The 288,358-nt window shown below is 43.8% G+C and overlaps 7 protein-coding genes, 1 long non-coding RNA gene and 5 pseudogenes across 15 annotated transcripts; 2 read left to right on the forward strand and 11 right to left on the reverse strand.

The window, feature by feature from the left end:
* Positions 1 to 1,475: 1,475 nt before the first annotated feature.
* On the forward strand, positions 1,476 to 13,849 carry HDAC3 (histone deacetylase 3). Of its 2 annotated transcripts, XM_081917860.1 has the most exons (15): positions 1,476 to 1,628; positions 2,504 to 2,586; positions 3,099 to 3,241; positions 4,448 to 4,529; positions 5,030 to 5,086; positions 5,178 to 5,233; positions 5,923 to 6,056; positions 6,288 to 6,368; positions 6,464 to 6,537; positions 6,760 to 6,824; positions 8,812 to 8,901; positions 9,018 to 9,076; positions 10,121 to 10,200; positions 11,708 to 11,865; positions 12,096 to 13,849. In XM_081917860.1, the coding sequence occupies exons 1-15, from the start codon at positions 1,574 to 1,576 to the stop codon at positions 12,163 to 12,165; spliced, it is 1,287 nt and encodes a 428-aa protein (XP_081773986.1). In that variant the 5' UTR covers positions 1,476 to 1,573; the 3' UTR covers positions 12,166 to 13,849. The 2 variants fall into 2 exon arrangements, with proteins under 2 accessions (XP_081773986.1, XP_081773985.1); XM_081917859.1 differs by lacking the exon at positions 12,096 to 13,849 and having other exon boundaries at positions 11,708 to 12,063.
* Positions 13,850 to 17,873: 4,024 nt separating this feature from the next.
* Positions 17,874 to 95,901, forward strand: DIAPH1 (diaphanous related formin 1). 2 transcript variants are annotated; one of them, XM_081917726.1, is made up of 28 exons: positions 17,874 to 18,049; positions 38,816 to 38,842; positions 41,055 to 41,213; positions 41,700 to 41,801; positions 42,929 to 43,059; positions 43,561 to 43,647; positions 44,495 to 44,558; positions 46,275 to 46,414; positions 46,905 to 47,013; positions 47,346 to 47,456; positions 47,946 to 48,064; positions 49,163 to 49,279; positions 50,102 to 50,217; positions 50,849 to 50,913; positions 53,446 to 53,625; positions 54,295 to 54,924; positions 57,858 to 57,975; positions 71,114 to 71,209; positions 71,337 to 71,431; positions 71,875 to 71,976; positions 73,620 to 73,859; positions 74,018 to 74,147; positions 79,439 to 79,563; positions 81,075 to 81,239; positions 81,947 to 82,082; positions 87,902 to 87,988; positions 92,757 to 92,806; positions 95,646 to 95,901. In XM_081917726.1, exons 1-28 carry the CDS (start codon positions 17,894 to 17,896, stop codon positions 95,682 to 95,684), a joined length of 3,696 nt encoding a protein of 1,231 aa, XP_081773852.1. In that variant the 5' UTR covers positions 17,874 to 17,893; the 3' UTR covers positions 95,685 to 95,901. The 2 variants fall into 2 exon arrangements, with proteins under 2 accessions (XP_081773852.1, XP_081773851.1); XM_081917725.1 differs by lacking the exon at positions 92,757 to 92,806.
* Positions 95,902 to 103,103: 7,202 nt separating this feature from the next.
* On the reverse strand, positions 103,104 to 119,518 carry LOC309373630. The gene is made up of 3 exons (XR_014170110.1): positions 119,456 to 119,518; positions 107,115 to 107,253; positions 103,104 to 103,541 (listed from the first exon to the last, which is right to left on the reverse strand). It is a non-coding gene; the product is annotated as an uncharacterized lncRNA (long non-coding RNA).
* Positions 119,519 to 124,464: 4,946 nt separating this feature from the next.
* Positions 124,465 to 173,568, reverse strand: LOC309374819 (protocadherin gamma-C5-like). The gene is made up of 5 exons (XM_081919998.1): positions 170,924 to 173,568; positions 160,599 to 163,217; positions 146,198 to 146,256; positions 136,772 to 136,860; positions 124,465 to 127,335 (listed from the first exon to the last, which is right to left on the reverse strand). Exons 1-5 carry the CDS (start codon positions 173,366 to 173,368, stop codon positions 127,079 to 127,081), a joined length of 5,469 nt encoding a protein of 1,822 aa, XP_081776124.1. The 5' UTR covers positions 173,369 to 173,568; the 3' UTR covers positions 124,465 to 127,078.
* A 9,471-nt stretch (positions 173,569 to 183,039) lies between these two features.
* On the reverse strand, positions 183,040 to 197,971 carry LOC309374820 (protocadherin gamma-B4-like; the record flags this gene model as incomplete). The annotated part of the gene is made up of 4 exons (XM_081919999.1): positions 183,040 to 183,066; positions 187,548 to 188,318; positions 195,671 to 196,866; positions 197,878 to 197,971. 4 exons carry the CDS (start codon positions 197,969 to 197,971, stop codon positions 183,040 to 183,042), a joined length of 2,088 nt encoding a protein of 695 aa, XP_081776125.1.
* Positions 197,972 to 208,924: 10,953 nt separating this feature from the next.
* LOC309374821 (uncharacterized protein) lies at positions 208,925 to 224,894 on the reverse strand (the record flags this gene model as incomplete). The annotated part of the gene is made up of 6 exons (XM_081920000.1): positions 222,521 to 224,894; positions 222,219 to 222,281; positions 219,703 to 219,823; positions 216,057 to 218,524; positions 208,980 to 210,980; positions 208,925 to 208,933 (listed from the first exon to the last, which is right to left on the reverse strand). The coding sequence occupies exons 1-6, from the start codon at positions 224,819 to 224,821 to the stop codon at positions 208,925 to 208,927; spliced, it is 6,963 nt and encodes a 2,320-aa protein (XP_081776126.1). The 5' UTR covers positions 224,822 to 224,894.
* Positions 224,895 to 229,758: 4,864 nt separating this feature from the next.
* On the reverse strand, positions 229,759 to 232,815 carry LOC309374822 (protocadherin gamma-B5 pseudogene; annotated as a pseudogene). The gene has a single exon. The product of its transcript is annotated as a protocadherin gamma-B5 pseudogene (transcript).
* Positions 232,816 to 236,259: 3,444 nt separating this feature from the next.
* Positions 236,260 to 238,668, reverse strand: LOC309374823 (protocadherin gamma-B5 pseudogene; annotated as a pseudogene). Its single transcript has one exon. The product of its transcript is annotated as a protocadherin gamma-B5 pseudogene (transcript).
* Positions 238,669 to 239,924: 1,256 nt separating this feature from the next.
* Positions 239,925 to 250,391, reverse strand: LOC309374824 (uncharacterized protein; the record flags this gene model as incomplete). The annotated part of the gene is made up of 2 exons (XM_081920001.1): positions 239,925 to 243,376; positions 247,971 to 250,391. The coding sequence occupies 2 exons, from the start codon at positions 250,389 to 250,391 to the stop codon at positions 240,860 to 240,862; spliced, it is 4,938 nt and encodes a 1,645-aa protein (XP_081776127.1). The 3' UTR covers positions 239,925 to 240,859.
* A 2,328-nt stretch (positions 250,392 to 252,719) lies between these two features.
* Positions 252,720 to 255,487, reverse strand: LOC309373503 (protocadherin gamma-B5 pseudogene; annotated as a pseudogene). The gene has a single exon. The product of its transcript is annotated as a protocadherin gamma-B5 pseudogene (transcript).
* Positions 255,488 to 259,499: 4,012 nt separating this feature from the next.
* On the reverse strand, positions 259,500 to 261,818 carry LOC309374825 (protocadherin gamma-B5 pseudogene; annotated as a pseudogene). Its single transcript has one exon. The product of its transcript is annotated as a protocadherin gamma-B5 pseudogene (transcript).
* A 2,386-nt stretch (positions 261,819 to 264,204) lies between these two features.
* On the reverse strand, positions 264,205 to 267,251 carry LOC309373504 (protocadherin gamma-B5 pseudogene; annotated as a pseudogene). Its single transcript has one exon. The product of its transcript is annotated as a protocadherin gamma-B5 pseudogene (transcript).
* An 8,601-nt stretch (positions 267,252 to 275,852) lies between these two features.
* Positions 275,853 to 278,306, reverse strand: LOC309374788 (protocadherin gamma-A5-like; the record flags this gene model as incomplete). The annotated part of the gene is made up of 1 exon (XM_081919969.1): positions 275,853 to 278,306. The coding sequence occupies one exon, from the start codon at positions 278,304 to 278,306 to the stop codon at positions 275,853 to 275,855; it is 2,454 nt and encodes an 817-aa protein (XP_081776095.1).
* Between the last annotated feature and the right edge of the window lie 10,052 nt (positions 278,307 to 288,358).

Raw genomic sequence — 288,358 nt, forward strand, 5'->3', positions numbered from 1 at the left:
AGTGGACTTGGGGGACTAGGCTAGTTCCCTAAAAGCTCTTTTGCCTGGCTTAGGGAGGGAGGAGTGATGCTCTAATAGGGGAAAAGAGGTCTCCCGCCACCTTCCCTAAGCCAGCCAGGTTTATCTATAGCAGGCACCCCCCAAACTCGGCCCTCCAGATGTTTTAGGACTACAATTCCCATCATCCCTGACCACTGGTCCTGTTAGCTAGGGATGATGGGAGTTGTAGTCCCAAAACATCTGGAGGGCCGAGTTTGGGGGGGGTGCCTGATCTATAGCTCCATCTTTTAAAAAAAAATACATACCACCTGCCTTCATTTCTCTAGAAAGCTATCCTACCGTTTTCTAATTATCCTGCTTTTCTGTTCTCCTTTCTTCACACACTTGCACATATAGGAGATTTTATACTGTAGTGATACGAAAATAAAGCAAGGGGTCTCTTTCAAGTGTTGCAGGTAAATAAGAATGTGGTTTTGAATCTGGGAAAATTCTTTGTGTAACTACTAACACCTAAATTCAAATACAGTGGTACCTCGGGTTACATACGCTTCAGGTTACAGACTCCGCTAACCCAGAAATAGTACCTCAGGTTAAGAATTTTGCTTCAGGATGTGAACAGAAATCGTGCTCTGGCAGCAGCAGGAGGCCCCATTAGCTAAAGTGGTGCTTCAGGTTAAGAACAGTTTTAGGTTAAGAACGGACCTCCAGAAAGAATTAAGTACGTAACCAGAGGTACCACTGTAGTATTAGAGCCACACATGAAGGTTTGCTGTTCACTGTTGTTTTGGGTATTATTCTGAGAGCAAACATTTAGTGGACATAAGGACCCATGACCGCAGCTGCCACATACTCGTTTAGTGTGGCAGCGCCTGCACTGTGGAACTCCCTGCCTATTGAGATCAAGAAGGCACCTTTAATGTACTCCGTTCAGCGCCTTAGACAAACCTGCCCAGATGCTTAGAAAGTTGGAAGTGATTTTAATCTGCTTTGGTATTTCAACGTTTGAATACTTTAAAGCAGAGTTGTGGATTTTTATTGATTTTTCCTTTTTGTAAACAGCTTTGAGGTTTTTCACAATCAAGAAGTACACATTTTAAGAAAGAAAGAAATAAAATGGAAGCTTTCCCCTTCTTTCTCCGGACCTTTAGTAATCGTATACATATCTATAAACAGATATCGATATCGACAGATATGTAATTACTTCCTATTCTGTTCTCTTTTCTTGAGCCTTCGCTGCAGCTGGCTCAAAGAACCGCAGAGATCGCGGCCTGTGCGCGTGCGCAGGGCAGAGAGGGCGGAGCCACGATTTACTTTCATTACCGACGCGCCAATCCCAACCGACAGAGGCCAAGCAAGTTGTGCTATAACTCCGCCTACGCTCCTCCCACGAAGAGCCAGGTCTCTCGTTTTGGGTCTCGCGAGAGCGGCCAGGAGGAGCCCGGGCGAGAGAGCGGTGGTGCGCTTCACTTGTGGGCGGAGCCTCCGTGTGTGCTTCGGCGGCGTGGTGACGTCGTCGGCGTGGCAGCGCGCGGGTCGCCCGTTACTCGGCGGGGCCGTTCCGCGAGGGGTTGCCATGGCGAAGACGGTGGCCTACTTCTACGACCCGGACGTGGGGAACTTCCACTACGGTGCGCGGCGCGGCGGCGGGGTCTGCGGGGGCCGGTGCGAGGGGAGCCGGGGGTGGGTCGGAAAAGGCCGCAGTTCGGGTCTTGCCGGGCGGAGCGGAGCGGGCCGTGCCGAGTGGCCCGCTGCCTCCGCCCTTCAGAAAACAGCCCCCGCTTTAAAAATAAGCAGCAAGAGTTCCAGTCACGGAGGTTTCGCTTCCTCCCCAACGCCTTTTAAATCCACTCTCGTGGATCTTCTATATTTATATCTAGTTTATCTTCTATATTTATCTTCTATATTTATCTTCTATATTTATCTAGTTTTAACTCTGTAGTCGTTTAATTGCCTCTTCATGGTTGTATTTTCAGCTCCGAGTCCCCATTTGACATAGTCATAATAAGTAAGTTAATAGTCATAATGATCACGGTCTTAGGGGGTGGGGGGAGTCTGGGAGAAGCCCCCAAGATGGCCCTCTCCTGTGTTCCTGACCAAGCACGCCTGTGAGGGTGGTGGAAATTGAAAGGATATTTTGACTGAACCAAAACAAAAACCACACACCACCAAGCAACCATACATACATTATGTGGAACCTATATTTATTTAATTTAGGGAACACTCTTATGATAAGATGTAGTGAAGCTATGTGTTTAGACAAGGAATGAAACCAATTGGTACTTCACTCAGCTGCTCTTAACCATGTAAACCTTAATCAGTGGAGCTATACTTCTGCTATAAGGGACTCGTATGTATCAGCATAATGTTCTCCCACAATACTACTTCTATCTCCAGTTGCACTTCTTTCTCTAAGTGCTAGTAATGAGCTAGGTCTTAATGAACCTTTGTTTCTGGTATGGGGATGTTGATTTCACAGTGTTTTTTTTCTTTCTTATTGTGTTAGGAGCGGGACATCCCATGAAGCCTCATCGCTTGGCACTGACCCACAGTCTGGTTCTGCACTATGGACTCTATAAGAAGATGATTGTAAGCATTGCATTTGCTGGTTTCAAGGCAGTAATATTTATTTTAGGATATTTTTATCCATTCCTTTGTAGGTATATTTCAGAATCTGCATACAGCACATGTAAAGCCTCTCGCAAAGTGTGGAATCACTGGAGGCAGGACTCAGCAATTTTATTGACTTTGCCACCAAGCCAAAGCATTTTAGTTTTCTCACCTTCCCCTTTCCAATTTGTGCTAAGAAAGCCCCCCCCCCTTTCCCGCAATTGTTACGTATTTGGCTGTGATACCCAACTTTGAGAGTGGGAATTGCTGCACAATTGCCAGGACAATTCCTATCCACCTCTGCAGCTTCAGGTCTGGGAGGAAGGCTCTGTTCATTAAGTTCATAAAACTGCAGCAGCTCACTTGACATGGTGAGCATGAATATAGAAGTCTGAGTAGGGATAGTGTAAACTGGAACTTTGAGTCTGACAGCTGTACAGCCTTGATCTGCTGTTGAATTCAGTCCTGAATGGGAGAAATTTCTCTTGCAGGTATTTAAACCATATCAAGCATCTCAGCATGATATGTGCCGCTTTCATTCAGAAGATTACATTGACTTCCTTCAGCGAGTGTCTCCAAATAACATGCAAGGATTCACCAAGAGCCTCAATGCTTTCAATGTGGGGGATGACTGGTAAGTGCTGCATACCTTCTAGATGCATCAGGTAGATAGGGCCCAAAATGTGTGGTGTGGGCAGGGTGGATATTCCAGAGGTCCCAAATGCCTTCTCGAACAAAAAAATACTGGTCTTTCATTGCAATATTGTTTGTTTCATTTTTTTGTAAATGGCTTGGGGGTTCTGCATATAATCAAGTGGTTTTAAATTTTTGCTAAATAAATCTACTACAGATGTGAATGACAGAAGAAATATGATAATGTCTTTGTTTGGTTAGAAACAAAGATTTACATGTGGAAATATATGTGAGGATGTAGAAGGGTAGATGATTGACTGATGTGAATGTGGTGTGAGAAGGGAAATGGAATGCCATGCAGAGAGATTGACCTTTATTCATGTGCTCTATGAACATAAGCCAACAGTAAAAATTTGCTTATTTTCCTGGCTTCACCAAGGATGTGTACTACTGTAACAGAGCTGAAGATCTCATATGCAGAAATCTTAATGTCAGCAAAGCTTTTTAGAGAAAAGTTATGACTTATTTAAGAAAAGTCTAAAAAGTTCCTAATTCTTGAAGTGATGTTAAAGCACATGGAGTTAGGCTAGAAAATACTGAGGAAAACCTAGTTTCCTGACATACTTAGACCACTGCAGAACGTTTTGTGGTTTACCTCAGGTGCCAAAATATCTTGGGTCGGCCCTGCTTACGGGAGCACCAGGAGGCTTACTAAAGCCTGAGGACTAGCAAAGCTGGTGCTTTCTTACACACACACACAATATATTACTGTGTGCCTCCAGTCACCCATGCATTGTCAAGCTCAAGGGGGAGATTACTGCAAGGTGCTTTATGTGGGGATACTTTGATGTTGGCCCAGAGGCTGCAGCTAGTGCAGAACATGGCACAGTTGTGTTTCCAATTGTGGGTAATGCCCAGCCCCTGCTCCATGATTGGGAGAGGGCTTGTCATGTTTGCTGGGGATAGGCACTTGCCTTGGCAAGTAGAACCATGGACCTTTGCAGATGAAGAGTTCTGAATTATTAGACGACTTGCACACTCCTATTTCAACTGTGGCTGCTAAACAAAAACATTGCCTTGCCTGTCTTGTGTTTCTTATTCACATCTAGCAATATGGTCAGATCTTCCATACCCAAATAGCTATTTTGGATTGGAAAGTTTCTGCCATGTTATCCTGAACTAAGTGTAATTTTGTGTTCTCTCATAGTCCAGTGTTCCCAGGGCTGTTTGAATTTTGTTCTCGATATACTGGGGCTTCATTGCAAGGAGCAACACAACTGAATAATAAGGTAACAAGGTGATGTCATCTTCACATCCTTAAGTTGCTGTCAACCAGGTCGCTCTAAAATTTGCTCTGTAATTTTTTTGTGCAACTAAAATGGTATTCATAATCATTGACTCTGGGGGAGCTTTATGATATCTGATATGGTGTGGTGGGGTGCTCAGGAACCCCCAGTTCAAATCCTACCTGGGGCATGAATTCACTTGGTGGTTTTTAGCCTCCCATCTCCAATATGAAGGTACTAAGTCTGACCTACCTTATAGGTTTTTTTGTGAGGAGTGCAATGAAGTGCTTAGAATGCTAGGAAGTATAAATGCTAAATACTCTCATGGTACAAAACTATAACTCAGATAGCCTTAACAGTTTGTTGTTGTTTTTTTGCAAAGGCAGTCAGCAGAGTGAATGGGGTAGCTTAGGATATAGGGATTCATCATCCCTTGGTAAGTATTGCTGTTAAGGCAGCATAATCCTCTTTAATTTGAGCTAATGTCCTCTTTCTGTCCTTAGATCTGTGATATTGCAATAAACTGGGCTGGAGGTCTGCACCATGCCAAGAAGTTTGAGGTAATGAGGCAAGTCTACTTTCCTTGCTTTGGAGGGTAAAGAAAACTTGGTTGCTTTTCACTGACTCACTTTTGCCTTTTTTGTGTTTCAGGCTTCTGGGTTTTGTTATGTCAATGACATTGTGATCGGCATCTTGGAGCTTCTCAAGTAAGCAGTTGGTGCAAGCAGTGCATAGGAGGAGGGGGGAGTTGGTGGTGCTGTAAATGGCATAATGGAGCTGCACTAGAGATTGTGTCTAAATGGCTTCTCTGGTGCTGGTGGCCCTTCCCATTCCCTTTCCATTGAACCTTCTTCAAGTGTACGATCATAACATGATAATTCTTGTTTAGTTGTGTCTGGCTGAGTCCAGATGTGGTACGCTTCTTTCCTACCTGCACTTTTTTGTTCCAGTTTAAGAAATGCAATAATTAAGCCCTGGCTTGGCATTTTTTGGTGCAGTCTTGTGTTTGAAAACCCCACCCTGAATGGGGTTTGGATCTGGTGCACGTTATGCTTGCTTAACTTAAACTGGCATAAATTACACTGGCTCCCACTACTTGGCATTGCTCCCTTCATCAAGAAGGCTAAGTTATTCCTTCCTCCTCCTCCAGTCCGGCTTTACAGATAATTTAAACACATTACCTGCTTGTCTCCAATCCCATTCTGCTGCCCAACTATAAATTACATACAAATGTTTCCCTTTCTGATCTACGACATGAAATACACCTTTTTGGTGAGTAAGAAACTTGGATTGGCAACTGGGTGAGGGGAGTGGCTGTGCAGCTTGGATACAGGATTTCACCCTGGTGTTGCCAGCTTCCACCTGCTTCTCTAACATGTCTTTGGGTTTCTGACAGATATCACCCACGTGTACTGTACATTGACATAGATATCCATCATGGCGATGGTGTTCAGGAGGCTTTTTATTTGACAGACCGTGTCATGACAGTGTCCTTTCACAAATATGGAAACTACTTCTTCCCTGGTACAGGTAAATAACTTTTTATTGCTTATTATAAGCTGGATTAAAGATGCAATACAGATTTCATTTTGGAAACCTGCAGAGTGCTTAGATATAGGATAGGTACATTAGTGTGGGGATGTTCCAGTGGTTAGCTAAAAATGGAAATGGGATTTCTTCAGGCTATGGATTAGCTAGGTAGTAACCTATTTTAAAAATCAAAGTTTGAATTCTGCACTTTGCCCCGCTTTCACCCGCTAGGTGACATGTACGAAGTGGGAGCTGAGAGTGGCCGTTATTACTGTCTGAACGTACCTTTGCGTGATGGCATTGATGACCAAAGTAAGTGGAAGGCTTCTCTTGGGCTGGATATTCTGCCTTCTGTGCAGATTGCAGCAGAGGAGCTATAACAGCAGAGTCTTCTCTTCTCTTTGAAGGTTACAAACACCTCTTCCAGCCAGTCATTAATCAAGTTATAGAGTTCTATCAGCCCACGTGCATAGTGCTGCAGGTAAGAGGATGGAAGACCTAAGCAGTGAGAGTCATGGGTGTGGACTTGCATTTCCTTTGTTGATCACACAGAAGAACTAGTGGGGGGAGGGTTGGGAGATAGGTGGGCTGGCTGGGATGAGATGCGTTCCTGATATTCTGTTGTGAGTGTTTTGGATAATCAGTAGCTAGTGCACCAATACTGTTGTTTTCTCCTCATTTCTTCTTCTTTGCCTCCATTAAGTGTGGTGCTGACTCGCTAGGTTGTGATCGTCTTGGTTGCTTTAACCTCAGCATAAGAGGACATGGGTGAGTCCCTTTAATGAGTTGAGTAAAAGGGCACATTGGAACTGAAATGGAAGTGATTGGATCTCCCACCCTTTTTACCCTTTAATGCAGCTGTGGGAGCTTCACATTTGTTTGGACTAGTGGTGCTGGAGGGGTGAGGGAGAGGTTGACCCCTCCCACAAAGCGACTATTAGCCCTGCAGCAGAAAAACACAGTGGAATTAATTGGTGTGTATGTGATTGAAAAACAGTTTGAGAAAAAGTTTAACACCTCCACCTGTTCTGCTTCAGTAAAATCTGCTTTCCGATGAACTTGCTATTGCCCCCCACAGTGGAAAAATGCAGGTGTACTATATTTATTTCCTGATATAGGCTAAATAGCTGCTTGCTATGGTGAAAGAACTATATTGCAAAAACAGTGCTGCTGGTCTGATAAAAATTAGAGCCTTTGTGGTTTCTTCAGTTAAAAATAAAGCAAAGCTGGAAGGGTTGTTCTTGCATTCTGGTTGCTTTTGAAGGGTTGCTTTTCGAGTGGGGAGAAGTGACAGGGATTGCCTCTCTGCTCACCTAGTGGTCCATCCTCTTTGCTTGCTTGTTGCCTGCCAGTTAATGTGGAGCTGGTGGTGTCCACTTGCTTCACCCCTTGAAGGGGTTCTGCGTGGAATTGGGAGAGATGCACTTGAGCAGAGGGATGAGAAATGCATGTGTAGTGTTGTGTTTGTATGAGAGAGAGCTGGAAGGGGGAGAGTCATGCGTATGGTCTGTGAGAGACTGAAATACGTATGTGAGCAAGAAGTACAGATGAATGTGTGCTTTGAGAGAGGGAAAGATGCACTTGGGCGGAGAGGGAGACGCATTTGTGAAGTGTGTGTGAGAGACGGTTCTCTCTCTCTCTGTGTGTGTGTGTGTGTGTGTGTGTGTGTGTGAGAGAGAGAGAGAGAGAGAGAGAGAGAGAGAGAGAGAGAGAGAGAGGTGTGTGTGTGTGGCCACCTTGTTTATTTTTCCTAATAGTGTGGAATAATTGCCATGTGATCTCCACAAGCAGGACATAGCTTATTTCCCACAATAAGCATGAGGTCTGGAAGGGGGAAACAGCAGTGCATGTACTTGCTCTAATTGTGCTTTGCCCCAACGGCAGTCATTTTGTGACAGGCACTTTCCCCAAATTCAAAATGTGCCCACTGCTCCAAAAACTTTGGCGACCCCCTGCATTAATGTATCTGTGTCCCATCTTTTTTGGTCCTTGGTAGTTAGCAGTTTGAAACCCTGTCTCCCCCTCCCCATTCTGAGAATTGATTCTCACCCTGGCACATGAGGATTCGTTTCTGATTTTCTGAGCAATAATGTAGTGTTATGTCAAACTTTGTTAATTTTGTGCTTTGTAGCAGGGATGGTATTGTTGTTCCACTTTTGTTAACATGTTTGGATCAGTTGTCCCCTCTGTAAGTAGGTGTGTTCTATAAGGCACACCTATACAATTATCTGCTTTGTCACAAAGACAAGATAAGGAGAAAGCTTACAGGTTTTGGTTGTTCTTTATTAATTATGTATGCCTCCCACAGTTATACTAAGAATTGCCTTGTGGTGGTACAGATGGGTTAATAGTACATACCTACCTAGGCTCTCTTTACTTTTTTTCAACCTTCACCTTTGAAGTCAGTAGTAAAAGATCAGCATTTAGCTCAGAATAAGTTATTGTGTGTATTTACACACTACATAATATAGATTACTCAATCTTTTCAATATTTAGGACTTTAGAGCGTTCACACTGACTCTTTGTGCTGCATATATTTTTCTGGGCTTTTGACCAGTCTGAAATAAACCTCCCACTTTTAACGCGCTCAGGAGCATACACCTGAGTAAATAGAGCCTGTGTTGTTAGTTATTTGTAAATTTTCCAAAACCTATTTGTAGCCATATGAAGGGTGATGGTTTATGTACAACACATTTATGAATGTAAGCAAATTTGAGAGGAATTCATTTCTAAATTTTATAACTTTGAATCCTAGGGAATGTGTAGAATATGTAAAGAGTTTCAACATACCCCTCCTGGTGTTAGGAGGAGGTGGCTACACAGTTCGCAATGTGGCCCGGTGCTGGTGAGTCTTCTGGAAACTTTTGTTGATAATGGGTTGGGGCTTCACCTTCCTTGGATATAAAATGGCACAGGTTTGTGTCATGGGAAGGCTTCACTGTAGTCTGCCTTTCATTTTAGGACTTATGAAACATCATTACTTGTAGATGAAGCAATTAGTGAGGAGCTTCCATATAGTGGTAAGTTGAGGACCTACATGTTCAAACGTCACTGATGTCACTTGTAGCATATTTAGTTTCCCCAAGTTATTAGTATCTAGATAACTTAGGGGGATGGTTCAAAAGCAATGACAAGGCTTCATGGAGTAGCCGCTGCCACCTGTAGTACCTTGTTGCATGTGCTGGCCAGGGCAGGTGTGGTGTGCAGAGGAAAATGTCAGCTCACTATATTGGTGTCCAGGTCCTGGTTGGGCCCCTTGTTATCATGTGGCAGCAGCCCGGCTGATTTGGGTTCTAGCCCACCTCTACCCTGAAACACTCCATTTTGGAAGTTGCTCTTGGCTGCTGCTAACAATGCTGCCAGTGGTAGCTTGTGCCCCTTGTTAGGGCAGATACAGTGGGGAACCTCTTGCTGGTGGAACTGCCCTGCCAACAGAGGCAGTGTCTGTGGGTTGGGCTGGGTGCAGGGATATCTCCACCTCATCCAAATTCTCCAGCATGATTTGTTGGGGGTTGGGGTTGGTTAATCTGTAATTCGCGAACAGCATCTTTCAGATTGTTTCAAAATATGAGGGTTAAGCAGATTTACGTGGTGGAGGTGGCGACCAACCTTTGGCCAACCTTTTCATATCTGCCTATGCTTTTCTAATTATTGGAGGCAAATTATTTTAAACCAGATTATTTAATCCTGTTACTTTTTCCACTTGGAGTTTTCAGTGGTTATTACATTTGCTCGTCAATATTGATTCCCAGTAATTCTGTGTTATGCAAACCGGAAAACTGATGGCATAACAGCTTCATAGATGAAGCAGAATTTGATTGTATGTTTTCATCAGTTCTAAGCAGCTGGAAAATCAGCTGATTTCATTAATTTACATAACGGGAGCCAAGGCATTGAGAGAGATTGCTCCTTCAGGAGAGTGGAGCTGCAGCTTGCTGTTCAGTTAGTTGTTGCATGGGCTTGTAGAGTTGTTTGAAAGGGGTTGTGCATGGATTTCCTTCTTATTTTAAAACGTATAAACATCAGTATGCATGTATCCACACTGATTGTCTGTCTCTATGCAGAGTACTTTGAATACTTTGCTCCAGACTTTACCCTCCACCCTGATGTCAGCACTCGAATTGAAAATCAGAACTCGAGGCAGGTAAGTAACTTTGGCCATATATATTTCACTTAGCTCTACTTTAGCCTCCCACCATGTCTTCTGCCTTGACATTTTCAAAAGTGGCAGCATTGGTGCTTCTGGTTTCCCAAAGCCCATTCCAAGCAGTAAGAGCTGGCCCTCTGGATGTTTTGAGACTACAATTCCTAACATCCCTGAACACTGGTCCTGTTAGCTAGGGATGATGGGAGTTGTAGTCCCAAAAAATATCTGGAGGGCCGAGTTTACCTAAGCCTGAGTAAGAGTGATTGGGATCATTCTGAACCTGCAAATTCATTTTGGGCAAATAGTTGTTATTATCATTGTTAATTTTATTCTATACTGCTTTATATTTTTAAGAAAAAAATCCTCAAAGTGGTTTACAACCTTCATTAAAACATCAAATAAAACATTACTGAATAAAGTCAGGTATACATTCAAAGCAACAGGAAACTAAAATATTATCTTAAAAGATTTCAAAATAAAACATTACCAAAGAGGTCAGCTATAAAATGCACATTTAACACAGCCAAGTTAGGGGAAAAATTATCTTGACCATTTCAAAAGAAAACATTACTAAAGGAAGTCCACTATAAAATGCATGTTTAGAACAGCATAATAAGCAAGAGACTAAAAAATTCTCATAAGCGTAGAAGACACCAAGATCAAGCAGGACCACCCAGCTGCAATCTTGATATTTTAAGAGGAGTGCGACTCCTGTCTAAATTGGAATATACTGAGCACTGCCTTTCTAATTCTATGAACTGCCTGCCAAATGTACCTAATATATTACATGGACTTCACATTGTTGGATTTCATCCAGATCGTTACTAATCACCTGATGTCATAAGTGACAATTAAAGGGATTTTTAATTTATGTTACAAGTGTCACCGTGCTAAGATTAGCAATGGCCCCGTTGAGAGAGAAAAGACAGCAGAAGGAGCTCCTATCTTTGCTCTTAGATTGGAGATAAGCTCTCTGTCTGCTCTTTGATTTTAAAAGCAGCATTTTTCTGTACCCCGCACAAACTCTGAGTGGGTGGAAATGCTGCCTTTTGCTCTGAAGGAGTAGGCAGAGGGCTTATCTCTAAACCTAGTGCTGCTGTGCTTAGCACCAAGATCCTAGACCTAGATAAAGGACCCATCTGCTCCTTAGAGAGGAATTTTATTTTGTTTCTGGAGTGCTCTGTTTGTGAGAGAGAGGGTGGGGGAGAAGAGGGGCAGTTCTGTGTCCTTGGTGTCTGGTACATGTTTTGTGGGGGCGGGGGCGGGATTTTGCTTCCCACTCCCTTAAGAGTTTTGCTTTTGTTTTGGCCCTGGCAATTTGGACAGGTTCCTGTCAGCCCTTGAGCCAAATGGCTTCTCTACTCCTGCAATAAGAGAAAATCTAGTGCCCTTGGCATTTCTGACAGCCAGGCAGGAGTGGTGGCTGGAACTTTATAAACATTTTCATACCTGAAGGCCTCTATGATGTGACCTGCTGCTTTCCCCCCTCTTGTCTTCTGACCAGTACTTAGATCAAATTCGGCAAACTATATTTGAGAATTTGAAGATGCTGAACCATGCACCCAGCGTCCAGATCCATGACGTCCCTTCTGATTTGCTGAATTTTGATCGCCCAGATGAGCCTGATCCTGAAGAGAGAGGTTCTGAGGAGAACTACAGCAGGCATGTTTCTATTTATCCCTCAAGTAGAAGCGTCCCGTGTTTGCACCCCAGCCCAACTGGAGGAACTATGATATGTGCCTCCCAGAACCAACACTACATTGATTTGGGCTTTTGCTTATTGTTTAGATTGCTGTTTTCCAGAAGCATGTAGTTGCTGCAGTTTTAGGTGGGCAGGTTTCCAGTGTCTGTGCTTAATTTTTGGGCTCCTCCTGTGTTAACTTGTCTTGCAGGCCGGAGGCTTCAAATGAGTTCTACGATGGTGACCATGATAACGATAAAGAAAGTGATGTGGAGATATGATGCCTGAATGATGGGAGTGTGAACAGTGTGGAGATCACAGGACGGTGGTGCTATAAGGATGCAGCGGGTTCCAGTGGAAAGCCTCTGTCCTGTCGCTAAGTGATGGCAGCAGGACTGCTGAATCATGCAATTACTGGGGCGCAAAAGACATTGAGAGGTTCATGGTCCTCCCAGAGCCTTTCCCACCCCTTGAGACTGTGCCTTTGCCACTGTTTGTGGAAAAAGAATTTCATAATTTCATGTTCACACAAGTCTGTTTCACTGCTGTGTGACCAGCTGTTGGGTCTCATTCTGCGGTGACTGTGTCCCCTTGCAGACAACAAGAAGCACTGTTGCACTTGGACATTTCTTCTGACTTCTTTTGAAACAGGTTTGTGTATGTGAGGTGTTCTGCTGAAGCAGCTGGTTTTAAATCCCAAAAAAGCTGCAGTGTAAAAGTCAGTTGTTTGCCAGTTTTTAAGCCAACCAGAGTCCCGTGTTAAAGTAAATCAGATAAAAGGGAGAACCGGATAATGGTTAATATTTTGCTGAGCCAGTAATGGAGGTTGGAACGGTCAGTTTTGCGGCTGACTCAACAATGCTGGTTCATTTAGCACAGATTTCTTCATAGGAGGTTATTTTTGTAGCAGCTCATTTTCAAAATCAGGGCATGTTGAAAAAACTTACCCGTGTGGGATATTTGAGGGACAGAAGGCTGGGGGTGGGTGGGTGTTGTTTCTTAATATTTCTTCTGGTAACACTGCGTACTTGGTACCAAAGTGGCATCCCCCCAAAAAAACCCTTGTCAATGGAGAATTTTGTTTTGCATGAGTGTTGATTACATTCACACACTAGTGCAGGGTTTCCCAACCCTTGGCCTCCAGCTGGTTTCATACTACAATTCCCATCATCCCTGACCACTGGTATTGCTAGCTAGGGATGATGGGAGCTGTAGTCCAAAAACAGCTGGAGACCCCAAGGCTGGGAAACGCTGGATTGTCCACCTATGTGCAACTCAGTGTACCCCCAAGAGTGACCTTTCCACAGACGTCACCTTCGGTTTCATAGAGGTCATGTTGCTTCTCAAAAGAATGTTACATGGATTGTAGGGAGAGACCTGGGCCAAAGATGGTTATGTTGTTGTGGAAAGTCCTTCCATTGTTGAGCTTCTCCCTTCTGTGACCCTTTACATATTTTAATGAGTCATGTGTTCAGGCAGAGGCTTTGTTCCTAAATAAATTTTAAGGAACTTTATGAAAGGAAAGCTTCCTGTCCCCTCTTCCCCCCTGAACCACATTCCATATTGTTCAGGAGGGTCCCCCAGACCACCCAGAGAGGATTTTCTTTTTCAGGGTAAGGGGGGATGCACACAGTGGGGAGAAGTGGACAGGAAAGATCTCTTCCACAAACTTCCTTAAAAATAAAGTTCTTTTTGGATCCAAGCAAAAATTTGAAAGGCTTCTCTAGTTTTAACTGCAAGTTCTCCTTCCTTTGTGACTACATAGCCATTGATGCAATGTGTGCCTCAGTTTGGCTGTGGTCTTACTGGTCTTAAGCTGTATGTGTACGGGCAGATACTTGCCATCAGTGTTATGAAGACTTCACTGCGGGTAGAATGGCAGAACAGCAACTGATCTTTTCTTCCTTATGCTCATATTTTACTAATGCTTTTAAAATATTAAACAACAGGATGGTGTTTTTCTTACCTGTTTTGTGTCTTTCCTTCTCCCCCTGCCTCTTGCATTGACATGCAGCCTGTACAGCAGACTCATTGACCAGTTGCGGCCCCCACATGCCTCTCTTTCTGGCCCTCAGAACTCTCCTTATGCTTGGCCCTTCACTGGACCTGTTTCACATCCTTCTTGAGTGTTTTTGCCTGGCTGGTATTTGTCCTCAAACTCTTGCTTGTCTGGAGGGGATACAAAGGACTGTATAGAAAGTATCCTGCTGTAGAAACATTTGCCTTTGTTGCCACTTTGCCTCTAGCCCTGCTTGTCACTGACATGTGGCCCTGGGAATAATAAAATTGTAGAATTGGAAGGGACCCCAAGGGTCATCTAGGCCAACCCCCTGCAGTGCAGGAATAAATGTCCAGAAGGGAATTTGGCCCTCCAACTGTAAATGGGTTCCTCATGTGTGATGTACAGTCACTTTCAGTCCTTTTTTTAAATTCTTATAGTAATGGAGCCCAGTCTCTTCTTTCACTTCTACAGGGGGTATGAAGTTACTTTTCATGGTTGTAGAAGCACTGTGGCACAAAGTGCTTTTTTTGCCACACATTCAGGAAGTGTGTGGGTGCATGGGCAGTAACTGGAAACTGCAATACACACATGCAAGGTTCTGTAAAGCTGAGTTCAAGCAGCCTAAGCCTCTGAAGACAGGACATTATTCACCACAAGACTGCAGACAGTATGTTGAAATGAAGGATTATTCACCCAGAAGTGTCCAAAATGATATTGTTCTAATTGCGACATCCGTTTCCTCTGATCTCAATATTGCTCATCCATGTACCGTATGTAGTTCAAACTTAAAATATTAGAGCACAAGTTACAATGACTGATGTAAGATGGAAACATTTAAATTTAAAAATATAATTATATCTATAGCAATACTCATTCAAGAATGTGACTGCTGCAAAATGAACAGAATGAAACAGTGACATGTTGGTACATAACTAGTCCCGCTGCCGCTAATAGCATGACAAGATGTCATAGTTCTAGATAATGGCTTCATTTACAGTCTCCAGAATGGGGCAAAAAAAAAAGAAAAGAAAAGAAACGTGTGCCCTAAAACCAGTTTGTCAGTATGCATGTTTTTGTACAGCTGGTATACTTCCCTGTGGGTACCATTTAAAGAGTCTATAACATGAGCCATAATCTCAGTCCATGACCACCTCCCTTAATAAAGTGTTGGGGAGCTGTGCCGACCCTCCGGCAGGTTGCTTGCTACCCCAGCTTCCATCATCCCTTTGGGGCTGCTTCCAACCTTACAACTCTATGTGATTCAATTCTGTTATCCTTCACCATTGCCTGCACTTGTTGGGGCTGATGGAAAGGGGAGTCCCAAACCACAGGGACCACAGTTTAGATATTGGCTAGGATCCAAAGCATTCCATGCTTATGGACCAGGGACATTGCAAATGTTTATCTGTGGTTGCAGCCACTGGTTGCTGGGTGCCAAAGGCTGCACCCTGGGGTCCCCTGATTCATGGTTGGTTGGTGCTGGAGCTGCTGTGGGAAGAGTGGGTCCAAAATGGCAGCATACCTTTATTTCGAAGTTATTTCTTTTCTAGCCCACCTTTTCATTGTCATGGCAAAATATGGCAACCCTAACCTAACAGTACAATACATAGTAAATCATTAAGAAAAACGATAGTCCTCTAAGAACAGATAAAGAATAATGGCCAGTTTATTTTTTAAAATTAAAACACAGCTATGAAAAAATAAGGTCAACTAAATAGACACAAAAGCCTATCCTATTTCATTTTTTAAGACTTTTAAATAAAGGGTGTTTTTTGGCTTCCTGTGGAGAATTATCTTGGACAGATTTTGTAGTGCTGGAGTCTGGGCACCTACTCAGGAGGTCCTCTGAGTTCCCTTCAAACACTTATGAGCTGCTGGGGCAGAGAGGTGGGCCTGACTTGAAGATCTCAGCATATGGGCAGGTAACTTATTCTTCAGCAGTTTAGAGCTTTATGGGTCATAACAAGCGCCTTGCATTGTGCATGGATGGACATCTGCAAAGTCCCAGGCTCTCCAACTAGACCCTGTTGACATCCTGCCTGCAGTATTTAAAGCCATCTAGGTTTAAACCATAGGGGCAGTTTTAGGAAATTGATACATACTTGATGCAACTGTTGGTTTTGTGTGGGGGAGCTTTGGTTGGAAATCTAAACCAGCCTTGGCCCCATGTCTGACCTGCAGTATTATCCTGGACTATTAAGAGGCATGTTTCATGTTAACTCTGTCAGCCGGACTCAGCCTATTGTTTCCACAAGCAACACTCCGCTGCACCTCCTCCAGGCTGTATTGGACTCTGCTGGCATTAGAATTTGCACAAGCAGGGCTAGCTTTAGAAGTTAAAAACAAAAAGAGCAAGACTCCAGCCCTTTATTGCGGCTGTTTGTTTAGGCATGGACATGCTGATGCTGCTCTAGCTCAGTGTGTCACTACACTCCCCTCCCCACCCGCTTTCTCTATTGAATTTTACAGGCAGCGGCTTCCTCGGCCCCTGGGGATGTTTTAAAATGGGTTTTTCCTCTCGAGACCCGGAAATCTCTTTCTGCAATGCCTCGCTTTCCTTTCCTTATCTCTGTGGCTTCGGAAGGGAGATCAGCGGAAGTTCTGCCTTATTACCAAAAATGTCCACCTTAGAGATAGAAAGTGTAGAGGCACCATAGGCTTCAATGAGACACACATTTCGTTTTTGATGGGAGAAATTCTGTTTTTACATTGTGAAGGCGGAAAACTGCATCTATTATAAAATAGGATAAGGCGAAATGCCCAATTTTAGGGCTGGTTTTGGAAATGCTTTAAACGGTGACTGGAAAAAACCAAAACCCAATACAATAGCGCAGCTTTGAATGAGCAGCAACGGCTCCCAACCCCTACTCTTAACTCAGATCTTAGTTTGAGTGGGAAAAAAAGTTTTAAAACATTTGAAAGGGCATGTCTGATAGGGTTGCCATATTTTGAAGAGCAAAAAAAGAGGACACTATGACGGCCATTGATAGCAAATAAATGCATTTTCTCTCAAATTTTACTCCTGAAAAAGAGGGCGTGTCCTGGAAAAAGAGGACACATGGCAACCCTTCTACATGCCCTGACAGAGTCCGCAGGATTCTGCGTGCAACTCGGCAAGGAGTTTTGTGGGAACAATTTTGACTTTTGCTGCAACTTGTAGAGTGTCTCGTATATGGGAGATATTTGACTGGAAATAAATTAATCTCAGCCTAACCCCTCCCCCCCCATCTGCAACAACACTTTTACCTTTTTCCGACAGTAGACAATGTTGTTCAGAGAGAGTGTTAGGAGCTGAAAGAAAGCTTGTTCAAATAAAGTTCTTTGTTTTATAATAATGTGCCGGCAGGGGAGTTTGATTTTTGTTTTTGTTATGCTATATATGTGTGTGCGTGTTTACAGTATACTGCAAGCTGCCCTGTGATCTTTGGATGAAGGGCGGTATACAAATTTAACAATAATAGTAATAATTTTTAAGAGCCACATTTCCTTCCCCACCCTTGGTACCTTTGCTGCCACTTTCTCTTTCTGCAAGTCGCAGAGAACGACTGGCAGGCGAGGAGAGAGAAAGATAGGGCCGAAAGGATCTTGGAAGTTGTTTCTCCGAGCTCCCATGCCCCCCTCTACCCCATTTTCCTATCTCTGCGCTTCCCTGCTTTCTCCCGCTGCTGCGGGCGAGGGAGCCGAGGGGGCGTGGCTGCGCCTCACGTGCGACGTCGCCGCGGCGGTGGGCGGGGCCCTGTTTCCTGGGAGGCGGGGCGGCGGGCGGAGCAGCCACTGTGACGGAGGGCGGAGCCCGGCTGAGGCGGAGCTCGGCAGGCGCGGCTTCCGGGCCGTTGAGAGGTCCCGTCGGGTGGGCGTCGAGCGCCGTTGCTGTCAGGAGCCGCCCGCCCGCCTCGCTCTGCCGCTCGCTCGCTCGCTCGCTCCTTGGCTGACTGACTGACTGTCTGCGCCGGGAGAGGAGAGCCGAGCTGCCCCCGTCCTGCGAGGGGCGGACTTCGCGCCCGGCCATGGAGGGCGGCAGTGGCGGCGGCGGCGGGGGACCCTCGCGCGGGACCGGCCGCGAGAGGAAGAAGAGCAAGGTCCCCGCCGACGAGGCCCCCGCCACGGCCGTGCCTGGAGGAGACCCCGGAGGAGGAGGCGGCGGCGGGAAGTCCCGCAAATTCGTGAGTGTCTCCTGAGGGGCCGGGAGGGAGGGAGGGAGGGGGGGGGGAAGGACCTGCCGCCGGGGCCGCACCTGCCCGGCGGCCTTTCGGAGCCCGCGGCCCCCGCCGCCCCGTCCTCTGCCTCGTCCCGCGCTGGCCGGGGAAAGGCGGGCAGAAGCGGCCCCGGCCTCCGTCTCCCTCCCGCGCAGGTGTCCCGCCGGCGGCGTCTCCCTCGGGGAGAGGGGGGGCTTAGGCGGCCCCCGGGTGCCGGATCCGTCCCTCTCAGCCCGGCCGGAGCTGGCCGTGCCCGGCAGAAGTTCTCCCTCCCTTCCCTCCGCACGTGCCGGGCTCCCTGCCTGACCCCTCGCCCCGCTCCCTTCCCTTCGGGTGCCGGCAGGCGTGGGATTTAACGGGAAAACAAGAGGGGTCTACCAAAGAAACAAGAGGAATAAGAAAGGCGTCGCTTCTTTACGGTTACAAAGCCAGGACTGTAAAACACACGGCAAGTTTGGAAACCAGAAAAGAATAGACTGAGACTGATTTTTTTCTATAGGAAAAAACACACACCTCATGCAGGTTTTCTTAAACGTCTGGGTAGTCTTGCTTCTAAACAGGTCTTCAGCAGGTACCCAAAAGAACACAGTGAAAGGCACCTGACCGACCCCATTAAGCAAGATTCAGGTGCCATTAGTTTCTCTCTGTGTGTGGATCAGGCTTGGATCAGGAAGAGGGCAGGCTTGATTTTGGATGGTGGGGTTGAGCCAAGTTTTTCCATATAGAAGAGACTCCGGTTTCTGATCTCTCCCTCCCCAGTTAAAAGGACCTCGGAGGAGGCTGTGTTTTTAGGCCCTCAGAGCAGCTGCTAATAGGAGGAAAATGCTGGGTTTTTGCCACTACAGGTGAAATTGAAAATAAATGCCCCTCTCCTCCCCACCCTGTCTCCTCCTTCTCTGCCGGGTGCCAGGTGAGCAGTGGCAGGTGTGTGGCTACCTTGCCTCATTGGTGGGCTTGTCCTGTGTCCAGGGCCATTATAACATCTGAACAGATGAGCCAGTGAGATGACAAGAGATAGAAGGTAGAACAAGGAGCAATACTCTTCCAAAAAACCAACAACAGTAGCATGCTTGAAATTTACTTGGGGAATGGAAAGACTTTCAACTAAAAGTGTTCAAGCTCTTTGCTCAGTCATTGGTATCAAGTGAGCAGTCTCATTGCAATGTAGGCAGGATCCTATCATTCTCCCCAGTAGGAGAGATGCTGGGGTTTTTGGTTGGTGTAGTAAGCTAATGTCTGTGGTGTTAGGTATTTTGAACCAGTATTAAGTAGACTCAAGTGACTGAATTTGTGCTTGGTGACTTGAATGTCATGTGGCTCCACATGAGCTACATTTACAGTAAGCTTTGCAACTTTCTGTTTCTCTAGTTTCAGGGCAAATTCTTTGCTTAATAACTGTCTTTTACCTGTTAGAGCCTGGGATGCTTAAGGCCGCAGTGCAGCACACACCTATAGCTTTATTAAATGGGAAGCCTGAAAATTAGGACCCCCTCCAATCTGATGCCAAAGTTCTGTACTTGTTTTGTACCGCAAGTGACATGTTTTGTACCGCCCCCCCAAGCTGAGTAATTGATACTCCAACTGGGGGCCACAAGTATCCCCCCCAACCCAGTATTGTCTGATTCACTCCAAACAAGTGCCACAAGCTCACATCTATCTGTGTGAAAGCCCCATTGAGTACAGTGGGATTTGCTTCTGAGTAAAAGCTGCTCTGTAAATGTGCCAATAGGGAGAGAATTGGAATAGTAGTCCCTATGACATCACAAAGCTGTGCAGAAAACATTCGGGGGGGGGGGGAATTCCGCTGTGTATAAATCCAGTTGGTTTGTCGTGGTAGGTTCTTCAGGACTGCAGAGCAAGAGAAAAGGGTTAAACACACCTCCCTGCACATTGCTGTCCTGAACTTGATTTCCTCTCCTCTCCCTTTACAGTTGTGAAAAAGATTCTGGTAACTTGAACTAGCCTCAGTGTAGTTTGGCCCTGAGGCAAAGGTGTACACACATACACAGGCTTGATTGCAGAAATAGGAGACTTGTAATTCCCTTTTTGCTGAACTAACAGACACACTTTAAAAATTGTATATCGTTGTAGATCAATTTAGTATAACTTTGTGAAAGAATGTCAGAGAAAGCTATCACTCACTGCTTCCTTTGAAGAAGTATGGCTAAACTGGTTTTAGCTTCTCATTTGGTCTGTTTTTGAAGAGTTTTGTCACTTCCCCTGTGTTTCAGGGGGAAAAAAAATCAAGATTTGATAGTGTTTTGTGCATGTACAGACTTGTGTTTGGTTGAAAACATTCTTAGAAGTATAATTTATGGGTTCAGCAGAGCAGTATTTCTTTTACAAAGCAGCAAAAGGTGGGCAGGAATTTGAGTCAAGTGTGGAAAGCTTCACTACCTTTGCGTATGTCCTGTACTCCTGAGAGGAGTCTTGGTTCAGAAAGAACTCTTGTTCATTCGTCTTGCTTCTATACCACCCTTCCTCCCATACTGGCTCAGGGTAGTCAGCAGTCCCAATCAAATCAAATACAATTAATTACAAAAAGGGAGGGAAAATCTTTTAACTTCTAAAAACTTCATAGCAAAAAATACTTTATCAACCAAGTAAGTTCTATAATCCAGCGGACAAGAAAATAATAATCAACATTAACTTGGATACTCCAAATAACCTTCGTCCTGCCAAAGTATGAGCAAACTGATATGTGTTCAGGCTGAAAGGTATGTCAACAAGGAGGACAAACATACTTCCATGGGAAGAGAATTCCACAAATGGAGTGCTGCCACAGAGAAGACCCTGTCTTGCACCATGCATAATGGGTCGTGCCTGTATATGGTCAGTATTAATGCAGTGAAAAAGCCTCTGATTACTGTGTTGCAACAGGCATGGTTTTAGATATTGTAGTTAGGGAAGTGTTAGGATTGTCGCTTTTTAACCTGTTAACTAGTGATGTGGATATGTAGCTTGTGGATGTAGCTTTGAGAGAGAAACTACCAGTTTCCGGGATTCTTTAAGGGAAGCCTTAAATGAATGGTGTGGATTTGACCTTGGTGCCACTGTTCAGCAGGTGATATTAAGCCCGTTGCGGGAAACTGGCAAGTTGAATTCCCGTTTCTTTATAAAGATAGAAATAATATTCCTCACTTGCCTAGATTATAAGTAGTTTTATAGCAGAGGTGTCTCAGTTAGGACACAGTTAAGAATTTGATGAAAATATCAAAGTGGAATATAAATATTGACCTGACTATTTATGTTAAAGTTTAAGCTTTTTATAGGTTTTTTAACGGGTGTTTTAACTTCCGGTGGTGACTTCTCTTGCTGTCTTTTGTGAATGTGCATAGAGAGCAGCCATAAAATGTGTGCTCATTTTTTAATGTGCTTAGGCTCCAGTTTCAAATGTACAAACATAGTGCAGATAGCTTGATGTATTAAAATTGACAGTCACATGGAAAGATGTCAAGTATTTATTTCCTATGTGTAATGAGACCATTCTGTAAGGAACAGTTTAAGCGCTTTTAGTTGCAGATTGATTTGCATTTGGTCTGTTTTGTCCTATTCTTGGATAATTTAACAAAAGTTTATATCTGAGGGAAAGGAAGTAAAAATTCACAATTACATCCGGTTTTTCTCTTTCAGCAATATATTTACAAATTAGGAGAACGACGGAAGCAGTAAACTTTAGAGTTTTCATTTCTAAAAACAATTAAACTAAGTTATCAGATTGTGTGTATTAACTTGGGATATTCAAGATAACGCACATTTAAGAAGAGAAAACTTCAGAATGATGCTAATGGATGTGCACTGGAACAGTCCATCAAATTATACTTTATCTCTAGATGCTTTTGAAATCGATTAGATAAAATGTATGCATGTCCCAAATGCCTTTATTGTACTTGTTCCTATTTTTAAGGGCAGAGCAATTGACTAGGTGATCTATTGAAGGTTGTGTGCTTTGATGCTTGCATTCATCTGAAAATAGACTAAGCTCAGAAGAAGATGAAAGAACTCTCTGGTAATGTGTAGGAGAAAGCTACACAGTGGGGTTGGGTTTTTTCCCCATCGTTACAATTATTATTTAAATTTCACTTCTTTCTTAGTTCAGGGTGACCTATGTGGGGCTTTTCCCCGTTTACCTTCACTACAGCCCTATAAAGTAGGTTAGGTGAGGAAAAAACGTCTGGCTTAATGTGGTTTATGGGTCAGTAGTGATTAGAACCCAGACCTTTCCACTTAAAAGCTAACCACACTATTCACTGCATCACACCTGCCCTGTGTGTGTGTGTGTGTGTGTGCTGGATTTGATTTAAATCACTAGTCAGTAAGACTTGATTTAAATCTTTTCTTTTTTTTAAAAAAAGACTCATTCTTGCTGGTATAATCTTAATATTTACAACCAGGTGAAGGTTTCATTTTTGGAATAATAAATTTTCAGAGTAGTTTTTACAGTTATATCAAAAATTAATGATTTGGTTATACTATTAGAAATACATAGACAGATAATTATGAAATTATTGTGAAGTTTAAGAAGTTAATTGTTTATATTTGGACAATTTTTCTGCTGTACAGTGGTACCTCAGGTTAATAACTTAATTCGTTCTGGAGGTCTGTTCTTAACCTGAAACTGTTCCTAATCTGAAGACCACTTTAGCTAATGGGGCCTTGCACCGCCACCGCGCGATTTCTGTTCTTAGCCTGAAGCAAAGTTCATAACCCAAGGTATTATTTCTGGGTTAGCGGAGACTGTAACCTGAAGCGTCTGTAACCAGAAGTGTCTGTAACCCGAGGTACCACTGTACTTTATTGGAAGGAGAAAAATAATCATTTCCTTAATAACAATTTAAACCTTTTATTTAACTAAAGCAATAACATTATAGCATATGTATTCATGTTTGTTGACTGGTGTGGTTAAACGATTTAACAAAAAACCCCAACTTAGACTGAGTTTTAGCACACATGAAAAACTTAAAACAAATCCTTATTTCCTCATGAATTAGCGTTTGGACTATAACTTAAATAGAAAACTATCTCTAGAAAGATTTTTCCTCCAAAAGCATTTTATTTTAAGAATCTGATTTAAATAAATAAAATCTGATTTTTTGATTTTTCTAAAAAAAATAAAAATCAGCAATTTCTATCCACCCTGATTTATATGTCCTGTACACCATGAAAATGCCTTATCCGTAGTGCTGTTGGGGGTTAACACAGATAAAGGGGTCAAGTGTAGGAGTTACCACAGACTGACCTTTCTTATCATATTACATCCTTTAACATTTGAATAGCATCATCTCTTCAGCCAATTATAAACAGACATCAATGGCTGCAGAATACTTGTAGTGATCATCAACAAGTGGAAAAAATGGCACAAGAATCTTTCTGCCTCTCTGTGTTGAACTTCTACCACACACACAGTTGAGGACTGAAATAGATAAGACTTCTATATTAAAAGTGCATATTTCATTACTGGCCACTTCAGTAAAAATGTAAAGCTCTGCAAGCAGAAAAGAGCCCCTCATCCTTGTCAGATGTAAAATATTTCTTCTGTGAGTTACGCTAGTTGCTGCAAACTGAGTATTAATAATAGTCACAGTAATATTTTCAAAATACGGACGATATTGTCAACAAAAACAAAGCTTTTGACTGTCTATACATTGGGCCTAAATCACTAGTAGCGTTTGGTGAAATGAAATACAGTGGAACCTCGGAAGTTGAATGCAATCTGTTCCGGAATGACGTTTGACTTCTGAAATGTTCGAATTCTGAAGCATGGCTTCCAGTTGGCTGACAGCTAGGCTTTTTGCAGATCGGAAGCCCTTTTGGACGTTCAGGTTCCAAGGAACTTTCGAAAACTGGAACACTTACTTCCGGATTGTCGACGTCTAGAAGCCGAAACATTCGGGAACAGAGTGGTTTGAGAACCGAGGTTCCACTGTATTGTCTTATCTTTCTGAGATGTTGCCATGCTGTTAAGGGGAAAGGCTTAAATGAAACTTTGTTTAGAATGCACTGGGGCCCTATTGATAGCAAAGAGCAATAATATAAAACCTAAGTGCTTTAATTCTGTTGGAGCCACTCCTAAGAATGAAAGGAGGGAAAGCCTGTTTATACCTGAAGGTTCTGAAAGGAGTGTTTGCTTCAGAGGCTAGAAGGGGTGGTCGTGGACAGCCAGGTACATTTGCCCCAGGCCTTGGAGGGCTAAGCTGCTCAGGATCCCCCAGCAAGGGCATGCTGCACTTATCCTGTCATGCCAAGAGCAAAACTCCTGTCCCGGGCCTCAGACAAGCTCTGCACAGGCCTGCTAGGAGGTATATGCAGTCCTCATAATTGTCTCCCAAAGACGTCTATCTCCAAGTGACCAGCCCTAACCCAGTTTACATTGCCTTAGAGTATTTGAGAGACTCACTAAGCAGTTCTTGGAAAGTGTTATCTCTGCATTAAAACTATGCTTGTACATCAGGTAAGTAAAGCTGCACATGATTGGGGCAGCAGTTGCTGTGATCGAACATTCTGGGGCTAATGAGCAACTGGGATTTCTTAATTCTTCCTTTTACAGAGTTAGTTAATATAGCCACAATGGAAGGATATTCTGCTTTTATTTTAATAGGGTTTTTAGAGTGCCCAACTAGATGAGACAAAGCAGCTAAATTTGTTTATTCACACATCTGTCTCAATCACATATAAAGTTGGGTGGTGGTGCTTTACACTTCTGATATCTGAGCTGAACTAGGGAGAATAATTTGTGGAGTGATGGAGTGCTTGGGATGGTAAAGGTAAGGTAAAGGTAAAAGCCCCCTGAATGGTTAAGTCCAGTGAAAGGCAAGTATGGGTGTGGCGCTCATCCCACTTTCAGGCTGAAGGAGCCAGCGTTTGTTTGCAGATAGCTTTCTGGGTCATGTGACCAGCATGACTAAACAGCTTTTGGCGCAACGGGACACAGTGACGGAAGCCAGAGCGCACATAAATGCCTCTTACCTTCCTGCTGCACCAGTACCTATTTACCTACTTGCACTGGTGTGATTTCGAACTTCTAGATTGGCAGGAGCTGAGACAAAGCAACGGGAGCTCACCCCGTTGCATGGATTCAAACTGCTGACCTTCCAATCGGCAAGCCCAAGAGGCTCAGTGGTTTAGACCACAGTGCCACCCGCGTCCTGCTTGGGATGATAAGGCCAAAACCTTATGAGTGAGACAGGCATGTGAGCATCAAACTTGGCTTTTTGCTGGTTGATCCTGGGTACGATTGCAAATGAGGTTCCTTCCTCCACACATTTGATCCAGTAATTGCCTGCTCCTAATTATTGAGTTGCAGTGTTTGGAAACATGTCTCTTCCTTAGCCCTGCAGCAGCTGTCTCTTCAGATGTGACGAACTGTGGTGGATCTGGAGATGAGAGCTGTCCAGGGATCACTAGCAAGAGAAGCATTGATGAGGGATGAACCTTTCCCTTGACACAATAGATCATATGCAGGCAAAGTAAGGCCCAGGGGCCAGATCTGGCCCAATCCGCCGCCTTAGTCCGGCCTGCGGACGGTCCTGGAATCAGCATGTTTTTACATGAGTAGAATGTGCCCTTTTATTTAAAATGCATCTCTGGGTTATTTGTGGGGCATAGGAATTTGTTCATTCCATATATATATATATTCAGTGTGATGCAAGCAAATTTTGATTCTCCAAGTGTGGCTCAGGGAAAAGCCTGAGAGCCCCTGCATTGGATGATTATCTCTTGCTTGTTGTCTGTGGTGAGGTGCTGCTCCATTGTGAGTATACTGGCACGTTTAGGTCTCCTTTGTTTGAAGGCAGAGGAGATGGAGAGTGGGGAAAGCTGTCATCCAGCTAGGAGCTCAGAGCCTGGGCAGTAGCTCCTACAGTTGTGGAGTCCGGCTGGATCAAGCAGGACTGGTGGGAAGGCTGGAGAACAAACTTGGCAGCAACTGCAGTGGCTGCAATTGGCAGGGAGCAGTGAAGTGGAAATGTAGAAAAGCAGCCTAATGGTTCCTTTCAGCAATGAGTTGGCCTGACTGAGGGAGTGTGAAAGGCCTAGAAAGGTTTGGAAGTGTGGAACCTTTCCCCCTCACATACAACACCTGTATTTGGGTGTGGGTGTGGGAGAGGGAGAAGCAGCTGCCCAATCACAGCCATGCTGAATTTGTTTTATATTCTGATTAAAACACATGGATTTGAGGTGGGTACAGTGGTTTATGCTTGCCCTCCAGACCAGGATTGTGAACCATCTTCAAATTGTGGTTTGCAGTCCTGATCTGGAGAGCACATGCAATTAATTACCAGTTTTGACAAAATAGCTTGCAGTTTGTACTGAAAGGGCAGCAACTACAGTACAGTGGTACCTCGGGTTAAGAACTTAATTCGTTCTGGAGGTCCGTTCTTAACTTGAAACTGTTCTTAACCTGAAGCACCACTTTAGCTAATGGGGCCTCCTGCTGCTGCCGTGCCACCGGAGCACAATTTCTGTTCTCATCCTGAAGCAAAGTTCTTAACCTGAGGTACTATTTCTGGGTTAGCAGAGTCTGTAACCTGAAGCATCTTTAACCTAAAGCGTCTATAACCCGAGGTACCACTGTAATTGAAGAGGACCATGTGAGAAGGCAGGGGAATTGATGAGCAAAAGGCTTGTTACCATAGTATGAAATATTTGGGGTTCCAACTGAACCAAGTTAGCATGTATGATAACTACTGGATAGTTCAGTATTGTTTAATTCAGTCTTCAGATTATTATATGCCCTTAATGCTGTGATGTGGTAGGCTTCAAGCACGTTGGCTTTTTTCTTTCTTACGGGGGGCTGGGAGAAGCTGGAAAGTAGGATTGTTGCTTGTGGTATGTGCTTGTGTCTGGAATCCTTCTGCTGCCATTTTCTAAATACGTAGACATTACATCTTTTGTCACATTTTTCTGTTATTGGTTCCGAGTGATGCTGTGGTCTAAACCACTGAGCCTCTTGAGCTTGCCGATCGGAAGGTTGGCGGTTTTAATACCCGTGACGGGGTGAGCACCCGTTGCTGTGTCCCAGCTCCTGCCAGCCTAGCAGTTTGAAAGCACACAAGTGCAAGTAGATAAAGAGGTACCTGTGCGGGTGGAAAGTAAATGGTGTTTCCGTGCACTTTGGCACTCGTCACAGTGTTCTGTTGCACTAGAAGCGGTTTAGTCATGCTAGCCACATGATCCAGAAAGCTTTCTGTGAACAAACACCAGTTCCCTTGGCCTGAAAGCGAGATGAGTGCTGCAACCCCATAGTGGCCTTTGACTGGATTTAACCATCATTGGGTCCTTTACCTATTACCTATATAGAGAAGATAGTTTAAGGCCTGTTAATATTAACAGCTTGATTTTGCACTGCAGCACCTGTGGCTTCTATTTTTGGGGTGGTGTTGAATGCTAGTCCTGCTCAGAGTAGACCCATTTACATTAATAGACATGGGCTACTTAGGTTCATTCATTTCAGTGGGTCTGCTGTGAGTAGAACCAAATTGAATACAACCCATAATTCTGATGTGTTTTTCCCGTCGCCTCTCCTTTTCCTAATAGGCAAAAACTAAGATATGGTCAGGTAACAGCTTTGTACTCCAGTCCCTAATCCTGGATATTTTGTAGTAATTGTTTGGATATAATTTAAGTCATTTTAATTTTTTTTTAAAACACCAAGTGGTACTAGTTAATCAAGATAAGCAGAATGGTCATGTTCATATAATCCAATCCTCACTTAAGACAGGTCAGGTTTTACTCTCCCCTTCACACGAACAGCAAAATCAAACTAGGAAGTTGCTCTTAACCAAAGCATCCTGTTATAGGCATAGCAAGAAGTATGGTTAATGACTTCAAGACAAGCCTGCAATCAGAAGGCAAATTTAAGCCGTTACTAGGTGACTTGATTTCCAGTAAAGTGGATGGAAGGAAGTTCATGAGAGGAAAACTTTCTTTCCCCTGAAAAGTCTTTCCAGGGCACTGGGAGCCCCTCCTGAACAATTGGGATTGAGCAAGGGAAGCTTCTGGGGTGTGGGAGGGCAGTCACTGGAAATCAGACAACATTATCCCAAATGTGATGGATTCCACTCCTTTCCTAGCAGATCCCTGAACACCATCCTACATTGTTCTGGAGGGCCCTTTGGCAGCCAATGCATTTTGAAGATCTGATAAACAAATAAACATTGCGTATATTTCCAGTTTCCCCAAAACACCTTTTTAAAGGTGGTTGTTCCAACAGCTTTGACACTTCTGGAAATGTTACATACAGTATAAGACTGTGATATGAGAGAGGCTTTCTTGATTCATTTGTTTCCAAGTATCAGGAGAGGTATGGTCTGGTGGTGGCACAAGGAATAGTCTGCTTGGCATCAAAGGGGCTTCTGATTTGAACCTCACACATCTGACATCTGTAGTAGACTATAAAGTTTGCCATCTCTGTCAGTTTAAATTAGAGCCAAGTAGCAAAATTGCTCCAAAAGCATCTCTGATCATTATTTAAATGCTTTAGACTTAATAGAAAAACTGGTAGAATGAGATATCAATACAGTTATACCTCTTGTTACGTTTGCTTCATGATACGTTTTTTCAGGTTGTGTCACGTGGCGACCTGGAAGTAGCAGAAAGGGTTACTTCCGGGTTTTGCCACTCTTGCATGCGCAGACGCGCAAAATGACGTCACGTGCATAAGTGGAGAATCGCGACCCACGGGTGCACAGACGCGGGTTGCGTTCCTTTCACATTGCGAATGTGGCTGCGGAACGGATCCTGTTCGCAACCAGAGGTACCGCTGTAATTTCATTGGGAAATATTTCATTGATGGCTTGGGAGACTTCTCTATCTATAATGCTTCTGCCAGTTTTATTTGAAACATTTAACTAGGTCCCTTCTGGTATGCACTGCCCCTCCCGCCAATTTAAAAGGCCACGGATTGTTTAATTAGCCAAAGGCCTGGGAGAAGAAGAGTGTTTTTGTCTGGTGCCTAAAGGTGACAGGCAAGCCTCCTTGAGGAGAGTATTCCACACTTAAACATTTCTTAAATAAACCAGCCACATATATATATTTATGTTTTTAATTTAGTAATGTTCAGTTTAATAAGTATATATTACAAATATTGCAGCCCCCGCTCACAGATGACTGAGATGTTGTCAGAAATGTTACATGGTTAATCCAGAGTGTAACAACAACAACTAAATGCGAGCAGTTTCTTAATAACATTTACACATTCATTCAGCCCTTCTAATTTTCAAAGTGCTTCTCATGGGTTATCATCTAGCTGCAATTTTTACAATAACGGCGTGCCCTAAGTTCATATTGTCTCCCATATGCCATATGGAGAGGCTGGGAGAGAATAATTTGCCAAAAGCTACTTAGTGAGTTCATGGCAAAGGCAAGATCTGATTTTTATCCACAATGGTGCACCAGCTCCTACAATGATCTACACATTACCCACAAGAAATCAGCATCCTATTACTGTACAGTGATACCTCCGGTTGCAGACGGGATCCACTCCGGAGGTCCAGTCGGATCCTGAGGTTTCCGCAACCTAAGGACCTCTTCTGCGCATGTGCGCACAGTCCTAGTATACACGGTCCTAGTGAAACCTGGTCAGATACTTCCGGGTTTGCCGCTTTCGCATCCTGAAGTTTACGTAACCAGAGGTACTACTGTATTTTTTCATGGAGTTTCAGTTTAAAAATAAAAATAATAAACTGGGTTGTTTTAAACCAAACCACTGTGCACATGGAACGACTTCTGTGGTGCAATGGAACATGCCTTCCTTCCCCACCCTGATCTGATTTAGGGAAGTGGGGGCTGCACAGCAAACCAAGTTTCATTGTGCCTGCAGAAGCCACCCCATGCACATAGTGATTTAACTGGATGCAACCCATTGTTCAGTTAGTAATACACATAGATGTTATTATGATGATGACTTTGCTTGTTTCAACTTGTATATATTATGCATTTAGTATATTACTAATTGAAATGACTAAAGCACTGCACACATGGAATGACATTTTCTAGGGAAACCTGCCTAAACTTTTTTTGGGTGACTTTCCCTAGTATGCTTGCGTGCATATATTATGTAAGAACATAGTCCTTTAGTGTGCAAAAAATTGCATATTAAGTTTTCAGCACCTTCACTTTTTAATTTTTTTTAAACACTATAAGGAAGTATATGTGGTTGTGTTGTCACATCCCTAAAAATATTTTCATTACATCAGGTATGAGCTTTTCCCCTCATCAAATTATTTTAGTTCAAATATTTTTGGCTATTGAGAAAGTTTTCTTGGCTATTATAAAAGCTTTCCTTTTAATTTAAAAGAAGTATTTCAGGTATCTGCTGAAAAAACTCATAAAACCAATATTCAAGTGTAGTAATAGGATAGCACTTGCTACTTCTTTTGTCTGGATTACTAAACAAGCAGCACTCTTAGGACCAAACACCTAGCCTTCCAAGCAATATCTGTACAACATAGCCTTTGTACAGCACAGCCATTGACTCCTCTTGGTTGTCGCTTGCCCCAGATTCTTCCAAACCAAGTGAAATAAATGCTTGAAAACATGCATGCAGCCACATAATTAACATGTGAAACGACAGGTTTTGAATGATGTATTAAGATTATAGATTCATCCTGGATATGTAAATCCATTTGTTTTCTGAAGATCAAAACTGATTTCTGATATAACACTTTCTTAGGAGATTCCCAGTAAATATGAAACAGCTTCACTCCAATATTCCATAATATCTAACAGATGTTTTTCATTGTTGTGTAACTTCTGTTTAACCAAATATCATTTAAACATAATAATATGCAAACCTTTCCTTAATGTTTATTTTATGGTGTCAAATTAGGTACAGTTTGCCAAAACCAACTCCATATGCTATTTGATACAAACCTTACAAAATCTCTTTCCTGTTTCTCTTAGGTTTTTATCTAGATATTTCCTTAAAACTTGCCCAACAGCGCTTTTGAGGTGTTAAAATCAACCGATAAGGATCTGTTTTGTCTTGTAGCAGACCAAGCATTCTTAATAGTGTATCTATTTCAGGTTCATTATGCCATATGCTAATTTTTATCATGCACCTTCCCTGTCTCAGGACCCTGGACCTAGATGTACATAATACAGCAGGTATTTGTGACTGTGTATGTGTGTAAGAGAGAGAGAGAGATTGAATTGCTGTATAGGTGCACACCCATTGCCTTTGCCTTGGCGGCATTCAGGAGTCACTGTTCAAATACCTTCTCCTCCCCCAGGGAGTTTTAAAGTGGAACTCTCTGTACAGTTTATGAATGTTTTGTTTGTGGATCTTGCAAAGGAAAAGGGGCCGTGAGTGTGTGTCCAGCAATACTAGTTTGCAGTAAAAAGTCTGGCATGTGGAGATTCATGGCCTTCAGCTTTCTCTTCCTTTCTGCAGAGTGAATGCTCCTCATTGGGTCTCCTGTGAGAGAGAGACTACTCCTAGGTGTTGAAGGACAGCTTTCCGAATATAGCTTTCTCAAGCCACATGGGAGAGACTTGCGAAAGTTTACTTTGAATTAAAGATTTCATCCTTATATTTATGTGATGTGCTTTGCACCTGGCAGGGGTCCTGAGAAGTGGGAACAGAATGCTATTCTGATGTGTAGATGTTTTATCTTGACTATGTAGTACAGTGGTACCTCGGGTTACGAACTTAATTTATTCTGGAGGTCCGTTCTCCACCTGAAACTGTTCTTAACCTGAAGCACCACTTTAGCTAATGGGGCCTCCTGCCGCCGCGCCGCCGGAGCATGATTTCTGTTCTCATCCTGAAGCAAAGTTCTTAACCTGAGGTACTATTTCTGGGTTAGCGGAGTCTGTAACCTGAAGTGTATGTAACCCAAGGTACCACTGTACATTGCCCTGAGCTCCACTTATATATTAAAAATATAAGAATGTCATCATGCTGCATTTGCTGGACCATACACAGGTGCTGCTGCATACTATAGCATGAAAGGCAGCCTAGGTGAGCTGTGGACAGGCTGCAACAGCCCCCAGTTTCACTGGATCTTCAGCCCTCCAGGTCTGGAACCCCTGCGATTAAGATCCCGAGGCTGCCATGCATTGCTACTGGTCATCTTCCTCCTCTCCACTCACCTTGGGGACCTGCTGCTTCTGCTGCCACTACCTGGCAGGAGGGGGAGCTTGGGAACAAGGAAGCTAGTCACAAGTGGTGGCCAGTTGGCCTTGTAATTTTTTCATGCAGCCACCAGTTCCCAGGCTGGCTTGCTACAGCTTCTGACTGCTTTCCTCTTTCCCATGCATTTCCTCTGCCAGATCATCATAATGGTGGACTGGTGAGGGCATGAGAAGCTCTAAGCCTTTTATGATCCTCCCTGCCCTCCTCCCTTGTACCGCCAACATGAGGGAGAGGCAAAGGAGAAGCAGGATCGGTAAAGACTACGAGGAGCTCCCAAGGGGAGCAAGAGTATTATATCTAGTATATAATATATTTAATGTTTTTATTGCAATCTTAGGTTTGGTAAAAGAATTTTACATAGTATTCATTTTCTGTCCCATCCCCCCGCCATTCCATGGGTGTTTCTTCCACTCCTGCGTCTTTCTTTAAAGAAGAAAGCTAGAGGTTTGATAAGAAAACAACTACACTCTGTGGCTTTATGTTCTTGCCCTCTCTGCCAGCGCAGAGAGAAGCAGCACTTCTCCGAGTGGAGAACTTGGCAGGTTCCATCTAAGAAGCACTTCAGTTCAACTTGAAAGTCAACAGGGTATCTTAAGAGTTACCTTTGCCATAATAATGATACAGCTGCCAGGTCACTGGAGCTTGTTTTTCCTTCCATGTGTTAATTTAGAGGTAGCCAATGTGGTGTCCTTGAGATGCTGGACAACAGCTCCCCTACTCCCTGACCATTTGCCCTGTTGACTGGGTCTGATTGGTGTTGGAATCCAGCAGCATCTTATCCCTGCATTAAGTAACCTGTAGGTAATTTCCGCCTTGCACCTTTTGACTTCCTGGCAAAGAGCTAGCTGAGGATCTAGTTTATTTGTGAGAGGACCAATTTTAGTCTTTGGATTGTCTTCATTTTCTTTATCTCCTGTAAATGCATGGCAGAGACCATTGCTTCTGTGCAACTGTTTGAAAAGGCTTTGCCTCTTCCTGAGTATTTGCTTCATCACTGCAGCTTGTTCCGTTAGTTGTCAGCTCAAGGGTGGGTAGCTTATTTCCTGTGCTTCAAACCACAAGAGACTCTGTGCCTTACTCGGATATGTAGTCCTTAGGCAAGGGAGGCTGAGTTGCTCCACTCCTGCCAGATACACTTGCCAGAAGGCTGCCTCACGCTGATCTCCTTCTCTTAAGTCGGGTGCTTTTAAAAAACTGAGCACTCCAGTCAGCAGTGCCTTTGGATGTAGAGGTTCAGGGCCAACTTAAGCTCTCCCCACCTCCCTTTGCCTGCCAGTGCCTCCTTCAGAAAGAGTTGTGGTTGAGAAGGTAAACTGCTCTAGGCAGAGGTTAATTCCTCAGTTTCCACAAACTCATAGGAAGCAAAACACCCGGATTTGCAAATACGTTGGTTTAAAACCAGATCTCCAAAATGGCTATTTAGGATCAGCATATAAGGTCACAAACGTAAGCCAAGCAGATTGTAAACAGCACAGCATTTTTCCCCTGTAGCAAATGGGAGTTGTTATCAAAAAAAGGGTTGTGAGTGTGTCTTGAAAAAGGAATTAGCAGTCCTCTGATCTCAAGGATACACAAGAAATAACCTGAAAGGAGATGGTGAACACATTTCAAGAATAATTCCTTGAACTGTTTTGGGTTTTGTGCTTGTTTACTTTCTCTTTACTTAAATGAGGATGGAATAAGTATTAAGTGTTTTTTTAAAAAGTACTTAAGGCAAAATGTAAATGTAGCTATTATCACTTCAGATAGTTGAATCGCATAGCATCAACATTGTCAAACAAAGTAGCTTGCTGAAAAATAAAATACACTATGCTTACACCTTCATTAGGTAGGACCAATGAAAATGTTGCAAACCATGAGCAGGCCTTCTAGTTCTCAAGACCTCTTCCTCAGGCTGGATCTTAAGCAGAATTGGGGGGAGGGGAGGAGAAGGAAAAAGCTGGTCATGATCTTGTTGCCCCTGAAGCCTGTGGTTTGTAACAGTATTAAAGTGGAATGCAGGATGAGTTATGCAGATATAATTGGATTAGCCTCATTAGGTACAAGACAGACTGCAGGATTCACCCAGGGTGACTGGGACAAAGGCAAAATAATGGTGGTTCTCCCATTTTTGAAAATATAATATCTAGTTGTTACTGGGTTCTGTCTTCATCCCTAATTGAAGCACAAAGATCCCTTGTGAAGCAGAGAGCAGCATTGTATTTGTACTAGCAAAATTGGAGATTCATTTTGGTGGAGCACTATCACAGATTTAAATATCTGTGTTCAGCACTTTACTTTGGATATATACATATAAAAATGTTAAAGGTTTTGAACCTTGGGGATATATTTTGTAAGGATTGAAATGTGAGGTCAAGTACCAAGAGGTCAAATGGGTTTGGTCATGGCTAGACAAGTGCTAATCCACAAGTGAGATTAAAATATACCTTTCCTTTGGAAACAAATTTAGGATTTTTGGGATTGTTCTGTCTTTACTTGAGTGCAGATACATGGGATCTGCAACAAAATGTTGCAGTGTACTCTCATGTCCTTACAGGAGTGCTGCTGTTCAGGGTCTTGCCAGCCTGCCATCTAACTTGCAGATTCCACCGAGCATACTGATTCCTCCCATTTGTTTCTCTGTGGCCTCATTCTGACTCTGAGTAAAATTGAGTTGAATACCACCCATTTTAATTAGCAAAACATCTTTGTGTAAACAGATGATAAATTATCTTTTTTTCTATTCTCCCTCATAAAAAGTTCAGAATTCTAGTAAAAGTTGATCCTGCCTATTTTGTGTCCAATCAAGCTGTTGTTTATGGCACAGCTGAAGGTGGCTAGAAGATAAGTTGGCAACTCTTCCATCTCTGCCCCCAACTCCACTTTCTTTCTGTGAAACTCCAAATTGTACTCACACCAACACATCACCAAATTAGTTGGATATGGAATGAAGAAATTAGTGGGACCTGTTTCCCTTTTAAACCACACCTGTCTTTTAAGCTGCTGGACTAATGCCAGGTGGGTGGTTTGCAGATTAACTTGCTGGTTGCTTCTCTGATTTTCACCTCTTGGCAGGTGCCAAGATTCTGCAGCCACTTCTCCATGTAGGCAGTCTTCAGTGCTTTCCATCCAGGGATGTCCTCTGTTTTCTCCTAGCAGAATGTCTCTTCCAGCAAATGTAATACATAATGAAACACAACACCATGACATTTGTAACTGTGTTCTCCTTTAGACCCAGCAGAGTGTGCAGCATTAATCAGGTTCCTATTGCACATATTGTACATGCATGCATGCGTACATATTCTCCACCCACCCACACCTCAGAATAAAACTTCTGCTAAAGTGGAATGTAGTCCAAAGAAGCTGAAGGAACAAACGTATGCTAGCCTTTAAAATGCCACAAGAGTATAAGCTTTGCAAAGTGCTCTCTCACTGAAAAGTACTGAGCTTGGCTCTATTCACTTTTAAAAGTTGCTGAGGAGCTCAGCTGTATTCTAGAGCAAGTTTAAAATTCCTTTGCTTGGGGTGCCTGCCCTTGAACCTTCCATTTGCTCACCCTCCTTCCTTCAGTAGGATCCCCCCTCCCTGCTTGCAGCTTAGGTTTTAAGCTTGCCTGTGATAATGTGGGCACACCCACACAGACGCTCACAGTTTCTGTGTCACAGGTCTAGTCAGCAAGCTCCCTTTGGCAGAAAGGACAGCACTCTCTCTCGCCTTGGGAGGAGACTTTGGCCAGGTTGCTGTAGAGACAAGTAAACAGCATTTCTTCATCACTGAAATACAGTTCCTTAAAATGAGACCAACGCCCTGCCTAAATATTCTGCCGGAAACCTCTTTTTGCCAGTGAGGAAGTGGTGGAAAGTGTATTATTCTAATTAATTAGGAAGTTGGACAGAGGTATTTTATTTATTCTCTACTCAGACTTTTCAAGAAACATGCTAAGAGCACAAAATAGTGACTCAGTATTTGGGAACCTAAGGAAAGGAGAAGAGGGACTGAAAGCAAAGCTCTTGTAGTGTTCAAAACCCCTCAAGCGCCAGGGATCCCTCAACGTTTTGCAACTGGCAATGGTCAAATTGCAATCATGTGGAGATCTCTACATGTCAGGTTGGTGACTGACAATCTCCATCTTGTTGGCCCCCTCCATTGAGCTGCCCCCCATCAAGTAAATAAATAAAAATACTTAACTAACTGACCAATTGCATCAAAGATATCTTGGTTCTGCCCTGCCCCTGCCCCCACATAAAGCCTGTTCCCCTAAAATAAATCCTGGCTGTGCCCATGGCCTCCTCCAGCTTTCTTAAGCAAGTAAACAGAGGTTTCTGACCAAGATGCCATCTGCCTTCTAGAAGATGATTTCCATTGTAATGATTTCCAGGTGTAACTGTGATAAGTCGTTTGTGGCACCGTACATGTATTAAACTTAACTAAAGTTTAATGAAGGGACGGGGTGGCGCTGTGATCTAAACCACTGAGCCTAGGGCTTGCCAATCAGAAGGCCAGCGGTTTGAATCCCCACGACGGGGTGAGCTCCCGTTGTTCGGTCCCTGCTCCTGCCAACCTAGTGGTTCGAAAGCATGTCAAAGTGCAAGTAGATAAATAGGTAGGAAGGTAAACGACATTTCCGTGTGCTGCTCTGGTTTGCGAGAAGCGGCTTAGTCATGCTGGCCGCATGATCTGGAAGCTGTATGCTGACTCCCTCAGCCAGTAAAGCGAGATGAGCGCCGCAACCCCAGAATCGTTCGCAACTGGACCTAACAGTCAGAGGTCCCTTTACCTTTAAAGTTTAATGCCATAATTATTTGGTTAGTCTTTAAGGTTCCACAATACTTTTTTTGTTTTTTGTTTTCATGGAAGATAGTTCTAAAAGGATCGAATCCTTTGATTTCTAATGAGAGAACTTTGATCTAGGCCGCCATAATCTGAGACAGGGTTTGATCATGTTCTGCTCAATGTGAGGTGAGAGAATAGAAGTGAGCAGTTACTAGGTAAGGTAGAAACTTGAACATGGAATTGATTTTAATAACACGTATTGGAACAATGGACCTACTTAATAAACATTAGGTTGACGGGCTTGGTTATATTAATTAGAAGGAGCAGACCTTGTCATTGGTCTAGTGGAGCAGCCTTGTGGTTAGCCCCTATGTCTGGGAGGAATCACAATTCATTGTGTGCAAATATTTGGCCAGGTCATCTAATCAAACTGCGCTCTGTGTGTCTGTGATTGTGTGCGTGTGGTACTCATCAGAAGACTATAGTAAACTCAAAGATATTGATGATGCCTTTAGGAAACAGCAATATCACATGATACACCTGTCCTGAGGCCTTTGAATTACTAGGAATAAATTTCAAAATAAAATATCTGTCAAACTACGAGCACTTTATAAACATGGGTTCATAATTTATTCAGATGCTGGGTGTTTGACAGCTAGTGCCCCAAGTGGTGATTGCTAAATTTCATATTTTAGGCATTCCACTACCCCCAGACATATTTTGAATTAAAATTATTATTATTAATTTCTATACTGCATAGGGTAAGTGCTACGTCTATTTTGGCCCTTATGCTGCAGATTTTATATGTATGTTCACTGTTTCTAAAACTTTGGGCAATCAAATGGACAGTGGAGTCAAATATGCCCAGGTGGTGTGTGTTGCAGAACTGTTTTAGTTACTTAAAAATGCTGTTTTTATTGACGTTGTTTTAAGCTGCCTTGAGGGCCTTTAACTGAGGTAGAAAGGCATTTTAAAGACATAAAAATTTCAGGAAACAGGTAAAACTGTGATCCTAAAGTGGAACTTGCTGTTAGCAGAGCAAATTCTTTCCAAATGATTTCTTCTACGCTTTCTACAGAAAACTGATTGTTCTCATATTTAAAAAGCTGCGTGTGGTTCAGGACACTTGGATACCTGTATCTGCAGCCAAGTTAGTCCCATTCCTATAAAATAGAATTCTAGCCTTGAAGCGTCTATATGTGCCGTGATTCTAGGAGGGGGCCTTTTATTGGGAGGTATCCTGACTTTGGAAAGCCCTCCCTAAGAAGGCTTGCCTATTTGCCCAGGCATTGGTGGATTGTGGATGATTTTTGGAATCATGTTCTGTTCTGGGTGGGGTTTTTTTATTAGTCTTTGACTTTGTTTCATGGTCTTTTGGTATGCTTTTTGTGTTTATACGTTGTGTGAATTTAATTTTATTCACACTTTATACTCCCCTGGTACCTTTTGATGAATGGCGGTTAAGACGTACTATAAATAAATAAATAAATAAATAAGGCAGTATAGGAGACCATTGACACTTTTTGGTAGTATACTTTCTCATGAACTTGCCATAAAATTCCAAACCCGTTGCAGTCTCTCCTTTAGATTGTATGCTGGTCTAAAGTGCTTTTAGAATTGAGTGCAAGTGATTGCTTGGGCCTTGATATGTTCTGGTTGGTTAGGAAGATGATATGCAAATTTGTACAATTTACTTTATGTCTGATTATTTATTTTTATTGAAAGGTATTTATATATCTCTTAATATTTAAAAAAATCTCTAGACAGTTCCTTTTGTTTCTACTCTTGGATATTTCTTGTGTCAGTGATTTGGATATCTCCCTTTTCCTCCTTTTCTTGAATCACAGAATTTGAAGCGGGTGATGGCAGATGAGGTAAGGATGATTTCCCCCCCCCCCTTTTGTATTATGTTTGCTGCTAAAATGTCACATTTTCTGTGCATTTTTGTTGCCACTTTCCTGATTGTTCTGTGCCTGCTGGAATGCCATCTATATGCTGCCTTGCATGAAGTGCCTTCTTTAACTAGCCTACTTCCATGCTGGCCTTTTTACAAGGAATGTGTGTGTGTGGCTATGGCCTGTTTGCAAAGGCTGGTGCTTGTCTGCAGATCATTGTTTGCTGCTGCATTTATTTCTCTTCATCACATTGTCTTGTCTTCTCCTTGTTGCATTTCAAGTAATTTGGGAAAGGTAGACAGGGCACGTACCGTATATACTTGAGTATAAGCCGACCCGAATATAAGCCGAGGCATCTGATTTTAGCACAAAAAAACTGGGAAAACTTGAGTCAAAAACTGTTGACTCGAGTATAAGCCAGTTCACCACACCACAAACCTGGTGGTGGCGGCAGTGGTGGAGGAAGATCAAGCAGCCCCAAAGGCTGCTTTCGGGCTGCTCGTTCGTCCTCCTCCGCCCCTGGTAGCGGAAAAGGTGGAGGAGGAAGGAGCAGCCCGAAAGGGTTCCTTTTGGGCCGCTTGTCCCTCTGCCGCCGCCTCTGCCGCTTGCAAGAGCGGACATAGGAGTCGCAGTTGGGAGAGGCACAGCACAGCACCTCTCCCTATCGTGGCTCCTGTGCCTGCCCTTGCGAGAGGCGGGTGGTGGCGGCAGGACCAGTGGCAAGAAAGGGCTCCTTTCGGGCCACTCGTTCCTCCTCCTCCGCCGCCGCCCGCCTCACTCGATTATAAGCCGAGGAGGGCTTTTTCAGCATAAAAAATGTGCTGAAAAAGTCGGCTTATACTCAAGTATATATGGTATACGAAAGTTACATCTAAATCCGGTTGATGGATTCAAATAGTTTCCTGGTAGCTCTGGGAGGTTTTCCTGCTGACAGGACTGGCAAACATCTCAAACTCTGGTTGATCTCTGGAATGGTGAGATGACCCAAACAGTTCACATGATTGCTCCGTGGCACTCTCTCCTGCTCAGTAGAGCCCATACAGAACTGAGAGCAATGAAATTGGTGGGATGGCGGCTAGAGCAGCATTTGAAGAAGCCTCACAACAAATTTGACAGAATGCAGGTTAAAATGTTGCGTGGTGGTGATAGACTATCACCATGTCTCCACTTTTCCATTCTCAGGCAAGGCATCTGCTCAAGTTTTTCCTGGGAAGAATGAATTATCTGGTTCCCTTTTCAGCTTGCTAGAATGATATGGGCTTTGTGGGGGTGTTGTATTTAGATGCCTCAGTTCATTTCTGGAGTGCACCTCCAAAGATTGCTGCTCTGCCCCCTGGTTTTTGCAGTATTGGGAGGTCCACATATCTTCATATCATGTGAAACTGCTGGATGAGACCATCCAGAGATCTGGTCTGAAGTGTTATTAGTACACTGATGATACCCAGCATGCCTTGTGTTGCCATCATGGTTTTTGGGTTGTTTTGATTTTTGCAATGTTTGCTGCTTTGATTTTTCTTGTAAATAGGTGGCAGGATATAATTTAAAATAATAAATAAGGTAGAAGAGTGAAGGAACCTGTCTTAATTTGCCCATCCTAAACTAATATGCAAACTGAAACAGCTATCCTTTAAAATCAACATTTTTCAAAGCTTGTGATGCAGTTTTCCAGTGGGGAGAATTGCATACAAAAATGCGTTAAAGTAGTGAAAAAATGTACAGAGCTATTTTAGGGGAAATTGCTTGCAGAAACGTTACATTCGGCAAATTTGTATAAAATGTGCATAATAGAATTATGAATGAAAATGTATATGAATTCTCAAGTGTTTTTTTTTTCTCTTTTAAAGCAAAGTGATGGGGCTAGGGGGTGAGTTGAATTTAAGACTGGAAGAGGAAGAAACAGAGAGAAACTGACAAATTCATTCCTAATTTGAATATTCATCTTTTGCTACTTTGAGAGCTATTTTGCAAATGTTTACTACATGAGTGTCACAAGCTTAGCTTTCAAATCCACTGAGGAATCTGGTTTGACCCCTATGGTGTATGATAACTGAAGACCATTTTTATTTTAAAAAATCAGAAATGTACAAGAAGTCTCATCCATAATTAACTTCAAGGAAATAATACAAGATGTAAAATGTATTACAAATAAGACAGAAAGACAGTTATGCTAATTTCCAATTTTCTTAATCAGCTTGAAAGATTTACCAGCATGAGGATAAAGAAGGAGAAGGAAAAGCCCAGCGCGGCTCATAGGAATTCTGCTGCTTCCTATCCGGATAGTGCTGGCTCAAGTCAGTTGCTGCAGGACATTTCAGACAAGGATGTGCTGGCCCTCTTTGAGCAGATGCTGGTAAGTTCTTAAAGGTTAAGTATTGGGTGGTGGTTCGGGGTCAGTCCTCATCTTTCCAAGGCCCAAAGACACACCGTCATGCATTCACAAAAGGGAAGCAGGGGTTCAGGACCTATGGGAAGCTGAGCTATGAAACAGGGGAAGCCAAACGGACTAGAACAGAACTTCCAGGCTGTACTAATGGCAATGGCAAGGCAAAAAGGCTACTTTGCTCATACAGTAGGTGATAGACTGAGAGCTTCTGCTCATACAGTAGGTGATAGACTGGTGATCCCTTAACTTCCTCCCCCACCTGCGCTATGTGAATTTGCATGATCTCTGGGATCCCCACCCCTCCCATACCCCCTGAAGCCAAAATTCATTTGGTAGAAGAGAAACTGTGTCACCTGGGTAGGAAGGTCAAGGATCATTCCCTCTTAAAATTTTGACATGAAAAGAGAGCCTTCTGCGAATGAAAGGACACTTTCCTCTTGCTTTCTTCAATAGGTGGATATGAATCTAAATGCGGAAAAGCAGCAACCTCTACGGGAGAAGGACATTGGCATCAAGAGAGAGATGGTCTCCCAGTACCTGCATACTTCCAAAGCTGTGAGTTCTTGTCTTGGGAAAGCTGAGACGGAGTGGTCAAAACAAGGGAACACTTTGAGGGGTCACTTCCAACTCCACAGATCTATGAGTCTATGAGGGCGTAAGCCTTTTTTGCCCGTAAGAGCAGTCCTCTATGCTTCTATGCAAATGACTTTAAGAAGTAGTGCACAATGGACTAGGCACGAGTTTATATTTCATTATGCAGCTGCAGCTAAATCAGGCATTTTGTATAAGGAAATGGGAAATCAGGACTGTGGGTTAAGCCAAGCAGATCTTATTGCATTTTTCAGCAATGATATATCATACAATTTTAGTGGGAAAAAAGCCGTTTTACTTCATGTTTAGCATTGATTTAGAGAATAAGATTGCAGGGTGGATTTGATTTAAATCACGATTTATATCACTAGTCAGCAAGACTTGATTTAAATCATTTTTTTACCGAAAGACTCATTCTTGCTGGTATAATCTTAATATTTACAACCAGATGAAGGTTCATTTTTGGAATAATACATTTTCAGAGTAGTTTTTACAGTTATACCAAAAATTACTGATTTGGTTATACTATTAGAAATACATAGATAATTATTATAACCAGACATTCTTAGGCTGCAGCTTCTTTCAGTCTCCCTGTTGACTTCAGTTGTGCTATTGCACTACTTTATCACTTTACCAGTGTGCAAATTAACAACTGGTTCAAAAAAGGTAGCTATTCAATCCCCCCCCCCCCGAGAAATACTAAAAAAATACTCCTTTGGAATCTGACCACAAAACAGAGCCCACCCTTCCAAGTTCCAATTAGGGAATCTTCCTGGAAATTTAGAAATGCAAAATCCTCCTACCCCCACCAATACTGCTCTGGGGGTTCTCCCCGCTGCCCTGAGCCAATTTCAGGGGGGGGGAAAAGCCATTTTGCATAAGTAGAATTGCTTGCTCAGGAGTTGCGCTGATGGGGCTGGTTAGCCGAATCCCAAACCATGAATTCTGTCAAATGTTGCTCTGAATGAGCAATTTCTGTTCAGCTGAGAAAACCAGTAGATATTGAAGTTCTACATTTGCTCTGACCACCACCTTCTGTATCCTGATAGTATAGCCAGTTGGCTTGACCACTGTCATTCTCTCTCTTGCAGGGCATGAGTCAAAAGGAGAGTTCCAAGTCTCCTATGATGTACATCCAGGAACTGAAATCTGGTCTCAGAGATGCACAGCTGCTTAATTGTTTGGAGTCTCTGCGTGTGTCACTCAACAATAATCCTGTCAGGTAAAAGTCTTGGTTGGACCCAGCTTGACTGCAGTGGCTGACCCAAGAAATTTTGCAACCTGAAGCACAGGACAGGGTAGTACCATTCTATCTACAGAAGCCAACTGGACTGCCTGATGAATATCGTTTCAATATTGGTTACAGGGCAATGTTCTCCACTGCCCCGAGACAGCAGGCTTGTTTAGGAGGCCAGGCCAGGCCAGGCCATGTAACATGTCTTCCAGCTAAGGGAAATAGCTCAGGGGCTTAGGAGGAATAGGCAGGGGGCTACCCCCCCCCCCCCGAATCTCCTGTCTGAGGTGGCTTTCTTGCATTGCCAAATGGTGGGACCAGCCCTCTTGGCTGCTCAGAAACCACAGCTGCTCTGAGGTGTACGCATGCTGCTTCTGTTTAGGGAGTTGAGTGGTGCAGTGAGAAGACAGAGGGTGGTCAATGAGTCTTATTCAGTGTTCAGATTCTTTTGAACTCTGCTAATACGCTTTCATGGTGCAATCTTTCCAGCTGGGTGCAAAATTTTGGATCTGAGGGCCTCAATTGTCTGCTGAACATACTGAAAGGACTTCACGATGAGAAGGATGAAGCTTCTGGGTAAGAGAACGTTTAAATCAAACCTGCTTAAATTCATGTATATAATATTTCACAGCCATTTTTCTAAATATAGGAGTAGATTAAAAATGTGTTTTGCTTTGTGCTTCAAGAATGTACTTCATTGCTGAGTCAGCCTACAATGATTGCGTGTCAGCCACACTGGGGAGCCTAAATGGTTGAAAAGCAGAATACAAATGCTAGAAATAAAATAAAGAAATAAATGAGATTATTTTGCTTCGGGGTGGAGCATTTTAAGATAAATGGGACAAGGATATCTCTATATATGCCTGCAGACAGGCTTTCATACATGGTTGAGAGAAGAGAATATAGGAGCTGAGTTAGGCCAAGGATGCAAATATGCGGATGGGGAAAGTGGAGCTCAGATTGAGGGAAACAGTCTTTTCCAAACATCCTTCTTCTCTCCTCTCCTCACCCCAAAGTTCTATTGAAGGTTGGGGCATTTTGCCAGTGTGGTGCAGTGGTTAAGAGCGGTAGTCTCGTAATCTGGTGAACCGGGTTCGCGTCCCTGCTCCTCCACATGCAGCTGCTGGGTGACCTTGGGCCAGTCACACTTCTCTGAAGTCTCTCAGCCCCACTCACCTCACAGAGTGTTTGTTGTGGGGGAGGAAGGGAAAAGAGAATGTTAGCCGCTTTGAGACTCCTTAAAGGGAGTGAAAGGCGGGATATCAAATCCAAACTCTTCTTCTTCTTCAACTCTGAATGCTGCCTGATATCTGGATTATTAGAAGGACCAGGAGCTTCTTTGAGTGGAGTGGTAAAATTATACATAGTTGTATAGGAACCACTGACCATAAATAATCAGATTGCTTTCTCTATCCCCCGCTAGGCCGTATGACATCCGGATCAAACATGAGATCATTAGATGCTTAAAAGCTTTCATGAACAATAAGGTATGTCCTTTGTTTTCAACATAAATATTTGTGAACTGCCATTTCTTTCTTTTTTAGAATCAGTAGGCAAACTTCAAAAAGTCAGTGAAAAATGAGGGTGGTGGTTAAGAACACAGTGTAACTCAGCTTTCTATAACAATTGCTCAAGAAGCCAGACCATTCTTCAGTTTGCAGTTGAGAACAGACACAGAAGGGAAGAAAATGGAATAGGAATGGAGGTGGCTATGGGAAGTCATGGGATAAATGTTTTAATTGAGACTTGAGCCAGCCCAACAAATATATGGTGCAAGAATTTTCCAGTAGCTGGGAATAGGGGAAGGGAGATGGAAAAGAGAGAGAGCTCTTAATTGTTTTTTAATTGTTTTTTATTTTTCATGTATTTTGCATTTTTCCTTTGTATTTTTGTACCTTTTTTATTTTTCTTTTTTCTTTTTTAATTCTGTAACTTTTTCTGTCTGTAAAACTTCAATAAATACAATTTTCAAGAGAGAGAGAGAGAGAGAGAGAGAGAGAGAGAGAGAGAGCTCTTCAAGATTAGAAACAAGTTGGTATTATTACTATTAATAATAATATTTTTGTTACTATACCACTTTATGCCTTTTTTAAAAAAAATATCAAATAAAACGACCCAAAATAGAACATTTGCAGAAGAAAATCAAATATAAAGTATACTTTCAAAGCAACAATACTAGCAGGAAACTAAAATATTATCTTAAAGATTTCAAATATAGACTGCACGATTAACACAACAAAGTTAACAAACACACAAACAAAAAACTTAAACATTTCAAAATAAAACATTACTAAAGGAGATCAAATATAAAAGACACATTTGAAACTGCATCATTGTCAAAGAAATAAAATATTATCATAAACATTAAACACATCTGCTGCTGCTGTTGCTGCCCCAGCTGGTCCATGGCAGGCAGATACTGCTGTGGAAGCTCAGGCTCCAAGTCCTGGGTCACCACCGAGAGATCTGGTGCTGGGCAGAGAAACAGAGAGGCTCCATGGCGACACCAAGTGCCATGCCAAGTAGTGTTGCACATGGTGCTTCCCCTCAGGAAGCCTCCCCCTTCTATATACCTGATGGAAAGGCAGATGATATGGCAGGGTCTCAGGCTGATGGCAGCCACCTGGAGCAGAGCGCAGCCACGCCTTCCTCCCAGCCAACACACAGCAGCAGCATGGAGGTTAAGAAAGCAGTAAGAAAGTAAGAAAGCAGTAAGAAAGTAAGAGAAGCAAGGGAGTAGAGCTATTTGAAAATAGGAACTGTATTGTATTGGAAGGAAGGTAGCAAGACGAAGCAAAGGGGAGAAGAAAAAAGGAGAATGAAGAGGCAGTGTAAATTAAACAAGGAGCAGAATAGAAGATAAGAGGGAAATAGTGTGAGGAATCTAATCTAAAATGTATATAGGTTAAAGCACATCAAAACTTTGAGGAGAGGAGAGATGAAGTGTAAATGAACTTCTAGATTAAGAGTGAGAAACCTCCAGTGTGATTACTCTCAGTTGAGATGCTCCCCTTCTTAAATTTGCACACTTATGGCATCTTCCCCACATCACTTTTGCACATGTCAGCTTGGGGGGTGTCTTGGCCCTCCCCCCCCATACACCTATTTCCCAGGTTAGACAGTTGCCTTACTCTCCTCCTGTGGCATTGGCAACCTTTCTGTATGTGCATGCACTCAATGGGTGTGTCCCCCCTTTTTTTCAGTTTGGAATTAAGACGATGCTTGAAACGGAGGAGGGGATCCTGCTTTTGGCAAGAGCCGTTGACCCCAAAGTCCCATCCATGATGATTGATGCTATCACGCTACTGTCTGCCCTCTGCATTCTGCCTCAGCCTGTGGATATGTAAGTCACTATAGGCGATTTATCTTTTGGTTTAGTTGTATTTCATAGGTGGGCAGTCTAGCACTTGGGATCCTTTTCAAAATATATTAAAAACTGGAAGGCTACATCTAAATGGCAAGTTTTAATGTGCATGTAATCTGCACAGCGGCCTGAAGCCTAAGAAGCAAAGCTGAACAAAGCTTGTGTAAGGTTTGGGGTCATCCCCACTTTGAAGCCCCACATCTTACTCCATATTGCTAAGGAGGGTTTTTGGTCCCCTGGATCCAAGGCAACATTGGTTCTTAACAGTTTTTAGAAATTTTAATACAGTAGATGCACAATTTATCAAACTCTTACAGTTTACTGTTGCGAGCGTATGAAAGTCAGACTGCCTTCTTTAAAGCACCTGGGAGTGCATCTCATTGAACTCATTGGGACTAGCAAGTAGACATGGCTAGCATTGCACTGTCCTATAATCTGTTACTGATTTGTTTTCCTTACTCTTACATAGGCATGAGCACGTTCTGGTGGCACTGACACAACGAGCAGAAATGGATGAAGTGGAACGATTCAAACCCATCTTGGATGGGCTGAAGAGTGACACCTCAGTGGCATTAAAGGTAACAAGTAGGGCCTGCAGCAAAAAATATTTTTCTGTACTTCTGCAGACCTCAAGCTTCTGCTGATACATTTTTATTATTGCTCAGTCCTCATTTTGTCCATATAGCCACTGGTACTTATGTCTTGAATTAGCTGCTTATTATACTAGCATCTTGGACATTTTTTTTGCTGCTTTTGTATGAGTTAAGAGTGAGTGAGTGTGTTTGCAGACAGTCTTAACTGGCAAACTTCTTAAACCTTCTTTGTCACGTTTGCTTCAAGGGCTTAGCCTGCTATTTCTGGGAATGCTTGGCTAGATCTGACATGGAACCTCTCTTCATTATTTTCTTAGGTTGCCTGCCTACAGTTGATCAATGCCCTAATCATTCCAGGAGATGAACTTGACTTCAGAGTTCACATCCGCAGTGAGCTCATGCGTTCTGGACTCCAGCAGATCCTCAAGGTGAGGCGCATCTTTCTTTTCTACTGCCAGGTGTTGCTGTTTTTAGGGACATCTGATCTCTAAGTGCTTTGTTTGAAGTGTGAAAGAAGTGAGAGTAGCTGTGGGTTGTCTTGAATATGCTGAAGATCTGAACTGGACCAGCAGTTTCCCCAAATGGCCAGGATTTGCAAGAATTTTTAACACTACCTTGTTTACAGTCCCCCAACTGAGTTTGCTTCAGCAGTTGCAGGGCTCAGTGAGATGTGGTCTTGCCTTCCTCTACACGTTCATTGTATGCGTGGAGGCAGATGCGAAGAGGACCATTGTGGAGCATGGTACTGTATTAATTCATTTGTGTCTGTTCTTGGATAGTTCCAGTTAATCACTGACCATGTGTTTGAAAGAGAGAAAGAACCAGTAGTTGGCCAGCAATAGGTTATCCTCATAGAGTACAGAACTGGAACTCCAGAAATGAGCATGGTGATGACTTAAATGTTGTATCCTCTCTAGGAGCTGCATACTCAAGACAATGAGGAACTGCTGGTGCACCTGTTGCTATTTGAAGAATATGCTGAAGAAGATTCTGCAGAACTCAAAAACCGCTTTGAGGAGATTCGCATTGAAATGGAATATCCTTCTGAGTAGCTAGAAGAGAGATGTGCTAATTTTAGATTATAAGCTTCTTGGGGCAGGGATCTATCCACTTATACTTTGTGAAGTGCGATACATATTACAAGCATTTAACTTTTAACATTTTGTTCTGGCCTGCTTCCATGTTTTGTCAGAACAGCTAATCAATATGGCATTGTGCCCCAAATCTGCATCCACTCTCTGTTCAGGTTAAGATGAAGCCTTTGATAGCTGGGGGTAAACATAGGTTGGAAGGGAGGCTGTTTCTCTTATGCATGAATACATTAAAACCAACAGCAACCCCAGGCTTCCCTTACGCTTACGCATAGGCATTGGCACTAAGGAGCTAGTTCCCTCTGGGGAAGGAGAGAGAGATACAAAGCTGGTGGAAGGGTAGAGGAAAAGAACAAAGGACTAGTGAGAAAGGTTTGGTGCCTGGATTTGAACAACTGCATCACAAGAAACAAACTTTTAAGAGTGATTATTTGTGTGCTTGGCCACCAGAGTGCATCTGAAATATGCAAATATATTCACGAAAACAGAACACCCCAAAAGGAATCTCTGTTTTAAATGCCCACTTGTAGCCAAACCCACAATGGGAATCTCTCTTAGATTGTGTTCAGGAGTAGGGGCAGGTAATCCACCTTGAGGAAGAATGACTGGAAATGTGTTGAGTCCTAAACAGTTAGTTCCTGGGACCCAAAGTTGTGGTACCTCCCATGGTCTGTCTATTTAAGGGTTGTACAAAAGGCTTGTAGCCAGACTATGGTGGTAAAAACAAGGTTTTACTGCTGGTTAAAATGTATTGCATACAGTTCTGTATAAGTCAGGCATAGGCAAACTCGGCCCTCCAGATGTTTTGGTACTACAACTCCCATCATCCCAAGCTAACAGGACCAGTGGTCAGGGATGATGGGAATTGTAGTCTCAAAACATCCAGAGGGCCGAGTTTGCCTATGCCTGGTATAAGTCATTTATGGCTGGTGTGTAAGTTGAGAGGGTGGTGGATAAGTCTAAGGGGATAGACTAGCTCTCCCAGGTGAGTTCATCTGTGCGTCTTCAAAGTAGCTTTTGCATCCTTAACCATAGATTTCCACTGATTTCAATGAAGTTTTCCAGATTCTGCACAATACAGTAAAGGACTCTAAGGCAGAGCAGTATCTCCTTTCTATTCTGCAGCATCTCCTGCTAGTCCGCAATGACTATGAGGCCAGGTAAAGAGGGGAAACGGCTCTTGATTCACAAAAGGTGGTGCTGGCAGTATGTGGCTGACAGTGATCAGGGATGTACCTAGGGTTTGATTGGCCTCTGCCAAGGGAGCAGACCCAGGTGGGCACAAAAACTGTACCTCTCTGCTCAGACTCAGAGTGGCCAGGAGGTAAAGCAATGAGCACACAGAGAGAGGGACGGTGGGTGGCAGACAGACCGACCGACCAACCAGTGGAGGAAGAGCAGCAACAGCAGAGCAGAGCAGACCCGACCCCGATGGCTGCAGAAGAAGTCACTTGCAGAGTACCAAAGGTTTTGAAAAGCAAACTTTTTGAGTTTCTTCTCCATGGTTTCCCTGGCTTTGGAGGCACTGATACACCTCCTTGCCAAGGACACAAGGGAGCTTAGGTGTGCCTTTGACAGGGATGCTCATCAGGGCTTCTTTGTTGGGGGGGGGGGGATTCAGACTACTACAAAATTCAAGGAAGAAGTTGGTCATCAAATGCCACTGCTCAGAAAATGATATTTTCCTCAAATTAGAACATTTTACCCCCACAGCATGAGAAAGAGTGATTGGACAGTAAATACGGAATTAGAAGGAAGGAAAAGGAAGAGGTAGGAGTTGGGAGGTAAATGAGCAGGCGTGTCTTCAGCAATGTGTTACTATGAAGAGGACAGGGGAGTGTTTCTCATGTAGGTAGGCCATTTTGTGTAGCTGAGACATAAAGGTATTATTGCCTTGGCCTGGTCTTGGGATGTCTCAAGCAAGCCTGCACTCTTGCACACTGGCACTAACACTCTTTTCCTTTTCCTTTCTCCTGCACTAGGCCTCAGTATTTTAAGCTGATTGATGAATGTATTTCCCAGATAGTCCTGCACAAGAATGGTGCTGATCCAGATTTCAAGTGCAAGCACCTTGACCTTAATATTGAAGGTCTGATAGGTGGGTCCAGACACATTATGCTTTGAAAACTGCACACACAAAAATGTCTTTGTCCTCAAGATTCCATGATAGGAGATACTAATGCAGCAGTATAGTTTTTAGCCCTTTCCCATTGCGAGTAAAAAAATTGTGGAGAATGAGTAAATGTAAAGGTACGTAATTTACAACAGGGAGGTGTTGAATATTTTAGCTTTGCTTAGTGTAGATTTTAGGCGACTTTAATGTAGAATTCTTACTTACAGAACAAAAATATTCAGTACCAAGTGCCCAAATATCCTAGTCCGAAGGATTCCCATACTAGTGCAATACAGTAGCCATGTTAGGGGCAGTTTGTTTCTATGTTATGAGGAAGTACTCTCCCACAAGGGCTATGAACCTTGTTCCTCAATGAAGCCTGCTGAGGCAGGAGCAAATAGGTGTCTCCAGCAGCTGTGCTAGGTTGTGCCACACACACTGAATTGACCCAGCTTGCTTTTAAAAGTGAAGAGGTTCAAGGAGACAAGGCAGGGCTTTTCCCAGAAGATAAACTCTAATGCACTGCAGATGCGATTGTGATATAAAATGGAATGTTTCTCTCTCCTCCACCCCCTTATGCTGATCTTAACTGGATTGTTCTTTTCTCTCTCTGCAGATAACTTGATTGATCAAAACAAGGTGGCAAAAAGTCAAGCCAAAGCCATTGAACTGGAGAAGAAGGTTAATATTCTACTTACTTATTTACGTAAAGTGTATTTGGACTGCCTTACAGGACTGTCCTTTTAAAGCAGTTTACAAACATATAACAAATAAAAGCAGAGTTCCAGTAATGCAAAAAACGTAAAGACCAAATTGCAACCAACAAAATGTCCAACAGTCAGTGAGCAGTAACTACAGATTAATTAACCCTTTAAAATGGAATACAGTTTAGCATAAAAAATAGCCACAAGATCCAATAACCAGCAGTCTAAATCAGATAATCAGATATCAGCAGCAACCTTAATAAACTCCTCTTAATTTAAAGCAGGTAGAAACGGAAGGGTTTCCAAAGCCTTTTTCAAAGCTGGCCCCAGTAAGGCCAATTGCCCATCTCTTGGGAGGGTGTTGCATAAGCTGGGGCCACTGAAAACTCTCTGTCTCTAATGCCTGCCACTCTAGCTGCCCAAGGCCTCTGAAGTCAGTCATAGGCCTGAGGTGGTTGCCTCGTGTGCCTTCATACCATCCCTGGGACCATAGTTCAGACTATAAGGCCACTGAGCAGTGTTCCTGTTCCTTCTGTGTGCTAGCAGTTTAGCAGAGATGGGGCACAGGGCAAAAGATTTGGAGAAAATGGGGAATTGCTCACGGATCAATTATTGTGACCATGGTCACTGATGAAGGGATTCATAATAACTCAGGAAGATACCTTAATTTATGAAAAGGATGTAGGCATCCCAGAGACCCAAGTGTGTTCTTGGCATGTATCCCTCTCGATCAGAAGTGTTCAACTTCAGTTGTTCCCCATACTGAAAACCTGCTTCAGTTTTATTTGATCGGAAGCCAGGATCCTTTCCCCTATATTGCCTCTGCCTGAATGCTGTTTGACTCCCATCAAAGACTCAGGCATGATTGCGTTAATGCCTCTGGCTAATGTAAAACCTTCTTAAGTGCCTTTTTTTAAAAAAAAAAAAAAGAGAGAGAAACTAAATACTACAGAAGAAGGGTCCTTGCTCAGTGGCAGGGCTTTGCCTGAAAAAGTCCACAAGCTCAGTCTCCAGCTCCTCCAGCAAAAGAATCTTTGGTAAACAGGCTGGGAAGGATCTCTGCCTGGGGCTCTGGATTGCTGTTGCCCAGTACCAAGAGAGCATTGGGCTAGATGGATCCATGACCTGACTTTCATAGGTATATTGCCTGGGGCTGTTCCTGCATAGTTCTTTGAATGGAACGCAGGTCTCATGAGAATACCAAGAGAGTTCAGCATCCTGTTTTCATAGTGCCAGCCAGATGCCATTGGGAAGCCCAAAAGCAAAACAAGAGTGCAACAATGTTCTTCCCACTTGGACTGACTTGCAGCTAATATTCAGCCACTTTCCTGTACTGGAGGCAGTACTCAGCCTTCATGGCTAGTAGCCACTGGTAGTCATTAATTTGATTTAAACATTTTTCAGTGCCCTCCAGCCTTTCCTCGCCTTTCCCTTGCTCAGTGAGTCAAACTGATGCTACCCAGCAAGTTTCATTTGTTTGTCTAATTTTAAAAGCTACTGTCTCATTTTTCTTTACAATATAAATTTAAAGGAGATTCCCGACACCTTTAAAACTCTCCCAGTTGTGAAATACAATACCTGAAAACATCTACAACTAAACTGAGGTGGCTGGCTTGGAGCCATTTCCTTCTCTTCTGAATAGAGAGTTGGCCTTCCAGTGTAGCAAGGAGAGGAGGCTTTTACCATACCTCCCCCAAGTTCTATGGTTTAAATACAACAGATAACAAGGTCACTTATATTTCAAAATTAATAATTCCAGTCCAGCCTTTATGTTAACCCGACTAAACGTTCCCCCCCCCCCCAGCTTTTGTCAAAGGCAAACATCCCCAGAAATGGTAGATATTGTGTATGTCCTTTGAATGTGCCAGACACAGTGGAACATATCCTTTTCTACTGTCCATTGTACACCCAGCTACACAAACACGTTATCCCCTTTTCTGAGTTGTCTAACATCACCTCACAAGGAAAATATCAGATTCTATCTGTCTGACATTAGCCCACAAGTAACCACAAGGGTGGCTGAGGTTTTGCCAACAGCATCTCTTAGAGTGGTGAATGGCCCTATTTAGCGGGAAGGAATTCCAATGAAAATCCTCGTCATTATATATTATGCATGGTTGTTTATTTGTATATATATATCATGAAACTTTATATATGGGTGTATTATGAATCAATACTAGATTGAAACTTGAAAAGCCCTTTTATTCCACTGTCAATATGTTAATCCCTTCATTTTTGACTAGTTGCATAGTTCCGTGTTTTGTTGCACCTAACTTATCTCCATCTCCTTTTGTCTGTTACCTATTTGTCCCTGATGACTGTAAATTGTAAAGCAGTTCTGCTTATAGAAGCCATTTTCAGCGGTATCAGCCTTGTCTCCCTGTCCTTTTAATCTTCATTATCTTGTAATTATGCAGTCCCCCAAAAAGGGACACAGGATTTCAGCTTGAGATCCAACCAACATGGAGTACATTGGAATGATTTTTGCATTTAATATTCTTCCCCTCAGCTGGATTCTGAGTTGACTGCACGCCATGAACTACAAGTTGAAATCAAGAAGAAGGAAAGTGATTTTGAGCAAAAAATACAAGATTTTCTTCAAGAGAAAGAAAAACTAATAGCTGAGAAAGAGCAAGTCCTTTCAGAGAAGCAGAGCCTGGAAAAGGATAAGTCCTTGCTAAATGACAAGGTAATGTATAGGATGGAATATTGCCTGAATTTATATTGGCCATAGGGCATCAGTGTGGTGTATTCTGTGTGTTCAGATCTTAAGGGGCCAGACCTTCTTGTTGATAAGGAAGCTCCAGCTATCCCCCCGCCCCCAAATCAGACAATCACCAGCCTTGTTGATACCAATAAATGACCAATCAAGGGCTTGGAATGAACACCTGTATTTCTCCCCTGAAATATATCTAATAAAGCTAAATCCAGAGATTTGATTATACATTCTCCAGTTGCATTACCAACCTATGAGAAGACATTAGCCCAAAATTGGGTCGCTCTCACAAAACCGTCATAAACGTTGAAATAAACATTTTACCTCCCCTCCCCTCCAGCATAGTGAGGAGCTAGCTAGCTGAGGAAACATGAGCTGGTTGGAGGGATATGTGTTGCCATGTTTGGATTATTTTTAGAGCCAATTCCCAACTAGAAGTAGAAAGAGGTTTGCATCATTTTGCACCCATTTACATTTTCGATACCAATTTGCCAGATCTCAGCTGTGATGTGAAGAACCAAGGAAGCAGCGCCAGCGCAGAGATCAAAGTGCGGGATCAAATAAACTGCAGTTTGCTTTGCTGGCATGGAAATATGGTGCTCTGCTAAGCTTACTTGTTCCATTTCATTTTTTTTAATGTAGATGGCTGAGCTTGCAAACGAACTTGAAGAGACTAAGAAGAAGATGGAGCAGGTCTCCTCTTTATCTGCAGAACTCCCACAACAGCCAGCTGCTTTACCTGGTGAGGCAGGTACGCCGCCACCTCCACCGCCCCTTCCTGGCATGACTGCAGTGCCTCCGCCACCTCCACCACCTCCACCACTTCCTGGCGCGGCTCCACCCCCACCTCCGCCACCTCTGCCAGGGATGTCAGGTATGCCACCACCACCGCCACCTCTTCCTGGGATGCCAGGGATGCCACCTCCGCCACCACCGCTGCCAGGAATGCCAGGGATGCCGCCGCCACCACCACCGCTGCCAGGGATGCCACCGCCACCGCCGCCTCTTCCCGGGATGCCAGGGATGCCACCGCCACCACCGCCTCTGCCAGGGATGCCACCGCCACCACCGCCTCTGCCAGGGATGCCACCACCACCGCCAGCTCTTCCTGGGATGCCAGGGGTGCCACCGCCACCACCACCTCTTGGGGCGCCACCTCCTCCCATGCCACCTGGGTTTGGGTCCTATGCAGCTCCAGTTCTCCCATTTGGATTGCCTCCAAAGAAGCAATACAAGCCGGAGGTTAAGATGCGAAGAACGAACTGGTCCAAGGTGATGTTCAGCTAGTGGATTTATAAATATGCTTGCCCCGTCTTCCTTGTCCACCAGCCCTCTTAGCTCCTTAGTCTGCCGGTAACAACTGAAATTTTAGTAAAGAGAAAGATTAGCCTTTCAGCACTGAGTGAAGAGGGAGAGTATCTAGTTGCAGCTTCTTGTGATTTCATGAACTTAAGGTTGGAGGAGATTCTCTCTCCTCCTATCACCAGTGGCCGTAGCCGTTTATGCAGCAAAAATGTTTGTTACGGAATCCATCGTTTTCACAGCATTGGTTGCGGAAGGGATTGTCTTGACAGGGATCAGCAAACTTTTTCAGCAGGGGGCCGGTACACTGTCCCTCAGACCTTGTGGGGGGCCGGACTATATTTTGGAAAAAAAATAATGAACGAATTCCTATGCCCCACAAATAACCCAGAGATACAATTTAAATAAAAGGACACATTCTACTTATGTAAAAACACCAGGCAGGCCCCGCAAATAACCCAGAGATGCATTTTCAATAAAAGGACACATTTTACTCATGTAAAAACATGCTGATTCCTGGGCCATCTGCGAGCCGGATTTAGAAGGCGACTGGGCCGGATCTGGCCCCTGGGCCTTAGTTTGCCGGATTTATGTAAAATAAGGAAGATAAGTCTTTGGTGTATAGATGTAATTATGGATAGTAAAGCATGAAATTCAAAAAGAAAAGAAAAGCGTCCCCAGATTCATGGGAAACAATCTGGTGACCATAAACAAGCCCCTCAGTGCCAATGCCTATGCGTAAGGGAAGCCTACGGTTGCTGTTGGTTTTAATGTATACATGCATAAGAGAAACAGTCTCCATTCCTTCCTAAGTTTACCCCCAGCTATCAAAGGCTTCATCTTAACCTGAACAGAGAGTGGATGCAGGTTGTGGACATAATGCCATATTGATTAGCTGTTCTGACGAAACATGGAAGCAGGCCAGAATATAGTGGGGTGGCATGGCTACCTGGGTAAAAATTCACAAGGGATTCCTAAATCACATTATTAGGAAAGCCTTATATGAAGTTTGGGAAAGGAACAAAAAATTATTAGAAGCAAAAACCCCATGGTGGTTACGAAGGCGGTAAAAAGAAAAAAAATGGATTCAAATTGGTTGACATATAAAGATCTTTTAGAGGAAGTAAATAATAGATTACAAATGAAAACATATGAAACAATAAGACATACAGGAATAGGCTGGTTACAATACCATCAATTAAATGCACTTTTTGAGGAAGACAAGAAAGTAAATGGATTTGATAAGAAATTATCTGAATTAGACAAGGAATTGATTATAAATGATGATAAAAAAATCCAAAATGTATAAATTATTATTAAATGGACACTTAAGAGGCAAAGAGGTTAAAGATGTCATGGTCAAATGGGCACAAGATTTCGGTCATACAGTTGTTTTAGAAAAATGGGAAAACTTATGGAAAAGAGACAAAAGATTTAAAACATACAATAAAAGATTTTTTTTTAATGATGTACAGATGGTATCTTACACCCTCGAAATTGACTAAAATCTACCAAAACACCAGTGGAAAGTGCTGGAGGTGCAAACTTAAAGAAGTGAATTTCTTCTATATGTGGTGGTTGTGCCCTAAAATAAAATAAAAAAATGGGATACCATTTATGAAGAATTAAAGAAAATGTTAAAATATACTCCCCCCCCCAAAAAAACCGGAAATGTTTTTATTTGACCTATTAACAACAGACATCCCAAAAGAAACCAAAGGAATATTTTTTGTATGCAGTAACGGTGGCCAGGATAGTAATTGCTAAACATTGGAAAAGTAACATAACACCAACAAAAGAAGAATGGGTTTTTAAACTGTCAGAATATCTTGTATTGGCCAAACTTACAGGTTTAATAAGAAATTATTCTAATGAGAAAATAAGGAGAGAGTGGGAAGTCTTTATAATTTATTTGAAGAGAACAGATTCCCAGATTCATACTTGGTTTAGTTTAGAATAAAAATCTCACAGGTAATTAGAATAATTCTCCAAAAAATTAATCATTATAGACAACCGGTGATATGAGGAATAAAGATCCACATGGAGTTAGTTGGAAGTCAATTACTTTTTTTCTCCCCCCCCTTTTTTTCTTCTTTTTCGGGTGTTGTTTTTCATTGTTTTGTATTTTTGCTTGCAGATTATGTTATGTTTACATCCTTGTAATTTTGTTTTTGCATTTTCTTTTCTTTTGTATTGTTTGTTTGTTTTACTCAAAGTTTGTGTGATGTATAATTCTGATATGGGTTAAGAACACATTGTTGCCCATTTACAACAATGTAATTGTTATTGCTGAGCCTCAGCTCCTAGGGCTTGCCGATCGAAAGGTCGGTGGTTCGAATCCCCGCGGCGGGGTGCGCTCCCGTTGCTCGGTTCCAGCGCCTGCCAACCTAGCAGTTCGAAAGCACCCTCGGGTGCAAGTAGATAAATAGGGACCGCTTACCAGCGGGAAGGTAAACGGCGTTTCCGTATGCTGCGCTGGCTCGCCAGATGCAGCTTTGTCACGCTGGCCACGTGACCCGGAAGTGTCTCCGGACAGCGCTGGCCCCCAGCCTTTTAAGTGAGATGGGCGCACAACCCTAGAGTCTGTCAAGACTGGCCCGTACGGGCAGGGGTACCTTTACCTTTACCTTTAATTGTTATTGCAGTTATTGGTGGTGATAATTCGACAGTTAGGCTGTGAAAGAAGCAGAATACCAGCTAAGCCCAAACTGAATAGAATAGTATTGGCTGCTAAATTCTAGTTCAGCAGTAAATATCCCCATGCATCTTACTAGCTTTATGGTGTTTCAACATTATTGATACTTTTTTTAAAAAAAAGATGTCCGAGTTTGCTAATCTCCTGTAGAAACATTAAGTAGAGTTCGTTTGTGCCATAATTTCTGCCTGTCTTACTTCCCCTATAGATTTCAGCTTACCAGCTCTCTGAAGGCTGTTTCTGGGTCAAAGCTAAGGAGGATCGTTTTGAGGATGATGAACTCTTTGCCAAACTGACTCTTTCCTTCGCGACTGCACAGGCCAAATGTGAGTGGTGTATTTGAGAGCAGCATTAGCTGCAGTGGAAGGTGGGGAGATGCCTTCAGGAATTCTCCAAGGGAAGCAGATGGCAACAATGGCCACATCAGAAGCCAGAAGCACTCGCTGCCTGAGGAGCAGATCTCAGCCACTTTGCTTCTCCCTGGGCATTTCAAGGTTAGAAAGGCATGGCAGCTAAACAAGGTTTGGGAACTGGAAGACAAGGTTTGTCCCAACAACTCCAGTTTTGCTTTGGGGAAATAATTTTCTGTGGGCCTTTAGTGATCAATGGAATTTGAGGCAGGATGTGGGTTGGAGCTGGTTTGCGTTTTGTCTCATGTGGTGTTAACAAATATTGATATGTGCTTTTCTCTCTCCTCTCTTCACTGGTGATTCTTGAATTGGATTCCTTTTGTCATGGCTGGCTACAGCCAAGGGTGAGTACCTTAAACATCTGCAACTTGGATTTTGTTCCTATTTATAATATTGGCAGGTTGGGAAACCCATAAAACATCTTTTAATCATCATCATACGAGAAGAATAGGAAACCAAAAATATAATTCATCATATTAAATAATACCCCTATTATTAGTTGTCACCTTTATTTATCTCATTTTTTATTATTCCAGACTGATTCCAGAATTCTCAGTTGTGGAATAGGAATCAGACAGTTAAGAGTGCCAAGTGCCGTTTAATGGAGGGATGCAGAGGGTTCAAAACATGGGGTGGAAAACAGGAAAGGGTCAGTGCAGACCAGAGAAGACCCTGTAGCAGTTGCCTGGTAGTTCTGACCATGCCCAACCATGCATTGCTTCAGACAAGAACTTTAGTTGCTGAATATGAAACCTTATAGGCTCTGGGAGCCATTGACTTGCTGCCTGGTCCCATGGTATTCAGTGCTTTCATTCTACGGAGGTGGTTAATTAGTTCATTCTTCGTTATTCCGCTAGCAGTACAGGGAGAAGAGGTCTAGCCTAAGCATCTCCCTGACATGCTATTGCCCAGTGTGGAGGGTGATTTTCTAAGTTTCAAAGCTTTTTGTTAAGTCAGCTTCCTTTCTTTTGAGGTAACCAAGAATGCAAGTGCTTAGCCTATATATGAGGAGGCAGTTTGAAAAACTTGTCGCTTGACAGACTGAAGCTATTCTCTTGTTGACCAGTTGGGTTTTTTGCTGTCTCTCTGGTTGGATAGGGTTTTCTCTCTTTTATTTGAATGTTCCTCTCAGGTCCTGATGACCAAAGCTAATAAGCACACCATCAGACCTGTTGTCCTTTCTCAGCAGAATTAGCCTAGTTATAAGTAAGCTATTCCATACACACCCTTACAGTTAACCTGATGCGGCTAGCCTGCACGTTAGTTAGGTTCTAATTTTCTCAACTCTGGGGTTCCTGTGGTAATTGTCAGAAGGCAGCTCCCAGGCTTGCACGAAGGAAATGTCACTTGCAGAGCGGAGAGCCCTTTCTCCCCCTTCCTGTGACTTCTCTCCCCAGCCCACGGCAAGCGGTTTGTGCTGAGTGCACACAATTCTCAGTTGCTGTAGTCAGGACAGGATATCTTGTTGATAAAGGTGATGTGGGATGTGCTGTCTTTAATTTGCTGTACCTGCCTGAGGGAATAATAGCTCTCTTCTTCCCCCGTTTTTTTTCTTTTTGGGGGTGTGTGTGTGTGTAATTGACATAGACATCCAACTAGTTGTTCATATCTTCTTTGTTGCTTTAATAACATTAAAGCTTCAAAATACATAACCATGATCTGTTTAATATCTGAGCGGTCAATTGACCAAATATCTTTTTTGTCTGGTGAGATACCTGATCTTACCTGGATCACCTGTGGAAATGAAACTGGGAGTGGAAAAAATAACTGTCTGAGTTGGCTTCTGTCTGACAAAGGAGACAGTGGCCACTGGTTAGCTTCACTTGAAGGATTAATATTTCACCCTTGATCAAAGTTGTGGGAGATAAATGTTGTTGAAGCCACAAATAGCACCTCTGCATTTTTTAAAAAAGGTAATTTTTTATTTATGAGAATGAATATAAAAGGGCACTAAAGCTATTGACACAGATGTCTTGTGGGATCTTGTCCTCATGAGAGCTCCATTTCCCCCCTGAGCCTTCGATTTTTCATTGAGATTGCATCTGCACTTAGTCCTCTTTAGGGGAGTTGGTTGTCTGCAAGCAGAGCAGTGGTGTCTGAAAGGCACGGACTGTACTTGGGCCCCAGACTAGCCCATGCATAAGTCATGCATTCTCCAGGAGCAATAAGTTCATTTCAACATTTTAGGGAGGGCCCTGGGGCTGTGGTTTTAGAGTTAGGCAAGTGACTCTTCTACACTTTTCTTTTCTCTCACTTTTTTTGGTAACTTGGCCTTTGTCATGTATTAGGTCAGTCTGATGTCTTATGACAACTGAGTGCATTGGAGTCATACTTTAAAGGAATCCTTCCAGGATTTTCAGAGAGTGCTAACAGCTGACTTGTGCCTAGTGAGACTTGTGCTGTTTTTTCCAAATCATCAACGTGATTTGTAACCAAGGAGACAGCAGGATGTGTGCAGACCCTCATTTTGGCAGATTGTAAGCCTTGACACTGCTTTCGAACAATATCTGGACTGCCATCTTTGCCCGTTCCTTTTTATCATCATATTCGCTTCACAGCTCCTGTAAGCAAGTGTATGTCAACAGGCGCATTTTCTTCAAGCCCTGATTAATTGTCCCTGAGCAAAACATGCTTCCAAAGCAAGGTCAGTTGCTGCCTATCTCTTCTTTTTTCCAGCTCTGCTTTTCTCCATTTATGGGTTCTGTCAAAGGAAGTAAGTCTTGGGCAATCTGTGTAGCTGTCCAAGGACTCTGTGTCGGATGCCCTTGGGATGATTGCTCCAGTGTTTGAGGAGGAAAAAGCAAACAGGTGCACTCCTACTGGTTTCTTCCTCTTTTCTTTGGCAGAAAATTCCTAGCCACTCCTATTAGGATCCATGTTTGGCTCCTTTTCCCATGATGGCATTACCTTCTGTAGGTCAGCTAGTCATGCTGGAAGCCGGAAAAGCATGTTGAGCAAACATTTTGGTTCGAGATGTAATTCTTTGGTATAGAAGATTCATGCAACCACCTGACACACACACACACACACACACACACACATGTGTCTAAGAACGATCGCCTCAATCTCTTCCTGTGTGTCTAGGTACGGAATAGTCATAGGAACCAAGAAACATTTTCTCCAGAGGAGATAGGTGCGACCTCTGCCCAACCAAAGTTCCAGGCATGTTTCTTGGTTTATAAAGAAGCACAAAAACCTGTTCAGCTTAGCTTGCCAGATTTTCACTGTCCTTCGAAAGATTGTGTGTTTCACTGTTTATCTCTGAAAGAGTCTCACTTGAAGTATTGCCTGCCCGGTAAGGTCCATTCCTTCAAGCTCTGAGAGAACTCTTGCTCTGTGTTCCAGCCCTCTGGGTCTTCAGTGAAGATCCCCCATGTTCTGGAAATGAAATCCTTTCTGGATAGAAAATATTTGTGAATGCTACTGCAGCTCTGTTAGCATTGCTCTGTTATAGAGGCAATGAATTGATCAGAAGGGTTTCACTTGTGGTTCTTTAACAGTCTCATTGTGGAGTTTTTTCAATTGTATTTTGTCTCCAAGGGGTGTACAGACATATTGACCGTCCCTTTCACACCTTGATGTAAAACTGACACCAGAGGCAGGTTCTTGAGACAGGAGGTTGTCACCAGGTATACCACTTTCTTTCCCAAAAGTGATAGTTTATCTGGGAAGAATTATTATAACAGAAGAGTACATGTGCCCTCTAGTGGACAAGATGAAACATTACACTGGAAGTAATGTGAGACTAAACTATAGAAGCCAGGAGTCTGGTTTTTGGATCCTTAATATAATCTGCAAAGTTTGTTATGATTCTCACCATGTTTGTGAGATAGAGTCTCTAGTCTCATTTTACAAAGAGCACCTGTGATTCAGTAATTAGCCCAAGGCAAAACCTGAATTCAGATGTTGCAGGCGCAAATCCGCTTCTCCCCGTTCTACCTGTTTTTCTGGATCTCTCATATCTTTCATGGTGCTACACCCGAAGCTCCATTCCTTGCTCTTTCAAAGTCTCTTCATCATCTGAAGCAGACTGGTTGTCTTCCCTCTCTTTGCCCCTCATTTCTAGTCTGACTTTCCCCCCTATCCCATGCTTAGTTTTACAATTCGTGGTGGACCACTTTAACATGAGCTTCAAAAGGCATGAGTTCCTCTCTTTTCCCACTTCCCCATTCCTCTCCCCACAGTTAAACTCTTACTCGAACAAATCCAAGCTTCACTGAACTGCAAATGTCCTAATTTTCCTAAAGATAGTTAATGATGTGTTAGATCATAACACAGTAGCAGAGGAAAGCTGAGGCAGGGTTGAAGGGATCATGATCCGACTTGAACAGAACAAATAGAGTAAAATGTTCATTCCGGGTCACATTATAATTAAACAGTTGGGAGGGACCTCAAAGGTCACCTGCGTTCGGAATTGGCTGAAATAGTTTCTTAGATCTATATTGCAAGCTCCCTGCTCAAGGGAGTCATGCCCCAAAGGCCCAGATCTTCCCATTCTTACATAGCCCTCAAGAGTCTGTCCTCTTGGTGGCTGATCCTGGAGTTCATGCTTTACTTAGAACTCAGCCAGGTTCACTGTTGCCCTAAGCCTTGCATTAGCTCCCATTCTAGGTTTGGCAGGGGGCTCAAGGCTCCGGCAGGTGTCTCTTGCTTCAGGAAGGATCTCTCTGTGGTGCTAGAGCTTCCTGAAGACTTCATTCTAGGGGAGGATATAATTACACAGAGCAGGACACACTAGCTCATTGTTCTCAACAGTTTTGAACTTTTAAGTCTTGCCCCTTTTATGCTCACCAACCATCTTTCCTGTAGGTGAGCATGCTGATAACTGTTAGTGGAGCCTGCTGCAGCACAGGAGGATCTGTACAGTGTTCACCCAAGTGCTAGCATTAGAAGGATTTGCTCAAAATTGCACACTTACTAAAAACTTAGTAAGTAAATAGAGCCCCCTCATTCATTTCTATGATGAGTAAGAATCTCTCAACTGTGTGCTTTGAATGCCACCTAGTGGTAGTAGGGAGAAGGACACAAAAGAGCTCAAAACTTTGTAATACCTGTGTTTCATACATAAAGCAAAAGAAACGACTGATTTGAAATTTCATTTTACGTTACGTGTATTCAGCATAAAGAACCTGTTTCCAAATTCATTCTTTATCGGTGTCTATGCATATTGCAATCTTATGATCACCAGGATAGAATTCTTTCAGTGAGGCTTGTATGATCAGCCTTTCCGTGCATGTTTTGCCTTTCTTCTGCTTTAGCTTGCACGTGCACGCCTTGTTTTTTGTGCATTGTACAGAGGATAGGCAATAATGGTGTAATGTCCTTCACATCTCTGTTAGTGTACCAGGTCAAGTTGTTTCTCATAGCTAAACAGCTTAACAGGCCTTTAGCTAATCCAAAGTTTCTACATTTTTAAGTAGCAAGATCGTACACACTCCATTAGCGGGGACGTCTGGAATAGTAATGCTCCAGGCCAGATACTTCGCAGTATCTGCATAGTGTTGCAATAAAACATGTGACAGGTACAGGTACAAAGTGAGAAATATTTTATGCGAGCCATTCACACATTGCTTCTTTCTTCTTTAGTTTTAGACTAGGGTCTTTCAAGCACACCTAAAAATTCCAACTATGAATGGGGCAGGCATGTACATATAAAATTGTAAAGGGCCAACTTGGCCCCATGATTGACTGTGATTTCCTGTTGAGCGTATAGGCAGTGGAGCGTCCCTCAGGTGCAGCTATAGGTAGGACTCTGCTGTGACATTTCACTGGGGTGATAAATGTGTTAAGGACCTAGTGTCAGCATGGCAGAACAGAAGGGGAACCAGCCTGTTTGGGCCCCTAAAATAGTGAAATTACCAGAGGGAGTGGCCACATGACCGCTCAGTCTGCCATATCCCCTTCAACATTCCCACAGGTTGAGATTTTGGTGAAGTACGCTTTCCTTCATGGCGGAGGGAACATTGCTGTGTTTCCAAACTTCAATAAATGCATGGCTATCCCATGAAGTGTGTTGCAGGGGCAGGGTTGGGGGGGGGGCAGAGCTTTTCTATTTGGTACATTTCCCAAGTGAGGATAGGCCAGTATCTATAAGACTGGATGCCTCTTGGAGTGTCAGAAGAGAAGAGAGGGTCCGTTTTCTTCCAGGCCCGGTTTATGTCCCCTGGATGGCATGGCTGTTCCTGCGACGTCATAAGGGAAGCAGCATCACCTTGCTTTGAGCGCTGCTTTCCCGTGGCTTCGCCCCATTCCAGTCATTTATGCGGGAACGACTGTGAATAGTTTGGTGTCACCTGCAGCCTCACTGCACGCATGTTGCCAAAAGTGGGGTGGGAGGGAAAGTGGTCCCACTGTAAATAAATGTGAATTAGTCGCAAGAGAATGAAAGATACAGTTTTAGAGAGATGAAATTTCCGCAGAGGGGCACGTATATACTTGAATAGATGTGCAGTCACAGGGGTACAAACTGCTGGCTCAACTACCATGACTTTCTGCATTCATTCTTGCACAGAAACATGCCAGCAGCAATATTTGAAGATAACTCGAAACCCTGATTATACTAGTAATCTGAGAGTGCTACAGATGTACGACTTTGCCCTGGAAACAAATGGTCATCAGCAGGGCTTTTCTCAGCTGGAAGTTGCTGGAACTTAGTTCTAGCACCTCTCAGGTGGGTGCCATTGCCATTGCAGTGGTACCTCGGGTTACAAACACTTTGGGTTACAAACTCCGCTAACCCAGAAGTAGTACCTCGAGTTGAGAACTTTGCCCCAGGATGAGAACGGAAATTGCGCAGCACCAGCAGCGGGAGGCCCCATTAGCTAAAGTGGTACCTCAGGTTAAAAGCAGACCTCCAGAACGAATTAAGCTCATAACCCGAGGTACCACTGTATAAGAGAACAAGGGAGGTGTTCATGGTGAGTTCTGGCACCTCTTTTTGTTTGAAAAATAGCACTGGACATCAGTCTGGGATAAGTGGCTTGTCCTCCGGGTTTGTATGTGTATTCTATTCTATTTTTAAAGAAACCTTGGGGTGGCTATAGCAAACCCTTGCTGTGGGTTGTTTATTTGCTTCATATTTCTTATGCTCCCACCATATTGTTGGGATATTTCTTAAGTGAGGAATCTTTATATTCCTTTTTCTAGTGGAGGAATAAAGGGAGAATGCTTGCTTGCAGTGCTACTTCCATCCGCCAGATGTGCGCAGTTGAGCCACTTTGGCTCCGTTTCCTGGCAGTGATGTCAGAGCCATTGGATTGGAGGATGCAGTCGGCTGACATTGTGTCACCAGGGCGGTGGCTCCCCTCCTCCCCCTCCCGCTTCCCCCTCCCCTCCCCTCCCTCCCCCCTCCCCTCCAGCTGGCCTCGTTTCTCAGAAACAAAGGAAGGAAAAGCCTGGGTGTTTCTTTCCCACAGACAAAGGCTTTTCTCTTGCTGCCAGAGCCTATGGCCCCCTCCATCTGCTGTTTTCCTTTCATGCCACCTATTCCCAGGTCGGGAAACTTTAGCAGCAGCTCAGATCACATTTTAGGGGTTCTTTAGTGTTTGGGTTTTAATGTGGCAGAGGAATTTGCCAGTCCCTTCTGGGCGGGAGGCTAGAGAGAACCTGAGATGGTGATTATTATAATCTGGGGAAAGCCTTCCATCTGCTTCTGAACTATCACATTCTGCTTTAACCCTTCCCTGCCCCTTTGTTTTATGCTGTGGAGATGCTGCAGATGAATATTCTGGAGCTCTCTTTGGGAAGGGGGGTGGCGCAGCAAATAACTGTAGGGCTCTTGCAAGCTTTTTTCGGCCTGAGCTGTTTCCCTTTTTAAGTACCTCTGTGACTATTTGCCTTATTCTGCTTTGGGTAGTGCCCTTACTTGCCCTTGAAATTAATTCTTTGTGCATTTTTGTGAAATGAACGCCCCTTATTTTGCAGCACTGCTGGGTCCCTCCAATTCCCTTCACTCTGCTGCTCTTCCTGATGTTGCCATAGACTTCTTTTTAGCCCTGAACTCCCCACAAGGGTGCGCCTCTGTGCCTCACCCATGCCCCGCAGCCCTGGCAACTGCTTTAGGCTTAGGGACCCACCCGAATGCGTAAAATGTGCTTTCCCAGCACTCCTCTGCTGAGTCACCCAGGTTGAGCTTGGGAAAAGTTTGCCGTAAGCTGTTCCTGCAAGTCAGGGCATTCACCCACACTCATCTGAAGTCATCTTACATTGCTAAAGTTATGAGGCTGACCATTGTTCTGATTTCTTAGCCTCAGGACAAAGTATAGGCCTGTTTTCCAGATCTTCCTCTGAGTCATCACACACACCCTACTTTGCAGATTGCCAGCTCTTTTATGTTCTATACTGAGCAGCTCAGGAGGAGACTGGCATTGTTTATCATTTTGCAATCTGCCATGTGTGTTAAATTCATAAGAGCTGACTACAATACTCAATATTTCTTAACATAGAAGAGTCCATTAAATGTATGCATATATATGCTTACGTATATACAGATACCTTGCTAGATGGAGAGCTACACTAGTTCAACTTTCTTTGGTAAAATCCCAGCAGGCAGTAGAAGACCATCTGCCCAAAACTGCTCAGTGGTTCACTGGTGGATTGTGGTCTACCTTCTGTGTACTCCTGTTTTTCCCATAAGCCACACAACACGCATGTCTGAATCTCCTGAAAGGATGATTGCTGGAGAACCACATGCATGCCACCTTTGGTTCTCAGGGGCTGCTTCCATCCTACATACTTTTCAACCATCTCAAGGGAGTGAAAGTAGTTGCTAAGGGTCATGTAAACCTCCTTAGCCTGGTGTCCTGATTTGGACAAAAGTTGAGTTACTATGCCTTTTCGTCAGTTTAAACAGAGGTGGCTAGGTAATCTTTCAAATGAATGGAATTGTGAGGAAAGTGAATATTTCCACACAAAGCTTCACCTCCCCCTTTTCTACTTTTTTGTGGTTTCAAACTACTTTGCTTAACTGAGGTTCTCTTCAAGAGTTTGGGTGTGTTTGTGAAAAGCAAGTGGGTGCTGGCATAATTTTTCAAATATTGGCGTGCAGCATGAGGATACCCACTTTTGAGAGTAAATTCATCACCATCATTTATTTTTGTAAGCTCTCTATTAGAATGTACGGTTTCTAAATTTGGTGGCCATTCCCGCTTGTGGTCAGTAATTGGGACGTGCCATAGCGGCTCCAGGGTGAAGCGCATCCCTTGCACACAGGAAGTCCCAGGTGCAGAAAGCATTGCAAAGCTGGAAAGGGAATGCAAAGGCTGTACTACTAACTTAGCCCATTTTGCAGCTGTAGAATCACATCCCCCCCCTCCCAATTCTTTGTTGTTGTGAGCAAGAAAGTAAAAAAGTTTGGCTGTGAGCATTTTAAAGGAGAGAGAAGGTACAAGATGAATGTGGGTCTGTTGCTGAGTGTGTAGTTTTCTGTCATGCAAGTGTCAAATTCCTGTTTGCATGCAATTGCAAAAAGAGATTTCTGATTACTGTTAGAATCTCTTTATAAGGAAGATATTATTTCACCTTTTTTTTAGTATTATAATTTCTTATACCATAGCTTTCTATGTTTTCTAACAGATCTGTCCTAAACTCCCTTTGAAGTGCAGTCTAATCCCACTGCTTCTTTACTAGCAGGGATCAGGTGCTGGACTCTTCAAGCACCAGATGGTGCTGTTGCCCTATTTTACTATTCCCTGTCTTCCTTTGCCGCATTCAGCCATTTTAGAGAGGATGTTTGCCTTCCCTCTAGACTCCATTTTGTGTTTATGGCGCAGAGAAATAAGACTCAGGAAGGGAGGAGTCTGCAGGGAGGGTGAGGCAGGCTGAGTCAAAGGCTGCGGCTTTTTGATGTCTCTGCTTTCTATCCCCTCTGCCTCTCACAGGCATGCGCAGACACAGGCAGGCCCAAGCAAACACCACCACCCCCGGCTTCTTCAGGAAAGCTTGTCTTGTGTCTGTGCATAGCACCAGTTCCAAGCTCTGCATATAGGAGCGCTGAATCCTTTTTCTGTCTGTGGTACTAAATTCTAGCTGTCTGGGTAGCTTGCTCGCCTTCCTTTTCACTCACTTAACTGCAGTATGATGCCACAACACACCACAGGGAAAGATATGCTTACATATCTGGCATAGTCTGCAGCATCATTCAGTTAAACCAGAAAGGAATGCTTTGCCCTGATCTCCAGTGAGAAATTTTTCCAAAACAGCAACCGAGGAAAAAGCAGAAGTCATGGACGAATATAATTGTTATCTTAGTCTATTTTATTTTCCTGAGTCAAGAGGTTTGAAAAGGGAAATTTATCCCCCCCCCCAAAAAAAAAGCCTCAAATGCTATACTACCTGCTGTGTGTTCCTGTCTTATTTCTCAGTGCTGCACCTGAAAGCCAGAAGGGTTGAATGCTTGTGAGCTGCAGTGGCCAGAGGTCTAGAGAGCTTTGACTCTTACGCTGTGAATGAACTTGTCTTGGGGAGACTACTGTGATGTGGATCCCTGGAGTTCTCTTTATGAAAAATTAGTTGGTCATTTGGGTTCTCTTTAAATTCATTTTGAAATGCAAAGTGTATCTGCTTCTTCTCTTCCTTCTCCTTGTTTTGTAGCTCAGGACTCCCTTCTCTGCCTGTCTCCATATTCAGTGATCATGCCTGCTGGAACCAAGATGCTTCCACAGGGTCCATTGCCCCCACCCCCCATTCTGCTTGCCTTCACTAATTTGAGGTCATCTTTGCTCATTTCTCATTGAGCTGATAAATATGTGGCGGGTCGGTACAACTTCAGAATGTAGGTAGAGGCTCACATGAGTGAATGTTAATCCACATAGAAAAATATTTCCTTCACATAGAAAATTAGCCTTCCTAGCTTTGCCTTCTCCCTGGCATCTAGTTTTCTGCATGTAAGGAGTATTTTTGTAGGTGAGACATTCCATCTTTAGGAGACACTGGTCCTAAAAGATTTACATTGGCTCCCAGTATGTTCCCAAGCACAATGCAGAGTGTTGGTGCCTACCATTAAAGCCCTAAATGGCTTCAGTTCTGTATACTTGAAGGAGCGTCTCCACCCCCATGATTTAGCTTAGACACTGAGGTCCAGCTCTGAGGGCCTTCTGGTGGTTCCCTCCCTTCGAGAAGAGAAGTTACAGGGAACCAGGCAGAGGACCTTATCAGTAGTCATGCCCACCCTGTGGAACACCTTCCCATCAGATGTCAAGGAATACACAACTTTCTGATTTTTAGAAGACATCTGAAGGCAGCCCTAGATTAGGAAGTTTTTAATGACCGATGTTCTACTGTGTTTGATGTTTTAATTTGCTGGATGCCACCCAGTCTGATACTACTACTACCCAGTCAGATACTACTGCTATTACTATTACTACTACTACAAATAATAATAATAAATATAATATTCTGTAACCCCTGCCTGAGATAAGCAGCTGAGATACAGGTTTACCACCTCAGTGAATAGTTGCTTCTTGTACTTCTGATTATATTTCTGATTTTAACAGCCCACACAAATAGGCATATAATTTCTTCCCCAGCCATCTCCACATCATAGTTAAAAGCAGAATTCCTCTTTCTATTCATGTCATCTCCCATTTCGCACCAGTACTTGCATGTGAGGCCTTTTCTCATCTGGAGAGCTCCCCAACCCGCGTAGCTTTGCTAAAGGCAGCCATGCTCCCTTTCTGTCTCGGAACCCTTAATTTAATTTGTGCACTGATGCAGATGCACAGAAAACTAGGTCAGTGACTCCAAAACCTTACCCATAATACTCCTAACCTATGGAGTATGTATCAGACAGGGAGGATAAAATGTTAAAGGAAGCTATATTAAGGCATTGTGAATGATGTCCATTCTTCCCTTACCCACCCACCAACCCACCCCAAATCTTGCTGTCTCCCCCTGGAATCCTACCAGGGAGTTTGGTTCAGTGTGCCACTTCCTTGCTGTGGCATTGGCCCTGTGGCAGTGGAGTCCCTTCTGCAAATGTATTGCAGGGAAGCTTCTTAAAAAGCCGAGATTCCTTTTGTCTTCAGATTTGGGCAATAGTGGGGTACCCTGATGACTTAACAATAGACGCGAGAGCTCTGTGGCAATGCAACAGTGTCTCTGATACCCTGTTTACATAGAAGCACAGAACATGAATGCTTTGAAGGAAAGTTGGCTACACCCCTCAGTCTGTAGGAAGGGAGAAGGAAAGAGACTCTGGCATAGTGTTAGATATTGCTAGTGTCTGGAAGGAATCCTTGAGATCAAATCTTCATTTTATTTTCTTAATTTATGATAAGATACTTCATCCACCTTTCACTGTATAGTCCCAGGGCAAGTTAAAACATTACAGTCATGCAATTAAAAGCAAATAGAACAGTTTATACAGTTATATAAACTAGCAAAACAATCTGAACAAAAGAAGCATAGGATAGGTTAGGTTAAAGAAAACAGGAGCGGTGGGTCCCAAAGGATTTGTCAAAGGATAAAGAGGCCTTTATTCAGAAGCTGAATAATGACTTGCTAGACCCATTGTGTGACACACCAGTGACATGTTTCAGATACACCTGCAAGCAAACGCCAGTCTGAAAGAGTTCCTATTGCTCAATCACTCCCATTACAGTTGCTACCAGTTGTGTGGCATTTGAGGCAGAAGACAGAGAAAGATTAAGTGTCTTTCCCTACTGTCTTCCATTAGCTACTTCTGACAAAATCAATTAATGGCGGAAAGGTTGTGGTGGGGGAATCAGGGCCGACCTGAGACGTTCAGCTGCTTGAAGCAAAACAGAAAATGGTGCCTGCCTGCTGAAGCCCAACTCCTGTCCTGGGGGCTGGGGGGGGGGGAAGGAGTCCAGAGAGGAGCTGTGCAGGATACTCCTTGGGACCTGGATCTGCCCTCCCAAGGGCCCCCCTGTCTGCCACCTGAGGTAACTGCCTCACCATGCCTCATGGGTGGCCGGGGGGGGGGGGGGAGAGAGAAATGCTTAATTTTTTTAGCTGTGAAGAAATTGCATGCTCCCAGCTTAAAGTGAGATGGCTTCTCAATGGCTAAGAGCCTGCATTCCTCTCTGGCCCACAGCAAAAGCGAAGGAGGAGCATGGAGAGGAGAAGATCCAACAAAAGAAGAAGACCAGGGAGCTGAGAGTCATGGATCCGAAGATTGCACAGAATCTTTGTGAGTAGTATGATTTAGCCAAAGTGTTTGTGGTACTAAGTGTTTGTTTGTGTGCTTGAAAGGCTTAGGGTGAATTAGTCAGTGAAAGTCTGACTGGAGGTTTTGTGCTTCTCTTTGACTGTGGCAGCCATATTTCTGGGCTCCTTCCGCATGCCTTATGAGGGAATCAAGGATGCCATCCTGGAGGTGAATGAAACTGTGTTGACTGAGTCCTTGGTGCAGGTGAGCAAAGACTGGAGCATTTGAGACGCTTCCCCCCCCCCCTTCAACTTGTGACCACCATATGTCAGTAAAGTCTGCTTTTCTATCCATGACTGGGGTCCTAGCAGTTGATAGCCACATCATATGCATTCAGGTTTGTGGATCACAATTTGTTTCAGGCCCTGGTATAATAGAGAATGGAGACCATGCTGCACTGAGAGCCCTTTCTGTTTTAATGCTTGCCGTGCAAATTCTGTCCAAAAGGCTGTTGAGGAAATATTTGCCATAATGTTCTTCCTTTCTTGAGTGGGGAGGTACCCACAGGCTGGAATAACTCACTCTATTCTGCCCCTTTGAAGATGATTCCTTAGCCGTGACAGGAAGTGCCAGTTGTCTCCTAGGTCCAGTGTGGTCATTTTGCCTAGGGGCCCCAGTGCGAGCAATTTCCTTCTCTTCTCTCTCAGAACCTGATTAAGCTTATACCAGAACCAGACAAGTTGAAGATGATAGCAGAAATGAAAGACGACTATGATGAACTAGCTGAGCCTGAGCAGTTTGCAGTTGTGGTAAGTGAGCTGCTTTTGCCTCTAGAAAAGAGAAGAGGGAGAGCATCTTTTTCTGAGAAGAAGCTGCTGAACATGACAAGTTCAGCATAACGTGTACATGACATGGTTTACTTCATTTTCTTTCTCAAACTTCATGTGTCCCATCCACTCTCCAAAGATTTCTCTGTTACTTCCATGCTGTACACTGTCATATGTGAGGACTGACAAAGTCCTCTGTGTTCCCTGTTATCTGGGCATCTAGGAAATTATATATATATATATATATATATATATATATATATATATATATATATATATATATATATATATATATATATTTGCTTTCGTAGATTTTCACGGGTACAGGAATGCAGGTTTTGGTGTCCTCGGGTGTCTTCCCGTGTAAAAGTTGGGGTGTCTAGGTATCAGAGAGCAGTGGAGGATATGTATCTGGTATTGGCTCCCACTCACCCACCCACCCACCCAAACCGTGGCCACCGCATATGGGTCATTACTATTTTTTATCTGTGCCCTCCAGGCAACTGATGCCCTAAACTAGGAGAAAAGTAACATTTAGTGATCAGGCAGACACATTTGCCAGGAAGCACCATTTCCTTGTCCTTGTTGGAGTGTCCTACTGAAAGCCACAACTAGATAGCACCTGGCTCAGCAAAAAGTAGTGTTGCTTTTGGCTTTGAAAGAGAATTTGAAGGTTAGATGCATCAGTGCGATGCCAGGGCAAGGACAGGAGTCCTAGCAACAAGTGAGCAATTTCTGTTATGAGCCTGTGTGTTCCAAGGAAGACATAATCAAGGACAAGCCAGAATGGTTTAGATCAGTGTTTCCCAACCTTGTGCCTCCAGATGTTTTTGGCCTACAACTCCCATCATCCCTGACTAGCAAGACCAGTGGCAAGGGATGATGGGAATTGTAGGCCAAAAACAGCTGGAGGCACAAGGTTGGGAAACACTGGTTTAGATAATACAAGAAGTTCCTCTGAGGAAACACTGACTTTGACATTTTAGTCTCTAGGACTGAGTACTGCAAAGGTCATAGATACAAGAAGCAACAGAGCTAGAGCTGTTATTTCTCTGAGAACCAGACCGACCCCCTTGCTAAAGTCAAACTGTTTCTCAGTTATCCTTCCACAATGTTCATCCCGTACTCAGAATAAAACTTGTAGTTCCATTTATTTCAATCTCATTGAGCAGTTGCTGCCATACATCCTACATTGGATCCTCAGAGTTGGATGCTATAGACTTCTGAAGGGGGAAGGTTCTTTTTCTGCTTTCAGCATGCACTTTTTCTACAAAGTAACACCTTAACTGTTTCCTCTATTTTTTGTTTTTGTTTGTAATAATGGCAGGGAAAACCAGAATGTTTAATCGCATGGGTTTTGCAAGCTCCTTTAAAGCCAATTAATATTCTTTTAGAATCACAGTGTATGTGCTGCATTGATTTTTTTTTTTTATATTAAGCTGGTGTCAAAGTGTTCAGCACCGTACAAATTCCACAACATGGATCCTGAAGAAACCACAATTGCTGATAAATATCCTTTCTCTTCTTTCCCCTCTTCTACAGACCACCTTGGTTCCTTGTCATCCTTGTCTTCCTTTTCCTCCATCTGTGCATGACAGTGTTATTCTGTCCCCTTTCCTTCCCAGATTAGTACAGTTCCCAGTCTGAGGCCCCGTCTCAATTCCATCCTCTTCAAGCTACAGTTTAATGAGCAGGTGGAAAACATCAAACCACAGATAGTTTCTGTGACAGCTGCCTGTGAAGAGGTCCGCAAGAGTGAGAGCTTCTCCAACCTGCTCTCCATCATCCTCCTGGTGGGCAACTTCATGAATTCTGGCTCCTCAAATGCTGATGCCTTTGGTTTCAACATCAGCTTCCTCTGCAAGGTGAGCTTCTACAGGCAGAACCTCTGCAGACAGAGCTGTTCAGGTCATCCTGACTCTACAAGCCGCTGACATATTTTGGGACTGGGGGAGAAGCAACTGATGAATGGCATTCATCATATTTAACAGAGCTCACAGTAGCCTGCTTTCTCCACTACCAGCTCCGAGACACAAAGTCAGCTGACCAGAAGATGACTTTGCTGCACTTCTTGGCTGAAACGTGTGAGGTGCGTTATCCTGAAGTGCTGAAGTTTCCTGATGAACTCATCCATGTGGAGAAGGCTTGTCAAGGTATTTTGGGGCCGGTGTTTGTGCATGTGTTCTCTGGCTGCAACTTACCATCTCAGGCTTTTTAATGTGAAAAAGGGACTCGGGGAGGCAGGGCATTCTGTTAAAGGCTCCTAAAGGTTTGCCCTTTTCAAACATCTTTGCTTGTGCTTTACTTTGCCTCTCAACAACTGTTTCTTTTTTTTTTTTTAATATAATTTTTATTGAATTTTCAAATTTTAATACAAAGCAAAAAAGAAAGAAGAAAGAAAGGAAAAAGAAGGGAAAAAAAAGAAAAAAAAAGAAAAAATAAACACAAATAGATTCTTTCATAACCCTCTTTCATTGACTTCCCCCCACCCCCACCCTTGCATCCCAATTTTCAAACTTAATTCAGCAAGTTCTTGTTTCATTTCTTAAACCTCTTCTTATTATATTTAAACTTAATTCCCTTTATTAGGCCCAACTTATTTATCCCATTTTCTTATATACCTTAAATTCTTTTTCTAAGATCGATCGAGGTTCTTATACCATAAATTTCCCCATTTTCATATTAAAATATAAATCAAAATTATAAAACCCAAAAATCATAAACTAGTTTTAAAACTTTCTATTTTCCCCCTCCCTCCTTGTCCGGATATCTGTCCCTTCCTAGATATCTGCCCTCTTATGAAACTCCTAGCCCGGATTCCTCACATCTGAGGCCTCTAACACCATTTGAGTCTCTCTCTGCCTGTTTTGTTGATAGTCCTTCTTGTTGATCTTCAAGTCTCGAGGGATGTCTAATGCAGTCTCTTCGCCTTCTCTCCAATCAATCCTAGTTGAAAAGACTTGCTGCAGGGGTTCTGCCAGATGTTCCCTTAAATCACGTTCACCAATGCCAGAAAAGAGGAGGAAGTCCCAGTTATATTTCTTCATTATTTCAGCTTCCCATCTATAGTGTCCAAAAACTTCCTCCTTTACTTTTCTCTTTTCAAAATCCATAATCCAATAAACTTCTCTGTCCCCTTGCTGCATGAAGTCCTGTTCCTGTACTTTTTGCCCTCCAGACTCCTTGTCCTCCAACTTCAAAGAAACTTTTTCCAGTTCAGCTGCAGAATCTTTCAAGGTCAAATCCTCAGTTCCATCAGCAGAGTTGCTTGTTTTTGAAATCAAAGCCGTAAGCTGTTTGTCCATAGCTATCTCTTGCTCTTGTAGAGTTCCCACGAGAAAAAGGGCTCTCTCTATTTCCGCTTGTAATTTTCCTTCTGCAGCCGTTGTAATGTCTCTGGTTTCCCCTAGGGGGATTGCCATTTTTTCCCCTTTACCAACAGTCTATTACTTTATTATTGCTTGTTGTTACTTAATTTCCAGCCACTTCTGGTTAAATGTAACACCTTTGGATCAGAGAGATATAAAGATACAGTTCTTGTCTTGATTCCGCTGTTTGACAGCTCAGATGACAGCTGTCAAACTCCCTTTCTTTCAGGCTAGGCTAATGCGGAACACTCCCGGATCCCGGGTGGGGGTTCCCAAAAATTTTCCCAAATACACCTCTTCCTCCAGCACAACTTAAAAAGACAAAAAAAACCCCTTGTTTTCACAAATCGATGGAATCTTTTATCAGTCCCAAAAGACAAAAAGAAGATCTTTTTAATCCGATCTTAGGCTTTCGCTCCTTGCTTCAGATCGTGCATGCAGGGGGGGGGGGTGCGGACTTCCTTTTGACACAGCCCCCCCGTTCGCCAAATTAAAGAAGTTAATTTCTTTTAAAATCCAAATTTCGTTTTACTCACAAGGGTGTTTGTTTCAGTCCGAATGTCAGGAAGAAAGTTGACGCTCTCCGGCAATGGCTTGCGGCTTCGCTCCACCGAGATAGCAGTCTACTCTCAGCACCGCGCCACTCCTCAGACCTTCTCCGCAGCCTTTAAAAAGGCTCTTCGACTGTCAAGGAGGGCGCTTAAGGTGCCCACCGAGTCACCAGGTCCACAGGTATCCGCACCTGTGGTTTCTAAGGGCCCCCGTGTCGCCGGCGCGGCAAGACCCGTCCTCGATGGAGCCGATTCCCTCCGGAGCTCGGAGGGAATCCGCTATTAAACCGATCGCGTCAACCCGGAAGTCCCTCAACAACTGTTTCAGGGCTGCAGTTTCAGGTCTTTTATTATCCAGGGCTGCTCCACCTCCTTCACAATAGCACCCCTGCCAGAGATCCCATTGTGAACCTTATTTGTTTGTTTTTTTACATTTCTGTCCCAGTTTATTCCATCACGCACCCCAAGGTGACATACACTATGTCCCCAGGCAATCACCCATCAGGGCGCTGACCAGACCCAGACCTGCTTAGCTTCAGCAAAGTTGATTGCCTTGTGGGCCTTCAGTCCATACCCAGGGACCGTGATGATATTGCTGTGCCCAGTAACCAGTCACATTGGGCAATGTTCCTGCAAGTAATTGAAACCAGGGTGAAGGAGATGCTTCTTGTATCAAATTGCCCACAGTAAGGTGGTGCAAGGTGGGAAGTGTGGGCAGCTGCCTAGCAACCAGGCAGTGCAGGTGTTTCCTTGCCCATAATTCTACCACTTGTGCCATGCTACTGGTAAGTTGAACAGACATTTCACTCTTATTCAGCCTTATTCCACCACCAAACATCAGGAGCCTTATAGCCTGCAGCTAAGGCATTGGGGGTTTTGGGGTGTGTGTGGGGGAGTCCGTTTTGGCTCAGCCTTGGTGTATTCCATTTTGGGAGGCAAAATGTGGTCTTAAGATGTGGGTGGTACCTAAGCCGTAGATACGTCCTGTTCTGACAGTGGAGAGCTAGATGAATTTGGGAAGCTCACAAAACAAGGCATAATAAAGGCTGCAGCCCTCTTCTCTTCATCCCCAGCATCCAGCCACTGGCAGAGTGCAGCTGAGGACTGTGTTTACTGTATAAATCAATCCGGATCATATCAGACATTTTGACTGTCTGTATGAAACAAGCAACCCAGGTTCTTTATTTATGACGTTAACTTGTGTTAGGGGAGAAGAAGGACATTCTGAGCATGATGACAGGAGAATTGTCATCACAATCACTCTGCTGTCCATCTGTCCTGTCTCCCATCTCTCTTGCCTTGGCTGTATGGGTTGCTGCTGTGGATTGAGAGTCAGTGCCTAACACGGAAGGAAGGAGAGGGAAACAGAGCACTGGCCATGGGTGTTCATTTTGTTCAGTGATCAGGAGCTCCCAGCTGCCTTCCGGACTCATTTCCCTATTATAAACACACATTTATCCTGCAGCTAGCTGCCATCAGCTGCCGCGCTTTCCTTTGGCACCCTAGTAAATGAAGCGCTAACGTTCAGCCCAGATAAAACAGGCTCCTAAGGCTGCCCTCATTAGCCCACCTACCTAGGTGTAAGCCTCACCAAATTCAGCAGGACTTACTTTTTTGAGTGGACATGGTTAGGATTGTGCTGTTAAGTCTCGGAATGGCTGAGCATGGAAATTAGTATTAAATTTCTATTTCACTCTTCCAAAGGAGAAAACAACAAAGTAGTAAAAATAAATAAATCAGGAAGTCCCTGGTTCAAATCTTGCCTGTGTGATAAACCCATTAGGGGACCTTTGGCAGCCACTTTCTCTTTTCTCTCCATCCCTGCCCCTCCTCTGGTGTGGGGATGATGAAGGATCATGCAAGGTGGCCGTTAGCAATGCAGCAAGACAATGATTTGTGATGGGGGTTTGAACACTTAACAGCCCTCCTGTCACAAAACATCATGTGTACAAATACTAGATAACGGTGCTGGTCACTGATAAAATCTTATGAATCTTAGGGGTGTTTACAGATGTACATAATTTAGCAGATGTACATAATTCAGCAAGCCTCAGGCTAGTGCACAGCTCGTCTTTTTCCAATGCAGCTATGAGGAGGAATTTGGAAGCTTTCTTTTCCATTTTAGATTAATCACGGTTTGCTATGTTATCTGAGTCTCAACAAATGGTGGTTAATCTTAGTTGGGTTTAGTTAAAAGAAGAAACGCCAAGCCATAGTTTATGGAGCTGTCTTGTTTGAACTAACTGGATTAACCTTTAGGGTTTGGGGTGACACACGAAACTGAAGTTAAATGAAAGTGTGATTTAGTGTTATGCCAAAACACCTTCCCTGTGTTTAGGACACACACAACTGCTAGGAGAACCCTGTTGTTGTAGTTTGTAGCAGAAGTAAGAATTAAGGTGTACCTCCTCCTCCCTTAGGCCAGTGCTGTTTTTGTGCTTCTTCCTGAAGCTTAATGAAACATGGAGGTGGGAAGAAGAGAAAGGGGTCACTTGTCTACAGAAATCAACTTGCAGAATAATTCAGTCAGGTTGGGAGTGATGAGAATGAATTGCATGGACCAGTGGCTTGACTTGATGATTATTATTTATTTAAATGTAAGCTAAGCTTACATGGGGTCACAAAGAGTCAGACATGACTAATTGGCTAAACAACAACAACAACAAGCTAAGCTTTAATAATAAAGAAAACTGTAACAAAATAGCATAATGAGAGAAACAAAATACAGCAACACGAGGCAAGTCTGAGGCAAGGAACAAGAAGAGACAGTTGGCCCTTCTTAACTGACATTCTTAACTGTCCTTCTTAGCTGACACCGAAGGGAGGGGCTGATTCTGGAGCAAAGCACACAAGCCCCCTACTTATTATGGCAGCACCCTCATGGGTGCCTCATTTCATGCCCCCCACCTCTGCCAGAGAAGCGGTGCCAGTATAGGTCCCATTTCCTGCTGATTTCCTGCAAGATCTTGACTTGATGTTAGGCAAGCATCCCCATGTTCCACACTTGGCAATAGGATGTTAGACTCGGTGGGTCCTTGGTCTGGTCCTGGAGGACTGCTGTGATTATTTCCCACTTGGAACGTTTTGCTCTCTTGACTGTTTCTTGCTTATCTCAGAGCTGACTGGTGGACACATTTCCTTTAAGAAGGCATTTTTATATGCTAAACGGATCCCCTGAGAATCATGGATAATGTCGCTCCCCCCATGTACTGTTATTGAAATTATCCCTCTGTGTGATTCCTTGTTCATTCTGTTCAGCACATCACCCTGTGTGCTTTTTAATGGTTGGGGTTTCTATTGTTTAACAGTTCTTACTTTTTTCTAGCCCAGTCTGGAGAGTTGGGGAAACCACTACCATGGAGAAGTCCCTAATAGCTAGCCCTGCCTTCTGGTCTGATGGGTGGGAATATCCTGAAGTTAAAATTAAAATGCCCTCCTACCTCCCTCAAGAAATTACAGTGAGCAGATTCCTTGTTTTCTGATTCCTCTACTTTCCTCCTGCTTTGTCTTCCCTCCACCCCAAAGTTCCTGCAGCGGATTTAGGGAAAAGCCTGGACCTCATGAAGAAACAGATTTCAGACTTGCGACGTGATGTTGACAAATGCCCCAGTGCTACAGAAGAGAAGGATAAATTTAAAGAGAAAATGTCGATATCCTTCAGAACGTTGTGAACTGGGAATCCCTGAGAACAGCATGTAGAATAAGGAACTCTTATGTGTGCTACTGGGGAACCAGCCCTTTTGGATTCTTTCCTCATTTGAGGGGGGCACTAATAAGATACAACCAAGGGGAGCTGCCAGTAAGGCTCTCTTCTCCAAAGTCACAGACAATGACTGCACAGTTGCGATCACATGGCTGTACAGTGGTACCTCGGATTACAGACGCTTCAGGTTACAGACACTTCAGGTTACAGACTCCACTAACCCAGAAATAGTACCTCGGGTTAAGAACTTTGCTTCAGGATAAGAACAGAAATCGCGCGGCGGCAGCGGGAGGCCCCATTAGCTAAAGTGGTGCTTCAGGTTAAGTTTCAGGTTAAGAACGGACCTCCAGAACGAATTAAGTTCTTAACCCGAGGTACCACTGTAGTTGTTGTTTATTAAATTAACAGCTTCCCCAATCCCCAGTTTAAAAGACCATAGATAGTTTAATAAGCCCAAGGCCTGGGAGAAGAGGAATGTTTTTACCTACAGATATGCAATGAAGGCTCCAGGCCAGCCTCCCTGGGGAGAGCATCTCACAAGCAGAGAACCTCCACGGAAAAGCCCGCTCTTGTGTTGCCTCCCTCTGGCCTCTCATGGAGGGGGCACACGAAGAAGGGCCTCAGATTATGATTGCAGGGTCCAGGTCAGTTCATATGGGGAGAGGTTTTGGTGGTGTTGGGGAGGCATTCTGTACCTAAGGGACCTCTTCATTTACCACAGGGTTAGGGCATGCAATGACAAGGTCTGGTCCCAGATTTATTTATGGCTCAAACTGGAGCAAGCTCAAACTTACTTAATACTTTTCCATGTGTGTCCTGCTCATTTTGTTGGCAGTAGGACCAGATGTATGCCACCTAACAAGATACAGTGGTACCTCGGGTTAAGTACTTAATTCGTTCCGGAGGTCCGTTCTTTACCTGAAACTGTTCTTAACCTGAAGCACCACTTTAGCTAATGGGGCCTCCTGCTGCCGCCGCGCTGCTGGAGCACAATTTCTGTTCTCATCCTGAAGCAAAGTTCTTAACCTGATGTACTATTTCTGGGTTAGCAGAGTCTGTAACCTGAAGCGTATGTAACCTGAAGTGTGTGTAACCCGAGGTACCACTGTACTATCCTTTGGAGTCTCCAGCTGTGAGTATGGGAGGGTTCTACAATACATGGGTGAGTGCTGCCAGGACTGGTGGAACTAACTGCTTATAATAGAGAATTCTTAGTGAGCAGATGATAGGCAACCCTGCGCCACAAAGCAATGGATGCGTGTAGAACTCTGAATTGCAGGTGGGGTTTGGGTGGGGCGTGGAGAGAGAAGTTAGTTGGTTTGAAACAGAAATACAGGCAGATGACATGGAAGGGGGAGATCAGCTGAGAACACCGAGGGTCACCTGCAGATAGAGCTCTTTCGTTAAACATAGATTGTACCTCCACTCAGCAACTGTGATCTTTGACTCAAGTCTTACAGCTTTGTTAAGGAGGCTGAGGAGCAATATGAGAAGCTGCGGATGATGCACTCAAATATGGAAAACCTCTATATGGAATTAGGACAGTATTTCCTGTTTGACACCAGTAAAATATCTTCTGAGGAGTTCTTCACTGATTTGCACAACTTCAGAATCATGTTTTTGGTGAGCATCCCCTCTGGCCTGCTAAGCTGCATACAACCCTCTGCTCATGCAAACTGCTTTGCTTGTGTCTGACTTGTGAAAGCCCACCCAGCGCCGTGCCTCCAGCAGCACATGAAACAGTGCCTGGTGGGAGACAGCCCCCTCTTGTTGCATGAGTTTTTCATTTTGCCCTTATTAGGCCTTTTGCAGAGATTTTGGTGGAGGTGTTTTTGAAATGTGTTTGTACACTAGAATTGCTACTCTTGAGCCTTCATCTCCTCACCTAAAAGGGTGTGTGTGTGTGTGAGTGAGAATGTCGATTCAGATAATAAATGTTCTTTAATGTGTTTGCATTGCAGTTATACAGCCAAATCTGCGAGATAAAGCTTGCCAAAGGTTGTTTCTTTTTGCATACAGAAGTGTAGTGTGGGTTTTGGTGCAGTAACATGCATGTGCCTGTTTTCATCTGAGATGTTGAAAGGCATATGGCTGCATTGTGTCTAGTAACTAGCATTTACTTCCTATGAACTTGGAGGTTTCATTTAACTAACATAGCTAAAGCTGTTAGTAGACCCAAGTTACACAAACCTGTTGAATTCTTCTCTTGCATTGTCCTAATTTTTTTCTTGAGCTATCTTTTATGCCATTGAGAAGGAAACATCAGGTGGACATCCTTGCCATAACTCCCCCGTAGTCCATCTTACCAGGCAGCTGTGTCTGCTTTTCAGCAAGCCGTAAAGGAGAATCAGAAGCGGCGGGAGACAGAAGAGAAGATGCGTAAAGCTAAGCTTGCCAAAGAGAAGGCTGAGAAGGAACGGCAGGAGAAACAACAGAAGAGAGAGCAACTGATAGATATGAATGCAGGTAATGTAAAGCAGCTTGGTGGTAAGAATAGGGAAGAGGGGACCGAATGCAAAACAGAGGGACTTGGCACTGAAGTCTTGAGTGAGTACAGTAACAGATCCTGGCCGACTGATACTGATTTCCTAACAGTGCCAGTGGATTTATTCTATAGTTGTCTCAGTGGATGGAAAGCTATTTAGAAGGGGGCAGAGTCATTGCAGGAAGGAGGGTCAGTGCCTCCTCTCCCTTAAGGACCCCATAAAAGTTCTTTTGGATCAGACCCGGAGTCCAGCATCTTGCTTGCAACTGTGGCCTTCCAGTCTCCTTGGAGAGATAAGGAGGCAAGAACCCTCCACACACTGTTTGCCCTCTAGGGGTACTGCCACTGAACATGGAGATTCTATTTAGCCATTATGGCTGTGTGCAGGGGAAAAGGAAGCCAAACTTAAGCCCCTTTATCTGACAGGCACATCCCTAGTTATATACCAATTTGCATCTCAATCATAGAAGTTTTCAGTAGCAGCAGCTCTTAGGTTTGTGTCTTGAAATCTGAAGAGGCTCTTCATACTTGGCACAGGCCTACCCTGGACGCATTTTGGAAGTGAAATGAGATTAAGTAATATGCATGGAGTCACATTTTGATACCCTCAGTGTGTCTTCAGCTGGGTGTAAATGGGGTGGGAAACTGTGATGGACCACAGTTTTCTGGTCCATTTCCATCATATCTACATGAAGCAAAATTACATTTATGATTCTCTATGTACAGGTTTAATGCAACTTTTGATATAAAAGTGCTTTCTGTGCAGGAATTTTCTGGTTTAGTGGGCTTTGTTCATCAGCATGGTATGCTTAAATGATTTCTTTTGGTGCTTTCTTCCTCTTCCTCTTCCTTTCAGAGCTCAGTTTGATTTTGCTCCTTTCCTTTTCATGGTTTTCCATGGCATTTAAATCCTGTGGAATCCCTTCCAGTACTTTGCCTCACTTGTCTTCTTTCAGAGACGAGTAAAAACTTTGTTCTGCCAAGCCTTGAGAGCTAAGCTCTTTCCTTACTGCCAGGGCTTTGAATTTGTTCTTGTGTATGTTTTAGCTTGCATGATGGTCTATGCTCAGTTTTTCCTCAGCAAACAGCTCTGAGAACACTTTGTAAATAAATAAATGGGGCTAGATAACAGCAGTACCACTTCAGCCCAGGATTATTTAAGACAGTAGTTCATTATAAACAAGAAAGAGTCTTGTAGCACCTTAAAGAACAACAAATTCATGATGGCTTAAGCTTTTATAGATTAGGGCCCATGTCATCAGATGCATGAAGTGCTATACAGACTGTTTGCATTTTATTGCTCTTTGACTCCACAGATCACCCTTATTTCTCTCTACACCAAAGTGTGTGTATATATACACTTGCCAACTGAGGAAAACATTTTATATGTCTGATGAACTCTAACCTATGACAGCTTCCACCAGGGATAGCCAATGTGGTGCCCTCCATATGATGATGGACTCTGTCAGCCCCTACCAGCATGGTTAGGGGTCAGAGATGATGGAAGTTGTGGTCTAACAACATCTGGAGGATGTTACCATTAATTATGATCTTGGCCCATTGGTCAGAGTATACAGCCTCAATTCTGGAGGATCACGGGTCTTCCACCCCTGTCTTTCTCCACAATGAAGTTGTTAATCTTTAAGATGCTACAAGCCTCTTGTTCTTTTGTTGCTGTAAACTAACACAGCTACTCTCCTGAAAGTGTAGGGTATTGTAATGGACCCTGGAACTATGGACTGAGCCCACTTTGCTTGACTTGCATGTCTTGCAATTGAACAGCAATTGTGTGACTTTATAGTACTAATTTACCCCTTTTTAATGCAGCAGTCACATATCTAAATAGATAGCATTTGTTAATTAGAATCCTATCTAGATCTTAGTTTCTAATTGCCTAGATGCTTAGAAGGCTTTAATGAAGGCCCTGTGTCAGTTTACAGTTCTGATTCATGCCTCCAATATTAGTGCATGTTTTCCAAATGCTGGTTCTGATCGCCCAGCCAAGTGACCGTCTGCTAATCTGTGTCTTTCCAGAAGGCTTCCTTACATACAGACACAATCCTCTCTTAGCTACCAAAAACATTCCTTTGTTAGAACATATGGACTCAATTACTACCCCTGTCTGCTTATTTCCTGTCTCCCGCAATTTCCTGCCAGTTACCCCTGCCTTTGAGCAACTCGAAGTTGTGCTGAGTGACATGGCTTATGGTTCTCCTCACATTCCTTTCCCCTTCCCCCACAATTTTGTCTTGGATTACTGTGGTGAAACAGTGCTGTGAGTAATATATAAGCAGAGAAAACAGCCCTGGCCTGGTGAAAGAAGGATGTGAGGGAGATGGAGGGCCCCCATAGTTCTCCCTGAACCACTCCCAATTTGCCTGAATTATTTTGTAAGTTCAATGGTGCCAGCTCTTGATTTCTGTAGATAAGGGACCCCTTTCTCTTCTCCCCCCTCCACATATTTCACTAAGCTTCAGGAACAAGCAGAGAAACAGCAGTAAGAATTAAGGGGTACCTCCATCTCCCTTAGCCCAGTGCTTTTTTTCTGCTTCTTCCTGAAGCTTAACGAAACACAGAAGTGGGGAGAAGAGAAAGGGGTCCCTTATCTATAGAAATCAAGAGCTGGCACCATTGAACTTACAAAATAATTCAGTCAGGTTGGGAGTGGTTCAGTGAGAATGAACTGCAAGGACCAGTGGCTTGACTTTATTATTATTATTTATTTAAATGTAAACTAAGCTTTAATAATATTTGGGATGCGGTTGGTGCTGTGGTCTAAACCACTGAGCCTAGGGCTTTCCGATCGGAAGGTCGGCGGTTCGAATCCCCGTGACGGGGTGAGCTCCCGTTGCTCGGTCCCTGTTCCTGCCAACCTAGCAGTTCGAAAGCACGTCAAAGTGCAAGATGATAAATAGGTATCTCTCCGGCAGGAAGGTAAACAGCATTTCTGTGCGCTGCTCTGGTTTCGCCAGAAGCGGCTTAGTCATGCTGGCCCGTAAAAACTGCGGACAAACGTCGGCTCCCTCGGCCAGTAAAGCGAGATGAGCGCCGCAACTCCAGAGTCGTTCGCAACTGGACTTTAACTGTCAGGGGTCCTTTTTAAGCTTAATAATAAAGAAAACTGTAGCAAAATAGCATAACGAGAGAAACAAAATACAGCAACTTGAGGCAAGTGAGGCAAGGAACAAGAAGAGACAGTTGGCCCTTCTTAACTGACATTCTTAACTGTCCTTCTTAACTGACACTGAAGGGAGGGGCTGATTCTGGAGCAAAGCACACAAGCCCCTTACTATTATGGCAGCACCCTCATGGGTGCCTCATTTCATGCCCCCCACCTCTGCCAGAGAAGCGGTGCCAGTATAGGTCCCATTTCCTGCTGATTTCCTGCAAGATCTTGACTTGATGTTAGGCAAGCGTCCCCGTGTCCCACAGTTGGCAATAGGATGTTAGACTCGGTGGGTCCTTGGTCTGGTCCTGGAGGACTGCTGTGATTATTTCCCACTTGGAACGTTTTGCTCTCTTGACTGTTTCTTGCTTATCTCAGAGCTGACTGGTGGACACATTTCCTTTAAGAAGGCATTTTTATATGCATGCCTCTTAGCTGTCAAGGAAATAAACAACTATCTGACTTTTAGAAGACATCTGAAGGCAACCCTGTTTAGATCAGTTTTTAATGTTTGATTTTTTTTATCGTGTTTTTAATATTCTGTTGTGAGCCACCTCAGAGTTGCTGGGGAAACCCAGCCAGATGGGTAGGGTATAAATAATAAATTATTATTATTATAGCTTAGCAGGTTGAATATACAGATATAGGTCAGGTGTAGCAGGTTATTTTTGCCAGCAGGTGGCGCTGTGGATAATGGATTCAGACCGACTGAAAGTACCCAACAGATGTTCTAGTGTGATTTTATAGGTTTATGTTTAGCCAGGAGCTGTTGCCACGGAAACCAAGATTTGCAGGGCAGCCTGTGAATTAGTGGTTAACGCTTTCAGCACCAGGCTCACTGTGGATGGGAGCCGGGGATGACAACAGTGGAATTAAATGAATTAGAAACATTTGTGCTCCTGCAGATAATGTAATCTTTGGGCCCTCCTTTTCTCAGCAGACATATTTGCAGGGCCTTTGTTTCCCGGCAAGGATGTTAGAGGGACCAGCTCCCCGAATGCAGGGACAGCACCAAATCATGAGTTTTCATTCACAAAACCTTAAAGGCTGCAAGAGCTTTTGCTTCTGCCATGTTTCCTCTCACCCCTCATAATGTCTGTAGAAGGTGTTGCTGGTTTCCCTTCTTCCTGTGAGAAGGGATACCAAGCAAAGGCACAGCCCCTCAGTTCTTTTTCCTGCACCTCCTTTGGACTGCTTTAGTGAGATGGGCTGAGCTGCTCGTCTGGCAAGAGAGGATCATGGCAGCGCACAGCTTCTGCCAAAGGAACAGTGCAGGGGTCTCCCTTGGCACATGGTTTTTGGACCAGGAGCATCCTTGTTGCTAGGGGAAGGCGATCAGTTGAGACAGGCCAGCTAATCTCCTTAGTAGCCAGAGAGCTGCTGAGAGCGAAAAGGAGATTAATGGGAAATGGATGGCACAAAAGCCCTGGGGGTGCTAATCACATCAAGGCAGCAGAATAGCCCAGTAGCTGGGCCCATTAAAAGCTGCTGGGAGCCTGCCAAGAAGCCCCCCACCCCCACTGCAACATGTGTGTGAGAGGGCGGGGGGGGGGGGGAGCTGCCTTTCAGAGGGATTCCTCCCAAGCCTGTTTTTAGGGATGGACGGACTGATCAATCTGTTATTTTATTGCATTTTGCTTTTCTTTTTTTATCACAAATCATGTGCTGTTTGAGTGTGTGTGTGAATTAGGTCAGTTTCCTTTAAAATGGTGACCAGAGAAAAGGCTTCTCCATCCCTGCCTGCCTTGCTATTGCGGGGGCAGGGGAGGCCTGGGCCATTCCTCAGCCCTGTAATGGAATAGCTGGAATGAAGCGAGGAGAGCTGCGATGGGGAGTTTCATCTCAGTTTTTGTGCTGATAAAGAAGGAATTTATTTCCTCTTATTAGTAGAATAGAAAGCATGATTGCTGAGGGCCAAACCAGCCGTGCTTGCCAATTCAGTTAAGAAGCTGCCGGGGGGGGGGGGGGGAGCACGTGAGTGACTAAAGGAAAACCTGCCCCTTCCCTAGCCTGACCTTCTCAGAGTTTGCTACTTTGAGACATTTTCTTCCTGCATTCTCACTTTGATTATCAGAGGTGAGTTATTAAAGCAGTGAGGTAAGGCAGGGGAGAAGTGGTTTTTCTCATCTCCCCCCTCCTTTTAACATAAAAGTTAACACTAACACTAACCGGCAGGTATGGTTCTGAATCTAATGTACAGCAGAATTGTTTTTGGGATTGCAGCTCTACATAGTGTGAGCGCCTAGTTTAATATTTCCCCATGTTATAAAAAGAACTTACTCCCCATGTCAGTTAGAAATCACTTTGAGAAGCATTTTAGTGTGGCTCTCTCCTTGACATGTCAATTTCCCACATGTATAAAGTTCTTTTTGTTTGTTTGTTTACAAGGGAGTGCTTTCAAATAGACATTCCATCATCTCCCCAATACCTGCACCCTCAGCCAGAAAATTTCACCATGCACTATGGTGCCTGGTGGGTGATCTTCCCATGCGCTCCTTGTACAGGTGTCTTGGGAAGCGGTATTCACCTGATACACACTGTGGGAGGGCTTGGTAGATGGTGTCATCTTTTGCATCTGTAAGAATATAAAGGCATTGTGAGTCACCTTTTCTTTTTTCTTTTTGCACTTTGCAGAGGGCGATGAAACAGGAGTTATGGACAGTCTAATGGAGGCCTTGCAATCAGGAGCAGCCTTCCGTAGGAAAAGAGGACCACGCCAAGGTATGTTCTGTTTGGCCCAGAATTCTGATCCACTTGTTGATCAAACCTGAATTGTATGGAAGAAAGATGAAACTTCAGTCATGCCTAGAAGGAGTTTAACTCACCAAGCACATGTTTGTGGCATAATGGCAGCTCGCAGTTTCCTGTCTTTGCCATTCTGCTGACAATGTAAGAGCCCATTTGATTTTTAAAAAATAGTGTTAGTCTTCAATCTGGCAGCTAAAAAATCCTTTGCTTATCTTTGAAGTTCAGTGAGTGACCTTGGAGCAATGTTCAGTATTGGATGTTGGTTTGTATTTATTTACAACCTTATGAAGCATTTTTGTAGCTGGTACAATTGAGACCAGCTTCTTCACTTCAGAGTGAGTATTTGAGATTTGGGGAAAGACTAGACTTCTCTAACTCACCCATCAAACTTGATGGGTTTCACAGCTCTTGGATGCATACCTGTGGCAATGATTCGGTAATTAATCTGCTTATAGATGCCTTTATGCCTGAAGTGGTAAGATGTTCTATGAAAAGAATGTTTGGCAAAAGGATGCTTGCTGTGTTTCCATGCCAGGACTGTTCATTTGTCTTGAACTCCTTTTCCCTGCCTGACTGTTGCTTCCTCTTAATAGCCAGATGGTCTACAAGCCAAAGGTACACCTTGCAGCTTCCTGGATTCTATAAGCCCTGAGAAAAATCTGGAGCACTTTTATATGGTTGACCCTATGGAGGAAAGGACATGTAACATGGGGCAATGTGTTAAAGAGCTCTTATTTAGCATCACAAGTTCAGTGAGGAGCTCAAGTTGACTAAAATATGCAGTAATTACAAGATGAAGTCAATAGTCCCAACACTATTTAAGCTATTATGCTCTCCCTGGTTCTTGTGGTTCAATTTGACATTCAGAGTACAGACCATTTAAAAAGAAAGTTTGGATGACTTCACCACTTTTTCCTTTTAAGTCTCTCTCATTTCTACAAGAAGCCTCTGGGAGAGCTCATGTCCAGAAGGGCTGATTTTCACATGATTTCTGACAAGAAAAACCACAATTTGCTGATTCAGACAAAGCCTCTTGGTGCAGTATTATATTTAATGCCCCATTAATATACAAGATAACAAGGTTATTCATGCTTTTTCTGTAAAATGAAAGGTCTTCCTTCATGATAAATAACTTTCTCTGTGTGTCTGTGTATGTGTAGACATTTTGAAGAATTTATTTACAGGAAAAACATGAAATAAGTGTAATCAATGTGTGTAATAAAAGTGTCCTTTCACTGATACTTTATATGTGCAGATACACACACACACAAATATACATATGTCTTTCCATTAACTGATCATTGGAATGTTATATTTAATTTAATAATGTGAAGTAAGAATTTGATAATATGCAGGTCTTTAGAAACTGATCAATTTAAGTGCTAAGTAATTTTGTTAAATATATTAAAGCATGTTAGTTTCAAATTCTTATGGCGTTCTGAGGTTAGAAATGGTTATGTATTTGAATAGTAATTTTCTGAAGAAGCAGACATTGCAAAACCCTATGAGTTAGGCACTAAATAGAAATAGTTCTGCATCTATCGTTCCTCAGTTTCACTTTGATGCAGCCAAACTCACCTGAGGAGTTGTAGATAACTTGCAGAAAGTCAGTCAAAGCAACCCAGAGCAGATAACGGAACAAAAATGACTTATTTTGTTACAACCTGCTGCATCATAGATAATTAAGCTGAAATACTAAGATTTAAACTGCAGTACTAAGGTTTAAGCTTTTTTGTCACCTTTTGGGCCAGTGGGATCAAGTTGGATGTAGATTGTGCTTCACAGAGCAAGAGAGTCTTCACAATGATCTGCCTTTGCATTATGGCAGGGAGGAAAGGAAAAGAATCCTAAGGCAGGGAAAAGTTAAATGAGCTGGTCTTTTGAATAGGTAGGGCAGAGTTTGGCCTGTTTCACATGCCACAGTAAGCCAAAGTAGTCATCTGTATTCAAGGTTTATCCTGTAGTTAGAAACTGTGGTTGCAGTTGGGGAACCTTCACTATGATCCCTGGTTTGGACAACATGCCATGTCAAACCTTGGTTTAGCTGCTGGCCTGTGCTGAGCCTTGGGAGGAGCAAAGCAGCTGCAGTCTCCTTGGGATAGCAGCAGCTGCAATAAGCCTGCCACAATCACTTTATTAGAGTCTTTTAAGGTGGGTGGCGCTGTGGTCTAAACCACTGAGCCTTGGGCTTGCCGATTGAAAAGTCAGCAGTTCGAGACCCTGCGACGGGGTGAGCCCCTGTTGTTTGGTCCCAGCTCCTGCCAACCTAGCAGTTTGAAAGCACACACACACACACAAAAAGTGCAAGTAGATAAATAGGTACTGCTCCGGCGGGAAGGTAAATGGCGTTTCTGTGCACTGCTCTGGTTTCGGTGTTCCGTTGCACCAGAAGCAGCTTAGTCATGCTGGCCACATGACCCGGAAAAACTGTGTTTGTCCGAACGCCAGCTCCCTTGGCCTGTAAAGCAACCCCAGAGTCGTCTGCGACTGGACTTAACTGTCAGGGGTCGTTTACCTTTAAGGGCTTTTTAGGGTTAGGGTTGGGCTCAAGTGGCTCTGCCCTTTTTCAGCAGTCTTAAGGAGAGAGCTAAGTCAGCAGGCAGGGGATGATCTCTCAGCAGCAACCAACCTTTAAGAGGGGCCCATGTGTTGAACAGAGCAAGGGTTGAAGATCCATGCAGTACTGGTTCAATTCTTACAATATACCAATCTGCCATTTAAAAAGCTTAAATTTGGGTTGGTGTGATGTCTGAATGGAGCCACTGTTCATTCACTGCTGAGTATTACTTGAAATCCCAGCCAGTTTCTGTGTTGCTCCATTCTGCAGATGTGCCACATATTTCTGTCTATACAAATAATAAAAATGGAGAAATGTTCTCGTGCTACAGCTGGCACTGCAAAAGACAGTGTGATGGCTTACCCAGGTGAGCCATAGAGGGACAACCGGAACATGCTGCCCTCCACCCCTGTGCACACTTTGGCCCTGCTCCGCTGGCTCCTCTAACTGCCAGTCCTGGGGCCCTTACTGTAGAGATATAGATGGACAGTCTGGACAGTTTGGGGACCTTAGGCTTCTCCAGCTGCCACTGATTAGGATTAAGAGTCAACCTGGCAGGAGGAGGAGCTAGGAAAGATGGAAGGTGACCACCCACGCCAGTTAGGATGAAGAGTCTGTGCAGATAAATTGTGGTTGCAGCATCAGTTGCCCAGGCCAGCTGGCAGACTCTTCTGGCCTCTTCCATGTGTTGCTTCTTCCTCTCAGCCAATTTCAACCTGGCAAAAGGCTGGTGCAGAGGTCCCTTGGGCCTGTAGTGACAAAGATGTATAAGAGTAACCCCAAACTGATTCTGATTTCTCCAAAGCTACTTCTCTTTTCTGCTTCAGCCCAGTGGTGAGACTTGATTTCCAGGTTTGTGTATGCTCAGAGCTATGAAATTAATGGGAACCATCTAAATAAGGTAGAGCAGAGATGTACTGCTGATCTCTCCAAAGGGTTTTGCTACTCTTTCACTGGAATCATCTACTGCTAACATCATGTGCCCTCAAAGAGAAATTGAGACAGCCCCTCCTCATAAAGATTTGGGGGCAGGGAGGGATGCTACATCCTATCACTGCCACAGAGTAGCTGCTTATCAACACAATTGGCTCTGATCTTTGACTTTGCTTTCGCTGACAAGCAGCTGTCGCTATTCAGTGGCACTGGCATATTCATGCTAGGATGTGAAGGAATGAAAAAGCGAAGAGCCCTTTGTGGGCTCCACTGAATAGCTTAAGTAGTTACTGTGGGATAAGTCAGCAGGGATATTGTTCCTGCTAGTTCATTAAGAAAGGCCTGCCAGTTGCTGCCGCCTGCAGGGAGGGGAATGCACAATAGCCTTGTGTCTGTCCCCATGCAGCTTGCCTCAGGGATAGTCCCACAGTCATGGTTTCAGCCTGATTCAGACAGCCCTTCTGATTTTGATTACTCATCTTGTCATTGACGTCCACAGCCCTGACATCATGCAGACCATCTGCTGTTGTGGGGATGGAGTTCAGATAATGAGGTCATTCCACTTCCTTGATCCAGCTCCTTTTGTTTAGTCTCCATCTGAAATAAAAAACCATAACACCAGAAGCTCCATCCACATGTTTTAGACCTAGTTATTTCTAAGACAGGTGGTGAATCTGGTCTGTAATAGCACTTAAGGTTGTAGGTGAGCGCTCCCAAGATGGAGTGCTCCATACAAAGGGGGGAATCCCTTCACATAGAAACATGGCATGTTAGGGAGAAGAGCATTTGTTCATATAAGCTCCTGTGCCCTGCAGTCTGAAGTGTTACAGCCTGGGTATTAATTTTTAACCTCTGAGAACTAAAGCACTATGTAATGGTTCTATGCTGACTTTGTTGCAGGGGGGAAATGACTTTATCACCTGCTTTGTTCACATGCTTTGGCAGTCAGTATGGCACAAGCTCATGCTTTTGAATTGTGGGTCTCTGGCTGTCGCCCTGCTCCTCATATTGATGGAAGAATTAGGGACCAGTCAGCTGCGAAAGCCTGAACAGATCAAACGTACGCAAGGCCCTGTCTCTTGCGGTATCTTATGGGTCATAAGCCCCCTGTAAATAGATACAGAGCCCAGGTACTCTGGAATTGTGCAGAGGGGTTTCCTGTTGCCTCTGTTCTCTTGTGGGGAAGGCAGTCAGAGCTTTGGAGCATCCTGAACAGGTAACCTGATGGGCGCTTTTTTTATTTCCTCGCAGCAAACTCTGTCCTGTCCCTTTGTGAGGTGGAGGAACACACACCTGAGCGGGTAACCCATGGGCATGTGGATGTTCTTTCCTCCCACTCCCCTCCATTTGTGTGTGGTGTCCTCGTGTGCTGCAGGCAGGAAGTTTGGAAGAGGAGATGGGCGTTCAGGCAGCCTCCCATGCTGGGTTCAGCAGTCTGCCCAGAACTGATTGTCTTTGGGCTTCCGAACGGGTCACCTTGAGTACATGTGACTCACTATAGTTGGTCCCTTTGAAGTGTGGATCCTTCCTCACTTCTGTCTTGGAGCATGGGCCTGCCCTGCCCAGAACAACCTTCTTGGTTCTCCTGGCTCCTTCCGAGGCTGTTTCCTTGCTGTCTTTCTCCTCACCCTCCTCCCTCCTTGTCGGCATGTGCAGTGTTCCCAACTCCAGTACTGCAGTGATCCATCATCCAGGCAATGCAACTGGCTGACACCTCTACGCATTCCTTTTTGTCTTTATTGCTTTGTATATTTACAACCCTGAGCTCTACAAGCTCTACGGCTATAGGAAGCATTTCTCAGGGTTTGCCCTTCAAGGATAGTCCTAGTACAACTTGGTAGGCAGGCACAAGCAGATGACAAGGAGCATTTTCTTTGCCTTTAGAATTGTCATTCTTCTGCCAGTTGCATGTTCCCTTTGCATGATGTTCAGGTGTTTGCTCTAGATGCAACACCAGAAGTGTGTCTGCCCTTTCCGTGTCTGGTGAACCGAACTCTCCATGGAACTGCAGCATCTCAGGTCAGCAACCAGAGCTGCCACTTGGTTCTCCCATGGTTGTCTTCGCTTCTGCATTCTTCTTCCCAAACCCTGGAGTTTTCTCTAGACTTCTGTTTGTGATCAGGTTTATGGGCACACTCGTGTGGTACAGTGCCATAATGTAAAAGTGTGTGTATGTTGCACAAGTTATGATCTCTGCGCTGAATGTTTGTTTGCCTGTCTTGGCAGGCCAAAAGTGACCCCTCCAGCTTCCCAGATCCTCTTTAACCTTCTCTATGACTGAACCTCTAGCCACGGTCCCTCATGATGCTTAGGGTTTGTGATCTGTATGATCTCCAGTTTCAAGAGGTATCTTCACAGCTTAACAGTATCATACCCAAAACCTGGGGTGCCCGTACCTTTCTTTGCAGTATTGCTTTTTTGTGATTGTAATAGGTTCAGGCATGGGACATTCTCTGTTAATTGTCCTTGTCAGAACTGCAGGTGGAGCAGTGGGAAGAGGGTTTGATTTCGTTGACCAAAGCCACTTGGGGTCAGCCTGCATGGCAACAGATACCAAAAATCCAGACAAGAGGCAATAACCTACAGGGCGAGAGAGTGTACTGACATTATCAGGCGGTTGAAATGTGATGATATGAGCTAGAAGCTATCCATATTTATAGCTTGGAAGACATCCACTTCTCTACACAGTCTGTGTCTCAGGAGTCTCTTCTGAAACAGGTGATTGTGTAGCGTGTTCTAGGAGACAGTCCTACCAAGTGGTTTGTGTTGTACAGAACTGTGTGTATACACAAGTGTTTTGTCTCTTCAGAAGACAGTCATTAGCAGAAAGGCTTCATCTCAGAAAACACTCTTGAGCTGTTTTTCTCTGAGAACCACTTTTGCAGAATCAGTTTGCTGTATCCCTTTTTCAGCTATGTAAATAAAATAGGACAAAATGGTGTCATTCACTACAGCCCTTTCTCCAGTCCACAAAGCCAGAAGTCTTGGTTTTTGTGAAGTTTGTGTCAGTTCTTACTCATTTTCCAGGCCAATAATTCCAAAACTTCAAAGTGTTTGAATATACATAGTTTTATAGTTTTGAGGTACAAGAATGTTTTCAGCTGGCGCTGGAAAGAGTACATTGGAGACGCCTGCTTGATTTCCCTAGGCAGGGAGTTCCCAAGCACAGGTGCTGCCACACTAAACAAGCAAGTTCATTCAGATACAGAACAGGCACCTGCAGCCGAGCCGTTTCTACCAATGGAAGCCATCGATTGGTTATAAACCTTTAAATCCAAGTGCAGGCAACCTACTTGGGCAAGGTCTACAGCAGGGGTCCTCAAACTTTTTTAACGGGGCCAGTTCACTGTCCCTCAGACACTGTTGGGGGCCGGACTATAGTTTGAAAAAAATATGAACAAATTCCTATGCACACTGCACATATTTTATTTGTAGGGCACAAAAAACAGGAAAAACAATACAATATTTAAAATGAATGATTTTAATCAACATAAACTTATAAGTATTTCAATGGGAAGTATGGACCTGCTGTCTCCTCAAACCACGTGAAATCTGACCCCACAAACCTGGCTGGGCCAGCTTCAGGACTCTGGCAGGCTGGCTGTGGCCTGTGGGCCGTAGTTTGAGGACCCCTGGTCTACAGTCTTATTTTTTTCAGCCTACAGTTGTTGTCTGTGCTTTCAACAACTACTGTTTAGTGAATTAGCACTGTTAATTAAATAATTATCACTGACTGGGAACTTTCTGCATTTCGTTCCACTCTGACCTCACTGTTTCAACCCCTCCCCCTGCCCCAATACATAAATATCCTTGTAGCTGAGGATAGCAGACGTCTGATGAAGTGAGCTGCGGTCCCCAACAGCTTCTGCTGTAATAACTTTGTTAATTTTTAAGGTGGTTTTACTGAAACAGCTGCCCTTCTGGAAATGCCTGCACTGGTGTTACGTTGCCCATATCCTTGCCGTTGGGGTTGATGGAAAGGATTATGTGGAGAGGTTGGGTGGTAAATTCAGTGCTTCATGTCTCCTTTTCTTCGGAGCAACACCTACCGAAGTGCAGCAGCTTGTTCTTCTGCTTTGGACTTCCTTTGGGAGTTTAACTTGGTCTCTCTTCCTCCCCTCGTCTTTCTACCCACCTCAGCAAACAGAAAAGTTGGCTGTGCCGTCACTTCATTGCTAGCCTCGGAGTTGACAAAGGAAGATGCTCTGGGTTCAAGCAAGCAAAACAAGAAGCTAAAGAAGGATAAAGACGGAGAAGCCGAAGCCCCCAATGGAGATACTCCAGATGAAACTTTCACGGAGGGGAACAGCCGCCAGAGCTAGAGCCCAGGCTAGGACTAAAGCCTGTGGCAGGAGAGAGACACACATGGCAGAGGAATTAAAAAACACTGAGTCACTTTGCAGTCTTTGATTTTACTTTTCACGGGCATGAGACGAGGAGACAAATAATGTAATCACTTCTGCCTTGCCCCCTTCTAGGGCTGTTTTACAACGTCTTTTAAGCCTTTTTATACCATAGTACAGGACATCTCATTTTGAATCTGCCCCCTGCCTTTCTCAAAATCATAACTTCGGAGCTTTCTGCTGAGCATGCACCATAGTTTTGAGCAAAGGTGAGAGCTGCTGCTGTGTTGGCTCCCACACCTGCAGGCAGGGTGGGGAGGACCATGCCATTGGGTAGCAAGGGTAATTCAAAACCCGCGGGCCCCACTTCCTTGTCGAGCGTGGGTGACGGGAAGCAAGGTCACAATTTAATGTCCCAGCCCTCGTGCTGCCGTCCCAGTGCCAACTAAGCATCAAATGTTGCTGAGGGATGCAAAAGGCCTCGAGGGCTGTTTGTTGGACCCCACTGTTCTCTGGTTTCTCTCCTCTCTTGAGCTGCCCTGTACAAAAGGTATCAAAAGGCTTAAAATGTCTCCACAGGCTTTCTTCTCTGAGACAAGCAGCATCAAACATCTGGCATAGGGTTGTGGTTGGCCAGTTGGAGAGGGCAGGGCAAGGTCAGAAGAACTCTAGGCCCGCCTTTTCCTCTCTAGTCAGTTCTTCTGACCTTGTTCTGCCCTCTCCAACTGACCAGCCACAATCCTATGCCAGATGTTTGGTGCTGCTTGTCTTCATACTCAGCGAAGAATGCCTGTAGAGACATTTTAGTGTTTTAGGCATGTAGGCACCAACTGGTGGCTTAACCTGGCCTGGTCCTACAGAAATCTTCCATCTTCCCTTTGTAGGGACAGGTGATCAGAACTGAGTCATCTTGGTGGGGTTCTTTTGATGCCTGCAGCAGCACATAGCAAGACTCAGTCCTCTCCCCTTGAAATCAAGTCGCCTGAATGGGGGGTTTGATGTGGAGCAGGTACCATACCACCACAGCATCACGTTTGCTTGCTGGCGCCTTGGTCACCCTTTCCCAAAGGGGACAGAACTTAGAAGGCTGTGTTTTCTAGGGGTGCTCAGGGAAAAGCAAAGCAATAGGATGCTTCCCACCATGGAGGGGTAATTTTGTCTGCTGCAGACTGCCAACCTACTTTTTATTGTAGTTTTTGTTTTATTTCATAAGTAAAAAAAAAAAAGTAATTCACAGTGCTTAAGTTATATTTCAGAAGTGTAAAAATTATAATTGATAGAATATTTGGTGTTTTTTTCTGGAGAGGGGATATAATAATTATTTTGCTCAAAAGTTTTAATAAAAAAAGTTATTTGCTCCCTGTGTCCCTTTTATTTAATTAGGCCCATTATATGTCATTATATTTCCAGAACAGGAGCCCCAAATATCCAATATCCAATATCCAATATAATTTGATTGATTGATCTGTTCATGATGATGATAAGTCTCCTTTGGGAAGGTCAGTTCAGATAAACCACCTCACATGTTCAGAAAACTGGAGGGAGACACAGGGAGGCTAGCCTTCTAAACAAAACAGCCATCACCCATGCACATGAAAAGTATTCTGCACCCCAATTCCTGCATGTGTAGCGCTCCACACAGTGGAGATCCTGATTGATCCAGGATCCCTGCTTGCACAGTGTTGGTTAGGAGTGTGACCACCAGACTCTGCAGCCCTGGCTTGCCCATCAGTGTCTGGTGCACTTGTGTGAACACCCTTAGGGAGCCCATTTGTTCATCTAAGCCTGCCCCCCAGATTCTAGCTCTGCATACAGACCCTCTTCCATCAAATCCACAGCCTTGTATAGTTTCATCGTAGCTATATGATGGGAAACAACAGAAAATTTACAAATAAGTAGTTTAGTTTTAAGGTAGGAGCACTGAATGGAAAATTCAGTGTCTCCATTGCACTGCATGGGAGAAAGGCACCACCTTTTAAAAAGTAATACGTAAAGGGCTAAAGTGGGGCCATCTCCTTGGAAAACTCTGTTGCTTGTTTTTTTTGGGGGGGGTAGCGTCCTCCTCTCTCCCACCCTTGGGTAAGCCAGTAGACACTGGTTTCTCCATTGATCTGCATGGGATGAAAGAAAGGTTCATCTCCCAAACTAAGTGGCAAAACCCATTCCCACCCAGGACCCTGGTGCAATAGGACCTTTGCTGGAGATGGGGTGGGCTTTTGCCCTTGGCTGGCTGTTTTTGGAGTGTTTTTTTTCTCCCACCCCCGGCAAATAAATGGAGACATCACTGCTCTTTAAAAACATTTAAGTGGTATTGCACAATGGTATGTACAGCAGAAAAGTGTATTGGCCACTACAGTTGTGCCAGTGGCATAGGAAGGGGTGTGCGGTGGGTGTGGGTCATCCTGGGTGTCATCACTGAGCGGGGTGACAAAATGGCAAAAACATGTGACCCCACGTCATTCTGTTGCGTTCAGACGCATAGCTGGGGGGCACACTGGGCGTCACATCGTGGGGGGCAGCACTTACCGCAGGGCCTGGTCTGCAGCGCACCCAAGCCATGGAAACCAAGGTACCATTGTATTTAGGAGACGGAATAAAAATGAAGGGGTTGATTAAATGATGCCAACTAGAAAAGTGGTATGTTGGCTGGCAATGCCTTCACCTGCCCCTGGCAGAAGAGTAGCACCAAGGCTTCCTAGGCGAGCAGAGATTGTACTTCCCTTCCACTCTAAAGGAAAGTTGAGATGCTTCCAGATGGCAGTTTATCGTAAGATTGCCACTTCTAGTGCATGCAAGTTTATTGCAGCCTCCACGCAAGGCCATTGGCATCAAAAAGCCAGCCTCTATTCTGGTAAGGTTTTTATTTTTAAAAAAGCCTGTTGCGTGGCAAGTTCCCGTCCCCCACCAAGGATAAATAAAGACACCAGACACCAGAAATTAAGGTTAAATGGGCGAATTAGGCCACAACTTTATTGAATTCAGGAATGAGAGGCATTGGCTTAGGCATTGGTCCTATCGACTATCCGGCTCCAGCCCATTTGCTGGAGACATGGGAAGGGTTAACACCATAGAGGGGGAGTCTCCTGCTGAGGCACATCAACTAGGAGCTCCCCCTGGTCACCGCTGGGGGGGGGGCGTGCCTTAGGCCCACACCTCCATAGGCTTCGGACAGGGCCACGCCCCCCGGAGTCCTTTACCGGCCCACCCTTCATTCTCTGGGGGGAGGTGATGGCGTTCCTCCCCCCCCCCACATCCTCTAATCCCTTTCTTACCAATGCCTAACCGCCACATGAACAATCGCTCGCCGCCAATACTCTCATTCCTGAAACCAATCCCTTATCCCCTTTGCTATGTCAGTCAGCCAAATATCATTTCCCGCATCCGAAAGATGCACGCCACCAAACCGGTAGAGCGCCTCGCAGTTGAAATGTATGCCCGGGTGGTCAATGACCCTTCCACTCAGGGCTGCCACTCTATGCACCACCGCCCAATCCGAGGCTTTCCTAGCCCTATCTATCGGGCACCTGCAATCTCTCCAAACCCGCCTTTCCATCAATGAGGCCCAAATAATGGTGGTGTTTGGGTAAGAGGCCTTAAGCTCCTCAAAGTCACCAAAGATGTGCCACATCAAGTCGACTGCCTTCCGGTAAGCTAGATCATTTTCTCCTAATTGTATAAGTAAAGCATCCGGGGGGCCCTCCGCTGAGACAGAAGAAAACGGGAGCAATGACTGGTTGATGACATGAAGATGCCCCATGAAAAGGTGAGTGGCCAAAGCAGGGCAATTGCCAATGTGGTGTAGTGGTTAAGAGCGGTGGACTCGTAATCTGGTGAACCGGGTTCGATTCCCCGCTCCTCCACATGCAGCTGCTGGGTGACCTTGGGCCAGTCACACATCTTTGAAGTCTCTCAGCCCCACTCACCTCACAGACTGTTTGTTGTGGGCGAGGAAGGGAAAGGAGAATGTTGGCCGCTTTGAGATTCCTTAAAGGGAGTGAAAGGCGGGATATCAAATCCAAACTCCTCTTCTTCACTAAGAATCTTGTCTGGGATGCGTCAGGCAAGCAAATACAAAGACATTGGAAAGCCAGGAGTGGCTCAGCTTTTGTTGGTGGGGAGAAGGCAAATTGAAAGTAATGGGGAGCTGGATGAATGGGGAGCTCAAATGCCTCTCGTTTCGGTGGGCTTTGTGTGCTGGTACAGTGTACTCTTGAGGACTGGGCAGTTATGGAGAGAGATGAGCGGACGTCCTGTTTCTTCTGAATGACTGTTTAAAAACAACACTGTAAATCAAGCAGCAGAGCAAGAATCTCTACAGCTAATCCCAACAGGAGCCGAGGAACAGAATTAAGCGAGCCAAAACCAGCTCTCTGTTTCTCCATAATTAATTAATATCTGTCCTAGTTTCACTTCTCTCGTTCATGTGAAACTGTTGCTATGTTATAAATATATATGTACCGGTCTCTCTCACAGCACTTCCCTCATTAGTAGATAATTACGTACGTACGTGTTAGTGTGTGTGTGTGTGTAGAGGGGGGGTGGTATGTCCTCCCTCTTGCTATTTCTAAAACCTGAAAATTGGGTTGCCGGGGCCTGTGGCTCTCTTGGTCCAGCTCACAGGCAGGATCAAGGCCTGTTTTCCACGGCCTCAATTCTGACACAAATATAAGGGACCAGGAAATCGCAGGCATCTTCCTTCCCAGCGTGACTTCCTCAGGATTTTAAAATAGATTTTGTCTCCTGTCAGCAAGAGCAAACCCAGGTGCAAACAGAGGAAATGGCTCAGCCTCGGGGGGGGGGGGGGGAAACTTGCCGGGAGCAACAGGGAGGTCTGCAGCCAAGAGCCAGCTCTTCTTTTCCGGTGGGATGTTTTTGGTTCCTTTACGCAAGCCAGGCCTGTGACCTGCTCTGTGTATCAGATGCCGGAATTGAGGGGGAAGGAGAGCGAATCTCATTGTGGAAACCTAGTGGGGAATGGCAGGCAGCCCCCTTTCCTGGCTGGCGCTGCAGAATTGTCTCTGAATTATTCATCTCTTCTTGCCCTCCTCCAGCAACAGAAGCCTCTGCTCGCTGCAGGATTATAAAAGATGGAGGGAGAGCGAGGAGGCTGACAGGAGCAGACATCCTCACCAAGAGCACAATGGGTCTGGGACTTCTCTGCATACGTGGAAAGGCACCAGCAGGGGGCACCCAAGAGTCATAGGCACAGCGTGACCCACTTTCCCCACAGAACGAGCAAAGTTCTGCATGGAGACCGGCTGTTTTCAGATAAATAAAAAATGGACTCCAGAACAAAAGGGTCCTTTAATGAATGGAAGAGAACCAGCAGAAATCAGAATGGCTCATTCCTCTTGGCAGAGGTGGAGTGGGCCGACACAGGAGCTGGAGAAAATGGCCAATGTTATACATGCATTTCCCTCCCCCCCCCCCCTCTCTCTCTCTCTCTCTCACACACACACACACACACCTCCCTTATGTTTCCCCTCCAATATCTCCCTCCCCATGCTGCCCAATCCTGCAGAAACAAGAGACTCCCTGGTTCTCTGTCTCCTTCCATTCCCCAGCTGAGGACAGACACATTCTGCAGGGATTTCAGGCACTGACTTTGCCCGGCTCCTCTGCCGGTGGTGGAGACAGTTGGGTAGGCAGGACTGCGGCAAGGGGAGCACCTTGCTGGTGCCTACTGCCCGAGGTGACTGCTTCACCCCATGGCATGGGTGCAACGGCACAGTCTGGATTCTGCCCCCCCCCCCATGGCAGACCTTGGGTTCTCGCATCTCAGTGGGACCTTGTGCAATGCCAAATTGCCACCTCCCCCACCTCTCACACTCCATTCCAAATAACAGTTGCCGCGACCCCGATGCACCGCACCCAGTATGACCGAACTGGTTGCACTTGTGTAAATCCACCTCTGTGGCCCATGATGCCTAATGATCTCCAGCCTGGGAGGCTGTGGGGCCAGAGGCAGCTGCCTTGGGCTGTGGGACCCCGTGGGCACCTGCCACTGTCAGAGAACTAGCGGTGACCTTTGGCAAGGGCTTGCAGAACTTGTGGGAATGTTCAGGGACGCAGGAGAGGATATATTGTTTGATATATGTGTTAACAAGTTCTACAATTTAGCAGAGTAACATTCCCCTTTCTAAACTTGCACAGCGGATGCGTTTGCTCAGACTCGCTAAAGCCTCTAAAATACGTTTCGTTGGCAATTCCCCATTTAGTCCCTCATAAAAAGACAGTGGGAGGGCAATCATGGTCAATATCGCAGTGTCTTTTGATGCCGTTGACCATGGTGTCTCTCTGGACTGACTCTGTGCAACAGGTATTGCCGACACTGTGCTCCCACCTGTTCAGGATATGTCTGGAGAGTAGAACTGGGAGATCGGTCTTTGGGCACATGACTTTTATGCTATGGGTTGTCATGGGGCACTGTTTTGTCCCACAATGCCCCCTCTGATTCATTTAAAATATCCCCATTTATTATTAATCTGGGCATATCTCAAAATTTCCAAAGATGGTAGAGACAGGTCTAGTTCATTTACATGATGCGTATGAAGGACAGGAACCCCTTACAGGTACTCCGAAGCTAAGCCGGGAGCAAGGAGAGTTAGCTCACTCCAGCAGGCAGTGCATTTTATCTAATCATACCTTAAAAGGAGGGTTTCAAAAGCTTTTAAGTGTAACTGCTTCTTCTAAAAAGAATAAATTGTTGTTGTTGTTTATTATATCAAGTAGATGATGACTTTACTGAAACTTGGTGTAGTTTTACTTTGTACCTGAGTAACAATGGACAAACTCTGCGGGACAGCTGTGGTGAGATGTAATTGCTTGAACTGTGTAGTCTGAGAAGGGAAGGGAGGGGCGAGGTGAGGGGCTTTGTTCTTGTGTTACTCTCCGTATCCTCTAAAATAAAGGAGAAAGGTGAAATAAGAACATTTTTTAAAAAATCAGCTGAGCTTAAATACTAGAATGATGGAAGCTTTGTAAGTCTTAGGTTCTAGTTCGCTCCCTCCTGATGAGCCTGGGCCACTCATGGATCCAGCCTTCCCACTACGCTGGACGCTCGGGATGCGAACATAGCTGTCAATGTTTCCCTTTTTTAAAGGGAAATTCCCTTATTCTAAATAGGATTCCTCGCAAGAAAAGGGAAAAGTTGACAGCTATGGATGCAAACGTGATCCATGTGGGATGCATGTTCACAACCCGCAGCGTCTGCAACCTGCAGTGGCGCGTCTGTGCTTGTTGTGATTTGGCGCTTCTGCACATGCGCAACCGCCGAAACCCAGAAGTAACCCGTTCCAGTACTTCCGGGTTTCGGTGGTCCACAACCCGAAAAAACACAACCTGAAGCGTCTGTAACCCGAGGTATGACAGTAGTGCCTTCTGCCAACAGTGAATGTTCCTGAACCAGAATATGCTGACCACAGAGATACATATGTTGGTAATCACAGTTCGTGTAACATCCTTTATGGAACACACTGTGACTATTGCCAGACTGCAGTGGCCAAACTGCCCACTTCTGAATATAAATTTATTCATAAAAATCTGGATATTTCTCAACCAAAAGAGCAATTCTATTCATTTTATCTGTGCCTTGCAGGAGGAGTGCTTGGTGGGTTGTAGCAGCAAAAAAGCAAAGGTGAACTATTTTCCAAAGGACATCAGCCTCCTGTTTCCGCAGTAGCCAGACAACCACCTGCAAGTTAACCTGCAAGTTAGGACCTGGTAGCAAAAGCACTCTCCCCTCATAACCAGTGAATTCTGGGTGGAAATGTATTTGTTATTATATCTTCAAAATTATCCTTCAAATACGTGGCTTTGTTTTCATGTCGATTGCTTATATGATTTGTTATATGTGAGAAAATCAATTTACATCATTGATAAAAACTATGAAAGTTCCATTTTAGCTGCCAAGAAGACCAACTCCTGTTCACAATAAAGGTAAAAAGAGAAAAGAAGGTAAAGGACCCTGGATGATTAAGTCCAGTCGAAGGTGACTATGGGGTGTGGCTCTCATCTCACTTTCAGGCGAAGGGAGCTGGCGTTTATCCACAGACAGCTTTCCGGGTCATGTGGCCAGCAGAACTAAACCACTTCTGGCGCAACGGGGTACCGTGACGGAAACTAGAATGCACAGAAACGCTGTTTACCTTTCCGCCGCAGTGGTACCTATTTATCTACTTGCACTGGAGTGCTTTTGAACTGCTAGGTTGGCAGGAGCTGAGACAGAGCAATGAGAGCTCACCCTGACCTTCTGATTGGCAAGCCCAAGAGGCTCAGTGTGGTTTAGACCACAGCGCCACCCGTGTCCTTGTTCACAATAAACCTGGCTTCCTCTTATAATTTCTGGTGCTTGATTCTTCCTTGGCCTTGCCCCTAGAATGCCCATATCAGAAGCCAGAGTGACAATGTCTACTGTTTCATAGCAGCCCCTGTTTCTTCAGAATGGATAGTTTTGTTATGTTTTTAATATATAACACTTTATTGGAAGCTGTAAAAGGAATATAGTTGCAGCAAATAATGCAAATAAGTCTTCTTCTTTGGCAATCCCTTGTAGCTGAGTAAGATTGTCTTCCATAAACATGGTTTTAAGAATGAGTCTGTAAGTGACTATGGAGGCCAGTTCTGGAACCATCTGTCCTTCCACAGTGGGGACATTGGTTTCTGGGTGGGAGTTGATCACGGTGTGGATTTGCCAAGCATGCCTTCCTCTTAGCACGTTTCTCCCTTGCGTCCTGGAGATGATTTGTAAATACAAATAAGTAGACCATAACGGTCTTATGTCATTCACACATAAGGAAAGCCATAATCCAATTTACAATGATATCTCAGGAATGTTATTCATTGTTAGCGATCAATATGCATCTTCTCAGTTTGTGAACAGATTCAAACAAGAAAGAAAAGCAAAAAGAACAGTTAACACTGGATATCGCGCAGGCGAATATTTCTAGTGTTTTGGCTTAATTATAACAGGTTTGTATCTCAGCTATTACAGGTGAGCATCAAATCAAATGGTTGGGATATTCGGAATGAATAACTGAGCATCTTTCTTGCAAAACAAGAAAGGCTTGTTTTGCCTTCATTGTAATTGGGAGAATTGCAGCTGTCAATGACTCACGGAGCAGATGTTTCATTCCTCGCTGCTTGGGGCCATTCACAAACCCTGCGCGCACGCGCACGTGGCGGAAGTCCTTTCGCCCCCGCTGCTCTCCCCAAATCCAGCCCCGCTTTCCTGGCTGGCTGCTGCCGCCGTCTTCTCCGCCACCAGGGGGCTCTGCGCGCCGTAACGGGCTGAGCAAGGAGCGAGCAAAGCAGGCGGCAACGCGCAGCGGCTGCCCGGGCCGGGAGGCGGCGCGCCTGTGCGCGCACGCAAGGTAGGATGCCCGCCTGCCGCATCGTAAGGAAAACTGGATGGCGACTGAATAATGTTGCAAAACACACCCAGTGACCCAGCTCTCCCTCGCCCACGGGCACGCGCGCGCACGCACAGCGATGCTGGGAAGTCCCGGGGTTTCTGCAAATCCATGGCGCCGGCAGCCAGCCGCGCGAGCAATTCCAGCGGCGGAGTCGAGAGCGCCTTCATTGCGCAAGGCAGGAAGATGGCTCCGCGGTGGGGCTTCCTCGGGTCCTTAATGGCGCTTCTCCCATTAAGTCGAAGGCAATGGAGCTGCTGCTGCTCCGGGCGGGGCGCGAGGATGTGTGGGGTTTTGGGGGATGTTGGACATTTCGCTCTCTGCCTGCCCCCAAAAACCCACTGCAGGGCCAGGTAGTGAAAGCTAGGTTGGGGTTATACAATGCTCAAGGCAAGGCACTCCTCCTATGCTCAGACGCACGGACTTTTTATTACTTGAAAACGTGAGGTTCCAGAGCAGGGCGCTCCCTCCAGCGTTTATCTCACAAACATGAGGGGCTTTTAAGGCGGTGGTGTTTTAGGGGGAAAGTAACTGGCAGGGAAAGGGTTGACGCCCTCCCCCCCATCCTTTTCTGTTGCAAAGCCCCGTCTCCCAAGAACACACTTTTTGCAGTGGTGAAAGGGCCAGTGGGGTTCCTGCAGTGATGACCTTCATATCAGCTGGTCCTTAGTTGCATGACAGACAGGTGAGCCTCTTGGGCTTCTCCTTGGGGACTCCTGCTATTCCCAGGTGACTCATTCCTGTGTTCAACAAGAAATGCCTTCCATTCTTTTTCCAGCTTCCTCTCAGTGTTTCTGGCCTCCCTTTCCAGATATGTTTTCTTAAAGGCTTTGGTTTCTGTCGCAAGCCTGAAACTGCTCCAGCTTCTTCATTAAAGAGAAAAGGCCAACCATAACACGGCTTGCATTAAAGGTGAGCCACACAGACTGCTTGGATTGCAACCTTTCATTGAAAGAGCTCTGCAGCTCACATAGAACCATCCAATTCCTTGGCAACCTGCCGGGCTAAGGCTCCCAGTATATCTCTACAATTAGCCAGCGGAAAAGAAAATGTGAGCCCTTAGCTCTGGGACTTATGAGGAAGAGAGGTCCTCTGGTCATATGCAGAGTGCATTTCCACAAACACTGAGTACTAGTTACAACCCACCTAGGATTGTGGGATTTAAGAGCAAGGCTTCCAGATGGGAAGATGCAAGCTCTACAGAGGCCTAATTCCCACCACTGGGGTTTTGTTTTGTTTTGTTTTGTTTTTTAAAAAAATGAAATAACCACTGTCAGTTTCTCTAAACACTAGTCCCATTTCAGACAGATAGTTAGCCCAGTGGTACACTTTGCTCTATATGCCACTGCATTTATTCTCAGTGGTTGTAACTGCTGTGGACACTCTTTCATGGTTTGGGAAGCAGCATGTATTTTCTTCTTCCCTACTACATGCTGTGGCTCACCCTCTAATTCAAAAGGCTGCTGCTGAGTGGATCTCATCACTTTGCAGCTACACAACATGCCATTAGCCCCTGCTTAGCACAAACCTTTTTTTCCTGTGTCCATGGAAGGAAAAAGTGTGTTCTGCCAGGTGACCCTGTAAATGTAAAACACACACACACACTGGCACTTGAACTGGAAATTGTCCCCCCGCCCCGCCCCAGTCTACCTGGTACACGGCTGTTTCCCTACACAGAGCCGATCTGTTTCTAGAACAGAACGCAACCTGGTCTCCGTGTCCACAGTGGCTCCCTTTGCTGCAATGCCCTTTCCCCAACTCTTCCGTTCCTCAACTTCAGAATCGAGTTTGTGATCATTTGGAGGTAGCGGAAATAGTGGTGAAGTTTGACATCAGTCAGATTTCCCCAGCCTCACCCGAGTTGAGATGGATCCTTTGATCTTACGTTTTATCCTTCCCTCGCAGTTTTAAACTGGTGGCATAAGAACTGCTTTCCCATGACTTGCGCAACTTCCCATCACAGCCAGGTTACAGGCCACAGGTTGGATCAGAGTCCTGGATAAATCAATGGGAAAGAATAAATTGGTCGTGACTAACTTTTCACAACAAATTGGGGCTTAAGTCCAACTAGTTTTGTCTGGGTGATCTAACCCAGGAGCGGGGAACCTCAGGCCAGGGGGGCACAAGCAGCCCCCCCGGCGCCCACCTGACTTTCAGAACTCTTCCCAGAGCACCCCCCCCCCCTTTGAGGGGCTTTGGCCTGGCCTGGCGTGTGACCTTGAACTCTGAGCAGGGCCAGGAAGGTACACCAAGGGTCATCTAGTCCAACCCACTGAAATGCAGGAATTACAGCTTAAGAATCCATGACAGATGGACATCCAACCTCTGCTTTAAAATCTCCAAGGAAGGAGAGTCCACCACCTTCAGAGGGAGTCTGTTCTTCCTGATGTTTAGTCAGAATTTCCTTTCTTCAAACTTGAATCCATTGGTTCGGGTCCTACCCTCCAGAGCAGAAGAAAACCAGCTTGCAGTTCTTGTTTGTTTGCTAAACTTTCTTTTCTTTTCTTTTGCACATCCATAATATAGCTCCAGTTTTTCCTTTTGTTAAACTTAGATCCTTTCAGAATTCAAGGAAATTGCATTGGTTAGTTAATTCAAGGGGAATGAAGGTTATTATTAATGAGATGTTGCAGTTCTCATGTTAACAATTTATATACATGTTGACACTTAGTTTTATAAAGCTTTCTTCTGCAGATTTCTGTAGTAACCCATATAAGTTCAAAATATATAATGTTAAATGTCGAGCCTCAAATGTGTTCTTAAATGTTTTACATTAGGCATAGGCAAACTCGGCCCTCCAGATGTTTTGGGACTACAATTCCCACCATCCCTGACCACTGGTCCTGTTAGCTAAGGATCATGGGAGTTGTAGGCCAAAAACATCTGGAGGGCCGCAGGTTGGGGATGCCTGTTTTACATTGATAAAAACATCTATCTTGAAGTAAAATTCTCTTCTGTAAAGAAAAAAATGTTTTAAAATTATTGTTTGGCAGCAATCTTTCTCGATTCAAGATGGCCACCGATCTGTGAGGCAGGGCGAGGCAGCTGCTCTCACCATTTTATAGTTTTATTGTCCTTTTATTGTTTTATTTTATTGTTTTACTGCCCTGATTTATCATTTAATGGTTTTACTTCCGTGTTATCTAATGCAATCTTTCACATCTAGCAAATTTTGCTCATACTTTTGAGAGGTCCATCCCAGCTCAGTTTGTTCTCTGCCTTTCCAAGTTTCCAAAATAGCTGCCAGACCTTTGTCCCTATAAATGTCATAGAATCCTATGATTTCATCTTGTCAAAGAAAATAAAGAAAAATCCAAAAAGGAGTACTGAAATATATACATGACACCCTGGCCTAATTTTACCTTCCAGCTCAAAATTAGGAAAATCATGTCTTCATCTTGCATTAGGCATGTTCCTTCTCTGGCAGTTTCCCCCATCAAACTCAGTAATACAATATTCAGGCAGGTGTATATAGGATTGCACTGTGATCAGCAGCCAGCAACTGTTGCTATCTCCCTTGGGTTAAAAACCAAGCAAGCAGGAAAAGGAAATTGTCTCTGCAATCAGTAATGCAAAATCAAATTCACACCTACATGTGGTAAGAGGATATATGATTTAAATAGGCAAGTAAGAGCCTACAGGATAGCTCAGTCAGTAGAGCACGAGACTCTAATCTCAGGGTTGTGGGCGGGGGGGTTCTTGCCCTACATTGGGCAAAAATATTTCTTCACTTTTCTTCTTTCTTCTTCTTTGGCGATCCCTCATAGCCGAGTAAGATTGTTTTCCATAAACACAGTTTTAACAATGAGTCCGTAAGTGACTGTGGAGGCCAATTCTAGATCCACACATCCTTCCACAGTGGGGACATTGGTTTCCGGGTGGGAGTTGATCAGTGTGGGTTTGCCAAGCATGCCTCCCTCGAGTGTCTTCAAAGCCCATGACACCTTTGGTAAAGGCTGTCCTCCAACTGGAGCACTCGCAGGCCAGTGTTTCCCAGTTGCCGGTGTTTATACTACATTTTTAAAATTTGCCTTGAGACAGTCTTCAAACATCTTTTGTTGACCACCAGCATTACACTTTCCGTTTTTAAGTTCGGAATAGAGTTGTTGCTTTGGAAGACGATAATCAGACATCCGCACACAATATGACCAGTCCAACGAAGTTGCAGTTGAAGAATCATTGCTTCGACACTGGTGATCTTTGCTTCTTCCAGTACACTGATATTAGTTCACCTGTCTTCCCAAGTGATGTGTAAAATTTTTTGGAGACACCGTTGATGAAATCGTTTGAGGAGTTGGAGATGGTGTTTGTAAGTGGTCCATGTTTCACAAGCATACAGTAAGGTTGCTAGTACAATAGCTTTGCAAACAAGCATTTTGGTTTCCCTGTGAATGTCGCAGGGATATTCACATTTTTTCACTGCAGGGGGTTGGACTAGATGACTCTTGTGGTCCCTTCCAACTCTATGATTCTATGACAGTTCTAACAGCAAAGTGTAATAAAGTGTAAAGGCAAATTGTAATGCACATATTGTGAGCCATATTCAAAATCCTAGTGCAGCCTCAGAGGTGCTTTAATAACAGCTGTGACTTGGTTGTTGTTCTTGGCACCCCTCTGATTTGAGAGAAAATGCCTTCGGGGGCCAAGTCAAACCGCTGGAGAATCACAGTGCCTGATGTGGCTGAAGAAACCTGGAATTCATAACTGCTGCACCCCACATTATTCTTGCTGCGTTAAGCACCACAAAGTGATCTCCCCGGGGTGCAAACCTGGGCAGTCCTGGGCTGCCCAGACAACAAGACACGCCCTCATGTATTGAAATAAGCCTGTTTCCCTTTTTTTCTGTCTACCAAGGAACTTGTGTGTTTACCTAAGGATTTGTATTTTCAGAAATAGAGAAGCAACTACTGAATTCATTCAGCAGTCCTGGGTTGCAACCAGAAGCCTGCATGGGACCTTGTAGAGACTTAGTCACTTTTAAAGTAGCCAGAATGGGGGTGGGGGTGGGGGACGGGATGTTCCAACTCCCAAGGCGTATTGCGAGCAGATCCCTCAACAGGGAGGCCACGAGTCGGTACTATTCAGAAGACTGGATAAGCCCCCAGAGCTTCTAGCTGCTTTCTCACCATACTTGGCCATAGAGTTCACAGACAAGCCATTTCTCCTCCTCCTCCGTCCCTCTCTGCTTTTACTGCTCCCTCTTTCCATTGCCCCCCTACCCAACTGGTTGCAGTTGCTGCACTTGGGCTGAGCGTGGAGAGGTCTCTACTCATTGGAGCCAAGGAGTTGCTATGCTGGCATTCGTGAATAGTTCCAAAACACAGCTTTTGCTCTTGAACAGTCATACACTTGCAGGCTGCGGGGGGGGGGGGGCAGTGTGTGGGGGAGAGGTTGCTAAGAGAGTGCTGGATTTTTTCAAGCAAGTAGTCAGGCAAGCTACAGGCGGGTTGTCTCTTGAAAAGCAAAAAAGAGATTTGCTGAATCAGGGAAATACCACTGCCTTCCTTTGCATACTATTATGCTGCTATTTCCTCAGAGAAAAAAATAAATTGGGAGCTGTAACAAAAGAAACGAGCTTCCATCTTGTGGTAGGACAGTCTGAGCATTGTTTTCTTAAGTAACCAAGAGTTTCCACCATCCATATTAAAAGTTAGATACCCTCAGTCTGGGCAAGTGGGAACCCAAACATGGAATATTTTCTTGGGAGAAGGGACAGATCTTAGCAAACTGCCTTCATCTAACCAGGCAGATATGAGGAGCCTAACACAAGGTTAAGCCTAGTCCTGCAAGCAAATTGTCAACTTCAGGTTTCTATTTTCAGCTTTTAATTAAATAAAAGTAGGAGAAAAAGAAAGCACAAAGATTAAAAAAACAAACAAGTGATTTCTAGCTAACCTCACACTCAGTCAGTTCCTCAGTTCGTTTCAGCAGCCTGCAGTAAAGTGCAGCATCGTTTTATGTGCAAATGACATAGAAGTTGAAGTTGAACAAGCAGAGTTCCTCAGGGCCAAGGGAGGGCATAACTAAAAAACATTTTTATGTCTCATGTTTCAAGAGGAACAATGATGTCTGATCAGGCCTGAGATGGGTGCAAAGCACTTATCATTCATTACAGGATATTAGGGAAACAGGTGTGTGGATTGAGAAGGATCTCCTCTTGTGTAGTTAATCTGAATGGATTCGCTAAGCAGGAAACATCCTCTTGCATAGACCCTGAGCTGAGCTCCATATGTTTCACTGTGCAGTGTCTTTGAGGAGACTTTGGAATTCTTAAATGACCTGAAAGGTTGGAGCTGGTTCTTTGACATGGCGGCATTTCTAGGATGGCATTTGTTCTCTTTCCCAGCACTCCTGTGTGCTACAGAAGTTTTGCAAAGAGATATTTAAGTGAATAGAGTTGCCAAACAGCCTCTTGGACAGTTGCTAGAATCTGAGAACAGAAAGTCAGAATTCAGCCACACTGCCTCTTCATTGACCAGTCCTGTCATGCAGGGAAAGAAGCTGGTCATAGCATGGAGGGAAAGTGATGGCAAAACCATTGAACAAAATCATGTTTGGTTTTTTCATAGCAGATAAAGGAGACATGCCATTTAGAAATCTCTCACTCGCATTCCTGCACACCACACAAAAATGCAAGGATATATCTAAATTATGCACAAGGAGGACCAAACAAGTTCCCCCCACCTTTCCTAAAATTAAGAGGGGCTCAGTGGCTGTTTTTGTAATCCCCCCCCAGTAATTAGAACAAGAAAAAGAAGGAGGTAATCACGGAATGTGAGTTTGCACAAACCAGATTGTATACCTATGTGGCCATGGAAGTCTGAATCTTCGAGGAGTCTTGTTCCCCCACAAATTGCTAAGATCTCAGAGAAAGATCAATTCTTCTGGTGGGGAAAAAAAATCTTACAGCTTTGTACTTACTAAACAAAACCAAATGTTTGGAGGCCAACACATGCTACAGGAATAGAAATACATTCCAAAACCAAATTAAACAAAGGCCTGAAACCCCGTAGACATCCTTGTGCTGTTTTTATGAAGCATTTGGATTCTCATATTTCTGTAAGTTTAAACCAACTGTTGGAGCAGCCAATGTGCTTTGGCAAAAACACATCAAGTCCTCTCTGGGTCTCTCTCTTACACTCAAGCAGTCATATAAACATAATATTCTTTTTTAAAAAGTTTTGGAAGTAGCCCCCAAAGCAATTTTTCTCCTGTCTGTAGTAACAGGAGTCCCGAGATTCAAACCATTCCCTGAGGTATATCAGCAGAGCTGCCAGATCAGCAATATCCCAAAGCCTAGTGGTATGGAATGAGTTTGGTGTGTGTTTATGAGTTTAAATCTGATTCTTTATAAAGGTACTGTTTTAAAATGATATTGTTCCAGCCAATTATAATGATGAAAACTCCTAAAACTAAGATTCAAGGGCAGTAATTTGTCTGGATTACTAGAGCACTCCAGCAGCCAGCCAACCTTTCGCAAATGAAGATAAGAGCACACTCCTAGGACACCTTGGTTCCAGTACCAAGCCCCTCCCCCCCGGTCTTCCTTCCCAGCGAACCATCACACATTGCTGAAGGTTGTGTTCCACCTGCTGTATTTGTTTGTCCCACACTGATTTACAGTTCAAGAGCAAGTTTGTTTTTAGCTAAAAACCTACTTGAAAAACACAGTGGCATTACGGTGGTCCAGTTTGCATGTCACAGTAAACCGTAGTTGATTAGTTTACCATGAAAACGTTGAGCTGGGCCACTTTGCTGCCCACTGGAGAAACGGAGAGCTTAGCTTAGTGCTGTATCATCTGCTGTGGATCATAATTTGTTTCATGCAAGACCATGGTTTATTTGAAGGGTTCTAGATCATGCAGGGAGGAAGTTCCTCATTTCACACTTTCTTTTTAAAAATAATTTTTATTGCATTTTAAAAAATTACAAATACACAATTACAAATACACATAAAACTCAAACACACCCACAAAAATACATCTTCATTTCTTTTTCATTTACATTCATATTCTATATCTCATCTAAACTTATCCATATCCATCGTACATTAATTGACTTCTGTCTGTCTCTTTACGGCTTCTTCACCTCTTTTTTATTTTCCCCTTTATTTTGTATTCAATATATATATTACCTTTTATTTATTTTTGTGAAATCCAGTCAAAGCACAACCAAGTTTTGATTTGGGAACCATGTTTGTGCAAATAATTTTTTAAACAATCTCATTTCACACTTTCCACCTTGCACTTCACCTCTGCACTCCCTCCTGTGAGTGCCTGCATGAGTACTCCGAACACACAGTTAGGGCTCACGCCTCTCGCAAGTGTTAATGATTCAAATAACAATATTTGTTTTGCATTCCACCAAGTCCTAAAATACATTGTTTGTCACTGACTAAGACATAGAGCAGGCCCATTGAGATCACTGGACTTAAGTTAGCCAAGTCCACTGATTCATTTCTGTGCATGACTTCACCAGACACAACCCTATGTCACTGGAGATGGGGCAGCTAACCAACTCACCCTTGGTCCATTCTCTGTGGGGGCCGCCCCACTCTCCTTTATGCATAGACAGACACCTGCAGGTAGGCTGAAGCACACAGGCTCCCCCCTCACCAGCTGACGTGGGTTATTATTGCCCCCACTCAGCTCCTCAAATGGTCAGACTAATGACCAGGTGAAATTTGCATCCCCATCATGGCACGTAGTTCCATACCCCAACAAGGCTGGGTTTATCTTAACGTGTCTCTCTCTCTACCCCCCCCCCCCACTTTTTGCTCCTGCTGCCAAATTGGTGGGATCTTGGAGAGCTGGAAAAATTGACTTGCGGGGTAGTTTACATCCCCAAAATGAGGGTTGAGGAGATAGAAGAAGCTTCTAAATGTCTACTTTGCAATCTCCTGCAAATATTTCTGGAAAAAAATTCTGAAAGAAATACTGTACTTGAAAAGATAACAGGAAAATGTCAAGTCTACTTTTGGGAAATTGTATGAGCTATTATTTTCATGATTTTGGGAAAACTATGGAACACAATACTGTTTTTATATCATATGAATGATATTTAGAAAAAAGTGCAACTAATTTTCAGTGAAACATGCATATGGCTTATTTTATTTTATTTTGCACAGTGCCAGTGACTGTGGAATAAGCGGGAAAATGTTTCATCAAAAACTGCAGGTGCTATTAAGCGACCTCATAGTCTTGTCTATCAAGTGTGAACTTGCAGGAGAAATTTACTTTGGGGAAATAATTTCACAATAAAAAGGCAAGAAGAAAAGTTTTAAAGTAAATTGGTCAACTCAAAAATATATTTGCAGTCACATGATAGATTTTTTTTTTTAATCAACAGAAAAATATATTTATTTGGACCAACCAAAAAATACTCTGCAAGCTTTGGGAAACTCTTCAGACTGGATGGTAAGTTAAACAAAAGTAGGGGGCGGGAAATGGCTTGGGGTGGGGTGGAGGCCTGGTAGAAATGCCCAGTATGGGCCATGGTGTCATATCAGAAATGCAGAAAATGTAATTTCATAATTAAAACAGGTATTCACATGTGGGTTTCCTTAGTGGGACTGCACAGAGCCAAACTTGAGGAGCAAAAGCTACAGGCAAGCAAATCTGAACATTTGTTCCACTTAAAGTAAGTGGGACTTTTCTCTCCAGACTAATTTTCTCTCATGCAGGCCAGGACTATCTGTCATAATAGGACAAGCAGTTAGGAACTGCAAGGAATCTGTGCCATCTTGGAATGCAGCCACACGAGGGCTGAACTTTTATAGACCGAGGGAGAGCAAACCAGGTGTTAATGCAAGTCGAACAGCAAGGGCATGAGGAAGAAAATTAAGATGTCCTTGGGTTGCGTAACTATTTTAACCCAGAGAAATTATTCCAGAATGCCACTCTTTTGGTGTTAGTAATTTTATTAATGGACAGCTTGTATCAAAAACCGATGCTCTTTTAAAAACTATGTAGATATTCGTGCTGTTATTATTAACTCATCTAATGTATTTATAGAATCTAGTAACATTTGCCAGCTAAATGAGGGCAGATCTGACAAGTTGTAAAATTCCATCAGCTTAATTTGGGTTCACATATTTAGTTTCTCTTTTCAGCTAGAAGAGCCATAAATAATCTAAGAGAAAGAAAAGTGTGCTCCAGAGATAACCCAAGCTCCCTCTCTCAAGAATCTCTCTCAAGAGCAGACAGCGCCAGGCCCAGCCTTCTGCCAATTGTTCAGTTTATTGTATTTTAACCCCCATGAGAGATGCAATTTGGATTTCCTGCCTCACACATCAAAATGGCACCACCTTAACAGAGTTGTGTGAGGTTAAAACATGAGGCGCTGGGAGAAGAAAAACATTGTACTCCAAAGAGCTCCTTGGAGAAAAGTAAAGATAAAAATGGAGTAAATCAGTAAATTCAAATTGTTGTACAACCCAAGTATTGCTAATTGCATGGATCCCAAAATGAACCTAGTCAAGCAAACCTTTAGAGCGAAGGCTAACAATGCACACTGGCCAAACACAGTTTGCTCCCCTGCACTAAAAGAGACACAGCACATCCCCAATAAATACTCACCCATAATAGATCGAACTTTTGCGCAGAAATCCACAGCTCCCTTTACCCAGCAACTGCTTAGCATTTCTTAAAGGACTCTCGTTGTAGAAAACACTTTATGATTCTTACTTGTAAAAGGTCCTGTGCATACACCAAGAAGCAGGATGGAACCCAGAGATGGGGTGATGTCGGATAGCTCTTGTAGAATGAGGTGTGTTGGGGTCCCAGCCGCCCGGTGACAGTGACCTTGGCCTGCACCCCTAAGTGCAGAGTGTGGCCACTTCTTCTCTTTTCGGTGATGGTAGGAGAGCAGGGCCTACTTCCCTCACAAGGGAGTGAAGCAGCAAGAGCCCAAGGGGGGAAAGGCCAGCTTCCATCAGCCAAGCCCTAAACTGCTGCACCTGCTCAGCGAGCTTTGATGGTTGGGGCTTCCCACACCTGCTTGAGTGGCTGGCTCTGCAATAAGTAACCAAACAGTTAAACCCCTGTGTTCCAAATAAATATCAGTAATATCCAAAAGCAACACGATGACAAAGTACAACAATGTGATGTCAATATAAAGGCTTTATATAATCTATACAGAACACTGAACAATATGAAATATGCACTCTCTGCAAAACCAAATAAACAGAAATCTTCTAAATCTCTGAAAGTCGCAAAATATGCATTCTCGGTGGATTCTCGTGAAAACATAGAACCAAATAAATGTTAGTCTTTCACCCCAAATGATTGAGGGACAACTTACCTTATGGATAATTTCTACATCTGAAAAGGAATTCCTCTCTCGATCATGATTTTCATAAAAATGCTGACATGCTAGCAGATTCTCTGAGTGCTAGGGGGTATCCTTTTGATATTGTCTATCGATCCAAAATCAAATCGCTTACTAAGGATCGTGCTTTGCTTCTTGGTCCCACATCTACCCCACGTGCTCAAAATTGCATTACAGGATCATTAGAATACACCTCTCATGCAGACAGAGTTATTAGAATAATACGCAAACACTGGCATGTACTCTGGAATATACCAGGTTGTTTTGAATTTCCTTTAATAGGCTTTAGGCCTATTAAGCGTTTATATTGACATCGCATTGTTGTACTTGGTTACCGTGTTGCTTTTGGATATTACTGAGTGGCTGGCTCTAGCAGCTGCTTTTTTAAACTTATAATTGTGTTTGTGGGTTTATTTTTACTCACGTTGGATGTGCCTTTCCATAACAGGTACAGAAGCCCACTGTAATGGCAGCTGAATCTAGCTTCCACACCAAAGACAGGACAGCATCCTCCATTCTAGACAAGGTTATAGCTGGCTAACTTAGAGGGCGAATGGCAGGCTGTGTAGCCCCACAGCTCTGTCCTCTGACTTGCCCCCCGTCCCCCGGCACACTTTGCTGCCTTCCCAGCACCAGCTGCCTGAGGCACCTGCCCTACTCTGCCTAATGGCAAGGCATGTGTACAACTTCTGCACATGTGCAGTTTGCAGGTTCATTGTGAACTATTATTTCTGTGCCGCTTGTTGCTAATGGCCTGTTGCGCTTTGCTCCTTTGTTTTATAGATTGCACATGCTTGGCTTAGCATACCTTTTCATTTGGTCTTTGGTTGCTTCAGGAGTAGGGTGGTCATCTGCCTGAGATTCCTGCATTGCAGAGGGTTGGATTAGATGACCCTTAGCATCCCTTCCAAATCTACAAATCTGATTCTGTGTGTTACTTCTCAGGAAACACACAGAGGATTCAGCCGAAAGGTTTCCAGGAAGGTTGTCAGTGATCAGATGTCCTGCCTATACCTTTCCCTAGAATGTGGGAGGCCAACAGCATTACCTGCCTTGAATTTCCTGGGGGTGAGAAGGCCATTATTCTCAAGAGAGCTGCTCTGTAACAGAGCCTTCCCTTGACAAATAACAACAGGGTTTGTTCTTATTTTTCACCTTTTTATTACAAGAGTGCATTCTCTTCCCTATTAATAAAACAGGATGGATAAGGTCAAAAGTAAATAAAAATGGATTAAAGTCAATATAAGTGTAATTCACTTTACTTCTCTTAGTCCCACTCATCCTGACCTTAAAGCAGGATCTTTAAGGACAGATCTTCAGATTTTCCATCCTCTCCTCACAATTTTTTAAGCCCTTCCCTCCTGATCTTCCTCAGTCTGCTTGAAAACTTTGGCTTGTTAAGCTGTTGTCTGGTATTTCTCCAACAGAGGCTCCTCTCAAAACATATTCTTGACAATAGAGCAGTTCACACTGTTCACAAAACTTATTTCACTGTTTGCCTTCTCTGTGTCTCTCTTTGTAGACTTTGGTTCATTGTTACATGGCTAAATACCAGGTACCATTTGGGCCATCTGGGATCTGTCACAGGATCCCTATGAGCAGAAGCAACTTGCAGGACAATGTGTCACCGAGAGAACCTTCCTGGCCAACTGTCCTGAGTCAGAGCCAGATTTCCACTGCTTCCCTCCTGCTACAGGATGCTCTCCAGGAAAGAGTACGCACTCCTTTTTGCAGCTTTGGGCTGGCTGAGCTCCATTCTGCTCTCTCCCTGGCTGGGGTCAGGTGTGAGGCCTTGATCTGTTTCTGATTAGCAGCCAGCAGCAGAGCTCATTAATTGTCCTGTGATCCTTGCCCTAACTCAGAGCGGCTAACTCCATCCAGCCAAGGCTGGAGCAGAGGGCAACCCTTCAGGGACTGGGGGAAAAGGCCACTTCCCCTCCCCCCCATCTCTTCTTCCAGCCGGTGCTTCAGAGAAAGACCCGGCCCCTCCCCCATACACTGCAACTGGAGCTGATTAACTTCCTTGGCCTTGAGGAACAAATCATTCTCCTCTAATCTCTCCCTCTCCCTCCTTCAGTAATTGCAGATCAGCTCCAATCCTTTTCACTAAAGTAAAGGAAGGAATCACTCCGATTTTTGTCTGCTTCTACAATCTGAAGCTACTGATCCTCCCTTCCTTCCAGCGCACCAGGCTAGTGTGATGCACTGAATTCTTCCCAATGACCACAGAAGTGAGTGAATGCAAAGGGTGATTGACTGCACAGGGCTCTTCAAAAAACGTTCCCCAAAAGCCATGCCGATCAACCCAGGATGTACATTTGTGGTTACTTAGCCACAACCTGTGATTTGACAGTGGATTGGGAGCGGGGACGAAGAAAGGTGCACCGCGCACTTCTTGGCTACTTCTTCAGCGACTGGACTATCAGTTCAGGGGCAAAGGAGGAGCCACTGTCAGCCGGGATGAGCCAACTCTGCTGGATGGGATGCCCCCCCCTCGCCCCAATTAAGAAGGCAGACAGAATCGAGGACCGAAACTGGAACAAAAGCTTTTTTTCAGCGGGGGTGGGGCGTTTAGCTCCGGAAATGCCCACAATTTGTCTGCATGGAGACACCAGGCAGCTGCATCCGCGGATGGTCACGAGGGGCAGATTGCGGGATGATCCCATCGGGGAAATATGGGGCTCCCAGCGCACGTGGCGCTTGATCTAATCTGCCGCCCACACAAAGGGGTCCCCCCCCCGCCTTTCCCGGCACAGAGCACCCATTCAGAGATGCTCATCCCGCCCGCTTGCCCGAGGGAGGTGCGCGCCTTCTCTCTGCCTCCCTCCCTCCCTCCCTCCCTCCCCGGGCGCTGCAGCCCCCGACTTGCCAGCCAGCCGCGCTCTCGCGGACAAAGAGCTGCTCTTCTGTTACCGTTTTGGATCTGGTCTGTTTAAAAAGAGAGAGAGAGATATTAAACCTTTTATCTGGCTGCGGAATTCCCTGTTTGGGTGGGATGGGAAAATGCGCCACAATCTAACGGAACCTGGACGTGAACGGGGAGAAATTCGGCAGGAAAAGCCCGTCTTGGCATGGAGAGGAAATGCTTCTGCGGAATGTCTGCCCTGTCGAGGGGCTGTTCAAGGCGCAGGAGCTGGTTATATGTACTGTATGCATGTGGTGAAACCCCGCCAGAGCCGAGGTGCGAGTTCTCACAACCGCCCTCTCACATCAGCTTCCCTTGCCCGAACCCCAATATTATTTCATGTTCATAAGCAGAGAAGACAAGTCGCCCTTCGGAAACGGCGCATTTATTACAGAGCAGCCAAGATCACCGCGCTGTGCGCTGGCGGGGAGAAAAAGCCGCGCCGACGGCGGCTGTGGCGAAGAGGCGCCTGTTTGGGTCAATTCTCGGGGGGGGGGGGAAGAAGCGGCGTTTCGCCCCCTCCTTTCCGGGTCGCCTCCTGCTCGGGGGCTCCAGCAGGCAGCGCTCAACCTGCGCGCCCCTCGAGGCGGCCGACTCCCGCATCGGCGCCAGAGCCCGAGGAAGACCTCGTCACTATGGCAACAGGGGCTTGCGAGAAGAAGAGGAAGAGGAGTGCGCGTGCGTCCGCTTGTCCTCCCTCCGGCCTGGACTTCTCTCTCGCGCGCCCGCCCCTCCTCCGCACAGCCAGACGCCTCCTTCGGCGCCCAAGGCGCAGCCCTGGAAGAGGAGCGTTGTTTTCCGGGGCCCCTCTCTCTCGCGCACCTCCTCGCAGCCGCCGCCCACCACCTCTCCTCACGAGGAGGCTGCAAGGGACTCCGGCTTGAGAGCTCTCCGTGGCGGCGCGAGATGCCTGGCGGCTTTCCTCTGCCCCGACCCCGGCACCCTGGGGTGCCCTCGCTCCGCACCCAGCGAGCCTTCTGGGGGCTGAGCCTCGAGGAAGCCTGCGGACAGGGGGAGAGTGAGGAATTGGGCCGGGCGGGGCTTGCCGCCCCCCAGTATTTTATTCCAGTTGGCACCTCTGGCTTCTTGTGCTCCTCACTCCGCCCCCACCACTAAACTTACCTGTTTTCCTTTTGATTCCTTTGTTGCCGTCGGCAAATGGCATTCTTGGAAAGGGCGAGGGATGGCTTTTCTCTCCCCCCCCCCTTATGCTCCCTGCCCCTTTTTGGACTGTCCTAAGCAAAGGCCTTCTGCTGAAAGGCGCTAGGCAGGAGCAAAGGGTTTTTTGGAGGGTGGGAGGAATTGTTTGAGCAAATGGAGGGAGGCTGTAGGCCTGCTGGGAAGCTAGCACCTGGTGCATGTCTGACATTTTATGAATTAAGATGGTGCTGACAGGCAGTTCCCCTCCCCGGTTTCTTTAGGACTAGCTTGACAAAGGACCAAACTAGGAGTAAAGACCCGGCGGTCTGTGGGGCAGACTCAGACAGCTACCTTGGGCAGCAAAATCCAAGGGGCGCAGCCACTGACGCCAAAGAAGTGGGGACAAATGGCAGTGGCTTCCAGGACCTTGCAAAGGTGGTGCAAGATGTCACCAGAACTTGGAACCTGCCACTGCTGCCAAGTGACCCCAGGAAGCAAGGCTTCAGCAGGGGTGGCAAGGGGTGGGCACACACTGCACAGTGGGGTCACTTTCCCATTTTTGCCTCAGGCAGCAAAACGGGATGGGCTTCCGCTGAGTAAAGGCAGCACTTAGCAGTAAGCGTTTGTATGTATTTTTAATTATTTGTGCTGATTTTTGTTATGTAGATAATAAATGGACCAAATAAGTAAATATAGAACAAAAACACAAAAGGGAGGGGGTTTCCTACTCACCACCACGGAGCTCTTTCTATGTGGTTGAGGTTGGTACTGAAAAATAAAGACAGAACTGCTGCCATCTTAGTGAAGCTTTGCCATAGCAAAAAGCTATCTATGCTAGATGGCTTAGTTATTGGCCATGCCAATTTCATATGTATAAACCTTCCACAGATGCAAAAATTCCATTGCTTATGGACCAGAGGCCAAGGGAGGCCTTTGCAATATCCAGACTCACAGTGATTGAAGATCAGTTCGTAGAACAGAATCAGAAGCCATACTTTGAAATGGGTTTGCAGACACTACTGTATTATGGAACTACCTGACCCTGAAGATATTCATGGAGGCCTCTGCTTCATGTACTTCCGCTACCACCAGAAGTACTACAGGCCGGCATGGTGACTGACAGGGCCTTTTCTGTGACGGCAAGGAGGCACCAAGCCCAGAGAAGCTTTTCTCACCCTCCCCCCATGGCCATGTTTAGGTGCTGCTGTTTTAGACTTTTTTTAAAAAAACAACAATGTTTCTTTTAAAAAACAACAACAGATGCTGTTAGCCAACTGTTATATATATATGTAGCTTAAAATATTGCAAATATAACTAATCATGGTTGGCCTAGCATGGTGTCTAAATTGACAAACTGCTTCTACACCTGGGGGCCTCAGCATTTAGTGGCCAAGTAAACAAAGCAAAAACGGAAATATATGAAGTTTAGACCTAAATTTGGTCTGTGGGCTGGATGCTCTCCACCCCATGATTAGCCAATTGTACATTGAGAATCTCAGAGTTGTGGTTTTGTGTGATGTCTAACCTGAGTCTTTACCGTACTTAGCCCCACAGGCCCCTCCCACTTCTTTTTAGGTGCAAGCCCCCCTTCCTGTAGCACTCCTGACATCTGCAGATTGCCCAGGATAGCTCCAGCCAGCAACAAGGCGAGGAGAAATTCAGTACTGTGCATTTTGGAAGCTTTTCATGTAAAGGAACTGCGGGAATAGACATGGGGCTTATGCTCACCAGAGTGTAGGGTGTGTTTCCATTTCATTTGCAAAGTCCACATCATGTTGCCCTCAAACAACAGTGGGAATGCTTCCTCAAAGCCAGCAATGCCTGGTACACATCACCCAAAAGCAATTAATGCAGTTTTTGTTGTGGAAATACTGGTTTCACTCTCATGCAAATTTAATCATTTGCTTAATTGACTGACAGCACAACCCTACGTTTGTTCAGTATTAAGTCCTATTGAATTCAGTTGAACTTACTCCAAGTTAAATGTGCATAACAGTGTAAATATGCATAGGATCCAAGTAGTCATGACTAAGTTTACAGTGAAATAATTTTAGACCCATTAGGCCATACTATCTATATTTAAGCTCTGGCTGTTCTGTACCAAACTCCCCCTTCCTACCCTCTTAGGCTTCCTTGCCTCAGTATTTTGGGCTATCCTCCCTTGTGAACAATGCGCCCTGCTCCTGCAGTTTTCTTTACAGAATCTGGCATAGGGAAGTTTAGTAGGCGACACTTTTCTCAGGACCTTATTTCCATTTCAGGAAAGACCTTAGCTGCTTAATGCCTATGTGTGAGGCACAGGAACAGGGTAAGTCAAAGAAACGTAAGTTGACAGTCTTATTTCTTAGAAAGAAGCCCAGGCTTTGCCTAGATGGATCACCTTCCTTCTCCTCCCACGCAGTCCACCAGGTTTGGCAGGCTAGTTCCAAGCAACCCAGCACTCTGACCAAAAATGAAAGCCGTCCAAGAAAGGAAGTCCTGCTATAATGTTGCAGGACTGGAGAGACCCGGGTTCATGTCCCCACTGGGTGGACCTTGGGCCAGTCACTCTTCCCACTTAATGTACCTCACAGAGTTGTTATGGGGATGTATGCCTCCTTCAACTCAGTGGTGGAAAGGCAGGATATAAGTGTTCAAAACAAGCAAACATTTCTGCTGAGGTAAATTTATGCCTGCACTGTACCACCTCAGAATGTAGCTAAGGGCATTCAGGAATGCTTCTACAATGTCCGTAACATTGTATGACGTTTTATGACGAAGCTACACTAGAATCTTCTCCCAGCCATTATATTTTTTTTAAATGGAAAGTTCCCCCTTCCTTGCAATATAGAGAAGCAGTCAATCATGTGTATCTTCACCCCCCCTCTTAATTGGTACACACCAAGCACCTCCTGCCTAATTGAGGGCTAGGCCCAAGGCTCACCATGGTATTTCTAAAGGGGGCTTCATTTCCTTTTCTGTCATCTTTCTTGCACACAGACATGCATCCCTTCCATCCCTGTTTGTTGGAGTGAGATTGGTTTAGTCACATTGTCTATCCCTCTTCTCTCCTTGGGCAAGGTGTTCGTGTTCTCTGTAGCCCCATGAATACCACAAGGAGGTTCTAAAGTGAATCAATATGGTGGCACTAATTGGAAAAGCAGCCAAGACAGGAAATAAAGAAAGCTGGGTCGTAGAGCCTGCAACAAATCCCTTCACAGGGACTAGGGAAGTTCCCTCTTTCCCAAGGGGCTGGGTTGTGCCATTTTCCTTTTCCCTTGCCCTTACCACTGGGGTGGCATCATGCCAGTCATCCCTAGTGGGCATATGACACATCTCTCTGCATTATTTACACCTGCTTTACATTGTCCATGAATTGTTTACCACAGGCTTAAGCCAGGCTTTCTTGTTTTCTGTGGAAACAGATCAAGATCCCTGATAGCTGGGGGAGACAGTGCTGCAGGTGTGCCCTATTATTTATCTATTATTCAGAGCACAAATGCAAAAGAGCCAGATGGTCCAGTTAGAATGGGCTCCACTCCCAATGGCTAATGTATAGGTTAAACCAGGTGCCCATTGCTCTCTCCCTCCCAGAGGCAAGTTCTTATCTGTTAGCAGCAGCAGCAGCAGCAGCAGTTTCTTGGTAAAGAAAATAGGTTTCCATGTTTGAAAGATTCGGAACACTGCAAAAGCCAGCCAAACCTGTCTACCAGAGGCACTGCTGGAGAGAAGCCTGGCATTGTTGCCTCTGCCACATTGCCTTCAATACTTTGGGGTGGGGTTTCCAGTCTAGCACTCCCATAATCTTGCTCTCCCCTCCTTCTCGTCCTTCAGAAGCAATCACAACAAACGCATCAGCAGAAAAGATTTTATTATTTTCCCCAAAGAAAAAAAGAGCAATATAAATATTAGAGTATAAAACTTGCGTGTAACACATTGACGTCAGTCTATATGGATATAAGAAGGATATAAGCATATATATAATATATAAGTATAGTTCAATATTAGACACATTGAAAGGACAGTAAGTGTGTTTCAATTCACATACATTTAAAAGCACAAAGAGCACACGTAAAGAAGATACAAAGGAATAAAAAAAATACTGATGTCCACAACTCAATTACTAAGATTAAAAAAGAAGAAAGAAACCTACACATCACTAGGTTTTCAGCACTACTACACTACTTTCAGCTTATTGATTAAAAGGAAAAAGAGAATGACTAAGATTAATCTACAGTACTTTGAGAAGAGTCACATAATAACTACTTCAGTACATAATAAGCCCCAGGCCCAATCCTGTGAGGAAGCTCACCTGCATCAGCCCCGTTAAGATGGAGAGAAGCTGCAGGACAGAATTGCCATTCTGGTGATTCCAGCCGAGCTTGTGCAGGAGAACTTCCCAATGGATTGCGCTCTGTTTTAACTAACTATGTAAACTGTTTCTAGTGCAGTCACCAAACACAAGGGGTGGGTGGGTGACTGGGATCAGTACAAAAATCATACGTCGACTGAAGTTTCTTCCCACAGACAAATCCCGCTTTCTAGACACACAGGAGGCAGCAGATACGCTCTAGCAGTGCAAGACTACACAGCCAATGAGATTGGTCCGCAATGTTTTGAAAAGTCGTCAGATGTTTAACCTGAGGTGATCATAGAAGGCCAGACCATCTCAGACAAGCTCCTTATCAAAGATTTAAGAAAGAGTAATATGTTTCTGGCCTAGTGATTAGCCCTCCATGTTGGAAATATGCTGCTTCTCTGCCCTCGGCTGGTCAGTGCCTCTATAGAAAGGCAGCCTGAGTTTGCCAGCAGCAGGCCGAAGCTCCCTGCTAGTCTGTGCTGCGCTTGAGCGAAGAAAGAGATGAGAACACAAGCCGAGGAAACGCTCACTTCCTCTCCAGACTAGGCTATGAAACAATGTGGCTAAAAACCCTAAAACAAGTCATTTCGAAACACAGCAAAGGGATTTATGATTATTCACTTTAAATCCAGTGGATTTATATCCAAGTGGGGGTGATAGCAGAGGTCCCAAGGACCTTCAGTGCACCAATGGTTACTCACTTCTCTAACGTTCAGAACTTGGCCTTGGGGGCTTGGTATCAGAAATCCCTGCCCAGCTCCAGCTCCGGCATCCCTGATCTGTCCCTGGCCCCTTGCGTCCTCAGACCAACTGTTGTTCGCACGTGAAGAAGGCCAGCAAATCAAGGGCCTTCCTTGGCTGTGCTGCCTAGGCGTGTGGAAACTTTCCTACTGCTCTGATCCAGGGCAATGCATCTTGTTACTGAACTCTACTCACAGACAGACAATGCTCAGGTTCCACCAGGATGTGGGCACTTCACAGCATATTTACATCATGCTGTATATGGCATGCAATGACTTCTCTATTCTAGGTTGGGAGGCGGCAGCTGGCCTACCGTAGATGTGAAGTGAATGTTTTGCATGCAGCTCGATGTGCAGAAAATATGAAGCATTCCATTTTTGTTTTAATTCTCTACCTACAAGGCCACCGGAGCCCATTCACTGACAGAAGGCGTCTGCCTGTGGAACTAACAGAGCTATTTCAGTGCTTAAAGGAGGAGCGGCAGCTCACTATACTCACAAGCGATTGACTTTGACTTCCTTAAACTTATTCCAGAAAACAATTACTGTACACATAAATATTTATGGATCAAAGTGTGGATGAGATGTGTTGTCTCTTCAGAGGCCACTGTAAATCAATCAACACAGGCAAAATTCTCCATCTTCCTACTATGTGAGGCATTCTCTGCCTCTGGGAGGCTTCCCATAGCAATGTGTTTGTGCGCCTTGCCTCTTAGGTATAACCATTTCAGTTTTATTTCAACCATCATTGGTTAAGTTTTAAAAATGCTGTTGAAACTCATTCCCTTCTAATAATGCAGGATGGACACTGTTTTAAAATAGAAAAGCAGAAACTAAAGCATCCCCTCGTCAATTTCATAACAAGGATTCCAACCGAGATATTTTTGTGGGGACAGAAAGCATTCATCAAAATTTGGGGGACGTGAGAATGTTCTTTAAATGGAAAAATGTATAAATCAAAACCCCTTTTTAGAAGAATTATTTACAATGGACAGGGCCCACCCTAAGCCTTGTATGTTGTGCAGATCCCTCTGGAGCAAAGCAATGGGAGAGAAAAATATTCCAAAGATCTGACACCCTTGCATATTAGATCATCCGCATGAGAGTATAAGCTATAATTCATCACTATCCACAGGGCTTTTGTTTTGTTTTGTTTTGTTTCCAGATACTTTTACATCAGGAGGACTAACAGTAGGAGACTTTCTCCTAACTCAATGTACATTCGCCATGTTCCACACTTTTTTATTTTTAAAAAATGGTTAACCACAAATTCACATTCATCCTCCATCCTAGGCTATGAATTGGGGGAATGCTGGAAGAGTCTGCCCTTTAGATCTAAGGTGGCAGCGATGTGTCATCCTGCGAATCTTACTTCTTCTCCTTCTTCCCTGACTTCTTCTTGTTTCCACCTCCGGAGGCTGCAGGTTTCCCATCCCGCTTGGCTGCAGAGTTGGAGAGCGTGGCTGTGCTGCCAGGGATGTACACGTTCTGTCTGTAGTCAGGGACGTGCTGCAGGGTGAACTGGGGGCCATACCTGGTGCTGAGGCCCATTGTGCCGGCTGCTGTTGCTCCTCCGCCCAGAGTAGAATTTCCATCAGGATTTGCAGCGGCGGCGGCAGCGGCTTCTACACCACCACAGGGAGGGGGATGGAGAGAAGGAGATTGGAAGGGGGAGAAAAGTCAGAAGGGCGAATTCTTAGCATAGTCGTTGCTAGATGTCAATGTATAATTTTAGGGTCTTGACTACACATCATCTAGGGAAGATGCACTCAGCCCACCTCCCCACCCCCAGAATTCTTATGAACAGCAAGCTCTTTGGCATGTGCACAAGGCTTGGGAGTGATAAGGCAGAGAGCTCTGGTTTGAAGAAGTGGCATCCTGCAGCCCGGCAAAAATAAATCCCTGCTTTTTCCTGAAGCCCAGAGGATCCGAGTGGAGAGGAAGGGAAAACTCTAGGCAAGAACAAATAGAGGCTTGCTAGCACACTCAGAGCTCTTAGGAGCAATCTTACTGTGCCCTTGTCGCATGCCTGGGATGCTTGGCAAAAAGGTGGGTGTTGAACCCTCATCCCAAAAAGGCTGTGTGCTTTTTGCAGGGAGCCTCATGGCCAGGGAGCCACATGGGTGCTGTGTTGTGTGTCTTCTGTGACCTCTCATTTGTATGCCTTGCATTGTAATCGGCTGTGTTACTGCAGCAGTGGTGCGTGTGTGCAGGCGTCTGGGTTAGGGGTGTGTCCCTGTCATTTTTGCACTATAGACTTAAGTTTTCCATTTTTTAACAGTTGGCTTTAATGAGAGATAAACACTCCTTTTACAGTAAACAATGACATATTTGTATTTTACAAAATACAAATGCTTCTACTTATTTTAGATTCACTGAAGATGAGCCATCTGTGGCCTGAAACCCAGCTTTTGTTGATGATGAATACATTTGCCTGTATACCCTTCTATGGACTTCTTTGTGCCATGCTTATTTCTGGAGCTTCCTTTTCATTTGACTTCCCAAAATACGAAGAATCTATGAAAATACTGAATGTGTAGCAACAATAGAGCAAGGAGGAACAGGAAGAGGTATTAAAATTGTGCCAATGGACTTAACTATTTTGATTTTGGCTAGAGGAGAGACATTCTGTCCTGGAGTTAGCAGTTATGCATGGGTTTTTAATAAAAGGGTTTAAAATAGTGCTTTTTCTGGGGGGATGCAGGGGTACACATACCCCTAAACATGTTGTGTTTTTAAAACGGGAAAGGACAATCTGTCTTCTCCGCTGCCTTATCTCTTCCTAGTGACCTACCAACCCACTTCTGTGCTGTAGTTTGACTGAGGAACTCGAATGAGAAAAGACCGTCCAATTGAGCTGCCCTGGTAAAGCTTTTCTGCCCTCTGGCATGAGATGGGCTTTGATTATTATGCACAGCAGGCTCCTCAAATGAAAAATAGCAGCCGGGTGCCAGAATAACATCCAAGTGCATGGAATGGCAGACTCTAGTTTTGTATGGTCTTTGGTTAATTTATTTATTAAGTCAAACGTCAGTTGCCCCACACAGAAGATTAAATTTATAAAGAAAGAGAGCACATATACTTTAACTGTTAAAAAATACTGAGTGATCAGTCTGTGTCAATCGCATGATTGAACCCCTCTATGCCCTCTTGCTAAAGAACGTGAGAAGTGCTTTCCTGTATCAAGACCCCAGAGCCCAGCCTTGCTCTAGCTCTGAGGTGGGCAGAAAGTATGTCAAGATCTACTGGCAGACCTCTGGGTTATTTGCAGTAGATTGTCTGGGGAGGGTTCCTCACTCCCAATTGTTTAACAAGCAGCTGTTGTTTTCGCTCTCAACGCAAGCACGCTGACACCAAACTCTACATACATTAAGCATAATAGAAACACCGCCACCCGACCCCACTCCCATCCATCTTCCCTCTCTCCACCCCCTTTCTTTTTTCTTTCTTTTTTCTTCTCCCCCTAATGCCTCAACAAATGAAACAGATCTGTAAAAACGCTACGTGGAAGAAGAAGAAAAAAAAAATACGAGGCACTACACTTCTGTAAAACAAGAAAATCCTTAATAAAAAAAAAAAAATGGCTGCGAAGGGGAAGAATCTTTAGGCAGAATGCAGGACCCAGAGTAGATTTTTCTGTGACAGAACTGTGAGCTCAGTTCTGGTATGAAAAAATAATCATAATCCTGAGATGACCATGCTAAGAGAGGCTCTATTTCTTAATTATATGTAGCGTCTTTCCGTAAACCCCTTTTGCGCCTGGCTTCAGTTGGTGGATCTTGGGTATGGATGGAGTCTTGATTTTCAATATGCACAGGTCCCCCCCCCCCCACAAAAAACTTGTTTCCCTCCTTAATCTCAATGGGAAACCAGCTTCCCCCACAGTTCTGCTTAAAAATATTAGCAATTATTGTATCTTATATGCATATTATGCACATATACACTCCAGCTTTCTAATAAGCTGCATTTGGCCTCAACATTATGCTTCACAAGTGTTCCAAGAAAAATAAATGCCCCTAAAAATATGCAAACTTTTTCAGAAAGGTGCTGAGAATCAATCACCACAATAAACTTTAATGGGGCACCTTGAAAACTTAACTTTCTTTTGTTTTCTTGTTTGCAGAGCCTTAGCTTCTCATTCTGGCTTTTATGCTGACTGCTTTCTATACTCCTACAGTTGCAGATCTTTTTTCATACAACAGTTTGATTTGAAGGGAAAGCACCTGTGAGAGGCTAAAATCTTGAGAGGACCACAGGCAGGGTCCCAAGGGGAAAGGGGCTGCCTAATCCTTTACTCAAGCTGCCTCTCCTCCTCCTGTGGCTCCCTGTGGGGAGAAACAGCCTGAGAAGATGTGGAACAGGTGACTAGGGAAGCGATTTAGAGCAGATGAAAGGGTTAAGAAGTCCTCCTCCTCCCAGGTAGACTCTGATTTATTTCATGCTCACATTGACCTGAATTTTTGTGTCTCACCTCTTATGGCCAACAGGAGGCTAGGAAAGCAAATCTTAGAACAGGCAAAAATAAATGAGTTTGTGTCTCTGCTTGTTTCTGAAACAGAACCTGCCCAGAGAGCTCAAGGGCTTATCACTGGCGCTATGGACACTTATGTCTGTTGCCTGAGCTTTGACCACCACAAATGCTCGGACCTTTATTTAACAGCAGACAGTTCAGTTCAGGGAGACCTGCTGGGGCCTGCAGACAGGTGGTGTCTAAAAATCTATGCAGCAACATTCCACCAGGCAGTTTCCTTTTATCAAAGAATGCAATTCTCCTATGTGCACAGAAGCCAGGTTCTCTCCCATCTGCCCCCATGCAATCTTAGCTCATCTGCTTACATCCTCTTAAAGTTCTTTTTTTTTCTTTAACCAGCCAAATAAATAATCTATCTCTAAAATATCTACTCAGGATGAAAAAATTGGGCCCTTTGGAATTTCTAATTTTCTACGGTGCTATAATTCTAATCTGTGCTGTACTTCTCTGTCTGCCTGCCTTAGGATATTGGCCCAGAGGGTTTCTCTTTGATGCTTCAAAAGAACTCGTTTTTAAAACTAATTGAAGAGATTCCTAGGCTCTTCAGCACATTTGCAAATAATAGTTTCTCGCAGAGCTCTCTCTCTCTCTCTCTCTCTCTCTCTCTCTCTCTCTCTCTCTCTCTCTCAACAACCATGCTAATGGATGAGGACGGGACTTACTAAAAAGAGAAACATGGATTGACCATTCCATTGTGCATCATTAAACATGCAGTCTATGAATGACCTCTGAATATGCCTAATGATGGATGTCACCCCAGTCTCTGTAGTTAAGCACAGTTTTTCCAAGTGACCATAGAAAGTGTTTAGAACAAGGCTTCTCAAACTTTTTTGTGCCCAGGACCCCCTTGAGATGGCTGAAAATTACTGAGGCCCACCAGTCACAAAATGGCAGTACAGGCAGAGCCAGTCACAATGTGGTGGAAGATGAAGGCAGAGATTGATATTTTCTACTGATATCTTATCCATCTTTGGAAACTGCTAGATTCTTTACCAAAGCCCTTTCCTTGTGGCAAGATGCTTCAAAACTCAGCTCTACTCAGGCTAAGGACTGACACTGGAGGTATTATGACTCAACCTCCCCATTTTAGGTAGAATTTGCTGATCCAGAGGATCTAGGTGGAGGAGGCTTTGCTTTTATATATTTTCCTTCCCACCCATCTCCTCTAATTTCATCTCCCATTCTCCTTTCACAGTCAACTTGCCACTTAACTCTCCCCTCTTCCCTTGCCAGTTTCTTTCCTTTTTCCTCCTTTCTATTCCCAGTTATCTTGCTTTCTCATTTCATTCAACGCCTCCCCTGGCCTTTTCCCTTCAGAGGAAAGAAACCTTCTCCTCTCCTCCCTGCTCCCCCTCTCCAGTTTCTTTGTCTCCTGGTCACCTTTACTCAGCACGAATGGAGGTGTTGGCCCAGCCCAGAGGCTGTGGCATGGCTAGGGGCCAGGGCAGACTGTGGCAATGAGGCCCCCCCAAAAGTGGCCCAAGGGCCACTGTGTGACAAACACTGGCTTAGAAGATGATGGGATCCTGCACAACGCTTGTAAGGAAAGGGTGATAGCCAACATTAGTCATTCTCAGATCAGACTCAGTGAAATCAGTGGATTAACTAGGTCTTATTGATTTTAATGGATCTACCCTGTCTTAGCTGGATATCATCCATAGTACATTAGTTTTCTTAGGATAAACTAAAATGCTACTTTTGAGTGTAGGGAATGTTTAGATTAGTCTCCGTTGGGTGCAAAACAGATTTCAGGTTGCACCAACAGCTACTGGGACAAGAAAACAACCATAGCTGCCCCCCCATATTTTGTAAATATAAAATGTAGCAGCCACCTCATATTTTTGTATTTTTAAAATACAGTGGTACCTCGGGTTACGTACGCTTCAGGTTATATACACTTCAGGTTACAGTCTCCGCTAACCCAGAAATAGTACCTCGGGTTAAGAACTTTGCTTCAGGATGAGAACAGAAATCGTGCTCCGGCAGCAGCAGGAGGCCCCTTTAGCTAAAGTGGTGCTTCAGGTTAAGAACAGTTTCAGGTTAAGAACAGACCTCCGGAACAAATTAAGTACTTAACCCGAGGTACCACTGTATGGGGGAAACAACCATTATTGTATATTTGTTTTTTGAATGCTTCCCTGCCAAAACCTCCCTGCACATAGATAGGTAGCTCACAGCACCGTCACATTTTTTTGAAGGATAAGGTGAAAATAAAAAATTGATCTGCATTTGTAGCTGAGTCAAATATAAACAGCTGCATTTTAATCAGCATTGTCAATATTTCAATGCAGTTTCATTTGAAACTAATAGATTAACCCCATAGCCTTAAAAGATAAAAATACAGACACTATTCTCACACGATGGACTGAATGGCTGTTCACATTCACTATTCAGTACGTTGGGCTAAAACTGCGCAACAAAAATAGCTTTCCTTTGAAAGAAACAACATCCCAACATTACAGACCGTTTTATTAGACAAATGCATCTGGAAGCATTTGGATAGTCATCAGTCGCTTGGCAGAGATGTGATCTCCAGAGCCTTTGGTGGGGGGAGCTAAAGCGAGCAGCAAATCCAGTGAATGTATAGACACAGTAACCTATTTTTTAAAAGCCACGCTCCCTGGACTACAAACTCAGGACAGTGATTTAGGGCTCATCCAGGCTTTCTTTTGTCTTGCACTTTCCAGGCATATGTCCGCACTCTAAAGCTCCATAGCCAAGCAGTGTTTTGTTTTGTTTTTTGTCCTGGCGCTTTCCCTGGGGAAAATCCACATTTTACCACTGAATCAGAGCAAATGTCAATCCATAGAAACTCCGATTGCCTTTTGCTCTGATTCAGCGGTGAAGTGCAGGTTTCCGTGGGGTAAGCACCAGGACCCAAAACAAAACAAAACTACTTGGACACAGAGCTTTGAAGCCCAGACCTGTGCCTAGAAGCACAGCACCAAATAAAGTCTGGATGAACCCTGACTGTGCAGAGGGACTTGGCATCAGGGCCTGTTGGAGCAGACGTTAACCACTATCCGTGTTGATTTGCAGAGGCTACAGCTAAGACAAGAGGTGAATGCTTAATAAACCCCTCCCACCTCCATTTGGCAAAAATAATGGGGGAAATCTGCTTAAATGGACATTAGAAAGCACTGACGTGAACAGCATGATTGCTTGAATGCATCTCGCTTGCTTGTGTGCTTTGCTGAACTAAGCCCATTATGTGGCTTGGGAGAGAGGTTCCGCAAATAGCAGGCACCGAAATCTCTTAAATGTGTGTGCTGCACAGGCAGCTAGATTCTGCCTTTCCCCCCAGGAACTGCTACAGCTTCTCTGTTTCCCTTTCTACCAGATCCCCTTTGTAGATCCAGAGTGGGCTCCCTCTGGTACAAAACAGGTGGCCCTTCTGGGAGCTCTGTCCAGCCTTGCTAGGGGGCTCCCCATTTGGTCCCAGCAAAGCACTGGTTCTGCTCTTTGCCTCCTGAGATGCAGCTCCTTTACCTCCATCCTCTCTAAGGTGCCAAAGGAAGAGAGGCTCTGGCAGTGTTCTTTCCTTACACAACTTACTCCTCTTTGTCTGCGTCTGGACCTGCCCACAGAGCAAGAAGCTGCTAGATCACTTCCTCCTGGCTGGTCTCACTGGGTGGGAGGGAGCTAAAGAGACCTTTGGGTGCCTTGGCTCCCGTGGGAGTTGGCTCCATGGGCACAGGCAATGCTGCTGGCCCTATGAGCATGGGGAAAGTGGATTAACAGCTAAATAATGCTCCGTGTGGACAAGCCACTTGGAGATGTCAGCTCAGCAAGGATAAATGTGATGATTAGCTAGCCGTATTTACCCCCAGGCAAGATATCACATCTAAAACTTGCAAGCATGCTGCAATTCTGCACATTTCCTTGACAGTAAGTCCCACTGAGGTCAGCCTCTGAATAACCTGATCCAGAAAACACATTGTCTTCAGAAGTATTAGTTTTATGTGCATTTTGCAATTTTAACTACGTAATTAAATAAGCAATTGTCAGGGATTTCAACATTCAGATAACAGCCAGTTTGTGAAGTGATTACCTAATTTTGTGGTGTTTTGGATCCAGTGTGGATGGGAATGTGCTGCATTGACAGAATGGAATGCTTGTGGATTGTTGCTTGTCCCCATGGAGCCTCCAAAGTGGGGTTCTACAGGGGTCAGTTGTATCCCCTGTGCAATTTAGCATCCACATGAAACCTCTGAGTAAGGTCCCTTTGCATTTTGGAGTGCATTGCTAGCACTGTGCTGATGATATGCAGCTCTGTTTCCCTCTTTGCAGCTGCAGGAGTTGCGATGGATATGCTAGACAAGTGCCTAGCAATGATAAATGGATTAATTGGGAGCCAACAACCTTGATTTAGATAAGACTGTGGCGCTGTTAAAAGGGACGCGGGTGGTGCTGTGGGATAAACCACAGAGCCTAGGACTTGCTGATCAGAAGGTCAGTGGTTCGAATCCCCACGACGGGGTGAGCTCCCATTGCTCAGTCCCTGCTCCTGCCAACCTAACAGTTCGAAAGCACGTCAAAGTGCAAGTAGATAAATAGGGACCGCTCCAGCAGGAAGGTAAACGGCGTTTCCATGTGCTGCTCTGGTTCGCCAGAAGCAGCTTAGTCATGCTGGCCACATGACCCAGAAGCTGTCTGCGGACAAATGCCGGCTCCCTCGGCCTATGGAGCGAGATGAGCACGCAACCCCAGAGTCGGTCACGACTGGACCTAATGGTCAGGGTGGTGCTGTTACTGGGTGCTTCACTAAACCGGATGGCTGGAGTTCAGCCTGTTCTGCATGGGGTTAACACTCCTCCTGAAGGAGCAGGTACACAGTTTGGGGCTACTTCTGGATCTTTTAGTGTCACTTGAGGCACAAGTGATAACCTCTGGACAGTGATAACGTCTGTTATCCACACTCTGGTAACCTCTAAATTAGATTAATGTGTTACGCACAGGGCTGCCTTTGAAGATGGTTTGGAAAGTACAGTTCAGAAGCTGGCAGCCAGACTGCTGATTGGGATAAGGCAATCTGAGTATATAACACCAATTCTGGCCGGGCTGCAGGAGCTGCCAATTGGTTTCTGGGCTCAATTCAAAGTGCTGGTTTTTACTAACACAGCCATATGTGGCTCAGGACCCCAATACCTAAGAACCACCACTCCTCATGTGACCCCACATAAATATCAACAGAGGTCCTTCTTGGTGTGCCTTCTCTGAGGGAGGCATGGAGGGTGGCGGCTCCCCGTTTGTGAAATGCACCTGGGAAGTTCACCAGGTACCACTGTTGTTTGCTTTTAGGCACCAGACTAAAACCTATTTGTTTACCCAGGGATGTGACTATTAATTGGGAGGGTAGTAAGTGATGCTTTCATATTCATAGGTCAGCATGCTAAGGTATTGTACAGTGGTACCTCTGGATGCGAACGGGTTCCATTCCGGAGCCCCATTCGCATCCTGAAGTGAACGCTGTGCGCGTCTTGCGATTCGCCACTTCTGCATAGGCGCACGACGTCATTTTGGGCGTCTGCACATGCGCGAGCAGCGAAACCCAGAAATAACACACTCCATTACTTCCGGGTCACCGCGGAGCGCATCCCAAAAAGGCTTAACCTGAAGCGACTTCAACCTGAGGTATGACTGTATTTTATACAGAGTTTTAATGTCTTATCCAGTTAAGTTGCTTTGGGACACTCTTCTGTGTTAGAAAAGTGACAAATAAACATTAACAACAACAACAAAATTGTGAGACTTTTGTCTGAGATTCTCTTTATAAAGTTAAACGCTGGCTTGTCTGCCACTGCTCATCAGGCAATCTGCAATTTGTGGGGCAGCTTCCGACTTCCTGGTCCCTGGAACTGTGCAGAAGACAGCTCAAAAGCAATCCTTTAATTCGCAAAGCAAGGAAATTGGATCTGGATTTGCTGAGAGACAGTGGTGAACATATGGACCCCGTAAAGCTATTTTTACCAAGACACATTTCAGAGCTGAACTGAACTTCCGCATTCTAACCCTCTCTGTTTTAAAATGTAAATGCTTTAATTCCAAAGATGCGTGTCAGGGTCCTAAACCAGCCTGAGCAACTGTTAACCAGGACTGTTTAAGATGTGTAGGCAGCTATGCGAACAATATTTGGGAACCCGCCTCCAGCTAATTTTATATTGAGCTTTTTTTAAAAAAGAAAAAAATCCTGTATACAAACATTAATTGACTAAGAGATTAGAGTTCTTCTAAGAACAAAGAAGCCCTTTAATCTACAAAGAGTTGCAAACCAGCCAGCTGCCCATTTGCCATGGAATTCTGTATGGTGATAAATAGCGGCACAGCTATTCAGGAAGCACGCAAACCTTGGCTCTCTTGCCATAACCCTAAAGCTGTTTTAGTTCAAGCTTTCTGTATAAACTTTTACAGGCATGTACATTAAATATCCTCCACACACACACACACACACACACACACACCCACCCCTCCACTCACTCCCAGCACAGCTGAAAGTAATAACATTAGTGAACAAGTTAGCTGCAACTGACCATTTGCTGATGCAAGAATCATGGCTTGAAGCATTTCTGTATCAAACTGGTTGTTTGGCCAAGTCCCATTCTCATCCCCATTCTGAGACCTAAGGAGAAAACAAAGCAAATGGAACATTAAAAAGAGGCAGAGTAGACACAGTGCTAACAATCTAAGGGATTGCTTCCTCCACAAAGCACACACAGCACAGTCTATTCTTAGTATTGTTTTTTTTGGGGGGTGGGGGGTGGGGGAGAAAGCACAAGGTACAAGGGAGGTATCCTTTTTTGAGGGACTAATTTCTTCATGGATGTACTCTTAACTTGGAAACTACTGCAAAGCAAACCTACTGTCCCTTTAAAAGTTGTGCAAGAGTGCTTGTTATGCAAAGAAAAGAAAAAACTTTTCCTACAGACATTCTCTCTGGTACACAACAGTGTCTTATGGCACATTAAAACAGATTTATTGTGACATTAGCTTTTGTGGACTAGAGCCTACTTTGGCAAATGCATGAAGTTTTCTCCTCAGTATTTCATGCAACTCATGATTCACAAAGCACATGCCACAATAATGACAAAAACATCTGTTATTTTTGCTGCTCACAGGTCTACCCCTCTGGAATTTACTGTTATTGGAGCCCAAATCTCCAATAACTGGGCATGCTGTTTAGCAGGGCATGCTGCCCCCTTAGTGTAATTAGGATACTGACAATAAGTAGCACAATGCCATGGGAAAATAAAACTCCCCCCCTTCTATCAAGTCACATCCATGAAGGGGTGCAATCAAAGGCTTTTGGACCCACAAAGCTCTATTTGCTGCTTACATTAAAACAAAAGGGGAAATTGGCAGCACTTTCTACCAAATCAAGATGTCAAAGCAGATCCCTTCAGCTGCAGAACCACTTTACACTGCCTGTAAAACTGTTACTTGAGCTGTTGACTCAGCTAATTCTAATATCCTGGTGTCTACCTCTTGTATTGATTTATAGTCTGACCTTATTTGTATACTTACAAGCAGGTCCCACTGATTCAAAGTAATCAGAACTTACTTCCAAATAAGTGCAGCTGTAGGGACAACCATGCAACTCCATCACTGCTTCTCCTTCAATGCTTTCCCAATGTCCGCAATATACTCTAAAATACTTTTAAAAAAGTAATCACTGGGCACTTACTAAGAGTACAATCCACCATGGTGACTGAGGCCAGTTCATTTCCCAAACCCAGATTGGAACGGGTCCAGATAATCTCCTTCTTCCAAGAGTACCTGGAGTTGAGCTATCACTAGCTTCTCTAGAACCTCCACCTAAAACAGGGTGTTTGTGACAAAGCAGTATTGTCATAAAACTCTGGGTCCAGGGTAGGATCCTTCAAGAATGGGCACACTACTGCCCTTTAGATATTTCATAGAATCATAGAATTGGAAGGGTCCCAAGGGGCATCTAGTCCAACTCCCTACAATGCAGCAGGAATCTCATCTAAAACATCCATGACAGATTGCCGTCCAAACTCTACTTAAAAACCTTCAAGGAAGGAGAGTCCACAACCTCCCAAGGGAGATTTGAAAATGGCTAACCTATCTTCTCTCAGTCTCCTCTTTTCTAGGCTAAACATACCCAACTCTCTCAACCATTCCCCATAAGGTTTGGTTTCCAGACCCTTAACCATCTTGGCTGCCCTCCTCTATACACATTCCGGCTTGTCAATATCATCTTAATGAGCTCACACAGGAGATAACTATTGCTATGAGGCCAAAGCCTCACCAAAAGGTAGTCTGGCCATGACAACTGTACACCAGCAGTATCCCCCATCTATTTCTTTGGCTCAACACCAGGAATAGTGTTGGGGTTTTTTTGCTGAGAATAATGCAGTGTCTACGTTTTGAACACCAAATATGCTGTTGGCTGAAATGATATTTACAGTTATTCCCAAAGGACCATTTATCAAGAAAATAATCCGTATTCTAAAAAAGAGAAAACTTAACTGAGATAGTTTCTAATTAAAAACAAGGAAATAAAACTTGCCATCTTAAGTTTGTTTAGAAGATAGTAGAAAAGTCTGAACATAAAACAGACTGCCAGCTACCAGAGTAATTGCTTGTCTTTATTAGGGTGTAATCCTATGCCCAGTTACCCGGGAGAAAGTCCTGTTGAACTCAATGGGACTTACTGCCATACATTTTTACTCTGCCTTTCAGCCAGCCAAGTGCCTAGGGAGGCTTAAATGAAACTAATAGAAATAGTGCAATCAATAAAACTAGAGGATCTAATAAACAAGTGGGAAAGCAGAATAAAAATATAAGGCTGCTTTGTATGAGTGTGTATACTGCCTTGTACTCTTCAGAATCATCCTACGTTCAAAAAGGGTGGAACAGCAAATCAGTTACTGTGCCAAGAATTGCTGGATATGACAAAGAAGCTTGGCACACAGGCAGCACTCTTGACTAGGTTTCCAGCATAGGCAAATGTCCCCCCGTTGGGGTGCTCAAACCAAAAAAGCCGTGTCTCCTCACACAGTGGGGGCAACCCAGAAAAGGCTAGTTAGCAGACAGAATTAGAACAAACTAGAAAATATTATATGTTAGGTTATGCAGTTATGCTATATATAATGTAAAGTACAACCCTGCCTTCCTCTGTCACTGTGTTATTTTCACATCCTTGGTGTGAAAGACAGAGGTGGGCGAGAACAGGAATGCAAAGTACTGGTATGAATTAATCCGCTCTTCAGCTTAAATAAAAACAAGAAATGTTTCCTGATTTGGCAGAGCTCTAGCCATTCCAGCTCAGCATCTTCCGAAGGCTAGGAGGCCCTCCTGTATCTAGCACACTGGCAGTTTCTATGGCAACCTGCTGTGTATGCGTGCTACATCAATTGCATCACAAACACTTCTTCCATTAAACCACTGTATGTCTGTGCTGCATTTAACTGGCATTTTCTATGGAATGTGTTAGTTCCGCTGGATTTTCTTTTGCGAGAGAAGAGGAGAGGCCATGGCGGAGGATGTGCTGTCGTGCTGAAGGTTCCTGGTTCAATGTTTTCATTAAAAGGATGTTGGCCAGAAGGGCAGAAAACCTTTGCCTGAGAACCTTGGGGACCCACTGCCAGTTAGGGTGAGCTCAGTGGACCAATGGCCTCCTCACCCAGGGCAAGGCAGGGATCGGAAAAGGGAGAGAGGCTTTCTAGCCAAGGTCCTTCATTGTCTATGTTTGCCTGTATAAGGAGGGGAGGGGGGAACACCTTTCAGAACAGAAAGGCAATGGAGTGGCAGTGGATGGCAGGGAGGGTAGAGAGCAATTTCAAACAGATCTTGCACTGCAAGTACCTCTGGAGATGCCACCTACAAACTCCTGGGTTACTGACTGTGAAGAAAAGACTCTGACCCCAAGGAGCTTGCATACGGACACACAGCACAGCTACATCGATCAGTTGAAAAATGGGCAATTCTAGTGCAAGGTTGGCTGTTAAAGGCAAGTAAGACAAGGTGGCAGCCCTACTCCTGCAGTACTTCATTGGTAACTCCAGGGAATTCTGGTATGGCACAAATGATTCCAAGCACCTGCCTGCTAATTATGTCTCTCAGTATCCACTGAGTTTCTCTTGCCCCGGGGAAAAAAATCTCTGAATTGCACTGTGAGCCACAGACACCATTTGCAATCAGATTTCAAGAAATATCATGTTAGACTGATTTATTAAAATGAAGTTGTGTGAAGGAGGGAAATGTGTGTATGTGTGGGGGCGGGGAGGAATGGACTGCTACTTTAAAAACAGCAATAATGTTTCTGTACCTTCAAAAATAGTATTGGGTGGAGCTTTCCCCATAATTTTCTCTTCCTGCCAAGAGAAGCTCCACCTGCTATTAAAGGTGGAGAAGCAGTGCCAGTGAGAAAGGTGGCAACCCTACAGGTTGTAAGGATACAATTGGTCACCTTTGCCCAGGGAAACTAATGGACAGCTGCTGTTAAGCTTCTAGTAAAATCCCTCATTAGCACTGTCCCAATGATAAGAAGCTGCTTTAAATATAGACAGTAGATTGCAGGCGATTATAGACAATTAGGATCGCCACATTTCCCCCCCTAGCAGTGCTCCTTTGCCTCATCACAGTTATTGGAGGCGTTCATTATCACTCCATGCAAGGGGGGCGGGAACTTCACTTGCAGAATTTCTGCTTTCATACACTTAAAAGGCACAGGTGATTCGCTAGAAAAAATACGGACAATCGCACAGATTACTACACAGTTATCAAATCTGCAGGAGATCACTTATTTGGGAGACCAGGACTGCAGAAAATTGTGTAAGAGTGTTAAAAATTGAAGATTTGTTTCCATTTAAAGGGAGCATAAGAGGTCTTAGGTCCTAGTTACTACTTAAGCAAATGCTTAGAAAATGCAGTGGAAGTAGTCGAGGACTGACGACAAGGGCCGGTGCCATGGATCAGCATTACTAGGCACCCACAGAGACTGAAACCCCAACAGAGGAGGGTCCACCGCTAAATCCTATTCATTGGCTTAAAACATTTCTATACTGCTCTTCAGTTAAGAGTTTCCAAGGAAGTATTACAACAGCTTGCCGACTGCAAAACACAAATCACCAATAAAATGGTTGAGAGAGCACAACAAACAATCCAAGCGGATATATAAAAATGCACCAGAAGTTAAAAACCTGGGGAAATAAAAAGGTGACTAGAAGATATTAACGTAGGCACTAGGCAAGCCTCCCTAGGAGAGAGCCCCACAAGGGGTGCTACAAGTGAGAAGGCCCTGTCTGGCTGTTGCTATCCGGTCCTCTGCCACTCTAGGAAACACACAAGCACACACAACCCCAGGAAGCATCCAGTGATGTGAAGGAATCATAGAATCGTAGACTTGTAGAGTTGGAAGAGACCCTGAGGGTCATCTAGTCCAACCCGCTGCAATGCAGGATTATGCTGCTGCCCCTATGAAGACTGAAATGGCAACCCTGGCATTATGAGCACCATGATCTAACCACCACCACAAATCAACAGGAGCTGAACCACACCTGCCACTCCAGGCGTGTGAGCAGGGGCAAGAGCAAGGAGGAGGAGAAGTCACAGAAACAGCAGCCACCCCCACCTCTCTCTTTCAGCAGCAGTATGGGGCTGGACCCAAAGGAGAGCAAGCAAATGGGCAGCACGGATGCCACCAAAGAGGATGTGGGCCCATCTTGTCCAATCTCCACTGCCTCTCCCAACCAAAAAGTCAACAGACAAACCCCTGAGTATCATGAGCCTCCCCCTCCCCATTTTTATCTACAAGCTTTGCTGAACTGGGGGCAGAAACAGTAGACCAAGACGAAATGAAATTAAACCACTGAGAATATACATTGATCGTGCCAAATACTGATCTAAAATTTGGGAATGGCCATATGTGCAACTGATCAGATGGGGGGGGGGAGTGCTCCTGTGCCATTAACAGGGGTCTGACTGGAAGAAATCAGAAGTGAAGCTTTCCATGCCATGGAGCAAATCACCTGTTCACTGCTGTAGCTCAAATGGTTACGGAAGAGCTAAAGGGACTGGCTGAAAAGTTGGCAGCCCTGGTGCAGCAGCAGCAGCAAGTCTGGACAACCAGGAAGCTCAAACTGAGCTTTTCCTTGAGGGCTGAAGAATGCTGCCTTCTATGATGATGTTGCTTCTAATCTAGGAACAAAAAGCCCTTTATCAAACACTCAGTGACCTATTTTACTACAGTACAGTATATTTACTGCATTCTGGATTGGAGTTGCCAACATTTTCTGGCAGATTTTCTGAGCCTTTAACAGGTGTGTAAGAAGATTTCTGCAAGTGAAGCCTTTCCCTCTCATTAGGCATCTGTGCAATTGGGAAAAGTTTCAACTACTGGCACTTTCCCCAGTTATGCAGATGTGGTGATGAGAGCAAAAGGTTTTGCATAATGTATTCCTGCTTGTACAGCTGCAGTTCAGTTTGCAGAAGCCTGCTGGGACAAGCATCTCAGATCTATTCAGATGCAGGCATTACGTGCCTCCATTTTTTACCTTAAGCTACCTCTTTATTATATTCCATCTTTTGTAGGATATTATTATTATATTATATTATATTATATTATATTATATTATATTATATTATATTATATTATTATTATTATTAAAAACAGCCAGGTGATTTATCCAATTTGCAGTATTTTTATGAATTGGGTGGGCAGGGGGTGCAACACAACTCTGGTGGACACCAGCTTTCTTGTGTCAATTCCCTAAGTAAAATAAGAATATATCAGAATGTATATCCAGTAAATCCACTTTGTCTGTTCTCCTGCTCTGGAAGTTCTAAAAAAACTCTGCTCAGGGACAGGTGTGTCTCCATTGTTGGTTTCGCAATCAAAGGACTGTCAAGTTCAATTGGCCAATAGATGCTTAAACATCTGTTACTAAATGCAGAGTTTTTTGAATGACAAAAGTAGGCATATTGCCATAATTATTATTTTTAATGGCCCAAGTTACTTCTTTCAATGTAATTGGGTACAAGGTACTAGGGTGACCACAACTGGTAAAGCTCACCCCACCATGAATATTTATGCCAGATATTTCTCCATGTCAGGCTGATGTTAAAGGTACAAAGAATAGGGGCAGAGATAAGAGACATCTGTACCAGTGCTCCACCTGCATTGTTTTCATGTAATCCTTACAACAGGTCTGTAAGAGTTAGCCTCCAGATTGCAGTGGCAGTGGGTGGGAAAGCAGAGGATGGGAGCGAGGCTGGCTTGCCTGGGGCTACCTTATTATGACTTCTTGGCAGAGGTGACATTTGAACCAGGGTCTTCCTGAGTCAGCACTCTGTCTCTTTGCCATGGCTCTACATCAGCTTTCTTTTAAAAGCTTCTGATTACCCTAGTAAAAGACACTGGAGCAGAAACCCTTTTTAAAAGTACACAACCCTGCTATTGGCAACTTGAAAAACAAGTGCCTGGTTCTAGAGTTAAGACATTTGTGGCTCATGGTCCATCTTCCCTTTGTCTCATGATTTCAAGTGTCAGAGAGGGGTTTTTGGGGCCTGCTGTTTTCCCCAGGAAAACCCGTTGCTTACTGCTTAATCAGAACAAACATCAATCTGCAGAAAACCCAAACATTTATTGGGGTGGGGGGGGCAAAGTGCCTCAGCCCTCAGGAGCTGGCGCCTATGGATGGAGGTGTCCAGGGGAACTCCAAAGAGAATGGGCTGAGAGCAGTGCAACTTTGCACCCACTTCTCAGTATTTCTGCAGCTTTCAATACCATTGACTATGGCAGAGGTTTTCAACCTTTTGGAGTCCACGGCTCCCTTGACCAACCACATTCTTTCTGCAGGACCCCTGTGGGGCTCAGATGCCCAGTTGTGTCACCCCTTGCCTGCAGAGTTGGCAGCCTCCCCTCAACCTGTTCTCCTCTGCCCTCCCCTCTCCTTGGGAGTCCTCTGGGCAGCCACTGCTGCCACCCCTAGTCCCCCTGCCCCAAAGAGAGGTGTCTCCCAGAGGCACCATTCACCTGCAGGGCTTATAGCCCAGGCTGCTGCAACAAACAGCTGTGCAAATCTTTGGGAGGCTGAGACTTGAGAAGGCATCAAAGGAGGGAGGGAGGGAGGGAAAGGAAGGAAGGAAGGAAGGAAGGAAGGAAGGAAGGAAGGAAGGAAGAGGGACAGAGGCCAGTGTTGCCCACAGCACCCCTGACCATCATTCAAGGCACCCTGGGATGCCACGGCACACTGGACTATGAATACCTCTGGACTATGGAATCCTCCTGGACTGGCTCTGTGAAGTGGGGATCTGGGGGCACTGTACTACAGTTGTCCTGGTCCCACCTATGGGACCAAGTGCAGAAAGGAGCACTGGAAAAGTGCTTTTTGGCTCCCTGGCAGTTATGCCACAGGCCACTGTTTTATCCCCAATGCTATGAAACCACTGGGAGTTTGGGGGCAGGAGGCCCCTCATTAGGAGTTTGGGGGCAGGAGGCCCCTCATTAGGAGTTTGGGGGCAGGAGGCCCCTCATTAGGAGTTTGGGGGCAGGAGGCCATTCGTATGCTGACAATGCTCAGGTCTATTTTTTGAAAACATCTGAATCAGGGGAGGTCATGCAGGCCTGAATACAATGGTGGACTACATGAGGGAAAATAAACTGAGCTCGAATCCTGGCAAGACAGAGGCACTGTGGGTATAGAAATTAAATAAATAATAATATTTTTTGTAAACTGCTTAGAAGTTTTATTTATAAACAAACAGTATATAAATTTTGCTAAATCAATCAATTACAGTCACCTGAGACACAGACTCACCATGCAACTTTTAATAAGGAGATAACAGCTTCTATTTACAAAGCTGCTGTATTGTCACCACTCTTTCCTTTGGGATTTTTGTTCATTTGTTACAACACCCCAAGGCTATTCATATTCTATATATTCAATTTATTCTGGACAATATTGAACTTGACATCCTTGATTAATAAGAGGACAGTTTTCAGAACTAGAAGTGTGTCGGGTCCATAGAGGGAAGCAAAACCTACAAAAGGAGTCAGTCCTGTGGCACCTTTAAAAGCTATTGTGTTTGTTAAAGGCAGAATCTTTTGCAGGCTAGAGCCCAACTTTATCACATGACGACAATGCCAAGGAGTTTTCAAGGTGTTGCTTCATTCTAGCATGGTTGTCTGTGGTTTGGGGTGCTGCTGGCTTTCTCCAGCTGTCTCAGATATTCATTATCTGAGGGAGGCAGAAAGTGCTACCAGACCATGTTTTCATCATCCAGCATCCTCCTCCATTCTACATGACTGTGTATTCCAGGTTTTGGCCAGCCCCTTTAACTGCAATTCGTTCTGCAGCAAATTAATGGGGAAACACCTTGCTCCATACTACCACTTGATGACTTTTGCAGAGGCACAGAGTGAGAGCTTTCTTTTTTTTGGCCAACTGGCAACCCTATTTTAATAATAACCAATTCAGCTCAGTTGGATTTACTTAATAGCTTGACAAGAGATTGTTGGTAAGTCATTTAATTCTCTCATTTATTTACAACCCAGCTTCTTCTTTTTTGGTAACAATAGATAGAACCAGACAACCAGTATAACAAGAAGCTCAGGAATATGCCTTAACCCAAGGATAGGGTATCTGTGACCCTCCAGATGTTGTTGGACTCCAACTCCCATCAGTCTCAGCCAGGGTGGTCAACAGTCAGGGATGATAGGAGCTGTAGTCTGGACACATCTGGAGGACCAAGGGTTCCCCATTCCTGCCTTAATCCATAGGTTGGTTCATTCACTGCATATGGAAAACAAGTGTGAGATAACATAGACTCAAACTCACACAACCCTTTTCGATTTTTTTTAGCACGATGTATTATAGAAATTGTGGCAGAACAGCTGAAAGATCAGTGCATTTCCACAACAGCACAGAATGAAAATCCATAGCTGGAACTTTGGAACAGCTTTCCAGAAGATGAGAAAATAAATAACTCACCCACTGGTTCCTGGTCTCTGGGCCTGAGAGAAACGCCAGTCTGTGTTAGGTTGTGCTTGCTGCAAAAGAAACACAAAGAGAGGTTTAATGCTTCTATTCCTAAAATGAAGCTCAGCTATAAAATATACACACACATGCACACACAAGCAGAGAACATCATTATATGTTCCGAAATACTTCTAAAGAAGCGTGATTGGTTAACATGATAAGAAAATAATTTAAATAATTTTGCAGAAGATAAGACAGTCAGAAACTATCCATGAATAAATGAAGCATGAAATAAGCTTGAAGGGGCATCATTTAAACCAGAGAACACCAGAACATCAGGAATAATTTTTTTTTGGGGGGGGGGGAGAAGAGCAGAAATAATTGGTACTGAGAGAATACCAACATCTAAAATGCTAATAGAATTTCCTAATTTATAATCTTTTCTGAAACAGGTCAGTGTTAGGGCTTTGATTTAATGTCTTCTGTTTCCTTTGATCTTTGGAGCATTGCAATCTTTTTCGCCCACTGAGATTAAAAATTTCATTTCCCACAACAATAATGATTTCTTTGAAGGCGCAACAGAAGACACTATATCAGAATAGATTGAGTCATGTATTACTTTCCACCCACATTGTTGTATTATTAGAACAATGGACATTTTGTAAATAAAGGAGTACATAAAATGCCACTATGAGCAGCATGTCTGAATGGCTCTTTGTGATCACAGCTGAAAGAAACACTGTGGTTGATGCATGCTGCAAAACTCCATATATCCTGTCAGTCTCCTCCATTAATCCTTCAGTAATAATATTCCACACCATTAGAGAGATTTGCACCCGAACCGTTGTTTATGTGTTTTTTCCTTAAACAAAATGGATAAACATGTTTTAAGATCAGGATACAAGGGTGTAATCGACATCTTATTCAAGCAACGTCAAAATTAGAATTGATTCAGGTCAATCTGGACTCCAAGGATCCTGCAAATAAAAAACTATATGCCTGCAATCCAAACCCCACTTGCCTGAGAGTAAGCCCAATTAAATTCAATAGGACTCATTTCTGAGTAGACATAGCTAGGGTTGAGACAATGTGTCCTACTACAATAGGAGGATTCCAGCTTTACTGATTATTGATCTGTGAAAGCTAAAGGATTAAAATATACTACTGGTGTCAGTTAAACAAGTTCATAAATCTATTTATGTATGTCTATGTGTAAAATTATCATATATAACAGTAGATAGCATGTATTATATTTCTCTGCAGACTAAATATGCAGAAACAACCTCTTCCTGTGAGTTATTCATTGTGAACACTTACTTCTTCAGTTGCTTCTATAATTTGCAGAGCCAGAGGCTACAATAATCAAACCTTGAATCCTAAATTTAAACACCTAAATACAGGCAGTTCTTTAAATATATTTTGAGCATCTCCAGCACACACTGAATTAAAAAAAAACCTCACACACAACCTGTGGTTTTTCTGAAGTTTAGAAAATGGCACCTGTTTATTTAAGTTTCTAAATGTGGATTTAGACATTCCTAAAATGGTTAAGTTCCTGTCCCCAAGTCTCAAAAAGCTCAAATTTCAGCTATATTTCTTTACGAGGTGGCAAAAGCTAGCATGTGAAAGCTGTGTATGATAAGGATTGCAAAACAGAGTGTCATGTGTTGCAAAATACTGCATTCTTTCTGCACATAGTATCTTCATAGCGCCAGCAAAATTTAGAAGCAGGAAAGAAGCAAAAATGAAGTAAGAACAGTTTGTTAAAATTACTGATATGTAAATTTTGTGTTGTTGCTTTTTCTTAAATAAGCTGAGCCTGCCCCTTTCACTAAGGGCTCACTGCTTCTTGTCCCTTGTGTTAACCGAATGGGGATTTTTCATTTTTAAAAATACGTTATTTTTTTTTAAATTTATATTTTAAAATGTATTCTTGCCCACATTATAACACATCCAAGTAATTCAGTTAAAAATATACTGCCTCACTTGCAGTCACTCTTAGCTCCTGCCACTCTTATGGAAAGGGCTTGATGATGCCTTCCTGTGCACTTCTGAAATGCCCATTCACTTCAATGGGACTTCCACATGAGAACGTCCCAGTGAATGGTCATAAGAAGTTTTCCCTAAGGTGCTGCTTAAGTGTAACTGTGATGTCACAGAATCATGTATTTATAGGATGTACTTGTTTTAAACACTTGCAGGCTGCTCTTGGGGCGAAGACCCCCGATGCAACATGTCAAAATTAAAACATGCTCAAAATGGCAAAGTAACACTAGCAGCTTCACAGTTTTTCCACAATATTACCTTAAGATGGTGATAGATCTGGATTTGCCTGACAGTTTTACAGAACTCTGATAATGGTGGCAGTGAGGTGAGTAGGGAGTACTTTTTTAAATGAATTCAGCAACCCTCACCTTTTGACCCATATCCTCACCATCACAGTCTCTTTTGCTAAAGGATCCATTAAGCACATCTGTGCGAAACGATGCAGCTAAAGATGCCTCAACATATACACCCATGTGGTCCCATTTCAGCCTCTTCCTTTGAACCTCTGCTCAGAACTAACTTCTTCCATAAAGCCTTTGGTTTAAACCTCTGGCTTTCCTCTCCAGCTGAGATGAGAGTGGAGTCAAAGTCTGTTCAGATCTGGCTTCTTCCCCAAATGTTTGCTGCACATGTAGAGAAGGTCTGGAACAGAGCTCGTTTGTAGCTGCATCTGCTCTCATTCATCCTTCGCTAAACTTGCCTCCCCCTTTTCTCTGACTACATTTAGGTCGAGAGCTTCTTGTGGCAGGGCCATGGGTTGTGCTTTTCTTTACTCTGTAAAGTGCTGTGCACACGGGTGGCATAATAATAATTCTACTGAGTTTTTAAAAGCCTAACTGACAAGCAACTGTAGCAACCCAAACAGGACTGTGGATCCACCTGACCTTATGTCCAGCATAGGGCTACCTAAACGTCCCATCAGCAGATGGGTTTCCTCTTGCAAAACAGGACTCCCCTTGCCTCTTGCCTCTCCCCTGCCCCACTCGCTGTGCACCACCTAACTCTGTCTGGAGGTTCCTCAACCCTCTGGAGCAGATTTGGGGAGAGTTTGTGGAGCATGTGGAGAGGAAGAATGGGGGAAGGGAAGGAGGCAGATCCCATTTCACAAGCAGAAATCCTTGCACGGATGGGATACATGTGTTGGATTATCACCCTATATATTTGTTTTATTATAATATTTTTATACCACCCTTTAATCATATTCCCAGGAGTCCTACCACTGCACATGCATTCTCCTCTCACCCCAATTTACCATAGAACATCCTGGGGGTGGGGTGAGGCAGTTGGAGAGAGTGTAGCATGGAAAGAAATGAAAGCCCTACATGCACCTTGTAAAAAGCATAATAGCTGCAAAATGAAGGAACCCCGGGATGTCACCCTCCACAACACACACACGCACATGCATACACACCTCATTTACCTCTTTACACCTAGCCGATGGAAGTCTATGGTAGATAAATATGGTAGATAAATATGGATTTATGGATTGCAAGCAGAAATGTTTTAAGAATCACTTTAGTGTATCTTACCCCATCAGAGGGACTCTGCAAAACACTGCCTGCCTGCTCAAAGGCAAGCATGCTTTCTGCTGTAGTGGAATGACTGAAAGGTTTAACAAAAAAGAATTCGCCCTGTTCAGACATTGGAGAGAGACAAGACTTGTAGTGCTGAGCTCCAGCTCCGCCCACTTCAAGGTATCTGATAAAGCCTTCGGGATGTGGGCGCCCAGTGAAATTTATGGTGGATTTCCTGTCTGTCCTCTTACTACAGCAGTGTGACATGAACCAGCTGGGGACACAGAGGCCAGATCTGAAGCACCTGGCCCCCACAATAACCAACATTACACAAGAGACCAGAGAGATGGCCACAAGAGAGATGATAAGGTAGAGAGTTAGGCTGGGGGCTCTGGAAGGTGATTTGGGGAGAAGGTCCAAGGACTTGGAAAAGTCCTGCACAGCATTATCCTCTGAGGAAATCACAAGAACCAGTGAGGCTGAGAGAGACGGCACTCCATTGTCTCTTACTTCTATCACCAACCTGTGGGACACCCCGGGCTCCCTCAATGCCCGAACAGCCCGGATCTCTCCTGAGTGGCGTTCCACTTTGAACGGGGTGGCTTCATTGGCATCCTGAAGCAAACTATAGGACAGCCAAGCATTGTGGCCACTGTCAGCATCCACAGCCACCACTTTGGTCACCAGGAATCCAGGTTCCACCGGGAGCAGAACTGGCTGGTGAAAGGCAGAGCCCTTGGAGACTTGCGGGTGCACAATCACCGGGGCGTTGTCGTTCTGGTCCACAACAAACAAGTGAAGAGTGGCTGTGCTGCTCAGGGGTGGGAAACCCGAATCCTTCACCTCCACTGCAACTTGAAAGACTTTCTCTTGCTCATAGTCAAGCATCCTGGATGTGTAAATGCTGCCATTCTCTTGGTTGATGTGGAAATAGGTCGAAATGGGTAAGCCATGATTTCCATTGTCCAGAATGGAATAAGACAGCTTGGAGTTGACACCTGCATCCGGATCTGAGGCTGACAGAGAAAAAACTAGAGTCCCAGGGGAAGTATTTTCCTCCACATGGGCAGTGTATGAAGGGATGGAGAAAGTGGGTGCATTGTCATTGACATCTGAGACTTGAATAAATATGTTTTTGTGGGTGGATTTTTGAGGCATCCCAGAATCTGTTGCTTTAATTGTGATATTATATCCAGCAGCCTTCTCTCGGTCCAGGGGCCCATTGGTCACCAGTGAATAATGTCCCTTAAAGGAAGACACCAGTTTGAACGGGATGTGCCTGGTAATCTCCAAGTGGACTTGCCCATTTTCCTCAGAGTCGTTGTCCTTTGCTTGGATCAGGGCAATGACTGTTCCTGTGGGTGCATCTTCTTGCACTGGGCTAGAGAGGGAGGTCAGCATAATCTCTGGGCGGTTGTCATTGACATCAACAAGTTCCACTCTGATGTTGCAGTGACCCTCCATGGCAGGGGACCCCTTGTCTTTTATGTAGATAGCTATCTCGTAAGCATTGGCTTCTTCGTAGTCCAGCAGAGCTTTGGTCCTGATCTCCCCTGTCTGGGGATCCAAGCTAAATAAGTCAAGGAGCTTCAGAGGTGCGCTATTGCTGGCTTTGAGGAAATACTCCATCTCTCCATTGGGACCTTCATCTAAGTCCGTAACATTGAGCTTAGTTACGACAGTCCCCACCTGGACATTTTCCTCCAAATAAACTTTGGACACTGGCGGGTCACACACAGGAGGGTTGTCATTTGCATCCAGGACGTGGACTGTCACCTGGGCAGTCCCAGACTGAACAGGATTCCCACTATCCAGAGCTGTCAGGACTAAGTGATGGACAGCGGCTTTTTCCCTGTCTAGAAGCTTCTCCAGCACAATTTCGGGCATTTTGACCCCGTCCCCCCTGACGTTAATGCTCAAGGCAAAATGTTCGCTTGGGCTAAGCTCATAGGAGGCAATGGAGTTGGAGCCCGTGTCCGGGTCTTCGGCGGCTTCCAGGCGCAAGCGGGTGCCCGGGTTGGCCACCTCGGTGATTTCCAAGGAAACCCTGTCCTTCGGGAACTTGGGGGCGTTGTCGTTCACGTCCAGGATCTCCACCTCCACCCGGTGGAGCTGCAGGGGGTTCTCCAGCACCAGCTGGAGAGGGAAGGAGCACGTGGGGCTGGAGCTACACAGAGCTTCGCGGTCCAGCCTCTCGTGGACCAGCAACATGCCGTCGGCGAGGTTGACATGGAAGTAGTGGCGCATCCCGTCGCTGACCAGCTGCAGGCGGCGAGCGGACAAGCTCCGCACGTCCACGCCTAGGTCCTTCGCCACGTTCCCCACGGAAGAGCCTGGGTCCCGGTCCTCCGGGATGGAGTAGCGAATCTGCGCGGGGATGAGCCCTGGCAGGGACAAGACGGCAGCCACCAGCGCCAGCAGCTGCCACGACCAGCTCTGCCCGCCGCCCATGCCTGGCTCCTTTGCGCGCAAGGATGGCCGTCTCCAGCGGCTGCCTCTGCTCCAGGTATCCAGCCCGGGGGTGGCCGCCGCTGCCTCCGGACCCCGCCGCAGTCCGGTGCCCCCCGCCCCCCAGGTCTGCTCCTGGCGGCTCCGGGGTGACCTGAGAGGTGCTGTGCAGCGGAAAGGCGCGGGCTGCAGCTGGAGAGGCGGGAGGGGGGAGCGGGGGGATTTTAAAGCGCTCGGATCAGCAGCAGCTCATTGGCAAAAGGAGCAGCAGAGAAAAGGGGCTGTGAAATGGATACAGACAAGCGGCAATTCCCTCCTCGGCGGCGGCGGCGGCAGCAGCAGCAGAGAAGCCCCTTCCCCGAAACGCACACACACCCTGCTGCTCCCCCCTCCCCAATCTCTCTTGCCACCAGTTTTCCCTCCCTGCGCTTCCCATTCCTTTCCCAGCGCAGCAGAGAGATTTGGAGGGCTGACCCAAGGGAGCCATTGGCCAGAAGAGCTCCCTTGATGCCCCTTTGGTGGAAAAGCAGGAATCGAAGGTGCAGAACGCAGACAGGGCGAGCTGCTGACGGCAGCTGTAACTCCAGGAGGGGGGAGGGGGCTACTCTACCCTCCTGCAACCTCTTCACTTCAATCCCCTCCCCCCTCCCCTCCCCTCCCCCCCCCCTCATAAAGAAAGAGAGGAAAATTAGGCACACAAAGCTTTGGAGCAGATAGGTGCAATGTATCACAGCCTATGCTTGAGACCACGCATTGATTCCTCACCCCCACCCCAGGCACTTCTCCCAGGTGCAGGGAAACTCAAAGGAAAAGAAAGGTGGTGCCATGGCTGGAACAAAATAGGGACACTACATGGAAAATTCTCACCTTGCCAAAGAAGCTGGGTTCAGTGAGATTGCTGCAAGAGGCTGTCCTAAGTGTCAGATTAGGTTTCATGAATACAAATTCGCTAATGTCTGAGACAGGAGAAAAGCAGGATCTGTATCCACGGGCAGGGGGTCCAGAAGTGGCCACTTGCACTCCTATCATGGCATCTCCAGGGCTCAGCTGATAATGGCAGTGTCCCATCACGTGATCTGAAGCATCTTGAAGCCCACCAGCTTTGCTTCCACAGCATCCAAAGATGGTAGATGTTGCACGTGAATCACGGCGGAGGCATCGAACTCCCAAGGCCACCAAAGCCATCAGCGAGATGGTGGAAATTGCTGCCAAGGAGATGATAAGGTACACAGTCAATGTGGGAGGTCCCTCAGTTTCCACTGAGTGAGCTGTTAACCCCAGAAAGGCTTCAGGGCTGCTCTCCTCCAAGAGCACCATCACAGTGACTGAGGTGGACAAGGAAGGATCACCTGAGTCTTTGACAACCAGGACAAGGTCCTGCGTAGGATTGTCTATGTCCTGTAATGCTCGTGTAGTCCTCACCTCCCCGCTACGGAGGGCCATGCTGAAAATACCCGGGTCTGTGGCTTGCTCTACATGGTAAGAGAGCCAAGCATTTCGCCCAGAGTCCAAGTCCACTGCCATAATTTTTGTGATTAAGGCATTGGCTGCAGTAGATCGTGGAATTCTGAACTGTACAACAGAATCTTTCCCAGTAAAGGGGAATCGAATCCAGGGTGCATTGTCATTCTGATCTAGGAGGTAGATGTGCACCATGATTCTGCTGCAGAGAGGAGGGGAGCCACCATCACACGCCTCCACCAGGAACTGAAAATGATTCGTATGCTCGTAATCAAAAGGGCTCTCTGCAAAGACATCTCCATTTGTTGGGTTGATGGAGACATAAGAGGTGAGGTCCTCAATCAATCCTTGCCCTGGGCTCGCCAAAACAGAATAAGACAAACGGGAGTTCTGGTCCTTATCAGAATCTGTTGCAGAAACTCTAAGCAGTACCACTCCCACTGGATTGTTCTCTTCTATGACGGCTTCATAAAATGGCCTGTCAAAATGAGGTGGGTTGTCATTGACATCTGCCAGAGTTATGGAGAAAGAGGTGTGCTCAGAAAGAGGTGGATTCCCCAAGTCAAAGGCATAGATGGTGACGTTGTATTGCGGAGTGCTCTCACGATCTAGCTGCTCACTGGTGAGCAAGGAATACTGGTGCTCAAAGTCTTTCCGAAGTTTGAAAGGAAGGTTTCTGGGCAGATCACACCGGACTTTCCCTTGATCCCCAGAGTCTCTATCCTTGACATGTATCACAGCAACCACAGTGCCAGGAGGCGCATCTTCACCCATAGAGCTGGAGAAAGAGGTGAGAATAACTTCAGGTGCATTGTCGTTGACATCTGTGACTTCTACCATAACACTGCAGTGTTCCTCCATAGTAGGGGAGCCCATGTCCTTAGCCTCCACTTCGATCTCATAGACATTAGCCTCTTCAAAATCCAGGTTCCCTTGGACACGGATCTCTCCCGTAGTCTCATTGATAGCAAATATCCTGCGCAAGGCTTCTGAGTTATGGCTGCTGAGGGAATACCTCACCTCTCCGTTAGGCCCTTCGTCCAAGTCTGTTGCGTTCAGCTTAATCACCAGAGTTCCTGGAGGAGAGTTTTCTACTAAGCGGGTATAATAAGTAGGTTTGTCAAAAACCGGATGATTATCATTGGCATCCAGAATGTGGACAGCAATTCGAATAGCGCTAGATTTGGGTGATATGCCCCCATCTTCAGCTGTCAGGACCAAGTGGTGGACAGCGATGTGCTCCCTGTCCAGGGGTTTCTCCAGTACTAGCTCTGGGAATTTGGTGCCATCCGTACGTGCCTTCACGTTGAGGTTGAAGTTCTCATTGGCGCTGAGGTGGTAGGTCTGTAAAGTGTTAGTTCCTACATCTGAATCCTGTGCGTGTGGGATGGGGAAACGGGCACCCAGTGCAGCCAGTTCATAGATCTGCAGAGATATTGTGCTACTTGAAAACACAGGCGCATTGTCGTTGATATCCAGAATCTCCACTTCGATGCGATAGAACTCCACTGGGTTTTCAATCGCAAGTTTGAGATGCAAGAAACAGCGCAGGTTCTGCCCACAGAGCTGCTCCCTGTCTATTCTGTCATTGACTATTATGATTCCAGTGTTCACATTCACAGAGAAATACTGGGAGTCAGAATCAGAAAGCACCTGCAGATTGGCAGCTGCAAGCTTTGTCACATCCATTCCTAAGTCCTTAGCAACATTTCCTACAAAGGCTCCTCGAGTGAGTTCCTCTGGGACAGAGTAACGGATCTGTGCAAAACAGTCACTCAGAAACAGACAGAAGGCAAAGGCATGCACGAGTCCCAAACGCCAGGCAGAGTTTTCTGTTCTGAGCATCTTTCTGAAATCCACAGCAGGAAGCTCTAAAACTGCAAAACAGGAGCTAAATATAGCAGGCAGTATCTCTTTAAACCTCTGGAGGATTCACCACCTATCTCGAAGAAATATGAAATATATGAGAGGAAAAGGGTCTGTGGTCAGTGTTTACCTCTCTCATTCATTGTTTTGGTTTGAGAGAGATTGACACAGGAGGGGAGTGGTACACACCGCAGATCTTCAATGCTAACCTCCTGCTCATTGGCTGAGGCTGCCTTTCTATTTATCCAATCAGCAGCCTCCTTCCCAGGACAGCAACACACGCACCAATCCAAGTCTGGAAGTTGCTACTGTGTGAAAAAGGACCGCGTAACCTGCTGTTTTTAACCTAGAGACACCAGGCTAAACGGCAGACAATGGAAAACAAAGCCCAAAATCTTGTCTGGTTTTGGCTTCTGTGCTAGCTATAGGACTCTTAGAAGCATACGCTGCAAAGAAATGTTTGCTCTAAAAGCACACTGACTCCTCACGTATTACATCCACAACAGAACAGCTGATTTGTCATTTTTATGAACAAAGATAATTCAATGAATTCTAGGAAACAATAGTTCCTCTTACCCCATCCTAAGCTTCCAGATCAATCTCTTTTAGTTATTTCTAGGCTACCAAATTAATATCTAGCTTTATTTATTTCAGAAGCCTTAGACTCCACCCTTCCAATGTAAAAACTCAAGGGAGTGATTGGTTTTTCTTAGGGAAAGAAATCTAATTGTACGGGGGGGGGGGACTTAGCAGTTGCAAAAATAAGAAGAGCTAGCTTTGTGACAGGCAGCATTTGAAGGATGGTTTTAAATTATCATTTTCTTATTGTTCACATCCTAGTTCCAGTCCCTGCTCCCCTACCCACTTTCTCTCATTAAAAGGCAGCAATTTGTGGGAAGAAATCAATGTAATTTTCCCCACTCTCCTGCTCTCTCTTTCCCAAGGCGTTATGACTATGTGGTGCAGGGTTAAGTTATGAAGAAGGAGGCCCCACCCTATTCTGATAACTGATGAATCAGCCCTCAGTCAAGTTTCAAAGTGTTACTGGAGACACCAGATTCATGTGGGAAAGGAGAAAAAGGACAAAATGCCACCTCACCTGCCTGGGATGGTTCAGTGTATCAGTACGAGATAAGAAAGTGTCAAAGTCTCTCGTCAGAGTACTTGGTTGAGGGTAATCCACAGGCCTCATAAAGGTGAAATCACTTCTGTCCGAGCCGGGAGAATAGCTGGCTCTATAGCACTGGCTCTGTGAGTCTGTGGGCCTGAGTGTGACCTCCATGTATTTCAATGTGCCATCTGAGTTCAGTTGAAGCTTAGGGCTGGATTGTTTGAAAACATCCCTGGCAGGAGCACCACTCAGGCTGCAGCAAGAAGAACCCCTGGCTTTTTTATTCCGAAAGCATTTTGCAGACAGGATTATGAACGTAACGAGGGACACAATGCTAACTGCCACCAGCGCAATAATCAGATAGAGGGTCAGGTCAGATTTTTCTTTGGGGTGAGTCAGGAAATCACGAGACTGGGGCCTTTCCTCGGTTACTTTATCCTCCAATGAGACCACGATGGTGACGGTGGTAGACAAAGGTGGTTCTCCATTGTCCTTCACTAGTACAAGGATTTTCTGTGCCGGGAGATCTGTTTCCTGGAACTCCCGAACAGTCCAAATTTCCCCAGTGTAGGGAGCCACTCGGAACAAGGAGGGGTCAGTAGACTGGGGAAGCAAGGAGTAAGAAAGCCAGGCATTGTGGCCAGAGTCTGCATCCACGGCAGTGACTTTGGTGACCACGTAGCCTGCCGATGCAGACTGAGGGATCCTCTGGATTGCAGACAGTTCCCGCCCAGTCACTGGGTGCAAAACAACAGGCGTGTTATCATTCTGATCCATTATGAAGAGGTAGACAGTGACACTGGAGCTCAGTTGGGGTGACCCAGCATCGTGCACCATGATGGGGATTTGCAGCACCTGCAGCATTTCATAGTCAAAAGAGTGCTGGGCATAGACATTCCCATTGTCTGGGTTGACGTAAATGAAAGAAGAGACTGGAGCATCTTGAATTGGGCTTCCTGCCACTGAGTACGTGAGCCGGGAATTGTCCTCCTCGTCAGGATCAGAGGCCGCCACAGTGCATAGCAGAGAGCCAGGTGGATTGTTCTCCTTCAAGAAGGAGTTGTAGAAGGGCTGAGAGAAGTACGGGGCATTGTCATTAACATCTGAAATGTTCAGCAAGATGGTGACATCTGTGGTTAGAGGTGGGGACCCTGAATCTTGGGCCGTCAACTTGATAGTGTATCGAGAAACTGTTTCTCTATCCAGCTTCTCAGAGGTAACCAAAGAATAGTGGTTTTCAAAAGATTTAATTTTGAAGGGCAAGTTGGGTGATATTTGTAAGCTCACTTTTCCATTGGCACCTGAATCTTGGTCTCGCACATTGAAAAGCCCTACCACTGTCTCTAAAGGGGTGTTTTCTGGCACGGGGTTTACCAGAGAGGTAAGGAGAACCTCTGGGGGGTGGTCGTTTTCATCTTCAACTTCCACTTGGATTACACAATGGCCTTCCATTTGAGGAATGCCCTTGTCCCTGGCCCTTACATGAAGCTCATAAAAATGAGATTCTTCAAAATCCACAACTCCTTGGACACGGATCTCACCTGTGTGGGGATCCAAGCCAAACAACTTCTGGATGGAATCAGGTGTGTGGATTCCAAAGGAATACTGTATTTCCCCATTAGAACCTGCATCAGGGTCAGTTGCATTAAGTCTGAAAAGCAAAGAGCCTACAGGGATGTTCTCCGAAAATCTTATCTTGTACAAAGGAAGGTCAAATGCAGGCTCATTATCATTATTATCCAGGACCACAATGGTGATCAGAGCTGTTCCTGACAGTACAGGATCCCCCCCATCACAGGCAGTCAGGATGAGCTGGTGTTCCGATTGTTGCTCTCGGTCCAAAGGTTGCTCTAGCACCAGCTCAGGTAAAAGCTTGCCATCGTTCACATTCTTTACATTAAGTGAGAAGTGGGGGTTGGGGCTGAGTCGGTAGACACTGACTGCATTGGTCCCCACGTCCGCATCATGAGCGCTCTCCAGTGGAAAGCGAGACCCTGTGGCGGCAGACTCTGCTATCCTCAGCACAAGCTTGGGGGTGAGGAAACCGGGGGAATTGTCATTTAAGTCCAGGATCTCTACCTCCAGGTGAAAGAGCTCCAAGGGATTTTCTATGACTACTTGGATTGGCAAAATGCACCCCGAGCTTGCTCCACACAGGGTCTCTCGGTCTATCTTTTCATTCACTATCAGAGCACCGTTGGCCAAGTTAACGGCAAAGTACCTCTTGCTCTCCTCAGAGCCCAGCCTCAGCCTGCGACGAGAAAGGTCTGCCACCGTTAAGCCCAAGTCCTGAGCCACCTTTCCCACCACGGTGCCCAGCTCCGATTCCTCCACCACGGAATAGTGGATCTGTCCTGTAACCAACGCCCGGCTGAACAGCAAAAACAAACCCAGTACTTGCCATTTGAAAGAGGGTTGCCGGGACAAATGTGGCTCCATTTCAGAAAAAAGTCCCCTTCCAGAAGGAGTCTTTGTGATATCCCAGGGATAAGGAGGCTCCAGGACCTGGACGAATGCTGTTTTTTAAATCCCTCGGTATTTCCTTCCAAATGAGTTAAAGTAGCTTTTGAGCTTGCCTAGCTGCAGCAACAGAATGTTAGTCAGAGAGTTGAGGGGGTGGATTGGGGGAGGGAAGCTGAATTACAGCCATAGCGACGGAGGAGGAAAGTCGAGGCAGAAAGAGCTGATCCCCCCTCCCCCCAAAATCTGGATCAGCACCTGACTAGATGACAGCTCCATCCACTCTCCACCAGTGGCAAGTCCACCTACACTCTTAAAGCTGCTGCAGCACATGAAGTTGGGAGACCAGGAGTGATCACCCCCATACCTCAACCCTAAATGTAACCAAGAGGCTGGTTTGCCACTGGTTTTGGCAGCTAAGTTTAGCAGCTCAGATTCTTGTTCTCAAGGAAACAGCACGTCCGGGAAGCATGAACGGTACAAATCCTCATTGTTCACATTAGCTAGATTCATTCCATCTCATCTGAACAAAAGACAAACTCTCAGCTGTAGGGGATACAGAATCATAGTCTCTCTGGCGAACAACTGGTCTGATTTTTCACTTGCAGTGAAAAAGGTATTTGTTACAGTCGAAAAGAGGAAAGATAGGGAGAAACTCTCACAGAAAGTGCTTTAGCATTTTGCAACGCAGCTTCAATAAATGCATTTAAAACTCTTAGTCATTACCAAGGCAAAACAGACCCTTTCAGAATGTTCATTTTCAAATGCAGACATGGGAACCTCCACCACACAGTGAAGAATGCACAATCTTCAAAATTGCTTAAGGCCTCCCAGCTCTATTCATTGGCCTTTCCAAAATTAGAACACCACAATCAATGCAGCAGTATTTCTAAGTAGAACCATTGTAACCCAAAGACCATGGTGTGGCTTTGAATGTCAGAGACCCACATACCAAGTAGTTTTTAAGCTGTGGTGTTAAGGCACTTTCCAATAATGCGACACCCAAGTACAGATTCACAGAACTGTGATGGACTCAGTGAGTGGACCATTTTTCTTAAGATGGGGTGCCTCATTCTTGATGCACTCCCGACTTATGATCCTTAGCACTTTTTCTTTCCCCCTTTTCCACCAAGCTTTCAAAAACACCAGAAAAACAAATATTTGACAACCTCCGCTGGAAAATCATTTAACTGCTGGATTTATTTTTCGGTTAGAAACTTTTTGCTGCTTGTTAACCTAAATCTAAGTACCAGTAGTTTAAAAGCATTACTTCTTGCCAAATATCCACAGGGTGAACAACTGCTAATCTTCCCAAGCTTCTTCTAAAATAGCCTATCTCCTTGAAGAATCTCAAATCCAACAAAATGCTTTTTAATTTACAAACTGACCACCTTAACACAAAGGCTGCCTGACATTGCCATTGCATCTGTGACCTTATCTCTGGAGATTGTTACAGAATCACAGGGTGCTACATGACATAGTTATAGAACAGTATTTCATGCCTCACCTCGTTTGGCTCTTGGGAAAGGCTGTAGGCCAGAAGTGTGCCTGTGCTGTTGATATCCTGCTGAGTGACTGGTGTAGCTATCCTGAAATTCCTCCCTTCTGAAAAGTGGGTCTGGCCAGGCCTTAGGAGGGTAAAAGGAGAAACAACATCTCCCCCAATGAAGGCTGTAGGGAATTCCATTTTTTCCTCCTGGCTCAAGCGTACTGAGAACGTGTCAAAGTGTCCTCCCACAGGAATAGAGTTCCTACCCTTCAGGTCGCTGGTCCAACCCACATCTGAGTGTCTTCCTTTCAATCTTTTAAGACACTTCATAGCTAAAAACACAAAGGCTAGAGCAGAAAGTCCTGAGATTGTGATTAGAGCAATAATGAGTTGCAAGGTCAGGTGAGATAACCCTTCTTGTTCCATGCTGGACTCTCTGAGGTCTGCTGTGCCCAACTCATGCTCATGCTCTAGATTAAGAATCAGAGTGGCTGTGGCAGACAGAGGTGGCTTCCCATTGTCCAAGATCTCAACAACCAACTCTTGGGAAGGGGCGTCTTGTTCCAGGAGGGCTCGGACGGTTCGGATCTCTCCTGTGAACGCCGAGACTTGGAAAAGGCTTGGGTCTGTGGCTTGCTGCAACTTATAAGAAACCCATGCATTCTGCCCAGAGTCTGCATCCACAGCTGTGACTTTGGTTACCAGGTAACCTCCTTGTGCAGAAAAAGGGACTGGCTGCTGGGCTAGGACCCCCTTCTTGGTTACAGGGTATACAACGAGAGGAGCATTATCATTCTGGTCTATGATGAAGATGGAGACAGTCACGTTGGCACAGAGTGGAGGAGAACCATTATCCTTAGCTTGAATCTGGAAAACCAGTTGCTGGGTTTGCTCATAGTCAAATGAGCAGCCACTGTAGACAGTACCGTTCTCCATAACATAGACATAGGAGGAAATGGGCATTCCATTTATGATATGCTCCACTAACGAATAAGACAGGTGTGAGTTCTGCCCCAGATCAGGGTCAAAGGCAGATATAGAAATGATTGGCAGCCCCAGAGCATTGTTCTCAGTTACGAGGGTCTCATATGCAGGCTGTGAGAAGTGGGGTGGGTTATCGTTCAGGTCAGATATATTTACAAGGAAGTTTCTTTGACTGGAGAGAGGTGGAGAACCAGAATCCGTAGCTGTGATCATAACTTTGTACTGTGAGATTTCCTCCCGATCTAGGGGGCCACTGGTGATCAAAGAGTAGTGGTTCTTAAAGGAAGGTACAATCTGGAAGGGGACATCTGCAGGGAGATGAAGCTGTACTTCTCCATTTTCCCCAGAATCTGCATCGCTGACTCTGAGGAGCCCTGCTGTGGTACCTGGGGGAGCATCTTCTGGTATGGTGGTGGTGAGGGAAGTGAACCTAATGATAGGCTCATTGTCATTCACATCCACTACCTCCACTAAGATGTTGCAGTGTGCATCCATGGAAGGTGACCCTCGGTCTTTGGCCCTCACATCAATTTCATACAATGTGTCATCTTCATAATCCACACTTCCCAGGACTCTTATCTCCCCAGTCTCCTCATTAAGGCTGAACATTTTCCGGATTTTCTGTGGAGTGTGGCTGCTGAAGGAGTAGGAAACTTTCCCATTTGCCCCCTCATCATTGTCTGTAGCTTGTAAATGTATCACAAGGGCCCCCACTGGGGCATTTTCTAGTAGGCTAACTTTGTACACCGACTGGTTAAAGACAGGTGGATTGTCATTGGCATCTACGACTGACACGAGGATCTTTGCTGTCCCGGATTTGGCAGGAACTCCTCCATCCAGGGCTGTAATCACCAGGGGGTAGCGCTGCTGCTGTTCTCTATCCAGCGCCTTCTCTAACACCAGCTCAGGTTTGCTGCCGCCTTTATGTGACTTAACACTGAGGCTGAATTGTCCACGTGGACTCAGCTGGTAGGTGCTGACTGAATTCATGCCAATGTCCAAATCTTCAGCACTTTCCAGGGGGAAGCGGGCCCCCGGCATTGCAGACTCTGCTATCTCCAAATGGGTGAGACTGGTAAGAAAAACTGGGTCGTTGTCATTCACATCCAAGAGCTCAACTTCCACACGATGGGAGGCTGTTGGGTTTGCAAGTAGGAGCTCCAGATAGAGCAGGCAGTGTAAGCTGGGCCCACAAAGCTGCTCTCGGTCCAGCCGTTCTTTCACGACCAAGACACCATTTGGCACCTTGGCTTCGAAGTACTTTTCAGCAGAGCCAGCCATGATCTGCAGCTGTCGGGAGACCACCCGGGCAGCATCTAGACCCAAGTCTTTAGCCACATCCCCAACAAAGGCCCCAGGAGCTAACTCCTCAGGAATTGAATAACGGAGCTGGGTCATCTCTCCAGCACACTGGAGAGAGACAGAAACCAAAAGCAAAGCTCTTACTTGCCATGGCAGGAGTAGTCTTTCTTCCAGAGACAGCATAATGTCGCCAAAATTTCCTCTTCCTTTGCTGGACTTCTGTCCTCTCTGATTCCAGCACAGCCAAGGAAACAACACAGAATCCCGGGTTAGATCGCGCAAGGGATGAGAAAGCGGCGCACCATCTGCATCTTTTCTCTGTTTTTCTTCCACAGAAAACAGCGGCGGTGCCTAGTCCGTATCGGAATCAAGAGGGGAGGAGCTTTGTTGTCCATCAAAGCAGATACAGGGCTCCTGGAATCAAGGACGCGCCTGGCTGTTTGCAATGGACCACCCATTCTCCCCCTCCCCAGCTCCAGCAATGGTGTGGGGGAGGTCTTAAAGCGCCAGTGCAAATGTTGAAGAAGAGCTGGGAGCCCATTCGCCAGCTGTCAGTGACTGGATTTCCCAAGATAATTATATGAACAATAAATCCTATGTCATTACAAGCTTTTGAATTCATTAATGAATGTCACAAGCATTTAAATTCAATAATGAACACTCTTTGTTTGGAATGGTTGGGGTTATAAGCTAAACCAGCAAACTGCAGATTTTGCAGATTTTTTAAAAAACAGAATGCAACAAACACCAGTGGCTGCACAATTAAGTGATATACTGCCATTTGCTGGATATAAGATCACGTTAAAAGACCCATTGATTGTCTGCCTGAATTTCCTTTAAATGAATGGCATTCAATAACCGATGCAGGAGAGCTCTTCAAAGCTCATTCCCACTATGGCCTTTGTTCTCCAAATGGAGTATACTAAGAGTCTCTCCATATTTCCTTTCCTAAATTTCAGGAGTTTTGCAGCCAGTGCACAAAACAGAATAAACCATGACATCACAAAGGAATTTTTTAAGCCTCTGGAGTCAAAGGTTAGGAGGAGCAAGGTTAAAAAGAGTTTTATGAGCAAGAACCTGGTCCCTGAGGTTCCCAACAAACAGCTTCCATAGTGGAGACAACATAATAGTTAGGGAAGGGGTCAGGTCAATGAGATTCATGGACTTCCTGGAAAAGATGAAAGAAATCTATGAATAGAAGTACTTTCTCTCCCCTAAAGGTAGACAATGCCTTCTGAATGTTGTCATGGTGGACTTCAGTGAAGAGGTAGATGAGGCACACTGCTGTTGAAAAAGTGGTGTCCTCTGTCTTATGTGCATTAGAAGCACCTGGATTTGCTCCTAGTGGCATCATGTGTGGATGAGAAGCTGGGCACCTCCCGTGTGTGAGATTTCACAGTAGAAATGAAACAGACAGAATGTATTTACGGTGATGGTTCTTCTCCAGGAGTACTGTGCAGATAATATAGGGCAATGATCACAGGTTGTTCGTATTGCATTTGTTATTCTGTTAGCTAGATTGGTCTTCACTGTCCAGAGGAGTATTTGTGACTAAAACCTGGTTTTGAAACACGGCCCATGGCTTTAAACGCAGGCATCTGAGAATACTGGCAATCACTGCTGCTCCACTGCCTCTGGAGTGAGCTGCTTGCTATGTGCAGAGACATGCTCTCTGGCATGGACAAAGTTTGTTTTGACCAAGGTACAATCTTTTGGGTATTTGGGGACATAAAAAATGTGCACCACCATATATTCCATGGCAAAGACGTCCACCTCATTTTAACATTAAACTTATAGCTTCTATTTTATAGGCAAGCCTCCTTTTCACCACAGCTGTGACTTCCCAATAGTCACATAATGCTGCATTGGGTGGAGTCCCCCTATATACGGAATTGCCATACTAAGTAAGGTGTTGCTCCAATATAGAGCCTTCAGGACCAAGCAATGCTCAACTGCCTTAATTCCCGGTCAATGTTTTTCAAAGAAGCAAGTTCAGATCTCTTCACATCAACAGACAAGAAAGTCTTAACAAGTAAGTGATGACGGAACTGCTGCTTGTTCTACTAACCAAGGAATGTTAATTTCTCTGATTCTAAATATCTCTCTGTGTCACAGGCCCTGGAGAGGGTAGGAATCATCAACACCTGCATTTCCCACTTCTGCCTGATACATTTCCATGGATCTTTTTACATCCATCTTGACTCCATGAAGGAGCTTGACTCACATGTACACAGGGACTCACAGTTTACAGGTTCCTTTCAAAGCAGTAAAAATCTATTTCCACAGTTATCATCTCACTAATCAACTATTATATAGCAGTTGTTTGGGGATGCAATTTCCCGTTCTTTGCTATGATTTCTATGTAACCTAAACTCACCCTTCTAGTCCACTTGGACTAGTGATGGTCAGGGATTGGCACAGTGCCTGGGCAGAGAGCACAGAACAATTAGCAGCATCCACAAAACTCTTGCAGGGTGGAAGCACCTTGAGATTCTGGACTCAGGCTACATCAAGAACAATTTTCTTCAGCTCAAGAGTTTGTATTTGTATATTACAACACCAAAAAATCACAATATCAAATACATTCCTTGACTTACTGATTCTGCCTTTTCTAATGCCTGAGGATACACATTAAAAAAACTTAAGGATACTATTCTTTATAATGAATGTTCTTATCTTGATAATACCAATGTCTTTATACACTCTTGCTTATCTTGAATTCACCTGCACATAACTTTCAACTTTGCAATCCTATTTATTTTCAGAATCCATTTAGTCACAAATAGCACACATACTGTACAAATATTTCTAACTAGTTATACACAGTCTTGGTTCACAGAGCTACGAACGCTGCATACCAAGCTAAGTGGCTTTGAAAGATGCAAAGCCACTTGGCTTGGTTTAACTAACACATGTGAACTTAACACACATAACTACATGACACTGTGCTAAACTTCACAGGAAACAGTATTTGATGAGAAGCAATTCAAATCAGTTCCTAATGCACACTTGTGCCATTTAACTTTAATGAAATCACAATAAATATTTGGTGCACAGGAAAACATTTCAACAATGGAAATGGGAGACCTTGTAATTAGGATTTGAGAGGAGTGGGGAGACTGATATCTCACTTCAAAATCTGAAATGTGATTGAGTTAGATTGCTTTAGACTTTTTGGACAGTCAATGACTATTTTCTAGGTTCAAGATTGTAGACAAGCAAGCAAGAGGGAAATTTTAAATGTTAGGGGTCAACATACAGTAAGTTTCATTACATTCACTCATCCCCCTACACTAAACTCATTTGTGAAAGGCACCATAAGATCTTGAGTGGGGTCTCTGGGCAGGGATTGTGTATGTTTATTGCTGTCAAATCTCATCCAGTGGCAGATGGCTAGACAGCGTGGTGTTAGCCAGCTCTTTCCACTCTTTGTCTTCCATTATCTTTACAGAAAAATAAATATGGTTACTTTCTTGCATTGCTCTAGATTAGATGATAAAGTTTCTGATCTTGGATTCTCCTGTGTTGCTTTGGCTGCATATATGCTCATCTTAATTTTCAAAGTGAGATTTCTTCTTTCTAATCTCAGCGTCCTATAATTTAGGGATACTTCTTACAAACTAGAAGACCAGTGTGTTTGGCAATAAACCCCACAGCATATGAAGCTGTCGCTTGCATTTATTTCAGTGCACAAAGCGCAGCAGGTTCTGGCCCCTTGCAACATATTTTCAAGCACATATGATTTTAATAAGTACAGCCTCCTCAACTGAAAATGTAATGGACACACTAAATGTTCACATTGTTTCAGTAATACGTGAAGGAGCCCTGATTATATTTGGTGAGAGTCTGCCCTGGTTTTGCATATTTTAGAGCCAGATGGCCTACTAATGAAAAGCCTCTAACTTTTGTTAAAACACTAAAGAAACTAATGGTTCTGCCTGTACAGATTAAGTGTGGGATCTGGTGCAGCTTTAAGAGTACATCAGCTTAGGATCATCATATTGTGCTGGAATTGCTGATGCCTATTGACAGGACACACACGGACACACAAACACACCTCTCTTCCGCTGTCTCTGTTGCCCGCCCTGTTTTTCTGATCATAGTCATTTTCTTAACAATCTCCCAGACTATGTAATTTTGGGTAGGAAAACGTAGCTAAAACAATTTCCAAGGATCTCAGGGTTCACATGTCAACCATTTCAAGCAAAGCAACATGTATGGCAGTTAAGAAAGCCTAATTATGAATTGATAACAGCAATGCAACCCTTTTGGCATCAGAATAGTAATAATAAACAATAATAATTTAAATCTCAACAACAAATTAAAAGTACAGATGAAATCACTAATCAGTTATCAATGAATTAACATCATCATCATCATTATTACATTTATAAGGCTGCCTTCTAGCAGTTTTCTGGGTGGCTCACAAACCAAACCAAGCAGAATATAGCATATTAAAAACCTATGATGAATTAATTAAAAGTTGCACAATTTAAATCTCAAGGTATAAAATAAAAGCAAGCTACATACAAAATATCAATTACTGTTATGAATGTGTACATATATTTCCCACACAGCTGAAAGGTTAGATACCACATTGCTCTAAAACATGTTCGGATATCAGATGCCAAATACTAAATGCCAAATTAACCAGGTACAAAGTCTCAAAACCAGTTCACTGAAATGATGGCTCCGAAAGCTATTCACAAACTATCAGGGGTGAAACTGGCCTGGAGCCAGACTCTTTCTGGCAACCTCTGCTTCACCCTTGCAATCTCTGGGCTTCCTGGTCCTTCTTCCAGCGCCCTCTCCACATAAAGCTGCAGTTTATCGCTGTACCCTAAAACAACTTCCTGCCTATAGCATCTAATTGTGTAGCAGAATGCACCCTGAGCATGTATCTACACTGCAGATTCAAACTGGTGCAGCAATCATTCCCAAGGAATTTTATAGGAATTATAGGAATTGTGCTTCTGGCTCAGTTCTCAATGAGGTTGTACACCTGAGTCTGGGCTGTACCACTTCAGACTGCAGGTGGGGACTCAAGATGGCTGTATGCTCCTCCATGCCAGCCACCCCACGGTTAGGATCCTTCTTCCTTCCTAGCTTTGACAGAGCTCTGAATTCTTTGTACGCAGGAACATTCAAAAATGTGGGTTTCATCTGCAATCTGAAATGGTACAGCCTAGAAACAGATTAACCATCTTGGTGAGAACTGGGCCTCTGTGAGGAAATCTTAGAAACAAGACACACAACGTGCTCTCTTCAGAGTTAAAATGTTCATGAATATTTCAAAGGAAACTAGCATGTACATACAATCCCAGCAATTAACATATTCACTGCCAGCCTTCTGCTGTTACACAATAACAAGATAAAATGAGTGTCACACGAGTGCTACCTAATGTTATCAGTGATCAGAATATGAGAGGAGCCTGGGAAGGAAGGGAATTTGATGCCTCCTGGGCAGTTTGCCTATGCCTGGTATTTTAGGGGGAAAGACTATTGGACAGAATGGGGATGGGGTGCAAGACAACAACATTTAAGTCAAGCTGAAAGTAGCCTGCCACTTGTGATTCCCAAAAGAAAGCTGAAGCCTGAAACTTTAGGTAAAACCTTGAGACTAAGAAACCCCAAAGCACAATAGCTTTGTGCAGCTGGTGGAAGAGTCAGGAAAAAGCTTACCTATGTAGGTGTTGACCGGTGTGCTTTGTAGGCATTGTGAGAAAGAACCTGGCTATTGTTGTTGTTATTACTCCTCCTTCTCCTCTCTACACAGTAGCTTTTCTGGATTGCAGGCAAAATCTCCAATTAATATTCACTTTCATACAATAACATATTGCATTATCTTTTCACTTATTGACTTTTGATATGAACTCTATGATGGGGCTGCCTATGTTTTACTGGACATCCAACAGGGAACACATTATCTCTACTATCTCCCACCTGATCAGGGACAACATGGGGGGGGGAGCTGAGCCCCTCCAATTAAGCAGGGGACTGGGCCCCCTCAATTTTATGCAGCCTGCAAGCCATCAGAAGGCAATCCTGTATAGGGAAGGGAAGTTTTTTATATATGTTGGAAGCTGCCCAGAGTGGCTGGGGCAACTCAGTAAGATGTGTGGATATACCGTATTTTTCGCTCTATAAGATGCACCAGACCACAAGATGCACCTAGTTTTTTGGGGAGGAAAACAAGAAACAAAATATTTTGAATCTCAGAAGCCAGAACAGCAAGAGGGATCTCTGCGCAGTAAAAGCAGCAATCCCTCTTGCTGTTCTGGCTTCTGGGATAGCTGCGCAGCCTGCATTCGCTCCATAAGACACACACACATTTTCCCTTACTTTTTAGGAGGGAAAAAGTGAGTCTTATAGAGCAAAAAATATGGTAAATAGTAAAATTATCATTATGGAATGGGACGTCCCTATTTTCATTGGAGAAATGTTCGTATGACAGAATGCCCAAGCCTCTTTGCAAACTTTTCACATTTTGCACTTGCTATAGGGTGGGGTATTCTTTAACATCTAGCCACACTTATTGTGTAATAATATTTACAGAAAATAACTTATAGTGAGTACCTGATCTTAGACAACTCACCACAGGAAAGATGCATCCTGTTTTGTAGAAAGAACAGATTGGCTAAATAACAGAAATTCCAAGGACTGCAGGGCAGAAAAGTGCACTGGATGGAAGAGGGAAATGGCAGCTCTTTAAGACACCAGTTATTCTATAGCCTTGTGTCCAAACAACTTACTCATCAACCACAGCTCTGACGTCACTCATTTGCTAAAAACACTGAAAGGGGGGGGGGATAGCTGGGCTGGCTCACTCACTTAGAAGGGTACTCACACATTTTGCTTGATAACTTCATTTCTAGAAGGGCTAGGCTCTTACATTTTTAAAATGAAAACTCAAAGTCTGGGTCCTCTGACAAGCAGAGGCCCCAGAGCAATATCCGCAACCACCTTGATTTCTTAAAATAAAAAGCATAGGGCCCTTCATTGGGAACAGAAGCATCAAACCAGGTGGCAACAGCTGGCACCTTCTCCAACGGTCCCAGGGCCTCTGGGCCTCACTTCAACATAGTGGTGCTATATTGGGGCCCAGAAGCACTGAGGGGAAATGAAAACGGCATTTTTCAGCATCAGGGCAAGGGAGCACCATCTCTCCTCACCACCCCCATGCTGCTGCCCATCCTTGCCTCCACCTGCTGCGGCCTCCAGGTAAACTAATTTGGGGGTGCACACCTGGTGGCTGGTCCTGTGTGTAGGCCTCCTTCTGAAAGGCATCCATGCTCAGGCTCTTTCCCAGAAGTCTCTTTCGTATAGAAGAGCATCTTCCCTGGAAGGCTGCTGCCATTGCTTCCATAGAAAGTGCCATTTCCCCCTACCAAATTAGTCTGAATGAGAAGTCATCAGAGCCCTGTTCTAATGTCTCTTCTTCTGCTACTCCTACTCCTACTCATGTTTAGCTACATAGAGAATTGGTTCAATTCCACCATACACATAAGGAAAAGGAATAAGTCTTACATTTCCACCCCATCATAGATGAATATCAAACAGATATACTTCAGAGACTAGGCCCCCAAGGAAATGTTGAAGGTGATGTCCCTTTAGCGTCTTGAAGAAGCACCCAAGCCAAAAGGCCTCCCAACACATATCCAACCCATTATTTACAAAGCATTACTGTTTCCTTGCGTATGATTTTTCGTAAAACATAAACTTACTGAGAGCTATCATTCTTCAGAGGCAATGACTATGCAACCCAACAACAGCTGACCACATTGATCTGACCCAGACCAGAAAGAACAAACCACCCAACGCCATGTAATGTAGGAAGGAACCAACCCATGCACAAGAGTTAAACAGGCGGGGCTCTTAATCATGCTATTAAATAACACAGCACTAGATGGAGACAGAAAACAGGAAAAAGAATGTGTTCTACAGGAACTACCCTGTTTCCGGGTAGAAAGACATTGAGTGGTCTGCCTTTAAGTCAACTTAAGCTCAGAGCTGGGATTTCCCAACTTTGCTGGAGAAGGACAACAAGCATACATTACCTCAGAGGACACCAGAAGCCTCTTATTTGTGCTTATTAGCTGGTTATATATTGCAGGGTCACATCTTGTGATAGTGCTCTGGCGGCTCCCCATAGGGCTGGGAGCAAAGGGCATTTTGTACAGAAGTTCACTCTGGCGAGAGTCCGTGGTGAGGACCTGCTGGTAGAAGTTTGGAGGAGTAAATCCACTCCGCACAGTGTCTATGTGGTTGAAAGGCCCCGGGGTTCTATAAAGGGAGCTTCTGGAGGCTTTGAATATATCCTTGGATTGCCTCCACTTGTAAAATTTATAAATCCCCACCCCAACCACGGTGACAAAGAAGGCCACTGAGATCAAGATGACAGCAATGATTAAATAGAAAGTCAAGTGCTTCTTTGTTTGGGGTGTAGTGGAGACAGCAGTCAAGTCTGTCAGTGTCTCCCTAGATGTCTCTGCTACATCTACAGCAAGGGTCACTGTGGAGGACAAGGCAGGCTCCCCATTGTCTTTTATTAAGATGAGCAATGTTTGCTTGCGAGAATCTTCTTCTTGCAGAGAACGAGCTGTACTTATCTCCCCAGAATGCAGCCCCACAGTGAACAGCCCTGGGTCAGTGACCTGAAGGAAGGAATACGAGAGCCAGGCATTGTAACCAGAATCTGCATCCCAGGCCACAATTTTTGTGACCATGTAACCAGGGCTGACTGTGGGTGAGATGACTTCTGAGAGCGAAGAACTGTTGTTTGAGTTTGGGTATAAGAGCCTGGGTGCATTGTCATTCTGATCCGTGACAAAAACATTGACAGTGATGTTAGTGGCGAGAGGCGGGAGGCCGGCATCACGAACCTGGACCACTAGCCTGAACTCCATGGTGCCCTCATGGTCCAAGGGGACTAGGACATATATACTGCCATTTTCCCGATTAATAGAAAAATACCTGCCCGCCAAGTCTCCCGAGGACATGGGACTATCCAGGATGGAGTAGGAAAGGTGGGAATTCCGGTTCAGATCTGGGTCAGAGGCACTGATGTTAAAGATCAGGGTCCCTGGAAGGTTGTTTTCCTCCACGTACACATCATAGGAGGATTGTGGAAATTTAGGAGGGTTGTCATTTACATCAGACACTTTAACCAGTATTTGCTTTTCTGCCATGAGTGAAGGTGTGCCTGCATCCTGAGCTGTGATGGTGATGTTGTACTCAGAGACAAGTTCCCTGTCCAAGGGTCCTTTGGTCTGTAAGGTATAATAATTTTTAAGGGAAGAGCTGAGGGCAAAAGGGATCCCAGAAGGTATAAAGCAATTTACTAAGCCATTATCACCAGAGTCCTGATCCGTGACACTCAGCAACGCAATCACAGTCCCTGGAGCCGCGTCTTCTGGTATTGGGCTGTACACCGACGTCACTGTTATTTCTGGGGTGTTGTCGTTCACATCCACAATCTCTACCAGCACTTTGCAATGAGCGACACCAGGATTCGAACCCTTATCTTTTGCCTGGATATAAATCTCATAAAATTTGGCTTCTTCAAAATCCAGCAACCCCTTCAGCCTCAGTTCTCCAGTGGCAGAGTCTAGGGCAAAGAGCTGTCGGATTCTGGCAGGGGTGTGACTGCTGAAAGAGTACACAATCTCCCCATTGGGGCCTTCGTCCAGGTCGAAGGCTCTGGTTTGGACAACCAGGGTGTTCAAGGGTGTGTCTTCTTTCACGCTGGCTCTGTAGATGGACTGGTTGAAGACAGGGGCGTTGTCATTTGCATCCAGGACGTCAACCAGCACCTGCAAGCTGGCCGATCGGGGTGGGGTCCCTCCATCCATCGCCGTGAGAACCAGCTGCACTTCCCGCTGCTGCTCCCGGTCCAGCTCTTTCTCCAGCACCAGCTCCGCATACTTCGTCCCGTCGCCTCGCGTCTGCACGTCCAGCACGAAGTGCGGGTTGGCGCTGAGCTGGTAGGTCTGCAGAGAGTTGCTTCCCACGTCGGGGTCCTGCGCGCTCTCCAAGGGGAAACGCGCCCCGGGGGTCACCGACTCGCTGATCTCCAGCTTCATCTGCTTGCTCTGGAAAGCCGGGTCGTTGTCGTTGACGTCCTGGATCTCCACGGTCACGCCGTACAGCACCAGCGGGCTCTCGGCCACCACCTCCAGGCTGAGCGCGCACGGCGAGAGGGCCCCGCAAAGTTCCTCGCGGTCGATGCGCTCGCTCACCAGCAACTTCCCGCTGCCCAGGTCCACCTCGAAGTACTTTCGTCCGCCGCCCGACACCACGCGGAGGTTCCTCGCGGGCAGCTGGGCGAGATCCAGGCCCAGGTCGCCCACCACGTTGCCCACCGAAGAGCCCCTGGGCATCTCCTCGGGGATGGCGTAGCGCGTGGCGGCGAGCGCCCGCTCCGAGACGCCCAGCCACAGCCAGAAGCCCACGACGGGCAGCCATCGCGCTCTCGGCCGGCTCCTTCCCGCGGCGCCTCTCATCTCCCGGCCTCGCAAAGTTTCTTTCTTTCTGCGGGAGCGGCGGGGAGGTCCCTCTAAAAGTTTTCAGCCGTCCCTTCCATGCGGCCGCCACCCTGCCCGGTCCAGGCTCGCCTCGCGCGGACTTTGGGGGTCGGGCATCGCTCGGCGGCGCGGCGCTCCGGCGGCGGGACTGCGCTCCGTCTGTTGCTGGCGCTCAACTCGCGGCGGCGGCGGCGGCGGCGTCCCACTTCGCGCTGCTTCGCCGCCAGCATCGCCGGGTCAACAGCGGCGCGCAGAGTCGCGACCATTAACTGCAGGAGAGGCCGCTCCCGCTCCGCCTCCCCGGCTCGCCGCCGGGACTCCGAGGCACGAGGCGCACGGCTCCATCCAAGCCGGGCCGGCCGGGGCCGGTGGACTTCTTTTTCGGGGGGGGGCGGGGGTGTTCCTCGGTCAAAGGCTTGTGGAGGCTGCCCCCTAGGCTGCACAGCCCTCCCCGCTCTGCCGCCGCGAGAAGGAGCGAAGGGAAGCGCGGACCAAGGAGGCAGCAAGGGCTCATTGTTCTCGCTGGGGAGCGTGGAGGAAGGGCTGGACCCCGGACGCTTCCCAGGGATCGGGAGAGAGATGCCCGCCTGCCTCCGCTGCCTCCGCCTCTGGCTCCCTCGCTTACGCTCTCCCGGCCTGGCGGCTCTGTGGGGCAGCCCAGTGCTCCCCATGCACGGCAATGTTCAGGGAGAACCCGCAAGCCCCCCAAGGCGGTGTAAGCTTCCCCTCTCCCTCTGCTCCCCAATCTGCTGCCCAAAGGGAAAGGGGTGAGCAGGAAGATAGCAGGTTATTGTATTATGATTTTGTTACAGGACTTTCTATACGAACCTTCATCGGAACCCCCCAGGATAGTTTGTGTGTGCGTGTGCATGGATTAAAATGCAGACAATATACAGCAGAACAGTAATAAAAGCCAACGATCTTATGCAAGCAAGCAAAGAATCCACAGGGCTAAAATCAGCTCTAAAAGGGCTGGGGAAATGGAAAAGTCTACCTGGCGCTGGAAGGATGACAAAATACGTACCAAGTGGACCCCTCTACAGATTGCACTTTACAACTGAGGCACCACCACTGAGAAGGCCCTTTCTTTGGGGAGCAGCTGCCTTGTCTAAGTTTGTGGGGCTGCCCCCAGAAGTTGTTCTGTTGAAGTTCTGAATGTTTAGGCCAACATAGAAAGTATCCTGGGTCCTAAGCTGGAAAAGGCTTTAAAAGTGAAAGCCAGCACTTGGGCTCAGAAATTGGGAGCCAATGCAGCTGGCATATAGCATCACTGTTACATTATCCTAAAAAGCCTACCTCAGTTGCATTCTGCAACTCCAGCAGCTGCATTCTGAACTCGCAGCAATTTCCAAGCCATATTTGAGAGGCAACCCCACAGAGAGTGTATCACAGTAGTCTAACCTGGTACAGCATAATCAGTCACAAGACACGGCACACACACACCATTTCAATGACAATGCCTTTGAGGGGCCCAGTCCCCTCAAATATTTTAGGGGAGACTAAGGGACCTCAGTCCCTAGGAGTTGGCTCCTATGAACCTGGAAGTTATCAGAGTACAGATCACTGATGTTAAGCTAAACTTACAATTGCTGCTTGCTCTCAGCTCCCTGCTACACTGGGGAGAGACAGAAGGTGAGGGGACCTGGGGAAGTAGTGTCTGCTCCCCTCACTTGCCTTTGCAGTGGGGTTTCACTCCACAGGGAGAGCGCAGGCAAAGCACAGAAGCAACCATTACCCTGCACCAAAGCTTGCTTAGCTCTCTCTCTCTCCTAGGAGTATGGCAAGAAGGTTTAGGCCAGCAGTAGCCTAGCGTGGGGGGTGCAGGGGGGCCCGGCCACACCAGGCGCAACATCTGGCGGTTAGGGGGCGCAAATCCACGTGTTAGGGGGTGCAAATTACTTGCCTTGCCCCGGGTGCTGACAACCCACGCTACGCCACTGTAGGCCAGTAATAATCACAAGGAGAAGCCACTGCTGCTTCAGTTTGCTCACCTGCAAGCCCCACCCTAGAAGAGAATGAGCGGGATCCAGGGCATGAGACAGTCTGAAGAAGTCACCTCAGGTGGTGGAATCCCTGCAGAGATGCCCCCCCCCCCGTTGCCACCAGAGTAGTGAGGAGAAGTGGCGGCAGTGTCTTCCAAGTTCCAGTGAGGTATCGCAAGAGCCCACAGAGGCCTCCGGAGGCCTTCTCACTAGAACAGTGCCAGATTAGGGGAGTGCAAGCAGTTCTCCTATACAGGGCTCTGAGCAAAATAATAATAATAATAATAATAATAATAATAATAATAATAATAATAATAATAATAATATAATAATAATAATAATAATAATAATAATAATAATAATACATTTATTTATATGGGTTCCTACTAAGAAGATAAGTAAAAAATACAAAAAGGAATTATTGTGAAGATAAGAAATATTTTTTTCTTGGGTGTGGGGTGGGGAGACACACACAAAATTTTGTACTTGCTCAGGGCACCATATTATCAAAGTCCACCCCTGGCTGGAACCCAGAAGCCACAGCTACACGACCCCATAAGTGAGCCTTGGGTGGGGGCAGCAGGTGGCACATATGTAGGGGCAAAATGAGATGGGCCCCCTCTGGTGCTTGCATACCCTTCCTCTTGATCTAGATGGCACAGTGGGGAGGATTGGCTCCAATCTCCAGCATTGCACCATCCCACAGAATGCAGGGGAGATAATGAGAGGAAGAGGAGGCTACTTCTGATATGAGCAACCACTTGCACATTTCTGCTCTGAGTTTGGACACTGTGAAGACTGGGGCAGCCAAGCTGCAGCAGCTAGAGACTGCAAGTAGTCACAGAGCCGTCCTTCTCAGACAAGGGGGATCAGAACAGCCAAGTCTCAGGATACTTCCTTTTCTTTCTCTGTGTTGCTGATAGAACAAGTAGCTTCAGTCTAGGTTTGTGACTATGGGACAGGAATAGTAGTTATTCCAGATGAAATAACCTGAAGTAAAAAAGATGCAAATTTTGTGTTATATAATGCAAACCATTAAACAGTGTTGGGAGGTACAGTGGTACCTCGGGTTAAGAACTTAATTCGTTCTGGAGGTCCGTTCTTAACCTGAAACTGTTCTTAACCTGAAGCACCACTTTAGCTAATGGGGCCTCCTGCTGCTGTCGTGCCCCAGGAGCACGATTTATGTTATCATCCTGAAGCAAAGTTCTTAACCTGAAGCACTATTTCTGGGTTAGCGGAGGCTGTAACCTGAAGCGTCTGTAACCCGAGGTACCACTGTACACTGATGTATAATGTTTACCAACAATTTCTAGGATGGAGCAGTGCTTAAGCTGAGCCCTTCCCTTCTTCAGCTGCAGCTAAATCATAGATTTACCCTTCAAGGGGTTGAGCAACAGTCTTGAAGCATTGCTCTTGCCCCTGCTTGCTCCTACCTGCTCACTCCTGCATCTCTACCCACCCTGTTCAACTGGCCAGCGCTCAAGGCAACTGATCACCTACCTATCCTGCTTCCCTGCCAATGGGAGTTCTTAGCAGCTGGTATTGGAAACATTTTACACATCCCATTTATGATCACAGGTAGCTGTTTCCATTATGCAACAGTAGCCTATCAGTTAAACAATTGCTGGAATATGTAAAACTAGCTGACAGTGTATCAGACCATTAGCCCATCATTGACTACTCCAAAAGGCAAATCTAAGACCTCGGGAGGACATCTTTCATAGAATCATAGAATCAAAGAATTGTAGAGCTGGAAGGGACCCAAATGGTCATCTAGTCCAACCCCCTGCAAAGCAGGAGCCACAATAATCTCTTTAGCTGGCAGTGGGAGGAATAGGAATGGAGGACCTTCCATATAAAAAGTACCAAAGACCCCATATTTCTTCCTATCCACCAGCAGGAAAACCAGGAAAGTTGGACTTTGGTCAGATGAAATGTCTGTTCAGGGATGCTTTTTATAGCCTCAAAGAAAGCAAGTTTGTACTTGCTTAATGCGATACTCTTCCAAATCCCACTTTAACAGAATTTCCCACCAAAGGCCTAGCTTCTAAAGAACAAAATTAAATGGCCAGAAAATGGCATGGGCGTTAATGCCAATGCTAAATACAGGAATGGAGATGCTTCTTCATAAACATTAATAGCGCAGAAAATGGAGCTGAAAGACAGATTATTTGAAGTGCAGCAATTTCATAAGGCACACCGAAGGATGGACAGTTCAAAGATATAAAGTCTGAAAATCAACTGAGGCTGCACCATGTTAATGGTGTAAAAGAGCGTGTGTCTGTGGGCATTCCACACCACACTGGACAGTACCAGAATGACTGTTATTTTCACATCTTCTCCCTTTTAAAACATTCTCTCACTCTCTTCTTCTGCTTTAAACAACAAACAAAAAAGCGTCCACCTTCTGACCCAAATAAGAACCCCCAAGGTGGCATACACTTACAATGATGAAATGTACACCCAGGATAATACAACAGAGAGCACACAGAAAGCACGTGAAAAGAACAGAATGGTGCAGCAGGGGGTAAATATTCAGCACAGAGGAAATGTGAATGCTAACAGCTCAGCTATCCAAGTTCCATGACAAGCCAAAAATGTTACTTTCCCCCCACAAGGCCACTAGATAAGACTTTTTGCAGCGGATGTGCTTCTTTGTATCCCAGCCTGTTGATTCTGAATTGAAGGTCAACAACAATGGAAAAAATTAGCAAGCAATAGTGATAGCATATGACTAGCCAAACTGAGCATTCAATGGGAGATCTGTGATTGGATCTCCCCATACACTTTGCTTTTCCTTGTTTGGATCAGTGCTACAGAATGGGAGCAAGACCTAAAAATCTTTATTGTGGCCTTATGGCTCTACTCAAACTTGCCTTCCTGGAACTGCTGTATTATGACAGCATGCTTTCCCCCCCTTTGGTTTCTGGCAGCTTGGCTACTGGCCCTGATCCAAATGTCCCCACCCCACCCCTGCTGACCTAGGCCAGTAAATTTATTGGTGAGAACCAGTCACACTCCTATCACACTGCGAGCAAACGCTAAGCATCTGATTCCCATCACCACTGCAGTGAGTTCTATGCAGGCCTAGCCTTAAAGCCACAGCAGAACTATGTGGCTTGTCACCTGAAAAGGAATGAGGCCCTTCAGTTCTGTCTCAGTTGCCCTAGGCACTGTTTGCTTGCAAGATAAATGCTAGGTCTTTTCTTTAAAGCACCACTGTGGGGCACCTATACTATTGAACCCCTTACCAAGGAAGTCCACATGCCACCTTCATGAGTGCCCCATATATATTTGTTCTAAAAGGCCTTTGTTGGCAGCTGGCACTGCAGTTTGGGTTAGCAGCCTTAATGCCACGCACACTCTCTGCTTTTATTGGCCATTGCTCTTACTTTTGCATTGTTTTTATGACTATGCTTATTGCAGGAGCTGTGGCTTATGCTGAGGGGTTTTATTGTCAGCATTATGACAGGTTGCTGCTGCCGCTGTGATTTGGATTATTTATTCTATTTTTTTGGTGCTGTTTTCATGTTGTAAATTACTAATGTAAGAACAACAACAATTCCAACCAGTGCTGCTCACAAACCTTTGAACTGAGCCAAATTTTTCATCAGGCTACTTTTTATGTTTCTGAATGAGGCACATAGTGTTGATCTCTGACTGCAATTTATTTCAGTCTTAATTGAGAAATAGAGGATGTGTGTGTGTGTGTGTGTGTGTGTGTGTGTGTGTGTGTGTGTGTGTTTTACAGTCTTGAATGGACCTTTGCCTTGTGCAAATGTATCAGGTTGCATAGAAGGCAAAGAAGTAACGGAGGAACACCTACTGAAAATATAACAAGTTGCTAGCCGTGTAGGAAATTTATAGCAGGAAAACACCACAGGCTAAAATATCTTTCCATATTCTATGGGTCATTAGACCAGTGTTTCCCAACCTTTTTTGGGCAAAGGCACACTTGTTTCATGAAAAAAATCTCGAGGCACACCACCATTACAGCCCCGTGACGTCAGCGCGCAGCGTCACGCCGGGAGGGACATGAATTGCTAGCAAATTACATAATCACCTCCTTGAGGGCTGGCTCATCTTCTCCGAAGGCAGAACCCCATTAATTAACAGCACAGACTCACACCATAGCCAAGACGAGGGGGGAAAACCTCAGTCATGCACAGTCATGCACATGTGGGGGCTAAATGAGGACGAAGACCGGGCAGAGAGGAGGGTTCAAATCACCCCACCTGGCCAGGACAATCCCTGGGTGCTCCCTTGGGCCACTCGCCTGACCCACCTCGCAGGGCTGTTGTTGCGAGGATAACACGGGGAGAACCACGCGCACCCCCGGGAGCTCCTTGGAGGAGAAAGCGGGCGATGAATGCAATGCACGAAATATATGAGAGGTGACCAGGTTTTGCAGGTGAGGGGCCCCCGCCAGCCTCCGCTTCCAACACCCGGCGCAACGACGCCGAAGTTTCCCCCCGGGCTCGGCTCGGGGAGCACCGGTGCTCCCCCCGCGGCTCCCCTTCGCCCTCCCGGCTCTCTCTGCCGCCCACTGGGCACCCCCCTCACCTGCCAAGTCCGGAGCGCCGGTGGAAGTTGCATGCATGCATGCAGGGCGCCGCGTTGCCATTGCATTGCACTGCACTCCATGCAACGCCTGCACGCATGCATTGCCTTGCACGCCTGCCAAGGGGTCTCCCCGCGGTCCGATGCGTCCCCTCCGGCGCGGATGCAGCATTGCAAAAATAAAAAAACCCCGACGCAGCCCTACCTGGGGAGCAGCCTCCGCCTCCACCGCTCCGCCTCCGCGGGGATCCCCGGGCTCCATCCTGCCGCCCGATCTCCGGAGGGCGCAGGCAGGCTGTGCGGGGTCTGCGCGGAAGAGCCCCTGCCCGCCCGGCTGCCGCCGCTGCGCTCATTCCATGGCCGGGAGAAGAGCGCTTCAAATAAAACGCCCGGCCCGCCAGGCCACGCTGGGAAACGTAGTTTGCGCACCCCGCGCGGGCGCGGAGCCCAAGGACAAGGGGACTATGGATCCCGGCAGCCCCCGCGCCGGGGACAGAGGAGGAGAGGCCGGGTGCAGGGATGGAGGGACGGGTGGGCGAGCGAGTGAGTGAGTGGCAGCCGCCAAGCCTTGGCCGAGAGCCAGGAAGGGCCTCCCCGGAGGAGGAGGAGGAGGAGGAGGGAGGCGCAGAGCGGGAGGGAGGGAGGGAACCCCAGGGGTCATCTAGTGACGGCGCCCCAATCGAAAATTTGACTTTTTAAAAAAAAATCTTTCAATTTTTAAATTTTTCCCGCGGCACACCAGGCAACATCTCGCGGCACACTAGTGTGCCGCGGAACAGTGGTTGGGAAACACTGCATTAGACTAAAATCAGTCATGTTAAAAGGTCTGTGTGGGTGTGCAGCAAATATCCTTTGGAAACACATGCTTGAGGAATATCCCAAATCTGATGCAACCATGCAAATCTATTCATGATTAGCTCTTGACTTCTTACCTAGTCTCTCTGGATTGTGTGTGAGAGAGCCTCCTGGGTGACAAGCAAGCTTCTACCTATGTACAGCTTCTCCCTGATATATGCAGCTGGTAGCAGGGAGGAGCGCACTATTTTCTGCACTGCAAGGGATCTTTGCATTTGCTTTTTCCTATGGAGACACAAGTCCCACATCAGCACTCACAAATGACATTTCTTTCATAATTTAAAGTGGATTTTCATTGTCTTCTTTCTAAAAATAGTGTCAATCATATCCATTTTATTAATATTTTTTTGATTTATGAACAGCTTTTTTGTCACACAGAGGCAAATTTTAACAACCTCAAGATTATTTAGAAGGAAATGATAAAACCAAAATTGTGAACAAATTCTAAAGACACTGTAAAATGCAGTAGAAGCAGTCTTAGAAAAAATTAAGCACTATGGATGGGAGAGGTAAGCATATGTTTAATCTCTCCGACTGAGGTCAAAATAAGGTTGTCTCTGTAGCCTTATCTGTCAGGTTTTCCTGGATTCTACACATGCCACCCATTGTCTGTTTGAACCCTTAACTGGCCATGTTCCCCAGATTTCAATTTAAAATAAAGAAACAAGTCTCTAGTCCTCATTGAATGGGGCTCTGGCTCTGGCTTGGGTGGCTTGGGCTCTGCGGTGGCAGAGAGGCTATCAGGCGATTGCCCTAAAAAAGCTCAACAACGTTTTGTGTCCGGATTTTTACCTCTTGAAATATGGCAACCCCACTATACAACCTTTAGAAGATATCTGAAGGCAGCCCTGCATAGGGAAGTATTTTTTTAGAATCATAGAATCATAGAGTTGAAAGAGACCACAAGGGCCATCGAGTCCAACCCCCTGCCAAGCAGGAAACGCCATCAGAGCACTCCTGACATATGGTTGTCAAGCCTCTGCTTAAAGACCTCCAAAGAAGGAGACTCCACCACACTCCTTGGCAGCAAATTCCAGTGTCGAACAGCTCTTACTGTCAGGAAGTTCTTCCTAATGTTTAGGTGGAATCTTCTTTCTTGTAGTTTGGAACCATTGCTCCATGTCCGCTTCTCTGGAGCAGCAGAAAACAACCTTTCTCCCTCCTCTATGTGACATCTTTTTATATATTTGAACATGGCTATCATATCACCCCTTAACCTCCTTTTCTCCAGGCTAAACATGCCCAGCTCCCTTAGCCGTTCCTCATAAGGCATCGTTTCCAGGCCTTTGACCATTTTGGTTGCCCTCCTCTGGACACGTTCCAGTTTGTCAGTGTCCTTCTTGAACTGTGGTGCCCAGAACTGGACACAGTACTCCAGGTGAGGTCTGACCAGAGCAGAATACAGTGGCACTATTACTTCCCTTGATCTAGATGCTATACTCCTATTGATGCAGCCCAGAATTGCATTGGCTTTTTTAGCTGCTGCGTCACACTTATGTTGTATGTTTTTATATATGTTGGAAGCCACCAGAGTTGCTAGGGCAACCCAGTCTACTACTACTACTACTATTAAATAGGACGTCCCTATTTTCATCAGAGATATATTGGAGGGTATGACACTAACTTCTCCCCCCCCCCACATGAGACAATAGGGGGAGTGCTGTGGGAGGGGGGGTGATTTTGATTACAAAAATAATTAGAAGGGAGAATGTTAATCACTCCTTCCTTCTAAGTCTCCTTCTTGCAATCAACTTTTAGTCCTTTGACCACATTTCCCTAACAAAATAAAATCTTCAGACCAAACCACCATGCAGAGTTTGAGGCTCAGCACATGGTTAAACGTTGCCTTAAAATGATGCAGTATATATCATTAATCTCACCACTGTCCTGCCCCATCATTTTCTGCTGATGGTTGGATTGGATTTATAGTCATATACATCCCACACAAAATGCAACTCAGAGCACAGCAAAAGTCAGTCTGGTTAACAGTCCCCTCACATCCGCTACCAGCCAAAAACCTGTTCATATGAAGTAGTATCCATCACATCCTTTGCCCTCTTGCCTTTTGTGGGCTAAGACCATAGTTCTTAGGCCCACGATTGACAAAACCTCTCTCAATAGCTTGTATGTGAAGTGCATTGTAGCTAGCTTTAAGTGGTTAACAGCCGAATAGATTCTGCACAGGCTGTATGTAGAGAAGTACATTGAAATTTACGAAACAGGGCTGTAAGGTTGCAATCCTATGCACATTTACTGTTGAGAGTAAAATCCGTTGAACTTGAGGGAAAGAAGGACCAAAACAGAGAATGACAACGGCATGTTCATGATTGTTTCTTGTTTACTAAATAACAAGTATAGGAAAGCCCAATCCAGACTGGGGCTGGGAGAGAGAGAAGAGTCAAGCCTTTGCTCCTGTTGTGGTCCTGATCCAGATCACTGCCCCCAGCAGCTGTTTACAAATTGACCACTATTGTGTCTAATTTCACCCTTACTTCCAAGTAAACATGTATAGGATTGGGCTTTTACCAAACTAATGACTACAATAGTTTCAGCATTACCCTCACCTGGTGGCTTTTTCAATTTTCTAGTTTGCCTTTATCGCCGACCAAGTTACCGTACTTTTCTGTCTATAAGACGTCCCTTTGTATTAGACACTTTGTATTAGGACTAAATTTTAAGAAAATGATGGGAGATGGTCCAAAGTTGTTGAGCCTCTCCCCCACGCATCTGTGGGCAGGAAACACTCCCTAGATCATTCCCCACACGCAATGGCATTGGGTGAATTTGCGCTCCCTCCAGCCATCCAGTTTGCAAGAGAGCAACCTCCCCCAATGCTGCCATGCATGGGAAATGATCCAGGGAAATGATCCTGTGCGCAGCGGCATCAGGTGAATTTGCGCTCCTGTCAAAGAGCTGGCTGGCGGCACACGGCTTCTTCCCACCCATGCAGCTGTGGGTAGGAAACACCCCCCAGATTGCTTCCCGCCCGCTGCGGCATCGGGGGAAGCCACGCTCCAGCCCACTGAATGGCTGGCGGCACACTGCCCCCCCCTCCATGCCACTATCCATGTATTGGACGACCTCAGTTATTTGAAGTGATTTTTGAGTCAAAAACCCTCGTCCAATACACGGAAAAATACGGTATATTGTTTTACACCTGTGTGCATAATAATAGTTCATAATAAAAATGTTCATGTCCCTGGAACATTCACAAGCCACTTGGGGAACCTAAGATGAAGAGTTGCCTTGCTGAATCAAAGCAAAATCCATCTAGATCAGCATTCTGCTGTTAATATCAGAAAGCAAAGACCTCTGCAAGCTGTCAAGCAAGGCATAGAAATGAAAGGCACCAGCTGTTCCTTTGAGGTATACTGCCTTCATCTATGTAGGTTCAACCATTTTTCATAAAGCAATCTCATCACATCTTAGGATGCTGAGTTAATTATTAACTTTGTACAGAAGTATTTTCTTATGTCAGCCTTGAACTGTATGCAGACCACTTCTTTGAAGACCTTGAATTATGAGATGAGAGGTAGGGGGGAATTCGCTCTCTACCCATGCTTTGCATAGTGATAAGAACATAGCCTCAACTGAAGCAATAAAATACATAACCTGTATGCCACAATAAACCTTTAAGGTAGTCATTGTGGGTTTTGCTGCAACAAACAAAAAACTGCTGACATTCTGGAGTAATTTAGAGAGCAGAACATTTTCTATAGAAGAGATAATAACAAATATATCAGGAATCCACTAGTTTGCTTTTCATGCCTTTGGTATCATATTCCATTATTCGTTGCAGAGTGGTTTTAATTAAACCAACTTGTGATCTTTCAGATGAAGGGTGGTATACAAATTTTAACAACAACAGGCCATTCAGTAAATGCTAATTTACCATTGTAGATATAACTTTAGAAATTGGTTGCCCGTAGTCCCTGCCAAAATCTGAGAAGCATTTTAAAACATGTTCAGTCAGAAAGCATCATCCTGCATTTGTCCACTGTTGCAGCAACTGATGACTCACATTTATCTTAAGATCAACTGAGTAACACCCAAACTTGGCTGCCAAATGTCTCCTTTTGCCTGCCATTTTTAAGTGGCCCTCCTTTATATCAAAAAGTTGGTTCTGATACAAAATTACACATGTGATTTGATGATTCAAGAGAAGCCCATAAAAAGAACAAAATGTCTTGTGGCACCTCAAAAACTGAAATTTGTTGCCTGAAAACAACAGAGTCTTTTAAAGCCTAGCAAATTTATTACGGCGAAAGTTTTTGTGGGCTAGAGTCCACCATGAAAGCTTATTCCACAATACATATGTTAGCTGCCAAAGAATTCTCTTGTTTTCGTACTATGAAGCAAATCAATTGATTCAGCTGAGCCAGAACAGAACAGTATGAAACTTGCTGAGAAATTCTAGTACAGCTACTCCAGGCTGAAACTGCCCATTTTAAGTCTTTTTGGCAGAGTATTGTTAATTTGGGGTCACCAGCAGGGGATCCTGCTCTTCCACTGAATGTTGCCATTTTTTATATCAGATTTGTGTTCTTTAGTACAAATGACCTGTTTATGGGCCAGCCTAATACATTTTGGCACCTGAGGCAAACCACAAAATGGCACCCCCTCCCTGCCAGGGAAGAAGGGGTGAGTGAATATCTACACCAGGAACAAGGAAGGAATAAAGATCTATTTTGGGATCTGCTGCCCCTTTAGAACCTGCCACCTGAGGCTGTTGCCTCTCCTTGTCTGATCCAGGCCTATTCAGACAAAGGCGTTGTTGGTAATGGTGTTTTATGGGCAGGTGAATGAACTCTGATGGCCTGGCTGGTGTTATTAGGTCCTGTCTCCTGCTTGAAACCTTATTTGATAATGATAATTATTATTTATACCCCGCCCATCTGGCTGGGTTTCCCCAGACACTCTGGGCAGCTTCCAACAAAATATTAAAAATATTTTATCACTGCCTCTCCTTTCTCAGTCAATTTCCCTAGCTTACAGATGACTTAGTCCTAACAGATGACAAATATTATCTTTAGCAGAGTCAATCCATTCAAATGAGTCTTATGCCTCTTTACAATTCCTATAATCCAATTTTAAAAAGGCAGAATCACATTTCAATATTACTATTTTTAAACAGATGCAATGTGCAGAAAGGAGTAGTAGACATTGATCAGTCTGTAAGATCTTCTTGATCACAAGGGGATGGATGCTGGATGCACACATACTAAAAAAAAAAATGGAGATAGGTGCTGCTTCTAAGTATTTGTCCCACCTTTGTGGAGGAGACGCTTTCTGGGTGTGGAAAATAGTAACATGCAATATCATATCCCATTTATAGCATGCTTTGATCCAGTATCTTCCCTCCATCACCCTTGATAGCCAGTATTCTTGCAAAACTCCATCACTGATCATAACACTTTAAATTCCGTGTTATACAGTTTCACCTGTGTTACAGAATGTAAGTACCCAGCGTGCCATATACACCATGTTGGAAAAATGAGGGCAGACCTTTGTTACAATTTCAAAAAATCACAAATGAGTAGTCGCGCACACACAAGCCTTGAAAAACCTGTTGCCACCTGCTTAAACGAGCACAGCCTTTCAGATTTGGAAATATAGCCAAAAGGAAAACAAACAAAACTCATGTACTACTCATATTACATCTGAAGAACTGTGCCCAGCCCTGGACATCACATATTCAGAAGAATATAGATAAACTGGAACAGGTTCAGAGGAGGGCAGCGTAGATATGGTCCATAGTATAAAAGGCAAACCCTATGACTGGGTATGTTTAGCCTGAAGAAGAGAAGAATGTGATAGTATTCTTCACACACACACACACACACACACACACACACACCCTGCAACAAATAAGACAAGGTATTTAAAATCAACACAAAGTAAAACTGATTTGTAGCTAAATATTAAGTTGGTTGCGCTTGTAATAAAGTCTAGGAACACTATGCTAAACCCAGAACTGCAGTATAACATATGATCAGTAGAGGGCAGACATAACCCAACAAATCTGTACCAAAGAAGAAATTACATTATTGCAATAGAATGATTGTCCTGTTACCTTTCAAGAATAAAGGGACAATTCTGACATTGTTAAATGTCTTCTTGGGTCCATTACCCTCAAATCTAAAGGAAAGTTCAAGCCTACCAGGTTCCATAAAAATATCTCACTTTATGGAAACATCCATACCTTATAGGTGCAGAAGACTACTGTATATTCTATGCCAAGATTCCACCTTTTGCTTATATTGTTCATCAGGGTTCCTCCCCCCTAAAAAAGAAGCATCTTAACTAAGCAGTTTTCGAAATGTAGGTGAAATCTGGGTGCCACCAAGCTGCTTTTCTTCACTCTGAACAAACAGGTTAGAAAACGGAAATATTACAGCCTTGCAGTCTATGTCTTAAAATGTATCTGTGATTCTCACCTGTACACTGTTATCAGGGATGAGATTTTCACCCAGAGATTCATTCCCAATTCCAGAATCATCCTTCAGAATGGGATCATCTGTGGCCACTGAGGGGTTTGGTTTCAGAAAGGCAAACTCATTCCGGTCTGCCTTAGACGCTAAGCATACTTCATATGAATAGGGCAATGTCAATGTCCCATTATTGTAATTGCAGGAAAATTTGTGTCCCAAGCTAGAGTACAAGTCAGTATTGTAGGATCCAAGCACTGTTTGGCTTCTCTGTCTCCGACATTTAAGTATTAAAACTGTTAAGACTGTAAAAAGGAATAAGAATGAGACCAAAGCCAAGGCTATAACTAAAATGGCATTCATATCAGACTGATACTTAGAGTCAGTGGCTGGTTTGCTCATTTCCGGAAGTGCCTCTTGGAAGTTCTCAGCAACCACAAGGTTGAGGACCACAGTAGCTGAGCGTGGAGCCTTCCCATTGTCCTTCACCAAGATGACCAGCTTCTGTTTCACAGCATCTTTCTCCAGAAGGGCTCGTGACGTCCTGATCTCTCCTGTGTGGGTCCCAATGGTGAAGAGGGCCGGTTCTGTGGCCTGAAGCACTTGGTAGGAGAGCCAGGCATTGTGCCCAGAGTCAGCGTCCACAGCCACCACTTTGGTCACTAGGTAGCCTGGCTCTGCTGAATGAGGAACCATCTCAAACAAGGCAGAGCCCTCAGCACCCGGGACAGGATACAGAACCCGAGGGCTGTTATCGTTCTGATCTAAAATGTACACCCACACAGTGGCGTTGTTGCTGAGAGAGGGAGAGCCGCCATCTTGGGCCTTCACTTGGATCTTAAACTCCCTGAATTGCTCATAGTCAAAGGAGCGCTGTGCATAGATAGTTCCCGTCTCAGAGTTGATGGAGACGTAAGAGGAGAGAGGCAGCTCCTCCATGTTGCTGTTGAGGATGGAGTAAGTGATACGTGAGTTGCGGTCCAGATCCGGGTCCGAGGCTTTGATGGCGAAAATGGAGGCACCTGAGGGATTGTTTTCTGGCACAAAGACACTGTAGGTTGATTTTTCAAAGGCAGGGGGGTTGTCATTGATATCTGAAATCTGCAGGGAGATGGTTTTGTTGGAGGAGAGAGGGGGGCTACCTTTGTCGGTGGCCGTGATTGTGATGTTGTATCCTGAGGCTTTTTCTCTGTCTAGGGGACTCTCTGTAAGTAGCTTGTAGTAAGTGTTAGATGAAGAAAGAATTTTAAAAGGCAAATTATGTTGTATGTGGCAAGTAACCTTCCCATTTTCTCCTTCATCTCTATCATCCACATTGATCAAAGCTATCACAGTTCCTGGTAGGGAGTCTTCGGGAACTGGACTAAACATAGATGTTAGCAAAATCTCTGGAGCATTGTCATTCTCATCCAGAACATCAATCTCGACTTTACAATGTGCCAGTAGTCCACCACCATCTTTGGCTTCCACTAACATCATATAGCTTCTGGATTCTTCGAAGTCTAAAGTCTCCCTAACTAGAATTGCTCCACTTTCAGGATCCAGGCTGAATTTCTGGCTTGTTTTAGGTGGGATATTGCTAAAACTGTATCTTATCTGAGCATAAGGACCTTCATCAGCATCTGCGGCTTTCACCTGGATCACTAGCGATCCTTTTGGTGCACTCTCTTTTAGGCTGAGTTTATAGACTTCCTCATAGAAAACAGGTGGGTTGTCATTTGCATCAGTGACATTAATCCATATCTGGGCTGTTCCAGTTTTTCTTGGTTCTCCACCATCCAGGCCTGTAAGGATCAAGTGGAGGCTGTTCTCACTTTCCCGATCCAGAGGTTTGCTTTGCACTAAAATAGGGTATTTATTTCCATCTGGACTTTCTTTAACTTCCAAGGTGAAGTACTGATTACTGCTCAGCTGGTAATTTTGCAGAGAATTTATTCCAACATCAGGATCTTCAGCAATTGCAAGGGGGAATACGGCTCCAGTCAAGCTAGATTCACTTATTTCTAGCCTGATATCATCTTTTAAAAATTGTGGTGCATTATCATTAATATCCTCTATGGTGATGCTTATATGAAAAACATTTAGAGGGTTTTCAACCACAGTTTCAAAGTTAAGGACACAACGTGGTGATTTCCCACAGATTGCTTCTCGATCTATTTGGTCTCTGACATAGAAGTCTCCATGTTCCTCATTCACAGTAAAGAACTGAGCATTAGCTGCAGAAACAATACGGAGCTTCCTCTTCACCAGGTCTCTCTTACTCAGACCCAAATCCTTGGCCAGATTTCCCACAAGAGAACCCTTCTCCCTTTCCTCAGGAATTGAATACCAGACCTCTTCCGACATTGTCAGGCAGAACAAAGAGAATAACAAGGAAAGCTGTACTTGCCGCCGGAGTGGCTCCCTGCTCCCTGTGATCTTCAGCCATTTCCTCGGCTGCTTTGTTTGCATCTTTTCTTTTCTGATTCGGGTCTTCAAGTTTCTTTCATGCTGCAAGAAGTTGTTGTCAGGAGCAGGCATCGTTCCATGATGCAGTCTCAATGGGGAGGGATCCATTTTTGGTAGGATGCTATATTGTTGTCCCTCAATTCCAGCTCCTTCAGATTTGCAGAACTTAACTCAGTAATTGTTACAGCACAGGAAAAGTGAATGGACCCCTGATTTCTATCCTTATCCCGTATTGGCCAACAGCGGCACTCTGAGTCTCTGCTGGAAAACTGCAGGAGCACCTACTGGCACAACATGCTGATAAGAGTTCAGTGGCTGACAGGGTAGCAACATTTCTCACGAGATGTGCACAGGTTTATGAAATTATTTGGTTGTGTGTGCATTTCACAATTCTCTCTAAGGCAGTATGTGCAAGAGTGAGTACACATATGGTGCATACAGGAAACACTCTGAAGTTATTACCTTAAGTATCATTGGGCTTTGTATGAACAAAGTTCCCGAGGCAGAGATACAGCACTTGGCACTTAATTGAGAAGGTTTCCTTCACAATAGCCCCCCACAGCAAAACCTTATATTGTTCAGAAGGTCTAAAGGTCTAAAGGCAATGCCCATAGTACCAGCTTTTGTGCCAGACTGCCAACCTCTTGCTCCCCACCCCCTAGAATTTCTGAATCCACAATACTTCCATTTCATAGGACAGGAATGGGCAGACATCAAGTTAATCTATCAGTCAGAACCAGGTGCAAAAGACATAGGGTTGTAGTCAACTAAGTCCTGCTCTGAGGTAGACTCAGTGACATAAGTGAACCTAAGTTAGTCATGTCCATCAACTTCAACAGGTCTGAGTAGGACTAGCATTGAGTACCACCCATAGAATTAAAGAACAGGCTTCTTCTGAGCACATTCTGAGCCAAGGAATATGTTTTCAGTACCAGAACAGAACTGTTCCACAATCATTCTACACAAAAGTTCACTCCTGGTTAGTTTTCCTCATTTCAGCAGCCTAATTTAGGTGAAAAAAGTTTTTTGTTATTGTTAAGCTGGGAGCCAGAAACCCTTGCCATTCTGCTGAAAATCACCCAAAGATCTATCAGTGGATCCTGACCCACCACCTGCCCATCTCTGTCTATGATACTGCATGCGATACTTCTGCAATAATTGCAACAATTTTGTTTTTTAGTCTTATATCCTATTCAGTCTACAGAGACTGATGATAGGCAAGAATGTTATATAAACAGACAAGTTGCAAACGATAATTGTAGTCATGATGACAAAATCACAGAGTTTGAAATATGTTCCTAAAATCAGTATGGGCCATACAGGAAGTATATGTCTGAGTCCACATCCATGGCCACCACCTTAGTGACCAGGTAGGTAGCCTGGCTCAGAGGAGTGAGGGGCCAGCTCTATCCCTGTGGAACCATCAATGGGAGGGGAGGGGTACAGGATTTGGGGAGCATTGTCATTTTGGTCCAGGATTAAGAGAGTCACTGAGACCTTGGAGCTGAGTGGTGGAGAGCCTCCATCCTTCCATGGAACTTAATCTCCTGGAACTTTTCATAAATGAAAGAACATCAGGCATAAATAACCCCACACAGAATTAATAGAGTTATATAGACAAATTACTGATCTCATTTTTAATAAGTTATTCTCAGCCTGGATAAGTTGTTCTTCATGGACCTCACAACCCTGCCCCAAGACTGGACAGCTGATATCCTGGCTGGTTCTCAGAATCTTCCTCATCTCATTGGGGGCCACAGGCTCAGAGAAGAAGGTGAACCAGGCAGGAACATAAGAGTTGCCACAGTGCCTGGCTAGCTGCTGCAGAGGCTACTCATGAGAAGGAATCAAATGGAAACAAGTCCTGACTGAGATCCTGGAAGAGGTGGATCCTCTAGCTCCTGTATAAGTTTCCAGTCTAAGTTCCTTCACTGCTGAAGCAACAGGTCCCATCTCCTCTTCAGTCTGCCTGACGCACAGAAACAGCCACCACCTGGCACCAAACTGTAATGATTGCTGATCAATTTCTTCAGTCTGAAAGGGAGACTGTCAGAACTAAACACAGGATTTCTCCATGGATTCTTTAATCCTGATTTTGCATGTTTAGGAGGGCTTCTGTTGTCATCTTGAGAGAGATTTCTTTGGGGGGTTTTCTTTGGCAGTACAATATGTGAGGATATGGCTAATTAAAGAGCATAGCCATACACAGGTAACAAGGATAACAAATATTAACAATCTCCATATTGAGCCTGGACTCACTGAATAATGGAGGCTTGTTTAAAGCCCAAGGCACTGTCATTGCATCAAGAAATGTGACTCAGGTTTTTGAAGTACCAGACCTTTCTGACTCTCCTCCTTAATATACTGTGAGGAGCAGATGGTGAGCAGCTTCCTCTCTGTGGTTAAGAATTCTTTCTACCACCAGTTCAACATATCTGGCACCTCCAGCTGCTATTTTCATGTCCAGGAAAAAATTATTCTTTTAGCTGATTTTGTAGTTCTAGAGAGAATTGGTTTCCAAATCAGTATTTTGTGCCTTATAGATGGCAAATTGGAGTTCTCTTGCTTTATTCTCACCAACTTTTGTTTCTGGTTCTTCTGATGGGAACCTGGGCGAATTTTCATTAATAGCTATCATTTCAATTTCCACTCCATAAATTTCCATTGAATCCTCCATATATAATCACAAAATTCATGACACACTTCTCTACATGGCCACAAATTCCTCTCCATATATTTGTTCTGTGGTGTGTAAATGACTAGCTTCAGAGTAAAATACTGAGACCTATATTGTGAAAACAATGTACACCTCTCTGAAAGATCTCTTATATCCAGTCTCATCTCATTTGTGCAGAAGAAGCATGCACTCTGCTACTGAAGCCATAGTTCTCCCTTTAATTACTGTTAGAGCTGACCATGATTTGGCCACAAAACCATTTTAAAGAGCCCCAGAATACGAGGAAAGCACTTTTGAGTATGTGTAGACTGCCTGTCTTTTATTGCTAAGTCACCGCAATAAACTTTCACGTGTCTGATGTTGGTGGGAAGTATAACAGGGCACAAGTAAAGTTGGGTTCCAAAATATTGGTTGGGGTGATGCAATACTTCCTGATTTCTTATAACAGCTGATTGTCTCCCACACCCTATTACAAACCATTCTTGAAACTCAGTTTTTATTAGCTTCAAAAGCCCCATCCATTATGGCATGGGGACTGCAGGTGAACAAAAACACGCCCCACAAATGCTTTCTGATTCACAGAAAGAGTCTTCTCTGGATCCTGGCCCAAGCCTTTCATGAAGCAGAAAACATTGGCACGATCTGAACTATTTTGGGGAAAATGTTTTACAGTTGTAAAATATATGCAAAATTTGTAGTACACAAAGAGTTCTAAAATATGAACAGATTATTTTAAACAGATTTTACGCAAGTGCAGCATTGAAAATGTCTCCTGATACTACCCTCTTCAGAGATCCCTATTTCTATGTGGAGGTTTGTGGCCAACATCAGTATACTATTAATTAGCAAGAAGAGATCACTTCCCTATCTCCTGACAGCTAAAAAAATAGTAACTTTTTAAAAAGCAAAGCTAATCAAGTAAAATTGCTACCTTATTTAATGAAAGTGGATATAACAAACACGCTTCTCAGATTGTTATGAGCTCCTCTTAGAATGGTAGTACTTCACTACTTCATTCTGCTAAGCATAATTACATCTCAGGAAGTCCAATAGATTTTAGTGACGCATACTTCCAAGTACATATGATCATGAGAGCAGCCAATGAAAATCAAAGTTATTACTAGGAAACAAACCTAAACAGAAACAATGATAAAGTAAATGATTCACAGTGAGCTCAGTGGTCTAGATAAAGGAAAATGAGTCATTTCAGCAAGAGATGCCCACCTCACTGCCTCTTTCTATGGCTGTTCACTGATTATTCCTTCATGTGTAGAATTCATGCACATTCCCCAATGTTTGTGCTGTCTCTGGCCCTGTCCAACATCTGCATATTCAGTGGAGCATTGGGGAGAAGAACCTACACGTTTACAGCTATATGTGCATAGGTTTTAACCTGGCTTGGGTGTTATGACTGAACAAGGAATTGCAGTATTGTAAGGGTGCTGCATTATCAGGGTTCTCAACTGTGAGGAGGCTTCTAAGAGCTCAGTGCAGTGGATGGAGTCAGCTGACTGCAGGGCTGGCAAAAAGGACCCCATGCCTTACTTGTGTTACGATTCTTTTCAGGTATAATAAAAAAACCTCTTTGTACTCAGTTTCTGTTGCATGGATTCAGCCTCTCCTGCACTGAAGGCATTATGCCACACCCTGGGCATCTCTTTTGTGTTATATCACATCTCCATGGCAGCCACTTTGTGTCAAGACACGCCCCTATAGCAGCCATTTCTGGCTGGTGACCACAACACTCTCTCCAAATTCCAAATGTGCTTACTGGACAAAAAAGGCTGGCTACTCTGCTTTATGGGACACGGGTGGCGCTGTGGGTTAAACCACAGAGCCTAGGACTTGCTGATCAGAAGGTCGGTGGTTCGAATCCCCATAACGGGGTGAGCTCCCGTTGCTCGGTCCCTGCTCCTGCCAACCTAGCAGTTTGAAAGCACGTCAAAGTGCAAGTAGATAAATAGGTACCGCTCCAGTGGGAAGGCAAATGGCGTTTCCGTGCGCTGCTCTGGTTCTCCAGAAGCGGCTTAGTCATGCTGGCCACATGACCCGGAAGCTGTACGCCGGCTCCTTTGGCCAATAAAGCAAGATGAGCGCCGCAACCCCAGAGTTGGCCACGACTGGACCTAACGGTCAGGGGTCCCTATACCTTTTTACTTTGCTTTATATTCACTATGCAAGAAAGGTCATTATTTGATTTGAGCATTATCAGTTTGGACATTGTCCTGTGCAAATGTCAGAAAAAGTGAATGCATTACATATCTCTATCTCTATCTCTATCTCTAATCATCTATATCATTTGTATCCATATCTATATCTGTATCATTCTGCAAATTCATCTTGGATGAATGGCAGATTTTTTAAAAAAAACTATGTTTATTCTAAGATAGGTTTCCTTTCATTTGGAGCTCAAAGGTCAAACCTTCCTCAGGTGAAGTACAAAATGCAACATGAAAGAATCCCAGGCTCACGAGTTTTTTAATCCATTCCCATAAAAGGTCACTGGAATTCCTCGAACATACTGGTGGAAATGAAGTTACCTTTTCTCTTATGAAGGTTTTATTCCATATTCTGATTGTAAAACATGCCACAGGAAATGTGAACATGGATGGCTCTCATGCTAAACAGCATATTTCATAGTCTGTAAGTTCTTTTCTAGGTGATGTGACCCCAGCACACATATGATCCACACAATATCTGTTGTTGACACATGAACAGCCCAGACTATTCTCAGTCACAGCCACGTGTAGAAATGTGTGTGAACCAGCAATACATGCAACCAAACAAAATGTCCATGATATGGGAATGTCACAAAATGCTGATTTCTATATTTGTGTATTACTAGTTCACAACATGTAGTTATATTATCCATGTTATCATGGGTGCCTTTGTTGTCAAGCTTCTGCTAGGATGGCATATGTGTGGGAGAATGCTATTCTATTAGATGCTATTAATTTTCAGGGATAGAAAACCATATGGATAGAATTAATCTACTCAACAGATTGGTAAAAACCAAGAGAAATTATTCAATCTATAGCTACACTGATATAGCCAGATCACAACAAAATCAGAAAAAGAAGATGCTCAGCTTAGTTTAGGAATGACTCACTTGTAAGAGTGCCAAGAATCCAAGTACCAGTTGGATGTGCTAAGTAAGCATGTCCAGAATGCCTCAGTGGCATGCCATTCAGGCAGGTCTAAGTACTGGTTCTTCCCATATAAAGCATCAGACACTTGAGCACATAATGATCTAAAAACAGTAGCTAATAATACCTATGAGGAAGAAAGATGTAGTGCCTACATCACAGATTCTGAAAGCAAAGCTTACCTGCTCACCAACCTCCTCTTTGGCACTGGCATCCCCACAGTTGCCATCCACAAGAACCACCTGAGAGCTATCATTGCATAGCAAGTTTTCTGCCACCTGGATATGGGGTTTTGGGAAAGAGATCTCCTCTTTCCTCATCTCTGACGATAGACAGAGTTGGTAGGAATAAGGTAAAGTTCCTTCTTCATAGTTTGGTGGAAATATGACCTGTGCCTTAGAAAAAGCATTAGGTTCAAAGCATTGGAATAATTTGGGATTTCCTGATTGTCGAAGTTTCATGACAATGACCAGTATCACCGTCAGGAGGAATAAAAATGAGATCAATGCCAAAGCCAGCACCAAGTAAAACTGGAGGTCAGAATGATGCTCCGTGTCACTGGATTGCCTAGTCATTTCTGGAAGTGCCTCTTGGAAGTTCTCGGCAACAACGAGGTTGAGGACCACAGTAGCTGAGAGCGGAGCCTTCCCATTGTCCTTCACCAAGATGACCAGCTTCTGTTTCACAGCATCTTTCTCCAGAAGGGCTCGTGACGTCCTGATCTCTCCCGTGTGGGTCCCAATGGTGAAGAGGGCCGGTTCTGTGGCCTGAAGCACTTGGTAGGAGAGCCAGGCATTGTGCCCAGAGTCTGCGTCCACAGCCACCACTTTGGTCACTAGGTAGCCTGACTCTGCTGAGTGAGGAACCATCTCAAACAAGGCAGAGCCCTCGGCTCCCGGGACAGGATACAGAACACGGGGGCTGTTATCATTCTGGTCCAAAATGTACACCCACACAGTGGCGTTGTTGCTGAGAGAGGGAGAGCCGCCATCTTGGGCCTTCACTTGGATCTGAAACTCCCTGAATTGCTCATAGTCAAAGGAGCGCTGTGCATAGATAGTTCCCGTCTCAGAGTTGATGGAGACGTAAGAGGAGAGAGGCAGCTCCTCCATGTTGCTGTTGAGGATGGAGTAAGTGATACGTGAGTTGCGGTCCAGATCTGGGTCTGTGGCTTTGATGGAGAAAATGGAGGCACCTGAGGGATTGTTTTCTGGCACAAAGACACTGTAGGTTGATTTTTCAAAGGCAGGGGGGTTGTCATTGATATCTGAAATCTGCAGGGAGATGGTTTTGTTGGAGGAGAGAGGGGGGCTACCTTTGTCGGTGGCCGTGATTGTGATGTTGTATCCTGAGGCTTTTTCTCTGTCCAATGGACTATCTGTGAGAATTTTGTAATAATTGTTAGATGAGGATAAGATTTTAAATGGTACATTACCTTGTAGATGGCATGTAATTTTTCCATTTTCTTCAGAATCTTTATCCTTTACACTGATAACAGCAATTACTGTTCCAGAAACAGAATCTTCAGGAATTGGACTAGATAAGGAGGCCAGAATGATCTCTGGAGCATTGTCATTCTCATCTATAATCTTTATTTCAATTTTACAATGAGCCACTAATCCTCCTCCATCTCTTGCTTCAACTGTCATAGTGTACTTCTCTGTTTCCTCAAAGTCAAGAGCTTCTTTAATTGTAATTGTACCACTTTGTGGTTCTAGTTCAAATATTTGGTGGGCTGTTCCTGGGATGTTATTAAAAATATAACTAATATGTGCATTTAGACCTTCATCTCTATCAGAGGCTTTTACTTGGAGTATGGGGGACCCCACAGGGGAATTTTCCCTCACGGTGATCTCATAGACCTCTTGAGTGAAGACTGGTGGGTTGTCATTGGCATCTGTGACATTAATCGATAACTGGGCTGTCCCAGTTTTTCTGGGCTCACCCCCATCCAGGGCCGTAAGGATCAACTGAAGGGAGTGATCATTTTCCCGATCCAAAGGTTTTTGCAGCACCAATTCCGCATATTTATGTCCATCCAGACTATCTTGAACCTCCAATGTGAAAAACTGATTTGGGCTTAACTGGTAGTCTTGAAGAGAATTCTTTCCAATATCAGGATCTTCAGCTTTCCCAAGGAGAAATCTGGCACCTGGCAATGTGGATTCAATTATTTCAAGCCTTATATTGTTATTCAGGAAATGTGGTATATTGTCATTAATGTCCTGAATTGCTACACTTACATGGAAAACATTTAATGGATTTTCAACTAAGGCTTCAAAATTAATGAAGCACTGTGTGCTCTCTCTGCACATTCCCTCACGATCTATCCTCTCATTCACATACACATTTCCATTTTCTGCATTGATACTGAAATATGGTTTTTTACCTTCAGAAATGATATGCAGGTTTCTATTCCTCAGTTCTCTGGCATTCAGTCCCAGATCCTTGGCAAGATTTCCCACAAAAGATCCCTTTGCCATCTCCTCAGGGATGGAATAGTGAATTGACTCTGAGATCTCCCAGCAGAGGAAAAACAATAATAGTAGAAGCAAAATGTGGCTTCTGAATGCCCTGAAGCTTTCTCTAGGAATAACTTCCATCCTCATCTCCATTCTCCTGCTAATGAGCAGGTGAGCTTTTTGTTGTTGTTCAAAAAACAGGGATACAGAAGAATAAGTTGATTCCCTTGATTTCCCTCTCAGTTTGCTTGTATCCCATTTGTTTCCTCATCTCAGTAACAGCAGGCAGGTCTTTGTAGTCTGTTCTTTCTGCAGCTGGTAAGTAGCAATCTGACAGTGGATCCCTAATAGCTCCCAAATTGGCCAACAGCGGCACTGTGAGTTCCAACTGAAGAACTGCAAGTGAATCAGCTCAAAGAATAAACCGGAAGAACTGAAATATATGCTTTCCCTCTCCATAAAAAAAACATTTTAATACTTTGAAAGCAACATTTAGTGACTAAAAGCAATTGTGTTATGTATTGCATATTGACCATATTGATGGATATGTACAACCCCTTCGGACTTTTAATGTTTTCAACAAAATATCCCTCACAGGCCATTTGCAAGAAAATAACTTTATATACATAAAATATTATATTTTACTAAGATGAAAGTTCTGGATTTCATCCCTTATATTCCCTTCTTTTTTGAAATAACAATTGTTTTAAAAAAATATATCCACACTTTTAACATTCCTTATTTTTTAAAAAAAAGTATTTGTAAAAAAGTATTTTTTAAAAATACAGGAAAGGATCATTTTTTTGTAAATTCAGTCCCGTAAAGATGGTCTGTGTTCATAGGATTCTTGTACAGTGGTACCTTGGGTTACATACGCTTCAGGTTACATACGCTTCAGGTTACAGACTCCGCTAACCCAGAAATAGTACCTCGGGTTAAGAACTTTGCTTCAGGATGAGAACAGAAATTGTGCTCCAGCGGCATGGCAGCAGCAGGAGGCCCCATTAGCTAAAGTGGTGCTTCAGGTTAAGAACAGTTTCAGGTAAAGAACGGACCTCCGGAACGAATTAAGTACTTAACCCGAGGTACCACTGTACCTGAAATGTTTGATGCCAATGGACAGTTTTCTGAAACTCTTCCCTCAAGACCAGTAGATTTTTTTGACTTTGACTACTCACAACAATGTTTCAGTACATTTTCCAAATAAAGGAGGAAATGTGCCGCTAACAATTAGGCATATGCAGAAAATACAACAGCTTGCCAATATGGCAAAGTTGAAAACATTTATACTACATCTATCACCAATGCATTGATCCCCACAAACTGTGAGATGGGAGCGCCACTGAAATTCACACTCCCCGACTCAACCAGCTGAGGATTTCTCCATCTGTGCAACCTGATGGCCAGTAACACAAGGAGGAAGATGAGGAACAAGCAGGAGACAAAAGCCACTGCAAGGACCAGGTAGAAGGTGAGGTCAGACGGAGGAGCAGATGATGAACTGTCTGTGCTAACTTAGAGAAACAAAGATAGAGAGAGGAAACAAAGTCAAATTTCAAAACTATGTTAGAAAAAAAGAAGGTTCAGCACCAGAAGAGAGATTTATGGTGAACATTAGAAGAAACTTTCCAGTTGTAGGAGCAATTCAGACATTGTATAGAACATTGTGCCGTATCATTCTTTGGATATTTTCATGAAAAAAGTTATAAAACAATCTACTAAGGAGTCTTTAAGTCTGGGGTACATTGCCTTAGATTAGTTTGCTTTCTCTTTCTCTTTCCAACAATATGATATTTTGATTCGGTGGGGGAACACTGGTGGGAGCAACACAGAAAGTAGAGTGGCCCAGATACATTGCATGGAATTCATTCTCTTGTTGATCAGGAGGGGTGGAATTGTGAGAGGAAAGAGCACCTCTCAGGCCACAATACTCCCTTATATACACATCTCCTAAAAACACAGAAACCAATGCTTGCACCATATAACCTGCTGCTTCTGGTTAGTTAATCAGTTAATCCTACTTCATTACTCATAAGCACTGATAAATTAAGATCCTCACTACAAGTAACACACAGAAGGAATGTATAAGAGAGCATTTTTAGATTACAACTCTGAAAGTGTGTTTAGGGGCAACACGTTTATGTTAAATGCTCTAAGTATCTGCTATGAGAGAATGGCCAGGATTGGGAAGAGATGGTGGTTTCATTGGTTTGATGTTGCCTCTGATTCCTGGAATAGGATGGGTGTAGAAATCATGTGACCTGATATTTTGCTGCCATAAAAATGCTAAGTTTTGTCACAGTGCATTCGAGTTGTATGCAAAAATTACTACAGTAAGTCTGGAACGCATCTGGAGAACAATTGCAAATCCAACCAAATGACCGGTTTGCGCAGGGTTTTAAAGACAGGCTTTAAAAGGAAACAGTTGTAGATGGTCTACACAGAAACCTAGGAGGATGCAACAAAGAAATAAAAGAAATAAAATTGAATCCATGTCATAGGGTTGCCATATGTCCTCTTTTGCCAGGACATGTCCTCTTTTTCATGGGTATGTAAAATGAGAGTCGTCATTTTACATACATTAAAACATTAGTTAAAAGTAGAGGTTAGTAAATGTGTCCTCTTTTTTCTATTCAAAATATGGCAACCCAGGAAGATAAAAAAATGATAAGAGGACCACAAGAAACAAATGAATGGAACAGAGATGGATCAGGTGGACTGAGTATTTCAAGGAGAAGAATAGCTGACAAAGTGCAAATAGAAGAATGGCAATAGAATGAAAAATTGTAAAACAAAATTATAATTTAATGGCAGTATGCCATAAATAGAACTTCCGGTATAGATGAGATGTGTCAGAAAATGGAATCACAATGTGTAGTTTTTGTTCTCACTCTTACATTTAGCCTTATTTTGATTTACAGTATTTATAGCACACTCTTCATTGAATATTTTCAGTCCCAATGACTTGAGTCCACTAAAGTTTATACCATAACAAATATGTTTGGGTTGCATCCAATGCTTATGTTTCTTCTCCCCTCCCCTTCCTGCAGTCCTTCCTTTGCTCTGGAGGATCCCCAAATTGTCCTAATAAACAGTATTTAAGAGATCAGCTTGGCCCTACAACACTGAAAAATGGCAAAGCCCAACCCCTGCCCCAAATGAGGAAGCAACTACAAATGAAGAAAGAAATTTCCAGTTTGCATCTAAAGCAGCATGCTGGCCATTACTTTTGATGGGAATCCCATAAAAACTTCCCCTATACTTTTCCAGCCCCCAGAGCTCCAGTTTACAACTAGAAGCTCTATAGATCTTAGATAATTTGAAGGCTGGTGATGGGAGAAGAGAGAGGGCAGGAGAAGGCAAAGCCACACATAAAAAGATGGCCAGCACATTGCCATTTGTGTGCACCTGAGGGTATGGCAGGAAAGAGGAGTGGAAGCAAGCAAGAAGCTTGCATACAGATGCATCCTAAACATAATTATTCTTAAATTGTTCAGTATTTCTGCACACTACTTCTGGAAACCGCAATAAAGCTACTCCTTACACACATCATTACTTTGAAAGTCCAAGACACTGAGACTGCAGTCTTATACATGTTCACTTCACCTGGAGTTCCTTTTGAGTAGACATGCATGGGATCCTACTGTTAACTTCCAACGTCATAAATACCACAGAACTGGTTTAGTAGTCCAACTGAGTAAAGCAAAGCTACTTGGATCCAATGCTTAGATATTTTTGCCTTGACACTGTAAACCTTACTTTTTTATCATGCATAAATAAATAGACGGTTCATGAGGGGCCCAATAAATAAGGCTGAGCTACTGCTTTCCAGATTTAAATAACTCATTTTTCAGTAAACATATATGTCAGAGAAAATGAATTCTCCTCCATATAATGTTTCAGTGTCAGTTATGGTAAAAGACCATGCAGCGTGCAATGAAAAGTATTCTGGAATAAGCCCTACCTTATCATCACTTGCCATCTCAGAAATTAAACTGCTTCCTCCGTTGCCTGTAAAAGGCACAGCAGGTTTTTCACTGCCAATAATATTGTCTACCATCTGAACACTGGGTGTCAGGAAGGCAAACTCATTCTTCCTGGTCTCAGAAGACAGACACAGCTGGTAGGAATAGGGCAAAGTCCCATCTTCAAAGTTGGGTGGGAAGATGGCACCATTCTTGGAATGGGGAACAGGACCAAAGCACTGTAGGAACCTGGGATGCCCTGATTGACGGAGCTTCATTGTAACGGCCAGAATCACAGTCAAGAGGAACAAGAAGGAGATCACAGCTAAGGCCAGCACCAAGTAGAACTGCAGGTCAGACTGATACTCTGAGCTGCTGGGTTGGCTCTTCATTTCCGGAAGGGCCTCCTGAAAGTTCTCAGCAAACACCAGGTTCAGAGTCATGGTGGCCGAGAGAGACGGCTGCCCGTTATCCTTCACCATAATGACCAGTCTCTGTTTCACAGCGTCTCTCTCCACAAAGGCCCTGGCTGTCCTGATCTCTCCAGTATGAGAACCAACCGTGAAGAGTGCCGGCTCAGTGGCCTGAGTCAGGTGGTAGGAGAGCCAGGCGTTGTGTCCAGAATCTGCATCCACGGCCACCACCTTGGTGACAAGATAATCTGCCTCGGCCGAACGAGGCACCATCTCAAACAAGGCTGAGCCCTTGGCTTCTTGTGAGGGGGACAGGATACGAGGGCTGTTATCATTCCTGTCAAGAACAAACACCCTGACGCTCACATTGCTGCTGAGAGGGGGAGAACCCCCATCTTGGGCCTTCACTTGCACCCGAAACTCTCTGAATTGTTCATAGTCAAAGGATCTCTGGGCATAGATGGTGCCGGTCTCTGAATTAATGGAGATATAGGAGGAGATGGGAAGCTCCTCAATGTTGCTGTTGAGTATGGAGTATGTGATCCGTGAGTTCTGGTCCATGTCGGGATCAGAGGCTTTGATGGTGAAAATGGAGGCACCTGAAGGATTGTTTTCTGGCACGTAGATGTTGTAGGATGATTTCTGAAATGTAGGGGCATTATCATTGATATCTGAGATCTGGAGAGAGATTGTTTTGTGTGTGGAAAGAGGTGGAGTTCCTTTATCAATTGCTGTGATTGTAAGATTATATGCAGGAGCCATTTCTCTGTCCAAAGGACTGTCTGTCTGGAGCTTGAAGTAATTGTTAGATGAGGGAAGAACTTTGAAGGGTAAACCATCTTGTAAGTAGCAAGTAACCTTTCCATTATCACCACTATCTTTGTCATTCACATTAATCAGAGCAATTACAGTTCCCGGCAGAGAATCTTCAGGAACAGGACTGAACATGGAGGCTAAAGTCACCTCTGGGGCATTATCATTCTCATCAAGCACAGTTATTTCAGTATTGCAATGTGTCAACAATCCGCCACCATCTTTTGCTGTAACCATCATTGTATATTTTTCAGTTTCCTCAAAGTCCAATGGATCTATAAGAGTGATTGTACCGTTGATTGGATCCAGTCTGAATTTCAATTGGACATTTGCTGGTATATTGCTGAAATGATACCTGATTTGGGCATTTGTACCTTCATCTTTATCTGAGGCTGAAACCTGAAGCACAGGAGATCCAAGGGGAGTATTCTCCCTCAAACTGACCTTGTACACCTCTTGAGTGAAAACAGGTCGGTTGTCATTGACATCAGTAACATTAATCCGTATCTGGGCTGTTCCAGTTTTCCTAGGCTGACCCCCATCCAAGGCTGTAAGGATTAAGTGAAGGGTCTGTTCATTTTCCCGATCCAGTGGTTTATTTAGCACTAATTCTGCATAACTATTTCCATCTTTTCTCTCTCTAACTTCCAAAGTGAAGTACTGATTGGAGCTCAGCTGGTAATCCTGGAGAGAGTTCATCCCAATGTCAGGATCTTCCGCCTTCCCAAGGAGAAACTGTGTACCTAGCAGAGTGGATTCAAGGATCTCTAAACTGATATTGCTATTCAGGAACTGGGGTGCATTATCATTAACATCCTGGATTTCTACTGTTACATGGAAAACATTCAGCGGGTTTTCTACCACAACTTCAAACTGAACAAAGCAAAGTGGATTTTTGCCACATATCCCCTCCCTATCAATCCTGTCATTTACATAGAGGTTTCCATTCTCTGCATTGATACTGAAATGCTGCATTTTAGCCACAGACACAGTGTGCAGATTGCGATATTTTAGTTCTTTGGTGCTCAGTCCCAAGTCCTTGGCAAGGTTCCCCACAACGGAACCCTTTGCCATCTCCTCAGGGGTTGAATAATGGATCTGCTCTGATGCAGCCCAACAGGTAAAAGACAATAGAGAGAGAAGCAGTACTTGCCTTGTGAGTGCCCTGCCATTCCCTGTGTGCCTCCTCTCCATCTGGCTGGTTCTCTCAAAAACAGGCTGCTTCCTTTTCTCAGTTTCCTATGCTCAAGCTCTCACAGTGATGAAGGAAACAACATGAGGTATCACTGAGGAAGAATAAATTGCCCTTGTTCTCATATGTGTGCAAAGCAAAAGAGATTTTTCCTTCTCTGCAAGAGTTCCCTGTCTCTGTCCTCTTCAGTTGGCCTGATCTGAACAGCAGTGATGGGAGTTACTGTAGTCTAGGAAGCATCACTGAATCTCTATCCTCTCTCTGACTCTCATACTGGCCAACACTGACACTTGGAGGACTACTGAAGGAACTGCAAGGAAAACCATGTTCACCATAACATAGAGAGATGGAGCTAAAAAAATGTACATGTTTCCACAATGTGAACTTTCTCTTTAGCCAACTGCAAGTGGGGCATTTGAAAAAGCTTTCCCTTGTTTCACCTTTGTTTAGCATATTTATTACTTATTACTTTTATTGTCCACACCTTCAGCAACAAAGGCTTCCAGGGTGGGGCACAGGTCCAAAACAGCAATATAAATAAAACAAAAATAAAATAAACTACACTCATAATAGAGACCAACTAAGTTTGTTATTGATATGAGCTTTCATGTGCATGCACACTTCTTTGTGCATGCACACGAAAGCTCAGACCAATAACAAACTTAGTTGGTCTCTAAGGTGCTACTGGAAGGAAATTTTTTATTTTGTTTCAACTACGGCAGACCAATACAGCTACCTACCTGTAACTTGGTTATGAATAGATTTCATTTATTTTCTAACTGGCCTCAATCCAGCTCCCTTTCAAAATGGGATTGGTGGCTCTGGCAGATTTTCATTATTCCCCTTACACATACATGCAAAAGAAGCACAAACTATCCCTTTTTAAATGCAGTGGAAGGCCCTTTGAGATACTAGGTGTGAATAAACTTCTGGATAATCCCCCCCCCCCCCGCTTCACTCAGTTCCCTTCAGCAACAAAGTGAAGTATGGGCTCTCTTTTCCATGCTACTCTTCTCAGTAACTTCAGTTCATGGTAGATGTGGGCAGAGATGGCAGTTAGCGTTTTGCAGACATATTCAAAGGACGATTCCTCTTTTGCCTTCCTTGTCAATAATGGGTGTAGCTTCTTCATGCACTAGGACTTTGACTGAGGAGGCTGCAGCTCCCAGAGGAGGCCAGTGGCTCTCTCCAAGGTCTTCAGCAAAGGGGTCAGAAGACAGCAGAGGAACACAGAGGCTAGAGCTACTTTCAGTGGCTTTTTAGATAGTACTGTGAAAATTGAGATTGCATCTGGGACTGTAGTTTCGCTTACATGAAGATGATACTCATGTCCACTTTTTATTGGTAATATGGTGACATTGTTAATATATATACTTGTGTACAGTTATAACCAGTATATTTAACGTTCCCCCACCATATTACATATCTGTGTTGCACAAATAAACTGCCATTAATTTGAAGCAGAGAATTGAATCCTGTCATGGTAACCAGTGTGGAGTGGTTCATGGTTTGAGAGTTTCTTTATCACCAGTAGTTGCTGATCCTTGGTGATACTTCCAAGTGAAGAGCCTTCCTCCATTTCCTCAGGGAAAAAGTGGCAAATCTTCAAGGAGTGGTAATGAGTTGCCAATGTTAACAGATAAAAGAGACAGAGTGATAAAAGATTTGTCAGTCTAAGGTATTAGAAGGGAGATCTTCTGATTCTGAGGTATAAATAGGACCAATGTGAGCAATTTTGTTAGCAGGTTTTATTGAAAATATGCCACCGTGGTCTTTAGGAGGTAGCTTGCTTTGGGTGGTGGGGATAGATTGAGTTGTAACTTCCTGTCAATGGCTAAAACAATCTTGCGTGGCACCCCCATGCAATTTCAGCGAACAAGGAAACTCTCTTTGCTGCTCCTAAGACATATCATAGAAATGCAAACGGGCCTTGTGCCATGTTCAGACATATTCAACAAAAGCCTGACATTCTTTATAAAGTTATCTAACTCCATCCAGAACTGAAAGATTTTCATTGCTCTCATAGTTTCTCTCATTCATATTGCAGAAAGTTTTTTTTAATCATATAAAATACAAGGATGATAAATATACAATTACATATGGCTTGAGCTAACTGGAGGCAACTATAGCAGGACACACATCAAAACTACCCCCCTCCCACCATTGGGACTTTGCAGAGTTATGTGGCCACTGCCAGATCCACAGCCCTGCTGTTCACATTAGCCATGGCAGAACATGGGGATCCAGAATGACCTGGTCCGAGTCTGTTGCCTGACTGCAGCAAGACTGGCTCAGGATACAGCAGTTACTGGGCCAGCTCAGCCATGTCCCTGCCCTCAGAATGCCCCATTTGGGGCTCTCCATTGGCTCCTGCACACCCAGCAGGTAGAAGGTGATGTCAGCTGAGCCGAGAGAGCCAGGCAGAGGGACGTCTCTGCCTAATCCAACCCCGTTCTCTAGCTCAGTGGAAATGGGGGTTGGATTGCTTTGTGTATCATCACTGGCTTATTAAAATACCTGTCTGACCTCTTTAGACTCTCAGATGATGCCAAATATTATTGCTCAAAATGTGAAATAAATTTGCCTTGTTATAATATCCTACTTGAGAGTCCCATGGACTGCAAGAAGATCAAACCTATCCATTCTGAAGGAAATCAGCCCTGAGTTCTCACTGGAAGGACAGATCATGAAGCTGAGGCTCCAGTACTTTGGCCACCTCATGAGAAGAGAAGATTCCCTGGAAAAGACCCTGATGTTGGGAAAGATGGAGGACACAAGGAGAAGGGGATGACAGAGGACGAGATGGTTGGACAGTGTTCTCAAAGCTACCAGCATGAGTTTGACCAAACTGCGGGAGGCAGTGGAAGACAGGAGTGCCTGGTGTGCTCTGGTCCGTGGGGTCACAAAGAGTCGGACACGACTAAACGACTAAACAACAACAATATCCTACTACACTAATATTTAACGCACCATTGTTTTCTATATGATGAAATTCTGGGAGACTGAACCAAGGGAAGGGAAAGGGCAGGAAGCCATTCCCCACTGGCAGAGACAATACTTGGCCATTATATGGCACTTCTGAGTGTTAGGCCAGTGTTATTTATTGCACTGGTATTACAGATTTGCAGCTGAGAATGAGAAAAAGTGACATGCCTAATGAGGGCAAAAGTACATGTGGCTTTAAATGTTTTATTACACTGAATGAGAATGCATTCTTAATGGAAATAGATGTCACTGGGGGAGCAGGATCATGACCACGGGTGCAGATACAGTATCAATGGGACCATTCTTCTTCTCAGCGCAAATAACGAAGTGGGTTAGGATTTTTCTTGCAACCCTGTTCTTGCTGCCCCATCCAAGGGATCTATTTCCATTTTTAAATGCAATAAATCATTTAATGTCACCAAAAAGAGCCAAAATTCACATTACAAATTTCATGCCTTTCAGCTCACATACTTGGCCACTAAACTAGATGAGCTCTTACTCGTATACAGGTTTAATTCCTGATATCTCCAGTTTTTTAAAACATCTAATAAAACTAGGCTGAGAAACACCTGAGCTGTTACCTACTGCTCCTAAGGCTGGATACTACTAATTAGATAGATTATTGACCCTGTTTAGTAAACACACAACTGATTTATCCAATGAGTAAAGACATATACTATTTCAGACACAGAATTAGAGGGCAGTAAATCAAAGTTCAAATATTTTGGGAAGCCTGGATTTCCCACAGATACTATTCTTCGAGAACTAAATAACCTTTCCAAGAGGCAAGAAGGTCAAGAAAGAAGCTCCGAAAGATGCATTCAATTAAAACAAGATAACCATCACAATCATGTAAAAATTGCTGAACAAGAAAATATATGAATATCTCAAATATTTGTCTCATGGTTGCTCTTTAAGTGCTTAAGCTCTTGTGGGACAAGCTGTTTACAATTCTCCTATTTATACATGCATTTGCTTGTGACAGAAACAACCACATATACAAAAAGTGAACTATGTGAACTCCCAAACCTCATTTTATCTGAAGAGAACAAGTATAAATGAGAGAATATGTCACCAGTTCCATTTCTTCAGAACAAGTGCAAAACAAATAATATAAATGGCATTAACGTCTAACTGAAAATATAAAGTGCAAAACCTTTGATTTGTTAGCAAGACTTCACCTGTATATTGGCTGAATCCCCATTACTGTTTGCAGTCTCTTCAGCAATGAGAAAGGGATCATTTATCTCACAGGGCTGGTGACTGGTATTGGAAATATTTCCCTTGGGAAATCCGAAATTGCTCTTCCTAGAGTCTGTAGTGAGAGAAACCTCCTGGCAGTAGGAGTGCAGAAATGCTCGGACTCCGTCAATCCCCACAAACTGGGAAACTGGAACTCCACTAAACTTCTCAGTTCCAGACTGTGAATATCTCCACCTATGAAGTTTAACTGCCAGTAACACAAGGAGGAAAGTGAAGAACAAGCAGGAGACAAAAGCCACTGCAAGGACCAGGTAGAAGGTGAGGTCAGACGGAGGCTCTACAGGAGCTGAGATGCTGCTCAGGTCTGAGAGGATTGCAGGGATGGTGTCAGCCAGCACCACAGTCAGAGTGGCTGAAGCAGAGAGAGGTGGCTGCCCATTGTCCTTCACTAAAACCACCAGGCTTTGCTTGAGGGCATCTTTCTCCAGAAAGAAGCGGGCCGTCCTGATCTCTCCCGTGTGGAGCCCCAGAGTGAAGAGCCCTGGCTCGGTGGCCTTGATCAGCTGGTAGGAGAGCCAGGCATTCTGGCCAGAGTCCGCATCCACGGCCACCACCTTAGTGACCAGGTAGCCTGGCTCAGAGGAGCGAGGGGCCAGCTCTATCCCCGTGGAGCCGTCAGTGGGAGGAGAGGGGTACAGGATTTGGGGAGCATTGTCATTCTGGTCCAGGATGAAGAGAGTCACTGAGACGTTGGAGCTGAGTGGTGGAGAACCTCCATCCTGGGCCTTGACCAGGAACTTAATCTCCCTCATCTCCTCATAATCAAAAGAGATCAAGCCATAGACAATCCCAGTCTCAGAGTTAATGGAGAGGAAGGAAGATACTGGGGAGTTACCGATGTTGTGCTCAGTGATGGAATAAGTGACTCTGGAGTTCTCTCCACAGTCTGGATCATCAGCCTTCAAGGAAAATATGGAGGCCCCTCTTGGGTTGTTCTCCATTAAATACGAAGTATAAATGGATTGCAGGAAGTGTGGAGGGTTGTCATTTGTGTCTAAAATCTCAAGTGGAATAACAATTGATGTGGAAAGTGGAGGGGTCCCGTGATCCGTGACTGTGACAGTGATGTTGTAGGCTGCCACCTGCTCTCTGTCCAGGGCTCTTGCTGTCACCAAACTGTAGTAGTTGCCATAGGCTTTTGTCAGTAGAAAGGGGAGGTTGCTGGGGATAGAACATGTGACTTCTGCATTCTCTGCCGAATCCTCATCTTGCACATTCAAAAGGGCTATTGCAGTCGCTGGTGGAGAGTTCTCATGGATGGAGCTGATAAGTGAAGTTATTTCCAGTTTGGGTGCATTGTCATTTACATCAGTAACAAATACTATGACAGTTGAAGTGTCAAATAGACCTCCACCATCACGGACCTGGACCTCAATTTCATGAAGAGCAGAGTCTTCGTAGTCTAAGCTTCCTATGAGAGTTAGCGCACCTTTGTGTGTATCTAAGTGAAATATCTGGGAAATCTTTTCCGTGATTTTTGCAAATGAAAATGTCATTTCTTTGTTGGTCCCTTCATCCAAATCAGTAGCTTTTAATGTAACCACAATGGTTCCTATAGGTAAATCCTCCCTTGCGCTCACTTCATAAATGTGTTGGCTAAAAATTGGTGCATTGTCATTCACATCCAGGACTGTAATTTGCAGCTGTGCAGTGCCACTCCTGACTGGATCACCACCATCATATGCGGTGATGATAAGATTATGAACTGCTTCTTTTTCATGGTCCAGAGGTCTTTCCAACACAATTTTTCCATATTGTTTGCCCTTAACTGATGTTTGGAGAATCAAAGAAAAATGGCTATTGTTGCTGAGTTTGTACCCCTGTAGAGAATTGTTTCCTAAATCAGGATCTTGAGCTTCCAAGAGGGGAAACTGGGACCCCAAAGCTGCATTCTCGCTGATATTTATCACTAATTTCTCTGACGGGAAGGTGGGCGCATGGTCATTGATATCTGTGACTTCCACTTCAACTCCATAAATTTTCATTGAATCTTCAACTATAATCTCAAAATTCAAAATACATTTCTCTTCCTGACCACAGATCTCCTCTCTGTCTATTCTCTTTGTGGTGTGCAAATGTCCACTCTTATAATTCAAAGCAAAATACTGAGTCCTACCTGGGGAAACAATGCGAATTCCACGATCTGAGAGCTCCTTTGCATCCAGTCCAAGATCTCTCGCAATATCCCCCACCAAAAAGCCTCTCTCAGTTTCTTCAGGAATGGAGTACTGGATCTGTCTGGTGATGGCTTGGCAGATGTTAGCAGACAGAAATAAAAAGAAAACTCTCCTTTTGCAAGCTTGAGGATACTTTGCTGTTGCCATTCCTGGTCTGATATGAAGCTGTTGAGGAGATCTGTGTTTCAGGATGACTGAGTGTTGCCAGAAAGGGACTTGCAGCTGAGATTCCCAACGCAAAAATGTTCACTGAAACTCTGATCTCTCAGCATTTTCTGAGCTGAGCTGCTCATCTGGGAAGGCTGAATTTCTCAGTGTATTTCTTAGCCTTGGTTGGTCAACAGCGACACTCAGAGTCACAGCCAGGAACTGCACACACTACATTTTTTTTGTTTCGATTCTCATTGTATATCCAACTCCGTGTGTGTGTGTGTGTGTGTGTGTGTGTGTATATATATATATATATGTATATGTGTGTGTGTGTATATATATATATATATATATATATATATATATATATAATGAGAAATATTTAAATACAATGCACAAATTAATTACTAACCCGTTTGATCACTAAATGTCATGCTCGTGTTTCCTTGCTCTATCAATTTAATGCATTTATTTGCGTCAATACACAAGACATATAATAGGATCACAGATTTTGAAGGCACCACGAAGGTGATCTAGTCCAATCCCCTGCAATTCAGGAATCTTTTTGTCCCACATGGGGCTCAAACCCACATTAAGAGTCTCATACTCCACTGACTGAGGTATCCCACATAAGCGGGAATGCTGCTGATGTGCACACTGTTTCACAGATAAACAAAACCAAGTGAGTATTTATTTTAATTTATCATGAAACACCAAGTTATCCTTTGTAAGCATAGAAGTGGATTCTTATTCGCTAGAAAAGGAGAGAACCCCAATAACCAACAAGTCAGTTAAACCTCCCTTGGTAAGATTAAGTTTTCTACATAGGTATGTAATGTGCAACTCCACAGTTACCGCATAAACAAGTATGGAAATTTGTACATAGGAATCCTAATGTTAGATGAAAGTCATGAAAATCTTATGTTTCCATGCATTTTCCCTAGCTCTTGGAACATTGACTCCTAAATATATATAGTATTTTAAAAACATTTTTACTGGAAATATGTGTGTCTTTTCAAGGCTTAATACATCACAGCATCTACTAGGAATTCCTCACAAAACATTATGAGGGGAGGGAACTTGTAAAATAATTTCAAAGTAAAACATTCTAAAACTATTTTTTTATATGAAAAAGGCAAACATTTTCTGAAAATTTATTTATTATAATTATTTTCTTCAGCAGAAGGGCTGGAATAATTCTTTTTTGAATCTTTCCTAAGTTGTTACATGTCTGTCAATCAGCATTTACGGAATGCATGTATCCAGAACAGTTCTTCTTGGTCCCTAGTAGGAATCTGGCTACTCCAAGAGTTCTCCTGTAAATGCAAACTACACATGGTCCAGCTCTTTTGCGCCACAGCATCACAATGCTGACTCATATAACAGTATTCATCTAGCGTCTGCTCCCTCTGTCTTTCAGAAGTGCTATTTTCTGTGCTTTTGATTATAGCTTCCTTACAAGTCCTTATAGTTGAATCTTTACAATCCGCCAAATTCTGGAGGTAAGGAACATTTTCAGAGAATCCCATACATCTTCCTTCCTTCCTTCCTTCCTTCCTTCCTTCCTTCCTTCCTTCCTTCCTTCCTTCCTTCCTTCCTTCCTTCCTTCCTTTTTTATTTCTTTCTGTTTACTGAGGGTACAATAAACAGCTTCTATTTAGACAGCGCCTGTTTACTGAGGGTACAATAAGCAGCAATGTTAAGATCTCTTCGCTTCTACTTAGGCAGTGGTGGGTCACAAAAATCTGTTCACTGGTATTAGTTCCATAGCAGACCCTGCCTCCTGCCTCCTACTTGCTGGGGCCATGCAGAGCTCCTTCTGCAGCATTTGCTCCCTTGTGGCCAGAGCAGGATCTAACCACGAATGAAGGAACAATTACAGTAATTGCTCTACCAGCGTTTGGCATGGTATTGGATCCAACAGCATGAAATAGGTTTGTTGGACATCATAGGCTGTGTACACATGTAGCCTCTAAAATGCACAGGGGAAATCCCCCCCTTCACTTTGTACGTAGTTGTTTGCACTTCTTCTTCTTCTTCTTCTTCTTCTTCTTCTTCTTCTTCTTCTTCTTCTTCTTCTTCTTCTTCTTCTTCTTCTTCTTCTTCCAAAGAGAGGTGCAGGAACTCCCAAAGTTGTTGAGCTTCTTTTTGGGAGCCGTCAAAAACACACGCCGCATCAACTACCTTAAAAAGAGCCCAAAACACTCACCACGCCAAGTCCCAATCCATCCCAGGTCTGCCAGAATGCTCAGGAGAGGTGCTACTGAAAAAAAGACCTGGTTGTTTGCAATTTCACACACCTTTGTGCAATAACATCATCCAAAGTAGCAGCTACTCTCTGTGTTGTCTGTACACAGGTGGGCATGTTTTCAAACTAGTGTGTAATGAAGTTCTGTGTTCCCCTCCCCATCAGTATTTCCTATTTTCACATACCTTTTAAAAAGCAAATATTTTTCAGTCTTTTGAGAGGGGGTTGGAAACTGATGTGTTCATATACATATACATATCCATATGTTTATGGAGAGAGCTAAGTTGCTGTACTGCTCCGTTTTTGTTTTTGTTTTTGCCTCTTTCATTCACAGACAGGTTAAACAAGGTGAGGAGCAGTGGCACAGCCATGCAACATCAGTAGATCTGCTCCAATAGGAGGTGACCTAAGAAAGCATTCTTGGTCTACACATGCATGCAACAAGTGCTTGAGAAGTACAATCTTGGCACAAAACAGATTATATCCATTCCAGAAGGATACACTTAAAATGACAAATAGCGTGGGACAGGGCTGACATCGGGATGACGTGTGCACAGCACCCCAAAAAGGCATCTGAATCCAGCACTGAATGCACATTATCATGCAGTTTGTACACACCATTACTGGTATATTTGAACTCATTTGCTCTGGTTGAAGGAGGATGTCAAAGTACTGCCAGATTAGAGACTTTGGCAATTAAGTTGTATATGAAAAATGCATTAAATAAAAAGATTGTGATAATTACATTACGACGGTCAGGAACTGAGAGCAATAGAAAGACAAATAAGAGAGTGCTACAAGAAATCAAGATATCTAATTCAGAAGGATTTTATGATACTGTAGAAGTTTCCTTGGAAAATAACAGAAGTAGTTTGATTTTGATTTGTCCACATTAATGGTAATAGCCCCTATTATTGTTCTGTATAATAGCCCACATGGAGGAGGAGACTCTTGAGAGTCCCATGGACTGCAAGAAGATCAAACCTATCCATTCTTAAGGAAATCAGCCCTGAGTGCTCACTGGAAGGACAGATCATGAAGCTGAGGCTCCAATACTTTGGCCACCTCATGAGCAGAGAAGACTCCCTGGAAAAGACCCTGATGTTGGGAAAGATGGAGGGCACAAGGAGAAGGGGACGACAGAGGATGAGATGGTTGGATGGTGTTCTTGAAGCTACCAGCATGAGTTTGACCAAACTGCGGGAGGCAGTGGAAGACAGGAGTGCCTGGCGTGCTCTGGTCCATTGGGTCACGAAGAGTCGGACACGACTAAACAACTAAACAACAACAACATAATAGCCCACAAGATGCAATTCCCCCCAATTAATTAATTTCATTAAATTTTCATCTTACGGTCTGTCCCACAACACCACACAGCAGACCCATCCACAGAATTCCATTCCATAAAAACGTAAGAACAGTCCTACTGAATCAAACCAATGGCCTATGCAGTCAAGCATCCTGTCTCCCACAGTGGGTGGCCAGATTCCTCTCAGAAGCTCCATTCTTGGACCACAGCAACTAAAATCAGAGGCACAATGCCCCTGGGACTAGAGGTAATATTGTCACCATGACTACAAACCAGTGATGGCTTTATCCACCATAAATTTCTCTATTAAATTTACATCTTGCCACTTTTCCTGTAGGAGCCCTCATATGATCTAAAGCCACCATATTCTCCTTAAAGCCACCAAGTTGGTGGTGATCACTGCATCTTGTAGTAGCAAATTCCATAGCTGAACTATAAGGTGAACTATAACTTACATTGTTATAAAGAACAAAGAAACATAACATAAGAAGAAGCCTGCAATATTGGCCCAAAGGTGGAGCTTGTCCAGCACTCATGGAGGCCAACCAGAAGCCCATGGGAAGCCCCCAAGCAGAACATGTCACAACAGCACTGCCACCACCTGTGATTCCATGAACCTCATACTCACAGACAAATAGCCTTTGGCAGCGGAGGCAGAACCTAGACATCATGGTTAGTAGCCATGGAATTTGTGTAAATCGCTTTTAAAGCCATTCAGGCTGTGGGCTATCACAGCGTCTTGTTAGTTATGAGAGAGAGAAAACTTTTCTATTTCTGCATTTTCCACACTATGCTGAAATCTATGCCTCTCAATTATACCCTTCCTTATTTGCCTTTTCTCCCCTAAACTTAAAAATAAAAAATGTCATAACCTTTTTTCATAGGGGAATTACTCCACCCACCTGTCATTGTGCTTGCTCTTTCCTGAACATTCTTCAGTTTTATTTTTAATTCATTTCCTAACAATTTCTACCATGGTTTTCACCTTTTCCACATCTGTTTTACACTGTGTCAATATCTTCATCGAGCTATCCACTATGACTCCAGGATCTTGTTCCTAGTCAGTCACCGCTGATGACAAAATATGTGAAAAAAAGATTTCTTTGCACTTTCTTAAATGGGGTCTTACATTGAATTGTTGTTACCTTATTATTGATATCTACATCAGTACGGAAAACTCAGATTCACTGCACTCTTCCATTTCATTCATAATTACTAGAAGTTAAACCATAACAAGATCAAGACTCACCTGAACATCATTTTCAGCTACAGCATTGAAGATGCCCCTGCCATTGCAACTTGAAGGTTACTTGTAAAAAATGTTCTCTACATTATGAACAGCAGGTTCTAGTAATATAATTTCATGTTTCTTTTGGTTCTCTCATTTACTAAATCAGGTAGGTAAGAGGAAGACAAATTAAAAATATTAGTTTTACTCAGTGCAATTTGTCTAGGCAAAGAGGCGCCTAATTTGTTCTCTTATAATGGCAAAGGGGCCTACCTGAGAGGTGCCAGAACTGAGTTCTGGTGCGTTCTGACTGAAAAAAAGGTCTGGTTTTACTCCTACAAGGAGCAAGGTTGTGGTGCCTACATCACAGTTTCTGAAAGCAAAGCTTACCTGCTCACCAACCTCCTCTTTGGCACTGGCATCCCCACAGTTGCCATCCACAAGAACCACCTGAGAGCTATCATTGCATAGCAAGTTTTCTGCCACCTGGATATGGGGTTTCGGGAAAGAGATCTGCTCTTTCCTCAACTCTGACGATAGGCAGAGTTGGTAGGAATAAGGTAAAGTTCCTTCTTCATAGTTTGGTGGAAATATGACCTGCGCCTTAGAAAAAGCATTAGGTTCGAAGCATTGGAATAATTTGGGATTTCCTGATTGTCGAAGTTTCATGACAATGACCAGTATCACCGTCAGGAGGAACAAAAATGAGATACATGCCAAAGCCAGCACCAAGTAAAACTGGAGGTCAGAATGATGTTCTGTGTCACTGGATTGCCTAGTCATTTCCGGAAGTGCCTCTTGGAAGTTCTCGGCAATCACAAGGTTGAGGACCACAGTAGCTGAGAGCGGAGCCTTCCCATTGTCCTTCACCAGGATGACCAGCTTCTGTTTCACAGCATCTTTCTCCAGAAGGGCTCGTGACGTCCTGATCTCTCCCGTGTGGGTCCCAATGGTGAAGAGGGCCGGCTCCGTGGCCTGCAGCACTTGGTAGGAGAGCCAGGCATTGTGCCCAGAGTCTCTGTCCACAGCCACCACTTTGGTCACTAGGTAGCCTGACTCTGCTGAGTGAGGAACCATCTCAAACAAGGCAGAGCCCTCGGCGCCCGTGAAAGGATACAGAACACGGGGGCTGTTATCATTCTGGTCCAAAATGTACACCCACACGGTGGCATTGTTGCTGAGAGAGGGAGAGCCGCCATCTTGGGCCTTCACTTGGATCTGAAACTCCCTGAATTGCTCATAGTCAAAGGAGCGCTGTGCATAGATAGTTCCCGTCTCAGAGTTAATGGAGACGTAAGAGGAGAGAGGCAGCTCCTCCATGTTGCTGTTGAGGATGGAGTAAGTGATACGTGAGTTGCGGTCCAGATCCGGGTCCGAGGCCTTGATGGAGAAAATGGAGGCACCTGAGGGATTGTTTTCAGGAACAAAGACACTGTAGGTTGATTTTTCAAAGGCAGGGGGGTTGTCATTGATATCTGAAATCTGCAGGGAGATGGTTTTGTTGGAGGAGAGAGGAGGGCTACCTTTGTCAGTGGCCGTGATTGTGATGTTGTATCCTGAGGCTTTTTCTCTGTCCAAAGGACTGTCTGTAAGGATTTTGTAGTAGTTCTTTGAAGTTGACTCTATTTTAAACGGTATGTTACCTTGTAGATGGCATGTAATTTTTCCATTTTCTCCAGAATCTTTATCCTTTACGTTGATGAGAGCTATTACTGTTCCAGAAGCAGAGTCTTCAGGAACTGGACTAGATAAGGAGGCTAGAATGATCTCTGGAGCATTGTCATTCTCATCTAGAATCTTGATATCAACATTAGAGTGAGCCACTAATCCTCCTCCATCTCTTGCTTCAACTGCCATAGTGTACTTCTCTGTTTCTTCAAAGTCAAGAGCTTTCTTAATTGTAATTGTTCCACTTTGTGGATCTAGTTCAAATATTTGGTGGGCTGTTTCTGGGATGTTATTAAAAATATAACTAATATGTGCATTTAGACCTTCATCCCTATCAGAGGCTTTTACTTGGAGTATGGGGGACCCCACAGGAGAATTTTCCCTCAGGCTAACTGTATAAACTTTTTGAGTGAATACTGGTGGGTTATCATTGGCATCTGTGACGTTAATCCATATCTGGGCAGTCCCAGTTTTTCTGGGTTCACCCCCATCCAGGGCCGTAAGGATCAACTGAAGTGAGTGCTCACTTTCCCGATCCAAAGATTTTTGCAGCACCAATTCTGTATATTTATGGCCATCTTCTCTCTGTAGTATGTCTAGAATGAAATAGTGATTTGGACTTAGCTGGTAATTCTGGAGAGAATTAATACCAATATCAGGATCTTCAGCTTTCCCAAGGAGAAATCTGGCACCTGGTAATGTGGATTCAATTATTTGAAGCCCAATATTGCCCTTTATGAATTGTGGGGCATTATCATTAATGTCCTGAATTGCTACACTCACATGGAAAACATTCAATGGCTTTTCCACCACAGCTTCAAAGTCAATAATGCAGTGTGTGCTCTCTCTACACATCCCCTCACGATCTAGCCTCTCATTCACATACAGATTTCCATTTTCAGCACTGATAGTGAAATATGGCTTTTTACCTTCAGAAATGATATGCAGGTTTCTATTCCTCAGTTCTCTGGCATTTAGTCCCAGATCCTTGGCAAGATTTCCCACCAAAGACCCCTTTGCCATCTCCTCAGGGATGGAATAGTGAACCTCTTCCAAAACTGCTCCACAGAACAAAGATGAAAATATCAGAAGTGTTATATACCTTCCTGGTGTTTGAAAGCTCTCTCCATGAAGGATTCCTCTCATCTTCATTTTCCTCTTCTCTTTGATGAGCACAGGATTTCAGATTTCCACCAAGACAGGAGATTTTTTTGCCCAGTAAAAAAAGAACTGGATCCTTTGGCTTAATTTGTATATGCTGCAGTGTTTTCTGTTTTCTTTCTCAGCTGAAACGTTTGTTCCAGCGTCTGCTGGTATTCCCGATGTGCAGTTTGGGACAAAGAGATCTCTCTGCAGAAAGCATCAGTGGAACTTCAGCTGCCCTTGGGTTGCCGCCTTGTCCAACAGTGACACTGTGAGTCTGAAACTGAGAACTGCAATCTTTTCCCAGTGATTTTTCTTCCCTAATTCATGACATGGCATGGTGGTATTTATATTTAATGACTCAAACTATATTCTGATACAGGATATGTGAACCCTCTTCTGTTATAAAGCAGAAATATTTGTGTTTTGTTTGTGTTATCTTTTCACTAGTATTACAGGTAAAAAAAAATCAACTTCAAAGGAGTATTTGCAGTAAAGGACAAGCAATAAAAACATAGTATAGATTCATTTCCTCAATTTAAAGCACTTACAGTTTTTACCAATCTGTAAACCTCTCTAAGAGAAAAATTGAATTTCTCTAGTGGATTTCTCTATGAAGTGTTACGGTGTATAAAGAAAAAGACGATGGGAGAATTGAGGAAATTATTTTATTCAAGGTTTTAAAAACCTCCAAGGAAGGAGAGATAGAATGATGGAATCTTACAGTTGGAGGTGACCCCAGGGGTCAACTAGTCCAACCCCCGGCAATGCAGGAATCTCAGTTAAAGCATCCATGGCAGATGGCCATCCAACCTCTGTTTATAAATTGAATTATGTGCAATTCAAGTGTTCAATGTGCTTTAAGTGTCTTCAGCTGGTGTAGTGTAAGAAACAGAATAGTAATGCAGTTTATGTCCTGCATTTGGCATGAACTCAGCATGTTCCCTTAAGTAAGCCACATTTCCCTCAAGGCTCTTCCTGCAGTATGGGAATAATTGCACTAATGCTATATAATATTATACATTATAAGTATTATAACCTGGGAGGTAATGTAGCTGTTCTGACAAATCCTGGATATTTGAGGAACTTTATTCAGCTTTAGCTCCAGACTTAGCCTGCAATCTTTTGCACTGCGCTGGTGGTGGTAGGGTTTGGATTGGTTGGAGCTGTTCCTCAGCCAAGCCCTACCAGCCTCTACTGGCCTCTACCCATAGGGGGTCACTCTGCTGGGGCAGAATTGCCTGTTCCCTCTGCCAAATGTATGCTTGGTTAGAAGTCATGCCAGTGGGATCTCCACTCATGGCAGCTGATGAAAAATTCTGAAAGGGGACAAGGACAGGGAGAGACAGGAGCCAGTCCCACTACTGTCCCGTGGTGGCACTGGGCCTGATGTGGGTCTAAGTGAGGTGCCCCTCCACCTTCTGCCCAGACCAGCAGCAACGCTGCGGATGTGACAGTGGTCTCTTTGCTCTGTTATGCCTCACAACGCCCAAGCCAGGATTTGGATAACAGCCTTAGTCATGGTTATAGCTGATCCACAAAAATCAACGTGGTTTAACTCAGTAATAGCTCACTTGTCAAGTTGATTTCAATGCTTTGGCCACGTCTGGATCCAGCCCACTATATACATAACCCTAAATAATACATATACCTTCCAAGATAGCCACAATTCGCATTTCTTCAGCAAAAGCAGTCTCTAAGCAGTTTACAACTATAAAATAAATATGATCAACCAGTTGTGCATCTCCAGCTAAATAGCCAATATCCACGCTCTACTCTAGAAGACCACTGCCAATTAGTCTTGACCTGGTGGTGGATTTTATATCACACATACTGAAACATGATTGATCTACACAATACAGGTAAAAAGAAAAAAGTGTGGTCTATGTTTGCTTCCACACCCCAGCATGAAGCCAAACACAGTTAATGGTTTTGTCTATGTGCCACAACTTATTTACTTACAAGTCTGATCTACATATGATTAAATAATACTACTTCTACAACCTCAGTGATGACATACTTAATGCCAAGATGGAGGCTAGGAACTGTCTTTTCTGCCAGACACATTAAACAGTTGTCGCCATTCAATATTGATCCAATACTTGGACATTGTTGGGTCCAAGTATTGGATTAATATTGAAACTGGTCTTTTCTCTTCAGTGCCCTCCCTCCCAGCTCCACTGAGTGCAAATGAGGACCTTTAGGTATCATCAGCTCTGAGCCAGTAAGTGCTACAGTCAATGAGATCATCCGTACAGACGAATAATTGCCATCACCAGATTCTCCCAAATTAGTAAGAATACCATGGAGGTTGGTTTGGATAACTCTCCTTTCAGGTCTTGGGCTGCTCACTATAGGATTCTTATGTTTTCTAACCTACATAGCACTTGCCAATTGTGGCACATTTAAAAAGAATGGCTGGGGTCCAAATACAGCCAGTCTTTAATTACTGACTGCCTAGCAGATGAGAAAGCTCCTGTCATTCATCCTCTCATTTGGCCAATTTAGCAACAAGAACAAAATACTACCATTCAGCCCCAGTTGGGAACTGATAGATCCTGCCTTGTTTGAAGCTAGAAGGAGAAGGCCAGATACTGCCATGCCAAAACAGAGGCCTAGAGATGGTGCCACCATGCCCACGCCAACTGTCCACAGAGGCAGCGTTGAGAACATGCTGCACAATTTACACCTCCAAAAGATTAAAGTAAAAGCATCTTCTGTGGAGTTCAAAGATACACATAAAAATGTTGCATCCACATTACACATGACCTCCTACATTAAAACAATGGGTTAAGCATTGCATCCAGTGCTCAATTAAATACCAACAATTTGATCAGTGAAATCCAATCTGCACTGTTAAATGAAACAGGGAAACTCTAGATCTGAGGCATGATGTCAAAGTACTTTGTACAATGTTCTTCAACATGAACCACAAGTAGCCTATTCAGACTTTTGTAAGGACTCTAGTATATCTGAAATTAACATCATTTTAGACCTAGTGAAGCCATATCATATTATTTTAAATCCAGGTAGCTACAACGCACTACTGGTGAAAAATGATACATTGTACTCCAATAATTCAATGTTGTAGTTGACCATTCTTGATTTAAAAGGAAAGAAGGGGGCTATGATTATAAAATAGAAGCACCAGCACATTGCTCCCACCCCATGTCATGAAATGAGAAGAAAATAATTATCTTCCTCATTTACTATATTATTTAATGTTCAAGCTACTTATGCTGGAAAGCTGAAATACAATTGTACTTTGGATCCCGAACACCCTGGAACTCGGACATTTTGGCTCCCGAATGCTGCAAACCCGGAAGTGATTGTTCTGGTTTGCAAAAAAAATTTGGGAACCTGAATGTCTGATGGTGGTTCTGAGACTTCTGATTGGCTGCAGGAGCTTCCTACAGCCATTCAGAAGCTACAATTTGGTTTTCAAAGGTTTTGGAAGTCAAACGGACTTCCAGAATGGATTCTGTTTGACTCCCAAGGTAGGACTGCACAATCTGGGAGTAAGCCCTATTGAACTCAATAGCACACAACTGCCATACAGAAAGAAGTACACCTCCGCAATTATATAATAAAAACGTCAGCACATTCCACACCCACTCATAAGATTAAATAAGCAATATATATATCCATTTCACTTCATTTAATTTCATGTCCCCACTATTCAAATTCCAAAGCTTAAATCCTAAGCACTCTTACCTGACAAAAAGTCACACTGAATTCAACAGGACTCACATCTGGGTAGATATGGTTAGGATTGAACTAGAAATCTCAAAATGCAATGGAGAAAATAGACCATACCTGCAACAGGTAGTTTAGCCTCAGCTGTTTACTATATATAAAGAAGATGATGATTCATGAATCTAGATGGAAAATTAAATAAAGTCTGAAAAATTAAAAGGCAAGTACATATGATGTATAAAAGGTTGTATTGAAATGTCACTTAACGGTAAAGAACTACAGAGTGTACCATGCATGTAACTGCAGAGAACAAATCTTACCTCTTCACCATTAGCCATCTCAGAAAGAAAATTGTTTCCACTGTTGCCTGTAAAAGGAACACTAGGTTTCTCACTGCCAAGAATATTGTCTACCATCTGAACACTGGGTGTCAGGAAGGCAAACTCGTTCTTCCTGGTCTCAGAAGATAGACACAGCTGGTAGGAATAGGGCAAAGTCCCATCTTCAAAGTTGGGTGGGAAGATGGCACCATTCTTGGAATGGGGAACAGGACCAAAGCACTGTAGGAACCTGGGATGCCCTGACTGACGGAGCTTCATTGTAATGGCCAGAATCACGGTCAAGAGGAACAAGAAGGAGATCACAGCTAAGGCCAGCACCAAGTAGAACTGCAGGTCAGACTGATACTCTGAGCTGCTGGGTTGGCTCTTCATTTCCGGAAGGGCCTCCTGAAAGTTCTCAGCAAACACCAGGTTCAGAGTCATGGTGGCCGAGAGAGACGGCTGCCCGTTATCCTTCACCATAATGACCAGTCTCTGTTTCACAGCGTCTCTCTCCACAAAGGCCCTGGCTGTCCTGATCTCTCCAGTATGAGAACCAACCGTGAAGAGTGCTGGCTCAGTGGCCTGAGTCAGGTGGTAGGAGAGCCAGGCGTTGTGTCCAGAATCTGCATCCACGGCCACCACCTTGGTGACAAGATAATCTGCCTCGGCCGAACGAGGCACCATCTCAAACAAGGCTGAGCCCTTGGCTTCTTGTGAGGGGGACAGGATACGAGGGCTGTTATCATTCCTGTCAAGAACAAACACCCTGACGGTCACATTGCTGCTGAGAGGGGGAGAACCCCCATCTTGGGCCTTCACTTGCACCCGAAACTCTCTGAATTGTTCATAGTCAAAGGATCTCTGGGCATAGATGGTGCCGGTCTCAGAATTAATGGAGATATAGGAGGAGATGGGAAGCTCCTCGATGTTGCTGTTGAGTATGGAGTATGTGATCCGTGAGTTCTGGTCAATGTCGGGATCAGAGGCTTTGATGGTGAAAGTGGAGGCACCTGAAGGATTGTTTTCTGGCACATAGATGCTGTAGGATGATCTCTGAAATGTAGGGGCATTATCATTGATATCTGAGATCTGTAGTGAGATTGTTTTGTGTGTGGAAAGAGGTGGAGTTCCTCTATCAGTGGCTGTGATTGTAATATTATATGCAGGAGCTATTTCTCTGTCCAAAGGGCTGACTGTCAGAAGTTTGTAGAAATTGTTAGATGAGGAAATAATCTTGAAGGGCAAATCACTGTTTAAATAGCAGGTAACTTTTCCATTATCACCAGCATCTTTGTCATTTACATTGATTAGAGCAATTAAGGTTTCAGATGGTGAATCTTCAGGAACAGGGCTGAACATGGAGGTTAAGGTCACATCTGGGGCATTATCATTCTCATCAAGAACCCTTATCTCAATATTACAATGAGTCACCAATCCTCCGCCATCTTTTGCAGCAACCGTCATAGTATATTCATCGTTGTCCTCAAAATCCAGTCGCTCCAAGAGGGTGATTACGCCACCAATGGGATCTAGACTGAATTTCTCTTGGGAAGTTGCTGGTATGTTGCTGAAATGATACCTGATTTGGGCATTTGTACCTTCATCCTTATCAGAGGCTGCAACCTGGAGCACCGTGGATCCAATAGGAGCATTTTCACTCAAACTGACCTTGTACACCTCTTGAGTGAAGACAGGCGGGTTGTCATTGGCATCGGTGATATTAATCCGTATCTGGGCTGTTCCACTTTTCCTAGGCTCACCCCCATCCATAGCGGTAAGTACTAAGTGAAGGTTCTGCTCTTTTTCCCGATCCAAAGATTTCTGCAACACCAGTTCTGCATATTTATTTCCATCTTTTCTCTCTCTAACTTCCAAATTGAAGTACTGATTGGAGCTCAGCTGGTAATCCTGGAGAGAGTTCACCCCAATGTCAGGATCTTCCGCTTTCCCAAGGAGAAATCGAGTGCCTAGCAGAGTGGATTCAAGGATCTCTAAATTGATATTGCTATTCAGGAACTGGGGTGCATTATCATTAACATCCTGGATTTCTACTGTGACATGGAAAACATTCAGCGGGTTTTCTACCACAACTTCAAACTGAACAAAGCAAAGTGGATTTTTGCCACATATCCCCTCCCTATCAATCCTGTCATTTACATAGAGGTTTCCATTCTCTGCATTGATACTGAAATGCTGCATTTTAGCCACAGACACAGTGTGCAGATTGCGATGTTTTAGCTCTTTGGTGCTCAGTCCCAGGTCCTTGGCGAGTTTCCCCACAACGGAACCCTTTGCCATCTCCTCAGGGGTTGAATAATGAATCTGCTCTGATGCAGCCCAACAGGTAAAAGACAATAGAGAGAGAAGCAGTACTTGCCTTGTGAGTGCCCTGCCATTCCCTGGGTGCCTTCTCTCCATCTGGCTGGTTCTCTCAAAAACAGGCTGCTTCCTTTTCTCAGTTTCCTATGCTTAAGCTCTCACAGTGATGAAGGAAACAACATGAGGTATCACTGAGGAAGAATAAATTGCCCTTGTTCTCATATGTGTGCAAAGCAAAGGAGATTTTTCCTTCTCTGCAAGAGTTCCCTGTCTCTGTGCTCTTCAGTTGGCCTGCTCTGAATAGCAGTGATGGGAGTTACTGTAGTCTAGGAAGCATCACTACAGTATCCTCTCTCTGGCTCTCATACTGGCCAACACTGACACTTGGAGGACTACTGAAGGAACTGCAAGGAAAACCATGTTCACCATAACATAGAAAGATGGAACTGAAAGAATTTACATGTTTCTACAATGTGAACTTTCTCTTTAGCCAACTGCAAGTGGGGCATTTGAAAAAGCTTTCCCTTGTTTCACCTTTGTTTAGCATATTTATTACTAATTACTTTTATTGTCCACAGCTTCAGCAACAAAGGCTTCCAGGGTGGGGTACAGGTCCAAAACAGCAATATAAATAAAACAAAAATAAAACAAACTACACTCATAATAGAGACCAACTAAGTTTGTTATTGGTATGAGCTTTCGTGTGCATGCACACTTCTTCTTCGTGCATGCACATGAAAGCTCATACCAATAACAAACTTAGTTGGTCTCTAAGGTGCTACTGGAAGGAATTTTTTTATTTTGTTTCAAGTACAGCAGACCAGTACAGCTACCTACCTGTAACTACACTCATAATGTTTGGTTGTGAATAGATTTCATTTATTTTCTAACTGGCCTCAATCCAGCTCCCTTTCAAAATGGGATTGGTGACTCTGGCAGATTTTCATTATTCCCCTTACACATACATGCAAAAGAAGCACAAACTATCCCTTTTTAAATGCAGTGGAAGGCCCTTTGAGATACTAGGTGTGGATAAATTTCTGGATAATTCCCCCCCCCCCCTCACTCAGTTCCCTTCAGCAACAAAGTGAAGAATGGACTCTCTTTTCCCTGCTCAGTAACCTCAGTTCATGGTAGATGTGGGCAGAGATGGCAGTTAGCATTTTGCAGACATATTCAAGGGAAGATTCCTCTTTTGCCTTCCTTGTCAATAATGGGTGTAGCTTCTTCATGCACTAGGACTTTGACTGAGGAGGCTGCAGCTCCCAGAGGAGGCCAGTGGCTCTCTCCAAGGTCTTCAGCAAAGGGGTCAGAAGACAGCAGAGGAACACAGAGGCTAGAGTTACTTTCAGTGGCTTTTTAGATAGTACTGTGAAAATTGAGATTGCATCTGGGACTGTAGTTTCGCTTACATGAAGATGATACTCATATCCACTTTTTATTGGTAATATGGTGATATTGTTTTTATATATACTTGTGTACAGTTATAACCAGTATATTTAACCTTCCCCCACCATATTACATATCTGTGTTGCACAAATAAACTGTGCCATTAATTTGAAGCAGAGAATTGAATCCTGTCATGGTAAACAGTGTGGGGTGGTTTCATGGTTTGAAAGTTCCTTTATCACCAGTAGTTGTTGATCCTTGATGATACTTCCAAGTGAAGAGCCTTCCTCCACTTCCTCAGGGAATAAGTGGCAAATCCTCAAGGATTGGTAATGACTTGCCAATGTTAACAGATAAAAGAGACAGAGTGATAAAAGAATTGTAAGTCTAAGGTGTTAGAAGGGAGATCTTCTGATTCTGAGGTATAAATAGGATCAACGTGAGCAATTTTGTTAGCAGGTTTTATTGAAAATATGCCACAGTGGTCTTTAGGAGGTAGCTTGCTTTGCGTGGTGGGGATAGATTGAGTTATAACTTCCTGTCAACAGCTAAAACAATCCTGCGTGGCACCCCCATGCAATTTCAGCTAACAAGGAAACTCTCTTTGCTGCTCCTAAGACATATCATAGAAATGCAAACGGGCCTTGTGCCATGTTCAGACATATTCAACAAAAGCCTGACATTCTTTATAAAGTTATCTAACTCCATCCAGAACTGAAAGATTTTCATTGCTCTCATAGTTTCTCTCATTCATATTTCAGAAAGTTTTTTTTAATCATATAAAATACAAGGATGATAAATATACAATTACATATGGCTTGAGCTAACTGGAGGCAACTATAGCAGGACACACATCAAAACTACCCCGCTCCCACCGTTGGGACTTTGCAGAGTTATGTGGCCACTGCCAGATCCACAGCCCTGCTGTTCACATTAGCCATAGCAGAATATGGAGATCCAGAATGACCTGGTCCGAGTCTGTTGCATGACTGCAGCAAGACCGGCTCAGGATACAACAGTCACTGGGCCAGCTCAGCCATGGCCCTGCTCTCAGAATGACCCATTTGGGGCTCTCCATTGGCTCCTGCACACCCAGCAGGTAGAAGGTGATGTCAGCTGAGCCGAGAGAGCCAGGCAGAGGGACGTCTCTGCCTAATCCAACTCCGTTCCCTGGCTCAGTGGAAATGGGGGTTGGATTGCTTTGTGTATCATCACTGGCTTATTAAAATACCTGTCTGACCTCTTTAGACTCTCAGATGATGCCAAATATTATTGCTCAAAATGTGAAATAAATTTGCCCTGTTATAATATCCTACTTGAGAGTCCCATGGACTGCAAGAAGATCAAACCTATCCATTCTGAAGGAAATCAGCCCTGAGTTCTCACTGGAAGGACAGATCATGAAGCTGAGGCTCCAGTACTTTGGCCACCTCATGAGAAGAGAAGATTCCCTGGAAAAGACCCTGATGTTGGGAAAGATGGAGGACACAAGGAGAAGGGGATGACAGAGGACGAGATGGTTGGACAGTGTTCTCAAAGCTACCAGCATGAGTTTGACCAAACTGCGGGAGGCAGTGGAAGACAGGAGTGCCTGGTGTGCTCTGGTCCGTGGGGTCACAAAGAGTCGGACACGACTAAACGACTAAACAACAACAATATCCTACTACACTAATATTTAACGCACCATTGTTTTCTATATGATGAAATTCTGGGAGACTGAACCAAGGGAAGGGAAAGGGCAGGAAGCCATTCCCCACTGGCAGAGACAATACTTGGCCATTATATGGCACTTCTGAGTGTTAGGCCAGTGTTATTTATTGCACTGGTATTACAGATTTGCAGCTGAGAATGAGAAAAAATGATGTTGGGAAAGATGGAGGGCACAAGGAGAAGGGGATGACAGAGGATGAGATGGTTGGATGTTGTTCTTGAAGCTACCAGCATGAGTTTGACCAAACTGCGGGAGGCAGTGGAAGACAGGAGTGCCTGGCATGCTCTGGTCCATGGGGTCACGAAGAGTCGGACACGACTAAACAACTAAACAACAACAACAACATAATAGCCCACAAGATGCAAATTCCCCCAATTAATTAATTTCATTAAATTTTCATCTTACGGTCTTTCCCACAACACAACACAGCAGACCCATCCACAGAATTCCATTCCATAAAAACGTAAGAACAGTCCTACTGAATCAAACCAATGGCCTATGCAGTCAAGCATCCTGTCTCCCACAGTGGCTGACCAGATTCCTCTCAGAAGCTCCATTCTTGGACCACAGCAACTAAAATCAGAGGCACAATGCCTCTGGGACTAGAGGTAATATTGTCACCATGACTACAAACCAGTGATGGCTTTATCCACCATAAATTTCTCTATTAAATTTACATCTTGCCACTTTTCCTGTAGGAGCCCTCATATGATCTAAAGTCACCATATTCTCCTTAAAGCCACCAAGTTGGTGGTGATCACTGCATCTTGTAGTAGCAAATTCCATAGCTGAACTATAAGGTGAACTATAACTTACATTGTTATAAAGAACAAAGAAACATAACATAAGAAGAAGCCTGCAATATTGGCCCAAAGGTGGAGCTTGTCCAGCACTCATGGAGGCCAACCAGAAGCCCATGGGAAGCCCCCAAGCAGAACATGTCACAACAGCACTGCCACCACCTGTGATTCCATGAATCTCATACTCACAGGCATATAGATAGCCTCTGGCGGTGGAGGCAGAACCTAGACATCATGGTTTGTAGCCATGGAATTTGTGCAAACCGCTTTTAAAGCCATTCAGGCTGTGGGCTATCACAGCCTCTTGTTAGTTATGAGAGAGAGAAAAAACTTTTCTATTTCTGCATTTGCCATGCCATGCTGAAATCTATTCCTCTCAATTATGTCCTTCCTTATTTGCCTTTTCTCCCCTAAACTTAAAAATCCGAAACGTCACAACCTTTCCTCATAGGGGAATTACTCCACCCACCTCTCGTTGTGCTTGCCCTTTCCTGAACATTCTTCAGTTTTATTTTTAATTCCTTTCCTAACAATCTCTACCATGGTTTTCACCTTTTCCACATCTGTTTTACACTGTGTCAATATCTTCATCGAGCTATCCACTATGACTCCAGGATCTTGTTCCTAGTCAGTCACCACTGATGACAAAATATGTGAAAAAAAGATTTCTTTGCACTTTCTTAAATGGGGTCTTACATTGAATTGTTGTTACCTTATTATTGATATCTACATCAGTACGGAAAACTCAGATTCACTGCACTCTTCCGTTTCATTCATAATTACTAGAAGTTAAACCATAACAAGATCAAGACTCACCTGAACATCATTTTCAGCTACAGCATTGAAGATGCCCCTGCCATTGCAACTTGAAGGCTACTTGTAAAAAATGTACTCTACATTATGAACAGCAGGTTCTAGTAATATAATTTCATGTTTTTTTGGTTCTCTCATTTACTAAACCAGGTAGGTAAGAGGAAGACAAATTAAAAATATTAGTTTTACTCAGTGCAATTTGTCTAGGCAAAGAGGCGCCTAATTTGTTCTCTTATAATGGCAAAAGAGACTACCTGAGAGATGCCAGAACTGAGTTCTGGTGCGTTCTGACTGAAATAAAGGTCTGGTTTTACTCCTACAAGGAGCAAGGTTGTGGTGCCAACATCACAGTTTCTGAAAGCAAAACTTACCTGCTCACCAACCTCCTCTTTGGCACTGGCATCCCCACAGTTGCCATCCACAAGAACCACCTGAGAGCTATCATTGCATAGCAAGTTTTCTGACACCTGGATATGGGGTTTCGGGAAAGAGATCTGCTCTTTCCTCATCTCTGACGATAGGCAGAGTTGGTAGGAATAAGGTAAAGTTCCTTCTTCATAGTTTGGTGGAAATATGACCTGCGCCTTAGGAAAAGTATTAGGTTCGAAGCATTGGAATAATTTGGGATTTCCTGATTGTCGAAGTTTCATGACAATGACCAGTATCACCGTCAGGAGGAATAAAAATGAGATCAATGCCAAAGCCAGCACTAAGTAAAACTGGAGGTCAGAATGATGCTCTGTGTCACTGGATTGCCTAGTCATTTCTGGAAGTGCCTCTTGGAAGTTCTCGGCAACCACAAGGTTGAGGACCACAGTAGCTGAGAGCGGAGCCTTCCCATTGTCCTTCACCAGGATGACCAGCTTCTGTTTCACAGCATCTTTCTCCAGAAGGGCTCGTGACGTCCTGATCTCTCCCGTGTGGGTCCCAATGGTGAAAAGGGCCGGCTCTGTGGCCTGAAGCACTTGGTAGGAGAGCCAGGCATTGTGCCCAGAGTCAGTGTCCACAGCCACCACTTTGGTCACTAGGTAGCCTGGCTCTGCCAAGTGAGGAACCATCTCAAACAAGGCAGAGCCCTCGGCACCCGTGAAAGGATACAGAACACGAGGGCTGTTATCGTTCTGATCCAAAATGTACACCCACACGGTGGCATTGTTGCTGAGAGAGGGAGAGCCGCCATCTTGGGCCTTCACTTGGATCTGAAACTCCCTGAATTGCTCATAGTCAAAGGAGCGCTGTGCATAGATAGTTCCCGTCTCAGAGTTGATGGAGACGTAAGAGGAGAGAGGCAGCTCCTCCATGTTGCTGTTGAGGATGGAGTAAGTGATACGTGAGTTGCGGTCCAGATCCGGGTCTGAGGCTTTGATGGCAAAAATGGAGGCACCTGAGGGATTGTTTTCAGGCACAAAGACACTATAGCTTGATTTTTCAAAGGCAGGGGGGTTGTCATTGATATCTGAAATCTGCAGGGAGATGGTTTTGTTGGAGGAGAGAGGGGGGCTACCTTTGTCGGTGGCCGTGATTGTGATGTTGTACTCTGAGGCTTTTTCTCTGTCCAAAGGACTGTCTGTGAGGATTTTATAGTAGTTCTTAGATGTTGACACTATTTGAAATGGTACATTACCTTGTAGATGGCATGTAAGTTTTCCATTTTCTCCAGAATCTTTATCCTTTACGTTGATGAGAGCAATTAGTGTTCCAGAAGCAGAGTCTTCAGGAACTGGACTAGATAAGGAGGCCAGAATGATCTCTGGAGCATTGTCATTCTCATCTATAATCTTTATATCAACATTACAGTGAGCCACTAATCCTCCTCCATCTCTTGCTTCAACTGTCATAGTGTACCTCTCTGTTTCCTCAAAGTCAAGAGCTTTTTTAATTGTAATTGTACCACTTTGTGGTTCTAGTTCAAATATTTGGTGGGCTGTTTCTGGGATGTTATTAAAAATATAACTAATATGTGCATTTAGACCTTCATCCCTATCAGAGGCTTTTACTTGGAGTATGGGGGACCCCAGAGGGGAATTTTCCCTCAGGCTAACTGTATAAACTTCTTGATTGAAGACTGGTGGGTTGTCATTGGCATCTGTGACATTAATCCATATCTGGGCAGTCCCAGTTTTTCTGGGTTCACCCCCATCCAGGGCCGTAAGGATCAACTGAAGCGAGTGCTCACTTTCCCGATCCAAAGATTTTTGCAGCACTAATTCTGCATATTTATGGCCATCTTCTCTCTGTCGAATCTCTAGAATGAAATAGTGATTTGGACTTAGCTGGTAATTCTGGAGAGAATTAATCCCAATATCAGGATCTTCAGCTTTCCCAAGGATAAATCTGGCACCTGGTAATGTGGATTCAATTATTTGAAGCCCAATATTGCCCTTTATGAATTGTGGGGCATTATCATTAATGTCCTGAATTGCTACACTTACATGGAAAACATTCAATGGCTTTTCCACCACAGCTTCAAAATCAATAATGCAGTGTGTGCTCTCTCTACACATCCCCTCACGATCTATCCTCTCATTCACATACAGGTTTCCATTTTCAGCATTGATAGTGAAATATGGCTTTTTACCTTCAGAAATGATATGCAGGTTTCTGCTCTTCAGTTCTCTGGCATTTAGTCCCAGATCCTTGGCAAGATTTCCCACCAAAGACCCCTTTGCCATCTCCTCAGGGATGGAATAGTGAACCTCTTCCAAAACTGCTGCACAAAGCAAAGATGAAAATATCAGAAGGGTAATATGCCTTCCTGGTGTTTGAAAGCTCTCTCCATGAAGGATTCCTCTCATCTTCATTTTCCTCTTCTCTTTGATGAGCACAGGATTTCAGATTTCCACCAAGACAGGAGATTTTTTTGCCCAGTAAAAAAAGAACTGGATCCTTTGGCTTAATTTGTATATGCTGCAGTATTTTCTGTTTTCCAGCTGAAACGTTTGTTCCAGCGTCTGCTGGTATTCCCGATGTGCAGTTTGGGACAAAGAGATCTCTCTGCAGAAAGCATCAGTGGAACTTCAGCTGCCCTTGGGTTGCCGCCTTGTCCAACAGTGACACTGTGAGTCTGAAACTGAGAACTGCAATCTTTTCCCAGTGATTTTTCTTCCCTAATTCATGACATGGCATGGTGGTATTTATATTTAATGACTCAAACTATATTCTGATACAGGATATGTGAACCCTCTTCTGTTATAAAGCAGAAATATTTGTGTTTTGTTTGTGTTATCTTTTCACTAGTATTACAGGTAAAAAAAAATCAACTTCAAAGGAGTATTTGCAGTAAAGGACAAGCAATAAAAACATAGTATAGATTCATTTCCTCAATTTAAAGCACTTACAGTTTTTACCAATCTGTAAACCTCTCTAAGAGAAAAATTGAATTTCTCTAGTGGATTTCTCTATGAAGTGTTACGGTGTGTAAAAAAAGACGATGGGAAAATTGAGGTAATTATTTTATTCAAGGTTTTAAAAACCTCCAAGGAAGGAGAGATAGAATGATGGAATCTTACAGTTGGAAGTGACCCCAGGGGTCAACTAGTCCAACCCCCTGCAATGCAGGAATCTCAGTTAAAGCATCCATGGCAGATGGCCATCCAACCTCTGTTTATAAATTGAATTAAGTGCAATTCAAGTGTTCAATGTGCTTTAAATGTCTTCAGCTGGTGTAGTGTAAGAAACAGAATAGTAATGCAGTTTGTGTCTTGCATTTGGCATGATCTCAGCATGTTCCCTTAAGTAAGCCACATTTCCCTCAATGCTCTTCCTTCAGTATGGAAATAATTGCACTAATACTATATAATATTATACATTATAAGTATTATAACCCGGGAGGTAATGTAGCTGTTCTGACAAATCCTGGATATTTGAGGAACTTTACTCAGCTTTAGCTCCAGACTTAGCCTGCAATCTTTTGCACTGCGCTGGTGGTGGTAGGGTTTGGATTGTTGGAGCTGTTCCTCAGCCAAGCCCTACCAGCCTCTACTGGCCTCTACCCATAGGGGGTCACTCTGCTGGGGCAGAATTGCCTGTTCCCTCTGCCAAATGTATGCTTGGTTAGAAGTCATGCCAGTGGGATCTCCACTCATGGCAGCTGATGAAAAATTCTGAAAGGGGACAAGGACAGGGAGAGACAGGAGCCAGTCCCACTACTGTCCCGTGGTGGCACTGGGCCTGATGTGGGTCTAAGTGAGGTGCCCCTCCACCTTCTGCCCAGACCAGCAGCAACGCTGCGGATGTGACAGTGGTCTCTTTGCTCTGTTATGCCTCACAACGCCCAAGCCAGGATTTGGATAACAGCCTTAGTCATGGTTATAGATGATCCACAAAAATCAATGTGGTTTAACTCAGTAATAGCTAACTTGTCAAGTTGATTTCAATGCTTTGGCTCTATGTATGGCCAAGTCTGGATCCAGTCCACTATATACATAACCCTAAATAATACATATACCTTCCAAGATAGCCACAATTCACATTTCTTCAGCAAAAGCAGTCTCTAAGCAGTTTACAACTATAAAATAAATATGATCAACCAGTTGTGCATCTCCAGCTAAATAACCAATATCCACGCTCTACTCTAGAAGACCACTGCCAATTAGTCTTGACCTGGTGGTGGATTTTATATCACACATACTGAAACATGATTGATCTACACAATACAGGTAAAAAGAAAAAAAAGTGTGGTCTATGTTTGCCTCCACACCCCAGCATGAAGCCAGACACAGTTAATGGTTTTGTCTATGTACCACAACTTATTTACTTACAAGTCTGATCTACATATGATTAAATAATACTACTTCTATAACCTCAGTGATGACATACTTAATGCCAAGATGGAGGCTAGGAACTGTCTTTTCTGCCAGACACATTAAACAGTTGTCGCCATTCAATATTGATCCAATACTTGGACATTGTTGGGTCCAAGTATTGGATCAATATTGAAACTGGTCTTTTCTCTTCAGTGCCCTCCCTCCCAGCTCCACTGAGTGCAAATGAGGACCTTTAGGTATCATCAGCTCTGAGCCAGTAAGTGCTACAGTCAATGAGATCATCCGTACAGACGAATAATTGCCATCACCAGATTCTCCCAAATTAGTAAGAATACCATGGAGGTTGGTTTGGGTAACTCTCCTTTCAGGTCTTGGGCTGCTCACTATAGGATCCTTTTGCTTTCTAACCTACATAGCACTTGCCAGTTGTGACACATTTAAAAAGAATGGCTGGGGTCCAAATACAGCCAGTCTTTAATTACTGACTGCCTAGCAGATGAGAAAGCTCCTGTCATTCATCCTCTCATTTGGCCAATTTAGCAACAAGAACAAAGTACTACCATTCAGCCCCAGTTGGGAACTGATAGATCCTGCCTTGTTTGAAGCTAGAAGGAGAAGGCCACATACTGCCATGCCAAACAGAGGCCTAGAGATGGTGCCCACCCCAACTGTCCACATAGGCAGCGTTGAGAACATGCTGCACAATTTACACCTCCAAAAGATTAAAGCAAAAGCGTCTTCTGTGGAGTTCAAAGATACACATAAAAAGGTTGCATCCACATTACACATGACCTCCTACATTAAAACAATGGGTTAAGCATTGCATCCAGTGCTCAATTAAATACCAACAATTTGATCAGTGAAATTCAATCTGCACTGTTAAATGAAACAGGGAAACTCTAGATCCGAACCATGATGTCAAAGTACTTTGTACAATGTTCTTCAACATGAACCACAAGTAGCCTATTCAGACTTTTGTAAGGACTCTAGTATATCCGAAATTAACATCATTTTAGACCTAGTGAAGCCATATCATATTATTTTAAATCCAGGTAGCTACAATGCACTACTGGTGAAAAATGATACATTGTACTCCAATAATTCAATGTTGTAGTTGACCATTCTTGATTCAAAAGGAAAGAAAGAAGGGGGCTATGATTATAAAGTAGAAGCATCAGCACATTGCTCCCACCCCATGTCATGAAATGATCAGAAAATAATTATCTTCCTCATTTACTATATTATTTAATGTTCAAGCTACTTATGCTGGAAAGCTGGAATACGATCGTACTTTGGATCCAAAACACCCTGGAACTCGGACGTTTTGGCTCCCAAATGCCGCAAACCCGGAAGTGATTGTTCTGGTTTGCAAACATTCTTTTGGAACCCAAATGTCCAGTGGGGGTTCCGATACCTCTGATTGGCTGCAGGAGCTTCCTGCATCCAATCAGAGGCAACAATTTGGTTTTCAAACGTTTTGGAAGTCCAACAAACTTCTGGAACGGATTCTGTTTGACTTCCAAGGTATGACTGTACAACCTGGGAGTAAGCACTATTGAACTCAATAGCACACAACTCTGCCATACAGAAAGAAGTGCACCTCCTCAATGACATAATAAAAACGTCGGCACATTCCACACCCATTCATAAGATTAAATGAGCAATATATATATCCATCTAACTTCATTTAATTTCATGTTCCCACTATTCAAATTCCAAAGCTTAAATCCTAAGCACTCTTACTTGAGAGAAAGTCACATTGAATTCAACAGGACTCACATCTTGGTAGATATGGTTAGGACTGAACTGGAAATCTCAAAATGCAATGGAGAAAATAGACTACACCTGCAACAGATAGTTTAGCCTCAGCTGTTTATTATATATAAAGAAGGTGATGATTCATGAATCTAGATGGAAAATTAACTAAAGACTGAAAATTTAAAAGGCAGGTACACATGCTGTATAAAAAGGTTGCATTGCAATGCCACTTAATGGTAAAGAACTACAGAGTGTACAACACATGTAAATATAGAGAACAAACCTTACCTCTTCACCATTAGCCATCTCAGAATGAAAATTGTTTCCTTCATTGCCTGTAAAAGGCACAGCAGGTTTCTCACTGCTAAGAATATTGTCTACCATCTGAACACTGGGTGTCAGGAAGGCAAACTCATTCTTCCTGGTCTCAGAAGACAGACACAGCTGGTAGGAATAGGGCAAAGTCCCATCTTCAAAGTTGGGTGGGAAGATGGCACCATTCTTGGAATGGGGAACAGGACCAAAGCACTGTAGGAACCTGGGATGCCCTGATTGACGGAGCTTCATTGTAACGGCCAGAATCACAGTCAAGAGGAACAAGAAGGAGATCACAGCTAAGGCCAGCACCAAGTAGAACTGCAGGTCAGACTGATACTCCGAGCTGCTGGGTTGGCTCTTCATTTCCGGAAGGGCCTCCTGAAAGTTCTCAGCAAACACCAGGTTCAGAGTCATGGTGGCCGAGAGAGACGGCTGCCCGTTATCCTTCACCATAATGACCAGTCTCTGTTTCACAGCGTCTCTCTCCACAAAGGCCCTGGCTGTCCTGATCTCTCCAGTATGAGAACCAACCGTGAAGAGTGCCGGCTCAGTGGCCTGAGTCAGGTGGTAGGAGAGCCAGGCGTTGTGTCCAGAATCTGCATCCACGGCCACCACCTTGGTGACAAGATAATCTGCCTCGGCCGAACGAGGCACCATCTCAAACAAGGCTGAGCCCTTGGCTTCTTGTGAGGGGGACAGGATACGAGGGCTGTTATCATTCCTGTCAAGAACAAACACCCTGATGCTCACATTGCTGCTGAGAGGGGGAGAACCCCCATCTTGGGCCTTCACTTGCACCCGAAACTCTCTGAATTGTTCATAGTCAAAGGATCTCTGGGCATAGATGGTGCCAGTCTCAGAATTAATGGAGATATAGGAGGAGATGGGAAGCTCCTCAATGTTGCTGTTGAGTATGGAGTATGTGATCCGTGAGTTCTGATCCATGTCGGAATCAGAGGCTTTGATGGTGAAAATGGAGGCACCTGAAGGATTGTTTTCTGGCACATAGATATTGTAGGATGATTTCTGAAATGTAGGGGCATTATCATTGATATCTGAGATCTGTAGAGAGATCGTTTTGTGTGTGGAAAGAGGTGGAGTTCCTTTGTCAGTGGCTGTGATTGTAATATTATATGCAGGAGTTTTTTCTCTGTCCAAAGGGCTGACTGTCAGAAGTTTGTAGAAATTGTTAGATGAGGAAATAATCTTGAAGGGCAAATCACTGTTTAAATAGCAGGTAACCTTTCCATTATCACCAGCATCTTTGTCATTTACATTGATCAGAGCAATTAAGGTTCCAGGTGGCGAATCTTCAGGAACAGGGCTGAACATGGAGGCTAATGTCACATCCGGGGCATTATCATTCTCATCAAGAACCCTTATCTCAATATTGGAATGAGTCACCAATCCTCCGCCATCTTTTGCAGCAACCGTCATAGTATATTCATCGTTGTCCTCAAAATCCAGTCGCTCCAAGAGGGTGATTATGCCACCAATGGGATCTAGACTGAATTTCTCTTGGGAAGTTGCTGGTATGTTGCTGAAATAATACCTGATTTGGGCATATGAACCTTCATCATCATCAGAGGCTATGACCTGGAGCACTGTGGACCCAATAGGAGCATTTTCACTTAAAGTGACCTTGTACACCTCTTGAGTGAAAATGGGAGGGTTGTCATTGGCATCGGTGATATTAATCCGTATCTGGGCTGTTCCAGTTTTCCTAGGCTCGCCCCCATCCATTGCGATAAGTACTAAGTGAAGGGTTTGTTCTTTTTCCCGATCCAAAGATTTCTGCAACACCAATTCTGCATATTTATTTCCATCTTTTCTCTCTCTAACTTCCAAAGAGAAATACTGATTGGAGCTCAGCTGGTAATCCTGGAGAGAGTTCATCCCAATGTCAGGATCTTCCGCTTTCCCAAGGAGAAAGCGGGCCCCAGGCAAGGTTTGTTCTCCTGTCTCCAAGTTGATGTTGCCATTGAGGAATTGGGGTGCATTATCATTAACATCCTGGATTTCTACTGTTACATGGAAAACATTCAGCGGGTTTTCCACCACAACTTCAAACTGAACAAAGCAAAGTGGATTTTTGCCACATATCCCCTCCCTATCAATCCTGTCATTTACATAGAGGTTTCCATTCTCTGCATTGATACTGAAATGCTGCATTTTAGCCACAGACACAGTGTGCAGATTGCGATGTTTTAGCTCTTTGGCGCTCAGTCCCAGGTCCTTGGCGAGGTTCCCCACAACGGAACCCTTTGCCATCTCCTCAGGGGTTGAACAATGAATCTGCTCTGATGCAGCCCAACAGGTAAAAGACAATAGAGAGAGAAGCAGTACTTGCCTTGTGAGCGCCCTGCCATTCCCTGTGTGCCTTCTCTCCATCTGGCTGGTTCTCTCAAAAACAGGCTGCTTCCTTTTCTCAGTTTCCTATGCTTAAGCTCTCACAGTGATGCAGGAAACAACATGAGGTATCATTGAGGAAGAATAAACTGCCCTTGTTTTGTGCAAAGCAAAAGAGATTTTTCCTTCTCTGCAAGAGTTCCCTGTCTCTGTGCTCTTCAGCTGGCCTGCTCTGAATAGCAGTGATGGGAGTTACTGCAGTCTAGGAAGCATCAATGGATCTCTATCCTCTCTCTGGCTCTCACACTGGCCAACACTGACACTTGGAGGACCACTCAAGGAACTGCAAGGAAAACCATGTTGTGCAATGTACAGTACTTTCCCTTTAGCAAATTTCAAGTTATTTGCTTTCAGTTTGTACACATTAAAACAACAGCTTCTCTGATTGCTGCGCATAACAGCTCACAAGACTCACAACCCAGTCTGGAGATATACAGCCTATTGAAAACATGTTTTGCCTTGATGTCTATCCCACTGAAATTGAACCCCCTTGAATGGAAGCTACATACCCAAGGGATCACCAGCAGAGCATTGCCTCACTTTAACATGGTTATAGTCTTTTGTCCGTCAGTCTATCACACAACATCAGGGCACACAATTCCTTTCATTAAAATGTAGCAACATAAGAAGAGCCTTGCTGGATCAGAACCCAAGGCCTTTCTTGTTAAGCAGCTTGTCTCCCACTGTGGCATCTCCCACTGGAGGCATCCTGCTCCTAGTACCTGACGGGATATAGTCAGCACGACTTGCGGCCACCATGAAGTTGTCTATAAGGCATCCAAGTTAGTGGCCATCACAGCTTTTTGTGGGAGCAATTCCCATAAGTTATTTATTTACTGAAATGTGTAAAGTATGTGTGATTGTTCTGTAAAAAATAATAATAATGGCTGGATACAAGTTTGAATAGTTTTATATTATACACTCTAAGAAAGCATACCGATTTATAAAGTTTCTAACAGTGTGTGCACGTCTGTATTATCTTGAACCTTATTGCACAAATTAAGTATGAAAATGTTCTATTTTCCCACCACAATGTTATCAGTCTCCCCACTCTGACTCTTACCATATTCATTAGTTTAACGATAGATAAAATATCCCATACCCTAATAATGTAAATAATGTATTTACATTAAATAATGTAAAGCTGGTGTTCTTAACCACACACTCCACTCAACTTATACCAAATAGTTGTTCTTGCTATAGTTAATAAGTCTTGGACTAATCCTCTGCTAGTATTAAACCCTTAATACAACTGAATAAAACAATCAGAATAACCGTTGATAAAGTGTATCCTGTTATTATTTCAGCTTCCCTTATTATATCCACCTGGAACCTTTCATTTCAGGACATGCCCCACAAAAATGTTGCTTCCTAGCATTGGTTGCCTTGCACTTCCCACTTAAATTACTTGCTGTCCTGTAGATCTGGTTGAAATGTGGCACTGGGAGGACCATATCGCTTCTCCCTTGTCTTTGATCTAAACTAAATATTGTTAAGCATTGCATTTTTTTCCAAATAAAGAAGTTGTTCCACCCACTTGACCATCTTAGTTGCGCTTTTCTGAGCATTCTGCATTTCATACAAGATCTTTATATGTAAATCTTCCAGAGAAGTCCAAAACAGTCCAAAAGATCTACTATGAACAAATAGGAAGCATTCATGTTTTACACATTTTTCAGTTAACTCAAATCACAACAGGATGAATAAACTATGTGAGTGAGTGAAGTAAAAATCCACATATTTAACCTCTGGGAGGAACTAAAAAATAACTACTGTATATAATGATAGTGATATTTTAATAATCTACAGGAAGAAAATTACTAGAAGGTAGAACAGGATATAAATTCCATAATTCATGAAGACTCACCTGAACCTCATTTTCAGACTCAGCATTGAATTTGCCTCTGTCACTGCAATTTGTAGACTACTTGTAAAAAAAAGTTTTCTACAGTCTGAACAGCTGGTGCTAATAATATAACTTGATTTTTTTTTAGTTCTCTCATTTAGTAAATCAGGCAGTTAAGAGGAAAACAACTAAAAATACTAGTTTTGCTCATACAAGGAGCAAGGTTGTGGTGCCTACATCACAGTTTCTGAAAGCAAAGCTTACCTGCTCACCAACCTCCTCTTTGGCACTGGCATCCCCACAGTTGCCATCCACAAGAACCACCTGAGAGCTATCATTGCATAGCAAGTTTTCTGACACCTGGATATGGGGTTTCGGGAAAGAGATCTGCTCTTTCCTCATCTCTGACGATAGGCAGAGTTGGTAGGAATAAGGTAAAGTTCCTTCTTCATAGTTTGGTGGAAATATGACCTGCGCCTTAGGAAAAGTATTAGGTTCAAAGCATTGGAATAATTTGGGATTTCCTGATTGTCGAAGTTTCATGACAATGACCAGTATCACCGTCAGGAGGAACAAAAATGAGATCAATGCCAAAGCCAGCACCAAGTAAAACTGGAGGTCAGAATGATGCTCTGTGTCACTGGATTGCCTAGTCATTTCTGGAAGTGCCTCTTGGAAGTTCTCAGCAACCACAAGGTTGAGGACCACAGTAGCTGAGAGTGGAGCCTTCCCATTGTCCTTCACCAGGATGACCAGCTTCTGTTTCACAGCATCTTTCTCCAGAAGGGCTCGTGACGTCCTGATCTCTCCCGTGTGGGTCCCAATGATGAAGAGGGCCGGCTCTGTGGCCTGCAGCACTTGGTAGGAGAGCCAGGCATTGTGCCCAGAGTCAGCGTCCACAGCCACCACTTTGGTCACTAGGTAGCCTGGCTCTGCTGAATGAGGAACCATCTCAAACAAGGCAGAGCCCTCGGCGCCCGTGAAACGATACAGAACGCGAGGGCTGTTATCGTTCTGATCCAAAATGTACACCCACACGGTGGTGTTGTTGCTGAGAGAGGGAGAGCCGCCATCTTGGGCCTTCACTTGGATCTGAAACTCCCTGAATTGCTCATAGTCAAAGGAGCGCTGTGCATAGATAGTTCCCGTCTCAGAGTTGATGGAGACGTAAGAGGAGAGAGGCAGCTCCTCCATGTTGCTGTTGAGGATGGAGTAAGTGATACGTGAGTTGCGGTCCAGATCCGGGTCTGTGGCTTTGATGAAGAAAATGGAGGCACCTGAGGGATTGTTTTCAGGCACAAAGACACTGTAGGTTGATTTTTCAAAGGCAGGGGGGTTGTCATTGATGTCTGAAATCTGCAGGGAGATGGTTTTGTTGGAGGAGAGAGGGGGTCTACCTTTGTCGGTGGCCGAGATTGTGATGTTGTATCCTGAGGCTTTTTCTCTGTCCAAAGGACTGTCTGTGAGGATTTTATAGTAGTTATTAGATGTTGACACTATTTTAAATGGTACATTACTTTGTAAGTGGCAGGTGATCTTTCCATTTTCTCCAGAATCCCTATCCTTTACATTGATGAGAGCTATTACTGTTCCGGAAACAGAGTCTTCAGGAACTGGACTAGATAAGGAGGTCAGAATGATCTCTGGAGCATTGTCATTCTCATCTAGAATCTTTATATTGACATTAGAGTGAGCCACTAATCCTCCTCCATCTCTTGCTTCAATTGTCATACTGTACATCTCTGTTTCCTCAAAGTCAAGAGCTTCCTTAATTGTAATGGTTCCACTTTGTGGAACTAGGTCAAATTTTTGGTAGGTTCTTTTGGGAATATTACTAAATGTATAATGAATTTGGGAATTCAGACCTTCATCTCTATCAGAGGCTTTTACTTGGAGTATGGGGGACCCTACAGGGGAATTTTCCCTCAGGCTAACTGTATAAACCTCTTGAGTGAAGACTGGTGGGTTGTCATTGGCATCTGTGACGTTAATCCATATCTGGGCAGTCCCAGTTTTTCTGGGCTCACCCCCATCCAGGGCCGTAAGGATCAACTGAAGCGAGTGCTCACTTTCCCGATCCAAAGCTTTCTGCAGCACCAATTCTGCATATTTATGGCCATCTTCTCCCTGTCGAATCTCTAGAATGAAATAGTGATTTGGACTTAGCTGGTAATTCTGGAGAGAATTAGTCCCAATATCAGGATCTTCAGCTTTCCCAATATGAAATCTTGTACCTGGTAATGTGGATTCAACAATTTCAAGCCTCATGATTTCATTTAAAAACTGTGGCATATTATCATTAATGTCCTGAATTGCTACAATAATATGGAAAACATTTAAAGGATTTTCAACCACAGCTTCAAAATTAATCAGACAGTGCACACTGCCCCCACATATTTCCTCACGATCTATCCTTTCATTTACATACAGGTTTCCATTTTGTGCATTGATAGTGAAATATGACTTTTTACCTTCAGAAATGATATGCAGGTTTCTGCTCTTCAGTTCTCTGGCATTCACTCCTAGATCCTTGGCAAGATTTCCCACCAAAGACCCCTTTGCCATCTCCTCAGGGATGGAATAGTGAACCTCTTCCAAAACTGCTCCACAGAACAAAGATGAAAATATCAGAAGTGTTATATACCTTCCTGGTGTTTGAAAGCTCTCTCCATGAAGGATTCCTCTCATCTTCATTTTCCTCTTCTCTTTGATGAGCACAGGATTTCAGATTTCCACCAAGACAGGAGATTTTTTTGCCCAGTAAAAAAAGAACTGGATCCTTTGGATTAATTTGTATATGCTGCAGTGTTTTCTGTTTTCCAGCTGAAACGTTTGTTGCAGCGTCTGCTGGTATTCCCGATGTGCAGTTTGGGACAAAGAGATCTCTCTGCAGAAAGCATCAGTGGAACTTCAGCTGCCCTTGGGTTGCCGCCTTGTCCAACAGTGACACTGTGAGTCTGAAGCAGAGAACTGCAATCTTTTCCCAGTGATTTTTCTCCCCAATACATGTCACAGAAGGTCTCTGTTGGTGTTTATATGTGATGACTCAAGGCAGGCTTTTAAACAGAATATGTGAACCTTCTTTACTAGGTTTAATTTTCACTCCAATCTTGATATTTTGTAGGTTAATTTTTTACTCTATGTTGATAGAGATATTTACAATTATTTCCAAGCTTATTAATGTGCAGTGTTGCTGACAAAAATGGAATTACAGGCTGCACAATTAAACATTATCATTTATAGTATGGGGCTATTAAAAAAATTGAGGAAAATATATTATTGCCTATAGTTAGGCCTTAGGCCATGAACCTTAGACACAAGAATGTCTGCTTTTAGAGGTATGTATCTTTCTGTGTTTGAGTGCATATCCTAAGGAGGCATCTTGTATTACATTGCTTATCACTGAAATTAGTCCCACATCTCATGCTTAGTTTTGTCATCTCGCCCCGTATTAGTGCTCAAATTATTGGTCTATTTGTGTGGACATCCCCTTCAATAGGTTTATTTAGCAGCTCTCAACTTTGCCATTGTTCCCCCCACATCCATGTGCTTCAGTGATTCAGTCACGGTAGATAGATTTCCAATTTCTAGTGTTAATTTAATTTACTATGTGTGTTTCTGACCTTGCACATCTACTTCACAGTCTCACAGGTATGGCTCATCACCCTCCTCTTTACACAGAACAATAACATTATAGGTTTATTGTAAGCCAATAGTATGTAAGGGATCCTGAGTATGCAGCTTGAAACACACACACACACAAACACACACACACACACACAAACTTCCTCTGCACGGCCTGGTTGGCCTCCACTGGTTTCCACCCACAAAGTGATGCTAGTGCCACTCTGCTGGTGCATAATTGCCCATTGTTAGTAGACCTTTCAGCATGAATCAGATTGGAATAATCACTTTCAGTTTCTGGAGTTCAAATGCTTCATTCATGCAGAAAATATCTACAGGATGATTAGTGATGAGAGAGAAAAACAGAAGACATCTTATCTCAACAAGTTGGGAGACAACAACAAAATCGTTCAGCTTTTAGGGGTGAAGTTAACTTAGACATAATAGATACAAACAAGTGCTCACTAGATTGTTACACAATCAAGGATTAATTATAAATTATTAGCAGATGACATCCAATTGTCTTACAGACTACACTCTGGATTTGTGTAGGGGATACCCTGCAAGGCAGCAGAGTTTTGGATCAGAGTTTTCCTTTTCCTAAATGTGTTACCTTCCCAGGTTGAAGAGGAAGTGATCTGCCACTCACTTCCCTCTACGGCATGTGCAGTAACCACCTTCTTGATTGCTGAACCCACTATTATTTTGTCTGCTCAATCCACCAGAACTTGTCTTCACATGCAGAGAAAGTCCCTAACTCACTGAGGGTTTGAGACCCATCAGCTATCCTCACTTGCTTTAGCCAGTCAGTCAAAGCCATATCCCAGGATGTGACCACTGCCATAGTGCCTGTGTGCATGGTGGGGACCAAAGACAGACAAACTACCTCAGAGGTAGGATGACGTTTCTCCTTTGATGCCCACCCACCAGGGTCCAAGTATTAGATCAATATTGAAACTGGTCTTTGCTCTTCAGTGCCCCCCCCCCCGTTCCACTGAATGCAAATGAAGACCTTTAGGTATCATCAGCCCTGAGCCAGTAAGTGCTACAGTCAATGAGGTCATCCGTACAGACGAGTAATTGCCATCACCAGATTCCCCCAAGCTAGTAAGAATGCCATGAAGGTTGGTTTGGGTAGCTCTCCTTTCAGGTCTTGGGCTGCTCACTATAGGATCCTTATGTTTTCTAACCTACATAGCACTTGCCATTTAAAAAGAATGGCTGGGGTCCAAATACAGCCAGTCTTTAATTACTGACTGCCTAGCAGATGAGAAAGCTCCTGTCATTCATCCTCTCATTCGGCCAATTTAGCAACAAGAACAAAATACTACCATTCAGCCCCAGTTGGGAACTGATAGATCCTGGCTTGTTTGAAGCTAGAAGGAGAAGGCCAGATACTGCCATGCCAAACAGAGGCCTAGAGATGGTGCCACCATGCCCACGCCAACTGTCCACAGAGGCAGCGTTGAGAACATGCTGCACAATTTACACCTCCAAAAGATTAAAGTAAAAGCGTCTTCTGTAGAGTTCAAAGATACACATAAAAAGGTTGCATCCACATTACACATGACCTCCTACATTAAAACAATGGGTTAAGCATTGCATCCAATGCTCAATTAAATACCAACAATTTGATCAGTGAAATCCAATCCTCACTGGTATATGAAACAGAGAAACTCTAGATCTGAACCATGATGTCAAAGTACTTTGTACAATGTTTTTCCCAACTGTTCACAGAGGCAGCATTGAGAACATGCACAACAATTTACATCTCCAAAAAATTAAAGCAAATGCATTTTCTGTGGAGTTCAAAGATGCACAAAAAATGTTGCATCCACATTACAGATGAAGTCCTGTATTAAAATAATGGGTTACATGTTGCAGCCAATGTTCAATTAAATGCCAACAATTTAAGGAGAGGAACCCAATTCTTGCTATTGAATGGAACAGGGAAATTCTGTATCTGAACCACCGTGTGTGTGTGTGTGTGTGTGTGTGTGTGTGTGTGTGTGTTACAATGATCTTCAATATAAACTATAGGCAACCTATTCAGATTTGTAAATATAAGCAGCCTAGTGCTAGATTAAAATCAGTTTACCGTATTACATAAATCCAGATTGCTACAGCTCACTACAGGTTAAAAACTATACAGATACACTATATTGTAATAATTGGGTGAATGTTGTAGTTGTCCATTCTTGAGTTAAATTGATGCCAAAAAACACAAGGTACTTAGATCATCATGCCACAACGTACTTTATGCAAGGTATACACGTGCGTTGTGTGTGTGTGTGTGTGTGTGTGTGTGTGTGTAACCAACCCCCCCTTGAACAAATCTTGAAAAAAAGAGATTTATAATTAGCCTAGCTATAGGGAGATTTAAGTAAATCATAAGTCCCCCCCATGCCATTTTTATTGTGACTAATGATGAAGTTTTATTGTGACTAATGATGAAGTACAAATGCTTATTTTGTTTTTGGTTCTTTGTTAATGTTCTTGATATTGTTTTGTGGACTATGAGAGCTGTAATGCTTTGTGAATTTTATAATATGACTTTTCTTGTGGCTGTGCTGTTTAGCCTATTTTTAAACTTGTTTTGTTAAAAGTGTATTTAAAAGGTGGTTGTTTTACTTTACTGATGATTTGCTTATTATTTTCTATTATTTTTATTGTGCTTGTGATGTTCTACTATGTTATTATTTATGGTACATAAGCCGTTTTGTGACTCATGTGAGTGTCCCATAACTTCCTGCTGAAATTCTGCAACTTTTTATAACACCAATGTTCTGGTTTATTCTTTGTCCCGCTTTCATTATACAGTAGTGCCCCTACAAATGACAATAGTTTAACTAGCAAGTAGTGATATTTTTCATGTAAGTTTATGTAAATCTTATTACCTAGTTTAGATTTTGTTACCTTGCTCTGTGCTGAAGACTAATGCAATGGCAGCTATTCTCTTCAAAAATGCAATAACACTGGGGAGGCTAACAACTAATAAAGAAGAATGATGTGTGGACAATCCACGATACATTGACTATTAATACACTATTATTGTGTCAAATGTTGAAGAATGCACCAGCAAAACAAAGAACAAAAAATTGCAACATCCCCTGAAAGGAGTATGTACTTATAAGCTAAAGTATGCAAATCACTGAAGATATTTTCTGCCAACAAAAAGAAGTGTATTTCCTTGATTATATAGTAAAAAGAAAATGACACACTCCAAACCATGTGCCATAAAAAGAGCACAAAAACCTCACTTCTTATCATTTAATATTAATAAATTTATTTAAGCACTAAAGCTGGAATTGTAAGCCATCTTCCCTGGAAGTAAGCCTTCTTGAAATCAAACAAAACAGAAAATGGAATACCCCAACTGACTATGAAATAGCTAATTGCGCCAGGTGGTTTAGCCTCAGCTATGTAGAATAGATAGGAAAGATGATAACTCATGAGGGCTTTTATATTGAAAGCTGCCATGTGAACTTTGGATGAAAGGCAGTATAGAAAGCTAATAAATAATTAAAATGAACATACAAAATAAAGCCCCACCTATTGATTTCTATATGAAAAACTAACTAAAGACTGAAAAAGGCAGGTACACCTGCAGTATAAAAGGTTGTATTGAAATGTCACTTAACAGTAAAGAACTACAGAGTGAACCAGGCATGCAACTGCAGAGAACAAATCTTACCTCTTCACCATTAGCCATCTCAGAATGAAAATTGTTTCCACTGTTGCCTGTAAAAGGCTCATCAGGTTTCTCACTGCCAAGAATATTGTCTACCATCTGAACACTGGGTGTCAGGAAGGCAAACTCATTCTTCCTGGTCTCAGAAGAAAGACACAGCTGGTAGGAATAGGGCAAAGTCCCATCTTCAAAGTTGGGTGGGAAGATGGCACCATTCTTGGAATGGGGAACAGGACCAAAGCACTGTAGGAACCTGGGATGCCCTGACTGACGGAGCTTCATTGTAACGGCCAGAATCACGGTCAAGAGGAACAAGAAGGAGATCACAGCTAAGGCCAGCACTAAGTAGAACTGCAGGTCAGACTGATACTCCGAGCTGCTGGGTTGGCTCTTCATTTCCGGAAGGGCCTCCTGGAAGTTCTCAGCAAACACCAGGTTCAGAGTCATGGTGGCCGAGAGAGACGGCTGCCCGTTATCCTTCACCATAATGAACAGTCTCTGTTTCACAGCGTCTCTCTCCACAAAGGGCCTGGCGGTCCTGATCTCTCCAGTATGAGAACCAACCGTGAAGAGTGCCGGCTCAGTGGCCTGAGTCAGGTGGTAGGAGAGCCAGGCGTTGTGTCCAGAATCTGCATCCACGGCCACCACCTTGGTGACAAGATAATCTGCCTCGGCCGAACGAGGCACCATCTCAAACAAGGCTGAGCCCTTGGCTTCTTGTGAGGGGGACAGGATACGAGGGCTGTTATCATTCCTGTCAAGAACAAACACCCTGACGCTCACATTGCTGCTGAGAGGGGGAGAACCCCCATCTTGGGCCTTCACTTGCAGCTGGAACTCTCTGAATTGTTCATAGTCAAAGGATCTCTGGGCATAGATGGTGCCAGTCTCTGAATTAATGGAGATATAGGAGGAGATGGGAAGCTCCTCGATGTTGCTGTTGAGCATGGAGTATGTGATCCGTGAGTTCTGGTCCACGTCGGGATCAGAAGCTTTGATGGTGAAAATGGAGGCACCTGAAGGATTGTTTTCTGGCACGTTGATGTTGTAGGATGATTTCTGAAATGTAGGGGCATTATCATTGATATCTGAGATCTGGAGAGAGATTGTTTTGTGTGTGAAAAGAGGCGGAGTTCCTTTATCAATTGCTGTGATTGTAATATTATATGCAGGAGTTCTTTCTCTGTCCAGGAGACTGTCTGTCTGGAGCTTGAAGTAATTGTTAGATGAGGGAAGAACTTTGAAGGGTAAATCATCGTTTAAGTAGCAAGTAACCTTCCCATTATCTCCACTATCTCTGTCATTCACATTGATCAGTGCAATGATTGTTCCTGGCAGAGAATCTTCAGGAACAGGACTGAACATGGAGGCTAAGGTCACATCCGGGGCATTATCATTCTCATCATGAACCCTTAGCTCAATGTTAGAATGTGTCATCAATCCACCTCCATCTTTTGCAGCAACTGTCATAGTATATTCATCGTTGTCCTCAAAATCCAATTGCTCCAGTAGTGTGATTGAGCCACTGATGGGATCCAGCTTGAATTTCCGTTCGGCACTTGCTGGTATGTTACTAAAATGATACCTGATTTGGGCATTTGTACCTTCATCCTCATCAGAGGCTGCAACCTGGAGAACAAGTGACCCAACAGGAATATTTTCAGATAAACTGACCTTGTTCACCACTTGAGTGAAAACAGGTGGGTTGTCATTGGCATCAGTGACATTAATCCATATATGAACAGTCCCTGTTTTCCTAGGCTCACCCCCATCCATAGCGGTAAGAACCAAGTGAAGGGTCTGTTCACTTTCTCGATCAAGAGGGTTCTGTAGCACCAGTTCTGCATATTTATTTCCATCTTTTCTCTCTCTAACTTCCAAAGAGAAATACTGATTGGAGCTCAGCTGGTAATCCTGGAGAGAGTTCACCCCAATGTCAGGATCTTCCGCTTTCCCAAGGAGAAATTGTGTGCCTAGCCGAGTGGATTCAAGGATCTCTAAATTGATATTGCTATTCAGGAATTGGGGTGCATTATCATTAACATCCTGTATTTCCACTAGCACATGGAAAATATTCAAAGGGTTTTCCACCACAACTTCAAAATTAAGAAAGCAATTTGGATTTTTGCCACATATCCCCTCCCTATCAATTCTGTCATTTACATAGAGGTTTCCATTCTCTGCATTGATACTGAAATGCTGCATTTTTGCCACAGACACAGTGTGCAGATTGCGATGTTTTAGCTCTTTGGTGCTCAGTCCCAGGTCCTTGGCAAGGTTCCCCACAACGGAACCCTTTGCCATCTCCTCAGGGGTTGAATAATGGATCTGCTCTGATGCAGCCCAACAGGTAAAAGACAATAGAGAGAGAAGCAGTACTTGCCTTGTGAGTGCCCTGCCATTCCCTGTGTGCCTTCTCTCCATCTGGCTGGTTCTCTCAAAAACAGGCTGCTTCCTTTTCTCAGTTTCCTATGCTCAAGCTCTCACAGTGATGAAGGAAACAACATGAGGTATCACTGAGGAAGAATAAACTGCCCTTATTCTTATATTTGTGCAAAGCAAAAGAGATTTTTCCTTCTCTGCAAGAGTTCCGTCACTGTGCTCTTCAGTTGGCCTGCTCTGAATAGCAGTGATGGGAGTTACTGCAGTCTAGGAAGCATCAATGGATCTCTATCCTCTCTCTGGCTCTCATACTGGCCAACACTGACACTTAGAGGACCACTCAAGGAACTGCATTTTGTTCTATGAAAATAGACAGAGGTGAATAAATGCAGATGTTTCTACAGCACATACTGTACCTTCCTTTCTGCTCACTGAGTGGAGCATTTGAGAAAACTTTTCCTTGGTGTTCTTTCTTAGTGTACAGCTACCCTCATTTATGTTCGTGGCTTTTCAGTACTGTGAAAATTGGGGTTGTATCTAATACTGCAATTACATTAAGGTTATGCACATCTTCATTTTTTATTGGAAATATGCAAACATTATTATTAATATAAAAATATCCAGTTATAGAGTAAAACTTTATCTTAAAATTAATGTATTACGATAATAGTTATGCTATAGTAGCACAAGAGCTGTAGGTCTAATGTATTTTTGTTGCTGTTGCTTAAATAGAATATAAACACCCTGCTGAAATTATTCTCTTTTTTATCTTTTCTATGTTGTTGGATGTCTATCAACATTTATGGAACATAATACAAGTTCTTCTCAGTGTTGGGTAGGAATTCAGTTACTTACTATTCCAAGAGTTCTCTGTCTGTTGCGTATAAGATAAGATGCAACACGTGTAGCTTCTGTCTAGACAGCACTAGGTGATAAAGGTGTGTTCGCTGGTATTGGTTCTACATCAGACTCTGCCCCCCTGCTGGTGCCACACAAATGTCCTTGCTTAGCAGTTGCTCCCCTGTGATCAAAGCAGGAACCCAGCACAAGTGCAGGACCAATGGCTGTAGTTGCTCTACCATGAGTAAAAAAAGGTAAAGGACCCCTGAATAGTTAAGTTCAGTCAAAGGCGACTATGGGGTGGCGACGCTCATCTCTCTTTCAGGCCGAGGGAGTCAGCATTGGTCCACAGACAGCTTTCCAGGTCATGTGGCCAGAATGACTAAACAGCTTTTGGCACAACGGAACACCTTGACGGAAGCTAGGCATGATCCAACAGAATAAAATGTTTGTTAGACACTTTACACATGATTTCATATTATGATAATAGCATCATGAAGTTTGGGAACTGAGAACAGTGGAGATACAAGAGGTGTTAGAAGAAATCAATAGTGTCTAATTGAAAGAGTATATGATAGAAGTCTTATTAAAAAATAACTAAAGTAATTTACTTTCAGTTTGTACGCATTAAAGGTAATAGCTCCTCTTATTGCTCCATAGAACAGCCTACAGGACCATAAACCCAATCTACAGATGTGTATGCTATTCAAATATTTTTGCCTGCCATATATCCCCTTGAAACTGGAACCCCATTGAACAGAACTGACATTTCCAAGTGATCACAACCAGAGTGCTGCCTAATTTTCAACATGCTTCTAGTTTTTCATCTGCTAGTCTATCACACAGAAACACTGCACACAATTCTATTCATAAAAACATAAGAAGAGCCCTGCTGGATCAGGCCAGAGCTCTACTGAGTCCAGCATCCTTTCTCCCACTGTGGCCAACCAGATGCCCCTCAAAAGCTCTGCCCTTGGTCCACAGTCAGAGGTGTCTGGTACTAGACATAATATAGCCAACATGACAATCATTTTTTTCTAATCCCCCCTTAAAACCACCCAAGTAGGTGACCATCAATGCATCTTATTTGCTGTACTATAAATTTGACCAAACTGTGGGAGGCAGTGGAAGACAGGAGTGCCTGGCGTGCTCTGGTCCATGGGGTCATGACGAGTCAGACACAACTAAACAACTAAACAACAACTAAAATGTGATGAAGCCACAGCAGTGTCATATACCATCAAAAAACAAACTTATACAAGTGTTCCTTGAGATTCACACTAATTGTTTGCTGCCATATCCATTTTCAATGATCTGTTGTTGCAATGAGTTGTCAACAAGGAATTCCATAGTTTAACTATGCATTTAAGTTGATCATAACAGGGCAAATAAACTGTGCTTTTTGTGAGTGAAAAAGTACACATCCTTATTTTTAATTGATGAGGGATGTATAAATAACTATATATTTATGGTGACATACTAATACCCCACAGGAAGATTGGACACTCAGTGTATGCATGCTTACATTTCCTTTAATTCCAGAGATGAAGACTCACTCTGCCATTATTGTATGATTCAGAATTTATGCTACGTCTACCATTGCAACTTAAAAGCTATGTGTAGGGAAAGTTCTTCACAATCAGAACAACGGCTGCTAACACTGTAATTTCATTTTCCTGACCCCTTTATATAGTAAAATGAAATAAAAATATTAGTTTTATTCTTATAAGGAGCAATGCTGTTTCTGAAAGCAAAGCTTACCTGCTCACCAACCTCCTCTTTGGCACTGGCATCCCCACAGTTGCCATCCACAAGAACCACCTGAGAGCTATCATTGCATAGCAAGTTTTCTGACACCTGGATATGGGGTTTCGGGAAAGAGATCTGCTCTTTCCTCATCTCTGACGATAGGCAGAGTTGGTAGGAATAAGGTAAAGTTCCTTCTTCATAGTTTGGTGGAAATATGACCTGCGCCTTAGGAAAAGTATTAGGTTCGAAGCATTGGAATAATTTGGGATTTCCTGATTGTCGAAGTTTCATGACAATGACGAATATCACCGTCAGGAGGAATAAAAATGAGATCAATGCCAAAGCCAGCACCAAGTAAAACTGGAGGTCAGAATGATGCTCTGTGTCACTGGATTGCCTAGTCATTTCTGGAAGTGCCTCTTGGAAGTTCTCGGCAACCACAAGGTTGAGGACCACAGTAGCTGAGAGTGGAGCCTTCCCATTGTCCTTCACCAGGATGACCAGCTTCTGTTTCACAGCATCTTTCTCCAGAAGGGCTCGTGACGTCCTGATCTCTCCCGTGTGGGTCCCAATGGTGAAGAGGGCCGGCTCTGTGGCCTGAAGCACTTGGTAGGAGAGCCAGGCATTGTGTCCAGAGTCAGCGTCCACAGCCACCACTTTGGTCACTAGGTAGCCTGGCTCTGCTGAGTGAGGAACCATCTCAAACAAGGCAGAGCCCTCAACACCCGGGACAGGATACAGAATGCGAGGGCTGTTATCGTTCTGATCCAAAATGTACACCCACACGGTGGCGTTGTTGCTGAGAGAGGGAGAGCCGCCATCTTGGGCCTTCACTTGGATCTGAAACTCCCTGAATTGCTCATAGTCAAAGGAGCGCTGTGCATAGATAGTTCCCGTCTCAGAGTTGATGGAGACATAAGAGGAGAGAGGCAGCTCCTCCATGTTGCTGTTGAGGATGGAGTAAGTGATACGTGAGTTGCGGTCCAGATCCGGGTCTGAGGCTTTGATGGAGAAAATGGAGGCACCTGAGGGATTGTTTTCTGGCACAAAGACACTGTAGGTTGATTTTTCAAAGGCAGGGGGGTTGTCATTGATATCTGAAATCTGCAGGGAGATGGTTTTGTTGGAGGAGAGAGGGGGGCTACCTTTGTCGGTGGCCGTGATTGTGATGTTGTATCCTGAGGCTTTTTCTCTGTCCAATGGACTGTCTGTGTGGATTTTGTAGTTGTTCTTAGATATTGATGCTATTTGAAATGGTACATTACCTTGTAGATGGCATGTAATTTTTCCATTTTCTCCAGAATCTCTATCCTTTACATTGATGAGAGCAATTATTGTTCCAGAAACAGAGTTTTCTGATACTGGGGTGGATAAGGAGGCCACGATGATCTCTGGAGCATTGTCATTCTCATCTATAATCTTTATATCAACATTAGAGTGAGCCACTAATCCTCCTCCATCTCTTGCTTCAACTGTCATAGTGTATTTTTCTGTTTCCTCAAAGTCAAGGGTCTCCTTAATTGCAATTGTTCCACTTTGTGGATCTAGTCTAAATTTCTCATAGATTTTTTCTGGGACTTTACTGAATGTGTAACTGATCCGACTATTTGAACCTTCATCTCTATCAGAGGCTTGTACTTGGAGTATGGAGGACCCCAGAGGGGAATTTTCCCTCAGGCTAACTGTATAAACCTCTTGAGTGAAGACTGGTGGGTTGTCATTGGCATCTGTGACATTAATCCATATCTGGGCAGTCCCAGTTTTTCTTGGTTCACCCCCATCCAGGGCTGTAAGGATTAACTGAAGGGAGTGCTCGCTTTCCCGATCCAAAGGTTTCTGCAGCACCAATTCTGCATATTTATGGCCGTCCAGACTGTGTTTAATTTCTAATATAAAGAACTGATTTAGGCTTAACTGGTAATTCTGGAGAGAATTAATCCCAATATCAGGATCTTCAGCTTTCCCAAGGGGAAATCTGGCACCCGGCAATGTGGATTCAATTATTTCAAGTCTAATATTGGCTTCTAAGAATTGTGGGGCATTATCATTAATGTCCTGAATTGCTACACTTACATGGAAAACATTCAATGGCTTTTCCACCACAGCTTCAAAATCAATAATGCAGTGTGTGCTCTCTCTACACATTCCCTCACGATCTATCCTCTCATTCACATACAGGTTTCCATTTTCAGCATTGATAGTGAAATATGGCTTTTTACCTTCAGAAAGGATATGCAGGTTTCTGCTCTTCAGTTCTCTGGCATTTAGTCCCAGATCCTTGGCAAGATTTCCCACCAAAGACCCCTTTGCCATCTCCTCAGGGATGGAATAGTGAACCTCTTCCAAAACTGCTCTACAGAACAAAGATGAAAATATCAGAAGGGTAATATGCCTTCCTGGTGTTTGAAAGCTCTCTCCATGAAGGATTCCTCTCATCTTCATTTTCCTCTTCTCTTTGATGAGCACAGGATTCCAGATTTCCACAAAGACAGGAGATTTTCCCCAGTAAAAAAAGAACTGGATCCTTTGACTTAATTTGTATATGCTGCAGTGTTTTCTTTTTCCTTTTTCAGCTGAAATGTTTTTTTTTCTAGCGTCTGCTGGTATTCCCAATGTGCAGTTTGGGACAAAGAGATCTCTCTGCAGAAAGCATCAGTGGAACTTCAGCTGCCCTTGGGTTGCCGCCTTGTCCAACAGTGACACTGTGAGTCTGAAGCAGAGAACTGCAATCTTTTCCCAGTGATTTTTCTTCCCTAATTCATGACATGACAGAGTAGTATTTTAAAGTAATGACTCAGACAATATTCTCATACAGGTTATATGAATATCCCTGTTAGAAAGTGTTATCTGTTCACCATTCAAATAGGTTAAAAGAAATCAGCCTCAAATGAATATTTACAGCAAAGAAAAAGCAGTAATGAATTTATAGAACTATTTCCACTATTTCTTTAGAAAAAAATCAGAATAGCAGACTGCAGTATGAGAATGATATTGTTATTTATAAAATTAGAAAAATATCGTATTAGGTATTTACAGGCATCTTAGACGATGTGTGGAAAGCCTAAGGACGCGTCTGAAAATTGTGTTTATCTTTACATAATTTCACTGAAAATAGTGCCACATCTCAAGTCCTATTTTGTCACCTTATGCCCACACGATTTCTGGTCTGTTTGTGTAGCTTCCTCCTTCAACAGTTGTACTGTGTCAGTATTTACCTTTGCCATTTTCCCCACCTGCCCATTTGTCCAGTTACGATAGACACTTTGCTGATTTCATTTAGTTTGTGGTGTGTGCTTTTGACCTTACACAACACCCCAGCTACTTCACAATATCACAGTTATGGTTCATCCTCTCTACATATGCAAACAATATGGAGATCCCTATTTTGCCGGGGGGCGGGGGGCGACAAGACAACCAGAAAGCTACTCAGAAATCTCAACAGTCCTTTCAGTATTTTAGGAAGTTACATGTGGTCTCCAGCTGTCAATGCAACTTCATTTAATCAAGGAACAAAACTGCATAAATAAGCCCTGGGTGTTATATGCTGAACCTCAAATGTTCTGAGCTTTCCTTTCCATTTTTAAACTTCTTTTTCTATGTTCATGTGGTAGCTGAGCACACTGCAATTATCAGTCATGGTCCTGTCCCCTAATTCCTTCCAGCAGCTAGCACCAACCCTGGCAAGAACACTCCTCCATCCTCACATCTGGCCTTCTGGCCATGAGCCCAGCAGGGAGTTGGAGGGGGTGGTTCATTGCAGGCTTAAGTAACTCAAGAACCTGCTAAGATATCCCACAATGCTATGATCAGAAATACAGTTATCCATCTATTCATGCATTCATGTCATGTAAGCAGCATAGCTAACATGTTGCAGTTCAAGAATTCAACATGCTTCGTGTATATTGAGCTGGTCTCATGTAAATAACAAAACTGTGAACCAGGAATTCCATGGTATGAATTTTGCCTCTGACAGGAACTCACTTATATAAGAATTATAAGATAATGTGTCAAATCCAGACTTCATCATACTTAGAGAAAGGTAAAGGTAAAGGGACCCCTGACCATTAGGTCCCGTCGTAGCTGACTCTGGGGTTGCGGCGCTTATCTCACTTGATTGGCTGACGGAGCCGGTGTACAGCTTCCGAGTCATGTGGCCAGCATGACTAAGCTGCTTCTGGTGAACCAGAGCAGCACATGGAGATGCCGTTTACCTTCCCGCCGGAGTGGTATCTATTTATCTATTTGCACTTTGACGTTCTTTCAAACTGATAGGTGGGCAAGAGCTGGGACCGAGCAACAGGAGCTCACCCCGTTCCGGGGATTCGAACCGCCGACCTTCTGATCGGCAAGTCCTAGGCTCCGTGGTTTAACTCACAGCGCCACCCGCCTCCCGCTTCATAATTAGAGTAGCCCCACTTAAATAAATTTGACTTAAATTAGTCTTGCTTGACTAACTTGGTCCAAGGATAACTAATTCTGAATCTGACCCATTATATGCAATGCCCTTTGAAACTTAAAAATATCATATAACTATCATTATTATTGTCTAAATCATGAGGCATGCAGTGCAATCTGGCAGGTAGCATTATTGAAAAACTGACATGGAAATTGAAGACAGCAAGAGGCCAGGGGAAATATGATAACTTTTTTGCAGTCGTGGATGACTTTATAGATTATACAAACAATGAGGCCTGTGGCAGAACGGTGCCTTGGCCTACAGCACAGTTTGGTGTGCATGAAGCACATATTTTATTTTATTTTTCCTCCTTCCTTCTTGCCTTTGTATAATCCCTGCAGACCAGCACTGCTGCTGATACAATATATGTTTGTAGTTGTGGACAACAGTCAAAGAGATGGAGGTTATTACGTACCATTTTGTTTCTGTTGAGATTGAAATAATTTTAGAATATACACTTTAGCAAAGCTCTGTGGAGTATTTGAAGATAACTCTCTGGCTGTATGTAGTTGTTTTATTTTTGTTTTAAATAAATTTTAAAAATAAATAAATGCACAATGCATGTCTTTAACAAAATATCCCACATTGTCTGCCTGCCTGCCTGTCTTTTAGACAGTTGTTTAGAAAGAGCTTTAATGCAATGTGGTTTCACTTAAAGGAATATGGGGGCTGGAAATATCCACAATCTACTCTAGAAGGCCAGTCAGTCAGTCAGTCAGTCAGTCAGTCAATCAGTATTGACTTGACTTTTTTTACATCACTCATGCAGGAACACACATGCCTTTATTGAACCCCACTTTACAGAAAACAAAACAAGACTGGTTTATGTTTTCCCACCCACAAATTCCAGTATGCAGAGATATGGTGAATGGACTTGACCACGGACCACAATCTCATTTATTTACAAGTCTGATCTGATTTCTACCAAGTTGAAGGCCTTCCTTGCTAGTCACATTTAATTGGTGACCCAACTCTGGACCTAAGATTGGGATCAGTACTGAAACTGGTATTTGCTCTTCACTCAATTTTGTGTAGAGGAGGACATTTAAACACCAGGAGCTGGTAAATCTTAGGTATGAGATAATTAGTTCTCCTTTCCAGATCCACCCAAGGTGGTAAGGACGCTATGAGGCTAAGCACCCCTTTATGCCATGTTGCGCCCACTCTAGGTTCCTTAGGTTTCTAAGCTACATAGAACCTGTGCATTGTGGACTATTTAAATGGAATACTGGTATCTAGATGTAGCTAGGCTTTAATTCTCCACACTCTGAATTTTAATACTGAATTCCAGTATTAAAATAAGTAAAATGTGTGGACTAAACTAATGTAGACGTCATTAGTTTGATAAGGCAATTCAATCTGATGTTTCTGGAAGTTTCCTCTTCATTGAACGAAACAGGAAAGCTCTGGATCTGAACTATGTATAAATACTTTACACAATGATATTTAATGTGAATTGTAGGCAGCAATTCATTGTATAATTTCTAAGTGAAATTAAATAAACAGCATAATTAACACTCATAACCTAGATTCAAACAATTTACTGAAGTTCATGGAAGCTGCAGTTCATTAAATTGAAAATTCACACAGTATAAATGAACAAATTTATAATTAATTTGATTTTATGGAGAAGGAAGTAAAGCACCTCTCAAAAGTGTATGTCTTTCAAATCTATTGCTTAAAAAAATTGCTAGTAATACTAATAACAGTGATAGTATTTTCTGCTATATAGCAAGGTACCCTCCTTTGATTCTACAGCGGAAATTGCTGCACAGTAGCCCCCCAAAGCCGAGTAATGTGAAAAACAAAGTTCTTTCCCTCACTTTATTTAATTTATTGAAAGTAGTTGGTCAGCTCCTCAAAATACTAGTTGTTCAAATGACAACAAGATAAGTTCTACCAGATGGTTTCAAGGGCATGGCTCGAAGCTGCAATGTGTAGCTTCTCCATGGAGTGAAAAGGACTCATTTATGAAAGCCAAATGATGTAAGAGCGAAACTATTCATTTATATGATGAAAAACAAAAAGGCAGTCACATCACCTGGATAAAAAGCACTGTGACAATGTCACTAATGTCAAAGAATGATGGATAATGGCATTTAATTTCAGAAAACAAACCTTACCTGTTCTCCATTATGTACTGCAGAATCAAAATTGTTCCTTACATTGCCCGTAAAAGGCACAGCAGGTTTCTCACTGCTAAGAATATTGTCTACCATCTGAACATTGGGTGTCAGGAAGGCAAACTCGTTCTTCCTGGTCTCAGAAGAAAGACACAGCTGGTAGGAATAGGGCAAAGTCCCATCTTCAAAGTTGGGTGGGAAGATGGCACCATTCTTGGAATGGGGAACAGGACCAAAGCACTGTAGGAACCTGGGATGCCCTGATTGACGGAGCTTCATTGTAACGGCCAGAATCACAGTCAAGAGGAACAAGAAGGAGATCACAGCTAAGGCCAGCACCAAGTAGAACTGCAGGTCAGATTGATACTCCGAGCTGTTGGCTTGGCTCTTCATTTCCGGAAGGGCCTCCTGAAAGTTCTCAGCAAACACCAGGTTCAGAGTCATGGTGGCCGAGAGAGACGGCTGCCCGTTATCCTTCACCATAATGACCAGTCTCTGTTTCACAGCGTCTCTCTCCACAAAGGGCCTGGCGGTCCTGATCTCTCCAGTATGAGAACCAACCGTGAAGAGTGCCGGCTCAGTGGCCTGAGTCAGGTGGTAGGAGAGCCAGGCGTTGTGTCCAGAATCTGCATCCACGGCCACCACCTTGGTGACAAGATAATCTGCCTCGGCCGAACGAGGCACCATCTCAAACAAGGCTGAGCCCTTGGCTTCTTGTGAGGGGGACAGGATACGAGGGCTGTTATCATTCCTGTCAAGAACAAACACCCTGACGGTCACATTGCTGCTGAGAGGGGGAGAACCCCCATCTTGGGCTTTCACTTGCACCCGAAACTCTCTGAATTGTTCATAGTCAAAGGATCTCTGGGCATAGATGGTGCCGGTCTCAGAATTAATGGAGATATAGGAGGAGATGGGAAGCTCCTCGATGTTGCTGTTGAGCATGGAGTATGTGATCCGTGAGTTCTGGTCCACGTCGGGATCAGAAGCTTTGATGGTGAAAATGGAGGCACCTGAAGGATTGTTTTCTGGCACGTAGAAGTTGTAGGATGGCTTCTGAAAGGAAGGGGCATTATCATTGATATCTGAGATCTGTAGAGAGATTGTTTTGTGTGTGGAAAGAGGCGGAGTTCCTTTGTCAGTGGCTGTGATTGTAATATTATATGCAGGAGCTATTTCTCTGTCCAAAGGACTGTCGGTCTGGAGCTTGAAGTAATTGTTAGATGAGGGAAGAACTTTGAAGGGTAAATCATCGTTTAAGTAGCAAGTAACCTTCCCATTATCTCCACTATCTCTGTCATTCACATTGATCAGTGCAATGATTGTTCCTGGCAGAGAATCTTCAGGAACAGGACTGAACATGGAGGCTAATGTCACATCCGGGGCATTATCATTCTCATCATGAACCCTTATCTCAATGTTAGAATGTGTCACCAATCCACCTCCATCTTTTGCAGCAACTGTCATAGTATATTCATCATCGTCCTCAAAATCCAGTTGCTCCAGAAGAGTGATTCTACCACTGAGGGGATCCAGCCTGAATTTCTGTTCAGCAGTGGCCGGTATGTTGCTAAAATGATACCTGATTTGGGCATTTGTACCTTCATCCTCATCAGAGGCTGCAACCTGGAGCACAAGTGACCCAACAGGAACATTTTCAGATAAGCTGAGCTTGTATACCTCTTGAGTGAAAACAGGTGGGTTGTCATTGGCATCTGTAACATTAATCCGTATCTGTGCTGTCCCAGTTTTCCTAGGCTCACCCCCATCCATAGCGGTAAGAACCAAGTGAAGGGTCTGTTCACGTTCTCGATCAAGAGGGTTCTGTAGCACCAGTTCTGCATATTTATTTCCATCTTTCCTTTCTCTAACTTCCAAAGAGAAATACTGATTGGAGCTCAGCTGGTAATCCTGGAGAGAGTTCATCCCAATGTCAGGATCTTCCGCTCTCCCAAGGAGAAAGCGGGCCCCAGGCAAGGTTTGTTCTCCTGTCTCCAAGTTGATGTTGCCATTGAGGAATTGGGGTGCATTATCATTAACATCCTGGATTTCTACTAGTACATGAAAAATATTCAAAGGGTTTTCTACTACAACTTCAAAATTAACAAAGCAATTTGGATTTTTGCCACATATCCCCTCCCTATCAATCCTGTCATTTACACAGAGGTTTCCATTCTCTGCATTGATACTGAAATGCTGCATTTTAGCCACAGACACAGTGTGCAGATTGCGATGTTTTAGTTCTTTGGTGCTCAGTCCCAAGTCCTTGGCAAGGTTCCCCACAACGGAACCCTTTGCCATCTCCTCAGGGGTTGAATAATGAATCTGCTCTGATGCAGCCCAACAGGTAAAAGACAATAGAGAGAGAAGCAGTACTTGCCTTGTGAGTGCCCTGCCATTCCCTGTGTGCCTTCTCTCCATCTGGCTGGTTCTCTCAAAAACAGGCTGCTTCCTTTTCTCAGTTTCTTATGCTTAAGCTCTCATAGTGAAGAAGGAAACATGGGTTATCACTGAGGAAGAATAAACTGCCTTATTCTTATATTTGTGCAAAGCAAAAGAGATTTTTCCTTCTCTGCAAGAGTTCCCTGTCTCTGTGCTCTTCAGTTGGTCTGATCTGAACAACAGTGATGGGAGTTACTGCAGTCTAGGAAGCATCAATGGATCTCTATCCTCTCTCTGGCTCTCATACTGGCCAACACTGACACTTAGAGGACCACTCAAGGAACTGCATTTTGTTCTATGAAAATAGGCAGAAGTGAATAAAAGCAGATATTTCTCCAGCACATACTGTACCTTCCTTTCTGCTCACTGAGTGGAGCATTTGAGAAGGCTTTTCCTTGGTGTTCTTTCTTAGTGTACAGCTACCCTCATTTATGTTCGTGGCTTTTCAGTACAGTACTGTGAAAATTGGGGTCGTATCTAATACTGCAATTACATGAAGGTTATGCACAGCTTCATTTTTTATTGGAAATATGGAAACATTATTATTAATATATAAATATCCAGTTACATATTAAAACATTTTCTTAAAATTAATGTATTACGATAATAGTTATGCTGTAGTAGCACAAGAGCTGTAAGTCTAATGTATGTTTTTCTTAAATAGAATTAATATAAACACCCTACTGAAATTATTCTGTTTTATCTCTTCTATGTTGTTGGATGTCTGTTCATCAACATTTATGGAACACAGCACAAGTTCTTCTCAATGTTGGGTAGGAATTCCAAGAGTAACTTACTATTCCAAGAGTTCTCTCTCTGTCTGTTGAGGATAAGATAAGATGCAACACTTGTAGCTTCTGTCTAGACAGCACTAGGTGATAAAGGTGTGTTCGCTGGTATTGGTTCTACATCAGACTCTGCCCCCCTGCTGGTGCCACACAAATGTCCTTGCGTAGCAGTTGCTCCCCTGTGATCAAAGCAGGAACCCAGAACAAGTGCAGGACCAATGGCTGTAGTTGCTCTACCATGAGTAAAAAAAGGTAAAGGACCCCCGGATAGCTACGTTCAGTCAAAGGCGACTATGGGGTGGCGACGCTCATCTCTCTTTCAGGCCGAGGGAGTCAGCATTGGTCCACAGACAGCTTTCCAGGTCATGTGGCCAGCATGATTAAACCGCTTTTGGCACAACGGAACACCTTGACGGAAGCTAGGCATGATCCAACAGGATAAAATGTTTGTTGGCACTTTACACATGATTTCATATTATGATAATAGCATCATGAAGTTTTGGGAACTGAGAACAGTGAAGAGACAAGAGGTGTTAGAAGAAATCTATTGTGTCTAATTGAAAGAGTATATGATAGAGGTTTTATTAGAAAATAACTAAAGTAATTTACTTTCAGTTTGTACGCATTAAAGGTAATAGCTCCTCTTATTGCTCCATAGAACAGCCTACAGGACCATAAACCCAATCTACAGATGTGCATGCTATTCAAATATTTTTGCCTGCCATATATCCCCTTGAAACTGGACCCCCATTGAACAGAATTGACATTTCCAAGTGATCACAACTAGTGTGCTGCCTAATTTTCAACATGCTTCTAGTTTTTCATCTGCTAGTCTATCACACAGAAACACTGCACACAATTCTATTTCATAAAAACGTAAGAAGAGCCCTGCTGGATCAGGCCAGAGCTCTACTGAGTCCAGCATCCTTTCTCCCACTGTGGCCAACCAGATGCCCCTCAAAAGCTCTGCCCTTGGTCCACAGTCAGAGGTGTCTGCTACTAGACATAATATAGACAACATGACAATCATTTTTTTCTAATCCCCCCTTAAAACCACCCAAGTAGGTGACCATCAATGCATCTTATTTGGTGTACTATAAATTTGACCAAACTGTGGGAGGCAGTGGAAGACAGGAGTGCCTGGCGTGCTCTGGTCCATGGGGTCATGACGAGTCAGACACAACTAAACAACTAAACAACAACTAAAATGTGATGAAGCCACAGCAGTGTCATATACCATCAAAAAACAAACTTATACAACTGTTCCTTGAGATTCACACTAATTGTTTGCTGCCATATCCATTTTCAATGATCTGTTGTTGCAATGAGTTGTCAACAAGGAATTCCATAGCTTAACTATGCATTTAAGTTGATCATAACAGGGCAAATAAACTGTGCTTTTTGTGAGTGAAAAAGTACACATCCTTACTTTTAATTGATGAGGGATGTATAAATAACTATATATTTATGGTGACATGCTAATACCCCACAGGAAGATTGGACACTCAGTGTATGCATGCTTACATTTCCTTTAATTCCAGAGATGAAGACTCACTCTGCCATTATTGTATGATTCAGAATTTATGCTACGTCTACCATTGCAACTTAAAAGCTATGTGTAGGGAAAGTTCTTCACAATCAGAACAACGGCTGCTAACACTGTAATTTCATTTTCCTGACCCCTTTATATAGTAAAATGAAATAAAAATATTAGTTTTATTCTTATAAGGAGCAATGCTGTTTCTGAAAGCAAAGCTTACCTGCTCACCAACCTCCTCTTTGGCACTGGCATCCCCACAGTTGCCATCCACAAGAACCACCTGAGAGCTATCATTGCATAGCAAGTTTTCTGACACCTGGATATGGGGTTTCGCGAAAGAGATCTGCTCTTTCCTCATCTCTGACGATAGGCAGAGTTGGTAGGAATAAGGTAAAGTTCCTTCTTCATAGTTTGGTGGAAATATGACCTGCGCCTTAGGAAAAGTATTAGGTTCGAAGCATTGGAATAATTTGGGATTTCCTGATTGTCGAAGTTTCATGACAATGACCAATATCACCGTCAGGAGGAACAAAAATGAGATCAATGCCAAAGCCAGCACCAAGTAAAACTGGAGGTCAGAATGATGCTCTGTGTCACTGGATTGCCTAGTCATTTCTGGAAGTGCCTCTTGGAAGTTCTCGGCAACCACGAGGTTGAGGACCACAGTAGCTGAGAGTGGAGCCTTCCCATTGTCCTTCACCAGGATGACCAGCTTCTGTTTCACAGCATCTTTCTCCAGAAGGGCTCGTGACGTCCTGATCTCTCCCGTGTGGGTCCCAATGGTGAAGAGGGCTGGCTCCGTGGCCTGAAGCACTTGGTAGGAGAGCCAGGCATTGTGCCCAGAGTCAGCGTCCACAGCCACCACTTTGGTCACTAGGTAGCCTGGCTCTGCTGAATGAGGAACCATCTCAAACAAGGCAGAGCCCTCAACACCCGGGACAGGATACAGAACGTGAGGGCTGTTATCGTTCTGATCCAAAATGTACACCCACACGGTGGCGTTGTTGCTGAGAGAGGGAGAGCCGCCATCTTGGGCCTTCACTTGGATCTTAAACTCCCTGAATTGCTCATAGTCAAAGGAGCGCTGTGCATAGATAGTTCCCGTCTCAGAGTTGATGGAGACGTAAGAGGAGAGAGGCAGCTCCTCCATGTTGCTGTTGAGGATGGAGTAAGTGATACGTGAGTTGCGGTCCAGATCCGGGTCTGAGGCTTTGATGGCAAAAATGGAGGCACCTGAGGGATTGTTTTCAGGCACAAAGACACTGTAGGTTGATTTTTCAAAGGCAGGGGGGTTGTCATTGATATCTGAAATCTGCAGGGAGATGGTTTTGTTGGAGGAGAGAGGGGGACTACCTTTGTCGGTGGCTGTGATTGTGATGTTGTATCCTGAGGCTTTTTCTCTGTCCAAAGGACTGTCTGTGAGGATTTTATAGTAGTTCTTTGAAGTTGACACTATTTGAAATGGTACATTACCTTGTAGATGGCATGTAATTTTTCCATTTTCTCCAGAATCTTTATCCTTTACATTGATGAGAGCAATTAGTGTTCCAGAAGCAGAGTCTTCAAAAACTGGACTAGATAAGGAGGCCAGAATGATCTCTGGAGCATTGTCATTCTCATCTATAATCTTGATTTCAACATTACAGTGAGCCACTAAACCTCCTTCATCTCTTGCTTCAACTGTCATAGTGTATTTTTCTTTTTCCTCAAAGTCAAGGGTCTCCTTAATTGTAATTGTTCCACTTTGTGGATCTAGTCTAAATTTCTCATAGACTTTTTCTGGGACTTTACTGAATGTGTAACTGATCTGACTATTTGAACCTTCATCTCTATCAGAGGCTTTCACTTGGAGTATGGAGGACCCCAGAGGGGAATTTTCCCTCAGGCTAACTGTATAAACCTCTTGAGTGAAGACTGGTGGGTTGTCATTGGCATCTGTGACGTTAATCCATATCTGGGCAGTCCCAGTTTTTCTTGGTTCACCCCCATCCAGGGCTGTAAGGATTAACTGAAGGGAGTGCTCGCTTTCCCGATCCAAAGGTTTCTGCAGCACCAATTCTGCATATTTATGGCCATCCAGACTATGCTTAATTTCTAATATAAAGAACTGATTTAGGCTTAACTGGTAATTCTGGAGAGAATTAATCCCAATATCAGGATCTTCAGCTTTCCCAATATGAAATCTGGCACCCGGCAATGTGGATTCAATTACTTCTAGTCTAATATTGGATTCTAGGAATTGTGGGGCATTATCATTAATGTCCTGAATTGCTACACTTACATGGAAAACATTCAATGGCTTTTCAATCATCGCTTCAAAATCAATAATGCAGTGTGTGCTCTCTCTACACATTCCCTCACGATCTATCCTCTCATTCACATACAGGTTTCCATTTTCAGCATTGATAGTGAAATATGGCTTTTTACCTTCAGAAATGATATGCAGGTTTCTGCTCTTCAGGTCTCTGGCATTCAGTCCCAGATCCTTGGCAAGATTTCCCACCAAAGACCCCTTTGCCATCTCCTCAGGGATGGAATAATGAACCTCTTCCAAAACTGCTGCACAAAGCAAAGATGAAAATATCAGAAGGGTAATATGCCTTCCTGGTGTTTGAAAGCTCTCTCCATGAAGGATTCCTCTCATCTTCATTTTCCTCTTCTCTTTGATGAGCACAGGATTTCAGATTTCCACCAAGACAGGAGATTTTTTTGCCCAGTAAAAAAAGAACTGGATCCTTTGGATTAATTTGTATATGCTGCAGTGTTTTCTGTTTTCCAGCTGAAACGTTTGTTGCAGCGTCTGCTGGTATTCCCGATGTGCAGTTTGGGACAAAGAGATCTCTCTGCAGAAAGCATCAGTGGAACTTCAGCTGCCCTTGGGTTGCCGCCTTGTCCAACAGTGACACTGTGAGTCTGAAACTGAGAACTGCAATCTTTTCCCAGTGATTTTTCTCTCCTAATTCATGACATTACATAGTCATTTTTAGGTAATGACTCAGACAATATTCTCATACAGGTTATATGAATATCCCTGTTAGAAAGTGTTATCTGTTCACCATTCAAATAGGTTAAAAGAAATCAGCTTCAAATGAATATTTACAGCAAAGAAAAAGCAGTAATGAATTTATAGCACTATTTCCATTCCCTAATCTTAATCCAAGCAAATTAATGTATTTATACACTGCTTCTTTAGAAAACAAAATCAGAATAGCAGACTGCAGTATGAGAATGAATTTTTTTTATAATAAAAGACTTTTAAACAGATTAGAAAAATATTGTATTGGGTATTTACAGGCATCTTAGACTGTGTGTGGAAAGCCTAAGGACGTGTCTGAAAATTGTGTTTATCTTTACATAATTTCACTGAAAATAGTGCAACATCTTAAGTCCTATTTTGTCACCTTATGCCCACACGATTTCTGGTCTGTTTGTGTAGCTTCCTCCTTCAACAGTTGTACTGTGTCAGTATTTACCTTTGCCATTTTCCCCACCTGCCCATTTGTCCAGTTACGATAGACACTTCGCTGATTTCATTTAGTTTGTGGTGTGTGCTTTTGACCTTACACAATACCCCAGCTACTTCACAATATCACAGTTATGTGTCATCCCCTCTATATATGCAAACAATATGGAGACCCCTATTTTGCTGGCGGGAGTGCGGGTGGGACAGGAGAACCAGAAAGCTACTCAGAAATCACTACGGTCCTTTCAGTATTTTAGGAAGCTGCATATCGTCTCCCGTTCTTAATGCAACTTCATTTAATCAAGGAACAAAACTGCATAAATAAGCCCTGGGTGTTATATGCTGAACCTCAAATGTTCTGAGCTTTCCTTTCCATTTTTAAACTTCTTTTTCTATGTTCATGTGGTAGCTGAGCACACTGCAATTATCAGTCATGGTCCTGTCCCCTAATTCCTTCCAGCAGCTAGCACCAACCCTGGCAAGAACACTCCTCCATCCTCACATCTGGCCTTCTGGCCATGAGCCCAGCAGGGAGTTGGAGGGGGTGGTTCATTGCAGGCTTAAGTAACTCAAGAACCTGCTAAGATATCCCACAATGCTATGATCAGAAATACAGTTATCCATCGATTCATGCATTCATGTCATGTAAGCAGCATAGCTAACATGTTGGTAGAGCAAACAAAACTGAGAACCAGGAATTCCATGGTATGAATTTTGCCTCTGACAGGAACTCACTTACTGTATTTTTTGCTGTATAGGACGCACTTTTCCCCCTCCAAAAATGAAGGGGAAATGTGTGTGCATCCTATGGAACGAATGCAGGCTTTCGCTGAAGCCTGGAGAGCAAGAGGGGTCGGTGCGCACCAACTCCTCTCGCTCTCCAGGCTTCAGGAAGCTATCCGCAAGCCTTCGGAGCGCGGCAGGAGTTCCCGCCGGGCTCCCAAGGCTTGCGGATAGCAGCCTGCAGCCCAAATTATGGTATATAAGAATTATAAGATAATGTGTCAAATCCAGTCTTCATCATACTTAGAGTAGCCCCACTTAAATAAATTTTACTTAAATTAGTCTTGCTTGACTAACTTGGTCCAAGGATACCTAATTCTGAATCTGACCCATTATATGCAATGCCCTTTGAAACTTAAAAATATTATATACACGGTAAGTATCGTTATTATTGTCTATATCATGAGGCAGAAATACATAACGCAGGCAGTGCAATCTGGCCAGTAGCATTACTGAAAAAACTGACATGGAAATTGAAGACAGCAAGTGGCCAGGGGAAATATGATAACTTTTATGCAGTCTTGGATGACTTTATAGATTATGCAAACAATGAGGCATGTGGCAGAATGGTGCCCTGGCCTACAGCACAGTTTGGTGTGCACAAAGCACATATTTTATTTTATTTTTCCTCCTTCCTTCTTGTCTTTGTATAATCCCTGCAGACCAGCACTGCTGCTGATACAATATATATTTGTAGTTGTGGACAACAGTCAAAGAGATGGAGGTTATTACGTACCATTTTGTTTCTGTTGAGATTGAAATGATTTTAGAATATACACTTTAGCAAAGCTCTGTGGAGTATTTGAAGATAACTCTCTGGCTGTATGTAGTTGTTTTATTTTTGTCTTAAATAAATTTTAAAAGTAAATAAATGCACAATGCATGTATTTAACAAACTATCCCACATTATATGTCCGCCTGTCTGTCTTTCAGACAGTTGTTTAGAAAGAGCTTTAATGCACTCATGCAGGAACACACATGCCTATTAATATGATTTTATGGAGAAGGAAATAAAGCATAATTTACAGACACCTCTCAAAAGTGTATGTCTTTAAAATCTATTGCTTAAAAAAAATTGCTAGTAATACTAATAACAGTGATAGTATTTTCTGCTATATAGCAAGGTCCCCTCCTTTGATTCTACAGCGGAAATTGCTGCACAGTAGCCCCCCAAAGCCGAGTAATGTGAAAAACAAAGTTCTTTCCCTCACTTTATTTAATTTATTGAAAGTAGTTGAAGGTCAACTGCTCAAACTGCTAGTTGTTCAAATGACAACAAGATAAGTTCTACCAGATGGTTTCAAGGGCATGGCTCGAAGCTGCAATGTTTAGCTTCCCCATGGAGTGAAAAGGACACATCCTGATTCATGAAAGCCAAATGATGTAAGAGCCAAACTATTCATTTATATGATGAAAAACAAAAAGGCAGTCACATCAGCTGGGTAAAAAGCACTGTGACAATGTCACTAATGGCAAAGAATGATGGATAATGGCATTTAATTTCAGAAAACAAACCTTACCTGTTCTCCATTATCTACTGCAGAATCAATATTGTTTCCTACATTGCCTGTAAAAGGCACAGCAGGTTTCTCACTGCTTAGAATATTCTCCGTAATCTGTATATTTGGTGTCAGGAAGGCAAACTCATTCTTCCTGGTCTCAGAAGACAGACACAGCTGGTAGGAATAGGGCAAAGTCCCATCTTCAAAGTTGGGTGGGAAGATGGCACCATTCTTGGAATGGGGAACAGGACCAAAGCACTGTAGGAACCTGGGATGCCCTGATTGACGGAGCTTCATTGTAACGGCCAGAATCACAGTCAAGAGGAACAAGAAAGAGATCACAGCTAAGGCCAGCACCAAGTAGAACTGCAGGTCAGACTGATACTCCGAGCTGTTGGCTTGGCTCTTCATTTCCGGAAGGGCCTCCTGAAAGTTCTCAGCAAACACCAGGTTCAGAGTCATGGTGGCCGAGAGAGACGGCTGCCCGTTATCCTTCACCATAATGACCAGTCTCTGTTTCACAGCGTCTCTCTCCACAAAGGCCCTGGCCGTCCTGATCTCTCCAGTATGAGAACCAACCGTGAAGAGTGCCGGCTCAGTGGCCTGAGTCAGGTGGTAGGAGAGCCAGGCGTTGTGTCCAGAATCTGCATCCACGGCCACCACCTTGGTGACAAGATAATCTGCCTCGGCCGAACGAGGCACCATCTCAAACAAGGCTGAGCCCTTGGCTTCTTGTGAGGGGGACAGGATACGAGGGCTGTTATCATTCCTGTCAAGAACAAACACCCTGACGCTCACATTGCTGCTGAGAGGGGGAGAACCCCCATCTTGGGCCTTCACTTGCAGCCGGAACTCTCTGAATTGTTCATAGTCAAAGGATCTCTGGGCATAGATGGTGCCGGTCTCTGAATTAATGGAGATATAGAAGGAGATGGGAAGCTCCTCAATGTTGCTGTTGAGGATGGAGTATGTGATCCGTGAGTTCTGGTCCATGTCGGGATCAGAGGCTTTGATGGTGAAAATGGAGGCACCTGAAGGATTGTTTTCTGGCACGTAGATAATATATGAAGATTTCTGAAATGTAGGGGCATTATCATTGATATCCGAAACCTGTAGTGAGATCGTTTTGTGTGTGGAAAGAGGTGGAGTTCCTTTATCAATTGCTGTGATTGTAATATTATATGCAGGAGCTATTTCTCTGTCCAGGAGACTGTCTGTCTGGAGCTTGAAGTAATTGTTTGCTGAGGGAAGAATTTTGAAGGGTAAATCATCCTGTAAATAGCAAGTAACCTTCCCATTATCACCACTATCTCTGTCATTTACATTGATCAGAGCAATGACAGTTCCTGGCAGAGAATCTTCAGGAACAGGGCTGAACATGGAGGCTAACGTCACTTCTGGGGCATTATCATTCTCATCAAGTACAGTTATTTCAATGTTGGATTGTGCCACCAATCCGCCACCATCTTTGGCTTCTACTGTCATAGTATATTCTTTAGTTTCCTCAAAGTTGAGCAGTCCCATAAGAGTGACTATGCCATTAATTGGATCCAAACTGAATTTCTTGTGGCTGTTTGCTGGTATGTTGCTGAACTGATACCTGATCTGAGCATAAGAGCTTTCATCTTTATCTGAGGCTACAACCTGGAGCACAAGTGACCCAACAGGAACATTTTCAGGTAAATTGACCTTGTACACCTCCTGAGTGAAAACAGGTGGGTTGTCATTGGCATCTGTGACATTAATTCGTATCTGGACAGTCCCAGTTTTTCTTGGTTCGCCCCCATCCAAGGCTGTAAGGATCAAGTGAATTGTCTGTTCACTTTCTCGATCCATAACTTTACTTAGCACTAATTCGGCATATTTATTTCCATCTTTTCTCTCCCTTACTTCCAAGGTGAAGTACTGGTTGGAGCTCAGCTGGTAATTCTGGAGAGAGTTCAACCCAATATCAGGATCTTCTGCTTTCCCAAGGAGAAATCTGGTTCCTAGAACAGTTGATTCTATTATCTCCAAGTTGATTATATCACCAAGGAAATGTGGTGCATTATCATTAATATCCTGTATAATTATTGTTATATGGAAAACATTTAAAGGATTTTCCATCACCACTTCAAAATTAATAAGGCAGAGTGGAGTTGTGCCACATATTTCCTCCCTATCAATTCTGTCATTCACATAAAGGTTTCCATTGTCTGCACTTATGCTGAAATACTGCATTTTGTTCACAGAGGCAGCATGCAGATTGCGCCTTCCTAGATCTCTGGCATTCAGTCCCAAATCTTTGGCGAGATTTCCCACAATCAAACCCTTTGCCATCTCCTCAGGGATAGAATAGCGAATCTGCTCTGAGGCAGCCCAGCAGGAGAAAGGCAAAAATAAGAGAAGCAGTACTTGCTTTCTGAGTGTTCTGCCATCCTCTTCCTGCCTTTTGTCCATCCAGATCACTGAGAAATTTTCTGCCTCCTTTTCTGCAGCTTGTAGTGACCAGATCAGTTTCTCAATAGCACAGAGTAAATCTCTGTAAGTAAATATAAACTGTCTTCCTTCTTAGATTGTGAGGACTGGGAGCCTTTTCCTTTTTTCAGCCAGACTGCAATGCCTTTGTGTTTTTCTCTGTGCACAGTCTGTACAGAACTGATGAAATACTCACTTTGTAGGAGAAGCATAACTAGAGCTCCATCCTTTTTTCTGGCACCACACTGGCCAACAGTGACACTCTGAGGCTCAGAGAGAGAATTGCAAATGTTGTTTTGTTATGAAAATAAAAAGCAGAAATACTACCAGTATGATCATATCTTTGTGTTCCAGTAAAAAGGACAACTGAAAGAGTCAGATATTTGAGAATGCCCTCCTATTGAAATTAATACTTCATTGCTTTTTACACTCAGTTTTTAGATTCTTTCACGCTGGCCAGTGACTTTTAATGTTTTGGAACTGCTACTGTGACTATGAAGAGAACTTTCAAACTCCATGGTCAGGCAATACCTTCATTATTGCCAACAAAAATGCCACAAATTCTAGCTCCTGAAATTGTCATATCAGAAATTTCCAGAGATGCAGTATTTTTACAATTCCATTTGCAGAAGTACAGTGGTACCTCGGGTTACATACGCTTCAGGTTACATATGCTTCAGATTATACACTCCACTAACCTAGAAATAGTGATTCAGGATAAGAACAGAAATTGGGCTCTGGCAGTGTGGCGGCAGCAGGAGGCCCCATTAGCTAAAGTGGTGCATCAGGTTAAGAACAGTTTCAGGTTAAGTATGGACCTCCAGAAAGAATGAAGTACTTAACCCGAGGTACCACTGTATTTTCATTTTCCCAATCAGAAGCTCATACCTTATTGGACACTTCTGCCTGACCAGAGATCTCTCTGTGTAACCTTTTTGGGAAAAATGAATAGTGTTAAGGCTGGAACTAGATGTTCTTTCAAAGGATGTGTGGCTGGCATCAAAAGTAGCAGTTCTGTGTCTCCCCCTCTCACCAAAAGAACTCAAAGTAAAATAAAAGCTGTAAGACGATGCCATTGCTTTCAAAGCTTCACCACCTATGCATGTGGCAACCAATGAAGTGAGGAAAATTGCAACAAGATTGACTAGATGTTACAGATTAGAGAAAAGGAGAAGATGTGGGGTTGCTGCTTTTGGCATTGCCATAGTATCCTTCTGCACAGGACTGTCTCAGATGGGCATTGAGGGCAAGGTGGGTTCTAATGCTAGTGGGACAAGCAACCAATAAACCCAACCACCCATGTATGTACTTCTCTTACTTTGTGACTTTACCAAATACTTGTGCCAGTGACATTGTCTGCATATCATACATACAGGCTGCATGTTCCCCTGGCTTTGCCACCTTAGCATTATGGAGGATCATGAGCAATCCAGACATCCTAAAACTATGCTGCTGTACAGTTCTAAGATGAGACACCAGATAAGACCACATTTTCCATCAAGTGACTCTTCTCGGTCTCATGGAGAGATCCTTCCCAGCTATGTTCTTGGAGATCCTTTAACTGGAGAGGGTAAGAATTGAATCTGGGACCTTCTGAGTACAACAAACTATAGAATTCCACTACTCAGCTATAGAATTCCAAATGTGGGGGAGTAGAGATTATTATTAAGGTAAAGGTACCCCTGCCCGTTCGGGCCAGTCTTGCCAGACTCTAGGGTTGTGCGCTCATCTCACTCTAGAGGCCGGGAGCCAGCGCTGTCCGCAGACACTTCCGGGTCATGTGGCCAGCGTGACAAGCTGCATCTGGCGAGCCAGCGCAGCACACGGAACGCTGTTTACCTTCCCGCTGGTAAGCGGTCCCTATTTATCTACTTGCACCCGGTGGTGCTTTCAAACTGCTAGGTTGGCAGGCGCTAGGACCGAACGACGGGAGCTCACCCCGCCGCGGGGATTCGAACCGCCAACCATGTGATCGGCAAGTCCTAGGTGCTGAGGTTTTACCCACAGCGCCTCACCTGTTTATCCCACTTTTCCTCCAAGAAGTTCAGGGCAGCTTAGAGGTATGTGAGTGTGGGATCATTCCATTTTATCTTCTCAACAACCCTGGAGAAAGGCCAGGCTGAGAGAGATGTGACCAACGCTGCCCAGTGAGCTTCCTTTTGGATGAGTAATCATTTGAACTCAAGATTCCATGGTTCAACATTCTGTCCATTGCACCTCAGGCTTCAAATATAGAACCTCTCAAAGCTGCCATACTTAAGCATTGCCACAATACACTTATTATTAATATGTCTACTTATGTGAAACATATTCTGATCATACTTGAGATACTTTTTTCTAGATATTTCTCATTCTTTGCTTTCTCCTAAACTGGTAAAAACATAAGCTGAAATCACTATGCATAGACTGCTGGTTAAAGATAATATACTCTGTCACATAAAGCCAAATTCCTATAACTAAATATTTAATATTATGGAGAATCAAAGACTGCAATGAAATTGGTTTACAAACAGAAAACAGTAGGTCCTGGTCCACATGTGCATATTTATCATTTGATGACTGCAGCATCTAGTGTGAACACAGATGTCACACCACAAATAAAATGGTTGAATGTTCTGAAACAAATCCAGTTCAGCTGCCAAGTGATCAAACTGTGTTCAAACAGTTAACAAGTGATGTAGTTGTTCACATAAACTAGCCCTAGATTTTATACTCAAGGTGTGAAAGCACATAATTAACTCCAAAGGTTTGCATACTTCTTAATAAGATTTGATTAATGCAGTTGTTGTATAATGACTGGAATGTTTTAATTTAGCATGTTCTAAAGCTTCCCAATCATCTCAAACTCCTGAACTGTCTCAGGCTTCCATTGGGAAAATACAGCTGATGAGTTTTGATCATATTATGGGTCTGTCACCATATGTGGGGTTAGAAATGAATTTCCCCATCCACAAGAATGGTGAGTGATAAAACCTGGGTATCGTCCTCCCTTAGAAGTGTGTGTCATCTAAGAACTAGGCATACATTATACTTCAAGCAAGGCAAATAAATGCATAATACTGTTTTGATCTCAAATCTACTTATATAACAACTATGAAATAGTTTTTCTTGTCAAAGAGAGTAAGCAAACATTCACTCTGATTCTTTCTTTCCTGGGGGACTCTGACAAATATTTCTTTTGACCAAGAGAAGTCTAGTTTTTATGGGGGAAAGTGGTGTGCTTGTTGTATGTGTGGCATAGGTATTTTCAAATACCAAAAACTATAAGATTCTGGTAAAGATAAAATAATATGAGTGGAAGAATGTTCTCCCAACCCCCTCTTCATAAAAGCACATAACAATTAATAGCAGGCATTATATTTAAAACCTAAGACCCCAGATCTGAAAGGGATAGCTCACCTGTGTATTGGCTGAATCTCCATTACTGCTATTAATATCTTCAGCAATGAGGAAGGGATCCTTTATTTCACACGTATCTTTATTGCTCAGAGTATTGGAATAATTTGCCTTAGAAATATTAAACTGACTTTTCCTTGAGTCTGTGGTGAGAGAAACCTCCTGGCAGTAGGAGTGCAGAAATGCTCGGACTCCATCAATCCCCACAAACTGTGAGATAGGAGCACCACTGAAATTCACACTCCCTGACTCAAGCAGCTGAGAATTTCGCCACCTGTGCAACTTGATGGCCAGTAACACAAGGAGGAAAGTGAAGAACAAGCAGGAGACAAAAGCCACTGCAAGGACCAGGTAGAAGGTGAGGTCAGACGGAGGCTCTACAGGAGCTGAGATGCTGCTAAGGTCTGACAGGATTGCAGGGATGGTGTCAGCCAGCACCACAGTCAGAGTGGCTGAAGCAGAGAGAGGTGGCTGCCCATTGTCCTTCACTAAAACCACCAGGCTTTGCTTGAGGGCATCTTTCTCCAGGAAGAATCGGGCTGTCCTGATCTCTCCCGTGTGGAGCCCCAGAGTGAAGAACCCTGGCTCGGTGGCCTTGATCAGCTGGTAGGAGAGCCAGGCATTCTGGCCAGAGTCCGCATCCACAGCCACCACCTTAGTGACCAGGTAGCCTGGCTCAGAGGAGCGAGGGGCCAGCTCTATCCCTGTGGAGCCATCAGTGGGAGGGGAAGGGTAAAGGATTTGGGGTGCATTGTCATTCTGGTCCAGGATGAAGAGAGTCACTGAGACGTTGGAGCTGAGTGGTGGAGAACCTCCATCCTGGGCCTTGACCAGAAACTTAATCTCCCTCATCTCCTCATAATCAAAAGAGATCAGGCCATAGACAATCCCAGTCTCAGAGTTAATGGAGAGGAAGGAAGATACTGGGGAGTCACTGATGTTGTGCTCAATGATGGAATAAGTGACTCTGGAGTTCTCTCCACAGTCTGGATCATCAGCCTTCAAGGAAAATATGGAGGCCCCTCTTGGGTTGTTCTCCATTAAATACGAAGTATAAATGGATTGCAGGAAGTGTGGAGGGTTGTCATTTGTGTCTAAAATCTCAAGTGGAATAACAATTGATGTGGAAAGTGGAGGGGTCCCATGATCCATGACTGTGACAGTGATGTTGTAGGCTGCCACCTGTTCTCTGTCCAGGGCTCTTGCTGTCACTAAACTGTAGTAGTTGCCATAGGCTTTTGTCAGTAGAAAGGGGAGGTTGCTGGGGATAGAACATGTGACTTCTGCATTCTCTGCCGAATCCTCATCTTGCACATTCAAAAGGGCTATTGCAGTCGCTGGTGGAGAGTTCTCAGGGATGGAGCTGATAAGTGAAGCTATTTCCAGTTTGGGTGCATTGTCATTTACATCAGTAACAAATATCAAAAGTTTAGATTTGTCAAAGAGTTCACCACCATCATGAACCTGGACCTCAATTTCATGAAGTGTAGACTCCTCGTAGTCTAAGCCTCTTGCAAGCGTAATTTCCCCAGTTTGTGAATTCAAATGAAATATTTGTGAAGCCCTTTCTGTGATCTTTCTGAATGAATATTTCAGTTCCTTGTTGACACCTTCATCCAGGTCAATGGCTTTTAATATAACCACTGTGGTACCAACAGGAATATCTTCCCTAACGCTTACTTCATAGCTATGATGGCTAAAAACTGGTGCATTGTCATTAGCATCTAAAACTGTCACTTGAATCTGTACAGTTCCTGTCCTGACTGGATCTCCCCCATCATATGCTGTGAGGACCAGATTATGAATAGCTTCCTCTTCACGGTCCAAAGGCCTTTCCAGTACCAATTCAGTGTATTGTCTACCGTCAACTGCCTCTTGCACATTTAGGGAGAAATGGCTACTGTTGCTGAGTTTGTATCCTTGAAGGGTATTGGTGCCCAAATCTAGATCCTGAGCTTCATCGAGGGGAAAGTGAGATCCAGGTGCTGTGAGTTCACTCATTTTGAGCTCCAGTTTCTCTGAATGGAAGGTGGGAGCGTTGTCATTAATATCTGTGATTTCCACTTCAGCACCATATACTTTCATTGAATCCCCCACTATGGTATCAAAGTGCAAGACACACTTCTCCACTTGTCCACAGAGCACCTCTCTGTCTATTCTCTCTGTGATGTACAAATGACCACTCTTATAATTCAAAGCAAAATACTGTGTCCTACCTCGAGAAACAATGCGGACTCCACGGCGTGAGAGCTCTTTTAATTCCAGCTTCAGGTCTTTTGCGATGGGCCCCACGAAAGAACCTTTTTCAGCTTCTTCAGGGATGGAATAATGAATCTGCCCTGTAACAGCTTGCCAAACATGAACCAGAATGAAACAAAAGACAGCTCTCCTTCTGCAATCCTGGAAAAGGGTTTCCATTGCCAGTTGTACTTCTGTGCCAAGGTGAAGATCTTACTTCTTTGACAGAGTGGCTATATTTTAGATTTGTCTGTATGTGACTGAAATTCTTAATATATACACACAGACAATACAGATATCTCTATTGCCTGTATTTTAAAATACAGATTTGATTTAATATAAGATCCTCCAGTTGTTCAGATTCCATACGTGTGATCTCTCTTTCTGCATTTTCTGCAATGAAGCGGTTGGATGGGAAAGTTGAATCTCTTACTAAATTGTTCAGCCTTGGTTGGTAAACAGCGACACCCAGAGTCCTAAAACAATAACTTCATCTTCTTGGTGCTTTCTGAAATGCCACTTTCCTTAGTACGGTATATTTCTCATCCTGATACATTAGCTGCAAGTACAGTAGATGACCAGATAAAAACTCCCACTCCATTTGTGTGACATTTTGTAGCAATCCAGGTTCATGATTGAATCACATTTCTGACCATAGAAACTGATTGTTCTCTGCTTATAATCATTATCCTGCTATCGTAGGCTGTTACTCTCCACACAGTCTCTTGGAAGTTGGACTATGGTAGACACTGTGATGATCTTGTCTGAAATATGTTTCCCTGATATTTTCTAGTACTTTAATAAGCATTTTTTTCTGTTCAGATTTTAAATAACGTGGAATTCAGCTAGAAACTCACGTGTTTGTATGCACACACATATGTGATCATAAATCTTTTCTGTGCTATCTAGAATTTAAACCAACTCTCTTATAAAAATAGATAACTCTTAAATTATGGGAATAAAATAATGATAAAATATGTTTCCAAAATATTTATTTTTAAAATGTTCATCCCACCCATGCCCCCAAATTTGCTCAGGGCAACTTTATCTCAAGAAATATAAGGATAAGGTAACAGGAAGGGTTGTGCCCATAACATACACATTCATATGCACATTTACTCAAGGCCAAATACATGGTACATTAAAATAGCATGTGTGGACCCTGTGACTTGGATCAGTGCAGTGATGCAGGGGGTACCTAATTGGGCCTCATTTCCCCCCAACATGTTGCTTTGGCTGATCTGCACTGAGGTTATGGCACAGAGAAAAACATTAGACCTGCCCATTCTCATGTTGTGGCCCTGATCAAAATTAGAAAACCTTCACGACTCCTTCTACAAAGAAGAAAATTATATCAGGATACCAAATGCAGAGCTCCTATGTAACAAGTAGTTTATCTCTCAGAAGATCCACTGCGTTCAAGCATAGGAGTGTGTGTATGTGTAGAAACACACACACACACACACACACACACACAGAGACAGAGAGAGAGAATCCTGAATCCTAAGAATTGCTGAATCCTATTTTAAACAATAGTGTTTTTCTGATTGAAATGTTTACATGCAGTCTCAAACAGGGCAGAGCACTACAAATAAATACAAAAATGGATTTTAAAGGACTCCTAATATTTTTCGTATCATAGTTATATTTTGCCTTTCCTCCAATGAGCTTACATGGCCCCCCACCCCTCTTTTCTCTTCACAATAGAAATGATGTTGGTTAGGTTGATAGGTCAGTGACAGGCTCAAGTTCACCCGGTGAGTTTCATGGCTGAGTGAGGATGTTAACCTTTATCTCCCCAATCCTTTCACCTCCAAACTTTCAGAATTTTGTGGGAGGGATCCAAGCACACAATTAAATTGTATTGAAGTGCTTTGCTGTCACTGCACAATATAGCTGTTTGTAAAAAATGGGACTTTTGTGGTTAGGCAAGTGCTAGGGAAATGCACTGGAAAGAGTGAGGTGAATGAATGATTCATGGGAAGATGTATAAATGCTGCAGAAACAAATCAGGATCCATGCTCATTGTCACAGAACCTCCCTGCAAACAAATCAGAACAAGCGTGCAAGAAAGATATAGTCTAACCTTCCCAGTAAGCTTTGTGCAAGTAAATCAGAATAACTTCTCAATAAACAGGTTGTCTCTAGGGGCCCCTAGTTCAAAAGTCAAACTGCTATACCACAAGAACTTTCTTTCTATAAGCACTACTGTTAAGTTGTGGGTGAACATATCAGACGACACAGCGATTCTTCAAACAGCTCTTGTTTATTCCGAGGCCAGAACAGAACTGAACTGAAGAGCTCAGTCAGCCTGCTTATATAGAGCTCCAGTACAACATTACTGTAGCAACTTTCTAAAACTGTCCAATCACTGAACATCACTTTCGATCCTTTATTTGCATACAAACTATCCAATCACTGAATGTCACTTTTGATCTTTCATTTGCATAACTATCTACAGTGTCCCCCTGCTGGCTCAGGGTGAGAACTTCAGTACATAACAACTACATTTCTAGGAGCTTCATGTGACATCAAGCATGTCTGTAGCAATGTGATTCTGTCAAGTGTTTAGGGGATTTTTTTTTTATCTTATACTGTGTTGTAATGCTAAGCATGACATGAATTATCCAATTCTGATTTTGTCACATAAAACAGCATCAAGTATTCTCAAATTCGCTGCTTCTCTGAAATCTTTATCATCTCTTTCTTTCTAAACTGGTTTGAAAACTGATTCTTTTTTCCTTTTTTTAAAAAAAAATCATAAAAGTGTAGAATTATAGCAAATGATTCAAAATGAGTGACCAAACTAATTCAAAAATATGGAGAAAACTACCACCACCCTATTTGTTTGGGTAGGAAGTTATTTGGTTAATGTGTGGAATCTTCAAATATTAGATTCCTCTATCCAAAATCTTTAAGAGCACAGCCCAAGATCACAGAAGGGTGCTAATTGTTTCAATTCTAAGTTGAGGATTGGGAATTTGAGCAGGTAGTGACAAGCTATAAGGACAAATTAAAACTGAAGAGATTGCTAATTATCTAACTATTAGGTGTATAAATAATTCCTCTAGCATTCACTGCAATTAAAGTTGAAAGAATATTGCAGTATCAAATAGCAGACATTGTAAAGCACCCCAATTTTCATTGCACACAGGGGTGCTATAAAATGATATCATAAGATGTGAACTAAGTGGGTGTGATCCAAAATTATTTATTGCTTCCTCTTCCTTCCTCCTTCTCCACTCCCGTCACTTCCAGACTGTGACATATATGCACATTTATCCGCCTTATTAAGTATCCATATAGATGGCAATGTGTAGATCTGTAAATAAGTAACTGCAGAGCATGTCTAGAACTACAGTAGGATTAGTCAGAATTAATATAGATAAAATGATTGCTTCATTAAAGTTGAAGTAACTAGAAAAACAAGGACTATTTAGCATCTGTTATAAAAGAAATTATATCTCTTTTCCTCAGACTGTACATCATTATGAATCTATTGGAAGATACATCCACTATCTACAATATAGTTCTTCATATATAGACACAGTTTAAAAGTAGTGCAGGAGATAATGTGAATAATATCTAGAACGAAAACTCACCATGTTTGTATTATCCATCTCAGAATTAAAATGGTTTTCTCTGCTGCCTGTAGAAGGTGGAGCAGTTTTGTCATCACAGATAACATTGTCTGCAATCTGAACGTTAGGTGTCAGGAATGCAAACTCATTTTTCCTGGTCTCTGAGGATAGACAGAGCTGGTAGGTGTAGGGTAAAGTCCCTTCTTCAAAATTCGGTGGGAATACGGTAGCAGCCTTTGAAAAAGAAGCAGGACCAAAGCACTGAAGGAAGTGAGGACTGCTTGATGTGCGAAGCTTCGTAACAACTGCCAGAATCACCGTAAGGAGAAATAAGAATGAAATCATAGCTAAAGTCAATACTAAATAAAACTGTAGGTCAGATTGATTATGTGAATCAATACTTTCACTGCTCACTTCTGGGAGCGCTTCTTGGAAGTTCTCAGCAAACACCAGGTTGAGACTCACGGTAGCGGATAGTGGTGGCTGCCCATTATCCTTGACTAAGATGATGAGCTTCTGCTTCACAGCATCTCTTTCCAGAAAAGCCCGTGAGGTCCTGATCTCCCCAGTGTGAGGCCCAATTCTGAACAATGCTGGCTCTGTAGCCTGAAGCAGGTGGTAAGAGAGCCAGGCGTTATGTGCAGAATCAGCATCTACTGCCACTACCTTGGTCACCAGATAATCTTCTTCTGCTGAGCGAGGCACCATCTCAAACAAGGATGAACCCTTGACTTCCTGTGAAGGGTAGAGGATTTGAGGATTGTTATCATTCTGATCCACAATGAACACTTTCACTGTGGTGTTTCTGCTGAGTGGTGGGGAGCCACCATCTTGTGCTTTCACTTGGAACTGAAACTCCCTGATTTGCTCATAGTCAAAGGAGCGTTGGGCATAGATCATGCCATTTTCTGAGTTAATGGAGATATAAGAGGACAGAGGCAGGTTCTCCATATCACTATTGAGCAGAGAATAAGTGATTTGCGAGTTGTACTCTAGATCTGCATCTGTAGCCTTTACACGGAAAATGGAAGTTCCAGCTGGATTGTTCTCTGACAAATAGGTGACATAGGAAGATTTTTCAAAAGCTGGGGGGTTATCATTGATATCTGAAATCTGCAGGGAGATGGTTCTGTGGGTGGAAAGAGGTGGTGCACCTTTGTCTGTGGCTATAATTGTGATATTGTATTCTGGAGTGCTTTCTCTGTCCAAGGGACCATCTGTAACCAATTTATAGAAGTTATTGGATGTAGCAATTATTCTAAATTGCCACTGACTTTGTAAATGACAAGTAATGTTCCCATTGTCTCCAGAATCTTTATCGTTTACATTGATAAGGGCTACCAGGGTTCCTACTGCAGAATCTTCAGGAATTGGGCTGGATAAGGAAGCCAGGATCACTTCTGGTGCATTGTCATTCTCATCTAATAGCTTTATTTCAACACTGCAATGAGTCACTAATCCACCTCCGTCTCTTGCTTCTACTGTCATTGCATATTTCTCTGCTTCTTCGTAGTCCAACGACTCCTTAACTGTAATTGTCCCATTTTGGGGATTTAGGAAGAATTTTTTGTGAGTGTTTTCAGGGATGTTGCTAAAACTATACGTGATATGACCATTTGAGCCTTCATCTCTATCTGTGGCTTTCACTTGTATTACTGAAGATCCTTTTGGGGTATTCTCTTTAAGACAGACCTTGTACACCTCTTGTGTGAAGATTGGTGAATTATCATTTACATCAATGACACTGATCCATATTTTGGCTGTACCAGTTTTGGCAGGCTTCCCTCCATCAAGAGCCATAAGAATTAAATGGAAACTACTTTCACTTTCTCGATCCAACTGTTTATTCAGTACTAATTCTGCATATTTCTTCCCATCTTCTCTCTCTCTAGCTTCTACTATGAAATACTGATTGGGCATAAGGTGGTAATTCTGGAGAGAATTTATTCCAACATCTGGATCTTCAGCAAATCCAAGCACAAATCGGGCTCCTGGCAAAGTGAGTTCACTTGTCTCCAGTTTGATATTCTCATTCACAAAATGTGGTGCATTATCATTGATATCCTGGATCTGTACAGTAACATGAAAAATATTCATAGGATTTTCAACCATCACTTCAAAACTAATGAGGCAAAATGCATTGCTTCCACATATTCCTTCTCTGTCTATCCTGTCATTTACATATAGATTCCCATTTTCTGCACTGAGAGAGAAATATTGCTTTTTACCTAGGGAAAGGATATGCAGATTGCGATTTGCTATTTCTCCAGCATTCAGCTCCAAATCTTTGGCAAGATTTCCTACAATGGAGCCTTTTTCCATTTCCTCAGCGATAGAATACTGAACGTGCGCTGAGGCAGTCTGGCACAACAAGGACAATAACAAGAGGAGTGGTACTTGCCTTTTTACCGACCCATTTTTCTCTTTGTGCCTGTTGTCCATCTGATTTGGTGAGACAATTGCTTTATTCTTTTCTTGCATATTTTCATTAGATGGAGATTCTCAAGTTCCCATCAGGTCCCACAAATCCACAATAAGGAAGTATAAAAGCAGTCACTGTCTCTTTCTATATGTTGCAGTGTGTTTTATTTCCTCAGCAAAAGTGTTTTAATGTCCCTGTGTTCTACTATCTCCCAGTTCTGCAGTCTATGGCTGAACAACGGCACTGCAGGAAGCATCGCTTAGCAGATTCCATGCAGCACCATGAGATGCAGCACATTAGCCAACAGCGACACTCTGAGTCTGAGATGGAGAACTTCATGTGCTGCTTTTCCCCCCCCCCCCCTTCCTCTAGTGCTTAGATGGAGAATACAAGAGCAATCTATTTTCAAATGCAGTATGAGAAGGTTTTCTTGCTTTGTAACTATTTTCTGGTGTTTTGCTTTTACAGTAGCATGAAATGGAAATATATTTCAAGTGCTTGAGAGATGCAACAACCTCCCCTATCCCTCAAATTTTCCATCTTCCCTCTGTACTTCCACAGATAACTGAGATTGTTAGCACTCAACAACATTTTGTAGCCAATTAATGCAACTTCTATGTCCAGCTCTCCTCTGTAAAACAATACATTTAATAAAATTCAGCGATATTACTATTTTTAATGAAAAGGTGAGCAACTAACAGAGCAATCTTATGGAGGTTGGACAGGCAGCATGGATGGCAGAGATAATTGTAGCAGAGGAACCAAATGATGAATAGGGCACAAGATAGGAGGTGGCTTTTTTTACTTTCCCCATTTTCTTTCTTGTAGAAAAAAATAAATTGGTTCCACAGGGAAGGAAAATAACTCCAGGGCTGGTGTAGTTTCCCCCCTATTCCATCCTTGAGTAGGTCTGGGAAACAAGGGAATCTAAAGCCTCCCTAGAGCACCCCTTCTTCCACCCATAGAGCACTGCCTGCAATACAGCCATGGCAACGGAGTGTTCTGTCACTGGTCAAGGAATGAACTCTCCAGTGGAGCTTCCTCTCTGCTGTTAGATAACCTCCTCTGCTCAAAGGCAAAGGTCTGCAGAATCCCAGGTCCCCTGGGACCACTTACAACAGAGGACTAAAAAAGTCCTTGCTACTTACTCCAAACTCTTCTCTAAACGCTTGCACAAACACTTGTAAAAACGCACGGGTGGTTATTTTTCTAATTCATTTTATGCATGCCACTTACAGGGTACAAAAAACAGTGAGAGGAATAAAACAGAGACCTTTAAAAATAGTTAACTTTGTCATCATTTGTCACTAAAATGCTGGCCTGGGTTTAAGGTGAATACATAATGGCATGAATGAGTGCTAAATAACAGTTTGGCCAAAGTTTGAACTGTTTGTCAATGTATCCTCAAATACTGTTGTGACATAGAATGGTAGAGTTGGAAGGGACTCTGAGGATCATCTAGTCCAGTCCCCTGCAATGCAGGAATATGCAGCTGTCCCATACAGGAATAGAACCTACAGCCTTAGCATTATCAGCATCATACTCTAACCAACTGAGCTATCCAGGCTGACAATACTGCAGTACTATTAACATTTATATTCTAGCTGCACAGTTCTAGGATCATAGCTGAAATAGTTATGCATCTTCATTTAAAAGACTGAAAGCAGCAGAAAGACCTCAGCACCAGATCATAACCATTGCCACCTGATTCATGGGAGTGAGTGTGCCATGAGAATTGGACTCTAGTTGGATTCACAGTCTGAAACCTCTACATATACAAAACTTGTTTTTGTATGAGCTTTGGAGACCCACCTTGCCCGCCCATCTCATTCATCAGTCACTCTATCCTTGCAGGTTGCTCTTCTTGGCTCAGGCAAACTGACTGTTGGTAAGCATCCCGAGTGTCTGTGCCAGATGGTGTTTGCAGTGTTGAATACTCTAGAAAATACACCCCTTTAACAACACCATGCATCTTGACACTTGACATGCCCATAGTGCTGTCCTCATACAGATGTGGTCCCCAGATACAGGATAATATTGCTCCTGGCATCCATACCTGGAGCCCAGGGCCTGTAAAGATCCATGGATGCCTCTATGTCCTACCTTCAGTTTGAACAAACAGAGAGCTGGATCACTCCAGAAATGAACAGCTCAGTACAATGTTGAAACTTACATATGTGTGATCACAGAAATGTGAATATAAATGATAAAATTATATGAATATACAAGATGACGGATACAGAATTTTGTTATTATTCTTATTTTAGGGCACGTATTTTCCACGTTCCAGAAACTACGCATGGATACATATTCGTGGATTCAAAAGTTTGATAGAGTAACATGGTAATTAAGCACATGTAAAAATCTGTTTATTACCATTCATCCTTAATCATTCCATTCCCCACCCCTTGTGCACATCAGACGACTTGCTACTTGGAGGAAGAGATTTGTCTATTTCTTGCTTATTTATCTACTTGATTTATACACTACTCTTCAAGCCACAGGTTTACAATCAGATCAAATAAAATACAATCAATATATAAAATCCATAGACTAGCACAAATTGTTAAATGGAAAACACAGCAACTCATAACTATTCAACTAAGTAGCAATTTCCTAATAGCAACAGCAACAGCAAACTAAACACTTTTTTCTAATCAAGTCTCTTTCTCCAAACATCACCTGAAAAAAGTTTGCCTTAACTAGCCACCTAAAATTATATAGATATGGGACTAGATGCACATTAGAAGGGAGGGAGTTTCACATGTGAGGAGCCACCACTGACACTGCCCTCCCCTGGGCCCTGCACCATCCTGTTTAGAGACCACCAAGAGGGCCTCATCTGCTAAAGCATGGGCAGACTGATATGGAAGAAAGTGGTTTCGCAGATACTGGGCACCTCTGTAGAGTACCATGTACCCTGATGGTGTATCAACAACAATTCTATGCAGATCACATGCTTCGTCAAAGCACTCTCATCTATGCATTGGTCTCCAGGTGGCATCACATGATAAAGGAAGCAGCAAGAGAGGAACTGCGATTTATTTCACCCTTCATTTGTCCTTTCTAGTCTAATGCACCAAGGGAGGGACGTATGAATGTCTTCTGAATGCATGAGCTCTAAAGGCATCTGATTCTGAAACATATCCAACTAACCACGAAACTTAAGAATGTTTGCAAATTGTTCGCAAATAGTATAACACAAGACATCACCAACGAGTGCTGTAGGACATCTGCAAAAAGTCTCTAAGCATAAAAATATTGATAAGCAAAAGGTTTACAGCCTAAGGGAGTTTGGAGCATGCATCTGAGAAAGCATGCATTGTAGCTTTCTTTGACTAGAAGGGAATATTAACATGTTGAATTGTATTGCAACCTGGACTGTTCCATTTTAACATCTATAGTTAGAACATTTGTTCAAAGGCCATTTTATGCGTCCATAGTTTTAACATCACTAACAGCATGATCCAAATGAATGTTTACCTGGAGCTTACCCGAGGTACTTACTCCTTGGAGAGTATGTACAGAATTGGAGCCTTTGGGTGCTTCCAGATGGAGGTTTAATATTACAAATGGTTCACTGAGATATCGCAAATGGGTCACTGACAACATTTTTAAAAAAATAATTGGATTGTCTGTGGCAACAGTTAAATGTGGCCTGGTGCTGGGACTGTTGGCTATACCCTCACCACTGTATAGCCAGCAAGGTTACCAACAGCCTTATTATTGGGATTCTCAACAGTCTACTGAGAAAAGCAGTTGGTAACCTTTACCAGAGCGAGGGAGGAACACAAAACAGCAAGCAGACTCAACAAAGTGGGAGAGAAGTAATATGAGGACTGTGAGTGACACAACATCAAAGTTCTGGAAAGCAGTGAGGATGGAGAGAGAGGAAGTAGAGGAGGGTTAATATGCAAATAGGCTGAAAGGGGGAACCAACACTATTTAAGCTTGAGGGTTTTAGAAAGGAGAAGAGTTATCAACCTGAAAATCACTGATTACCTCTTTAAGGGGAAAAATGCAACACATGAGTTTTTCTCTTATTAAAAAGAACTTGCCAAACTACAGAATTTCATAACTACTTGAGACACATTGCACTTTACTAACAAAAAAGGTGAAGGCTAGTGAAAAGTTGAAAGCCACAAAGTAAGTGGTAAGTTATCATGATATAAAAGAGACATAACAGTGTTAGGTGTGCCTATTTTTCAGGAAAGTGTTCATAATTGCTG

This window comes from Podarcis melisellensis (genome assembly GCF_964234715.1).
Source record: "Podarcis melisellensis genome assembly, chromosome: 7".
NCBI lineage: Eukaryota > Metazoa > Chordata > Lepidosauria > Squamata > Lacertidae > Podarcis > Podarcis melisellensis.

Excerpts from the sequence above, each read along its gene's own strand:
- DIAPH1 (XM_081917725.1), top strand. The coding sequence starts at position 17,894 with ATGGAGGGCGGCAGTGGCGGCGGCGGCGGGGGACCCTCGCGCGGGACC. Across the intron at positions 43,648-44,494 it reads GAGAAGGATGAAGCTTCTGG|GCCGTATGACATCCGGATCA; the intron begins GTAAGAGAACGT and ends ATCCCCCGCTAG. Across the intron at positions 53,626-54,294 it reads AGTCCTTGCTAAATGACAAG|ATGGCTGAGCTTGCAAACGA; the intron begins GTAATGTATAGG and ends TTTTTAATGTAG.
- LOC309374819 (XM_081919998.1), bottom strand. The coding sequence starts at position 173,368 with ATGAGAGGCGCCGCGGGAAGGAGCCGGCCGAGAGCGCGATGGCTGCCC. Across the intron at positions 163,218-170,923 it reads GGCTTCTGGTGTCCTCTGAG|GCACCGCCGCTGTTTTCTGT; the intron begins GTAATGTATGCT and ends GATACGGACTAG. Across the intron at positions 136,861-146,197 it reads CAGAGACCAGGAACCAGTGG|GTCTCAGAATGGGGATGAGA; the intron begins GTGAGTTATTTA and ends TTTTCTCCTTAG.
- HDAC3 (XM_081917859.1), top strand. The coding sequence starts at position 1,574 with ATGGCGAAGACGGTGGCCTACTTCTACGACCCGGACGTGGGGAACTTC. Across the intron at positions 2,587-3,098 it reads GACTCTATAAGAAGATGATT|GTATTTAAACCATATCAAGC; the intron begins GTAAGCATTGCA and ends TTTCTCTTGCAG. Across the intron at positions 6,538-6,759 it reads CCACGTGCATAGTGCTGCAG|TGTGGTGCTGACTCGCTAGG; the intron begins GTAAGAGGATGG and ends GCCTCCATTAAG.